At 42.0% G+C, this 214,819-nt stretch overlaps 11 protein-coding genes and 1 long non-coding RNA gene across 20 annotated transcripts; 4 read left to right on the plus strand and 8 right to left on the minus strand.

Moving 5' to 3' along the window:
• Window positions 1-1,650: 1,650 nt before the first annotated feature.
• On the minus strand, window positions 1,651-10,259 carry sdhc (succinate dehydrogenase complex, subunit C, integral membrane protein). Its single transcript, XM_054769431.1, has 6 exons — window positions 10,206-10,259; window positions 6,638-6,697; window positions 6,459-6,560; window positions 3,743-3,804; window positions 3,004-3,167; window positions 1,651-1,858 (listed from the first exon to the last, which is right to left on the minus strand). Exons 1-6 carry the CDS (start codon window positions 10,220-10,222, stop codon window positions 1,754-1,756), a joined length of 510 nt encoding a protein of 169 aa, XP_054625406.1. The 5' UTR covers window positions 10,223-10,259; the 3' UTR covers window positions 1,651-1,753.
• A 6,959-nt stretch (window positions 10,260-17,218) lies between these two features.
• atp1a2a (ATPase Na+/K+ transporting subunit alpha 2a) lies at window positions 17,219-69,077 on the minus strand. Its single transcript, XM_054766927.1, has 24 exons — window positions 69,005-69,077; window positions 67,731-67,805; window positions 64,343-64,402; window positions 63,622-63,825; window positions 60,479-60,592; window positions 60,270-60,404; window positions 59,663-59,780; window positions 59,209-59,477; window positions 57,238-57,436; window positions 55,731-55,840; window positions 51,705-51,839; window positions 50,081-50,160; window positions 47,402-47,511; window positions 41,135-41,310; window positions 39,381-39,517; window positions 39,153-39,303; window positions 38,081-38,249; window positions 35,489-35,643; window positions 29,201-29,324; window positions 24,221-24,366; window positions 24,017-24,147; window positions 21,259-21,360; window positions 20,978-21,069; window positions 17,219-17,498 (listed from the first exon to the last, which is right to left on the minus strand). Exons 1-24 carry the CDS (start codon window positions 69,014-69,016, stop codon window positions 17,470-17,472), a joined length of 3,033 nt encoding a protein of 1,010 aa, XP_054622902.1. The 5' UTR covers window positions 69,017-69,077; the 3' UTR covers window positions 17,219-17,469.
• Window positions 69,078-74,853: 5,776 nt separating this feature from the next.
• On the minus strand, window positions 74,854-85,648 carry mpz (myelin protein zero). 3 transcript variants are annotated; one of them, XM_054768962.1, is made up of 6 exons: window positions 85,452-85,648; window positions 84,734-84,900; window positions 82,375-82,588; window positions 80,745-80,874; window positions 80,262-80,304; window positions 74,854-76,961 (listed from the first exon to the last, which is right to left on the minus strand). In XM_054768962.1, the coding sequence occupies exons 1-6, from the start codon at window positions 85,495-85,497 to the stop codon at window positions 76,950-76,952; spliced, it is 612 nt and encodes a 203-aa protein (XP_054624937.1). In that variant the 5' UTR covers window positions 85,498-85,648; the 3' UTR covers window positions 74,854-76,949. The 3 variants fall into 3 exon arrangements, with proteins under 3 accessions (XP_054624937.1, XP_054624935.1, XP_054624936.1); XM_054768960.1 differs by lacking the exon at window positions 74,854-76,961 and adding an exon at window positions 77,294-77,639; XM_054768961.1 differs by lacking the exon at window positions 74,854-76,961 and adding an exon at window positions 77,659-77,893.
• Window positions 85,649-91,623: 5,975 nt separating this feature from the next.
• Window positions 91,624-137,591, minus strand: lig1 (ligase I, DNA, ATP-dependent). Of its 4 annotated transcripts, XM_054768316.1 has the most exons (28): window positions 137,412-137,590; window positions 135,822-135,890; window positions 133,938-134,115; window positions 133,699-133,858; window positions 131,693-131,824; window positions 129,439-129,723; window positions 129,258-129,360; window positions 129,098-129,184; window positions 126,429-126,485; window positions 125,996-126,054; window positions 125,720-125,833; window positions 125,457-125,623; window positions 123,585-123,661; window positions 123,389-123,480; window positions 120,641-120,740; window positions 119,464-119,549; window positions 115,768-115,883; window positions 113,278-113,373; window positions 107,284-107,394; window positions 106,064-106,135; window positions 102,580-102,724; window positions 102,091-102,173; window positions 97,543-97,695; window positions 94,455-94,508; window positions 92,946-93,089; window positions 92,685-92,777; window positions 91,781-91,898; window positions 91,624-91,642 (listed from the first exon to the last, which is right to left on the minus strand). In XM_054768316.1, the coding sequence occupies exons 1-27, from the start codon at window positions 137,426-137,428 to the stop codon at window positions 91,824-91,826; spliced, it is 2,925 nt and encodes a 974-aa protein (XP_054624291.1). In that variant the 5' UTR covers window positions 137,429-137,590; the 3' UTR covers window positions 91,624-91,642; window positions 91,781-91,823. The 4 variants fall into 4 exon arrangements, 3 of the variants coding, with proteins under 3 accessions (XP_054624291.1, XP_054624290.1, XP_054624293.1); XM_054768315.1 differs by lacking the exon at window positions 91,624-91,642 and having other exon boundaries at window positions 91,736-91,898; XM_054768318.1 differs by lacking the exons at window positions 91,624-91,642; window positions 133,699-133,858; window positions 135,822-135,890; window positions 137,412-137,590 and having other exon boundaries at window positions 91,736-91,898; window positions 133,938-134,086.
• Window positions 137,592-139,481: 1,890 nt separating this feature from the next.
• Window positions 139,482-142,359, minus strand: LOC129177572 (ETS domain-containing transcription factor ERF-like). The gene is made up of 3 exons (XM_054768831.1): window positions 142,305-142,359; window positions 139,709-139,937; window positions 139,482-139,632 (listed from the first exon to the last, which is right to left on the minus strand). Exons 1-3 carry the CDS (start codon window positions 142,357-142,359, stop codon window positions 139,482-139,484), a joined length of 435 nt encoding a protein of 144 aa, XP_054624806.1.
• A 6,252-nt stretch (window positions 142,360-148,611) lies between these two features.
• On the minus strand, window positions 148,612-161,693 carry pip4p1a (phosphatidylinositol-4,5-bisphosphate 4-phosphatase 1a). Its single transcript, XM_054762860.1, has 7 exons — window positions 161,491-161,693; window positions 160,407-160,600; window positions 158,084-158,190; window positions 157,322-157,427; window positions 153,747-153,799; window positions 152,498-152,588; window positions 148,612-151,206 (listed from the first exon to the last, which is right to left on the minus strand). The coding sequence occupies exons 1-7, from the start codon at window positions 161,606-161,608 to the stop codon at window positions 151,063-151,065; spliced, it is 813 nt and encodes a 270-aa protein (XP_054618835.1). The 5' UTR covers window positions 161,609-161,693; the 3' UTR covers window positions 148,612-151,062.
• A 212-nt stretch (window positions 161,694-161,905) lies between these two features.
• On the plus strand, window positions 161,906-171,144 carry LOC129172819 (uncharacterized). Its single transcript, XR_008567100.1, has 3 exons — window positions 161,906-162,053; window positions 163,388-163,586; window positions 170,999-171,144. It is a non-coding gene; the product is annotated as an uncharacterized LOC129172819 (long non-coding RNA).
• Window positions 163,314-166,917, minus strand: dnaaf6 (dynein axonemal assembly factor 6). The gene is made up of 6 exons (XM_054762885.1): window positions 165,550-166,917; window positions 165,388-165,454; window positions 165,208-165,313; window positions 165,027-165,123; window positions 164,411-164,496; window positions 163,314-163,578 (listed from the first exon to the last, which is right to left on the minus strand). The coding sequence occupies exons 1-6, from the start codon at window positions 165,643-165,645 to the stop codon at window positions 163,449-163,451; spliced, it is 582 nt and encodes a 193-aa protein (XP_054618860.1). The 5' UTR covers window positions 165,646-166,917; the 3' UTR covers window positions 163,314-163,448.
• On the plus strand, window positions 165,813-167,252 carry LOC129172804 (MICOS complex subunit MIC26-like). The gene has a single exon (XM_054762872.1). It carries the CDS (start codon window positions 166,061-166,063, stop codon window positions 166,700-166,702), a length of 642 nt encoding a protein of 213 aa, XP_054618847.1. The 5' UTR covers window positions 165,813-166,060; the 3' UTR covers window positions 166,703-167,252.
• On the minus strand, window positions 167,078-172,510 carry eif3f (eukaryotic translation initiation factor 3, subunit F). Its single transcript, XM_054762846.1, has 8 exons — window positions 172,368-172,510; window positions 171,996-172,066; window positions 171,718-171,797; window positions 171,504-171,641; window positions 171,343-171,434; window positions 171,066-171,202; window positions 167,291-167,404; window positions 167,078-167,222 (listed from the first exon to the last, which is right to left on the minus strand). The coding sequence occupies exons 1-8, from the start codon at window positions 172,477-172,479 to the stop codon at window positions 167,145-167,147; spliced, it is 822 nt and encodes a 273-aa protein (XP_054618821.1). The 5' UTR covers window positions 172,480-172,510; the 3' UTR covers window positions 167,078-167,144.
• Window positions 172,165-192,772, plus strand: kcnj9 (potassium inwardly rectifying channel subfamily J member 9). Of its 3 annotated transcripts, none has more exons than XM_054762831.1 (9): window positions 172,165-172,180; window positions 173,522-173,853; window positions 175,601-176,014; window positions 176,952-177,165; window positions 181,277-181,478; window positions 182,088-182,280; window positions 184,635-184,832; window positions 185,353-185,483; window positions 189,146-192,772. In XM_054762831.1, the coding sequence occupies exons 3-9, from the start codon at window positions 175,723-175,725 to the stop codon at window positions 189,413-189,415; spliced, it is 1,500 nt and encodes a 499-aa protein (XP_054618806.1). In that variant the 5' UTR covers window positions 172,165-172,180; window positions 173,522-173,853; window positions 175,601-175,722; the 3' UTR covers window positions 189,416-192,772. The 3 variants fall into 3 exon arrangements, with proteins under 3 accessions (XP_054618806.1, XP_054618811.1, XP_054618797.1); XM_054762822.1 differs by lacking the exon at window positions 172,165-172,180 and adding an exon at window positions 173,154-173,391; XM_054762836.1 differs by lacking the exon at window positions 172,165-172,180 and having other exon boundaries at window positions 173,152-173,845.
• A 1,463-nt stretch (window positions 192,773-194,235) lies between these two features.
• LOC129177759 (junctional cadherin 5-associated protein) lies at window positions 194,236-213,612 on the plus strand. Of its 2 annotated transcripts, none has more exons than XM_054769206.1 (4): window positions 194,236-194,353; window positions 200,406-200,807; window positions 204,658-208,410; window positions 208,935-213,612. In XM_054769206.1, exons 2-4 carry the CDS (start codon window positions 200,482-200,484, stop codon window positions 208,942-208,944), a joined length of 4,089 nt encoding a protein of 1,362 aa, XP_054625181.1. In that variant the 5' UTR covers window positions 194,236-194,353; window positions 200,406-200,481; the 3' UTR covers window positions 208,945-213,612. The 2 variants fall into 2 exon arrangements, with proteins under 2 accessions (XP_054625181.1, XP_054625183.1); XM_054769208.1 differs by having other exon boundaries at window positions 194,294-194,358.
• The last annotated feature ends 1,207 nt before the right edge of the window (window positions 213,613-214,819 follow it).

Here is a 214,819-nt window from a genome sequence, read left to right on the forward strand (position 1 = left end):
GTTTAGAAGCATCAGCAGCCATTGTGGTGCTCTGCAAGATGTTGAACAAACCAAAAAAAGCTTCTTTTTGGGTCCAAACAAGAATGCATTCATCTGCCTTGAAGCAGATTAGCACCATGACGCCGAAACCACACAACAATCAAGCCAAAAACTCACTCAACGTTGAACCTTAATTACTTTCCCTTGGCAAGTGCAGAACAATGAACGCTGCAAGCTAAAGCAACACAATCAAATAACAGTCTCCATGTTGCGAGAAACACACACTGGCAGTAATTGTATATTCTTTTACAAGCGTCACGGCTCACCAGCATATTTCTTAACCCCCCACTACAGTAATGGAGGGTAAATCCAAGTTGACAAGCATCTTCCCCTCGAGTCACCGCTAACAAATTGATAATGCAATTGGGTGGAAGCTAACTGGCTCCAGAGCTTTTTTATGACGAACAACAGAAGTGAGCCAACATATTTTCGAAAGAGCCAGAAGACCTAAAAGTGCAGTTTTATTCACCACCCCCTGTACCTTACAGCTATGGTCGAATGTAAATATACACATAGTCAATATGATATTTAAAAACTGCTATAAAGCTGCCTTTCTTAAATTTAGGATCAGGACACAAAGCAGGTGCAGAGCGCTTTTAGCTACTTTATTTACTGCACAATTGTCTAGGCATATTGTTTTTGGAATTGATGTTCTTGAACATGTGTTTATATACCGTGTATGTCAATCTTAAAAGTGATCATGTACGTTTTGGCCCTGAGGAAGAAAACAAAACAAAATGTTTGGTTATATTAAGAGTCAGAGGGCAATAAATTAGAAACAATGTTTGCAGTAAGCTTCTGGCCATTTTATCCATCTATTTGGTAATATACTGCATCCCTGGATGATTCTTGGAAGAGGGTTATGCAGCATTAGTGTCTTCCAACAAGCAAGCTGTGATGAAAACCAGTGCATGTTTGTTTGAAATCCCCACGGTACATGTGTTAGTGCACACTATACAAACAGAGCAGGATCAGCCATTACACCTGGACCTGCTTTTATTCGTACTGAAGGAGCAACACTAGCTGAGGCAGTGCAGCGTGCAGCTCTTATATGGCCCAGTGGGAGGTCCGACCAGGCCCGGAGGCAGGCAAGCGAGCGAGCAAGAAGGTGGGCGGGAGGCCAACCAGCGTGGAGCATGTTCACACACACGGCTCGACTTATACCGCCATCTTTTTTTAAACACTCTTGAATCCTTGTATTCATCATCAGCATCTGAGCTACTACCGTCTGCAGAAACTGAACTATGAATGGCTGGCTGCAGTGCGAACACACACACATGGCACTTAAAGGTAATTAAAGATGTTAACGTCAGAGTGCTAAAAAGACCAAATTAGGTAAGAGAAACCCCATGTAGGACACATTTCATCTTGAAGTGTGAGCAAAAAATGAGAAAAGCAAGGAAGCAGCTAACGTTTTGGGACAAATGTCCAAGTGAGATTGGCCAAAAGGTTCAGGCTGCAAAATACCCAACCTGCATCAGATTTTAGACCAAGTGTAGAAGCTACAAAAATGGACTGAATGTGGTTTCTCCTGTTGACACTAAGAACAGGTTAGTCACTACAAAGTGACCACCCTAAAGAGACTACACAAAACCATTTACAGAGAATACATATATGTACAGAATTCTTTATTTAATACTCTGATGCCACAACAAAACATATACATACACACAAAAAAAATCCCACAATGCACTTTGACTTGCTGGTGCTGAGCTCAGAGGAGAGTGACGGCGATGGAGGTGATGACTGACAGGCCGATCACTGTGTAGCCCGTGCGGTACACCTCAGGGATTTTGAAGCCTTTGCCAATATCCCAGCACTGATTACAATAGGAAGAAGAATTTCAAAATAGAAAAGGGGGGGGAAACGTGGAAGGAGGAGAGAGACAGAAAACAGGTGAGCATCCACTCCTCAAATGTTTGTGAATGAAATGAGCTTTCTTGAAAGAAAAATGGGCTGTTGGTCAAATGAAAAAAAAATGAGGCTTGCAGAAATGGAAGTTGTACAATAAAAGCACACACAAAAGTGCAAACCTGGACCATCACAGAATTCATTTTATTGAAATGAGGCTTTAGTCATTTTCTTTTTATATTTATTGGTATAAGTGATAAAGTGCTGTGTGGCACACAGTGTGACGTGAACCATTTTTAGCAATAATTCAGCAACAACACATATTAAGCTTTGTGCGCAAGCACGATTTATCAAAGGGCCTGCATGTTTTTCTCTATTAGAAAGAGATAAATGTGTTGACATCGTGCTGTGTATGCTCTGCCATGCATTTACTCATTGTTGGAATGCTATTTATATAGATTTGATGCAAGTTAACTCATCCCGCCCACATAGAGAAATGTTAATACCCTGATTGGCTGCCTGCACAATCTAATGGAAGCCTTTAAAAAGACAAAAATGCTTTGATTGATACTTTCAGAGTTTATAGCAGTGTACTGTATTACTAATATTTTGACTTTAAAGTTGAGCTTTATTACATTTTGTCAATCAAAACTGACCAAATTGTGCAGGTGTACCTAATTAAGTGTTTCCCATTTATCCCTGCCACAAATAAATTTGGACCACTACAAAAGGTTTGGAGCTCCCTGTTCACCCGTGCTCATAAACATATTATAATGCACCTTGTCTGCCAGTGAATAAAACGCAGCATGAAGGATCAGTGCTGACAACTTAGAGGACTTTGTCGCTATATTTAGCAAGTATTCAGAGCCCTCCAGACACCCAATCAAAAAGCTCCATGTTGTGACATTAAAAAAAAACAAACCAACAACATATTTGTTTTGCTTTTCATGTTTTCTTACTCACTTTTTGCAAATGTGGCATAGCCAATTATGCAAAAGTCATTACCCAAACCACCAACAATCCACCACCCACTGCCACAAATAGATTGCAGCCGTATAGCTAATATGTGCGGAAAAATAGGATGCATGGAAAGTGGGGAGACATGTGTCTTACCAAATGGCGGATCCCGTTGTAGGTGTGGAAAGACACGGGAAAGGCTATGCCGAACTTGGCCAAGCCGATGAGGAACGGGCCAATGGACAGCGAGTGGATCAGATCCAGGTAGTGGGGGTAACTTCCAGGCATTACCAGAGCAGCCAGGGCGAAGGCGGAAATAGCTGCAACAAGCACAGTCAATGAAGACAGGTGCTTTGTGATCCAATATGAAACATAATGTATGAAGAACACGTCGCAAAAGGAAAATGAGGCAAAATCAATCGATTCAGCGTGAATTTATTGTTGGCAAACAGAGATGTTTAAATGTGCTTGGATGAAGAGAGACTTGTTCCTATCAGTGTGTGAGTCTGATTGACAGATGAGCTTTCTGACCTTTAGAGAATCCATCAACATGCAAATAAAATTGAATCTCGTTCAGGCAACAAAAAAAACAAACACTGATGTAGCGCTGATGCATGTCAAGTCTCGCTGCTACAAGCTGTTTAGCCGCCCAACGGTGACTTCATTTCACGCGCCACAAACAAGTGAAATGTATCGAACATATTCGTGTTTAGTAAACGCTCCCAGCAGCAATCAATAGCAGTGCAGTAAGATGCCCGAAAGTCATTTTTTGGGTCAATGGGGAGCTGACAGTTCCGATGGAATAGTTTTGTTTTGATGTCGGAAGAAGTAGGAGTGAAACAAAAAGTAATTTCTACAAGGATTTGAGAGACTAATAAAAAATACGATGTGATACCTCCACTGAGGCCAATTCCAGTTCCTCTGTGTGTGATGGACATCATCATGGGGACGGACCATCTGAAACAATGAGACAACACTTTTAAAGATATCCTTAAAATGCATCTTACACTGCAAGAATAAAATTAGAATTAATAAATCCTTCAATCCCAACACGAGAAATGAAATAAACAAACATTTTTTACTAACATGTCCTAAAGGCCATTAGCATGGCCAATAAAGTGTTTTGTCAATTAAAAATTCACAACATTTGGACATTTATTCTTTGGACAACAAAAAAAGGCTATCCACACATAGGATTTCTTTTTAGATATATTTTTTCCACATCCTGGGCAAAAAATATAAATCCTGAATAAACGCCAGCATTACACCATACACCATTTTTGGTGCTACCTGTTTGCCATCGCTCATAAACACACAACAACGCACCTGGTCTGCCAGAGAATAAAACGACAACTTTGTCTCCATATTTACCGAGTTATCAGTCCCCTCTAGATACTCTTTTTCAAAAAATGACTTGCGACAAATCTAGTGTAGTGACTTTTAGAGAACCTGACATGAAAGCATGTATTGCTCTTCTCTACGAGCAGCGAGTGCTGCTGAGGGCTCCTCCCCCATCTAAAAGCACACACAGCTCGCTGCGCCCTATTTTCTTAGCGACAGAAGAAACGCTCATTTGTAGTTCTATACATATTTGTTTTTCATGTTTTTTTACTCACTTTCGAATATTAAACATTTAGATAAGGACTGACTTGCTGGAACTCTTCACCCTGGTTATTAGTCACTTAAAACTGACCTCATGTTTATCATTAAAGATCATAAACAGAAACAAATACACTAGGGATGCTCCGATCGATTGTCCACTGATTAGCACTGGCCAATTTTCATATAAAAAATCACGTGATCGATATATGCCGATAAATGCCTTTCAACGGCAATCACAAAAGCCGGTCACCTGTGGCTTGTATTATTGCAGTCTGCAGCGATTAAGGCATGCTGTGGAGTGTCTTGGGTAGCGACTTCCTCCCACTTTCCTTCACACTGCGCAGGCATGCCAAAACAAACAAACGTCTGCCATGTGGAACTTACCTGCTGAGTTTTCGAGGCTCACGGTGTGATCATCAGTCAAACCGCAGCTAATGCAGCTAAAATGGTGGGCAACACTCAGCCGTATGTGCTCGACAGTTGGAAGGCTTAGCACATAACCCGAATATTAACTGAATTAATCAGACGAGATGACCAGCCGTTCTCAGCAGTGAAAGACACTGGGTTCACAGACTGCTCTCTCACTTGGAGCCCTCCTACGTCTACTTAAAGTTGTCTCATCCTCTGGAAATTTCACGAGGGGTATATATGTTCTCTTGAAAAAGTAAGTAAAATATGTTTTTGTCTAAATCAAGGCCATTTTATGGTTCATTTTTTCACATCATATAGCCTATAGTAGGGGTGCAGCCAGGAATTGTGGGCCCCATAAAAAAAAAATCATGTTGCTTTTATTAATTACTATTTATTTACAGTGTTTCCTCGCTCTATCGCAATTCACCTTTCTCTAAACTTTTTTAGTGTTTCTTTTTTTTTATTACAGTGTATGAACACTGTTACAGGCCGACCGTGGCCCTTTAAGAATTGCATTGTGGGAAGTTGAGTCTCTCTTGTCTGTCTGCACTACCCAATGTTTTTTGTGTCCCGATTGGCTGTAGAACATTGTCAATCAATCTCTTTCGTGCCGCCCTGCCGTGTCTCTTGTGTCGTCGCTAGCTTGCTTGCTAGCTTGTAAATGAATCTTCGGTTCGAAGGAGGAGGACTGCAGCAGGAGGAGGACTGCAGCAATATGTTTTAACAAGTTTACAAAAACGCTACAGTACAGCGGAACGGCGCCAGGATGAAAAGGCATGGACACAGGAGTGAAATACACGTTAGTTACTTAATAACTTCTTGTATCCGACCTGTAGGTTGATCATTCAAATTCAAAAGAAGGTTTTAACTTTTTTGTGTTAAAACAAGAGAGAAATGTGATAAAATGTTATTGCCTCTCTGGAAAAGTGTATGAAGTTTATGGTGAGGGGTTTTACAGCCTTAAAACATGGCATGGCTCAGGTGGTAGAGTGGTCGTCTCCCAACCTGAAGGTTGCAGGTTCGATCCTCCGTCCTCCAGTGATCATGTCGAAGTATCCTTGGGCAAGATACTGAACCCCCAGTTGCTCCTGATGCTGCGTCATCAGTAGGTAAATGAGCTAATGGTATCAAAGCGCTTTGAGTGCCTTGGAGGTGGAAAAGCACTATAGAAATGAAAGACCATTTACCATTTATAATAATTGTAAAAAAAAAAAAAAAAAAAAAAAATTAAGTTGGCTACTTCGTGGATTTCACTTATTGCGGGCTATTTTGGGAACCTATTCCCCGCAATAACCAAGGAATACTGTCTTAGTAATTACCTATTTTTCTGGCCCCCTGGCAGTCAGGGGACCCTGGTATTGTCCTGACAATTGCCCTTATCACCCATGGTCAAAAGCACTCATCACAAATAAATTGAAACATTTATAATTAATCCATGTGATCGGTATCCATATGGCACAAAACCCTGATTAGAGCATCCCTAAAATACAGTTAAAAAAAAAAAAAAAAGTGGAGAAGCTAACCGTTTGTGATACTGTATGTGTACATAAAAGCTGTCCAACAAAACAATCAGGATCCGATAATACACAGACACATACTTGTAGATGGTGATATGAGGAGACATGGGTCGGTTTAGTCTGGTATTTTTGGCCCAAAACTTGTTCATCTCCTCCTTTGCCGTTGTTCCCATTGGAGCCGCACTGTAGTGACAAAAGGACAACTTTCAGACCGTTGGTCAACTTAGAGTGAGACAAAGACACATTGTTAGTGGACATACTGCCTGAAGAAGACACCGCACTGCGGCCTGGAGACACACACTCCCTGACGGATCAACGTCCTGCATACAGGAAGACATGAGAAGAGTGTTACAACTGGACTTTATAAATGTTAACATTATCTTTAACAGAGCAACAGAGTTAGATTGCTAGTTTATCCAACATACATGAAAAATGCGTTCTGGAAGCTAAAAGAGCCGTTCTTCAGGACTAAAACTTCATTAGTGGGCTAAACCACAAACATATACAGACCCTTTCCAAAAAATTAGAATGTCATGGAAAAGTTGTTTAATTTCCATAATTCCATTCAAAAAGTTAAACTTTCATAGATTATAGATTCAGGGCCCACAATTTAAACGATTTCAAGTATTTATTTGTTTATTTTTACATAGTTTGGGCTTTCAGCTCATTAAACCCACGAAAACAGGAATTCAAATAATTACAATACTGTGAAGAAATCAGCCCAAATTTTGCAGGGCATGAATGTTTTAAACTGAGTGTCACACACTAATCATCTACTAAACTCAAATCACCTGCTTAAATTGTTTCAGTTTGGTTCAATTGTCTCATTTCGGTTCAATATGGGGAAGACTGCAGACATGACAACTGGCCAGAAGACCATCATTGATACCCTCCATAGGATGGGTAAGCCACAAAAGTTCATAGCTAAGGAGGCTGGTTGTTCACAGAGTGCTGTGTCCAAGCATATCAATGGAAAGTCTAGAAGAAGGGCAAAATGTGGCAGGAGAAGATGCACCAGCAAAAGAGATGACCGTGGGCTTCAGTGGATTATCAAACAGGGATGATTCAAGAATCTGGCAGAGATCCAGAAAGAGTCAAATGAGGCGGGAGTCACAGCTTCAAAAACCTCCACATTCAGACGCATCCGGGAGATGGGCTACAACTGTCGAGTTCCTCGGGTCAAGCCACTTCTGAACCTGAGCCAACGTAGGAAGCGTCTCCACTGGGCCAAGGAGAAGAAGGACTGGACTGTTGGCCAGTGGTCCAAGGTCCTCTTTTCCGATGAAAGTAAAGTGTGCCTTTCATTTGAGAATCAAGGTCCAAGGGTTTGGAGGAAGACGGGTGAGGAACAGAACCCAAGCTGCCTAAGGTCCAGTGTGAAATATCAACAGTCCGTCATGATTTGGGGTGCAATGTCCGGTGCAGGTGTTGGTAAACTCTGCTTTCTTAAATCCAAGGTCACCGCAACAGTACCAGAATGTTTTAAAGGACTTCATGATTCCTTCTGCTGAGGATCTGTATGGAGATGCAGATTTCATCTTCCAGCAGGACCTGGCCCCTGCCCATACCGCCACAAGCACCAAAACCTGGTTTGATGCCCATGCCATCACAGTGCTTGACTGGCCAGCCAACTCACCGGACCTAAACCCCATTGAGAATCTGTGGGGTATTCTCAAGAGGAAAATGAGGGGCACCAGACCCAACAACAAAGAAGAGCTGACAGCAAGCATCAAGGAAATCTGGGCTTCCATATCTCCCAGGCAATGCCACAGGCTGATTGCTTCAATGCCACGTGGCATCGAGGCAGTGATTAAGGCAAAGGGATTCCCAACCAAGTATTGAAGATTGACATATCGTTTTGAAAGTACCATATTTTGATTGATTTGATGTGATCCTAATTTCTTTCTTTTTTTTTCCTGCAAAAACTGAGAAGTAAATGGTGATTTCTTCACAGTATTCTCATTTTTTGAATTCCTGTTTTTGTGGGTTTTATGAGCTGGAAGCCCAAATTACGGAAAAATAAACAAACACTTGAAATCGTTTAAATTGTGGGCCCTGAATCTATAATCTATGAAAGTTTAACTTTTTGAATGGAATTATGGAAATTAAACAACTTTTCCATGACATTCTAATTTTTTGGAAAGGGTCTGTATATGTAGACACCGCATCGAGTGTGTTTGCCCAATGGATGGCTAAGATAAGAACTTTATTGCTCCCACACATGAGTAATTCACATTACATCAACATACAGGGCTTAAGGATCTTGGGCTCCATGCTGATTTCAGGCATAGGGCAATTTTAAATTAATATAATACATTGCGCACATTTCCTACTGCACAACTTTTCAGGCTCATAAAACTTTTTTTTAAGCTATGTGACAGACACATAGCTTAAAACAAAAGTTTCGTGAAGTGGATAGAGTAGCCAAAAATTGTCCTCAAGTAAGAGTATTGTTACTTTACAACAATATTACTCAAATAAAAAGTAGTCATCCAAATAATTAAGAGTAAGTAAGTATTTGGTGAAAAAACAACAAGTACTGAGAAACTGTTGAGTAACATCTGATTTATTTGTCCAATACGAACATGAAAGCTATCAATCAAAATAATAAATACCAAATTAATGTATTTTAAACGATACCCCTTTAACTAAAAATAAATTAAATAAGTCTTTACAAAAATAACAAATCAAGGCACAAGAAACACAAATGCATTCTTATATCAAATATGTAAAGCATTAATTTTCTACTCAGTGATGGGTGGAGTAGCCAAAAAAACAACTGTGCTCATTTAAGAGTATTGCTACTTTAGAACGATTGTACTCAAGAAAAATTAAAAAGTATATTGCATAGTGTATAGTTTTTCGGCACTACTTTGTGCTCTATAGCTGATGTAATGTAAATTACTCATGTGTGGGATCAATAAAGTTGTTATCGTAGCCATCTGAGAAGATCAAATACATTGGTTTTGGTGCCTAACTGTTTCCCAAGTATATTAGTGCATGTGTGAATGTATAAACGAGAGGCATTGCCTGAAATTTCTTTGTAGAAAGGCGCTTTGTGTAAGTAAGTACGTTTACTTGTACCAGTATGCATTTACAGCGCAGCCTTGCCACATCTAATATGGCGGCGACGTTGACGTACAGTTCACCGCTTGATGCCGCGTCTACTTATATATGTCTATGAGCTAAACAGTGAAGAATGTGAGTGTAAGACACAAACATGTCACCGAATTAACATTTTGACTTTAAAACAAATAAGTGTGTTTCATTCTTCATATCGCTATATCCAGTAAAAACAAGTAAGGTGATTAACCACAGACAGAAAACAGAATGAAAATCATTGTCATATGTTACGAAGTCTTCTTCAAAAGCAGAGACAAACACCGCAAGGCTTAAGATAGTGGACAAAGTTCGACATGCATTTCCTTCTAAGATTAGCTAACAGTCCTAACAGGCGAGGTTTGCTGTGTCGGTTCACTCAAGGACAAACCACATCAAAATGCAAATATGGTACCGGACTGAAACAAACTGAACTCAAATTTTCACAATAAAATCCGCATATGTGAGAAATAAAGTTCATTACTAATTCCCAGCAACAAAACCCCCTTTGCTACCGTGCTAGCGTTTGAACAGCGGCTAACGTTAGCCGGTTAGCTCCATGTTGCAGTAACTTCACGGTGAAGGAAGACACCCAAAACACTAAAAAGTCCCTGCTTTGTTTCGAACAAAATCGGGCTACAAATATGTCTACGCGTCAAATTAATATGCACCATAAACCTCGATAAATCACAGCTAAGCCCCGCAATCACACAGAGCAAGTTTCCTGACCTTAGTAGCAGCGCCATGTTTGACGTACACTGATCAGAAGTGACGTAAGGGATGTTGTTGTTCCACCCGGACGAATGAGTCTTTTCATCGTTCTTTTCTTTTATAATTTAGCGTTATAAAACATTATGGACACGAACAGTAATGGTTATACTGCTAACAAATTATTGCAATATATTGTACACACATACACACGCGCCCGCACGCGCGCGCACGCACACACACACACACACACACACACACACAGAGATCTCAAGTACTAGTTGTGACAATTTTCTCAAGTTTTTTAGGTGGCTGTGGTCAAACAGAACATCTTGTGCAGTAGGAGTGCATGTGTCAATTCACATACCCCTGCATGCTCACTTGTGTTTGAAAGGCTTGAGCAGGTCTCTCTGGCACAACTTACTGACATAGTTAGCAAAATGTCACATTCCTATTGTTGTCGGGACGTTATTCCTCCCAATGTGCTGAAAGATGTTTTTAATACTGTTGGGCCATGTATCCTCTATTTTATTGACAGTTAGTTCAGGGGTGGTTCTGACTGTTTTCAAACATCCAATGGTCAGGCCACTTATTAAAAAAAACAGCCTCGATCTAACTATTTTATTTAATTTTAGAGCTGTTTGTAACCTATAATTTGTATCTAATGTTTTAGAATAGGTTGTTTTCATTCAGTTGTAGTCATTTTTAGAAAACAATATAATTTTAGGTTAGGTTCAGTCTGGTTTTAGATCACGACACAGCACTGAGTTTGCACTACTTAAAGTTCAGAATGACATCCTTTAATCGCTTGATTCCAAAAAAAACTGTGTTGCTGGTGATGTTTGCCCTCACTGCTGCATTTGACACTGTGGCTCACACCATTCTCAACATTTGGCTCTTACCGTTGGCCATCGTGGGTCCATTTTTCTGTGGTTGAAGTCATATTTGACGATGCATTGGAGACACCAAGAAATGGCTCTCACTTTTTTACATTTAAAAGAGAGTCCAAAACTGAATGTGTTGCGTTTGGATCAAATTTGTTCGCTGCTGCTGTTCCCGATCTGGACTCTCTTTCCCCCTACTGTAAATCTATGGTTAATATTCGGGGTATTAAGCTCGAGAGCTACCTCAACTTTGACAAACATATTTGTTGTGTCGTTGGAGCTATTTTTTTCCAGCTCCGCTTCCTGGCTAAAGTGAAGCCCTTTGTTAATCGGCGAGATCTGGAAATGGCTATGCATGCGCTCATTTGTTCTCGCATTGATTATTGTTACGCCCTGTATGTCGGTATCAACCAGTCTTTACTCAACCGTTTACAACTGGTACAAAATGCTGCTGTGCGGCTTTTGACAAACACTCATAGACAGAGCCACATCACTCCAGTTCTGCGCTCTGTGCAATGGCTTCCAGTCTGTTTCAGAGTTCATTTTAAACTTTTAATGTTTGTTTTTAAAGCAATTCATGGTGGTGCGCCATCTTATTTATGTTACCCCAGCAGAGCTCTGCGGTCTGCCAAACAACAGCTGGTTGAGGACCCTCAGTCCAATTACAAACAGTGGGGTGATTGGTCATTTTCTGTAGCTAGTCCCAGGCTTTGGAACGTCTTACCTGTTGAATTGCAAACCACCACAGACTTAGATTTGTTGAAGGCAAAATTTAAGACTCATTTATTCCCAACTGCATTTGGTACATAAGAGCATTGTGACACTTTTATTTATTTTTTTTAATTTTATTTATACTTACATTTTATCTATTGCTTTATTATATTCTTGTAGTATTCAGGTCAGGACTTTGCCTAAGCCACTCCAACTTCTTCATTTTGTTTTTCCTCAACCATTCAGAGGTGGACTTTATGGTGTGTTTTGGATCATTGTCCTGCTGCAGAACCCATGTTTGTTTCAGCTTGAGGTCATTAAAAGATGGTTGGACATTCTCCTTCAGGATTTTTTTGTAGACCGCAGAATTCATGGTTCCATTTATCACAGCAAGTCTTCCAGGTCCTGAATCAGCAAAACAGCCCGAGAACATCACACTACCACCACCATATTTTACTGTTGGTATGATGTTCTTTTTCTGAAATACAGTGTTATTTTCACACTAGATGTAATGGGACACACACCTTCCAAAAAGTTTAACTTATGTCTCGTCAGACCACAGAGTATTTTGCCAAAGCTCTTGGGGATCATCAAGATTTTTTCTGGAAAAATTGAGATAAGCCTTAATGTTCTTTTTGTTCAGCAGTGGTTTTTGTCTTGGAACTCTGCCATGCAGTGTCTTTGTTATGGTGGAGTCATGAACATGACCTCAACTGAGGCAAGTGAGGCCTACAGTTCTTTGGATGTTGTTGTGGGGTCTTTTGTGACCTCTTGGATGAGTCGTCGCTAATTTTGGTTGGCCAGCCACTCCTGGGAAGGTTCACCACTCTTCCATGTTTTCGCCATTTGTGGATAATGGCTCTCACTGTGGTTCGTTGGAGTCCCAAAGCTTTAGAAGTGGCTTTAGAACCTTTTCCAGACTGATAGATCTCAATTAATCTCAGTTATGTTATGTTTAGGGGGCGGCAATCACTTTTTCACACAGGGCCGTGTAGGTTTAGATTTTTTTTGTTCCTTAATAATAAAAAGTGTCATTTATAAACTGCATTTTGTGTTCGGTTGTGTTGTCACTGACTAATATTTAAATTTGTTTCACAATCTGAAACATTTAAGTGTGACAAACATGCAAAAAAACAAAAAAAAATCAGGAAGGGGGCAACAAACAAAAATATATTAGTAGGAAATGTGTCATCATTTGAAATTGTCATATGGTTAAAAATTTTAAAGCTCAAAGTTGAATATTTAGGAACGTAAATGTGAGCTTTTGTCCGTCGTAGTGTAACCCGCCTGGTTCAGCCGGCTCCACATTCTGCCCGGTCTCGAGCCTGGGTCCGCAGAATGACAATGAGAGTCAAGAACGCTAGGCATCAAGCTAAAAGTCCAGACTGTCAACTCAACGTCTAGCGCAACTCTTAAGGTGTCAGGGAGTGGGGTATACCAACGTATATCCAAACAACCACACACTGTCAAGTCTTAATAATAATAATAAAGAAATGCCCCACAACACACCCTGCCCACTAGTTGCAAGAAAACGCTTAATGGTTCTGTGCTCACTTATACTCGAAATTCTCACCTGACAAAGTCTACACTTGGGTATGGTCTTACAGCTGTGCCGCAACTGTACGACAATGCAGTACAGCTTACGTCTTAATCAGTGTAATACATGGGTTTCCCTACCACTTAGAGAACTAACAAGGCTTGCCTGCTATGGTCAGGTGCGTCTGTCATAAGTGACGATGCGGAAATTTAAGTAGGGAGCAATTAGTTCCGCCACTAACTGCACTGCATTATTGATGGGAACCAAGAATAATAGGGCACACGGACAGAAATCGTTTATGTGAGCCTGCATTAACGGTAGCGCCGACATTTATTCGGCTGTGCATCCTATACAGCTAGTGTACAACATTTGCACAAATGCAAAAACAAGTACAGTATTTCAAATAAACCCCTGTTACATTCTGCAGCTGAGTAAATAATATTTGAGGAAATATCTTATCTTATTTTATCTTATTTTAAACGCTACCAGAATAAAAACTTGTTGTTCTCTGGAGAGAACATCCTGGGCTTTTCACCCACTTATTTTGTTATTAAAGAACCCAAGTAGTTGTTTTAAGCAAAAGTCTTTAATCAACAGTTTGAGGTGGTTTTGGTAACATACAGTCAATTTTAAGATATAGTGGTACCCAGTGGCGGGCAGTGTATTTTGTACATGGACCTTCAGTGGGGACTTCGCAAGCCAGAACTTTTCTTGGCAGACACTGTGAGGGCCAGTATTGTTTAAAAAAACAATAATGATAATAATATATATTGTCATTTACACTGGATTCAAACCACAATCCCCTGTGCTAAGTGCCCATGTTGTTACCCACTACACCAATCAGCAACTTTAGGAAATGTGATGGGAAAATTAATATTTTAGTAATCTTTTCCTTGATCAAGTTTAGTCAAAACTAACACTTCTCACATGTGTGATATTTCTTTCAGTGTCTCTGTTGTGAGATGGACGTAGTCACTTCCAGTCAGAAGTATTTTAGCGGTGCATGGTGGAGACCCACTCCTGCTCGCTCGCTTGTATTTTATTACCAAATAAATGCATGATGCAAGTAACATGTCCTATCTTTTACTGTGAATGTGCACCCCTGCTTGCTAAATAAAGCACCCATGTCGCTAAATTGTCAACACGGATCTCTTTTATGTGGTGTTTTTAAAGCGGAGTTACTGTCGCCACCATCCCATTATTAATGAAGCAAGACAACCACTTAACCTTTTGTCTTCCAATACATTGTCACCAATATGCCTGACTGTCATTTCTGCGAGCAACTTTGAGCATTGGTGATTGCTGATGCTTGTAACGTTAGCTCCCAGCCAAATGTAACAAGTGTAAATACAACGGCTTGGGGATAAATTTAAGACAATGCCAAACCTCTACACTACATATGAGCAGTTCAGAATCAATATTTATCTAATAACATGACAAAAATCTAAAACATTTAAATGAAATACATCTACTCACCGGGCCGCATGGTGGTCTAGTGGTTAGCATGTTGGCCAACACAGTAACAGTTTGGAGATCGGGAAGACATGGATTCAATTCTCCCTTGGGCATTTCTGTGTGGAGTTTGCATGTTCTGCCCGTGGGTTTTGTGCGTGGGTTTTCTCCGGGTACTCCGGTTTCCTCCCACATCCAAAAACATGCAGGTTAGGTTAATTGGCGACTCTAAATTGTATGAATGTGAGTGTGAATGGTTGTTTGTCTATATGTGCCCTGCGATTGGCTGGCGACCCGTCCAGGGTGTAGCCCGCCTGTCGCCCAAAGTCAGCTGGGATAGGCTCCAGCATGCCCTGCGACCCTAATGAGGAGAAGCAGTATAGAAAATGGATGGATGGATGGACATCTACTCACCATAGATGTAAACTTCTCCTCCTCAGTCAGTCATTGTGGGCGTAACTGTCATGAACAGTTTTGCTCTGACCAACCAATCAGGACTGGGGGCCTGCCATTTAGTCAGATCAACTACGGTAATCAGAAGTGGGGGCCTGCAAGCTGGCCGTGAGAGGCGAATCAGAAGTCTGATTAGCTAAACAAGCAGCCCCATTGCTAATAATGTGGATGTGACAGGGACCAGCATGCCTGATTCCGAAGGCCCTAGGTAGATTACATTGATATGGCAACACATAGAAGCTGAAATCTGGAATTTTATTACACATACACGACTGGGAGCAGTGCAGCCGAGAAACACACTACTACATTTGTCATGCTCTTCGGTGACACAGGTCAGTTTCTTACTGGTTTTTGTGTTTTCTTCATTTGTGTTGTTTGTTGTTGCCTTTTCAGATGCTGACACTCCCTGAGCTGGGCGGAGCTACTGGCCGCTAATGCTGTCCCTCATTAGCGGCCTTCTTAGTCACCTCAGCTGCAACTAGCTGGCGCTGGATTACTCCCTATGGTTGCTCCTTCTGACCATGTGCTAGATTGTGTACTACCACACTTACCTCTGTCCGTCCGTCTCCTGCAGCTGTCCACGCCATTCCAACCTCTCTGGCTGTCCTGCAGCCCCGTAGTCCAGTCCAGCTCATGTAGTTCCTTTTGTCCTTTGTTAGCTGTGTTAGTCCTCTGTTTTTCTCACGGTCCCCTCTTCAGTTTTGCACCGTCGCCCGGAGTTTGTGTTTTTTCCCCTTTTTGTATTTTTTATTAAAACATGTCAAACTGCTTGAACTGTCATTGAGTCTGCATCCTGGGATCCATCCAAATATTTCTAACAGAGCCTGACACTGCTGGGAATAAATTAATATAATTTAATTGAACAAATATCAACATTTAAATTGTAAATGTAAGTTAGTGGTTCTGGTAGTTGTTAGGCCAGCAGAGAAGGCTTTGCTGGCCCTGACTTCACACCACTGGTGGTACCTCAGCTTTTTTTTATTAATTCCAAAAGGTCAGACAAAAAACGAGGCAATAATGGAAACAGAAAATAATGTAAATTCAATTTATATTTTCCAAACACCCAAAATATTAACAAAAAATATATTTTATTATTACATTTATTATTACACATTTTTACATGCAGAAAATGCAGAATAATTCTAAATGCCAAATGGATGGAACTTATTGTTGCTGCGGACTTATCGTACACCTTGGCAAGACTGAATTCAATAGTGTTTCTCATCTTCTTTTTGAAAGTCCTGGCACTTGCAACTTTCTTTGGCCCCATGGCTGGTTATTTAGCAGTTGCACGCAATAAAAAATGCATGGACAGTGAGTCAGCAACGTGTAGGGTCCTTTGTTTGGGCATTTGATTTAATGTAACAATACAAGACAAATTAGTTTTTTAAGTGCAATACTGAACGAAAACTGAGACAGTATACAAAAATCAAGGCAAAATTTTGGTAAAACAAAAACCGAATCATAGGACAACGGTGACGCACAAAAACCAAGGTTTGACTGCCCTGAAAACAACAATTTTGTCCACTTTCCCTTGTGGGGGACATGAAGGCTTACTACCGCTACTATGTTGTCATATAAAATAATGAAAATGGTTGCTGAAACAGGTAGATCAAGATGGAGAAATTCATGCGCATAAGCAAGAAAAAAATGCATTTTGCAGTAGTCTATCATTCATAATATCACTATAAAAAGTGTGGCATGAAATGGTTTTTTTTAATGTGCTGTAAAAATGGACTATAAAAATATAGGTGAGAAGAGCTGGTAATTTAATGTCTGCTTGTTGTATTTTTAAAAAGTGTTCCTCTCCTCAAACGGTAGAAAGAATGACAGAATTATTCTGCTGGGACAAGATACTGTTGTTCGCTGCAAAGGACACATTTTCGAATTAAAAATACCCCCTATTGTTATTTATTTCATTATTTAATGCATTGTTTTTCTGAGTCTCAGGAGGTTAAAGAATGACAAGCAGCATGTGTAACATTGTATTTATTTAGTACTTTTTCAACCGTCAATAGCCAAACGGGCTATGATGATACATCAGAGTGTATCCAAGAGATTTGCATGACCAAACAAAAGACAATTCTAAAAACATAATCAAAAGACCATTTTCAGCAGTGATTATTAGCATTTGATCATTTGAGGCTAATCACGTTTGTCAACCTGATCCATGCGGTATTGCAGCAGACAGAAAAACAAGCACACACGCAGACACACTCTTTGGATTGCTGCTGATGTCCTGTGAATGTTAATAATATGTCTCCTGCTCCACCCAGCCTGTAGGAGACAAAAGCGACACATGAGCAAGCCTTCATATCCTTTTGGTATTCACCAACATCTCTTTTGTTTCTCCGTTTGCAAACGAATCGCCTTCCAACTCAGCGGCCTGCGACGTTAACAGAGGAGATTAACTGTCATGATAAATTGTTTTTGTGACCCTCACTCGGCGGCAGTGAACACCATTCTGAACCAGTGTTGCCAACTTGGCCAATCTTTAGGCCACATCTTATAACTCTTCATCAGCACAGTGTAATTTCCTCTCTCATTATTTGCTCCTCGTCTTGTTGACAAGCATAATCTGCTTGCTGCGGCGGGACGAATTAATACATAAATACGGCAGGCAGGCAAACGCTGGTCAAGTAACTGCAGGATTTGGTTGCAATAATAGTTTTGAAAGACATGAGCAGGATGCTCAGATGAAAGATGGCGGAATGAAGGGTAAATTTATCTTTATGTCTTTGTTTATGTCTTTTTCTTTTAGGATCAATTTTGTGTTTGGAGTGTTTTTCTCCGTCAACCAACATACAATAAGGATCTGATGAAATACGACGTGTGTGTGTGATGGAAGATGCTTTTTGGGAGATGATGCTAGGATTCCCCCACAAATGCTGAGTGCTATTTTGTCTGGAATCAAAGGTGGAAGACACAGTAATCAGTCCAAATGTTGCAGCGTTGCATGCTGGGAAGATTACTCAGCACTCAAGACGCTCGCTCTCGGCTGGGTCCCCGCTCGTTGGCGGCGCGGGCCAAGGGTCCTTTCATGAATAAAATATGGGCTTAATAATAACTCTTGAGTGACAATACTCAAAGCAATATCGGCACAAAGTGACAGCAATCTAACTTGCAACGTGACAGAAAAAGTATGCAAATGACACAATTTGCATCACCACAAAAGCACAAAAAAAGACAGAAAGGGCGAGACAGCTGGCGCCATTGCTGACAACCACTTTCAAACCCCACGCTTTCGGAAATACAAAAATAGCTTATGTGCTGTGTCACTAATAATCATCTACAGTGGTGTGAAAAAGTGTTTGCCCCTTTCCTGATTTATTATTTTTTGCATGTTTGTCACATGTCACACATGCATGTTTCAGATCATCAAACACATTTAAGTATTAGTTAATGAGAAAACAACTGAACCCAAAATGCAGTTTTTAAATAAGTCAAACTTGTCTATAGCGGCCACAAGAGGGAGTCTGCAAAAGTGGCCACTATAGACAGGTGGCCTCTATAGACAGGTTGGCGTCCAGTTTGAATGTTGACCAGTAGAGGAAAAAAAATGAAAAAAGGGAAAAAAATAATAACAATGTTGACCAGTAGAGAGCACTGTGGGACTGCAGATAAAAGTTGTACAGCACTACTAGGCTTGTTATTATCCACACGACCCACGGAACAAAGCTGTGCTATTAATGTTTTTAATATTTTACTTTTCATAGGGCAGAGTGTCATTACAGCTTTAATTCATCAGGAAGTGACGGAAAGTAACGGTGGGCGTCCCGAGCAGGAGAGCTAGGCTCAGTGCTAGCTGTGAGTTTCGAGAGAGTTGGGAAGTGTGTTTATGTTGGCGTGGATGTAAAGTCCTGCAGTGTTCTCCGCTGTTAAAGCGATTAAAGTGCATCGGCGACGTGAGTCTCACCTTCCCCACAACAAGCGGCATTACAGTGTTGACCAGTGCACATTGTCTCACACCAGGAAATAAACGGTGTCACTTGTTACAGGCATTGCCTGGACAGCTATGTAGTGGGGCTTGTTTAACCTTTGCCTTGTGGGCAAGCAGGAAGGAGAGACGAGACTGGAGGTGTGTGTGTTCTGAGCTGTTCTCTGGTGGCCCGCGTTCAATAAATAAAGTTGGCAGAAGCAACAGGAGAAGTTTCCTTCTTTGCTGGAGTCAGGTCGCCCTTACTACGGTTCGGAGCTGAATAACACTGACAAGTTAAGTGAACGGCAAAGAAGACGGCTTTTTTTTGTGTCGAATACAGAAGATGAGGACTTTGATGGATATGTGGATGAGGTTGATCAAAAATAACGTGAGTACATTCTAAAATACTTCAATTAAGTACAACTGAACTCAGTTTTGCTCCCGCTGCTTTTTAAAAACATATGTTAGCATGGTTTTAGCGTGCAGGCAGTATTGTATTGTATTGTATTGTAGCGTCGCTGGGACCACGTCCTGTTCCCAGCCTACTTTGCGGTAATGTTTTGGTGCAAATGCTCTTAAAGTTACATGTTTGACCAGGAAATAGCAAGCTCAAAAGAAGATGGCTTTTTTATGTGGAACAACTGACAGTTTGTGTGGATCTTGTGAATGATTGTGACTGAGCTAGGACTCAGTAATTAAAGTCTACACACGACGGCTTCATTGATTGAAAAGCGAAACTTTTTCGTGCATGAAGCTTCTACTTGAGTTGGTAATTTGGCCGCTATATGTGGTCAGATATTGACCAAGGGAGACAAAATGGGTGGCTAGGGGCAATGGGTGCGTTAGACAGGTGACTGCTATACACAGGGTCTATAACATGTAAATTTGCTGCAGGGGATTTTTCAGTGGCCGCTATAGGCAGGTGGCCGTTCTATAAAGGTGGCCGCTAAGACAGTTTTGACTGTATATATTTTTTTAATATTTAGTAGTATTTAGTATTGGAGTATTAAGTGAAAAAATAAGTAAAAAATCCAAACCTACATGGCCCTGTGTGAAAAAGTGATTGGCCCGTAAACTTAATAACTGGTTGGGCCATTCTTAGCAGCAACAACTGCAATCAAGCGTTTGCGATAACTTGCAATGAGTCTCTTACAGCGCTCATTTTTGCAGAATTGTTGTAATTCAGCCACATTGGAAGGTTTTCAAGTATGAACCGCCTTTTTAAAGTCATGCCACAGCATCTCATGTAGCTGCAGGTACACACTGTATATGGAAAAACACATGTTGCGTGTTGTCTTGTGTTTACGGACCAAAAGTGAGTTTTTAATTAATATAAGGCAGTTCCTAACCACAAAATGTCGTAAACCCTGGACCACCTGGATTAATTTCTCAAAATGGAAGAGGGACGTTTTAGCCCATGTTGAGATGTGAAGTACTGTTATAACCACACCAATAAGTTACCATGAAAAAAGTAATTTGTATTCTGTAGACATAAAAAATGAATAACAACTTTTACTTTAGCTTGCCGCCAGGCCCATCTGCTAACTAGGAGACAGCGACATTCACCCTCATCACATATGGCTCGCTCTAAAGATGCTAATCAATATTTGCTAAGTGCTTGCTAGTATCACATTTGAGGCCAGGATGTTTCTTTTTCCAAGAACATGGTGATAAAAATCATCACGGTCACACAGGACGACAGATGCAGTGAAGTTGCTCTCAAAGGAAAATTGGCACTTGCGGCTCTTGACACACGAGTCCAAACCAATTTACTCTTCTGCTCGTTTATTAACGAGACAAAGAAGTTGAGTTTAGCACTCTCCTAATAACTGCTTACCTCCGGGGTTCCTCCGCAGAATTAATTTACGAACTTCATCATAAATGAAGATGAGGAGACTGTACGGGAAGGCGCAGAACCACCACAAGATCCTGAGGAGAGGAGCAGACAAATGAAAACGAGGAGGGAGCAGTGCATAATCCACTGTTGACATTTCAGCATGAGAAGGATAACAACGTTGGCTTTAAGTTGATCACAGCCTTCATTTGCAGTCAAGACTGACAAGGTAATAGCGTAATAGAGTTTTTTTTTCAGTGGCAAGATGAGCCTGCAGAGCTTACTTAAGTGGGTACATGCGCAGGGCGATGTCCATTCCAGGGCAGTAGGAGAGGAAGGCAGCCAGGGCGGTCTCAATGAACAGGCCAAAGATCAGGATGCGGTTCCTGTTAATGTGAAAACAACATAGCAAGTGGTCATGGAAGTCATTTCCAAGACTTCAATGAGTAAAAAAACTACCACTAAGAATCTTAATAGAGAAGTTAAACATTCATCGACAACTGCAATTTTTCTGTATCCAAGGGAACAAAATAATATTCATGGATGCTTTACGGGCACTCATTGAAAACTTAATTCAGGGAAATTTAGCATTTTTATACCAGCAAAGAGCTTTTTGGGACATTTCACAAGCCAAATCAGCCCATCAAATGTCAGTAGTTTTGTAATATGCTAAATAAGGTTTTACTAGGAAGAATAACAAACAAAGCAGCATTGTTAACATCTTTAAAAAGGCTTTGCTACACATCTTAAAGCCTGGAGTTCTGCCAACTATCAGTCAGTCAGCTACAGATGTGAAAGCTGTAAACTGGATCATGTTGTTTTTCTTCAGGCTAATCTAGCATGTGAGTGTAATGTTAGTATGTAGCTCACATAGCTATTCTAATGTTACCAACATCTGTGCGATCCTGTCCCGCTCCTTAATGTTACGTTCATGTTTGTGATCTATGGCATCTACAGTGGAACCTCAGTTTTCATTATTAATTAGTTCCAAAAGGTCAGGAAAAGATGGGAAATAATGTAACCACAATGGATCTGTTGCAGATACCCAAAAATATATTAAAAAAAAATACATTTTATAGAGAATAGTTATAGTTTTACATGACTGGAACTTGTTGTTGATGCGGACTTCCCGCACATCCTGGCAAGATTGAATTCCATAGTGTTTCTCACTTTCTTTATCATATTGCTGACACTCGCAACTGTTTTTGACCCCATTTTGGGTTATTTTGATTGATTGATTGAAACATTTATTCCATTCCAGAAAGAAGAAAACAAACAAACAATATTAAAACACTACAACATAAAACCAAACAATCTTCAAACCAGAATGAAAGGGAGCAGAAAGAAGACAAGTCTTTTAGCAGTCGCACTCAATAAAAAATTCACGGACAGTGAGTCAGCAATGCGGAGAGTGCTTTGTTTGGCCACTCGATCTCGCAGATTGATACAGTACACGGCAAACAGACTAGTTTCTTATGTGCAATACTGTATGAAAACTGGAGCGTACAAAAACAGTCTCGGCAGGGTCCTTGAGGGTGCATGGGAGTTTTCCCAAACAGTCCACATGTGTTTTGTGGACTTGGAGAAGGCATTCGACTGTGTTCCTCAAGGAATCCTGTGGAGTACCCCAGGAGAATGGGTTACTGGACCACCTAATTCAGGCGGTTCGCTCCCTCTATGACCGGTGTCAGACCTTGGTCTGCCTTTCTGGAAATAAGTCAGACTCATTTCCAGTGAGGGTTGGATTCGGGCAGGGCTGCCCTTTGTCACCGATTCTGTTCATTACTTTTATAGACAGGATTTTTAGGCGCAGCCAGAGTGCTGAGGGGATCTGGTTTGGTGGCTGTAGGATTAGGTCTCTGGTTTTTGCAGATGATGTGGCCCTGCTGGCTTCATCGGGCCGTAATCTTCAATTCTCACTGCATCGGTTCGCAGCACAGTGTGAAGCGGCTGGGATGAGAATCAGCACCTCCAAGTCAAAGTCCATGGTGCTTACCCGCAAACAGGTGGAGTGCCATCTCCGGGTTGGTGGTGAGTTCCTGCACCAAGTGGAGAGTTTAACTACCTAGCAGTCTTGTTCATGAGTGGTGAAAGGATAGAACATGAGATGGATAGGCGGATTAGTGCGGCGTCCCCAGTGATGCGGCTCTGTAGCGGCTCGTTGTGGTGAAGAGGGAGCTGAAAGGCAAAGCTCTCAATTTACCGGTCAATCTACACACCTACACTCACCTACGGTCATGAACTTTGGGTAGTGACCGAAAGGACAAGACTGTGGGTACAAGCGGACAAAATGAGTTTTCTCTTTAGGGTGGCTGGGCTCTTCATGAGAGGTAATGTGAGAAGCACTGTCATCCGGGAGAAACTCTGAGTAGAACCACTGTTCATCCGGATTGAATAGAGCCAGATGAGGTGGCTTGAGCATCTGGTCAGGATGCCCCCTGGAAGCCTCCCTGCAAAGAAAGAAGTCTGGGCTTCCCTGCTTAGGCTGCTTCCCCTGCGAACCGACCTCGGAAAAGCGGAAGAAGATAGATGAATGAATGAACGAAAACCGAGGTTTGACTGTTTTTCACATTACAGTAAAGTAAAGGACACAACAGCGCTTCTTGGAGATACACGCTCTGTTGGAGAGTTGCATTAAAGCTACAAACATACAAAACGGTGTGTTCCCAGTAGGGCTTCTTAAGAGTACTATTAACCTGTCTAAATTCCAGCATTAAATCTACATTTTTAATAAAACACTTCTATTATTCAAAATACTGTCATTGAAATAGTATAATATGGGACCTCCAACACTTCTACTACTGTTTTAATCCCTAATGTTAAAATGTTGGAGCTTTGACCCAACGGGACCAAAGCAAAAATCCTTACAGACTGAGCTACTACACTTCTAAATGGGATTTTGTATGTTCAGTTTATATTGTCAATATATTGTGAATCTGATCAGGTTCAGCTCTGAATGTGTGTCACCAAAAATAATGTGAACAAAGAACACTTGATGAATAAAATTCTGTTGATATATTGATATAGTGACAAATGACTGACTTCATGCCCTGCTGGAAGAGTGAGTTCCTCCTAGTCTTGCAGATGATGAGATCGGCCCACTGCACCACCACGATGCTGACGAAGAAGGACGTGTGACACGTGAACTCCACAATCTTCCTCTGCTCGTACGTCTGCAGGACAAGGATGATGAGTGTGACGCACCCAATGTCTGTCACTATATGTGTTTGTGTATACACTCCTCACCCACTGCTGCCCATAATGGTCCTCCACGTCGTTCACCATGCGGTCGTCCCAACTGATGCGGATGCCGATCAGCGATCCTGGCAGGAAGCCGTTCTCAGCCAGAATGACAAAGTAGGTGAAGAAACCGCCCAGGGCCTGGATCATACCTAGTTGGAAACATACAAAAAAAAAATCAACAATACTCTCCCTGTCCGTCCAGGTGAGAGAGTGTGCACGCTAAGCATGCTGACAGGCGCATGGCAGCAGAGCTGTGCAGCAAGGGCTTTTTCCCCATGTCCTTAATAGACTGTCCTCCTGTCTTCCCTGTGCCCGAACACACACGACGCCACACAACACACACGAGAAAGAATTACGTCTGTCAACGGTGTGCCATCACCCGGCTGCACCAAGCCAAAAGAGGCGCTTTCTGTTGACACCTTTTGTAGCACAAATTATCACGCTTGCGGTGGTCAGGTGACCACGGACTGAACCAAATTCCATCCATCCATCCTTCCATTTTTACCGTTTATCCGAGGTCAGGTTATGGAGGCAGCAGCTTAAGCAGGGAAGCCCAGACTTCCGTCTCCCCGGCCACTTCGTCCAGCTCCTCCTGGCGGATCCCGAGGCGTTTCCATGCCAGTTGAGAGACATAGTATCTCCAACGTGACCTAGGTCTTCCCCGAGGCCTCCTACCGGCCGGACGTGCCCTCAACACCTCCCCAGGGAGGCGTCCGGGAGGCATCCTGACCAGATACCCAAGCCACCCCATCTGGCTCCTCTCAACATGGAGGAGCAGCGGTTCTACTCCGAGTTTCTCCTGGATGACAGTGCTTCTCACCTTATCTCTAAGGGAGAGCCCAGCCACCCTACAGAGAAAACTCATTTTGGCCGCTTGTACCTGCGATCTTGTCCTTTCGGTCACTAACCAAAGTGAAAATGCTTCATTTAGGCAAAGTACAATTTGCTTAAATATGCATCCTTTTTTTACTAAAAAAGATTTATTAATACATTTACGCCACCACAGCGCCAGTAGATACAAATACTTTTGGTCTTGTTGCGAGAGCCATCTGCCAGGGCTTTGAAGTAAAATTTACCACTTAAAAACCCTTTTCTTTGTCCGTTTCTGCTCAATATTTGCCCTCGCTTGTAGCTCCACAGTCACCGTTGCTTTTCCTCAAACTACGGTGTGGGCCGCATGATAAATTAGAATTATTATCTAAGTAAAGACACATTTTGTGTTCTGGATCTCTTTCAAATGCGCAGGTGTGCCTAATCAAGTGGCTGCTAAGGGTACTTCTGTGATTTTTGAAGAAAAAAAATGAGCATTCGCATTTGCATGTCATCATTTGGCAGACAGACACTCTTAGCCAAAGTGATGAGAGGCAAAAACGCTAGAGCTGGAGTGGGAGAGCTAGAGTGAGCACTAAATAGAAATTCTGCACAATAAAAAAAAGAAAATGTGGAGAATTAAGAGCAGAAACATCTCCGCTGTGACGGCTGAGAATAATTGAAATGAACATAATGTAATCAACTGATTTGAGTTAACCCATTTAGCATCTTCAGGAAGTTTGAGAAGTGTGCGCCCTTTAAACAACATTTTATAAGAAGAAACTAGCAACAAATGTTCTTGTAAAAATTGAATATCAGCGTTCATCACCGCTATTATGATAACTAATCACAGGTAATGACTTTCAGACGGCTGAAGGCGGCAATAAAAGAAAATAATATATTTTAATTTCACCTTGGCTAATGTGTTTTACCAGGGAGCGTCTGATGGACATGTTGTTGGTGGCATTCATACTTGTGGTTTGGTACTTGTGTGCCCCTTGGGTTTGTTGAGAGTTCACACTTCACCGTACTTGTTTGATATTCTATTATTAGTAGGAACTCAGTAACATGGTTAAATTCCACTTTGCCTATTCTGCATCATAAAACACTCTCCAACACATAAACAACAGAATGTGTGTCATTGTTTTTTCATGAGATTTTCAAAAATAAAAACTGCTTGTGAACGTGTACTCCTATGTAAAGAGACTTCTAAACATTTATGTTCAAGTTTAATTGTTTGATATTTATATACTGGTTAATAATAGCCCTGTGAGAAATTCATAGTAAGGTAATTCACAAAAAGTTCATATAATTAAAAAAAATCACGTTGACATTCAGACATTTCATCCAAGAAGTTTGGTTAGCGGCCTCATTTAATCCATGCAAACTTGTATGGCCCTACCTATGAAAAGAATCTGAATCGAGAATCATTAGGAACCAGAATCGAAACGAGGAATCAAACCGGAATTCAAACGATGCCCAACCCTAGTAAATGCTGAAGGTCACAGCCTGATGATGTCATGAGGACCACATCATTCACAAATAACAGTGATGTGATTCTAAGGCCCTCAAAATCTGTGATGAAGGGCAGTTCACCAAGAACAAGCTCAACTTACTGCTGGCAATGCGAACCAGGTTCCTGCTCCAGTTGTATGTGGAACAAATGGCACGTAGCAACGTGCCACCAAACCTTACTCCCTGAGCACCCCCCCCACAGGACACCGCAAGGGACACGGTCGAGTGTTCAAGTGCGCAAAGTTGGGGCAAACTCCCATTCACCCTCCAATACCCTTGCAAGGGTGTAGAGCTGGTCCATTGTTCCACAACAATGATGAAAACCACATTTCACCTCCTGCAGCCAAGGTTCGACTAACAGTCATAACCTTCTCTCTGGCACTCCAGAAGAGACTTTCCCAGGGAGCCTGTGGAGTCTGATCCCCCTGTAGTGGGAACACACCCTCCTGTCACCCTTCTTGAAAATGAGGACCACCACCCCAGTCTGCCAATCCAGAGGTACTGTTCCCAACTTCCACGTTCCACATTCATGCAGCTTTTCCACTGAGGAGTTTTCTGACTACCTTTTCTACCTCAGCCACAGTGATGGCCTTGTCCATATAGACTCCAAGTACTCCAAGCACCAAGTATCTTTTTTAATTTTTGGTCCGGACCGGTATACCGAACTAAAAGTGTGACTTCACACGTAGTCCCGCTCAAGTAGCCATTATTAATATTCTCATTTAGACATTCAAAGTGAAAGTGGATCGGTGTTTTACGTTGACACACTACTAAGAGAGTGCAGAATATTGTTTGTCTTCCTTTTTATGGAGGCTGATGCTAGCGCCAAGCTGAATTTAACACCTCCTCTGTTGCAGCATGTCACTCACCATGACATCATCTGGAGACGCTGTAATACTTTCTGGTTTTGGTGACACCACGAGCTCCTGCAGTGTGCCTCCTCTTGGAAGAGACGTGTGTTCATCTTTAAGCCGTATGCCATCCAGCCGAGCCCTGCCATTTTCTGACCTATTTAAAAGCCTATGAAATGTTGCCATCCTTTAATTTCTTTTTACTATTGGCAGTCCATGTAAAGCTAGAGAGATAAAAGACATCAACTGAGGGGGGCTGCAAGCAGGAAACAAGAGCAAGATTAAGTGGAGTATGGTTGCTCTCTATTTGCTGTGAATGTCAGGACAATAAGAGGAGAGCTGTGTGGAACTCGCCGGGAATGGGCATGAAAAATCAATTTTACCACTTTTGATTGGTAAGAAATTTGTCAGTGGTGTGACATTTAATATTTATATCAACAAGGTTAGGTTGTTTAGTCACTTTGTCTCAAAGCAATGGAGGGATAATGGGATTTCCTACTTGGGAGCAACCAAGAGGGTACAATTAGTTCAGGTCCACCTTATTTGCTGTCTGAACAGGCTGCAGAATAAACAGTAAGAGAGCCAAGCTTGGCACAAAAATGAACTACTAAGGCAAAAGTGAATACAGCCCTCACATTTCAATAAGCATTATATGACTGTATACAGTACTGTACCTTGGCAAGGGACAATACAGTAGAACGTATACTTGCATATACATTACAGTAGTCTGTGTACAGCTTGTATAGGAGTATTAATGTACTATCCACTGAAAATTAGTCAACACACAGCCATTATTGTCTAAATAGCTGGTAACAGAAATGACTAGCAAGATAATTGTGTCTTGCCAACCGTCAAGAATGGTGGTGATACTGTACAAGTGCTGCCAACACTGGGGGAGCTACGGTTCTTTGAGGGGATGGATTCCAAAATGTACTGTGACACTGTGAAGCGGAAAGTGGGCCACATGGCAGTTTTTCAACATAAGGAGCCCAAACACACCAAGGACACAATTTGGACATGTTCATTATGATGTGTACTGACTTGTGCTGCCAGCTATTTACACAATAATGGTGGGGTGTAACATGGTCAATTAAGTCATTTTAAATATGTTATGTAAATGTATGATTTAATTACACAAAATGTATGTTCAAGTTCAAGTAATACCTGATGTGTTTGTATTGTCATGTTATTAATGTGGAACGGCAATAACATCTGTCGATGTGTACCCCCTACTGCTCTAATTAGTGTGACATCTTTTATTACAAGTTAGGGCCACGCCTTTGTACTTCCCTTTTTGTTCGTGATCTCCATGTGAGAGGTAGGCGTCCGTATGGCTCCCGAAATTTGTGTTTTCATTTAGTTTAGAACTTTAATTCTTATCCTTTCTTGTCTTGTGTTGTAATCTGTGTAGGGGCACGTTATTCGACCACATTGTGACTGCATCATTTGTGCGTTACTTCCATCAGGTATGCTATTTTTGTCTCACTTTGTGTGTAACGGCCCTTTTTGTTCATGATTTCCATGTGAGAAGGGTACGTTATTCATCCACATTGTGACTGCATCATTTGTGTGTCACTTCCATCAGTAAAACGAAGTGCAACCGCAGCAACCCTGTGTCTGTCGTCACTCCTCATCCACAACGCAGAGAGACAAACACCACCGGTTACATGTGTATTGACTATTTTTCAGTGGCTAGTAAATCTACATTGCTATACAAGATGTACACTGACTACTCTAAAGTAGATCCAAGTTGACTTCCTATAGTTTTATAGGGTCACATTGATTGACAGCTGTGTTCCATACAAACCTATCTGTCCATAGGCCATGCTGATGAGTCGTTCATTGACCAGCTTGTCCGTTTTGGGGTTCCTGGGTTGTCGTTTCATGATGTCGCTCTCCGCTGTCTCATAGGCCAGTGAGATAGCAGGAACCTGGAGAAGGAGGATAAAGAGGATTAAGCCCTCATAAAGCATCTTGTGCAATCCACAAGAAAGATTGTGTCTTTTTTAGAATGAAGACAAAAAAAGAGCAGACAAAAAGCTGGTCTAGACATGTCATTGATATAATTTGTCATTTTATCACTGTGGAAAGACGAGAGGGTGGGGGGCAATGATGACAATAATGGGGAGGAAGCAAAAACAGAAGAGAGACTGATGGTGGTCTTCAATTCACTCATAAAATAGAAGGGCAAGAAAGGTCTGTGTAATAAAGACTTGATATTGGCTGGTTTTAGCGAGCAGGCAGGCCGGCAATATGTGGGACTTGGAGCAGGAAATCTCTGCAACTTAAGGTGGATTTAAGGTTGACACATTCACTGTGGTCAACAAATCCAGTCTGATGTGTCGCTGGCACTCTGCTCAAACTAGCCAGGAGACAACATGCTGCTGTGTTTAAACATCTCTAGCTGCGTCTGAGTGTACAGGATAGTGTTTTCACAAGTGTGCCAGATCAACACCAGCATCTTCCACCACGTGGCAGTTGCTGCTAAAAATAAAATGGCACTCGTCACTGTTAAATCTCAGCAGAGCCCTGCAGCCTGCAGCCCAGGGTTGAACGGAGATGTTAAACTGTTAACAGTCAAACAAGCACGCAGCAATTTGAGACTTTACCTCATGACAGTAAAGGTGTGTAGTGGAAGACCTGAAGTCAAATGTCTCGATGGTCATTACACTTTGAAATACGACCATGATTTACATACAACAATGAGTGAACAACAATGAGAACCATTATCTACAAATGGCGAAAACATGGAACAGTGGTGAACCCTTCCAGGAGTGGCCGGCCAACCAAAATTACCCCAACAGCGCAGAGATGACTCATCCAAGAGGTCACAAAAGACCCCACAATACCATCCCAAGAACTGCAGGCCTAATTTGCCTCAGTTAAGGTCAGTGTTCATGACTCCACCATAAGAAAGACACTGGGCAAAAACGTTCCAAGTTCCAAGAGTTCCAAGATAAAATCCACTGCTGAACAAAAAGAACATTAAGGCTCGTCTCAATTTTGCCAGAAAACATATTGATAATCTCCAAGACCTTTGAGGAAAATACTCTGTGGTCTGACGAGACAAAAGTTGAACTTTTTAGAAGGTGTGTGTCTCATTACATCTGGCATAAAGGTAATGCCTCATTTACAGCAACAGTAAAATATGGTGGTGGTAGTGTGATGGTCTGGAGCTGTTTTGCTGATTCAGGTCCTGGAAGACTTGCTGTGATAAATGGAACCATGAATTCTGCTGTCTCCCAAAAAATCCTGAAGAAGAATGTCCGGCCATCTGTTCATGACAGATCTGTTCAAGCTAAAACCAACTTGGGTTCTGCAGCAGGACAATGATCCAAAACACACCAGCAAGTCCACCTCTGAATGGCTGAAGAAAAACAAAATTAAGACTTTGGAGTGGCCTAGTCAAAGTCCAGACCTGAATCCTATTCGGATGCTGTGGCATGACCTTAAAAAGGCGGTTCATGTTCGAAAACCCTCCAATGTGGCTGAATTACAACAATTCTACAAAGATGATTGGGCCAAAATTCCTCCACAGCTCTGTAAGAGACTCATTATCAGTTATCGCAAATGCTTGATTGCAGTTGTTGCTGGTAAGGGTGGCCCAACCAGTTTTTAGGTTTATCACTTTTCCATACAGGGCCATGTAGGCTTGGATTTTTTTCTACCTCAGTAATAAAAAGTTTCATTTAAAAACTGCATTTTGTGTTGAGTTGTGCTGTCATTGACTAATATTGAACATTTTTGATGATCTGAAACATTTAAGTGTGACAAACATGCAAAAAAATACAAAATCAGGATGGGGAAAACACTTTTTCACACCAGTTTATACAGTAATAGGAAGTGTTTCGAGGGAAGGGTCCACATTGAACACCTATGTTTAAACTAGCAAAAATATGTTTCTTCATAAATGAAAACTTGCTAGTATCTCTCTCACTTTCCATGCAATGTGTGGAATATTTTAGCATTCCTCTGTGCAACTCTTCAAAGCAGATGTCTAGCTGTGTGCTCCGCCAGCGCTTCTCACCGTCACGCTGATGTTTTACTTTGAAGACACTGTTTTTTTTGTAATTTTTTATATGCAAACCAGGTGCACAATTTAGATGCGTTTCAAACTTCACTCATCCCTTCTCTCAAGATGACTTTCATCTGAGGCGGTTGAACAAATATTTTTCAACAAGAACAAATGTCCTGCTGCTGAGAAGAAACAAACACGTCACTTCCGATGTCACTTGAAGAAGAACAAGCTTGGTTTGAATTTGTCTCGAATTGACAGCTGATTGTTATCTTTGTCACGCGTGGAAAACATCTGCTTTTGTGGCCGCGGAACTCTAAATTAAAGTCTGAGTGTGAAGAAAATCAAACGAAAGAACGCAAGTGAGGTCTTGGCGACTAATCCCAGCCTGTGTTTCTTTTCTTTCATCATAATGTCTTAAGTCCTCCAGACGTTGGTGATAATAGAAGCACAATGGAGAGACTGGCATCTGAATGTGGTGGCACAGTAAGGTAGTAAATGTGAGAGTGAGTGTCAGATGCTCTTTGTTGCTCTCCAGCTAAAGGACAGCCTAGCGCTAATCTCAGTGACAGTGTTTTGTTCCGTCTTTACCTTGGGAGGCCACGGATTCCTGTCACTGAAATTAGACAATTAGCGTTGCTTTGGTATTGGCCCACTAGATGCACATGTTGCTGGGTTAAACATTGAAGTGAAAATTGCTGGGTTGCCTAAAAAACAGGGCACTTGAACCACTAGTCTACTGTGTCAGACAGGGGCAAACACGCAGCAACATCCAAATGCTACAAACACAAATCATTCCAAACCAAAAACACACAGGCTAGCAGGCTCTAAGCCAGAGGTTGTAGAGTTAACAGGATAGCCTACTCCAGCGCAAAGGAAAGGAACAGAGTGTAGTACACCATGGGGGTGAACGTCCGGCATGGTAGTGAGCAAGAGAGGTGGGCGGGGCTAGGCAAATAACAGAGTACAATGCATTCACCATCTCTGAGCTTGGTATAAAATAAAGTTCTATGCTATGCGTACACTTATATAGAATGGATGAATTTTATTTACTGAACACATTGAATATATGTGTATACTGTATATATAAATGTGTAAAAATCCATTATACTGCAGAAATATGACCTACATGCACATGTGAATAAAAACCTGAGCAGCAGTATGAAAGAAACTTTTTCCTTCTTTAATTTACTTTTTTCCTCCCTTGCAGTGTTAGCAACACTTAATCAACATACAAAATAATAATAAATCATAATAATTGTAATTAATAAAATAAATTATATATATATATATATATATTTTTTTTTTTATACAATTTTTTTCTCCCTTACAGTGTTACTAAGGCTTAACAAGCAACATTACTATTACTGTTATTATATATTATTCAGTATGTATATAATCAAACAATAACAATATAACAAAATAACCTGCAAGTGTGGGTAGGACCACACATGGTATCATTCATTACCATTCCACTAATCCATTAATTACCATTCCAGTAGGTTAATTTAAAAAAACAACATTCTGGTTATTTTTTCGTGTCCATAACGAACAACAGAAATTTGATTTAAAAGTACTTATATTATATGGATATTTAACTGGAAGTATTTACACAATGCAACGTTTATTTAAGTAATGGCACTGTTAATACATCCGATAGACTATAATCTAAATCATCTTTAACACTAACTTGTCATTAAATCAACTAATAATCCAGATTATCTTAAAGACAAGTTACCGTAAAGCTATATTGTGTGGGAGTACCACACAATATACAGGCTGCCAAAGTGAGTTAGCCAGGCTACCAGGAAGTTAACCAGGCTACCAAGACGTTGTAGCCAGGCTACTAGGAAGTTTTAGCCACGGTTAGCCATGCTGCCCCCGGTTAGCCAGGCTACCTTAAAATTTTAGCCAGGCTACCAGGATGTTTTAGCCAGGCAACCGGCAAGTTAGCCAGGCAAAATATTTAATAAAGGTAAGTCGCCCAGACTACCAGGGAGTATTATACAGGCTACCAGGAAGTTAGCAAGGCTAACGGGTCTTAGCCTACTGATCTGTATTATATATCTGGATAGCTCATACGTCGCACGGCGCCGTGCAAGATGTTCAAGCCACAGAGACGCCATCTTACCATTCACATCTCGACTACATTCGCACAGCGTACATAGTGTACAAAGCAGATGAAGAGGCTCGCAGAACATCTATATTTTAAATTAAAAAGCAAAATACAATTCACTATGCTCTCGTCAGTACAAAATATGAATCGTCAAAGAGAGTGACTTTGGACAAGTTTTAAAATCATTTAACATTTTGCTGATTTTTTTTCCTGATTTTTTTTGTTTGTGTTATGAAATAGAAATAACCTCTTTTCTGATACAGAAATATATTTGAACAAAAACCACAGGAATAATATGTGATAACCACAATGTGTAATAACCATAAACACATACACCCACACCCACACACAGAAAAAAACAACAACACTGAAACAAAACCATATGCTTTGTGTAAGACAATACGTTGTTTGCAATCTCAAACATACCGGTATGCATGTTCAGTAATATTATTTTCCAGAACATACCATATGAATGAATACTTTTACGTCAGTCATTCAGCAGCAAAAAAAAAATTGTTGTTTATCCAAATGAAGGGTCATGCCGGGTCAATTGTATGCAAACTGGCTTGCTAACTGCACTGTATACAATGCCTGGTAAGCATCATGGAAACACTGAGATTCTCCCATTCCTTCAAGTAACGCAACCTTCGTCCCTTAAAGAAATACAAATATCATGATATAACAAAAAAGTATGTAAATTTCCTCTTAGCTATTATAGAGCATTTTACACGATCAAAAATATCTGAGAGATCGACAGTGCAAAACCCTTAAATTATCAATCATAAATCTACATTTCAATCATACTTACAGGTGAAATGTTCGTCCACAGCCTTTGAACTGGCGATTTGTGCAGTTAATAGCTGCACATGCAGGCATCTGATCTGATTGTCCAATCCGAATTAATAAAAGAAGTTCACCACGAATGCAAAAGCTTGTCCGAGAAGTGTTTCTTGCGAGTGGCAATATGGCGGCCGTGTCGCTTCACAAGTCATCGCCAATGGGCTATCCAGATATATAATGCAGATCAGTGGTCTTAGCCGGGCTACCAGGAAGTTAGCCAGTCTACCAGGGTGTCAGTCATGAGGGATATCCGTCTTTAAAGACCAAAGCAAAAAAAAAAAGACATATGCGGCATGCCCAGGAGGAAGTTGGCAGAATGAAAGGGTTTGTTTTTCTTTATGTATTCATTCAACACTTGGCCATAAAAATCAGTTGCTTTTTAATAGTGTAAAATATTACATCTTAAGTCTTTAAAGACGGACATCTCCCAGGTCTAGCCTGGTAGCCTGGCTAACTTCCTAGTAGCTAGGTGTAACAGATGCCAGCAGGGATGGCTGTGCGAGGACACCTCACTTCCTGATGCCTTAAAAACCTGCACTGGATGACAATCTGAGAGCTCTGCCTTATAGCTCGTCGGCTAGCGCTGCTCATCTCTCATCCGTGGACCCTGGTTTGATCCCCAGGTGTGCAGGGGCAGACCAGTCAGGTTACGGTGGCTAACTTCTGTTTTGGTCCGTGAACTTGCAGCATTTCTCTCATGTGGGTGTTTTTGGGGTTGGTGTGTGTTTTTGGCCTTTGCGGAATTTTTCTTTTGCATTTGGTTTTGATCCTGCAGCAGCTAAAGTGATTGCAGCATTTTTAATTTGCAGTGTTTTCCCATTACATTTGTTTGATGGTGTTTTTTGTTTTGGAGCGTTTGGATGTTGCTGCATGTCCCCTGTTGGGCACCGTACTACAGTAGTCCGTGTGCAAGTGCTAACAAAGATTCCACAGAGACAGGGTAGTGAAACAGAACCCAAGGAATCAAGACAAATGTTCTCCGTGGCCTCCAGTGAAATCGTTGTAAATTGAATCTGTTCAAATTGACTTGAAATCCCCACAATAAACTCATTTGGTGATCCTACTGTTAGACTGGCACCTCTGTGGTGCTATCGAGCATTAAATGAAGAGACACATGGACTCACCATGTCAGTTCCCAGATCAATACAAAGGATGGTGACGGTTCCCAGAGGGAGGGGAACACTGGCAATGATGAAGAGGAGGAAAGGTGATATCTCTGGGATGTTGCTGGTCAGCGTGTAGGCGATGGACTTCTTCAGATTGTCAAAAATGAGACGACCTGGTGAAGAGGGTGATAGAAGCATGGATGGCACAGTATGTACTGTGTGGTGATATCAGTGTGTGCATTATGGGATAACAGTCATTGCTATAAAGTGGGAGAGTCTAGATTTTCTCCTTCTTGCTGGCGTTAAAGGCTGAAGGTAAATTGAAAATGCACAGTCTGCCTCCAGAGTGACTGACTTTATTAGCCACCGCCGCCACTTTAGATTAAACAGCAGTCTCCTGTGGAAAGTCTCAGCCGTTTTCCTTTCAAAGCTGTTCATATTGTTGTTTATATAAAGTCCCCGCAGTGCATGGGCTTGATCATAAATATGCAAGCTCTGTGCTCATGTAAGACATCCCGCTGCCATATGGGATCCTTGTTTTTATAGATAAATACATATACAGATTTTACTTGTGAGAAAAATCATTAACCTTAATAAGCATTGCCAGTCGGGACGCACATGCACAGTTTTCTCAAGAAAAGGCTAAAACTGTCGCATTTAGTTGTCCCAGTATACAGTACCATTTTTATGACAATATGTCTTGACAAGGGCCAATTCTATACAAATTAAACACTTTAGAATAGTCAGTGTACAGCCTGTATAGCAGGATAGATGTATCCACTGAAAATGAGTCAACACAATTATTGTCTAATTAGCTAGCAACACAAGTGAGTCGCAAGATAATTGTGTCTTGCCTACAGTCAAGCATGGTGGTGGTAGCATGCACAAGTGGTACCGGCACATTATGCTACCAAGTTTAATCTCTATAGCACCCCAGTGTCTGTAGCACACATGCATGCTATTACCACCACACTTGAAACTAGACAAGACACAATTACAGTACGTTATATTTACAAGACAGTGTAAAGTACAACCATTTATAACAGGCTTAGCAAATGGCTACATTTTAGACATGAATGAAAATACTGTGACTATTATTAAACATTTATTTCAAAAATGTTGCTGTATGCGTTCCATCAACAAAGACATATTGTGTCTGTCATTGGGACATCACGTGGACTGGTGCGTGTTTCCATGTTGCATGTTGATACTGTGCAGGATGCGACGTCGTTTTAGTACATCAAGTCATATATGTGATAAAATAATGCATTTATTATTTAAACTTATACATATGCAAGTATAGTTGAGGTTTTCAAATGATCATTAAATGCTCATATGTATATATAAAAACACATTTCAAAAATAATGTGTTGTTGCTGATCAGTGTGTTGTACAAATAAACAAAATAGCCAAAAAGTAATAAATAAAAAAATAGCTATTAATATTACTATTGTTTAATCTATCAGGTTTAGCTCTGAGATGGAGATAAATCTTCTGACGGAGAACCTTTCATCTGTCTCCTGTAAAACCTACATTTAAAAAACTAACAACTTTGCTTCTATAATGTCACATTTTGATTGTTGTACCTCACTTTAGTTACGTTTTTGCTCTCCTATTGCGATGGAAGGCAGATATCATCCATCATCATGACGTCAGGGTAAACATGAGAACACATGACACAACCACAAAGTGTGAGAAAGCTGCTCAATAATTGTTCCTGCTTGTTGCTCCACATCCACCTCTGCGTTTCCTCAAACTATGGTTAGGGCCGAGGGTCAAACAGGACGTGCGCACTTTAATCGTGCATCAAAAAAAAAAATAGTGCCGTTAAAGGAACATTTCCGTTAACCAACACTGTCTAGCCATTGATAAGATCCTGTTTGCACATATTTACTTCTGGCTGTCGGAGTATGTGCAAACGGGGAAGGGTTGAAAAAAGGTGAAACTGGGTGAGATTTCTTCATTTTTTAATGAGAAAGGGTTGCTTTATGCTGCAAAGGCAAAGTAGCAAGCGACTTTTCAGAGTGAAAAGGGTGGAGTGAATGTGTGGCGTAACTGTGCATGTTTTATTGCCTTGCTTTTATTTTGATGGCTGGACGTACTGGATAAAGGAAGTATTATGCCAAGTTTTGCTGAAGTGACCTACTGGAGCTCCACCAATGTACTCTCACATCCAAAGTGTTCTTAAAGAAGTCTTCTCATCCTCCGTAAGTTTCATGAGTGATATACTGTATGTTCTCTTGAATAAGTAAGTCAAATATGTCTAAGGTGATTTAATGGTTACTGTTTTCATATACAGTAATATAGCCAGTAGCCATCTGTTTGAAACCAGTCATATGCAAAATATGACACAACCAAAGTTCTCAGGTCTCAGGTTTTGGACAGGTGCGATTCTACAGTGTGCACGTTTAATGTTGCTCACAGAGGTCCAAGGAATGCTCAGGTTGTTTGTGTGTATGCTCAGATTCTTGAAAAATTAGGGGGAACATTGGTTGTCAACTATGGAGACAGTAATAGCTGTGTGTTGTTGATTCCTCTTCAGTGGACAGTAAGTCTATACTGCTATACAAGCTGTACACTGACTACCCCAAGTCACAAGCCATCACTCACCCTCCTCCACGCCCGTGACGATGGAGGCAAAGTTGTCATCCAGCAGGATCATGTCCGCTGCCTGCTTGGACACGTCAGAACCGGCGATCCCCATGGCGACGCCGATGTCGGCCTTCTTCAGAGCCGGTGAATCGTTCACGCCATCGCCCGTCACGGCCACAATGGCCCCCTGAACCCCATGGGAAGCAGCAGACAAAGAAAAAGTGTCAAGAAGAGTGAGATAAGTGGCATGATTTAAGCCCGACGATCCACGCTTTCCTCCCTTTCCCCTTAATAACGTCTTTTGAAAAGCAGCTCTGGGGAGATTAAATGAGGAATGGAATTGAGTTGTAATCATTCAGTCACAGAGCGCAAGAAAAGAGCAAGTGGAGGGGGAATTGTAGCGTGACCTCCAGTGTATGGGAAAGTGTGCAAATGCACTGGATGCATACATTTAAATATCAAAATTGACTCACTGTTGATCATACAGATGAGCAATGGACACACACACACACACCCATCTGCTTTAGTAACACACCCAATAACACTACATCTAGCTTTAAATTGCAGTCACACATGCACCATGTCCGAATTCCTTCACTTAATTGTGGCGCCTCCTATGGGTTGTGATCAAAATACTTTGGAAGACATGCTAGCATAAATATAATACAGATATCCTCAAAGTTTTATCATCGTTAGACAATTGCTCAGTGACTTATGGACGATTAGTTGCTAAGTCCCACCTATTTTGCTTGATGGTGGCCATCTTTTTCAACCATTCTTGCTCACATTTTACACACTTGTGGTTGTAAGTCCCCTAAGTGTGTGTACCAAATTTGGTGGTGAGTGGGCCAAACACCCTAAAGTTACAGTGGGTGTATTGAGCTGTCCGAGAAATTTCAAGTCAATACAATTTATGGGGGGTGGTTACACTTTGGGATTTAATCATAGCACCACCATGTGGTGTATTTGTCAGAATAGCACAGGCAACACAGTCGGGGTGCATGTTTTGACAAATTCTGACCCTTTTGTGTGCAGCGGTTGAAGAGTAGATGAGTTTGTGACTCTTGCACACACTGGTTAGTCTACTGACCTGTCTCTGGCAGCCTTCCACGATGATGAGCTTCTGCTGAGGTGACGTGCGAGCAAACACGATCTCTGTGTGGTTCTTCAGCAGGTCATCTAGGTACTCGGAGCTCATGTGCTTGAGGTCAGAGCCGTGAACCACGCAAGCCTTGGCGTCCCTGGGGGACAACACAGTCAAGGCTCAGCGAAGAGATAGTATGTTTTTTTTTGTACTGTCCACCTTTGACACACGCACCTGGGATTAACTTGGCTGAGAGGGATGTTGAGTCTTTCAGCGATGTCCTCCACCGTCTCATTGCCCTCTGAGATGATGCCCACTCCCTTAGCAATGGCCTTGGCCGTGATTGGGTGGTCGCCTGTCACCATGATCACCTGAGCGCAGAGGCCCATCCGTCACATCAACACATCAGATGTATCTTGTATGTGTATCAGCCCTGACAAGCGAGCGTGAGCTACAACAACGATGTCTTCAGGACCCATCAGTCAGCCAAATGTGTTGTGGTATTTACAGGAGACAAGAATGGAGCTTTTAGCTGTTAGCTGGTGTGGGTGAAAAATGACTGACAGTGTCGAAGCAACACTGCAGGAAAACAAAGAGCTACTGAAACACTTCCACTGATGAGTATAGTGAAGACATGTATTGATTTTTGATCAGTATAAAATTTGTGGAAGTTGACGACCTAACCATTGCATCACTCATCTCATTGTATCACCGCATTATTGCATCAGCAAGCAGAGGGCGCAATTATTTCAGGCCCAAATTTGTTCTGCCTAAATGGGCTGCAGTAAAATCTAAATAGAGGCTAAACCTGAAGAGAGCAAACTACTTTTGAATGGAAATATAATGAAGTTTCTTGTGAATACTGTAATACTGGGTTTGGCTTACGCAGCCTTTTAACATTGACAATGGTGTTTTCATCTGTTTCAATGTCTAGCGTCTTTCACATGTCGCCATGCTTCCTCTTTAGTACGCCATTTTGTGCAAGGTGAAGAGGTTTATCTCGGAGCATCCTTCCCTGTTTTGCCTTTCGACTTCTTTTCTTGTATTTAAACAAGGAAAAAAAATGTTGTAATAAATTGGACTTCGAGTGTGCTGAAAAGTGCTATCTACATAACTGCCATTGAATTATTATTACCATTACTCCTTGTAATAAAGACTTCCTTTTTTTCTATTCCTTAAAATACATAATAAAAATATATTTTAAAACATAAATAAATAAACCAAAGTAAAATCAGATACATTAGAATTACATATATATATTTTTTAATAACCGATAAATAATACTAAAAATACTACTCTGAATATTTTTTTTATTGTTGATTTCACTCATTGAAGAAATTTCCCATCAATGGTTCCTGTGTCCAAAGTTCAGCCTGGGGGTCATTTTGTTTTTGTCAGTTTGTTTATACATTATATTTACCTTCAATGAGTTGGTTTTAGCATATTTAAAGTAGAGAATATATCAAAGTGTCCCCCCTCCCCACATCCTTCAATTTTTCTGTAAGCAGCCCTTGTTGGAAAAAGTCTGGACACACCATAGAAGCAGGCATCCAGTACTTGTCAGTCATCCTAATGTGCAGACTGAGGCCAAAAAAATGGCCACCTATGGGCTCTCCATTACACCCACTGAGAGAAACATGTGACATACTTTACTTACATTTTCTCTAGCATCACATAGCAGAAAACTGTCAGCCTCTATTCAAAATGCCATGCGATTATTCACACCTGAGCTTTAAATGCTCTGACAAGTCACAATGTCTGTTATCAACCCACACACCTATTTGCATTCCTTCATGTCAGGAAAAAAGACATTTTATCCCACAAGCCATAATGAAATGAGAGGATATATATGTATGTGGCAAGCGAAAGTCTCTCAGGAAGACATTCAAGAGTTGATCATACGTCTCATCAGTATTTAAATGACGCCGCAGGAAACAGCTTTCCAGGGACAACAATGCAAAAAAAGTGAATCGGCAAGAAGCAATTACCTTGATGCCAGCCGAGCGGCATTTACCCACGGCATCGGGCACAGCGGCACGCGGTGGATCAATCATGGAGATGAGGCCCAGGAAGCAGAGCTGCTCGGTGGGGAAGTTAGTGTCGTCGCAGTCGAAGGAGAATCCTCGAGGGAACTGGGATGAAGGCAGATTCAAGTGGCAGAAGCCTGCAAGAGGACGGGATCACCGAGATGATTGTTGGGATAGAAACTCACTGAGGCAAAGTATGCTGTAGATACTGAAAAACATGAAAATGTACAATCTTTCTGAATCCGCAGGATTGTTGACACTTACCAGCACAGACCTACAAAGGGGATTTAAATGTGCCCTACTCTGCACAAATGACTCATTAATGATTTTCATGTTTGGAGTTCTGCAAGACAGGGTCAAAATGAACTTATAGGGGTTACTACAAACCAAAATGGCCGACTTCAAGTGCATTTTACAGTCTGGCTTGTTGAGATTTTTTTGTACGTCTACTAAAGCTAGATATTCTTGCCGAGTTTCATGTTTCGGAGTGAAACTGGCTGCGGGGGCTGAATTTTTTCAAAATATTTTGGAGGACGCTACTGAGCCAATTCTCAGAGGTTTTTTCGGCAAGCCGCAAAAATGTCGCCTATTATTCAAAAGTGACTTTTTAAATCATATTGATTTGAGAAGCCAAACTCTTTAACTGTTCCCAGCAACTAAGCGGAACTACGTTCTTCATCAATCTGACCAGAACTGGACTTAGGAGACCAAGTGGGGGGTAAGTTGCTCTTAATGGACTACAATGCTGATGGGGATGTCACACAACTTCATGTAAAAAATAAGAACCATTCCTTTAAGGCTAAAGACACAAAACTGTGTGTTCCCAGTAGGGCTTACTAAAAGCACTTTTAAACTTTGTCTAACTTCCAGCATCAAGGCTAACACACTTCCAAAACTCTATTGTGAGACCTCTGGGACTTATAGAAAATTGATGAAAATACTATGATGTGCAATATGAACTGATCTAAAGTGGACTCGACCACATATTGTTTCCATAATGTCTTCATCAGTGAAGAAGTGGATGTTGTCACTTTAAGGTCAATTGTTGGGGTCAATGTCCTCTCATTATGAGACATGTTGATCGCGCAGTGACTCATATACAGTATATGTATGTGTGTGTGATATTGTGCCCTGACTCAGTGGACCCCAGATGTGATGGCTTAATGCACTGCAGTCCTACTTTCATATTCATCTCAATGTGATTAATAGTCGCAGTGTGGCATCCTCCCCCACATTTTCCAAGCATGGCGGTGTCCTCTGCAGCTCAATTTATGACCCCAACAACGACCCAATTGTAGCATGTAGCACAGCCGTGTCAAATCATTTATTATGTTTCTCTGCGCAATTATTCACTTTTTTCTCTGGATTCTCACCATAGGTAATGAATTCTCTTGTAAAAAGGCAAAGACATGTTTTGGATGAAAAATAAGCCTCGATTTTACCTTTCAGCTGATGAGACGTTTCGAGCATGTCATCTTGAAAATGTCACCGATTGGGAATCTTTCCACCTTAAAAACTGCCAAAGGTGATGATTATGTGCTATCATTATTGTCATGGAGAGGTGTCGCTTTTAGTGGTACGAGTTTGAGAGTTGAACTTGCAGGAACCCACGGAATGAATACAGCTAACTCACGCCTTGAGTGTTGACGATGCAAAGCTATGTGAACTTTTACAAGAAATCTGTTTTCTGAAGCGTTGCAGGGATTTTCAATTGAGAGGCTTTGGGTCATAGATTACTAAAAGTGTATTTCTGACCTCAGTCTTTATTTTCTAAACATTTGGAAGGAATATCAGTTCTGCTTGTGAAAGGACAAAACATATTATTGTATTTTTGAACAATTTTACGTGTCAGAGGTCCCACAATAGTGTATTAGAAGTGTGTTAGCCTTGATGCTGGAATTAAAATAGTATAAAAGTACGTTTAGTAAGCCCAACTGGGAACACACCATTTTGTGTGCATTTTTAATACTAATGGGTTGCGGTTGTCTCTGACAGTGTCTCCAAGAAGCTCTATTGTGCACTTTATCCACTTACATGTACAGTCAAGCCTAGTATGCCCAAGTTATCGTATTATTCGGTTTTCGTCAAAAAAAAATTCAGAAAAATATTGCCCTGGTTTTCGTGCAGTCTCAGATTTGAAACAATAAATTCCGGACTATAACCCGCTACTTTTTTTTCCACACACTTTGAACCCTGCCATTTGCTATTTGAGCCATTATCCACAAATGGCAAAAACATGGAACAGTGGTGAAACTTCCTAAGAGTGGCCGGCAAACCAAAATGACCCCAAGAGCGCAGTGACGACTCAGCCACAGAGGTCACAAAAGATTCCACAACAAGATTTTTCTGTCTACCAAAAAATCCTGAAGGAGAATGTTCGGCCGGCCATCTGTTAGTGACCTCAAGCTCAAATGAACTTGGGTTCTGCAGCAAGACAATGATCCAAAACACACCAGCAAGTCCACCTCTGAATGGCTGAAGAAAACCAAAATGAAGACTTTGGAGTGGCCTAGTCAACGTCCTGACCTGAATCCTATTGATATGCTGTGGCATGACCTTAAAAAGGCACTTCATGTTCGAAAACCCTCCAACGTGGCTGAATTACAACAATTCTGCAAAGATGAGTGGGCCAAAATTCCTCCACAGCGCTGTAAGAGACTCATTGCAAGTTATCGCAAACGCTTGATTGCAGTTGTTGCTCTAAAGGTGGCCCAACCAGTTATTAGGTTTAGGGGGCCATCACTTTTTCACACAGGGCCATGTAGGTCTGGATTTTTTTCTCCCTTAATAATGAAGAGTTTCATTTCAAAACTGCATTTTGTGTTCACTTGTGTTGTCATTGACTAAAATTTTAATTAGTTTGATGATCTGAAACATTTATGTGTGACAAACAAGCAAAAAAAAAAGAAATCAGGAAGGGGCAAATACTCTTTCACACTGCTATACATACAAAAAGTGTTTTTTTTTATTTGGTGGGTGTGGCTTATATTCAATAATCAATAATAAATAACTAAATAACCTGTAATTTATGGAATATATAATATAAATATAATATTGCACAACACAACACACTAGTCCCTTTTCCTGTACTGTATCGCTCTGTGAAATCGCACGCCCAAACAGCGCATCCGACATGTTGCTGACTCGCTATTTTTTGTTTTTTTTTGTGTGACTGCTTAATAACTCTCCATGGGCCCAAATAAAGTTGCAAGTGCCGGCATTTTGATGAAAAAAGGTGAGAAACAATTGAATTCAGCCTCGCCAGGATGTGCGGGAAGTCCGCATCATCAATAAGTTCCATCCTTTCGTCACTTATAATTATTTTACATAGTTTCCTGCTTATAAAAACATAATTATTCTCCATGAAATAATTTTTAGTTTGATGTTTTGGGGTGTCTGGAACGGATTAATTGTAATGACATTATTTCCAATTGTAAAATTGTCAAAATTTCTGTATATTTTGGTTGTCATCTGACCATTTGGAATGAATGAATGAAAACCGAGTTTCCAGTGTACAGGAGATCCCTCTTATTTGCGAGGGTTACAGTCCAAGACTACTGGCAAATAGCATAAAAATGTCTATGTTTGACACTCTAATAATGAAGTCTGGGTTATGCTGCTGTGCGTCTAAGATCCACCATTCGTTACACAGGCTCACTCCTCCCCCTCCAAATACTCCTGCTAGCTTGACATTGACGTTCTCCTCAGATTTCGGATCAACATTTGCAATAAATGTGATAATAACTCTCCCCATCTCTTTAATTGCAATTGTTCACTCATGACAAAGGAAGCTAGCAATCTAAATGCATAGAAGCACAATCCAAGTTAAGCCCTACAATATGCCTCACACACTTATTAAAGTATAAAATGTATAGGTGCTCACCACAAATGAATGATAAACGACGAAGACATGTACAGCACAGCATGAGCTGGCCCTTTAAACTTGCAAACAAAAACTTGCAAGTGAGTTGACTTGCTCCCTTCCTGTGGATGTGGCGCCAACAGCAGGAAGTACATGGTACAAATGAAAACGCTCAGCCGTTCACATCTCACACCAACATATACCGAATGCTGTATTATTGTGTGGTTGTGTATTATGCTAATATTGTATGCTGTATTATCACAAATTACCAATTTAGGGTGAATGAGATTGGTTTTCTGATAAAAAAAGGCCTATTTTTGGAGAGGGAAAGCACAAATAGGCGAGTTTTTTGGACTAAAAAAAAAACACGAATGCTGAATCGTGAATATGCGGGGATCCACTGTACACTGTAACTCTGCACTTGTCCAATGTGACAGATGGCATATACTGTATCATATACAGTCACATGACATTTAGGAGTGCGACAAATACTAGCATAGCTATGGGAGCTACAATGTTCACATTTTAACTTCAGCATGCTCGGTTAGCCTATTCAATGAAGAACAAATTATCAAAACTTACAGCGTATACACGGGTGTGCTCAACTAGCTCGGGGCGGTCCATGAGGAAGGAGGTTTTTGCTTTATGATATCATGAAAGAAGCAATTTCAAAAGCCTCTTCTGTCAAAAGTGGAGCCAACAAGTGAGGAAAATGATAGATTTTTCTCAAGTTTGATGCTCATAAACAGGCTCGAGGGACACGTATTACTGTCTGCACATCATTCAAAAGTACATCCAGTACAATGGGGGACTTGTAAGTGAAAGAAGCAGCCTATTTGAGGGCTAGCCAACTCTCAAAAACCTACTATTTTTTTCAGTTGCACCTGAATTTTTCTGCTCTCACGGCCAGTCCTACTACTCATAGATGGACAAAAAAGCCTCAAGACGCCATGCTGTAAAATGCACAGGAAGTCTGCCATTTTGGTTTAAAGTGAGCCATTTAGTGTCGTTTTGGCTGTTTCTAGCAGTCTACAACATTAACTTGTGTTAAATAGTAACAATACAAATATGAAAGACGACTAAGTCAATTAAAATCAAAATAATTTGTGTACACATCATTTGTGAAATAAATTTCTGAAGGTCATAACAAAAAACACTCCATACACTCTATTGCTCATATCTAACTTGTGGGGAGATAAGGGCAAATACCTATAAAAGTACACTTCACTGGCTGCTACAAAAAAGGTCAGTTAGGATAATCCATAACGCCGCTTATAGAGAACATACAAACCTTTTATTCCTAATATCACAATTATTAAAATTTGCTGATCTGGTAAACATTCAAACAGCTAAAATTATGCGTAAAGCAAACAATAACCTGCTACGTAATACAATTCTTCCCAACAAGAGAGGAGAAATATGACCTTAGGGAAAAATTTAACTTCCAGAAAAGCGCTAAAGACCTTTAGCATATCAATATGTGGAATCAAGTTATGGAATGGATTGAGTAAAGAACTCAAACAATGCACTGAAATGAGTGATTTCAAGAAACAATACAAGCAGTTGATGTTTACAAAGTACAAGGAAGAAGAGTCCTGATTGCTACTAACTCTTCACATTGTCTGTACTCACTCATCATCAAACTACAAGTATGTTTCTGTCAACCATTAACCCTTTCATCAGTTATTATATATTATTATTTATTATGACTGTTATATAATTCCCTTACAGTGATGATTAACTGTGACTCATATTGTACCACATTGTTGTTCAGCCTTATCATTTTCCTAGTATTTAAAATTGGCAAAGAGTACATTTGGGATACAGGAAGTCAACAAATGTATTGCAATTTACTGTATGTCAAATAGATGGGGGGTAGGAATAAATAAGCTTTGCTTCTTCCTACTCCTTTTTTGACATGTGGAACTGCATGTGAATTGTACTGTACTTTGTGATATATTCCAGTGTAACTTGTATGCATGTTCAAAATAAATTAAACCGTTACCATTACACTTTAATTTACTGCATAATTCCTTGCCAGGATGACACAGCTTTTAAGTCTTCACATAGGCAAGCAAATATTTGTTGTTGTTTGTCTTTAACATTTTGTGTCTCCTCAGCGTTTGGCTTCCTGTCAACTTGGCAAGAGCGCAGTGACCCACCCAGCCCGACCAATAAACAACAACAAAAAAAGGGAAATTCTCATTTGGATAAAGTGCAACGATAAACACGCCGCTCTTCTAAAGGGACATTTGGCTAAACTACCCTCTTACCCGAGGAGATGATAAAAGATAATGGCTGCATCCAATCGCCTCTCCCACACTATCTCGTCCCAAGTGGATAATAGCTGCCGGCGCCAAACATACCCAGCACTCGCTCTCCCAGTCCTCCCAGCTCCATGTAGGCGCTCTGGAAGGCGTCCTTCCAGTTGTCGTCCAGTGTCTGCTCCTGGCCATGGATCATGATGGTACTGCACCTATAAAAACAACATTTGCTAACGATCACTACTAATATTTAAGTAGGAGGCCATTAAAGATAGGTGCAGTGGTAAAAATCACGGAGTTGATTAAACTCCAGTAATGTTTTGACAGAAGTTTGTGCTTCACGCTCAATTGAAGCTGAAATTTAGGCCACTAAGGACCATTCTTATCGTGACGTACCGCAATGCAGCCATTGATCGGCTATTCTGTGCCTGTGGATATTCTGATTCATCTAGGTCATTGTATTCTGAAGGCATTGAATCAATTGCAAATGGGCTGTTCAGGTCTTAGAAGACCTTATGCCTCTTATTATTAGTTCATGCTCAAAAACTAGGTAGTACAATTTTTTGTCTGAGTAGCTAGGGACAGCGCTTTTCGTAAGGGTTGCTGCAGGATCCTTACCAATTCATCGCAAAAAGACTGTTGAGGTCGTCTTAGAAGATGCCTCGTCTTTCATCTGAGCGGGCGTCATCAATTCCTCAAAAACTACAGTAGATTGGACAGCTGCGGTCAAAGGGGCTGTAGCAGGATCTTTACCTTAGAGGATACTTCTGGATACTGCACAAACTCCTCAGACTAGAGCGGTCCTACATTGTCTTTGAACATGAACTGTTGAAGCCTGCTTGGATGAGTGGCGAAACGTCTTCTAAGACAACTTGAACAGTCCAGGTGTGATCAATTCAACGCCCTGAGACTCGTCTATTGTAGTCTGAACGGGCCTGCGATTCCTTAAATCAACGATGATGCCGTGGTTCTCTGGTGGTGGGGACCCATGCTGGCTGTGTGGGGCGAGGCTTGCTGGGTGGTAGGAAGCACTCCTTCAGCTTTCATACATTCTCTGTGACAATTACACATACACACATGCGGCCACATATATGCACGTACAGTGGTGAAAAGGTTTTGGGGCCTTTCTGATTTCTTATTTTTTTGCATTGTTTGTAACACCTAAATGTTTCAGATCATCAGGTAAATTTAAATATTAGTCAATGACAAAACAAAATACTTTTTATAAAATACTTTTTAAAATGTATTTATTAAGGGAGAAAAAAAATCCAAACCTACATAGCCCTGTGTGAAAAAGTAATTGCCCCCTAAACCTAATAGCTGGTTGGGCCACCCTTAGCAGCAACAACTGCAATCAACTAACTTGCAATGAGTCTCTTACAGAGCTGTGGAGGAAATTTGGCCAACTCATCTTTGCAGAATTGTTGTAATTCAGCCACATAGGAGGGTTTTCCAGCATGAACCGCCTTTTTAAGGTCATGTCACAGCATCTCCATAGGATTCAGGTCAAGACTTTGACGAGGCCAATCCAAAATCTTAATTTTGTTTTTCTTCAGCCATTCAGAGGTGGGTTTGCTGGTATGTTTTGGATCATTGTCCTGCTGAGGAACCCAAGTTGGTTTCAGCTTGAGATGGCCTGAAATTCTCCTTCATGATTTGTTCTGTAGACAGTGGAATTCATGATTCCATTTATCACAGCAAGTCTTCCAGGTGCTGAAGCAGCAAAACAGCCCCAGACCATCATACCACCACCACCATATTTTACTGTTGGTATGATGATCCTTTTCGCAAATGCAGCGTTGCTTTAGATGTAATGGGACACACCCCTTCCAAAAAGTTCAACTTTGTCTCATTAGATCAAAGTATTTTCCCAAAGGTCTTGGGGATCATCAAGATGTTTTCTGGCAAAATTGAGATGAGCCTTAATGTTATTTTTGTTCAGCAGTGGTTTTCATCTTGGAACTCTGCCATGCAGGCCGTTTCTGCCCAGTGTCTTTCTTGTGGTGGAGTCATGAACACTGACCTTAACTGAGGCAAGTGAGGCCTGCAGTTCTTTGGGTGTTGTTGTGGGGTCTTTTGTGACCTCTTGAATGAGTCGTCGCTGCGCTCTTGGAGTCATTTTGGTTGGCTGGCCACTCCTGGGAAGGTTCACCACAGTTTCATGTTTATTTGTGGATAATGGCTTTCACTGTGGTTCAGACCTGGGTGTGGCTAGAGAAACTGTACTCAGGTGTGATAAACCACAGTTCTGTTTTAACAGGGGGTAAATCACTTTGTCACACAGGGCCATGTAGGTTTGGATTTTTTTTCCTCCCTTAATAATAAAAGTTTCATTTAAAAACTGCATTTTGTGTTCAGTTGTGTTGTCACTGTTACTGTTATTGTTGTTGCCCCTCTCTATTGTCCGCCCTCTTGTCCCATACTTCTCACTCTCTCTTTTTCTCTTCTCTATCCCCTCCTGCTCAAGTCCGGCCGCTACAAATTTGCATAACAATAAAACATCAAATAAAGTCAAATACAAAGTATGTAACGGTTTCTTACACTTTTCCCTGGCAAAGCAAATCTGTTTAGCCTCTAAGGGCATCCAGATCAACAATACTATTTCCCAATTGGCCGGACAGGACAAGAGGAAAAAAAAGAGAAAAGAACAAGTGAGGTTACATTTTCTACTTTCTGGTGCCATTTCCCCCTGCTGGCCATCCCACAGAATAAAGTAGAGGGCAACCGAGAGCTAAATGTGGTCTATGTGGGCCGCCATTGATCCATTATTGATGAACCAACCTGTCCAGGATTCTCTCTGGCGCTCCCTTCATGACCAGAATATGACCGGAAGGATTGTCCTCTGCCTCATGGACGGAGAGCTTAGAGGAAAAATAAGAGGACAGATCAACGGGATCCAGTGAGAGAGATATCAAAAATAATGGTATCGGCTGTTTTCTGTGAGAAAATGAAATAAACATAAATTAGATGGGCTATAAAATTGAAAATGTTAATTATTTACTGTGTAATTTATTAACTTTAGGAGCCGCTGGGAAAAGCACACCATGAAATAATTACATCTATTAAAGTTAATTTGTGGGAAGGATGTGATCCACTTCAATCGATTGCTCATGCCTGTGGGCCCACTTAAAGCAGCTCGGCCACAGCCTTTGCATTTAATTTAGCAGCATTTACATAAAAGTCACAGTGACCATGAATGAAGTTGGGAAACGCTATCACACTAAACAATATAACCTTGTTGCATACAGAGGCTAACATGAGAGGCAGCATGCTAGCATTAATAATGACTTTCAACACATGCTTGATCCCACCCACTTGCTTAAATGTTGTAGATTTATTTTATGTTACATGTGAAAAAATAACTAACACTTTAAAACAAAGATGGGAGGCGGTTGTTCTTGATGTAGTTAATCGTGAACATTTTTTGTACTTATTAGTATGAGTTTAAAAAGGACTCAATTATTTGGTCTTCTAAGAGTTGGAATTTTGTAAGACTCATTCCTTGAGTAATTAATTTCATTTTGTCACAGAAATTACATGTAACGCAGGGCCTCTCAACTAAAGATACAAAAAAACCCTTGTATGCACCTAACACTTAGCGGTGGACGTCTTTGTGAAAAAGCAGGCTTCACATCTTAAAAGTTAGTTGGCTCCGCCGACCACGAGCTAGCCAGCTACAGACGTTTTTAGTTTTTCTTCAGCGAATATGCTAACGTAGCATGATGATGCTGTTAAAATGTGAGTGTAATGGTAGCACTAGCTATGCTAGTGTTGCTAACATCGGTGTCCTCTTGACCCACTCCTTAATGTTACGTTGTTGTATGTGCTATATAGCATTTATTATGTTGGACAAGTGCTGCGTAATAGTGTAAGAACAGTGGATAGAGTACACAATTGCACTTCTTGGAGACACACACGCTTGTCAGAGACACAGCTCATTAGCATTAAAGCTATAAAACACACAAAACGGTGTGTTCCCTGTACGGCTTACTAAAAGCACTTTTAAACTCTCTAAATTCCAGCATCAAGGTTAACACACTTTTAGATAGATAGATAGATACTTTATTAATCTCCAAGAGAAATTCACATTTCCAGGAGCTCTGCAAAAATGGCATAATGAACTCAATCACCCAATCACAAAATAAACAAACAACCAAGGCAAGACATGAGAGACCAGAAAAAAACAAGAAAATACAATAAGAATAAATAAATAAATAAATAAATACGGACCAGATCATGTCGAGTTTTGTAGTGCAATAATAAATAATAATAATAATAATAATAATAATAATAATACATAATAAAGTCATACGTCCAGTCCTGTGGATTTACTGTATTACCTGTTAATACGCTATTGTGGGACTTCTGACACTTGTTATTATATATGCTGTATGTTTTGTAGTACCTGGTACTTGTTGGTGGAGTTGAAAGGGATTTCTGCCACTTTGGAGTTCTTGGCTCTCAGGTCTCGAACGCTCCCACAACACAGCTCGATGCATTTCAGCAACGCCGACTCGGATGCGTCGCCAGCCGTCTCCCTCTGGAGGACACACGGACAGACACACACACACACACACACACACAAATAATGGAGGACATTAGCACAGCAGCTCAGCGAGAGAGGAGAGTTGTCTTTGTCACAGTGCAGCCAAAGCGTTCCCCTCCATGTGTTATTTAATTGATTAAAGTTGCGCCCCGGAGAGCATTGTTCACTTCCATTATGGCTCTCATTAATAATGCAGGTAGCTCTGCAACATCTGCATAAGCAACACTTGTAGCCAAGCAGACAGGACACAGCATTGCCCTTGGAGTTCTACAACAATAGTTTGCATGTCCCATAAATAACATCAAACAATGCTTCCCAAGCGACTGCAATCTATGTGTGGGTTTTGACATAGTCACGCAATAGTGAAATGTATATAATTGGGTATGATGCATTAGTAAAAAGTGAGTACAAAATATGAACGCAAAAGAAATATGTTTAGAATGAGAAAATAACTTTCTTCTGTTGCTTTTTTTTGTCTTTTTTTTTTCAATGTCACAAACAAGATCACATCACTCGCTGCACTTTGAGAGAATGAAGAGTAATGAGTGTCGTATATATATAGCATTTTGTACACAGTGGTTCAAAACTCTATAATATTACATTAATATTACCATCCATCTGTTTTCTATGCCGCTTATCCTCTCTAGGGTCCTGGGTATGCTGGAGCCTATCCCAGCTGACTTTGGGCGAGAGGTTGGGTACACCCTGGACTGGTCGCCAGCCAATCGCAGGGCACATATAGACAAACAACCATTCACACTCACATTCATACCTATGGACAATTTAGAGTCGCCAATTAACCTAACATGCATGTTTTTGGAACGTGGGAGGAAACTGGAGTACCCGGAGAAAACCCACACACGCACAGGGAGAACATGCAAACTCCACACAGAAATGCCCAACGGAGATTCGAACCCAGATCTTCCCGATCTCCTGACTGTGTGGCCAACATGCTAACCACGAGGCCACTGTGCGGCCCACATTAATATGACTCTTAAATATTATTATAAAACAGTAATATTATTCCATCCATCCATCCATTTTCTATAACGCTTCTCCTCTTTAGGGTGGCGGGGGCATGCTGGAGCCTATCCCAGCTGACTTCGGGCGACAGGCGGGGTACACCCTGGACTGGTCGCCAGCCAATCGCAGGGCACATATAGACAAACAACCATTCACACTCACATTCATACCTATGGACAATTTAGAGTCTCCAATTAACCTAACATGCATGTTTTTGGAATGTAGGAGGAAACCGGAGTACCCGGAGAAAACCCACACATGCATGGCGAGAACATGCTAACTCCACACAGAAATGCCCAAGGGAGAATCGAACCCAGGTCTTCCCGATGTGTTGGCCAACATGCTAACCACTAGACCACTGTGCAGCCCCAGTAATATTATTATTAAATATGATTAATATTAATATAAAATTATTAATCTAACTTTTTAAAAATAATTTCTGTCTCATAATTTGATTTACTCTTTTCCATGTACAAAAGTGAGTTATGCATATGCATGGTCCAGATCTGATCCAGATTGCATTGTCATCAATGTAAACAGTCCATTCAACATGCTGAGACACTGATACCTTTGTCAGTTATTGTCTTTATTCTAATGGTATTCACTGATGACAAAGACAAAACCTTGGTGGAGGTCAGTGTTTTGTGAATAATCTTCTGACCTGGTATGAATATGTGATAGCATCTACAATCATAACAATGCATTCAAATGTGCAGCAACACGTTTTTTGGGGGTGGGTGTGGGAGGGTGGGGGGTGTTACACATGTGCAGGGAGGGGTTCAAAGCGTGACAGCAATGTCTTTTGGTTGCTCTTTATTCATACATGAACAGCAGCACAACAAGGACGCACGATTGGCAAGATTTGTCCTTGTTTTTCCATGAATGAATAACAGATGAAGGAAATTCCATCTCTGTGCTTTTAAAGGTGGGGGAGCTATGGGAGCTCGTAAGGCTGTTATACTCAAGTCACTTGTTTGCTCCACTTTTGAAAGAGCCGTTTGAAGTTCCGTCTTATCGTGATGTCATGAAGGAAAACCCTCCTTCCCCATGGACAAGATATCGCCTCTGACCCGCCGCTAGCTAAATGAGCCTGTACCGAGTATATGCCCAACACTTTTTTAAAAAGCAGGCTTCGCTACACATCTTAAAATAAAGCGCTGACAACTATCCGTCAGTCGGCTATACATGGGAGGTGTCACTTTGATCATTAGATTTTTCTTAAGACACTAGGCTAACCTAGCATGATGTTGCTATTAAAATGTGACTGTAATGTTAGCGCTGCTTAGCCTCGCTAGTGTTGCTAACCATCTTTCCTCATTAGAATTCATCCTTTTCAGGCAGCATTATAATAAGTATCTTGAGCCTATAAACACATAGGAGGGATCGTTTTCTTGCCTTCATAACATCATTAATTCATCCATCCCTCCATTTTCTATGCCGCTTATCCTAATTAGGGCTGCGGGGGTATGCTGGAGCCTATCCCAGCTGACTTCGGGGGAGAGGCGGGGTACACCCTGGACTGATTGCCAGCCTATGGACAATTTAGAGTCGCCAATTAACCTAACATGCATGTTTTTGAAATGTGGGGGGAAACCGGGTACTCCGGAGAAAACCCACGCACGGAGAGAACATGCAAACTCTAACGGAGATTCAAACCCAGGTCTTCCCTATCTCCTGACTGTGTGATCTCCTGACTGTGTGGCCAACATGCTAACCACTCAGCCACCGTGCGGCCATCATTCATTCATATTCCCCACAAAGCCTATGTTACACTTATAAAACATAATGACGTGTTATTGAAGGGGGTGATGTTACAGCGTTATGTAAAGCAATTAAAGCACACTCGGCCGGCTCCATTAAAGTGCTATTTAGATCCTAATAATAGACTTCTGTTAAGAGTTGTTCTGCTGCATAATCGCTCCCAGATGATTCTTACATTCAAGTGTCGACCAAGTGGAAAAGTAGGGCACTAAAATGTCTTTTTAATTGGCTCCTGACACCTGTGGAGTTCAGAGCCTCGCAGGAGACGTCATCAGTCATGGATCATGGTTAGCGTTCTTTTATATGATTTAGTTCCAAATATTTACAATAATTATACCATTGTAACATAATTTAGGACAATTCTACAAATGGTCTCAGATGAACCAAAAGGCATTTCGTGGTTAGACAAACCGTCAGAGTTTGAACCGTGCATGACAGCACGCACAACATTTTTCTTTAGCGACATTTACAGTATTTCAACGTGCAAAGTAAATAGACTTGCATTTAAAGCGCTCCATCGCCATATGCGTCCTTACTTGTTAGCAAAGTTAATATAGACGGGGGCAATTTTGCACAAGGAAGCGCATTCTCGGCAAGTGCGCAAAGGATGCACCTCACTACCGTGAAGCATAAAGCACCAAGTCAGCCCAAGACAGGAAGAAAAAAAACCTAGTGGTGTAATGGTACAGCTACTGCCTTTTAAGGAACAGCTCGGGTTAGATCCCAGCCATGGGCAGTTTTGTGTTAAAATTCTCTTAATTTGTTATTTTATACATATAAAACTAAAAAAAGGGAGATTCCAACTAAAACTTCCCCGATTTAAAGAGTGACTGTTATTCCTGAGAGTAAAACTAGCGTAAAGTGTATTATTATTATTCATTATGTATTATTGTAATACAAAACTTGACATGATCTGTCCCATATTTATTGGTTTATTTATTGTCTGTCATATCTTGCCTTGGTTGTTTTATTTTATTTTGTGATTTAAGTGATTAAGTTCATTATGACATTTTTGCAGAGCTGCTGGAAATGTGAATTTCTGTCTAAATCTATCTAAAGTTGTTGTTGTTGGAGTGTTTGTGAGTGCTGGAGTGTTCCTACCTTTAATATGGCGACTTGGTCCTGTCCAGCTCTGAAATCGGCTCTGTTGCACAAGCCGGCCACGCGGGACAATGCCGCCCAAGTCGCAGAACTCTTGTCAAAACCCGAACCTACAAGCAAGGCAGCGATAGTTGTTGTTTTTTTCCCATGATTATTATTTTAAAATGTGTATTCATGCAATATGGATGCTGTCAGGCCAGCAGCTAAACAACACAATGGAGGTCAGCCACACTTTTCTCTTTGGGATTTTTCAATTCCCCAATTTGAAGAATGACATTGATTTTTTTTTTTTTTTTTTTACACGCCGTCTGAGCTGTTTAGACCGCTTGTCTCGTCCTTCGCAAGCAATCTTTCTAGAAATGACCTTCACTTCAGCACCCTGCATTCATTTTTCATTTCAGCCTGGCGCTCTCAAGAGTGCTCAACACACGAGCAAGAGGCCAATGTATCGGTGAGAAGTCCACTGTGTTTAATAAATTCATTGATGGATGGAAGGATGGATGGATGGATACAACGATTAATCCTATAAATTTGTCAGTTAATAAGATCTAATTTGTCATAGTTAAATAGATAAATAGATTAAATAGATAAATAATCTTATTACACTTTAGTAATTTCGATCCAGAATAAATTCTAAATCAGGATGACTCCTTGTAGCTATTAATAATAATAATTGTCTCCATTCATTGACACAGCGTTAAAGCCTTTAAAGAGCGTTGCAGTGAAATAGCATTGAAGCTGCTGGCTGTGCCGACTCATGGTTTTCAACACAATGTTGGCTGTACTTTACTACTACTACTACTGGAATTTGCTGAGATAATAGTAGAATAGTGGAACATGTGCAGCACACAAATAGTGGAATAGTAAAATAGTGGAACAGTGGAATAGTAAGATTGACAAATAGGAAAATAGTGTAATAGAGGAATAGTGAAATAATAGAATAGGCAAATATTGAAATAGAGGAATAGTGGAATATAGAAACAGAAGAATTTTGGAGGAGAGGAACAGTGGACTCAAAGAATAATGGAATGGGTGAACAGGAAATACTGTAGAGAAATAATGAAATATAGGAAAAGCGGAATTGAAGAACAGAAGAATAGAGGAATAAGGGACAGTGGAAAAGAGGAATATTGGAACAGTAGAATAGCGAAATACTCACAATAGCCACGACTCTTCTATTCAACTTCAGGAGTGGAATGGTGTAATTAATGAACAGAAAAATAGTGGAATAAAGGAACGTTGTAATAGATAGAAGAATAGTGGAAAATAGAAATAGTGGACTAGGCAAATAGTGGAATAGAGGCATGGTGCAAGAGAAAAACAGTGGAGTAGTGGAAAGGTGGAATTGTGTGAAGGTGGTGCACTCAAGCCTGCTGCTTGATTAATGTGTGTGTGTGTGCTCTGCAGCCTGGCTGACTGAGTGACTGCTGAGCAGATGAATTTGGGCAGGTGGTTCCAACCGCTCCACCTCCTCGCGGCGCCCCCTTCCCCCCTCCCTGCGCCTCACCGCTCTGGTCCTCGGTGGTGTCAGCCTCGTGGATCTGGTTGTCGAACCACATGTGGGCCACAGTCATGCGGTTCTGGGTCAGCGTGCCCGTTTTGTCTGAGCAAATGGTGGAGGTGGAGCCCAGCGTCTCCACGGCCTCCAGGTTCTTCACCAGGCAGTTCTTCTTGGCCATTCGCTTGGCCGTCAGTGTCAAACACACCTGGATGGGGGCGGGAGAGAGAAAAAGGTGAGGAACAGGAATGATGAAGAGGAGCAGGTGGAGGCAAAGGGCGTTCAAGTGTATGTACGAGTGAAAGCAGGTGGCGCCCAGATGGGACAGATATATAAAATACACACATGCCATATGCTTGTAAAATGCAACAACACATATCAGACACACACAGACATGTCAATAAGCTTGGGTTTAAATCATCCATCCATTCATTTTCTATTTCATTCAGCTTCAAGGATGGCGCTGGAGCCTATCCCAGAATAGAAAATATTGTGGTAAATAAAAACATTTTTGCTCAATCAAATTATTGTAATAGCGAAATCATTTTTATTTAATAATAAAAACACATTTCTGAAAAATAAATCATGTAAAAATAATTACCACTAAATTTAGAGGAAAAAACAGATTTGTATATACAGTATATAAACCGCACAGGCATATAAGGTGCACGTGTCCACGTCATAAAATGGCGGATTGTGGTGCGCACGAGCCTGTGAGGACCAGGCAGCTCTTTATTTGAGCTATGAGAAGCTGAGCTATGAGAAGACTCACAACCCGTCGGAAATCGCAGGAGGTCTTTACTCTATAGCAGTCTGACAGAGTCAGACACTAAGGTCATCACACAGCAACTTAACACTCAAAAGGTATAACTAATAAATATACAAACATGTACCAATACAAGTTTCACATGAAAAATAAAACTTTAAATCTTTCCCATAATGCATTTCATTTGAGCAAAGCATTTCATTGGAGGATAAGCAGCATAGAAAATTGATGGATGGCGCTGCAATGCTGCCTCTGTCCACCAGAGGGAGCCAGAGGAGCCCAGAGTTCAGAGGGAGGCTGACGTCATTGCAGCTCCCCAATGAATGTGTGGCTTAGATGCAGTGAATTATGGGAAAACATTTTTTTCCCATTTTAAATGCGTATTGGTATTGGTTCAAAGCGGCTTATACACCGAAATCTACAGTACTTTTTTTTTTTATTCTTCAGCATCCAGGAGGGCGCCCAGAATAAAGAATATGATGGTAAATACAAAAATGTTGCAAAAGTTTTTAAATAATCAAAACATATATTTAAAAAATAATTAAAATCATCTTAGAAAACAATTTATTCAACTCCTAGGAGAGTGTTGGAAGAGATGAAAAAAAATTCTGAGATGAACAGAAATATGTTTTTTATTTATTTAAAAATAAGAATAAATATGAAACCAATTATTTAAAACTAGATCAATTGAAAGATATACTGTATGTTATTCAACTTCAATGATAGGCCTGGAGCCTATCCCAGAATACGAAATATACTGAGATAAATAGAGCATATTGTTTTTGTTTATTGGAAAATGAATGAACAACTAATTGAAAAAATATTTGACAACCAATAAAATATATTTTAATTCAACTTAAGAAGAGGCCTGGAGCCTATCCCAGGATATACAATGTAAGTATATCATTTTAAATGAAACTTCACAAAAGATTTTATTTTATTATCTCATTCATTTTCTGTTAGTCCTGCTCAGGGTAAGCAGGAGTCTACCCCAGCTGACTTGGAGTATTTTGAGGTGGGGCACATCCTGGACTGGTTGGCTGTCAACCACAGAGTATATGTGAATTACATAATTTCATTGGGGGTTTGCAGCTTCTTGGAGAGGGATAGAGCCTATCACAGCATAGAAAATATTTTGGCATAAACCGATGAACACAAGCAGACCACTAGGACAATAATGTGTTGAAGGGATAAAGAAAAGCATCTAAACTCACAGTGACGGTGGCCAGAAGACCTTCAGGCACGTTGGCAACGATGATGCCAATGAGGAAGATGACGGCCTCCAGCCAGGTGTAGCCCAGGATGAGTGACAGGATGAAGAAGCTGACGCCCAGGAACACGGCCACGCCCGTAATGAGGTGGATGAAGTGTTCGATCTCGATGTTGATGGGCGTGCGGCGGACCTCCAGCTCTGACGCCAGCGTGGCGATGCGGCCCATCACCGTTCGATCCCCCGTGGCGATGACGATGCCGCGAGCCGTGCCTGTGGCCAGTAAAGATGTTGTTAGTTAGTCACCGTAAAACAGAACATCCAGCAGCCATTTTGGACAAACTTGTGATTGGAGCATGTCAGAGAACTGTGAAGCGCAGCGCTGCACAGCAAAGTGAGAAAAAGGCAATAAAGAGGTGCTAATGGGAGACAATGGCGGCCAGATGTGACCCACCAACCTTCAACACAGTTGGTGGAAAAGAAACAGATGTTTCGCGTCTCCAGGGGATTGTCGTGCGTGAACTCTGGAGAGCGAGTCTGAGGCTCCGATTCTCCGGTCAGAGACGAGTTGTCCACCTTTGCAAAGAAGATGCAGATGCAAAGAAAGACACTTGTTAGGTCACAACTGGTCATTTTTATGTTTTTTTAATTTTTTTATATTTGTATTATTGTCACTTTTTATTCTTTAGTGCAACAAGTTTATTGTGGGTGAAAACTGAAAGAGAAAAGAAAAAGCTGCGGTGACTCATACGTGAAGAAGGTAAAGCAATAAATCTATCCGACAGAGAATTAAAAGTCAAATTTGGGGGGAAAAAAACCCCAAAATACTTTAGAATTTAGTGACTGCTTTTAGCAGTAAGGTCAGGAAATGCTCTCAATATTATCTGTTCATTTGAAAGATTTCCTAGTGACAGGAAGCATATCAGATGTGGTGTAGAAGATGTAGTGGTGGCAGGATGAAGAATGAGAATGTAGCACAAAAGAAAAGTTCGTCGTCAACTTTTACCGCATCTTTATTAGCTGAGAGTCAATGATTCAAGGCCAACTGGAAGAGTGGTTCCTTACCTTACATCCACTGGAGGAGATGATTCTCAGGTCAGCAGGAATACGATCTCCACCTTTGATCTCCACCAGATCCCCCTGCACCACCTGCTCGGCGTTAATTTGCATCTTCTCCCCCTCGCGGATGACCATGGCTTGCTGGAGACAGAAGAGAGGATTCAGTAGAGGATGGTGAGCAAAGAAAAAAAATAAAGATTCCCACCGGTCCTCACCTGGGGTACCATCTTCTTGAAGGAGTCCATGATGCGAGAGCTCTTGGCCTCTTGGAAGTAGGAGAAACATCCGGTGATGATGACAACGGCGGCCAGGACCACACCCAGGTAAAGCTGTTCAAAGGAAGTCCCATTGGCATGCTTTACAAATCAATATGTCTTCATTTGACAGCCTCACAATTGCGTTACTGGGTGGTTGCCATGGCAACCGTGCATTATATACACCTCCTTTAGAGTTCTATACTATTAGGGGCCCAGCCTGCTTGGCCTTCATGGAGAAGAAAATGCACAAAAGCCGGATTGAGAATGCTGAGACATTTGCCAAGCATCTGTCATGTGCGCATTCACTATAGGGGCACGGTGAGGTGTGTGCGTGTGTGTGTGTGTGTGTGGGGGTGGATTTCTTTAAGGTTGGCAGGTCTGTTAGCATCTTTATTTATGCTTGAACAATGCTGGTGACAGCAACTCATACAGTAGTTTGTACAGATAAATAAATAAATGTTATCAGGTTCGTAATAGTATTTGAAATCGGCGGGTGTGAAAAATGTTTTCCCCTCTCCCCTCTGTATCCTTCTGTTTTTCTAGAAAGAGTTGACACCCCTGATGTACAGTATATAAGCACACTGTACGTCTTATTAGCGCTTATAGTGAAAACGCGACAAGAAACATGGTGTGAAGGCCCGTTTGTGCGTCTTTTTATCTCCCAGTGTGAGGTGGTGCATTATGCATGCAGAGGGAGCTGCAGGCCCCTGAATGTGAAGATGCAATCACAAGGGGAGATTAAAGTTATCACTGGTGTGCATGTGTGCGTCCATCCGGCTCACCCCATGCTTCCATTATGCAATAGAAGCCTTTAAATGCCAAATAATGACAGCGTAATGACTGGCGGCCATAAAGCGCAGTACGGATGGCTGCCTGGCACTGGGTGGGAGTTTTTAACATGCCTAATGCAGCAAAGTAAGCCAGGATTTTTGGCGGGACATTTTTGCCTTTATTGTACTTTGTCATATGATCACATGCTTGTGTTTGGGCAAAAGTATTAGGACACCCAGATTACGCAAAGGTGACTTTTGAATGATGTTCTACCAGTAATATTTGTCCCTACAGCCAGTTAATGGCACCAAACCTGACAAAAATCTATCATCTCCCTCACTTGTTTTTGCTGCACATTTGGAAGAAGAGGCGCTCAAACGCTCATTTGTGTCGTTTCATGGCATCACGAAGGAAAAACTTCCTTCCTCACGGACATGATACTGCCTCTGACCATTACCTAGCTATTTGAGGATGTCCCCTGTACACCCCCATCACTTTTCGCTACACACGTTTTAAAAAAGTTTCAAGGCTAATTGTATGAAACTTGGCCAGGTTAGGTTTATTTACAGTGGTACCTCAGTTAACGTCCGACCCTGTTAGCACTTTTTTCGGTTAACATCCAAAATTTTTGCAAAAATTTTGCCTTGGCTTGCATTTGCCCACTTGGTTAGTGCACAATTGGGCCGCATAGTAAACTGTTGTATCTGTGCTTGTTTTGTTTATGCAGCCATCTTGGATCATGCCCCAAGAAAAAATTTTGCAATACTTAGTGCACCCTTAGGTACGGCAGCCTGTAAGGCACACACAGTACATGTAATGCAATGAAATGGCCAAAACTATGAACCCCCGTGTTGATGACTACTGTCTGCGCCTTTTTTCAGTGAATGTGCCGAACTCTAAATAATCCGCTATGAGTCCAAAGGAGCTTGCGAGTGACAGCAACACTCCAAAGAGAGTGAATACCACTAATGAATTCAAGAAAGAAGAATAACTTAGAGGATGGCATGCACGTTGCCGCTCTGGGCAGAAAGCACTGGAAGCCCTCATCAACAATAAGTACCATCCTCAAGAATAAGAACATAATCAAGTGAGCTAATGTTGCGACAGGAGTAACAATGTTAACACAACAGACACCACAAACCATGGAAGGTCTTCAGAAGTTGTTGTGGATTAACGGCTTGCGGGAGCTAGCCGGAGCTAACCTGTTGTCAGCGCGAGGCTGCTGAATCTAACAAGGAAAACGCCTGCAACGAGTGAGTCTGTTGATGAATTTAAAGCAAGCAGAGGCTGGTTCGAAAACTTAAAAAAACAACAGGCATACACAGCGTTGTATGGCATGGTGAGTTTGTGCAGACAAAAGTGCCTCCAAACTTTGCGAAGGGCGTCCACTACAGGTACGGGTAAAATTATGGTAAATGTTAATTTCTTCTCATAATTTCATATGTCATGCTTGTGGCATTGTCATTTGAATGTAAACTGTGCATGTTAAAAAGCCTTTAACAGACCTAACTGCATAGACTTTTTTGTGCAACATGAGCGTAGTAACATTTAAAAAAAGGGGGTAACATGCACTCCAAGCATAATCTCCTCTCCTCCCTTTTCTTCTTTGCAAAACTAGGCAAAAGTGATGTTAAATGTTAATTTCTCCATATGTCATGTTTGTGACAATGTTTTTTTAATGTAAAAGTGTGCATGTTGAAAAGTCTTTTACTGCCCCATGAGTGCAATAACAGTCAAAAAAGGGATTGCCCTGCAAGCATAATCTCCTCTACTCCCCCTCCCTTTTTGCAAAACTAGGTAAAAGTGATGTTAAACGTTCAGTTGTCAATTAATTTGTCAATACTTATTTGTACTTATTTCGACATCATTTTCAGCATGTAGAACTATAATTATTGTCTACAAAATGTGTTTTGTGTTAAAACTTTTGGGTGTTTGGAACGGATTAACTGGATTTACATTATTTTCTATGGGAAAAGTTTCTTTGGTTAGAGTTTGTTTTGGTTTGAGTCTGACCTTCTGGAATGGATTAATGACACTAACCAAGGCACCACTGCATTTTTTTATTTTTTATTTAACGATCCTTTCTATTGCAACGTCTATAGAATAGATTTGCATATATGCTTACACTTTTAAGCCTCTGGACCAATTTGGCCCTATTCGCCTCCCATCACAGCCACATATTTTTGATATACTTTACTCTATTACCTACTTGTTTCAAACTGGTAAAATCTTGTATTAGATAGAGCAGATGTACTTAATAATGTGAAGCATCAGCGTGAGTGTGCATGAGTGTTTTCGCCTGCAGGGTGTTTTTGCCTGCAGGTCCTCACATTGTCATTGGGCGGCTCGTCCTCGGTGGCCACCTGGATGCTGTATGCCAGGAAGCAGAGGATGGCACCGATCCACAGCAGGATGGAGAAGCCACCAAACAGCTGGCGGCAGAACTTGACCCACTCGGGTGTGGTGGGGGGAGGCGTCAGTGCGTTGGGTCCGTCCCGGGCCAGAACTTCTGCGGCTTTGGCGTTGGTGAGGCCCTACGGGAGAGAAGACTGGGTCCATTTTCACCTGAGTTTGGAAAGCACTTTACCTGCTTTATGACTATCCCTGCCTGGCCTATTTAACAGCCCAACTATCATAAACTGGGTGAGTCTTCTCGTCTGCGCCGTAAAACTGCTGCATGTAACTTTATTGAACATTTTGTCCTGATTTTATGCTCAATAAAATCACCTTGAAAATGTAAATTTGCTGCTGTCACCCTGTGTGTGTGTGTGAGTGTGTGTGCGTGCGTGTATGCGCGCGCGTGTGTGTGTGCGTGCGTGTCATGCTCTGATTTGCAGACAATCCTTGTGAGGACAGATCGACTGTCTCTGCTTGAGAGTGTCAACACAAATTGTCTGTTTGTGTGCGCACGCGTGTGTATGCGCGCGTGTGCAAGCCTGCTGACGTTTTACAGCAACAGCATTAAGAAACACGATGCAAGAAAAAAAGATGACTCAAGGTGACACTTTGGAGCATGTGCACATGGGCATGCACGTGTGTGTGCATGTGTACCTGTACAGGGTCCAGTCCATAACGCTTCCCAAGATCATTGACTGATATTTTGTGGTCATCCTGCAAAAAGAAAGAATGGAATTCATTCAGTCAATATTTCTGTTTCTATGGTGTGAGTGATACAGTCTAGAATTGTACATCATTTAGCGCAGTGGTGACCAACCTTTTTGAGACCATGGGTCTCGGCCGTGGACCTGCATATACATATATAAAGTCCCAAAAATCGACTAGTAGCTCACGATTGACGGGTTGGCGAATTAAAAATCAAATAATTTTTGTTTTTTATTCTATATTTAGGGGCCACACTGTGGCTGAGTGGTTAGCATGTTGGCCACACAGTCAGGAGATCGGGAAGACCTGGGTTTTAATGTCCACTTGGGCATCTGTGTAGAGTTTGCATGTTCTCCCCGTGCGTGTGTGGGTTTTCTCCAGGTACTCCGGTTTCCTCCCACATTCCAAAAACATGCATGTTAGGTTAAATTGGAGACTCTAAATTGTCCATAGGTATGAATGTGAGTGTGAACGGTTGTTTGTCTATATGTGCCCTGTGATTGGCCGGCGACCAGTCCAGGGTGTACCCCGCCTCTCGCCGAAGTCAGCTGGGATAGGCTCCAGCATACCCCAGTGATCCTAACTAAGATAAGCGGCATAGAAAATGGATTGAATGGTTTATATATTTAATATTCTATGTAATTTCTCAATTTAATATTTCTATATATTTTTTTACAATTCATAAAATGGCAAAAAACTTTTTTTTTTATTTTAACTTTATTTCACTATTTTTGTGTGGATGGAGTGGAAAACAGGAATAGTGGAAGAATATTATAGTGGAATAGAGAAACAGTGGAATAGTGGAATTATGCTGCTTGATGAACGTGTACATTGCAATATTTGCACAATATTTCACATTTACATTTTATATTCTATTTAATAAATTCAAAAATATTTAAATCAGGGGTAATAATATTTTATATATATATATATATATTTTTTTCCTGTATTCTATATATATATATATATATATATATATATATATATATTTTTTTTTTTTTTTTTTTTTTCCTTCTACTTATTATTTCAAATGACAAAAAAACTACAAAAAAAGTTTAGCTTTTAGTGGAATATATACAAAGCATTTAACATTTAAATGCTTTGTAACAAAAGAATACAATGGAACAGCCGACTGATTTAACGTCTCCATACAAACGTGCACATCACATAAAACTAAATAAAATAACCGATGTGAAGCTTGCTGCTTTAGCCTCCATTGCAACAGGATGTGATTAATCAACAACAATTTTGAAAGAGCTCATGGATAGGTGCAGTGTTGCTGGGCCTGAATCAAATTGAAATTCAGCGTTGATATGTTGAAAGAAAAAACATGTTGGCCTCGGTAGAGATCCGAGCGACACTCCTTCCTGATCGCAGTTCAATGGCTGAAGCTAATTTTGTCAAATATTTTGTTGTCTCACAACAGTTGACGCTAACTTAAGTCGCATTTGACAGGAGGTCTATCTTTACGTGTGCCATAAATCACATGTGAGAGACAATGCGAGTAAAAAGTCAGCAAAGGCGATGACAGCCTGACGAAAGTGTGGCGCAACAAGAATCTTCTCCGCATCTCGCTTGCCTCAAAGATGGCACCGGGAGAGAAAGCGAGGCCATGTTTTGACAGAAGCTCAGAGAGCGTCAGCACGCTGCTGGTGGCCCACAAATTATTCAGCCGGAGTGCGAGTACAAAGACGCCCTGCCAGAGGGTGCTTGGTGGGGGGGCAGAAGGGTTGGTGTGGGGGTGGTTCTCATTGGAAGCTGTTCGTGTTTGCAGAGGGTTCATGTGTGGCCAGCAGTGACTGGAAGTTCTCACCATGATAACTGGCTCAACGCTGAGACGACACACTAAGCTACCAAGAGAAATGCTACATGCTAATCCTATTATGCCGCGTATTAGCTGTGCCGTCAGTCAACTGATTCAAACCCGATCAAAGAGAAAAATCTTCGTGGCTCCTTCAGGGTGAGTGTGCTATTACTTTTGACGCCAAATTTAGGATCAACATTTGCAATAAAAGTGACTGTTGTAATTATTACATTAGATTCAGCTAGTGGTTGAATTATTACACCCCTAACAAACATGTAAAAATGGTGGGCTTTCCAACAATGGTGTCACAAGGTCTCGCAAGATTAAAACATGACAAGATTTCTCGTTCACAAAAAAAATGTTTCATGGCACTAAGCCTGGTATGATCAAAATTAATTAAATCAACCACACAATAAATGAAAATTAACTCGATAATTTTGCCGGCCTTCATGTGCATGCATGTCTGTTTTCTTCGCCTCTCGCCTCCAAACAGGCAAGAAGATGTTTCACTCTGTGCATTGGTTTCAGCCCGTGGCGCGTTGGTTCCATGAACAATGGTATGAACGGAGTCAGACAGTCATACAGTCTCTTTGTCTCGGTGGGTGGAGGTGGGGCCGCTAGCATGCACACAGAGTGCAGAAGAGTGTTACATCGTAGAAATTAAATTAGTAGATTGCAATATATTGTCATATATTTTTTCATTGTACTTTTCTTAAAAGTAATGTTAAAAGCTCATCTCGTCTCATAAACCCATCGTCTCATAAACCCAATCTCGTGTATCGCCTCGTCTCGTGAACTGAGCAACTCGTGACACCCCTAGTGGTTTATGTATGCTGTATATTTTACCTATATTATCCTGTATTTATAAATTATTACCGACTTGTGAATGAGATGTGTTTTCTGTGGGAAAAAACAGCCTATTTTCAGAGAAAAAAAATGCTGTAAATCTGAAACACGAATGTGCAGGAATCCACGGTACCTACGAAACCTCAGCTCTCAGCCACTGGGGGGCATATTTGCAGGGTACGTGAGGATATGCTGTGATGAAGTGATAAACAGCTCATTCTTGGGTCCACTTTAGTTCGCATTCATGAGTAATTTACTGATTGTCTCATTAATTATAACGTAGCCTCAGTATTAAACTTTTAAATGTATTATTCATGTCATAAAGTGCCATTTTTTTACAAAATTATAATGTAAAGCACAGTGCTACAAAAGTATGGCTTTATTTCTTTGGAGAAACTTATTTTTCTGTAATACGTTTTTTAATATTAATTGTATGATTTACTTGTACTTTTTAAAATTATATTGTATATTTTGTATTAATTTATATTTATTAATATGCCATACTTGTGATGTAAGCACAGCATCTAGAAACTAGTCTGAATTTTCGTACTGTGACCAATTACTATAATTCCGAGGTAACTATGTGTACCTTTTCCAGGCCCCAAAATGTACATGGGTGCTCAAAAGTGGGTACAAAAGTACAACATATACTTCTTCAAGGTGTACACTACCAAGTAAATAACTTACCAATGCCACCTCTTTCTTCAGCTCATCCAAATCCCGGTCCTTCTTCTTCCTTTTGCCTCCATTCTCTGCACCACACTGCACACAGGGACAAAAACACATCAGCAGCAGCAGCAGCCACACATCCAATCTTGTAATAGCGTAAAAAGAGCAAACTGCTCAGGCAGCATTAAAAGTGCTGATGAGTTGATTGTAAACAATATGGCAAGTGTAATACACATGACTTTCACACCAACAGCTGAGTAGAAACATTTTAAAGCACATGTAGAAATAGATAAAGCTGCTGGTTGTCTCTCTTGTGTAGTTATTTAAAAAAAAAACAACAACATCGGGAGGTTGCCCACAGCCACAGTTGTTCATGTAATGTTTTTTGACCCTATGCTACTTAGAGACTCCAGCGGTTATTTGCTTTTGTGGACCACGCACCAACAGCAGCAGGCGACATAGAGGTTATCTGAACAGATGCGTTGACTTGAGCATGTCAATGATGTTAAAACAGGATTCAAACCTATAGCAACTTCAAGCGATGAGGCACCAGTGCTAACCACACATCCACTGCACTGCCTGAGTAAACTAAATGAGTCACACAAAATAAAACCTCCTCAAGAGAACTTCAGGTTTTCGACTACCTAAAAATCTTGGGAACTGCACAGTACCGCTTTTTGCACTCTGCTGATGTGGCACGGTACCTAAAAGGGCAGCATGTTCATCCAAAAAAACAAAACAAAACAAAAAAACAATAAAGACATTCACCATAACCAGGGGTTCCAAACCTTCAACTTGACCTAAAAATGTCAGGCACGTGAAGGAAGTAAAAACCCTCCCACACACGACACCACAACTACATGGACGTCACCTGCCGCTGTCAGTCTCCTTTCCCGGCACGTGCGCATGGCAGCCAGGCGCATGCACAAGAGGCAGAGTGGGCAAAAGTAATCACAAAATAAGGAAGGAAAGCGGGAGCGTGGAGCACAAGTTATCCCCGTGTCCTCATAAAGCCAAATGGAATGAGGCCCAATGGCGGCCAATTAAACAACAATGGCGTCATTACACAAATAAACAACAAGACGGGGGGGAACCATCCTTCCCGTCGCATGTCTGGCCACGACTTCGCTTGTTTCTAGTAGAACGACACATCATGTTTTTATAGAAAAAAAAATGAATGTTTAATTAGAACAAAAAATGGTCAAAATGTCCCCCCCTCCCATGAAAACATTAGCGCGCACACAATGAACTGAATTAATGATTACATGAAATAACAACTGAGAAGGACTTACCCCTCTGCCCATGTTGGACGTCCACGAACCGGCAGGTTACGATATGAAGGACAGCACCACAGCTGAGACCACCCCCACGTGTGGAAGACACTTGTGGCTTTTTTTAGGCCTAGCAACACATAACCCCAAACCAGGCCCCGGTCACCCCCCTCCTCTACATTAGGGTAATCACACCCATTTAGGCGTAACTCAGTAGGAGGGAGGAAGGGGTGGGTGTCGGTGGGGTGACGGGTGTATGGTTGACACCTCCACCTGCTCAAAAAAAAAACACACACACAGAAATGTACACAGTCTTCAGAGAACAACAGGCCATCAATGAGAGTCGTCAGCAGCACACATGAAAGCAGGCAGGCGGCAGCTACTGTGGCGATAATGACCCGACCCCACAAAACCAGTAACATTCTTTAAAAATGCAACATGCTAATCCTAATTCAGTGTATTTCAGCAGCGGCGTCACGCAACGGATTCAAACATGATGAAGGGCAACAATTGAGGCCGCTTAAGGACAATCGTGCTATGACTTTGTATGTACAATAGGTAAGACCGGCCGATTTGCCGACAGTAGCTACTTAGCCGGCATTAGTTAGCTAGCCGGCCAGGTGGCCAGCGCGTTTCGCCGGCGGCCCAGGCTCTCGCGTTGTTTATAAGACACTGTCAAGCGATAGCTAGCCGGCATTTGAACGGCAAAGTTTGGGACGTCTTTGGATTCATTTCAAGAAGGGTGCAAGCAGAATTCATAAAGTGTGGATTGTTCATCCATTAATAGGGAACGCAGGACCAGCCAGACCAACACAGGCGAGTATGGTGATTTTTCTGCTTTGTAACTTGATTACTTTGAAATGTTGCGCCTGGAGTGTTGAAAACACTATGCTCAGTCTGAAACGTTGTCCGATGACCATTGTTATAATTGAGTATGAGATTGTTTGCTTTTCGAAGCTAAAACAGCATTTTCATTGCAATCATGTGACAATATTGTTTAGACAAAGACCAAAAAAAGACTTGCTGAATGAACAACTTTTTTCTTTGATGAGATCAATGTTTTACATTCTATAGTTTATATCTGCATTTTTATACCTGTTACATTTGGAACATTTAAGTTATAACATGTCTTAATGTTGCTATACATTTGACATCTATATTCTGTTGACTTTATTTTTGCCAGTGCCTTAAAGCATGCTTGGGGATATGATGTGCTCTTTTACAAATTTGAAAATACCGTAAGATTGACACGTTCATATAATTGGCATCTTTATTTTATAATGTAAGATTGATATCTACATCAACAAACATTAACTGGAGAATTGAATTGAATCTTTTGTACACTGCATTGAATCGTATCGAGTCGTTTTGTTTTTAAAATATAACGTTTTTGAATCTTATCATAATCTGTGTATCTAGATTTAAATCTAATTACAAAGATATTTACATCCCTAATTCTTATATACTGCTCCAAAAAAAATTAGAGGAACACTTCGAAAACACATCAGATCTAAACTGGGGGGAAAATGATCTTGAATATCTTTCCTGATAATAAGTGGGTGATGTATTAGTAACAAAATGATGCCACATAATTTGATAGAAATGAAAATGATCACCCTATAGAGGGGGGAAATCAAAGACACCCCAAAAATGAAAGTGAAAAAATGATGCAGCAGACTGGTCTATTTAGCTAAAATGTCATTGTAGCGACTCAAAATGATTCTCAGTAGTTTGTGTGGCCCCCACGTGCTTGTACGCATGCCTGACAACGTCGAGGCATGCTCCTAATGAGACTACGGATGGTGTCCTGGGGATCTCCTCCCAGATCTGGACCAGGGCATCAATGAGCTCCTGGACAGTCTGAGGAGCAACCTGGCGGCGCCGGATGGACCTAAACATAATGTCCCAGAGGTGTTCTATTGGGTTTAGGTCAGGTGAACGTGGGGGCCAGTCAATGGTATCAATTCCTTCATCCTCCAGGAACTACCTGCATACACTAGCCACATGAGGTCGGGCATTGTCGTGGACCAGGAGGAACCCAGGTCCCACTGCACCAGCGTAGGTTCTGACAATGGGTCCAAGGATTACATCCCAATACCTAATAGCAGTCAGGGTGCCGTTATCTAACCTGTAGAGGTCTGTACATCCTTCCAGGGATATGCCTCCCCAGACCATCACTGACCCACCACCAAACCGGTCATGCTGAATGATGTTGCAGGCAGCATAACGTTCTCCACGCCATCTCCAGACCCTTTCACGTCTGTCGCATGTGCTCAGGTTGAACTTGCTCTCATCAGTGAAGATCACAGGGCACCAGTGGTGTAGTTGCCAATTCTGGTGGTCTATGGCAAATGCCAATCGAGCTCTACGGTGCTGGGCAGTGAGCACAGGGCCCACTACAGGACGTTGGGCCCTCAGGCCACCCTCATGGAGCCTGTTTCTGATTGTTTGGTCAGAAACATTCACACCAGTGGCCTGCTGGAGGTCATTTTGTAGGGCTCTGGCAGTGCTCATCCAGTTCCTCCTTGCACAAAGGAGCAGATACCGATCCTGCTGAGGGTTGAAGGACCTTCTACGGCCCTGTCCAGCTCTCCTGGAGTAACTACCTGTCTCCTGGAATCTCCTCCATGCGTCCAGGTACCTCAGTGATGGTCCAGATCTGGGAGGAGATCCCCCAGGACACCATCCGTAGTCTCATTAGGAGAATGCCTCGACGTTGTCAGGCATGCGTACAAGCACGTGGGGGCCACACAAACTACTGAGAATCATTTTGAGTTGCTACAATGACATTTTAGCTAAATGGACCAGTCTGCTGCATCATTTTTTCACTTTCATTTTTGGGGTGTCTTTGATTTCCCCCCTCTATAGGGTGATCATTTTCATTTCTATCAAATTATGTGGCATCATTTTCTTACTAATACATCACCCACTTATTACCAGGAAAGATATTCAAGATCACTTTTCCCCCAGTTTAGATCTGATGTGTTTTCCAAGTGTTCCTTTAATTTTTTTGAGCAGTGTATATTATTATTATATTTGAATAAAAATAGTATTTAAAAATAGTATCTAAGCAAATAATTATTCCATTCCATTCCATTTTCCTCCGCTTATCCGAGTCTGGGTCGCGGGGGCAGCAGTCTCAGTAGGGAAGCCCAGACTTCCCGGTCCCCGACCACCTCCTCCAGCTCCACCGGGAGGACACCAAGGCGTTCCCAGGCCAGCTGTGATACATAATCCCGCCAGCGTGTCCTAGGTCTTCCCCGGGGCCTTCTCCCGGCTGGGCATGTCCGAAACACCTCACCAGGGAGGCGTCCGGGAGGCATCCGGACTAGATGCCCGACCCACCTCAGCTGGCTCCTCTCGATGTGAAGGAGCAGCGGCTCTACTCTGAGCTCCTCCCGGATGACCGAGCTCCTCACCCTATCTCTTAGGGTGAGTCCTGCCACCCTAAGAGATATCCGGGATCTCGTTCTTTCGGTCACAACCCAAAGCTCGTGACCATAAGTGAGGGTGGGAACATAGATCGAACCGTAAATTGAGAGCTTTGCCTTCCGGCTCAGCTCTCTTCACCACGACGATCCGGTACAGCGACCGTATTACTGCAGACGGTGCGCTGATCCGCCTATCGACCTCACGCTCCAACCTTCCCTCACTTGTGAACAAGACCCCGAGAAAGCTTCACACTCAGATGCAAACCGTCCCAGTAAACGCTGCAGGTCACAGCCCGATGAGGCCATCAGGACCACATCGTCTGCAAATAGCAGAGATGAGATCCTAGTGCCCCCGAACTGGACTCCCTCGACACCTTGGCTGTGCCTAGAAATTCTGTCCATGAAAATTATGAACAGAATCGGTGACAAAGGGCAGCCTTGGCGGAGGCCAACGTTCATCAGAAACAGGCTTGACTTACTGCTAGCAATGCAAACCAGGTTCCTGCTCCGGTTGTACAAGGACTGAATGGCACGTAGTAGCGCGCCACCAATCCCATACTCCCGGAGCACCCCCCACAGGACACCGCAAGGGACACGGTCGAATGCCTTTTCCAGGTCTACAAAGCACACAAACCCCTCCACCACGGTAAGGTGGTGATTCACGGAGGGGTAAATAATTATTAGACTTTGAATTAAACCTTTTGGGAATTTAGTTTTCTTATTTTGTTTTCTATTAATTAACATGCATTACACTACAGGTATATAAGGTAAATATGAACTGACCAGGCAGCTAATCTATTAGGAATGCTGACTCTTTTCTAAAATTAGTCCTAATTTTCATTTTTGTAATGTATTTCTTTATTTATTTCACTGCAGTGGGTCGTGAACCTGCAAAACATGTTTTGTGTTTGTTTGACTGTCGCTGAGATTAGCGTCACATGTGGAGCATAAGGCAAGCCATGCAGCGCCACTAGGCCCACACAACAGATGCCACTTGTGCACCAGTGACACCAGCGATGCATATTTTCTCGCCACTTGCCGGTCTGTGCATTTGGTTTCCCTGTTTTCTATCTGTTACACATACTTCTACTCAATGAGGCCCCGCTAATGTGCTTCCTACTCACAAAACAGTCACGTCATACATTAATACTTTCTCCTGTGAGCCTTGAATTCTGAAAATAGTGACTTTTGCATGATAGCGATTCAGTTGCACAATTAAAGTTTATTAAGATTTTGTCATTATTATCCTTAAAGTGCACGTTTAAAAAAAAAAACAAATTTAATTCACTGAAGACTTTCCCTTTGTTAGTACCATAACGGTCAACCGTGCCGTTTTTCCTGGAAAACTCCCGGATTTTGCTCTTCTTTCCCGTTCTCCTCCCCTTTTAAGTTGTTTCCCATATGTTAATTAAAAAAAAAAAAAAAAGGATAAGTACTGCAGGTGACGGTATCCATGCTTGAGCGACAGCAATCCGTGAGGACAATGGTGCAGCACACTGGCAGCGGGCAGTCAGGTCTTTCCACCTCCCATATATGTCAACACTTCCATTTTAAAATAATGTAAACATTTAAAATACCTTACTATATGGTATATAGTATGGGTGTCTCGAGAGATCACAAGATTAAAACCTGATAATATTTCTCATTTAGAGGAAAGATGTCGCATGGGAACAGGGCAGCAGAAGTCTATCAAACTGTGGACTACGGCATTGTTACTGTGAATGATAATACACGTAATATGGAAGTGGCAGTGCGCGAGGTAGGAGGGAAACCACACAAGTGCTTTACGCACACAGCATCATTCATCAATCGGCGGGTGCTTTTTTTCCCCCCATTGGAGTTCAACAGCTGCAGCGATGTTAATGTCCGAGTAGAATCTGTAGTAATTCTACATTTGATCAAACCTACTTAAGATTTGTCAGTTCAAAACTTCTACAGTATCAAAAACGTGTGAAAAAAAACTTCACTACGTCCTGGTACAACATAAACGATTAGTAGCAGCAGCTACAACCGCCGTCATTTTATAATATTTCGTTTTTGTTTCAATGTGTGGAAAGAAGTTGAACAGTTAAACGCATCTTGCTTAGGTCACCCATGCGAAGTTGTAAAACATTTCAAAATGTACCTGCATTGTTTTGTGAGTCAGTTAAATAGTCAGCCCTATATTTTGTCATTGCATTTTTCTTAAAAGTAATGACAAAATATCATCTCGTCTCATGAGCTGAGTGTATCGTGACACACCTAGAATATAGTGAACAACCGATGCTTAAATATTTTTCAATCTGGAATTTGGATGGCACAAATGAAGGATGGAAAAAAAAAAAAGTTTTTGTTTTATGCTTATGGTCGAAAAGTGGGTGTGGCTTAAAGGCTGAAAAGTAAAACTCTTTGGGTCATGTGGATTTATTTTGGACCAGAACAAAGTGTACTTACGTGATGTTTGTCTCGGGGCTAAAGTTTATTCACGTTCTTTTTACAACAATATTACACAGCCGTTAAAAGTGACGACGAGCATTAAAACAAATGTCAAAAAAATAATAACAAAAACAATAAAAGAAGCCACAGTCAAACGTTACATTGCTACTTAATACAGCTCATAAAACATACAAAGAAAACATCTTTTAATATAATTAGAGCAGGCGTCTGGACATTCTCAATAGTTAGCTTGAGAGAAGGCTAAAGCTAAATACAGGACAGGCCCAGTTTCCATGGACGCAATAACGTCTCTATTGCGAATGAGTAGATGAATACACTGTGATGGATCTAGAAGGTATAACACAACAAATGAAGTTCTGGACTATGCTCCGTAAAGTAAACATGGAGTGTCCCAGAAGCAGGTGGCGGTGTCCATAGAAACGTGGTCAGGCTGATGAGGCAAAGCACATCTCCAGTTACGACATCTTGTAGCACCTGCAGTTAGGAATTTGAAAGGAACATTCAAGTCTTGGCCATACATCCCACGTCCACCTGGATCGCCATCTGTCTTTGGCTCGTCATGAGGGTTGTTTGGGAAGGAGCACCTTGACAGAGGAAGTGTGCTGAGGCAAGAGGGTTTGGATTTTTTAGGTTCCGACAAAGCGTTCTCCTGCTGCCTTGAGTGCCTTGAGCCTTGAGGTCCCACCTCCACCCTTCGTCTTCAAAGAATGTGTGCGTGTTTTGGACACTTTCTTTACTTGGGCCAACGCACGATGGCACATGTTTCCACCAAGCAGTCACGGTTCGGTTCATTTCCACTGTCCATGAAGGGTTCCAACACAACTCATCCAAGCAGATCTCGGCAACAAAAGTGCCCCATTTAAAAAGAATACATCGCAGATCATGACGACGACAGGAATCAAGCCCCTTTGAGTTTCTACTTGACAAAAAAAATACTTTCACACATTTTCTGCATGGTCTTTCTTCTAGAACTTCACATTGATGTCACTGTATTTCCCGCCAAACACAAGCCAGATGGGTATTTACCTTCCACGCTGGTGGAAAGGTGGTTCTAAACACACAACATCTGTGAGGAGGAAGGCTAGCCAAGCGTTAAGGTGGCGGTCAAAGGCTTCCCGCCGACGTGTTGTTTTTTATGCTTTGCCAGTAGGGGGCAGAGGTTAGTACTTTGGCATTTGAGCCAGCGGAAATAAAAGGTCAAAGGAAGGAGAGCCGGCCGGCGAGGTGGACATGCCGCTTTGTGAGGGGGTATTTGAAGGACAACTAATGGGAGGAGGTGGGACAGTCGGGTCTGACCACTATGAAGGGGGGTGAGGGGTGCTGTAAGACTGATAAGAAGTGACTTAACGAGCAGAGTGGATTGTGTAGCAGCCTATTTTGTGGGCTAATAATGCAGCGTCTGCCGTCAGACGACAGGAAGTGGAGGAGATAAAAGGCGAAGACGTGAGGACACAAAAGTAGAAGACCTTAAAGAACTGAGGAGAGCACCTTCTTTCCTGTTAAACCCCAGAGGGCATCCGTCGCCAGTCCTGTGGCCCGTGACGTCATGTGTGCTTGTCAGTCCCCGGTCCCCCGAGCCTAGCGGCGGACGCCCACCCTCCCCACTTCAACTCAGCTCTCCTCCAAGAAATGTGCAGCTGTTACAGTAAGGCCGCCAGAAATAGCCGGCGAAAACGACCTCCATTAGTTCCAAAGAGACACGACCGGAGGACGGTGGCTTGGACCTCCGTCTCCTGCCAGCCACGAGCTGGCATCGTATTTCTCTAGTGGAGGTCCGGCCGAGGCTCACTGTGTGCACCAGATTGAGTCGTTAAAAAGGGGAGAAGATTGAGGAAAACCCTGAGGGATGCCTGGAAGGCTCCTCTGACAGAGGTTACGAGCGCAGTTAGGTCTTAAACACTTTTACACTTTGCCCAATGAGTGAATAAACGGGCTCCGGTGAGGCGACGGGAAATTATTTGACACTGCTGCCACCGACATAGCGGTGCTATTCTTCTTATAGCCTGCCTTAAAGGAGGAGAGATAATGGCAAGTAATGGCGGCAGAGGGGAGGAGGGGGACGTCAGGCAGACTAGAGAGGTGGAGGCGTCACGGAGGAGTCAGACCTTTATCTAGAGCACAAGAAGAGAAGAAGAAGGGATGGGGAGTGAGACAAAGAGAGAGACAGGACAGCAGTTAGAAACATTCACAAACGGAGGTGGCGGGGGCATTGGGATGGGGGAGTCATGATTCGTATCAGACACACTCGAGGGGGGACGAGGGGGGGGTGTCCTCGCCACCAAAGGAAGCGAGGAGGTGTTGTTATCAAACGAGGCTGCCTGGACGACCAGCCGACAAGATAATGGCGACGTGGGGCTCATAAATCTGTGTGTACAGTCGATGAGATACCATTGGACTCATTTATTACAGGTGGTGCCCCACCACCCCCAAGTCATCCCCCCCTTCCCCGCTTATTTGAAGGCGAGCTTGTTGGCGAGGCGAGAGAGGAGGCCTGGAGGTTGGGAGTCGCCCCGGCTGGCCGTGGTGGGCCCCTCCTCGCCGTTCTTGCGAGTCAGCTCCAGCTCGATGGTCATCAGCACCCGGCCGCCGCTCTCCTCCACCCCACCCTCCGTCCTCTCTGCCCCTCGCCCAGGCAGGGCCTTGGCCACTGCCTGGCGCACGGGCTGGAACAGCCGGCCGGCGAGCCCGCTCCAGCCCCGCCCCGTATCCTATTTCCTATCCTTGCGGGATTCCTGCTTCTTCTTCTCCGAGGCCTTCAGCTTGGTGGGGTCTGCGGGCGGCGCGGGGCCCTGTGGGGGAAGCAAGGGAGAGGGGGCCGGGGGAGAACAGGGGTGGAGAGTCACTTGAGGAGGAAAGGAGTGCGAAGGGGGCGGGGAGGTAATGGTAGTGGTGGTTTTAGTGGGACGGGCAGAGCTGTTGTGAAGGGGAGAGGAAAAAAAACACATTTAAAAAAGTAGAAGAGACCCGAAGAGGATGTGAGGGGGACGGCGAAACGGTCCTTTTAGGGGCGGGGTGAAAGAGTGAGGGGGGGCGGTGTCCAGAGCTGGATTGGGGGCAGAGGTGGGAGGGAGTGACAAAAGAGGTAACCATGCATTAGGATGGGACACAGTGGCAGGTGGGCACCATACACCTGTGGTGGCAAGTCATCAACAACACAAACAAACACACGCACACGTACATACAGTATACACACACATGCACACATGAACACACAGCAAAGTCGGCCATGTTTGTTTCAGTTCCTCATGGTTAGAATCAATATATTGTGAAATTTGATTGCTAGCTTGCACAATTTTAGAGCAAAACAAAACAATACAGAATTGTTTTTTTTACGAGGTGATATTTGTTAATCATTCTTTAGAAGTATTTTTTGTCGAAGCAGGACATAATTACTCGACTAAGAAGTTTTGTAAACACATATTGAAAGGACAGCACATTAGGTACACAATCTAATGACGATCAATGCAAGAGTTTTGTCTTTACAATGATAAAATATGGTCACTTTTGATTGTGAGGTCATTTACCAATTTATACTTTCATTAATGAGGTTAAAATATTACAAATAGCTCTCAGTGCATTATCATTTTTGCAAAGGCGAAATTAGCATTGTGCAGGGTGCCTATTGTTGCGGTCACACATTCTTTACATTGTCTGAGTAATACATGAAAACATCTCAAATATATGAAAGGAGGAAGAGGAGCAAGAGGAGGAAGGACTGGGTGTAGTCTACAAGAGGTCAAGGTCACAATGGAGGGTGTGGGGGACCCTGACATAGCAGGAATGATGCAGCTACTAAACAAAGGCTACTGGTTAAAAGTGGTAGCAGCGAGGAAGGCTGTGCATTTAAAGAATGGCATCAGCTTGGCGAGCACGCCACAGTTCACCGGTGGCCTCCGCTCTACCCACCCTGCCCCAGAACATCTTTAATTACGCTCTGACCAGGAGGAAGAGGAAGCGATATCCTGCCCACCGTGCAGCCCTTGCTCGTGTCACGACCGGCGCTCACACTCGCATCCTGTCATGCGTCATTGCCTTTGCGTCTCACAGTGTGCTGCTCCTAACAACAGCACCGAGGCACGGTCCGGAACCGTGAGCCCGGGCCACCCTCCAATGTGGCAAAAAGAGAAGGGGGGGTGAAAGTGACGGCATCCCCTGCTGCATGCTAAAAGAAAGAGACACTCAAACATGAAGAGTGACAGTGATTTCCTGTCCGGCACATCATATGACCTGAAGGAGAAATCAGGGAGGAGGAGGAGACGGACAGATGTTCCTCCAGGCCTGCGAGGGGAGTCAAAGGTGAGGAGGGAGTAAGGGAGAAGGACGAGGAGGATGGATCGATACTGAGTGCGCTCGATTATCATTCCAGCACAGAACGTGTGTGTGTGTGTGTGTGTGTGTGTGTGTGTGTGTGTGTGCACGTGCATGTGCATGCTCCCTCCTACAGGGCAACCCCCCTGCACTATTCAATCACGTTCTAAAGTTGTCATCGTTACTCGGTTGCCATGACGACACTGCTCGTCAAGCGTCCCTTTCTTTCTTAACATTACTCATATATGCACCGTCAGACCCCCACTCCCTCCCTCCACCTACACACACATCCTGTGGAGAGCAGGCTGTCGATCAGCTGACAGTTAAAAGACAACAAGAAGACAGTGGGAGGGCTGTGATGGTGCAATGGGGTGCAGGAGGTGGGTGGGTGGCCACCTCACATTGGGGGCGGAGATCCCTCAGTGTGACCTCATACCACAAAATACTAGTACTACTACTAGTATTCACTATGATGATAATATAGTATCACAGTGGTGGCCTTGTTGGCACTTTCATTGATGATGAGTCATGCGAAGATGACCTTTCACCTCATAAGGGCTATCAAAATCAACAAGGACCTTGTTGCTGACAAATCAAGCAACAGCAACCTCTCAAAGTTTGACGATCATTGATTGACAGTTAGCGAAGTGCCGGTTTGACCTCGGATCTCAGCCACCGGGAGCATCCCCTCCTGTCAGCTCTCGTGCAAAATCAACAGGGTTCTTGCTCTGCCAGTGCAACAACAAAGCCACTATTCAGTCCAGTACTGCCACTAAACACTGACCTGGTTGGTTCCCTTTTTGGCCGGTGGCCGTTTACTGGCGCAGTTTCCCTCCTACCCCATTGCTACCAGGCAATTACGCACCCTGCTGGCACGCCGCATGGCTAAGGTTTGGCGTTGAGGGTTTAAGTGCAGGCAGTGTTCTGCACCGTCACGTCGGGACAAATACTCTGACACCACATTTTTCTGCTCTGGGCAAATTCTCGCTGGAGGACGTGACAGCCAGCTGTTGATGGCATTGGGTGATGGCATGCGTGAAGAAGGGGACGGCAGCGAGAAGGAAGAGTGACTGGGAGGAAAAGAAAAAGAGGAGGGAACTTGCCTGTCTCTGCTGTGATCCCTCTTTCTTTTTCTTGCCATGTTTGCTAGAGGGGACAAAAAAGAAGAGACAATGTCAGGATGTCTTTCTCTCCCCCTGGTGGTCACATGGTGTCACTGCATGTCATCTACTATCATAGCCCTCGGGCATAGAATGCCTCAAGATCTCTTAAGATGGGAAAGATATGAGTGAGATGATGGATGCATCATCTTCATGATCCAGTGGATTATCCACCAGACACCCCCCGCTACCGAACTTCCCAAGCGCCCCCCAGGCTTGCAGTGCACTTGGATTACATCAAGATGAAGATCATTATCAGTCAGCTAAATAACTTCCCCTCTCTCAGCGGACTCAAGTGGAAGCCGCTACGCCAGCTTGGCCACGCAGGTGTCAGTGCCAGGGAGAGGCTCGGGTTTCAGCTCCAGACCCTGGCACCAGAGGCCCGCCCGGCAGAGCACCCCCACCAGCCGGGGGCCGGGCACTGACCTGACGCTGAGGCTGAAGACACGGCGCGCCACCAGGAAACGCATCAGGTAGTAGATGACCACGATGAGCACCAGCAGGCCCAGCACCACCCCGATGATGGACCCTGTGATCACGCCGGCCTGGATGGGCACTGCAATGAGGGAGGGGGGTTGCAGGATGAGTGGAATGCAGTAAAAAGTGTCATCCAGGCGGGCCTCGGGCGGGGAGTGAAGGAGGAGGGTGAAGGTTGCACTGAAGGAGACGACTGCATGAATGAGGGCGGAGAGGGGAGTGAAGTGGATGGACGAAGCTAAAGATGGCGATAACAATCGGAGTGATGGGCTCCAATGACTCCCAGTGAGGAGAAACATTATGCATTATTCACTATATTGGGTGAGAGGAATAGTAGCGGCGCCCCCTGCAGACAATTCATCACCTACAACAGGGGTGTCCCAACTGTTTCCACTGACAGCCACAAGCAGAAAAATTGAAGGATCATTTTATTTTTACAATATGTCGAGGACCAGGACCCCGCCTCTCGCCCAAAGTTGGCTGGGGTAGGCTCCAGCATACGCGCAACCGTAGTGAGTACAAGTGGTATAGAAAATGGATGGACGGATGTCCAGGACCAACTTAAAAAATTTTTTTTAAAAAAGCATTGGGCCGAAAATGTCCCTCGGGCTGCATCGTAGACACCCCTGACCTACAGCCTCTGATTAAAAGAGTAAATAGCAACTAAGGTTATGTAAGTTACGTCAAAAGTGAGTGAAAAAGTTGTGATGTGCATGCCAGGCCAGTAGGCGGCGATGTCCTCCAGGAATCTTATCTGAAACTGTCTTTAAAATATATACTTTTTCGTTCAAATTTGAAAATTTAAAATTAAGAAACACTGTCAAACATGTCCACTGTGATGCACGTTTTTTTGTCATTTATATGTAAATGAACGGCCAAAAATATTTGCCAGTTTGTCAGTAAGCGACCGCTGGAAAAAAAAGTATGTATCCCCATCTTGAAAATGACAAGTTGCTTTTTGGTACAGCAGATCTGTTGAAAATGAACAATGATAAAAAAAAACCATCCTATAGTGCCACTAGAACATAATATGCTTGATGTGCACCTTCATCGAAATCCACAGCGCTAATGCATTCATTCTTGACGCATGCTACTTCTACATAAAGTTTTTGTAGAAATGGCAGAAAAAGCAGCTATTTTATACTCCGGCAAACTAACTAACAAACTAGAGATCTCAGACCTCCGCCAAGGTTTAAATTATTAACTAAGAAATGAAAAAAAATGTTAAAAGAAGTGTAAAAAAAATCCTGTAGCCACCACAAAATGTAACGTCTTCTTCCTTGGCCTGTGTGTAACCCTTCCACAAAGTTTCACGGAGCTCGGTTAAGTCATTTTTGCGTTATCATGGTGTAAAACTTTGATGAAAACATAACCTCGTTGGCGGCGGTAAAAAAGAAGATAATTGCTTTCATTGAACAGGCGGCGCAGCCACGCTAACCAGGCAGCGTGACGATAAGTCTCGCCGTAGTCCGACGCACAAATTGAGATTAATTTCACACTTTTGGAGCCATTAAAGCAACAACAATTGAGAACTGTTGGCTGCTGACAGGATGACAGGGGGGGAGGGAGCGAGGCTCACCCTTCTCAAACACCAGCAGACGCACGCTGGAGGGCCGGCCCACGATGTCAGGGGGATTCTTGGCGTCGCAGGTGAAGGTGCCGTTGTCGGAGAACTCCAGGTTTTTCAGCAGGATGGAACCATCACGGCGGCTCGGGTCGCCCACAAATTCCAGGCGGTCCCTGAAGGGCCCTTTGTTGTCCACGTAGGCCATACCCCCAGTGTAGTGGAAGATCTGCAAGGACAAGAGACTCGTTTGGGTGTCTGGATCCTGTCCGTCATGCAACATTCTGTTTTTTATGGCAATGGAAAACAGTTTCATGTATACAGTGATCAATTCTACAAGGTAAATTGTGTTATCAATAAATGACATGTCACAACATCTTTTGAAAAATGTAGAAAAAATCTTTTGTGAAATTTAGAAGAAATTAAAATATTGAACTGCTATATAGCTTGTTTATAATTCATAATTGTAATTCATAAATTAAAAATTGAGAAGAAAATGCATTTAGATTTAAAATTAAATACAACTTCATTTAAAATTGAAATTATATATACAGTGCTCGATCGCTACAGCGCGGTTCACCTTTCGCAGATTTTTAAAGTGCAATTTAGCTTTTTTTAACAGCGTATGAACGCGCATTGTGTTCTGCTTCCTTGTGATGTATTAGAGTGATCTATCGGTGCTCTGTTGTACGTGTCTGTTATTGTATTTACTACTGCTACCAGTAGAGGGTGTTGTATACTCATGTGAGAGTTGAAGACATGTGCAGCTCCACCTAGTATGTGTTTCTGTGCCTGTACTAGCATGTTAGGAACCCACAGTAGACAATAGAGCCACAACAGTCCTTATTGGCTAAGGGAGAAGCCGCCCATCATGTTCTTTGTCCTGATTGATTGACAATTGTCAACAGCCAATCCCCTTCGTGCCGTTTTGTGTTGTGGTCAATGGTCGCAAGCGAACTAGCTAACTCTGTGAGTTGCTTGCTAACCTCCAATAAACAATAGAAGAAGAAGAAACTAACCGGCTGGTGGAGCCTATCCCAGCTAACTTTTGAGAGGCGACCATTCAACAACCATTCACACTCACATTCATACCTATGGACAATTTAGAGTCTCCAATTAACCTAACATGCATGTTTTTGGAATGTGGGAGGAAACCGGAGTACCCACATGCACACAAACTCCATAGATGCCCAAGCCGAGATTTGAACCCCGGTCTTCTCGATCTCCTGACTATGTGGCCAACATGCTAACCACTCGGCCACCGTCCCAAATAAGTCATTCAATTAAAATAAAAATGTAAAAGTCTGAATAAGAATACTGTTCATTTAAGTGGTATGAAAGCACAAAACACACTGGACTCAAATATAATAATAATAATGCCAGTGTGCTTCCAAACTGCTGCTGCTCCACGAGTTAGTTACAGTAACACATCAGTTTTGGGCCAGTAGGGTGCAGCAGAGGCAGACTGTTATGAATTGACATACAGTAGCATAACAATGTTAAAACATGCATGTGAATATTATAAAAAGGCAGCCTTGCAGTTAAAATCTCCAGCTGCTAAAAAGCCGTATGAAAGAGGAGAAAAGTGCGGTTCCACAGCAAGGAGGCCACGCCAGGACAAGGATGAAGGCGGGCGAGATAACGGGAGTGGTGGGGGAGGAGGGCGGAGCCGGGGAATGGCATTACGGCAGAGGAGGGAGGGGGCGGTCAGGACGGGACGAGATGGCGTGATTAAAGTGACAGGAGAGGATGATAAGGCCAGAGACGGTGAAATGAAAGTTGTGGGAAGGAGAGCGAGATTAGAAGTTAATGCATGCAAATTACACTTGTGATGTATGTGTGTGTGTGTGTGTGTGTGTGTGTGTGCGATGCATTTATTAATTCATAATAGTACAACTGAAGCTCTATTAGCAGTACATTGTGCTCTCTGACATGCATTTATCTCAATGATGAGGATGTCCTCCTCATCCAAATACTAAATTAAAATCAAATTCAATTTTTGATCCCAGAAAATGATTACAGTACATTATCAGACTTTGTCTTTCTTTCTTATTTTAGAACTTTTATATATTATTCATTTTAATATTAACACTTTTAAATAATTACCGTCACATTTCTATTCATGGTTTACTATATTTAATTATAGCGCTTTCATTGTGACCACTTCCTCTCTTTGCTGATTAGCTGGAAGACATCACATGGTTCTACCGACTTCCACTAAGGCGTACGTTTGGAGTAAGTCACCAGATATGCTTCCTTGAATGGTTTACACCAGAATGCAGGATGATGGTGTCATGAACCAGGTGTTACGGTATGTCCAGCAGCCAGTGTGTGTGTGTGTGTGTGTGCGTGCGCGCGTGTGTGCGTCCATTACAGATATGCTGTCCCGTGAGCCGTCGGGCCTGTACGTCCAAGAGAAGGTGACGTCCTCGGAGGTCCAGCGCCAGGAGAAGAAGGAGCAGGAGAGTCGCACATCGGAGCCCAACAGGGCGTGGCGCTCCCAGCCCGTGTAGATCACGATGGCCTGGGATGGCTCAGGCACTGGCGGGGGTTGGACACATTGATCATTGTCACATGTAGCTTTTCTGGTTTTTAACTCGCAAAATATGGAAATTAATTATACTATACTGTTATCAAGTGTATATGTGTGTGTGTATATGTACATATTAACACAATAAAAGCATACTGTACTCACAAATACTGAACGTCACTGGAGTGTGTGAAGTGATGAATGATGCTAATTTGCTTTTGCGCACTAAATCAATAATTTACTGCGCTAGAAATAAATGTGATGCAGGGTGCTGTCACTCCACTGGAGCTTAATGATGTTATGTGCAAATATGTGGTCTTTGTCTGTGGAATCAAGCACCCGAAGACCCCTAAACGTGTGCGTGTACTTTTGGACAGAGCATGCTGAGATTACATCAACATGTCAATTTAGGCAGAGAGTGTAGAGAGCTAATTGAGCAATTAAAGTTCAATCAATTAATCCCTCATTAAGCCTCTCATCCACTTTCTGTCCATTAAAGCGAAGACGGTGAGGAGCAGGTAAGGCATATTCACCATGATCAAGACAAAGTGTGAATGTTTACCTATTCCCAAGAGGACAAGCGACGCCAGCGCCACCAGGGTCAGCATGATGGTCTGCGGCGAGCGTGGGGCTTCCCACCTACACGGAGGACAGAGGTGCACACGGCGGAAGAGTTCCACTCTGCGGGGAGTGGACGGAGATGGGTGCACGGGTGCACGGAGCCAGGACGTGAGGGGACAGCAACAGGAGGTCTGCCAGCGTCCAGCGTGTTTATAGGCGGACACACCCCTCGCTCACTCGCCAGGGCCAGGACCCCTCCTCCGTGGGGGCCACGGGGGGCATCAGTTCCCAACACAGCACCACCCTAGAGGACAGGAGGAACAGATAGTTTAACCCCTGAGGTGGAAGGACCACTTGAAACCCAAAAACTGGCCTTTTTTCCACACAGGGGCGCTTCATGGATGTGACCTTAAGGGTGCTTTGCCCCCCCAATCAGAACGTCATGCAAAGAGTACCCTGCAAAGACAAAAAACCAACAAAACAAAACACAGTATTTAAAGAAACCAAAATTTATTTCCGGTAAAACTAATGTAAAAATATTTAAATAAAAAATAGTTTAAAATATATCTAAAATTATGTTTAAAATCTTGTGAAACAAAAAATAAAATAAAATAAAAAGCAATAAATTAACCTTTTGTAGTGGCCCTTCTCTAAAAAAAAGCCCTACACACAATAATAGTAATAATTGATCAAGCACAAAGTATCTTGCAAGTATGTTCCATGCATTAATAAATCTTTAATGAAATGTCTTATTAATGTTAATACAATTCCTAAATAAATTAATTAAAATTAAAAATATAAAATAATATATAGTATATATAAAATAATATATAAGCAATAATTCAACATACTAGTTGCAAAAAAAATATTTTAAATGTTCTTTTGGGGGGGGGAATTTAATTTTATACATAAAAATATTTATGTATATGATTAAAAATGACAAGACTGGAATATAAATCTATCTAGTTATATAGTTGTTTCTAGGAACGTTTATTTATGCACATTTATTGCAAAGTCGAAGCACTACTCTACATTAAATATAAACTACAGCACCATCTGCTGGATCTGGTTGCTTGTGCAAAGTTGCTCTGACTCATCGGTAACATAACCATTAGTATTTTTAGGAGTGCTAAAATAAAATTTAGGGGTGGGGTCAAAGTCCAGGCTCGCGGTGGTCCGCTTTCACCAGACCTGACGTCCGAACAAAGACCGGACTCTTTGGTCTCCCTCCCGCCAGATTCCTGCTGACACAATGGAGCGCGAGGGGGACAGGGCCTGGCCTGGCCCTGTGTGCACGCCCGCAGGTCAATGGCGCTTTCTCTCCCCCACTCGGCCAAAAGACAAAGATCTGCATTGACCGCCTACGCCACGCGTCTCCGGCATCGGCACGGGTTGATGTGGGGACAGATGGATGGAGTTGAAGGATGGGAGCGGCAGAGGTGTGGATGATGTCTCAAACAAGTGCACCACAACATCAGTCGCCTGGAAGAACATGTACAGTATGTCCAACTAGGGTTTTTCCACATATTTGGGAATTACTGGAGATTACGGTAGAACCAGAACCACCGCTTAAAAGAATAACAGTTTGAGCGCACGTCTTGCTAAAAGCTCCCATTTGTGTGTGAGGTGGCTGATGAGGAGTAGTGCTGAGTAAAAGAGAAAGTTAGCGGTCATTAGTCATGATTGCACAACTTGTAAGCACCCAAGGGATGCATGAGCGATGATGGCGCAGGAAGAGGAGACACTGATGAGGAGGTCTTGCTCATTCAGGTTCCTCATGCACTGGGTCCTGGGAATGGGGTGGTGGGGTGGGATGCCCGCGGCAGTCCCTGTGGCCACTTTCACCTACATTTCAAACAGTCAGCTGACGTAGCCGCTGAATAAAATGGACCATCTGCAATCTTGTTTTGTCGCTGCTGTCAAGGGGGGTGTGGGGGGGTCTATTAGCCTAGACTCTCCGTAGACCCACTTAAACCACATTGAACACCCTCAACTGTTGCATTCAGAGCAGTCTTGGAGCAGGGGTGGTTGGCTATAGGGAGGAAAGATCTCTACTGATGTTGAACACCCCTTGCCCTCAACACATGGCAGGTGAGGTTAAAGCCATCCATGTTCCTTGTCAGTTCCTTGGCAGCTGGGGACAATTTTCCTCTAATCTGTACAAAATGTACTTTTTAAAATGTAGCTTTTAGCATTTGGGTGTATGATGTCACAACATGCACTGTACTGTTGTTTCCTGACAAACTATTTATTTGACTATTTATTACGTATCATCTGTCTAATGTCTCAATAACCTTACAGTCTAGTGTAATAATCCACTTCACCAATTCTCCTTTTCCACTAATGACTTTCTTCTGACTGTCTTAAGCGGCCTCACAGTTTGTCGATATAGCGCAACCTCTTGCTTTGGCATGAACGAGAACAGTTGTATTTTTTGGTTTGTTTTTATTACATTCATTGAAAATGTAGTTATGGGCATTTGCAGGTATGACGTCATAGTACTGCTGTTTCCTTATACACTACAAACTACTTGTTGGACTATTTTTTTTAGGCAACTTCAGTTCCGTCAGTCATTCTCTTTTTGTTTTGTTTTTAATCACAGCATTTCAGGTCATTGAATTTTTTGAAAGATGATATAATTAGGGCTGTCAAATGATTCAAATTTGTTATCAAGTTAATCTGTTTTCAAATTAATTAATTATGATTAATCACTATTTGCAAGTGTGTGAAAAATGCCATTTTTAATGTATTTCATAAACAGGAACATAAATGACATAACATTAAATGTACTGTATGTATTAACAGCTCCAAATTAACTGGAAATTTTAATCAAGCTAAAAGACAACACTTCTGAAAATCTATTTGGCTAACACTAGTCCCTTAAATAGTAGCAGAACATCTGAATCTCACATGAACCTTGTTAATATGAGCAATGTGGGGTTGCATTCAAAGACACCACGAAATTTATTGAATTCACATGTTTTTAGAGTACATGTATTTTCCGGGATTTCCAAGCATGCTTGGAAGACTTATTCAGTATTAGTGAGTGATAAGAATATCCACTTACTGTTTCTCTCTGTCTTTCTGTTAGTTTAGACCACACATACACTTGTGCCGTTCAGAGTGTCCTTGAATGCACCTTGCGGTCGTCTAGTGAAAATGAGGACGTGTCATTCCGAGGCTGAACGGACTACAGACGTGACTGTGAGTTGGAATTGCACTGCTTTTGATGTGTTCAGGTCACTGTGGGAACGTTAGTGTGCCTCCGTCTGCCGTTATAGGAGAGGTGTGGCTTGCCATGATGCGCGTGCGTTAATTACACTAAAATGTTAAGGTAATCAATGAAATACATTTGTTACTTTTGGCAGACCTAATAATAATATATAATAAAATCAACTAGTTGACTATTTTTATTGTTATTTTGGCAGCTGGACACTGTCAGTCCACATAGGCAAACGGCAATTGCCTTTTCCACTGACGTTCTTCAGGCTTCTGATTGGCTGTAATGGCCGTACAGTTAGTGGTTAGAGTCGTCACTAGGCGACCACAGTGGCGAGCAAAGATAACAAAGACGTCAGTTCACAAGGACGTCATGAGACTAATGATGGTGGCTGTGATCCAATGACGAGCACTCTGACCCCAGCCACTCCAGCAGGCTAAAGTGAAGCCTTTACAACAAGCAGAACACCAGCACAAACTAATGATCCATAAGCCTCATCACTGCATGGAGGGGGAGGTTGGATCAGTTGAAGTGCACATCAGCCAGGAACAATTTTCTTGCTTGGCTTTTTCGCAGCTAAGGAGCAGCACTGAGTCACATGGCACACTCCAAACAATCCCGCACTGTGTCACAGAGCAAGGAGGACAGTCATATAAATAGGGCCCCCCAAAAAAGAGGGGCCCTGACATCATCAAATCCAAAAGGTTACTGGCCAACGCTGAGCGCCGCAGGCCGAAGAAAAACACTATTGACATTCTGTGGCGTTGTGCGGCGGACAATGGCAGGGCTTGTCCCTCCCCGCTCTCTCCCTTACGGCCTGGAATGGCAGCGATGTCACAGAGCGCGCCAAACCAATGGACATTGGGATGCGGAGGGATGGACGGCCGAGGAGGCGAAGGAGAACAAATGCTTTGTTCCCGCCACATAAAAAGCGGCCATTGTGAGGGTGACACAGACACGATGAGGGGCAAAAGTATTGGGACGTGTTCCACCTACAGGAAGCGGAAAATGAAGAAAATGACAAAACGCACTCCTGGACCCGGGAGAGGTCCTGCTTCAATCTCTGCTCTGGTTCTTCCACACCAAACTCCTCAAAGCATGGTCTTTAGGGACCTTGCTTTGAGCACTGGGAATAGAAAAGGCTCTACCCCAAAGTGTTCCGATCAAGCTGGAAGTGTACAATTGTCCAAACTTTCTGGCCAAGATGAGCGACTAGAGACTGAAATCGTGAGGCGTGCCAAAGGACTTCAAAGGAGGCACGGCAGCTCTAGTAAAATAAAGAAAAACAATATTTTTAATCGTGTGAAGCTCACTTTGGCTAATATGTTAATGTATAGTTCCTAGGAGGGTGGGCCAAAACTAGCGTTAGTTACTTCACTATCTATTTCACCTTAACAATGAAGTAACTGTAACCCTACTTTTGGCCCACCCTATATATGTGCTCTGAGCCCCACCTCGCTCACCTTCTTTATCAAATTGCTGGCACTCGCAACTGTCTTTGGCTCCATGGCGGGTTATCTGGCAGTCACAATAAAAAATGCACAGAGTCACCAATGGGTAGCAACACAAAAGATACAGTCAAGGACAAACTGACTCGTTTGTTACGGGCAGTATTGTACAAAAACCAAGGCACAATTTTGGTGAAAATTCTCTACGAAAAACAAATCCTACAGAAACTGGGGCATACGAAGACCCAAGTTTGACTGTATTTTAGTGAGACTTTTTAAAATGTACAGTACTTTATTATGTAAAGGAAGCTTTTATAAGAGGCACAGCTGATTAAGCAGCATATACCAATATGCAACTTATATAGAAAATGGCAATGTTGGTATTTTAGTGACAGTATGACCTGCATCTCAGAGGGCTGGATGTCTTTCAAGATGGCTCAATGTTAGGTCAGCAGGAGGCGACGAGGAGGCCAGTGTCAGGACCTAGGCTCAACAACACAGCTTGCATGCAAGGGCAACAAAGGGCACTCTTCTGAGATGGCCCAGGGAGGCTCTGCAAAGACAGCTTAAAGTCACGCAACCAGTCAACAGGTGCAGACTGTGGAGAAATACACATGCTTTCAGCACACACAATACGGACCTCATTATATATTTGCATTTTCAATATTTCATGCTCTGCTGCCTGTTTGATTTATATTTGGTCCTTTCACATCGGCGCAACACGACGACGACGACGAGACGGCGGCGGAGGATGATATTTGAAATTCAGATTTTTGGGCAACACTGGTGAGTCTCTTGTATGTGTTTAAAAACAAAAATATGTTATAATATTCAAGGTGCACTGGCAGATGTGTGAGAGATGGAGATGCAATGAGACACTTGCTTGGCAGAGGGCGAACGGACGAATCAGAATTGAGGAATTTCAGAGACAGTGGTGTCCTTCTCAAGCCCACACGCTGAAACACACACAGTTGCTTGCTGCCAACATCAAGCTGGCGAGCTGCAAAAATAATTAGCATGAGGAAACACTGAGCACCTTCACAGTACGTAGCGTCAAATAGACAATATTTTACATGTGCATATTCAGCAGCGCGTGCTCACCACTTCTTCTCCTTGCAGTTTTCGGAAAACATTCACACCACACGTCCTAACAGGAAGGAAGCGGTGTGATTGTTTGCTCATCACACACTGCACATCTGGAGTCCTGTAAACAAGTCTCTAGACCAGTGGTCACCAACCTTTACTAGGGACTGCGCTCCTTGCTGGGGCTTGTGGGTTGCTGTCTTAGCGGCCTCGCCTCTCCGGGTGTTTGGGGGCACTGATATAATAAATTTTTTCCAAAATGTTCTCACCATCGACCGGCAAAGTCCCAAAGATCAACTAGTAGTTCACGATTGACAGGTTGGCGACCCGTGCTCTAGACACTCTCAGTAACTTATGGGGAGTTAACCATGAAACCAGTAATATATTTAAAAGCTGATCATTTTCCCATACAGCCCTTTATATTGAGATGTGCACATGTACCTAATGATGTGTCCGACAACCAGCACCGCAAGGACACCCGTGGGAGTCCCGCCCATGAAAGAAGCAGATGTTAAGATGTTTTTAAAAGTGGCAGGAGCCTTTATTTTCATTCAAGTCAACAAAAATAAAGATATTTACATTCAAGATGATTGGAATGATTTATTTCTTATGGTTGGATGGGTCAGTAGAAGTCCTCAGGTTCTGCTTTCCCCCCCTGGTTCTGGATCTGTTGCTGCTTCTTGTACAGATCAGCTATCTGCAGCGGGACCACGACGGGACAAAGTAGAAACAGAAGAGGAGAAGGAACAGGGTATTAATTTGACCTTCGGCCACATCCAGCTCCTTGAATCACATTCACTTCAAAATCAATAGGCTGATTGCGCTGACATGGACGAATAACCTCAGAATTTGCAAAACTTGTGAGAGAACTGCTGATAGTGAGGGGAGATGGAAGGTGTAGACATTTGACCTCTGAAAGGTTAAAAATAAATGTTTTTACTGAAAAAACACAGATTTGATTTTCGATCTCATCTCAGTTATTTTGAATGCCATACATCTCAAAAAGGTTTTTGGTCTACCATGGAACAACGGCAGTTTATCTGATTGTGACTGTTAGACTGCTTTGCCATTTGACCTCAGCTACAATGAGGCCATCACATGTGTATACTGTGACAGTGAAAATGGGTGCATTGAACTAGTGTGAGCTGCAGCAGCGCCACCTAGTGACCTGGAGGAGACACGCAACCACTTTTATTGTGTGGTCTATGTATTAGACGGAGGCTGCTTTGTCGCTGGCCCACACTTTATTAGGCAGAAGCCAACACTAAAGCTGGATGTTATACAGCCCTGTTGCACAGCCGGCTGTAAAGCGGCAGCGCCTCAGTAAAGCCGCGTTGTCCTTGTAGCTGCATTCACCCTTGAAATGTAAAAAACTTAACAGGTCCGATCTTGGGAAGCGAGCACGACGAAGCAACCAAACAACTTTAATCACACTGCGCTCATCAGTATGTCCCAGGACGACCTGCTGGATGAGGACACTCACCTGTGCTCCGGTCGTGGCATCCTCAGGCTTCTTGTCGTCTCTGATGCGAAGGAAACGGGGGAACCTGAGAGAGATGCCCTTCTCTGGATCCACCTGAAGAACAAACAAAAGGACAAGACTCGGTGATGGACTCAAAAACCTTCATGCTCCACTATGATAGACATTTTTGTCCCCAGACACCAGCCACACAAAGTCTACAGTTAAATGAAGGCAACCCCCCCACCCCCTAAAAAAACAACAAACAGCTGGTACTAAACTGACCATTCCCATGGCAGCCTTGTAGACGGGAGACAGCGACAGGTCGGCGCACTTCACCTCCCACACCTGCACGGCATCCAGCCACACTTCAGGCTCGGCTGATTGGTCAAAGCGGTAATAAGCGCGGGGTTTGGGCAGGATGTGTTCCTAGCAGGAACAAAAAAAAAAAAAAAAAGTTAAGCAAAGAATTAACACAAATACAGTCAAACCTCGTTTTTTGCACGCCCCAGTTTTCGCCAAAAATTCTGTCTCAGTTTTTGTAGAGTATTGCATGTAACTAACCCGTTTGCCCTGTACTGTATCATTCCACGAAATCAAGTGCCCAAACAAAGCATCCTACAGGTCGCTGACTCACCGTCTGTGCATTTTTATTGAGTGTGACTGATTAAAAATAAGGCCATGGGGCCAAAGAACATTTGTAAATTTTATACAGAAGGTGAAAAACTGAATTCAATCTTGCCAGAATGTACGGGAGGTCTGCATCAACAATAAGTTCTATCCATTGGTCATTTATGATTATTTTTGGATTGTTTTCTGCGTGTAAACTATAACTATTCTCTATAAAATGTATTTTTGTTAGTATTTTTGGGTGTCTGGAACTAATTAATTGGATTTACATGATTTCCTATGGGAAAAAATGCCACGGTTTTCATATGTTACATATGTTTTTGTCTGACCTTTTAGAACTAACTAATAACAAAAACATACGTGCCACTGTATTAAATTAAAATATACAATATGAATCTGTAATAGTTTGATTTTGACAGGGAAAAAGTCATTAGACAATGGCATTGCTCTCGATGTTCTGCAGTAGAGTTACAGTGCAGGGCGGCGATGCGCACACAGTAGCCACTTTTCCACATTACACGCACTGTCGGACTGATGCTGATGTGAGAACGCAGCCAATCATCTGGCAGCCTGGATCCCATCAGCCTCCTTAACCCACCATCCATCATGCTCACAAGGGGCGCTTGATTACAAAGCACAACAGCAGGGATGGATTGAGCAGGGTAGGGGAGGAAAAAAACACTGGCTTTTCAATCAGTGTGATTGTGCTGTACTTTGCACCATAAATAACTTCAAGACACTTTGAAGTGTCACCGTGCGCAGTAAGGCCCATTTATTTCACTCATTGTTGTTACTTAAACTCTTTAAACACAAATGTACGTTTCGGGTTGTTTTTCGTTTTTAGCTATGCCAGGTTGGTTTCAGGTGATTCAGAGCGGATTTAAAATTTACTGTGCACTCGCCACGTTAAAAGCAGCTGGACTTTAATAAGCACTGACCCACTCAACTCTATTTTAACCAGCCGGAAGACTGAAACAAGGTGATGTTTACCATGTCGCTGAATGGACTCAATCAGAGCTTATCCGTCAGTTGGGCGGGCCTGGCCCAGTGGAAACACAATCAACTACAAAATGAAACAGCCTCAGTGTTGAGCCAAGCTGTGGTTCTGTTGGAAAGAGAAAGAAAAAGAAATAGCATGGGGCGGCTAACACAGTAACACTTTACCTTTAAAAACTTGTAGTGCTGCTCCAAATCTTCATCCTTGAAGCCGGTTCCGATCTGGAGGAGAGACAAGGAGATCAGACAGCTGTTGTAAGATGAGCATGTCTACAAACTCCCTCTCAGCAGCCGGTCTGAAATATTGATACCAATGTCAACAAATGGTCTTTTTAGTCTGCTATCATGTCTACTGCAACATCGCCAGCGTGCCTGTTCCAATCACCCAGGTAGCAGTGTGTATTGTGTGTGTGTATGTGTGTGTGTGTGTTCTTGTTTTGAGTTTTGCTAGCAGCACTGCACTCACAAATCCCTTTTCCATGGATAAAGACATAAAAGTTACAGCGGGAAAAAGTGGGGATTAAAGATTTTTGGAGGCTGGAGACAGGAGAGAACTTACACTGCATGGTGGAGTCGCACAGGGACTTGTTTACACACATTGTCAATGTTACAGCTAACATACACAAGGTTTGGAGGGGAAAGTGACAGTTCAAAGGCTCACGCACAAACCTAAAGCAACATACCCATCCAAAATACACACACACACACAAGCACACACAGATGCCCTGCAGCTGATGCACAACAAACAAACAGAAATATATCTATAAGACCCCAGTGGCCCAAAGGGGGGCATCCACAACTTACGAGGTTTATTAACTATCCTGAATGTGACTGCAGAATCAAAAAGGGACGGGTATGATTCATCAATTTGGATCATTAGGAATTGTCTAGCATATTATGCTGTTGCTTTGTCTTGAATTCAATGAAAAAGTTCACTAATTGTTTTCTACCTGCAGAGGGCGCAATATTAATTAGTTTGCTGCCTAAACGGGCTGCAGAAAAAAATCGATACAAGTAAAAGTGGTATGGTGAAATGTTCAGTGTTTCCTAGGGGTGTCACAAGATCTCGCAAGATTCGAAAAAAAATGTCTAGTGGGCACAAAGCCTGGGATGATAATTGATTAATTAATCAATCATTCACACAATAAATGAAAACGAAGTGGAAAATTTTGCCGGCTCTCATACAGTACATTGCCATGTGCACGCGTGTCTGTTTTCCTCGTCCCTCGCCTCCAAACATGGATGAAGAGTGTTCACTCAGTGAATAGGTTTCGGCACCTTGGCGCTAGGAGTACAACGATTCCTTAAATAATTAGAGTACCTCGATTACAACAAATAATCAAGGATTTTTCTTCTGCCTCGAGGAATCGCTTATGTCACCAACGCGCTTACTGTACGTCACCCACACAGAGGACGAAGAAGGAAGCGGATGGTGCAGGAAGATTGAAGAGGCGAGAGAATGCGACAAGGCAACAAAAGAGAAGAAAAACAAAATGTAAAAAACTGACAGAAAATGCGGCTGGAAGGCAAATTGAACGCCGTGATGTGTATCCGTTGTAACGCGGCACTAACATATAAACCAACCACGTCCTCTCCTGCCACCCCAAAGACGGTTTAGCAAAGCATCGGCTCAAGTATGCTGCGTATTGGACGAGAGGACTCGCTGCCGCACGCACAAGGGGCTTCAAAGTCTATAAACTTTGCATAGAAACCCCCACAAATGTTTCTCAGATTGAAGTTACAGATGTCTGCCATCTGCCGGTGTAAAGTATTAACTACATGAGGCACCATATTTGCAGAAATGGCTTGTGAAATTCAGCAATGGTGCTTGTCGCAATTTTGTGACTTTGGTGCTAAATGTCGAATGTGTGTCAGTTCATTACGATGGTTAGGTGACTTCTTACAGGGGGTATTTCATCAGCAAAAACACAGTGCTGTGAGTTAAGAAGATGGGAAATAAAAACATTTTAGCTCACTAATCAGTAGCTGCTCATTTCTAGCAGACAACATTGTGTCATGAAACAAGGAAGTGTGTGTCTCACCCACTTAGTAATAATACTACCGGAGTCCTCATTTTACTCTGAACACTGCAAGAACTCAATATCTTATAAAGAATATTTATCTTATTTCTAGTAAGTCTACGTTTAGGATTTATAAATGCACAGCCATCAACATAATATATAATGTCATTTAGTCTTAGTAAAGCAATTATTATTTCTCTCCTTTGCCAGTAAATAGTTACAGTCTGGGATGGATAAATTCATCTACAAAAGCAGCATCATGAAGTCCATCAGACCCAAGAAAATGCAGTTTGTTCCTATGCACAATGTGAATTTAAAAAATGTAACAGTTGATTATCTAAAAAAATTAAACCGATTGGTTGTTCATTATTTAGTCAAATGTTTTTTCTTGTGTATTTATAATTGTAATTTAACCAAGCAAAAATGTTTTTCACAATTACTCAATTAATCAAAAACATTTCAGTAGAATACTCGATTACTAAAATATTAGATAGCTGCAGCCCTACTTGCCGCCTTTTTTTCCCATAGAATAATGGCATGAACTGAGTGAGCCGTTTTGTCAGCCATACAGTCTCTTTGTCTCGGTGCATGTAAGCGAAGCCGCTAGCATACACACAAAGTGCAAAGAGTGTAAAGTAGTTGAAATTAAATTGGTAGTGTGCAATATATTTTTTTCCATTGCACTTCACTTCAAAGTATTGTTCAAATCTCATCTCATTCTCGTAGACCCAATCCCGTGTAGCGTCTCATCTTGTGACACCCCTAGCGTTTTCCATACATTCATGTATTTGTGGTGGCCCACCACTTATTAATTTTGGCCGCCACAGGTCGATTTGGCGCTACCTATTAACAATTCTCAGTGTTTATGCATGTTTATGGATGTTTATGCGGAGACTCATTTCAAAACTCAGCTTCAGGTTTGTGTGTGCACTCTTGGCTGCTTTTTATGATCGATGCAGAAGACGTCAACACCCCTCCCGTCACAGTTAGAATGCAGCCCTATGGGAAATACTTCAACAACAGTGCTTCATACCATACATACATAGTGATACTTACAACAAACTGGGGCAAAGTGAATGGAGTGTGGTTCTACCTGTTGGTGAAGTTAGCACATCAAGGTTTGCTGTCCCCCAATTTTGGTACCTCGCTTAAGTCACTAATTGGGTTGCATTCCGATCCATAGTTCACATTACGATGGGTGCCAACTGTCAACATGCTAGTTATGCCGTACGCACCTTGCAGACCGTCTGAAACTCCTCATTGTCTTCGTCGTAGCAGGATAGCAAAAAGCCTCCATACGTTCCCGTCCTCTTGCCTTTTCCCAGGTAGGCGCCGATCACACACAGGTCCACTGTGTCGCCCACACCTTCCAGGTAGTCCTTCTTCAGCTGTTGCAGAAAGATGTTTATGTTAATTTGGACTTATCAACAGCGATTATTCTTAAAGGAAAACTGCACTTTTTTGGGAATTTTTCCCATCATCTACAATTTCTATGCGAGACTTCAACACATATGTCTTTCTCTTTTCTGTGTATCTCCTTCCTGAGCCACCACATTATCGTGCTGAAGGAGTTTGAGTGTCCCAATGATCCTAGGAGCTACGTTGTCGGGAGCTTTTATGCCCCTGGTAGGTTCACCCATGACAAACAGGTCCTAGGCAAGGGACCAGACAAAGAGTGGCTCAACAGACCCCAATGAAGAGACGCAACTTTGAACCAAGATTTCCCTCGCCCGGACGTGGGTCCCCGGGTCCCCCTCTGGAGCCAGGCCTGGAGTTGGGGCATGATGGTGAGCGTCTGGTGGCCGGGCCTGCACCCATGGGGTCCGGCTGGGCACAGCCCGAAGAGGTAACATAGGTCCCCCTCCCATGAGCTCACCACTCGTGGGAGGGGCCAAAGGGATCGGGTGCAGAGTGAGCTGGGTAGCGGGGGCCTGGGTAGTCCGATCCTTGGTTGCAGAAGCTAGCTCTTGGCATGTGGAATATCACCTCTCTGGTCGGGAAGGAGCCTGAGCTAGTGTGTGAGGTGGAGAAGTTCCTGCTAGATATAGTCGGACTGCACAGCAAGAGCTCTGGAACCAGTCCTCTTGAGAAGGGTCGGTCTTTATTCCACTCAGGCGTTGCCAGCAGTGAGACGCAACGGGCAGGGGTGGCAATTCTTGTTGCCACCCAGCACAGGGTCTGTATGTTGAACAGTGAACGAGAGGGTAGTTTCCCTTTGCCTTCGGGTGGGGGGAACGGGTCCTGACTGTTTGTGCTTATGCGCCAAACAGCAGTTCAGAATACCCGCTCTTTTTGGAGTCCTTAGAGGGAGTGCTAGAGAATGCTCCCTCCCTCGTTCTGCTGGGATCTGAACCCTGTGAACTGTGTTTTGTTGTTGGACGTCTGTGCTCGTCACAGATTGTCCATAACGAACGCCGTGTTCAAGCATAAGTGTTCCTTAAGGCCCTGGATGCTGTCAGTATGTATTGGTTGAAACTACTCTGCAGCGTCGCGTGGACATCGGGGGCGGTGTCTCTGGATTGGCAGACTGGGGTGGTGATCCACCTTTTTAAAAAAGGGGGACCGGAGGGTGTGTTCCAACTATCATGGGATCACACTTCTCAGCCTTCCTGGTAAGGTTTATTCAGGGGTTCTGGAGAGGAGGAGCCGCCGGATGGTTGAGCTCGCATTCACTAGGAGCAGTGTGGTTTTCGTCCTGGTCGTGGAACTGTGGACCAGCGCTACACTCTTGGCAGGGTCCTTGAGGGTGCATGGGAGTTTGCCCAACCAGTCCACATGTGTTTTGTGGACTTGGAGAAGGCATTTGACCGTGTTCCTTGAGGAATTCTGTGGGGAGTACTCCGAGAATATGGGGTACCGCACAACCTAATTCACGCGGTTCGTTCCGTGTATGACCGGTGTCAGATTTTGGTTCGCATTGCCGGCAAAAGGTCAGACCCTTTTCCAATGAGGGTTGGACTCCGCTAGGGCTGCACTTTGTCACCGATTCTGTTCATTACTTTATGGACAGAATTTCTAGGCGCAGCCAGGGCCTTGAGGGGTTCCAGTTTGGTGGCTGCAGGATTGGTTCTCTGCTTTTTGCAGATGATGTGGTCCTGCTGGCTTCATCGAGCCGTGATCTTCAACTCTCACTGGATCGGTTCGGGATGAGAATCACCACCTCCAGAGATCCTGCCCCAAGTGGAGGAGCTTAAGTACCTCAGGGTCTTGTTCACAAGTGAGGGAAGGATGGAATGCGAGATCGACAGGCGGACCGGTGCGGCTGTACTGATGCGGACTCTGCACCGGTCCATTGTAGTGAAGAGGGCGCTGAGCCAAAAGGCAAAGCTCTCAATTTACTGGTCAATCTGCGTTCCTATCCTTACCTATGGTCATGAGCTTTGGGTAGTGACCGAAAGGACAGGGCTCTCCCTTAGAGATAAGGTGAGAAGCACTGTCATTTGGGAGAAGCTCGGAGTAGAACCGCTGCTCCTCTGCTTTGAGAGGAGCCAGATGTGGTGGCTTGGGCATCTGCTCAGGATGCCCCCTGGACGTCTCCCAGGGGAGGTGTTCAGGGCACGTCCAATCGGTAGGAGGGCTCGGGGACACACGTATGGACAATTTAGAGTCTCTAATTAAACAAGCATGCCTATTTTTGGAATTTGGGAGGAAGCCGGACTGCCCGGAGAGAACCCACGCACGCATAGGGAGAACATGCAAACTCCACACAGAGGTGTTCCAACAGCCATAGAATCCTATTATCTTTGTGTTTGAGGCAAAGCAAGTTATTTACGCACATCAGCCTTGTTCCTTTTTAAAAAAATGTTTTTGTGTTTGGGGTTAACACAGTCAACTGGTGGTGTTGTGCCCACATAGGTGTGATTTCCACTGTGACATGCCATCTTGCAGGTGGCGAAGCCCTATTGGTGGAACATCTGATTTAAACTCACATGGTGTATTTTGACATTTGTTTGATCCCCCTGATGAAGGCCACATGGCTGAAACGCGTTGGGGTTGAATAAGGTCCATTAAGACATGCCATAAAAAATAATGACATTTTAACAGGGTTAGCGTATGTGTTGGATTTTTGCAATTTTTGGTGATTTCCTGCCCCTATTCCAAAGAACCCAAAAGAACCCCTCATCCAAAATAAGTACCATCCTGATGAATAACAATGTAATCAAGTGAGCTAGAGTTGCAACAGGAGTAATGGTGTTAACGAAACCGAGACCACAAACCATCGAAAATGTTGAGAAGTTGGCGCTGGTGTGGATCAACGGGAAACAGCTAGCGGGAAACACTGTTTCTGAGGTGAGGCTGCTGCATGCAGATCTAACAAAGAAAATGCCTGTAACGAGTGAGTGTGTTAACGAATTTAAGGCAAGCAGAGTCTGATTTGAAAATTACAAAAAAAAAAAAAAAAACAGGCATTCACAGCGTCATTGAGCAAGGCTGCAAGTACCAACAAACATGCCTCCAAACTCCTCCATCCCTCCCCTTTCTGGTTGTTGTTTGCCAAGGGTGTCCACTACAGGTAAAAACGATGTTAAATGTTCATTTTCCCATTTCATATGTCATGTTTGTGGCATTGTTTTTTGAATGTAAAACTGTGCATGTTAAAAAGTAATTAACTGACCTCTCTGCGCAGATGTTTTGTGCCACATGAGTGAAGCACCATTTAGAAAAAGGGATTGCCCTTCAAGCATAATCTCCTATCCTCCCCCTCCTTTTCTGCAAAACTCCACTCCAACTCCTCTCTTGTTGCTGAGAGTTATATAAAGGTAAAGGTGATGTTAGATGTTCAGTTGTCCATTCATTTGTCATTTGTAATTATTTTCTGCATGTTAAACTATAATTACCTAAAAAATATGTGTTTTGTGTTAAAATTTGTGGGTGTCTGGAACAGATTAATTGGGTTTACATTATTTTCGATGGGAAAACTTGCCTTGGTTAGGGTCAGTTTTGGTTTAAGCTGGACATTTTGAAGCGGATTAATGACGCTAAACAAGGCACCGCTGTATATCAAAACTATGTGGTTATAATGTGAGCCAACGGGACCAAATCAGTGCTGACGGTTGATAGCGTAGACATTTATGTAAATCCCGTATTCTATATAACCTTAAAACTGAGGGGCTTTTGGAATATTAAACATAATACAAAAAAAACCATAAAACAAATGTTGGCCAAGTTTTACACTATGAGCCTTAAAACTGTCTGATAAATCAAAACAAAGAGTACACATTTGGTCCACCAAGGTGCCTTGAGGGTTCTACAGACTAAACAATGCTAGAACGAACTCATTTATTAAAACATTCTGAAGACAAAACTTGCGTGAAAGTGTTCAAAGAGGGAATTACAATGAGCCGACGCTCTAAAGGGATGCTGGGGATGAAAGCCAGGGTTCTATTACGGTTATCAGAGAGGTTTTCAAATTCTCTTTGGAACTGTGCTGGATTGGAGGAAATTGTGCAATTTGCGAGTTGTCACCGAGGAGGGATTGTGTTGTATTTATGCTATTTAGGCCAAATGGGCCCAGTCTATTGGTCATCTGAGAGATGAAGGCTTGATTTGGGGACACTAACCTCAATTAGCCATCAATATAATACTATAGTACTCATACAGGGTAAATTTGGTCTGCATCTGAGGCTTTTTAGAGGATGGGCAAAATATTTTAATAAGACATCCTTTTATTCCAGCTCTGCATGAAGCTCACCTGCTTTAATATGCTGGCTATTACAGCTCCAATAAAGTGTGTCAGGTTCTAGACCATTAAAAGTCGGGTGGTTTGAGGACGATGCACTCACCTTCAGCCAGTTATGAGAGCGCTTGGCGATTTCATAGGTGGCGTCTATCTCCAGAGTCTTCACCATCAGGCCTTCACAAGAGTCTACACACACACAGCTTTTGTCATTGTGAGGCACTCATGCATGTATTGTGTCTTACAGACAAAAACAATGTAGAGCTGATATTAGCAGTGCATGCTTTGTATTCATGCTGCACAATAGCACACAAACATAGGTTTCAGGTTGGAGAAAGACACAGCGGGGAGTGATGCAAGTACACCACACATACGCGCACGCGCACGCACACGCACACACACACGCATGCAGCAGGCAAACAGGCACAGATGAAACACAACTCAACGAGTTCAAGGCTCACAAAGAGATGTCAGGAAAGAAGTGGAAAGAAAGCCACACACACAATTGCACAGACACACAGAAACACGCACACACACACACACACACGCGCGCGCACACACACACACACCCCCACACACACACCCCTACACACACCTCGAACAGACTGCTCCAGGAACTCGGCAATGGCATCTGTGTTGTCGGAGTCAATGGATCGAGCAAACAAAAACTCTCCCTCCACCTCGGTGAAGCTCTCTCTCAGCAGAGTACGGCGCCGACACAATGGCTGGCGCACCAGCGACTATGCACGCAGACACATACAAAAACACAGATATACTACATTACAAATGGCAAACCGCATATCCTGCCGCTTTGCTTGTAGCCTTGCACTGACAAGGATGAAACACAAAATTCACTACACATGCACAAACATACTTCATACACTGTGAACACACTTGAACCATCCACATTAAAAATACACAAATCAGTAAGTTTCTAACCACGCACTGCAGTTGCAAGGTTATTTAGAAAACTGAAACTATGAGACACAATACTAGCTCCCAAATACTACATCACCTAACAATGATGAAGAAATAACATCATCTGTGTACAAGTAAAGTGTAAACTACACTGCTCAAAAAAATTAAACGAACACCTGGAAAACACATCAGATCTAAACTGGGGGGAAAACGATCTTGAATATCTTTCCTGATAATAAGTGGGTGATGTATTAGTAACAAAATGATGCCACATCATTTGATAGAAATGAAAATGATCACTCTTATAGAGGGGGGAAATCAAAGACACCCCAAAAATGAAAGTGAAAAAATGATGCAGCAGACTGGTCCATTTTGCTAAAATGTCATTGTAGCAACTCAAAATGATTCTCAATAGTTTGTGTGGCCCCCACATGCTTGTACGCATGCCTGACAACGTCGGGGCATGCTCCTAATGAGACTACGGATGGTGTCCTGGGGGATCTCCTCCCAGATCTGGACCAGGGCATCACTGCGGTAGCTGGACGCATGGAGGAGATTCCAGGAGACAGGTAGTTACTCCAGGAGAGCTGGACAGGGCCGTAGAAGGTCCTTCAACCCTCAGCAGGATTGATATCTGCTCCTTTGTGCAAGGAGGAACAGGATGAGCACTGCCAGAGTCCTACAAAATGACCTCAAGCAGGCCACTGGTGTGAATGTTTCTGACCAAACAATCAGAAACAGGCTCCATGAGGGTGGCCTGTAGTGGGCCCTGTGCTCACTGCCCAGCACCGTAGAGCTCGAGTGGCATTTGCCATAGACCACCAGAATTGGCAACTACACCACTGGTGCCCTTTCTTTTGATAGCTTACATATAATTCACACTTACACTTCCATTTAAATTTAAGAAATAACATTTTACTATTTTCTAATATTTTTTATCATCAGAAATTTTGTGGAACAAGCATATGAACAAGTTGAACATAAAATACATTTTAAAAATATGTGCAAAAGGGCAGTCAACTTTAAAAAAATAAAATAATCATGCAAAGTCTACACGATTTAATAATGATAATAATGAATTAGATTTTATATAGTGCGTTTCAAGGTACGCACAGTGAAGTGAACCCATTATTCATTCACTCCTCAGTCACACACTGGTGGTGGTGTAAACTACATCTGTAGTGACAGCTGCCCTGGGGTAGACTGACAGAAACTTGCGCTTACGGCCTCTCCGAGCACAACCAAACATTCATTAAAATATCGATATTTACTGTACTTTAAGCACGATATCAAAACCAACCATATCGTTGATATCGATATAGACTGGATTTGCACTGTATCTCCCTCATCCCTGTCTGCAGGAGGAGGGAGGAGGGGCGGAGCAGAAGCCCGGCAGCTCCAGTCGAAGCGACAGCGTCTGCAGTGGAAGAATTAGTCAGCAAGGAATAAGCGGAAGCTCAGTAATGTGGAAAAACTTGGCACACACTCCAATACGAGAAATGTGTGAAGCTGCGCGCTCCTGTTGCGTTCCTCATGAAAGGAAAAGCAAACTGGTGTGCTATTATAAAGAGGTGTCCTATCACATTGCTAAGATATGGTCCCCATTGCAACAGTGGAAAAAACATCTTTAAAAACCTACTGAAAACAATGGACTCGCGACGTCCAGCGAGCTTTGCAATCACAATTATTGAGCACAAAAAGCTCTACCACAAATGTACCAGAAAGTTAGACAGTTGTTAAGCCTGATGCAGTTGACAGGTTGGTGTTCCTGGCACAAAATAAGGACATACGTGTGCCTTCTAAAAATGTTTACCTAAAAAATACTGCTGTTCAATTAAGAGTATTTTTGAGTCGTTGCCATTTTAAAATTTCCTCTTAAACCGTGCACACTTCATATTTTGTTTTGTTATTAGCTGAGGATTTGAGCATAGGTAAAGGTTTGTTATAAAACAGATTATATTTTACTTTTTCTATATTTATTTCAAAAAGAGAATGGCCTACTTTATTTTAGAGGCTCTTTTTACATTTTTTTTAATGTGAATCTTGCATGAAGCTTTAAAATGTCAACATCCTCATGGTAAGTATTTATTTGAATAAAACAACTCAACACACATATTTGGATTTGATTTTGTCTAAACTCACTTTGTTAAAAAAAATATCGGGATATAGTATATGGTATATCAATATTCAACCTAAATATATCGGGATATGAGTTTTGGTCCTTATCGCCAAGCCCTACACCAGTGTGGGCAGCACTGGAGGCAAGGTGGGTGAAGTGTCTTGCCCAGGGACACAACAACAGTGACTGGGTGGAGGGAGCGAGGATCAAACCACCAACTTTCCCGTTTCTGGACACCTGCTTTACCTACTGAGCCACTGCCGGCCTAATTAAGACATTTATTTTCACATGATTATTATTATTGCCAATTTAGTGGCTGGCCGATTAATCGGTTGGCCCCTATTGATCATTTTCAGAAAAACACAACATCTCAACGTGCTGTTCATTGCCTTGTCTTTCAATGTATTTAGTTCCTTTAGTCATTTTTATGCTTCAAAATGCTTAATTTAGGCCAAAAATACGTAAAATTTGTTCAAACATGCATATTTTTGTCTAATAATAGGCTTAATAATATCTTTTTTTTAAGTGTGATAGAGTGAAGCCACAAACTGACAAGTGGCGGTGGCAAAAAAACAACGGAATAATAACAACTAAATAATGTAGTGGAAGACAAGTTATTGCTCTGTTAGCCGACGAGCAGCAAAGTAATGGCACAAATTAAGAGTCAGTGTTTTAATTAGCTAATTCGTTTCGGTCCACTTGGGGGGAAAAACACAATAGTGCTGATTTGCATTTGGCTGAGTTCAACTTTAGAGAAACTGTTTTGCAATTGTGTCTTATATGGAGGTAAATGTGTGCTTTTTTTCTCCACAATCATTTGGCACAATCTAGTTCCCACACACACACACACACACACACACACACACACCTCTCACTTTGTTGGAATTACAATTAGCATGAGCATCATTACCTTCTTAGAGCCCCCAGCAGCATCAGCATTTGCATTCAGAGACAAGAGCACCACCGTGGCGGGGCGACAGGCTCACAAAACGTACATGGACAAGCACACATAAGAAGATGATGTGCAAGGACCAGGACTTACCTCGCCATTGAGATAGAGGAGGTCAAAGGCGTACACGCACACTTGGACTGTAATCTCGGCTGCATCCACGTCCTCCAAGGAAACAAACACAAAGTTTTCTTACTTGACAAAAAGTATGCAAATAGCGGCATCTTATTCACAAATTGCCACATCCAACCTTGGGACTTCAGTTCATTTGTGTGCATTTTGTGTGAGTGTACACCTTCCTGTCACTTTAGTCGAGTATAATCTCCATTAATTAAGCCGTGTGTATATCTTCCACTAATCCTCCCACAAGATGACAATTACGTTACACAAAAAAAAAGGACTAAAATTTGGCAGGGCACATGCAGAGGCTGTGCTCGTATAAAAAAGGCTCCCATTTCAACCCTTTAGATGTCTCTCTCGCTCTTCCTCATTAAATTATGCAGCACAAATCTGTGCAAGTCAGACAATTTCAGACCGCCGACTAGGAAAAGTGAAGTGGAATGCTACTTGAATGCAGAAAACTTCATAAAGTATCATCAGCAGCCTCATTGCCAGTGAACACAATCCTGCATGTTGCATAGCTATATCACTATCAGAGATGCCAACATTTGTGTTAGCAGTCCAGCTGATCCACCCCCTATTTACTTCAGTCGGGATGTCTGCTGACAAGGGCAATTTCCGGGGGTCTTCTGCAGAATGTGGAACAGTTGGCAGCTCTGCACTATGTGACATGAGTAGTGTTGTTATTGGTCGCTCTCGTGTCAACGTATGACCTTTTAGCCAGGACACATTTGTGCATAAAACCATCATTACAAATAACGATGCCCTGAGAAACACAACCGCGGTAATCTTCATGTTCACCATTTGAGCGCGCCTCATTCTTTCTGCCCTTTCTTCATTTGCGGCGATGTCACCACACGGTAAAGAGAGGATGACGGCTGTGATGTGATCTGTGTTGCGGAAAGACGCCATTATTCTGATCAAAAGTGAAAAAACACCTGCTGACATTTGCAATCTTGGACGCGCCGCGCCCCTCCCCACCTTCTCCATTCATTTGAGGCCCGTCTGGCTTCTTATCCATCTCCTCCTCCGCCTGCTGTTGCTGCTGGATCATCTCACTCCATCAGCCCCCACTGCAGCCTCTCCTCTATTTCCTGGCCTTTATCTCCTCTTTTCCCTTCTAAGACTACTTCTAACACTTGGATCATTTATTCGTCTCTTATCTCATCATCTTCCTCGCCGCACAATCTTACCTTCCTCTTGCGAGTGGTGAGGACCTGGAAAGGCTGAATCTGCTTCTTCTTGTGGTCCCAGGCCACCGCCTCCGTGTCCAGGACACAGGACACCACAGAGTCCTTCTTCACCTGGGAATAAAAGGTAAAAACAATAGATGGACATTCAAGGAAAATAAATACTGAAGGCTCTTTAAGGGTCTGTAGTTTACCCCAATTTCTTTTAAAGATATTTTGAGAAAATCCCGCTTACATCTCGACACACACAGTCTCTTGGTCGGATTCCCAAATTGTGCCAGGCAGACATGTTTTTAGTTAAATTTAGCATATCGAGCAAAGGCTCCAGCAGATGTATGTCACACCCTCGTGCAGGGAAATATAGACCTGCCAAACAACAATTTCAGTACTCCCCAGCCCCAGCGAGCGCCACTTTGACATATTTATTTTAAAAGGGTGTAGCATACACTGATGCACCGACACAGGAGCATAATGCATGTTTCAGAGACTGAACCCAAAACTGAAACCAGTGAAATGCAACAACATACATAGCAGTACAGCGTGCAAGTGTACATGCGTAAAATATGTCCACATTGGCAAGTCTGTAAATAACACAGAATGAAGACAACAGACTCCGGTGTGCATTTTAAAGAAAGTCGCTATCAGCTACCTGTGACCTTTCACTGTGTCAGAAGCCACTAATGGAGGACCTCTCTGTTCCGATACTTCTACACCAAAGTCATTCAAGCATGCCTTTATGGGCCTTGCTTCGTCCACTGGAAACAGAAAGCGGTGTTCTTGTTCCCAATCAATTGTTCAAAATGTCTTGACTATAATTATAAAAAAGCAAATATAAAAAAAATAACGGATTTAAACCCCATTATTCATTCCGCAGTCTCACACTGTTGGTGGTAATCTACATCTGTAACCCAAGCTGCCCTAAGGCATTCTGACGAAAAATGGTTGCCAATTTGCGCCCACACCCTCTACGACCAGCACCAAACATTCATTGACATTTATAGACCAGTGTGCAATCTAACACTGGAGGTAAAGTGGGTTAAGTGTCTTGCCCAAAGATAAAAGGGATGGAGACACCGAGATTCGAACGGCCACCCCTCCGGTTTCTAGATGACCTACTCTCCCCTCCTGAGTCACTGTCGCCTGTATAAACAAAATGTCTTCCAAACTACATTGTCCTCTGTTCCCTGTGGAGGAGGGCAGACTGTGCCATGTATTTGACCTTGCTGTCTGGTTTAAAAAAGAAAAAAAAAAGAAGAAGAAAAAAAAGAAAATCGGAGTATGACTGACTACACAGACCTCCAGCTACTGACCAACAAACCACCCACAGTCCAAGCTTCCAAAGTAAGTGATGCGTGAAGACACGTGGGCTTGGGTCCCACTGGCAGAATGCTGAGCAGCTCACCAGGGCTGCAGAAAGCTTTAAAGGTTACTAGCTTACTTTGTGTTAATACAGTACCTACTACATGGACATACAGATCTTTAATGGGCCCCAGGGAAATCTATTACAATTTTTAGTTTCCTATTGTTTCCTCATTTCTGAAGCAGCCCATTTAGGCCGCAAACAAAATGCGTTAACTGCACTCTTTGCTGATTGCTGCCAGGTAGTGGACTCCATTGTGGCTCCACTGATGTAGCGACAACACAACATAACATAAATTAGATAAGGACAGAAAATGAGATACTGAGTGCTGTTCTTCATTTTCTGAACAGCGGGAGTCCAGGTCAATAAGCTGTGTGACACTCATCTCATCATAACACATCAGACTTAACCAGTTGCAATCAGATGCTGCGTCTGAGTCAACCCTAATGAACGCTTAATGCTTCTATATTAGTGTAGCTGCTGTAAATTACATTGTCTCATTGAAATGCAACTTGGCTCAGCATCAGGCCATCTCCTCACCCCAACATCCATCGTGCACAAGTACACGTCATTGCTGTGACAACCCCACGCCACAACATCAGGGATGCTAATTTGGACGCGTTTATTCGATTGGCTGACGGTCGACCATTGATTTTGCTGACAACTATTTCATCCAAGAGCGTCTTCTTTAAAGCACGGAAGAAAACAAGCGAGAGACAGAACAGTCAATCACTTACACAATGCCAAAATAAATGCATGGCAGCACATTTAACATCCTCTCAGTTTGGAGAATGAGTGGAGATATGTAAAAAAAAAATTTTTTAAACATGCTGGTGAGAGAAGAAGAAGAAGAAACACTCGGTGCTGGAAGAGTCGGGTGTGCCGAGAGGGAGAGAACCTGCAACATGGTGATAAAGAGGTGCCGGGAGCCGAGACAAAAAAAGAAGGTGAGAAGACAGCAGTCTGAGGTACAGGCAAAAAGAAAATAGAGGGAATATGTGAGACTGATGGCGGCGGCGAGGTACAAGAGCCAAAAAAAAAGAAAAGGTGACAAGAATGTATCAAAGCCCTGAAGAAGGATGAGAGCGACGACAAAGGTGAGAGGAGAGCAACAAGGGAAGGAACAGGTTTCATTAAAAAGTCACAAAGACAGGAGATAGGAGGAATCGTTTGTAGAGTCTGCATAGCTCTAGTGGTTCTATCTGCAGTCCAAAAAAAAAGTCTTCTGTAGTGTTCTGGTGCTACAGCTTCTTGTCGGACACGGCCTCCTTTGGGATCTAACTAATAATGGCGCCTCTTTCCCCTGTTGTCCAAAAGTTGTTGTTTTCAACAACTGGAGGTTCCCTGACAGCTTCTTCTGTGAAAAATTCCACAGGGAGTTCCACCAGCGAGAAACTAGATGTTAGATACAAGAGACTACAATTGAACTCCGGCATGGGCCAACAATCCTAATTTGGATCAGTACCCTTTCATAGATAGCACCTCCTGAATATGCCTGAATTTAGATCTTAGGAGTTTGCTGAGGAAAACACATTTTTGGCACTGTGCTGCTCGCAATCAGACAAGCGCTGGTGCAGGTGTAGCTGAACTTGTATGCTTTGACCTCTTTTCATCCGAGGCCTGTCCAAAAGCATCACTACTTTCTAGACAGCAAGCAGTTTTGTGGATCTAAGGAGTAGCAAGGAAACCTTTAGCTAACGTAGCCGTGTTGATGCCACACTTTGCTTTGGAGGACAACAGGCATATTTATTATCATAATATCAAAGTGCGGCCCGGCAACCATTTTCGGCTCGCAGCTCATTTTTTACTAGACCACTGCATATTGTAAAAATCTAATGTATTTAGTATTAATTAGCTATATTATTATGTATTACACTAATTAGGTTTGTAGCATATAACACAGAGCTAAGATTTGAACAGTGGTATCCTTGTTTCCGTTAAGTCATTCTAAAAGATCAGGCGAAAACGGAAAGGTATGAAAACCAAGGCAAATTCTTCCCTAGGGAACGGGGGATAGGTTCCCAAAATAGCCCACGATAAGTGAAATCCGCGAAGCAGCCAACTTCATTTTTTTACAATTAGAAATGTTTTATGGCTGTAAAACCCCTCACCATACACTTTTCTCAGTGAGGCATTAACATTTTCTCACATTTCTTTCTTGTTTAAACCTTCCTTTGAATTTTAATGATTAACCTACAGGTCTTATATGGACACAAAAAATTATTAAGTCACTCACGTGTATTTCACTCACCATGACCGTGCCTTTTTGCCCTGGCGCTGTTCCACTGTACTGTAGTGTTTTTGTATCCTTGTTAAAACATAGTGCTGCAGTCCTCCTCCTTCGAACTGAAGATTAATTTACGAACTAGCGATGACACAGGAGAGATGGCAGAGCGGCACGAAGGAGACTGATTGACAATGTTCTACAACCAATCAGGACGCAGAAAAAAATGGGCAGTCCAGACAGGCGAGAGAGGGAAGAAAGGAAGACTTAACTTCCCACAGTGCGATTCTTAAAGGGCCAGGCTCGGCTTGTAACAGTGTTCGTAGTGTTAAAAAAATCTGTAAAAGATGAACCGCGATAGAGCGAGGGAACACTGTAATGTAAACAATTAATCTGTTCCAGACAACTGGAAATATTAAAAATAAAAAACAATACAAATAATAAAAATAAAAAAATAAATTTATAGAGAATAATTATAATTTTACACGCAGAAAACAAAATAGTAAAAGTTTTTATTTTTATATTTTATTATTGTTAATACGGAGTACCCGTACATTCAGACGAGATCAAATTCAATCGTGTTTCTCACCTACTTTGTCAAATTGCGGGCACTCGCAACTTTCTTTGGCCCCATAGCGGGTTATTTAGCAGCTGCACTAAATAAAAATTGCAGGGACGGTGAGTTAGCAACGTGCAGGGTGCTTCATTAAGCACTCAATTTTGCAGAACGATACAGTACAGGACAAATTCACTACTTTGTTTCGTGCAATGTCACATGAAAACCGATACAGTGGTCAGGTACAGGTACCACTAGTTCTAATGCAATTACAGTCTACTGATACAGTGGTGTGAAAAAGTGTGGCTAACGGTTTTCACTGTGGTTTGCTAGAGTCCCAAAGCTTTAGAAATGGCTTTATAACCTTTTTCCAGACTGATAGATCTCAGTTAATCTCAGTTATGATTAACCGGGGGCGGCAATCACTTTTTAACACAAGGCCATGTAGGTTTGGATTTTTTTTTCTCCCTTAATAATAAAAAGTTTAATTTCAAAACTGCATTTTGGGTTCCCTTGGGTTCCCTTGTGTTGTCATTGGCTAGTATTTAAATTTGTTTGATGATCTGAAAGATTTAAGTGTGACAAACGTGCAAAAAAAATATAGAAATCAGTAGAGGCAAACACGTTTTCACACCACTGTATATCATTGACATTTCAATAAAAGTCGTCTGCAGGAGTCTGGCCAACGAGCGTGAATGAGAAAGCCTCTAATAAACCTGTATGGCCTCATTCGCACCTTAATTGTGGCTCCTGACCGGAGCAGGAAAAACAAGCTCAGCAAGCATGTAAAGAAGTGAGAGCTCAGTCAAATTAGCCTCAGGCCAAACTCACAGAGCATCACGGCGGTAATCTCCAGCAGATTGCGGAGGGCTTGGTGTGGCCCGTCAATGCACTGTTGTATTGTCATCTTAAGCAACTTGCGTCCTTGAGGAAAAGCTAATGCTTATGTGGGGCTTCAAAATATGGTTCGAGGTGTAAAGTAATTCAGTAAATGGCAACCAGAAGATGGTGCGGGGGTGGGGACCATGTTATAGGCAACAAAGCAAATTAGTGCAACATCTAATAAAATATCTCACGTACAGTCAATTTACAGTGGTAACTCGGTTTTCGTTACTAATTTGCTCCAAAATGTTAGAAGAAAACCGAAACGTACAAAAGCAGAGGCCATATTTCCTATTGGAAAGGTAAATTCAATTAATCTGTTCCAGGTAAACAAAAATACATTTTTACAGAGAATATAGTTTTACATGTGGAAAACAATGTGAAATAATTTTAAATGACAAATTGATTAAACTTATTGCTGATTGTTCATCACCTTTATCAAATTGCTGGTATTCGCAATTTTCTTTGGCCCCGTGGTGGGTTATTTAGCAGTCGCACTCAAAAAAATGCACGGACAGTTCAGGCAGCAATGCGTAGGGTTCTACTGTTTGGGCATTGGATTTCGAGAAACCGTACAACACAGGGTAAACGGACTAGTTCGTTATGCGTAATGTTATATGATGACCGAGGCGGTTTACAAATACCAGGGCAAAATTGGGGCTACATTTTTTTTTTGTCCAAAACAGAATTATATGAAAACTAGGGTGCACAAAAATCAAGAGTTGACTGTATTTAAATTTGACATTATGCCAAGGGCCAATAAAAAGCATGAACGAGCTGACCCTGCGCAGCACTTTGGACATGCCTGGCGTAGACTGATACAAAGTGAATGGAGTGAGGTATCCCCTGGCTGTTAAAAGTAAGCACGTCAATGTGAGTCTTTAGCAAGATGGCAAGCTCATAATTGGCTGTTATTTGAATACATCTCCAAATGTCATCTCTTATGAGGGTTTTATCGTTGTCTGAGTGTTTTACCTTAGGGATGCGAGAGATGATATCGGGGTACTTGCTGGTGTTGTCCTCCTGGTTGCGGCTGAAAATGCGAATCTCTCCGCTTTCCAGAATGTGAATCTGTTTGGCAGGGAGCGATTTGAAATCAGGTGTTAATGCAATGCGACGCCATCATGCCTGATGCAAGCAAAGTAGGAAAGGAGCAGCAGTGAATTTCCCCAATAATAGCAGTTTACATGATGCAAGGACCAGGAAAACCATCCCAATACATCAGTCACAACCTGGATTAAGAGCAAGAGGAATGACTTAAGAGGCTAAAAAGTCCGCCATCAATAACAAAACACCTCAGAGCACACACACACGTGGAATAAATAAAATTATACAGTCGTCCCTTGCAATATCGCTAGGGGTGTAACAATACGTGTATCTGTATCGAACCGTTCAACACACATGTACCGAACAGTGCCCCCTGTATTGAACAATACGCAGTTTCATATTTATTTGATCAATTTCTGACGCGGCTCTGTGGTGAAAGCTCAGTGTATCTGCAATCAACTACTCTGGCTTAGGTTGCAATGTAAAGCACAGAGCCAGCGAGCTCCGCCTCCCACATTCATATTATGCTGAAAATGTTGAAAAATGTTAAAAATGTTGACAATTTCAATAAAATTAAATAAAGGCAAGGTCATTTATTTTTTGTAATCGACAAAATATCAAACCGTGACACAAAAGCACCAAACCATGAAGTTTGTTTATCGTTGCAACCCCAAATATCGCAGTTCGATTATCGCTCCGAAGATCTATCACATTTTTTCAAAAAATTTATTGATTAATAAAATATTGCCATTTCGTGGTTGACTATAGATATTAGCCAAAAAATACTGAAACACAAAGTAGTATTCTGGCCAGTAGGCGTCAGTAATGTTCCATTATTGAGACATGACATGAGATTACAGTAACTGCATGGAGTCAGCCATGGTATCTCCAGCATTTTAGAGTGAAAAGAAGTTATCCTCCCATTTAGTGTGAAAGTGGTAAGTTTTGGGCTTCTTTGTCCTTCTTCCCACTCCGTTTTAAACCCTTTCTAAATTCAGGGCATGTCCGACTGGTAGAGACCTCGGGGAAGACCCAGGGCACGTTGGAGAGATGACATCTTTCAACTGGCCTGGGATCGCCTCGGGATCTATCGGGAGGCGCTGGACGAAGTAGCCGGGGAGAGTGAAGCCTGGGCTTCCCTGCTTAGGCTGCTTCTCCGCAACCGACCTCAGATAAGCGGTAGAAAATGGATGGATGGATGGATGGATAATGCCTTTCTAGACACTCAAAAGTGCTGTACACTGGTGATTTCCTTGTAGGTCTAAATAGATGGCGAGGAGAGATGCTGAGGACCTCTAATTGCCATTTAGTTTGGAACAAAAATGAAGACGGCAGACAAATTGCTGTGGTAACAGATGTCGCCAGGATGGGAAGTACTGCAAAAGTCATTTAAACTCGTCCAAAGACGTTACAGCTAGTTCCTCATTTGGGCCGTCTGTTCCTCTCCGCCTAATTGCAACAAGATTTGACACCCTTGTTGTGTTTCGCCACATGCTGGTATCGATGGAGGCGGCGGATCAGCGGAGAGGCATACGGCTGGAATCAATCTGGGGCTGGTTAGAGAGGAACTGTTTTTGTTTTTTGTTTTTACTTTTAAGCCTCCCACAAACCACCTAACAATCTAGATGGCATTTATTTAAAGTGTATCACCTGTATGTGTCAGTGGATGACACCGCACATCGATTCTTTTTGACCGCTGCTACACATGTTGACACCACATCTCAATTACAAGTCTTTTCTCCCCCCTGATCAATGAGGGCAGACTTTGACAAATGAACCCACGTAACACAGTGAAATATGCACACAAACACTCCCTTGACTGATTTGATGGCTGTCTCACTTTGCCGCGCACATATTACTGTTGTTATTCACCACACAAACACACACAGTGAGAGAGAGGGTGTGTGATGTATCATGAGTTCCCCTACTGGCCAGTGCATGTAATGTCAACTGCAGAGGAAGTGAAGAGAGGGGGGGGATGTTGTGTGCCTCCGAGTCTTCTTCATCATCTTCTTCCTCTTCTTCTTCTTGGACGTAGCCCAGTTCAAAGGCTCTTTATTGGCATGACTGTCCAAAATGAACACTGCAGCTGCAGGGGTTTGCATTACAATCCCGCTCTTTTCTGAGTCCACCTCCCGCTGTGTCTCTCGCATATTTCTTCAGCACTCCTCACACCCCCCATCCTCCTCTTCATCCTCCTCTCAGAACCTCCACGGTAGACGTAGCATGTTCTGCCAGCAGGCCCAAGGGAAAGGCAGCGCAAATGTTTATCTTGAAAGAAGAGGTTCACCCCTCTAGAGAGAGTGAGTGTGTGTGTGTGTGTGTGTGTGTGTGTGTGTGTGTGTGTGGATGGAGGTGGTTTAGACACAGTAATACCTCACGCACTCACAAAACAAATAGAAAAAAAAAAACATGCACCTGCGCACGCTCGCCGTCATATTTGTACTCGCAAGTGAACGCCGCCTCATCAAACCTCTTCATCACTTCGCCAACTCCCTTGGTGGGGTGGGCCAACATGGGCCTCAGTGGTACACCTGCCAGAAGGACAGGGGATGGGAGGAGAAAGGGACAGAGTTCATACACCAAAACAACACACTTAAAAGCAGCAATATTCCACACTGCAACTAAGGTAAATTACATAAATACAGTATATACATACTCAAAGGTACTATTTTACTGTACCACAAATGGTTATAAGCTATTAACAAACCCCATTTAGTGGGGGTGTCACTTCACACTGTTCACGAGACGATACCCGAGATTGGGTCTACGAGGATTAGACGAGATTTGAAAAGTACAATTAAAAAATATATATGACAATCTACTAATATAAATTTAACTATATTACAGTCTTCTGCACTCTGTGTGCTACGGGCCCCACCTCCACCCACTGAGACAAAGCAACTGTATGGCTGACAAAAGGGCTCACTCCGTCCATGCCATGTGTTATGTGGAACAAACGCGGCAAGGTGCTGAAACCAATACACAGAGTGAACCCTGTTCCTGCCTGTTTGGAGGCGGAAGGCTAGGAAAACACATACACACGCACATGGTGTATGGCGCTGCAAGACTGCCTCTGTCCACCAGTGGGAGTCCGGAGGACAGAGCCCTGAGGGAGGCTGATGTGATTGCAGCACCCCAATGAATACATTGCTCAGACGCCATGCTTTATGGGAAAACTTTAAAAGTTATTTTTTCCATTTTAAAATCACATTGGTACATGTTTTCATATTTGTCAGGTACACCTTTCGAGTGTTAAGTTGCTGTGTGATATATTCAGTGTTGTTGTTTGAGTATTCTTAGTAAAATGACACCGTGAGTCTGTTATGTTGTGATACTGTTATATACTTACCTCACGTGATTTCCAGTGGGTTGACGAGCTCGTTGTGAGTGCACTGATGGTAACGGTTTAATTTATTTGAACATGCATACAGGTTACAACGAAATACATCACATAGTACAATTCGCATTTTCACATGTCCAAAAAGAGTAGGAAGAAGCAAAGCTTATTTAATCCTACTCCTCCATCCATTTCACATTAATTGCAATACACTTATTCACTTCCTGTATTTCATTTGTGGTCTTTACCAGTTAATACATAGGAAAATGATAAGGTAATGGAACAATATGGTAATATAATTGTCAAGGTTTTCCACAATCCTTGACAATTATATTACCATATTGTTACAGTGATCGTTCGGGATTGTCTCTTGCCAAAGAAAGAGCTACCATTTCTTCACTGACTCGTGAGCGGCACAGCATTTAAACAATTAGTAGTAGTTCTGAATTAAAGGAGATGTCACGAGATTAGAGTTTAGCCATAAATTAGTTCAAAGTTTAAGAAAAAAGTTGTGGCTTATATACCAGAATTTAGTGTAGATGGACATAATGTACACAATTGGACATGGATTTCTCCTGCAATCCAATACACAGGTTGGTGCAAGCACCATTATGCACAGTGGTCAGTTTTCCACTTTAAAAATGCACAGTATGCATCAGTTGAGGAAACACACAGTCTTATGCTAGGCCTTTCAGGATAATCAATAAATATATTAATCGCACGATAATTAAAAACAAACTTGACAATTTTGCTGGCTTCGATATATTGACATGTGCATTTGTGTTTATTTTCCTCCTCCCTCTCTACCAAACACGCTGGATGACAAAAGGGTTCCCTCCATGCATCTGTCCTGGGCGCTTTGGCTCTATAGCGGAATGAACGGAGTGAGTGAACCCTCCTGCCAGTCATTCATTCAGTCTCTTTGTCCCAGTGGGGAGAGGGGTGCACTATGCTCTAGCGAGTGCACTACTTGCTAGCTGTGTGTGTCATGTGAACCACGATTGAATACTTTCTTTGTGCCTGTTGTGTTTAAAACAAGATCAATCAATTTTAGGCTGTTTGCACATTGTCATTTTGTGACATGAGAAAGTTTATGACACAGACAATTAAATAAATAATACAAAACGGTGGACGGTGGACGTTACGTTTAAGTGATTCCCGAAGTATAACACCTGTGCACCAAGGGCATTTTGCTGCATCCAAAACATGTACTTTGACCAAACGACGACAAAAAGTTACACCTCATTAAACGTAAACAGCATCTTCCACACACGCTGCTAAAAGTGAATCAAGGAAGTTTACATGCAAATGAGCTGACGGCTGCATTGATACAAAATGTGAACCTCAGAGTACTTCCGGGTTATTTCTCTGTTTTTTTGTTAATATTCAGCCAAAAACGAAAAGTGACACAGAAATACTGTGACTGTGATTTTTATTTAAGTGCAATGTTTGCTAAAAGAAACAGTCCATCTTATTTTCGTTGTTTTTTTGTCTTTTTTTTCTTTGATTTATTATGTTGTTTAATGTATTATTTTAAAAGTTCTTGACATTCCAATTCCAATGTTAAATACTCTTGAGAAATTAACATTTATTGCTTTTGATATGGTGTACTTGCATTATTATGCCATATTTTATCATTACATCAATGAAAAAATGACCTCAAAATAATGTTGACAATAATCTTGTTTACTGGCAATAATTTGTAGGACAATTATCATCCAGCAAAATTTGATATCATGACAGGCCTATTTTATTCAGAAGGAGGCTGAGGGCAGCTAGAAAACTGCACAATGTAGCAAAGTGGAGACTGCAGTGTCTAGGGGTGTTAAAACGTTTTCCAATGAGGGTTGCAAACTGCAAAAATGAAAGGATGTGGCAAGCCACTTGGATATCTTTATTTATTTTAGTGAAAATGCAAAAAAAAAAAACAAAAAAAACAAGTTACACAGTGTATTTAAAAGACAAAGCCTTGTGTTAGTAGTTTGAATATTTGATCTTCTATTTTCCCCATTTTTTTTTCATTTTTTCCCTTAAAGTTTTATTTCTACAATATACCATGAGTCAAGAAAGGATGAACCATGGGCTCCAAACTGCTCGCCTCTGGTGTAGACATTTATTATACCTTGCCTTGTTGTGTATCTTTATATGTGATACAGATTGTATCATGCATGTGTTATCACACCGGCACGCTTGGAACCTCTTGATCACTACCTCGAAGTAGTGGCTGGTGGTGCTTACTTTTGCCAATAGAAAAGCATCAATAACAAGTACTGCCACATCGAGCAAAGTAGAGGCAGACCCTTTGAGAAGAGTGTTGCGAATATGACTTCAAAGCAGTCAGAAGTAGTCTTTATCTTAATGTCACCTTAATGCTTATTTCTGTAGCGTTAAGCTACCATTTAGTCAGAGGGAAAGGCATAAATATTTCAGCATTTTCCAGAATTTAAGCATTTCCAGTGTGGGAACCCAGATGAGGACGCCATCACAATGAAGCGGCAGTTAAATCGAGTTTGCGTCTCAATTTAAAGACAAACTGCTTGATGCGACATTAAAGAAACACTTTGTTTACGCAGGCTTGTACAAAATGCTATAGGCATCAAATAAATGAGGCCAGAGCAAGGGGAGCGACTGTTCAACTGTCGTTGGGGATTCCCAAATGAAAATTTGTCTGTATTTTTGAGAATGCTCATTTGAACCCATGGACAGTTGTTGCAGACTCATCAATAAAAGCACATTTCCATTTTATCTTACCACTCTCCCGATTGGCTGCTTACCTGGAGTGAGCTTGCAGTGATTAGGCAGCTGGTCGATGCCCTCTTTCAGCAGAACGGGGATGAGGATGTCGTAATTGGGCATCTCACTGCACATGGGGACATGGTGGGGCACTCAATTAAGTTTTAATAAAATACTCCATTAATATCAATTTGTGTCAATCTGCATTCTTCTCCTATTGGCCAAAACTCTCAGATTCTGCAGCTTCCTCACCCGACCAGGCCTACTTTGTTGCGACTGGTCAGGGGTCGAGGGTCGGCTCGGGGCCCCCCTCCAAATATTGCATGCAATTGGAAGAATATTGGAAACTTTTGCGTCAAATTGTGCCTTGTTCATGAAACAGCTGTCTGTGAAGTGGCAAGAGCAGAGCAGCAGTGCCCGGAAGGTACTGTACGACAAAAAAAGTTTCCATTGCTGTCTTACTCCGGTTTAGACAAACAATTCTTACATCCGAAATAACACTTTTTGGCTGCCATTCTCCAGAAAAAGCAACAAACGGTACTGAATGGTGGACACAGATTACTGCTAGACATCTGGCAAGCGGTCATACATGGACTTCCTAAAAAGGTATGACATGAGAAATTCGCCACATCTCGTGGAAATCTTGTGAAATTCTCATACCCAACCATTCATGAGATTTAGGAGAGGCATACAAATGAAAGCAAGGATAATTAAAAACACACACCAACTTCATGTACTGTAGAACAAGAGTACGTTTGAAACATACACATACGTCTGAAAAGTTGCAACTGTAGGATAGGGCTCCTTTCTATAAATCAGTGGTTCTCAATTATTTTCTGTCATGTCCCCATTGGGGGAGAGAAATGTTTTTGCGCACCCCCCATTTATAATAGTGTTGAGAAACTAATATCTACTGTATGTATCGGTATTGTACAGACTGAGCTCTAATCTGAAACCAGCGAAATGCAACAAAATGGAGAGCAGTGAAGCATACAAGCGTATTCAAGAGTCAATTATATACTGAATACGACAAATTCATACATGTTGGCAGGTCTGCACTAATATTGAAAGTCCTCCCTGCCTCTCACGCGCCCCCCCCCCGACAGTTCACCGTGACCCCCCAGGGAGGCCCGCCCCACTATTTGAGAAGCACTGCAATAAATCGACAGCATTTAAAAGACAGTGAGGCAAACACGTCGTATTAAAGAATGCACTTACCAGTAAGTCTGCTTGAGAATGAGGCTCTTCTCTTCCATCCAAGCCCGCCGGCTCTCAGCGCTCATCCCCTTCCCAGCATCCATCACGGCGGAAGAAGAATCTGGAAGCCAAGAGTTGTTTAAATACATTACACAGCACATGCCTTAATGTGACGACACGTTTGGCAGATTGTAATGCACCAAAGTCACATAACTGGTGTTTTATTGGCCCCTGCCTGGTTGCCAAGAACCCTGGGTCTATTTGTGATGCAACACACCACTTCACAGCACCAGCCAGGGATTGTGTTAGCTGGCGTAGAAAGTAATTGGCTTTTGCTGAAATTCATGGTGTCGTTTTTGTATAATGCTGCAAGTATACTCCTGATCAAAATTTTAAGACCAGTTGAAAAATTGCAAGACGCAAAAAGAAGAAATGGTAGTGAGACAAAAAATGTTTTGAGTAAGCAATTTATTGCAAACAACCATCAAACTGAAATAGGCTGTTATTCAGATGATCAAAAGTTTAAGACCACAGCCTTTAAAAGCCAAAATCTTGGCAAAAATGTGGATTCAATGTTCAATGTCATTTTCTGTCAGGTCTTTGAACACGGTGAGATTGTTGGGCTGCATAAGGAAGGCCTCTCGCAGCGCGTCATTCATTGCTGCTGAGATTGGACGCAGTAAGACAGTCTTTAGAAACTTCTTCAAAGATCCTGCGAGTTATGGAACAAAAATGGTCAAGTGGTAGACCCAAAAAAAAAAATGTCACTGGCCCTGAGCCAGAGGATCTGACTGGCTGTCTGTTATGACATGGGACGATCCTCGGCCCAAATAAAGGTTTACTGGTGCCGAGTGCAGTCCAACAACAATCAGATGGCATTTGCAGTTATGCTTCCTGCTCGCTTCCTGGCCCTGGACAGATACAGGTCACATATGGCGGGAAGGTCACCTCCAATCACTTTTTCTGCAGACCTGCAGTGAGGGCCGCAGATGCCATTTTAGGGCAACAGTGTTTGTTTATATCAAAGTTGCTGGCCAGAGAGAGATGCACGACATAACAAAATAGATGGTCTGAGCAAAAAAGAAAGGCAATGGACCATACCAAGACTAGGGTGCAAATCTGTTTATTTATTTAAATAGGACAGTGCATATTAATCAACATATGAGCAAAAGCATCACAGTATATAGGCCTCCGAATTTTACAGCTTAAAGAGAAGACCGTCGTCATTTCAGAGGTATGAACACTGGTGTGAAAGTGTTTGCCCCTTTTGTGATTTCTTATTTTTTTGCATGTTTGTCACACTTAAATGTTTTAGATCATCAATTCAAAATATTAGTTAATGACAACACAACTGAACACAAAATGCAGTTTTGAAATACATTTTTTTATTATTTAAGGGAGAAAAAAAATCCAAACCTGCTTGGCCCTGTGTGGCCCCTGGCACCCACCCCAGTAAAACTATAATTATTCTCTATAAAATGTTTTGTGAAAAATATTTTCTGTATCTGGAATTGATTGATTGGATTTACATTCTTTACGGGAAAAACTGATTCGGTTTTTGTACTTTTTGGTTTTTACAGTATCTGACCTTTTGGAACAAATTAATGCCGAAAACCGAGGTTCCACTATACTTAGACAGTACGTGTTGCATTGAAGAGTTTGGCTATGTATGCTATTGATCAAATAACAGTTGAACAAATCCATGTAAAATATTAAGTAGAACATTTCCGGTCCAGGCTGCAGATCAATGCAAATTTCCCCACAGAGCCTTGGGCCTAATTGGCTTATTAAAGCATACCTCCACTGGTGAAGAAACCCCGAATACTAATAGAATCAGCATAAAACAAGTTAATTGGCTGTGTGCGGCACTGGTGATAGCAGCCAACAGTATCTGGTGAGAAGAAGCCCTTCAGACGTCAGCAACATACAAAAAGAGTGATTCCTCACTCCAACATCACTTTTTACCAGCAACGTGTTTTTTTGGAATTTAGGACAGGAAATGTTTTAAATTCATCGACATCGCTTGTAAAGGATATTTAAACACCTTTAATGAGCTTTCCATAAATAAAACATGCCAGCTCCACCGCCATCTATGTGACCTCCCAGCTGAATTATTTAAATATCACATGAGCATCGTTCAACAAAACTATGTCAAGCGGAAAAGCCGAGAGGAATACGGAACTTGTGTTTCATCAGGCCATCAGGGACCGACTCCTCACAAAGCATCCTGACAGTACACTCAGTGGTCGCAAAAGAAGTTCTTAAGCAGCTGGAAAAAGCAAAAGCTCGCCGATGAAGCGGAAAAGGCGATACAAATGGAAATAAAGTTGAACTGCACTGATAAAAGAACCCCTTAGAAAGTTTGAAGTTCTGTTTATCATCTGTCACTCAGTATGCTTTGGGATTCTGTATAAACTATCATGACTGATTTACTATGGTGGATGGCCAAAATAATAAAAATGTTTTTTTTTAACGCATTAATGATAATATTTTGGTTACCTTATTGAGCTGCATGAGTGGGTAAAATTATTAGAAACATTTCTCAGAGTGCAGTAAAAGTTGTCGTTCAATTAATTCTTTTTCATTATCATCTTTGTGAGGGCAGATTTTTTTTATCCAGCTCTTATACTGGATCCCATTAGAATGCACAGGTGCAATCGTCACACATTCATTGGTAAAGTCAAAACAAGTCAAGCTTGTTGGTCTCCCTCAAGATGGTTTCCATGGCAACTACAATCAACTCACAGGCACAACAGACTTCACATTTACCTTTTGGTGGGGGCGTCAGGCATATTGCTTGGCTCAATGCTGACAGGACGCTCTGCTCGGCCAGCCCGATCCTTAGCTTCCCCGCTAGCGACCTGTCAATCAAAGAAATCTTTCACATGATCTTGGTCTCAGCCCATCTGTGCCCCATGTGGGTTAATGTGTGTGTGAATGTGTGTGCGTCAGAGTGCGCTCATACCTGACGATGTAGCGGGCCTCTGAGAATCGGCACGCCACAAAGAGGCCTTTGATGATGTCGATTTTCTTATTCATGGCCTGAGGCAGAAAGAGGAAATTGAGATTCAGGGACGAGCGAGCAGAGAATGCACAAAAACTGGAGGTCAGTGGCAAGAACAAATGACATGTTCCATCTCCACGGTGGCAGGGGCACGGGATGGCGGCTACCACAAAGAAACGTCACTAATTGCTTTAGGGCACGTTTACACAATCTAGAAAAACAAAAACAAGAAAAAAAAAGTCTGCTCGTAAAGTTTCAGCTGCAGATGACAACTCCGAGCTGCAAAAAAAATGACAAAGCAAACAACAACAAAGTAAAATGTACGCAACGCCTGAGGTGGTGATTCACTTTGGAAAAAAAACATGAGGCATTGAGAAAAATTGAAGGATGAAGGGGGTCACTGATAGATTTTGTACATTTAAAACGCTTAAATGCTAATGTAGGTGAATATATGCTCAGGTATCTGAACAAAACATCCACATCTTAGCTTTGTGTTATAAGTAACAAAGCAAATTAGTATGGGTGAGATTAAAACATGCCAAGATTTCCCGTTTGGAGAAAGGCTGAACTGCGAGAACAGGACAGCCAACCCAGAAACCAATCAGACTGAACAATGGCATTGTTACTATGAATGATAATGCAGTATAATATGGAAGTGGCAGTATGCAAGGCATTATTAGAAGCACACATTAAGTGCTTTACACACACCTTACAATCCAACCTACTTCAGTGTTGTCAGCGTCAGTGAGTGACATGTGGCTGTTTATTTCCCCAATCGAAGATGTAAAGCTGTTGCAGTGTTTCATGTCCAAGCGGAAGCTGTCGCTATTCTACATTTGATCAGTTACTTAAGATTTGTCAGATCAACCCACATACAGTAGATGTTCGGACTTGTCTGCATCTTTAATCTCCAAGTGGTTCTATTTACGCTTGTTTAACATGCCACCAGCTCTGCTTCATAATACACCTCATACGTAGAAGAGATCCGTGTTGACTATTTAGCAACATGGTCACTACATTTAGCAAGAAGAGGTGCGTAGTAAAAGTGAAAGTCAGGAAGGGTTTCTTGCTTTAAGTATCCACCGTACGCACGTCATGAGTTTTATTAATAGCTCATGACTGGCTCCTGTCAAATAAAGACCTGCCTGGTCCGCACGGACTCGTGTGCTTCACAATATGCCACTTTATGGCTTATACACAGGTGCGGCTTATACACCGGAATTTAAGGTACTCCGTGTCATACAAGTGTACAAAGAAGTGAAGCACTGTTAATAATGCAATAACAGATACAGTCATCCCTCACAATATCGCGGTTCAATTATCGCTCCCTCGCTATAATCTTCTTTGTCCTTCTTACCAACTCCGTTTGAAACCCTTTCTTAAGTTGAGAAGAAATAAATTTGAGGCTAACTGGTTGGCTCGCTAGCTAGCGGCCATCTAGAGTCCCTGTAGTATAATTGTTGTACAAGTGTAGTGGTGACTATGAAGTGTTATTTCATGTCTACAGGGCTGAAATGTTAAAAATGTTTTCTATGCTCTAACTACAAAAATATTTCATTTATTAACATTGATCACAGAATTGTATTTATCGCGGTCGGATCTGGAACCAATTAACCGCTATAAATGAGAGACGACTGTAATTTATCAGTACAAATGTGATTTGTGTCTGAGATGCCTTATAAATCTTTACTAAAGTTCTGCGGTACGAACACGAAGGTTTTGCGTGCGGAAAAATGTATTTAAATTCTGTTGTACTTTAGAGGTTCCACTATATATATATTTTTTAAACAACATTTTTTGTCCCACATTTCAAAACGTCATCAACCAGCTCACCGAGTTCCCACTCATGCTGGCAATCTCCTTCAGTTTCTTGAAGACGCCCCCCGCCGTCAGACTGGCCGGCTGAAACATGGTTCGCTGGTTGCTACGGGAACTCTCGGCCACCAGGCCAAGGTCTCCTTTCTCCGCTGCCTCTGCCTTGATTTTGTCCAGCTGTCGCCCTGGAAACAAGAGTAAGAGGGTAAACAACAGTAGCAAAGAACCAAACAAGCGTTTTGGTTTCACATTGTGTGTGTGTGTGTGCGTTCGTGTATTACCAGTTGCTTGAGCCACAGCTTTCATCAGCACGGTCTCTCCAACTCCAAGTTCCATCCCCAGATAGGCAGGACCCAGCTGGTTTAAACACAAGTACACGCAGCACAGCAGGTCGTCTACGCACACAAACAAACACATTTCTGAAGACATGAAAACATCCACAAAGCTCTTCAAGGCTTCCAAACGAGACACACTGGAAAGTGACGTGGCTTCATCAGCGCCTACTTGATGGAGTGGCTGGCCGCCAACGTGCAGCGTGGATAGATAGTGACGCTTACCTGGAGAGAGAAGCACCACAGAGCGGAACAGGTTGGCCAGCGTCTCGATGTTCTTCAGTCTGGGGACAAAAACAACAGCTTTGAGACGGCAAGGCGGCTAACGAGATTTGTCTGGAGCTTTTCGGTTCTGCATGGAGGAGAGACTTTGTTGTTTTTAGTCATGATTTGCATATGTAGAAAGACAGCAAGCCTAACTTACAAATCCTCTGACATGTTCATTTTTAAAAATTCTGTCTCAGGAATAATTTTTTTTTAAATTTATCCCAGATTTCATCATCTCTGGAAGGATTTAACAGCTTCAATAATTGAAACATTCTGGAACATTCTGAGACCTACTTTTCATTTCTTCTCATTTCCGATACTCTGGGAGACACAGACAGTCATGCTACATTATTTAGCATTTATTCTTCCTGCCTCCAAGTGGCGCTCTCACCTTCCGGAGTCTTGTTCGATCTTTTCAAAGGTGCGAGCCACCGCCAGGTAGGGCACTCTGGAGAGATAGACCAGCGCAAAGTTATGAGAACACACTGAAAGATTCTGGGTCAGAAAGATATTAACAGTGACGCTAGAGCCTAAGTCAAAGTGGTTGAGTCTAAGGACGTACAGTGGAACCATTGGAAATTGCAGGAGGTCATTACTCAATATGACCGTCTGACTCATAGTTTCATCTTACACACATTAAAATCATCATAAAGCAACTTAACACGCAAACGTGATACCGAAGAAATATACAAATATGTATCAATACAAGTTTAATATGAAAAAAAAACCCTCATTTTAAAATGTTTCCATAATGCATTTTGTTTGAGAAAACCATTTCATTGGAGCATAAAAAGCACAGAAAATGGTGGATGCCACTGCAATGCGTCTTCAGTCCACCAGAGGGAGCGACAGGACCCAGAGCCCAAAGCCCAGAGGGAAGCTGACATCATTGCGGCGCCCCAATGAATGCGTTGCTCGGACGCAATGTCTTCTAGGAAAACTTTAAAATGTTGTTTTGTTGGGGGTTTTTTTTTTTACTCATATTGTGACATGTTTGCATATTTGTACATACACCTTTTGAGTGTTAAGTTGCTATGTGATGAATTTAATGTTGTTCGTAAAGTGTTCTTTGAAAGATCACACCGTGAGTCAGACTGTTGTGTGTGTGTGTGTGTGTGTGTGTGTGTATATATATATATATATATATATATACACACACACATATACACATATATATATACACATATGTATATATATACACACATATACATATACACACATATACATATATATATATATATATATATATACACACATATATATACACACATATATATATATATATACATATATATATATACACACATATATATATACACACATATATATGTATACACACACATATATATATATATATACACATATATATATACACACACATATATATATATACACACACACACACACACACACACACACAGTAGCGCCCCTACAACGTAAATAATCCGTTCCGAGAACGTTTATGTTGTAGGGTTTTTATGTTATACGAAGCGTAAAATACATGTAAATAGTCTAATCCGTTCCAAGATCTTCCCAAACTCACCACCTTTGGCCCTTCAAAATATTCCAAGTCCACCAAATATGGTGGGAAAATATAAGAAAACCTTAGCATAGGCATAGTAGAGTAACATTCCAATATAAAATAAGGTAATAAATAAGATTACTGTAAATGAATAAAACTGAAAAACAAAAACAATCAACTGGTTTAAGGGCGACTACAATGAGGAAGGGAGAAGCCTGTCTCTCACACAAACTCACAGATGCACTGGATAAGTCAGCCAATGAGATGAGAGCATAGGCAGTGCCTCAATAATCAGCCAATGAGAGCATGAAGCATCACAATTTCTGAATAATTTCCTGCTTGGTTTCTATCGACAACTTTTCCCTTTTTTTCTTATCACTTACACTTGGTTTAGGGCCCATGATTACGGTAATTTTACGGTAAATTAACACAAAGAAAAGTAAAAAATTTAAGAAGAGATTTCAATGTGTGTGAACTAGTTTAAGGGCGTCTACGATGAGGAAGGGAGAAGCTTGTCTCTCACACAAAATCACGGACACGCTGAATAAGTCAGCCAATGAGATGAGAGCGTAGGTGGTGCCCCGATAATCAGCCAATTACTTTACACTGTACTCTTTACTTGCGTATCTTGCTTGCTGCTGTAACAACAAAATTTCCCCGCTGTGGGATAAATAAAGTACAAATACAATACAATACAATACAATACAATGAGAGCGTGAAGCGTCATAAGGCTTCACCAAGTGTACTCTGTTATTCATGGAAAATGTTTCCCCTCTCTCTGTCGCGCGAGCTATTCAAATCAACTTTCTGAACTTGCACAGACTTGACGTTTTACGTTATATGGAATGTCTTACGTAATACGATGCAAAAACTTTACATAAATTCTTGGGTGTCAAGGGTGTCATAAAAATATCTTACATTAATAACGACATTGGCATTACATCGGTGACTACATCTTCCTTAATCACAACCATGGGCATTTCAGTTTGTCAAAGATTTTGTAGCAATGTGTGCAGAGGTTGACATCTCATTAAAAAAGTTAGCCAGGCTACATCCATTTCTCAATGACAAGCAAAACTGGCCAATGATGTATTGCATCAATAAATGTAAGGATTTAGCATTTAATTAATCAAAATTTTATTCACTAACCCAAAAAGCACACATTTTATGCTGGTAAAATAAGTGTAAAAGCTACAAAACGGAATTCTGAAAAATTTTTATGGAAAAAACGGAATTTGGGAGAAAATAAAACAGATTTTATAGGGCCCTACCACAGGTGAACAAAGATGCTGTGTTTTTTATTTTTTATTTTGGGATAATTTTGAGTTCTGTTATGTCCATTTATCATTAAGAGCTTGCAAGGAGCAATCGCATTGCAGTCATTCTATGACTCGGCTACGTTGCATGCACATGTGATCGTGCCATGCCCTGCCCTGCCCCACCTCTTCCAATCGTGACAAAGGAGTGGAAGTGTAAACTAATCAGACAAGCTGACTTTCGGTTCGATTGACCGAGCATGACGACAACCAAAGACTAACTTGTGTCCTTGCTTCCAGCAGGCGTGGTCCAGAGGGTGGTAGTTGGGTCTGGATGGGTCGTAGTCGGTCTCAGTCAATACTGACTCACTGTAGAAGACAAAGTGACATGATGGCAACGTAGTGGAGGATTCCATGGCAATGTCACTTCCTGTTTCCTCACCTCTTTGCATCCTTACTCTCCTCCGCTGAGGACGTCGTCTTCTTCTTCTTCTCACTTTCACTCTTGTCTGACTTATTTGTCTTCACTGCAGCTTTCCTTGGAGCTGCCGGGTGGCAAGTAAACAACAACAGTTAGTCATTATTGTTATTATGAAATTATATTTTAATTAGTGTCTCCTGACCAAAGAAGCTGCTGATTGGTGTTTTCTTGACCTCCTCTTTAAGGATCTTCTCCGGCTCCTGTGTGTCCTTTTCATTGCTCTTCTCCTCCTCATCCTCCTCCTCCATTTCCTCAGCAGCAGCAGCCCTTTTCTCATCATGTCTGCCCTCTTTGGGATCTTTTTTTTCCCCCGCCTCCTCCACTTTCTCATCAGTGCTCTTGGCTTCATCTTCTTTGTCGCATGTCCTCACCTCCTCGGTCACCTCCTTTTCAACTCTTTCTTCCTTGGCGTCCTCCTCCACATCGCCTGCACACAGTGGGGGGTAAGACTCATTGAAGAGCTGAATGTCAGCCATGTTTACTGAGGGCAACTCAACTGCTTGATGAGCCCACTGTTTGAAATGTGCTTACAGATAAAACATTTTTAAGAAAATGGAGCGAAGTAGCGATGTTGGACTACAGGAGCGAGGCCATGATGTCATTAAACGTTATTTACACTTATTTTCTTTTAATGGCAAGCCTTTAGAGACTGTTATTGAGTCACTATATTTAAACACTTCCAGCTGGTCATGTGTACAACACTACTGTTGATTATTACTCCAAAGTCTAACTATCCCAAAAGTGGTACATTTTGGAGTCCAACCAAAGTTTTGAGGAAAAATATGAAAACAAAAATTGGAGTGATCATGTGAGACACAGGGCTAGGCGATATATCAATATTATTAACATATCTTTATTTCTTTTAAGCACAATATCAAAAACAAGCATCTCGTTCATATTGATATGAACTGGATTTGCGCTGTAACTCTTGATATCTTGACATGAAGGTCCCACTCATCACTCTGCACTGTGTGTGAGCATCACTGAGTGGGGATCCTGCCCCGCCCCCCTCCATGCATGGAGGAGGAGAGAGGAGAGGCGGAGGAAAGCAACAATGTCTGCGATGGAGAAAGGGGTCAGAAAAGAAAAAGCAGTAGCTTTAGTAGTAGTAATTTGGAGGTACTTCAAAGCGCGGAAGCACTACAAATCTTTTTCACCACCTTAAAACTTGGCACAAACTCCAGTACGAGTGTGCGAAGCTGCAGGCTGAAACAGCCCCGGCTGCACAATTTCACAAAGCTCCTGCAACAACACAAAGCTCATTGCTTGCTTCTTTTTCCTGTTGCGTTCCTCATGAAAGAAAAAGTGCAAAGTGGTGTGCTATTACTAAAGTGGAGTCCTATCACATTGCTAAAGATATGGACCCCATTGCAACAGTTGAAAAAACTTTAACGATTATAAAAAAAACAGTAATGGACTGCAATGCAAACAGTTGCTAAGCCTGATGCAGTTGACAGGTTGGTGTTCCTGGCACATGGCCTGCCGCGATAATCGATAAATTGATTAAGCGAACGATAAAAAGAAGAGGGAAAAAAAAGTCAATAATTATGTCGGCCTCAATAAACTGACATGTGCATGAATGCGTGTTTAATTTCCTCGTCTCTATAAACCACACGGGCTGGATGACAAGAGGGTTCACTCTGTATCTGTCTGTGCACATTGGGTCTACGGTGGAATGAACGGCAAGAGTGACAAGAGTTGCAACATATCCCGTGTTACAATGTGGACACTTGCAGTTTACAGACAGGTGCGGTCTACATATATATGCACAAATCTTTTTTCTCTTTAAAAGTGGGTGTGGCAAATGTTACCTCAAAACACCTGTAGAGTTGATTTTTTTAAAACTTTATTTTAGTTTTACACATATGAAAGCAAAGACTGTTCAAATGTTACTTAAAAACATTGCCTCTAAAGTAAATATAATTTTTAATAATTTTACTTTATTTTAGTTGGAGTTGACTTAATTATTAACAGTGGGTAATCTTTTTACACTTGTATGACTGCTAGGAAAGTTTAAATCTTACCTAAAAACATTTACAGTTAATAGAATTTAAAAACAAATAGATTTACTTTATTTTAGTTGTATGTAGTTGCAGTGGTTAACATCTGTTTATGACAGTTAAAATGTTTCCTTAAACCATTGCATGTACAGTCAATAAAAGGTATTATAGGTTTATTTGATTTTTGTGATATTTAGTTGTATTATTTACAGTTGTTACCATCTTTTTATAAGTATGTTAAAACATTACCTGTACAGTTAATGAAAGTATCAGTTATCTTTGGCCTGTCATGTTACACAGCACTGGGAAACATGGAATACAAACAATAACATGACAATGAAGAAATGCAGAAAGCTGTGCAGTGCGGCTCAAAGCAGTCAAGAGCCAAGGTCTCACCTGCGTTGTCCACACTGGCCTCCACGCGGGCTCGCTTGCTTTGCTGACCCTCCGGCTTCTTGGTTTCGGCCTCGTCTTTCTGGCTGTCGCTGCCGCTCTCGTCAAGCTTCCTCTTGGGGAACATCTTCCTTGCTGTACTCATGAGGACAATAAAAACGGAGGACAAAGGTGAGTGCGCAAAGACAAATCTATGGAATATATTGTGTATATTCTCCAGTGTTGCGGGATTATAAGCAGCAGGACACTTGTCTCATCTTTTGGCACTGAAAACATGAAATATTTCCCTAGATTGTATTCATGTAACAGCAATTGACAGTAAAAGTAATCTCAAAGCACTTTACATATAGATGAGCTCCAGCAGCAACATGCAAGAACCCCACATGAGTCCTACACTTTACGGAAGACAATTCATGCACAAATTACAACATCACTTGAATGTTTTCAGGCATGCGGCGACACACTACTCTTAACAACACAGCGGGCATCAAACAACAGGCTGTACAAGTCAAACGAAGGAATCAGAAGGCACAGTTTGCCACTGAGCAGTTAAAATTCTCTTTCTGCCATTAAAAATACAAGACGCTCCACTTAGGGCTCCTTAACGATTCTACTTTATGTTCATGGTCCAAATGTGTTCTGGAACGCTCAGAATCATTAACAGCTGAAAAACAGCAAAAAAATACTTTTTTTCCGTTCTAGAAGACGCATCCTGACAATAACAATAATGCTAATAATAATTATGATAATAATAAGAATAATAAGTGCACATCCTTATAACTAGAGTGGCAGAAGATCAGACGTCCAGGATGAAGAATTTGGATCATCACCTTTATCAAATAACACCTCATGTTTATTTTTCTTATGCAGATTTTAGAAAAATGCCATAATATTCTAAAATTGTGTCTTTATCCAGATCTGCACCAAACTAAATACAGTATTTCTTCATAGAGTTGACGGGGACTTTGATTTACTCAACAGCAGAGAGTACCAAGTGTCTCTTTGGGGTCAAGCGTTAATTTTCAGAATTTGCATTTCTCCAATACACTGGAGTTTATCCCAGCTAACATTGGGTGAGAGATGAGGGACACACTGGACTGCTCACCAGTCAGTCGCAGGGCATACATAGACAAACAACCATTCACACTCACATTCATACCTAGGCATGGGCCGATATAAGATTCTGACTGTCTGATAACCTTGAGCAAAAATATCATGATTTCACAATATAATAATTACAGCTAGAAAATGTGTTAGTATGACATATCTTTATTGAAAAGAGGAAGTCATTTTTAAACAATAATAGAACATGATGAAAGTGAAGCATGTGTGAGGATGAGCGGCATAGAAAATGGATGGATGGAAATTACGACACATTTGAAGTAAATTCTATGAAAATTAAAAAAAAAGAACGTTACGTTACGTCACAGTGGCTGAGAGCATTTAATTACTCAACAACAGAGAGTACCAGGCATACATACATGACATTAGGGGCCAGATGTTTTTGCATTTAAAAAATAATATTAAACACAATTATTTTTTCCACACAAATAACAAAATGGCAATTGAAGTATGTTTTTATAATTATATAGGATAAAATACTGTAATTCCTCATATCGAGCCTGGGAACATTTACAGTATTTACTCAACTGCAGAGAGTGCAAGGTGTCTAGTATTAAGTGTCTTTTAGGAGGATGGCTTTTTTTATATTATTAAATATAACCTTTAGTTGTTCTTTTTTTTTTTTTTTTAAAAAAACATAAAATAATGTAATATGTATTTCCTCATGCAGTGGCCAAGGCTAGTTTATTTACTCAACTGCAGAAAAGGTGTGAGGCATCTATTAGGGGACAGGCCACATTTTCAAATAATTTTAAACAATGTTATAACAATGTTTAAATTTGATGTTTTCATCAATAAAAGTGATTACATGTGCAGGTAGGTGCTGCTGTTTTCATTAACACTGTTCAAAAGTTTCTGAAACATGAAATTGTGTGCTGCTTTCTGACCTGTCTTGCGCTTGGTGATGGCACCAGGGGAGGGCGACATGGAGCTGGGGGTGCCCGGTGAAATGGAGGAGGCAGGGGTTAGGGGAGTAGCCGGGGTTTTGAGGGTAACAGAGGGTGGCGGTGGAGACAACGGGGTGGGCATGACCTTAAAGATGTCATCCTGTTGATAATTGCAAAGAAAATACTTTGATTGCATGTATTGGGATGCATGTGTAGCTTTATCAAACTGTTTTTCTTACCTTTTCTGTTTTCACCACCATCTTATCCTCTTGTTTTCTGGTGTTAACTTGCTCTGTCACCTCTGGTACCTCGTCGTCGTCGCTGTCCAGAATTTGTCGGCTGCGCTTGGGGACCTTCTTGACGGGAAAGTCCACTTCCTGGACACCATTCTGGACTTTGAGCGGGCTTTTGACAGGCCTGGCACACGCACACACACACACACACACAGGCACATCACATCATGCACAGCAAAAAAACAAGACAATTGTTTATTTACAAGCTTGTTGAAGAGCATTAAAGAGGGATTAACTAGTCAGGCAAACAATAAAATCAAGGCAGGAGTCACAAAAATAAATTAAAAGTTCATCAGAGTTCACAGAGCTTTGATTAATTTAAGACACTAAAGTCAATTAAATACTGTAGAAGCCTCACTTACGGTGGCCAACAGTAGAGAAAAAAACAAAGCTACATGGCCCTGTGGGAAAAAGTGATTGTTGGGCAGCAAAAACTCCAATCAAGTGTTGGAGATAACTTGCAATGAGTCTCTTACAGCGCTGTGGAGGAATTTTGGCCCACTCATCTTTGCAGGACTGTTCTAATTCAGCCACATTGGAGGGTTTTCTAGCATGAACCGCATTTTTAAGGTCATTCCACAGGATCTTAATAGGATTCAGGTCAGGACTTTGAAAAGGCCACTCCAAAGACTTTGTTTTGTTTTTCTTCAGCCATTCAGAGATGGATTTGCTGATGTGTTTTGGATCATTGTACTGCTGCAGAACCCAAGCTGGTTTCAGCTTGAGGTAATCAAAAGATGGCCGGGCATTCCCCTTCAGGATTTTTGGTAGATGGCAGAATTATGGTTCCATTTATCACAGCAGGTCTTCCAGGTCCTGAAGCAGCAAAACAGCCCCAGACCATCACACTACCACCACCATATTTTACTGTTCGTATGATGTTCCTCTTGTTCAGCAGTGGATTTTGTCTTGGAACTCTGCCATGCAGTCCGTTTTTGCCCAGTGTCTTTCTTATGGTGGAGTCAGGAACACTGACCTTAACTGAGGCAAGTGAGGCCTGCAGTTCCTTGGATGTTGTTGTGGGGTCTTTTGTGACCTCTTGGATGAGTCATTGCTGCGCTCTTGGGTAATTCTGGTTGGCCGGCCACTCCTGGGAAGGTTCCCCACTGTTCCATGTTTTCATTTGTGGATAATGGCTCTCACTATGGTTCGCTGGCATCCCAAAGCTTTAGAAATGGCTTTATAACATTTTCCAGACTGATAAATCTCTATCTCAGTTATGTTTTAACAAGGAGGGGGTGGGGGGGGGGCATCACTTTTCCACACAGGGCCATGTAGGTTTGGATTTTTTTCTCCTTTAATAATAAAAACTTTAATTTAAAAACTGCATTTTGTGTTCAGTTGTGTTGCCATATTTAAATTTGATGATCTGAAATATTTACATGTGACAAGGTATCTATCTATCTATCTATCTATCTATCTATCTATCTACCTATATATAAAAACTATAATTATTGTGTATATTAAAATAAATAGTATGAGCAACAAAAAGTGGTCTGTAGCTCAGAGAGTGCATCATATTTAAATGTGATGTGATGTCTACCTTTTCAAGTTAAAGTATGCTTTGTTGTAGGTTAAATAGTTTTTCTCAGCACTTTACTCACGATGTAAGCACTTTGTCACTTGGTGTTTTTATTCTTCCACCAACAAACGGCACCTAAGTTACACCCTCAACTCTTTACTGACAGTTTGCCACTCAGTCAGTTGAACAGTGTACTCTGAACAGTATCAATGCGCGACAATATAGAACACAGGTGAGGTGCAGTTGTACACCACTACAAACCACAATAATAAACAAGCAGAATTTGCAGTACGTAAACAAAATCTTACTTTTTCACTGATGCATCATTGGCTTTCTTCTGGACATCCTTGTCCTTTACTTTGGGCTGGAAGAAGGATCTGGAAGAAGAAAATACAGTAAGCAGAAACTACTGAACAACATTAAAGTGCAGGCCTGTCATTTTAAATTTTAACAAACATAGCAAGTATGTGTGTATTGTTATGGTGCAGCAGTAAAGACTATAAAAGTGTTTAAGAGCCTGAGGCTGTGTCCAATTTAAAGGGTCACTGACATGATTTTTCAAATTTGCTTGAATATGTTCTTTTTTGTTTGCACTTGCAAATATTAAGTACAATACAGTAACTCAATTGGAAGGCAGAATATCCTCCCTATTCCTGAATCTTTGCAATTAATACAGCAGATTAACGTCACAAGAGCAGTAGTTTCAGCACAATTTATTTATTTACATGTTTAACACTAAAACATAATTTTGTTTGCCAAATTTTCATCTGAACTTGTACATACTCCGTTGTCCGTTTACTCTATGTCAGGGGTCACCAACGTGGTGCCCGCAGGCACCAGGTAGCCCCCCACAACCACATGAGATGCCCGCAAGCCTGCTTTTCATTCAGGTTTTCAGTTAATAATGAAAGAACAGTAGAAAGAAATGCATTCTGAAATACAAAATGTGAGTTGTGGACACCAGTTTTTGTTCATGTTCTGGTAAAACAAGCATATTCGCTTTGTTTGGGTTTAAAATAAGCTCTGAAAATAAATGTTACAAAAATGAGTAGCTCTTGGCCATTTTCATTTTGTAAAAGTAGCTCTCACAAGGAAAAACGTTGGTGACCTCTGCTCTATGTGCTTGTGAGCTCATGCATTTCTGCTCTAAAGACAGAAGAAAGGGAAATGTAAACAGAAGATCACATTAAACAGTACACGCATTCAAAAAAGTTGAAACACAGAATTTCCCAATAAAACATTTACGTGATGTTCATCTTGTTCCCTTTATGTACGTACGATGAAGGGTTATGCCTTTACACTTACGGTAGTAAGATCAATGTCAACCTTTCCACGTAATAGAAAGATTTAAGACTTTACATCCAAAGGCTACGCACATCAAACTGTCTGCTTGCACACATAAACACGACTTAAAAATACTTTAATTAAAAATGGATTACAATTTACGATTCTCGCTTTGCATCGTAATGTTGACATTTTTAAAGGCTGGACGGAAGTGCGCAAATCTTGGATCTTGAATCTTGAATCTTGGGATGTGAAGGGCCCCGAAGGTTGGTCTGAATGCAGACTTCCATTCAATGGAGGAGGAGGACACGTTTGCAGGCCGCATTTGGAGGAGCCTTCCCGGATTTACTAATTTCTCGGCTCGATGACGTCATGCAGCCCACAAATACGGATTAGTAAACTGCAGACCCCGGATTTACACACAGCCGGTAGCAGTTTGTACCAAGTTTAGCTGCAGCCACAAGCACAATAAACTAAACTCCAGTACATTAGACCCACAGAAACACATCTTCTGTGCTTAAAATAGCTATCTTAAAGAAGCAATGCATCCCCAAGGTACCACTACACCTCCAATCAAGCTAGCAGGAAAAAAACAACATGCCGTCATAACTTACGCGATGCTGCGCTGCATGTTGATGTCGACCAACTCTTCCTTCCACCGACGATGAGACGATTACGATGACAGGGAGTTTTATGTATTATGACGGTACATAAATCCAAAATAAAACAGCCACACGAGGAGCCCACGGAAAAACGACTCCCGCGCTGGAGCTTGACAAACCACTTGCAATATTCGGCGCCAAAATGACAGCTTCCCCAAAGATCGTCTAGCGGCCGTGTGAGGAGATTGTAGTACGGGGAAAGTCAAAGGGAGGATTTGGGTGTTTTCATACTCCAACACATTATGAGAGGCTATTTTTTTTATTGCTTATACAGAAATATAAAATAGTAATGTTAAGGAAACATTACTTTTGGTATATTTACTCATGATAGTACAATACAATTCAAATTAGCCAAACCAACGTAAGACCGTAAAGACCAATGCTTACTGACGATCAAATCATAATAATTAGAATTCACACAATCTTAACAAAGATTGAAAGGTCATAAAAAAGTTATTTTTGATGTACGGGTTATATGGTGCCGCGACCCTAATGAGGAAGAAGCGGTATAGAAAATGGATGGATGGATGGGTTATATGGTGGAAAACTGAAAGAACGACAGCGTCATCACCTTTCTTGATCATATCTCTGTAATTCCGCAAAGTGGACAATAAAAGGCGCTGCTGCCACCTGCTGTCTTGGAGTGGAACCTTCATTTAAAAAGCAGAAAATGTCACTGAGCGCATCATTTATTTATTTAGGGTGGGATAAGCGACACACACAGAACAGGGTAATGCAAGTTAAATACTTTATTGAGTCAAACCCTGCAAGTGCCACATTGTTTGTGGTTTACAAGTTCAATCTTACTGTGGCTTGAAGTGCTGACAGAAGACAAAGTCATACATAAATAAAACAACATCTGTCTGACTAAATTGAATCACAAAACTGAAAACTATTTCAACAATCTACAAAAATAAAAGCGTTTTCACATCCCATCTGTTTCAGTAACATTCTCCTCCTCACCATCTGTCCATCATAACCGTCCCACCTCACCTTGCTGCCTTCCAGCAACAGCCTCCAAGTAAGGTGGTCCATGTCCCAATCTACCACGTGACCTTTGCCGGGTCAGGCGTTGGCGTGGAGGGCAGAGGAGGCAATAAGGTGTAAGCCAGGGAGGCTAGCTCCTCCTGAGATGAAGGGCGAGGGGCTGTGGGAGAGCTGCGTTGATGAGATGGGATTAGGGAGGCAGCACGGGAGCAAAAGGGGATGAGGCCGGGCCTGGACCACTGTTGTGATGAGCAGAATGAGACCTCCATCAGTCAAAGTAAAAATAAGGTTGTTACCTGTGTTTGTTACCTCTGTCCATGGCTGATCCGGGAGTCCCACACAGAGGAAGACCACCCTCGTTTGAAAGGGGATTGAAGGGAAGATGGTGGCTCTGGAGCAGCTGGAGGATGGATGAGTGGATGCATTAAGATGTGTAGGGGTGTTTTTTGCACAAAATTTAAAATATATATATATATTTTTTCTACTTTTCTTTTCTTTCTCTGGATGGTACAAATTTAAAGTGACATGTTGGATGATATGAGTTTCATTTCTAATGAGCTTCAAAACAAAAGATGTACTAAAAAATCCAATTTTACAAAGGAATTGCTAGTTATTATTTTTTGTACATATTTTTACAATTTTGGTGACAGCCTATTTTTTAATTATATATATATTTTTTAATTAGGTGAGTGAACAGGGGCTAATGACGATCCTATTACAGTATTATTATTACATATATTTTTTATTTTATAGGGACTCAGAAGGTCTGCTTTGTGGTGCTGATCCAGATTACGATTGTTGTGCCTTGGCAGAGGCCTAAATATGTTTATAATAACTCATTGTAGTTTGCACTGCATCATGCTGACACCTAATATTTTGGTTAACCCTCTTGCAAACTGCAAGCATAATACAAAATACAAAAAAATAGATAAAGCACAATTATAAATATATTGCAACAATATAAAAATCAGCATTATTATGTTTGTAAGTATTTTTTTTATATAATTTGTGCTTTTAAAGAAGCAGTAACATCTCTCAGGTGCGTGAGATGAGCTGGTGATAAACCTGATGACAGGACGGAGGCAGGTGAGCCGAATAGTTGACCAGGATGAGTTTGCTCAAGTTGAACTTGTACGTGAATCTTTTGCCTTTGGTCTTGTGCAGAATTCGCTTGTTGTAGTAATATCTATGTGTAACAAGAACAATCAATCATTCCTGATCAATAATATTTATATCAAGATGAGGGATTATTATTGATCTACCTGAGCGCCCGACTTAGCTTGTCGTAGTTCATGTGGGGCTTACCCTTCCTCTCTCCCCACAGCCTGGCCAGCATCTCGGGGTCGCGGATGACAAACTCGCCCCACTCACCTCCCCAGCCGATGGCCGCGCCCTCGCCACGGCCCAGCAACTCTAACAGGAAGTGCCACAGCTGGACCTGCCTGGAACCCAGAGACCAGGACGGCTTGTAGGCCCAGTAAGGGAACAACACTGTTGGGGGAGAAATACGGGTGAATATTGTAAATGCTGTAATTGTAGCATTGACCACATGGTGATTTATGAACAAGAATGTATTTATGTGCAGATGAGAGTGTTCTCTGTTCCTGCATCACAGTGTGGCATTTGGCAGCTGAACTCTGTTGGCCATTTTTGAGAAACCATGGACGTGTGAATACTCATACACCCCTGCCCACTTCACTGGCCCACTCAGCAAGCACAGGTGAATACTCACACCCCTGTTCCCTTGCATGGACAGGTGAAATATTGGCTAAATTAGCCGACCGGACTGTTCTTGCAAATACTTTTTTATCGCATATATTTAAGTTTTTATATTTTTATACCATGTTTTATATTTAAATTTCTTGTCTAATCCAGGCCTCAGTGCTTAATTTCATACCTCGTCATGTGCATGCATGTGTTGTTGGTATGACAATAAAGAATCCTTGAATGAACAAACTGCTGAGCTAGCATTAATAGCACTGATCTGTTCATTGTTAACAAAAGTGTAACAGTCATATCATCGCCATAACCACATTTTATAGCACATGCAGAGGTAGACAAAGCTGCTTGATGCTGACCACCCGTGATACTTCAGATGCAGCTACGGCCGTCTTGTGGAGTTTATTAAAGAAAAAATACATCAGGAGGTTGTCTACAGCCACACCCGCAATTACCAATACATTTTGACCCGGTGGTAATGAGAAACCCTGGTGGTTATTTGCTTTTGTAGACCACACACCTGGAAACTACAGGATCTATGGTTAATTGAATAGGTGTTAATTGGAGCTTTTACTTCTATATATATATATATATATATATATATATATATACTGTATAAATAAAGTGAGGGGGTAAACAAAATATCCATCCATCCATCCATTTTCTATACCGCTTCTTCCTCATTAGGGTCGCGGGGGTATGCTGGAGCCTATCCCAGCTGACTTCGGGCGACAGGCGGGGTACACCCTGGACTGGTCGCCAGCCAATCACAGGGCAAGTAAACAAAATATGTAGCCAAGAACTTAAAAAACACATCCAAGCATTTGTTTGGTGTCTGTTTTGTGGATAAACACACACACACTTACTTCTGGTCCAATAAGGTGATGAAAAATGTCCGACTGAGAAGTTGCACTCCATCTGAGGAGAAACGTACAGTTTCTAGAAAGATGCTGAAAAAATGCACTTGTATGTGATTTTTTTATGTGTTTTTGAAGGAATGCACAAAATAAACTACAAATGCATGCTAATAAACAACCACAATGTCTTCACCCTGCAGTTGTCTGTGATACTGTACATGTAGCATAAAACATAAATCATTTTAAGCAAGTCATTTTGAATGGCACTGAATTGATGGTAAAAACAATGTTAAAAGGAAATATCATTTTTGAAACATAACGTTACTAACAAATTCCAACACAATCCATATGAAACTATGTTCACACAAAAAACGACTATGACACACCTTCAACTAATAAAATGATTTCCTGACTTGTCTATTTAACCGCTATTTTAATAGAAAAAACAACTAATTGAAACGGCAAATATGTTAGCTCTTTCTTTCTTCCCTCTAACTGAAGGGTCACCCCCTGGAAAGAAGACAAATCAGGACACTTTCGAAAAGAAGAAATAAAAAGTGTATCACTGTGACATTTGTTTTATTGACAGATGTGTTGGCTCATTAAAGCGCAGACAATTAAAGTCTGCTGACACAAAATGTCAATACAAGTGAAAGTAAGGTATAACAATCCCAGCAAACACAACAAAAGATGACAATTTGTGTACGTATGTTGCAAAATAATTCAAAGTTACCTTGAGAGGAACAGCTGAGGATGAAGAAGAAGGATGATGAGGTGGTCCGCTTAAAGTGGAGGACCGAAGGATAGATGGAGACTATCTTAAAAGATCTCCTCGTGGAATACCCCCCACCCCCTTGCCCCCCACACCCATCCCACCCAACCCACAGTAAGACAGACAAGGTCAAAACCAAAACATGATCCTGGCACTGATGATGCAAAGAAATTCATGGAAATGATCAATGACAGATCTGGAAATAAACAAATGATTAATCAAATGTCAGAAAATTAAGATGTGAATAAAATAAATACATCAAAAAATGGGCCATGGAGATTAAATGAATGAAAAATAAACCAGGCAAACTAGAGCAGTACAGCAACACAATGCTCCACAACTTTTTTCTTTTTTGTTAAAACTTCAACTTTGGCCAACATGTGCTCTACTCAGAGATGCCCCCCCCCCACACACACACACACAAACACACACACACTTTGTGGGTGAAAGACAGTAGCGTCTCCAAAGCCTCCATCCCTTTTACCGCTAACAGGATTTGACCCTTAAGACCTGCAGCGTGACCCTCATCCTCTGCAATAGCATCATCCTGTTTCACTCCCACCATTGTCCTACACACATACTGTACATACATGTACACACGCACACACACACACACAAAGGATGTCAAGATGTAAGGTCAGTGCATCACGCAACAACATGTTGATGTGTTCAGATACACCTATAAGGCTACGAAGTAAAGCAGTTAAATGACAAGGCTGGAATGATGCAATGGGGAAAAAGGAGACTTGGGGAGAGGGATACGGGGGTATGGTGGTGTGTGGGTGTGAGGGGATGGTCGGGGGGGTTGCTGCTGAGAGTATGATACGATTGAGATGAAGGGGAGGATGAGGATGAGGAGGCTAAGCGCCAGATTAAAGCGAGCGCTCGTCAGCTGTAAAACAAACAGCCCTTTTAGCCGCGGATCAGATCCAGATCCAGACCTCACCCCCACACCCACACCAACACACAATTTGTTATAATGCTACTGTCTGAGGGAGACGAGGTTTATTTCATTTCCACAATTTCCTCAGCTGCTTCCAGTGAAGTATTTTACCAACTACTTTGTAGAGAGTTTTGTGTAGAAAACCTTGGTGAGGATCTGGATAAAGGTGCCCATCCAGGAATTTTTCTTTCTTAATTTTCTTAATATTGCGGTATATTTGCTTTTTTTTAAAAATTCAAATTTCATTTTAGTACAAAATGTATGAATTGTAAAAAATTTACAACATATAGAGGACGTGTGTATCTGTGAAGGTAGTTCTGATCCAAATGTGGCCTTGGTGGAGGTCTGCTGTAATTCAGTAAATATAAAGTAAATATATAAATCTTGCTAATCTGGGGTAATGGGCCATTGGAGTTTGGTGCAAATCAATTTTAAACCTTGCTGATCCATTTTACAGTCTTGTTACGTTTGTTGTTTGGCCTTGGGGGAGGTATACTCTCCACTAGGAGGTGTCATTCCAGCTTTTTATACTATTTCATTTGGCGTTTTCCATTGAATTCACTGATAATTAGGGCTGTCAATCATTTTAAATATTTAATCGCGATAGTTAATTCCCCCGCGACCCTATTGAGGAGAAGCGGCATAGAAAGTGGATGGATAATTCATAATCGCACTTAATCGCAGCTAGAAATAACTATAATTAGTAGGGATGTAAAGCTCTTTGTGGTAAACGATTCGAAACGCAACTACAACGATAACTACATCAAACTGTATGTAAAGGGATATCAATTTTGGAAATATGGGCCATTATTTTATTTTTAAAAATAATATACAGTTAGAAATCCCACAGTTTTTGCATGTTTAATGTGAGCAGAGTTTTGTCCCACTGTGTTTGACTGTCCTTGAATGCACCTTCTAACTTTGTCCCACGCTGCACAGATAGACTACGGTACTATTCTGTATTTTCCCCCTTTTTCTTCCACCTTATATTTGGTTCCAAATGCTGATACTATGTGGGAATGCATCTGATGACCTTATTGAGTGCTAATATGTATATTTGTGTGGTGCACCTTGCTGAAAAACAAACTCCAGGCTCGTACTGGTGGATGGTGGCTCTGTATTAATTTCGTGCTTTTAATTTGATGTTGCTCCTGTCATAGTTTTACACTATACATAATGAATGAGATAAATTAGATCGCTATAATATAAGTCTTCAGCTATGGTCACACTGACTCAAGCCCCCAAAGAGCAGGCTATGCCTGCCAGTCAATAGCAGCTCATAACCCAAATTTTAGCTCACAGTTCACAGCAAAAAAATCACATTTAAAAAAAAAACATTCGTTGGTTGAGACACTTGTATGCCAAGGTACCGCTGCATAAATGACCATAAAAAAATACCAGTAGTGCTCCAGTAACTTCTCGCTTCTCTCTGTCAGGCCACCTACTTCGTGACAAATCAAATCACAGCGACATTAGATACAAATAACTTTGGTCTCGTTGCAAGAGCCGTCTGCCAGGGCTTTGAAGCTAAATTTACCGGTCAAAATACCGTTTTCTTTGTCCATTTCTGCTCAATCTTTGTTACTGCTTGTAGCTCCACATCCACTGCTGCATTTCCTCAAACCACGGTGTGGGCCGAGGGTCAAACAGGACGTGCACACGTCGATCGTGTGTCATTTCTTGCTTAAAAACAGAGAGCTGGTGATTGTGTTGTTAGCACTGATGCTAAAATATGGTATTTTGAGACGACAAAAGAGATTATTTTATAAGACTTTACAGTGCAACATTATAACACAAAATACAAATAGTGGTATACTTCAATGTACATCATGTCAATACGTGTGTGTGTGTGTGTGTGTAGTGTGTTTGGTTTCAGGCTTTTTGCGAGTGACCCCTGAGCTGCTAAAACTCAATTAGCCGCATCCATAATTGATAGCTGTCTGGGAGACTATTTGTGTTTACACTGGAATTAAAAGCCTCCGGTGTCAGCTATCGCATTTGAGTGTGTGTGTGTGTGTGTGTGTGTCTCCTTCATAATCTTGTGGATTATCTGCTTTGCCACGAGCAGCTTTGACTTGACTGCAAAAGAAATTATTCTGTGATTTGAATTCATGTTAGGCCCATGGAACTTAAAAAAAAAAATCACACATTTTTCAATGTCCTGAAGTGAATTGAATAAAAATATACAGTGGAACCTTGGTTTTGATAACAATTATTGCCAAAAACTTTTCTCGGTTTTCGTACACTGTCTCAGTTATCGTACGGCCAAACAGTGCACCTAACAAACATCCACGCGTTGGTGACCTAGTCTGTGAAGAATGGATAGTAGTTCTTTTTTAATTGGGACACTATATCATCTTTATTAATCATCTTTATTATGTGTGCACGGCTGGTTTATTTGTTTACAGAAAGCACAAAGGATGATGACCAACTCTGTATCTATCTCCTTTAAAGCGCTGCGCTGATATGTTGTTCAAGCGCATTGCGTATTTTTAAGTGTTAGAGGAATTTGTGCTTTATTTATGGCAAAATAAGTTGCAAGGGCCAGAACTTTAATGAAGAAAAAGGGAAACACTATTGAATTCAAGAAAGAAATCACAGCAAAGTAGGAGGTTGCGTCTCTTACATACGATTGTAATGTAAAGGTTCCTATGTATGTATGTATGTATGTATTGTACTTTATTAATCCCACAGCAGAGAAATTCACTTGTTACAGCAGCAAGCAAGATACACAAGTGAAGAATACATAGTGACACTTGGTTCAAGTGGTGGAGGTGTTGTAGAGCCTGACAGCAGTTAGTAGTTAACACAGGTTGCAGGGGGAATGGTTTAAGGGGTACACATAACAGACAGTGAGGCGGGCCAGAGTGTGTAATGATGTTTTCAGCATGTACAGATAAAAATGCGTTGTGGTCATATTTGTGGGTGCCAGGAACAAATTAATTGGATTTACATTATTTTATTTTACATGATTTCTTTTTGTATGTGTCCAGACAAGAAAACTACAGAGGAGTTGTCTTTCAATATTTGTTTGACTAATACCTTTTTTGTCATGAATCCGTTCCAAAAGGTCAGATGAAAACAGAGATTCCACTGTACAGTCATCCCTCACTACATCACAGTTCGAACATCGCTCCCTCACTCTATTGCAGTTTTTCAAAAACAAATAACTCTTTGTGGTTGACTATGCCCCATCATTAGTCAAAAAATATTGGAAGACAGGTCATATGTATTATTCTGGTCACTAGGTGTCAGTAATGTTACATTGATGAGACATTCCCTTACATTACATTACCTTAACTTGCACTGCATGGAGTCAACCATGGATTTGACATAGTGAAAAAAAGTTCTCTTCCCATTCTGTGTGGAAGTGGTACATTTTTGGCTTCTTACTTTGTTCCTCTGACCCACTCAGTTTCAAACCCTCTCAAGTTTAGAAAAAACAAAGTGGAGGCTAACTTGTTAGCTCAGTAGCTTGCTATCCTTAAAGCGGCAGCAGTCGCTTATGTCCCTGCAGAGATCTTGCAGCCTGCGCATAAGATTTGCGCAGTGTGGTGTAAACAAAGCCAACATTAGTGCAGCAGTGTCCATTATTTTAGAAATGTATGTGTATGTATGCCAGATGCATGTCACACTAGCGGTCCTGTATATCAATCAAGTGACAAATGTCATAGTGAGGATGGATGATGGCTGACGTCGATCCTTTTTTTTTCTTTCTAACACCTGACCCATATTACATTGGAGATACTACAACAAGGAACTTTCCCAGTGCTAACCTGTGAGTTATGTCCTATTGCTTATCATGTCTACTACATGAGGTAATACAAGTAGAAACGTGACTATAGTGGTGTTATTTCCTGTCCATGGGTCTCTAATAATATTAATAAAAAATGTTTTTAGAAAGTCATAAACAGGTTTTCTATGCTTTAACTGTGAAATTATTGCATTTCTTAATATTAAATCCTACTGCATGGTTGGGTGTGGAAGCAGTTAACCACAATAAACAAAGGACGACTGTATTTTGGTTTAAATACGGAGAAGCAGCTAGTAGCTTTGGCTACTTTGGCTCTGTTGTAATAAACCTAAAATGCACATTTTACGGTTTTAATATGTTGATTACGCTTACTTAGCTACACAAAAGAGTCGAAATATCCAAATGACGAGCTCTCTAATACCAAAAGTGAGCATTATTATCTCTTGTACTAAATGGTGACACTAACTTACAGTATCTGGAGGTGGAGGTTTGCAGTTGTGACAAAACACACTTGTGCCAATGTTGGAATCCTGAGTTTCAAAGTCGACAAGTGCTCGGAGAGCGAGTCAGCCGGCCCTTTGACCTTGGCCAAGACTGACTTCATTACCTTCACTCTATAATAGGCTTCAGTCCTGACATGCACTGATAGTTCCTGCTCGCAAACGTCTTCCTCTATTCTTTTATCTTGCCATGAAAAAAACAAAGCACATCTACGCAGAACGCAGGTAATCATTATTTGTCGGCTCTTCTTGAACACACACTAAATGGTAAGTGTTGGCGCCTGATGCACACAATGGTGGGACGCCCCCAGAGGTGACATAAGGTAATTTCGTAGAAAAGGTGAAAAATGAAGTCAATAAAAAGGACAATAAAGGAAAAGGCGTTTGTGTGTCAGAGGCCCATCAAGACGTGATGATGACAGCAGAAGGTTACAAGAGCCGCTTGTGGTTTAGGTGTCCCTCATGGGACTCTGCGGTCTCTTAAAGGTTTCTGCTGCGTGTCCTCAATGCCTTCCATCAGAGAGTCTGCCAGGCACCAAGCAGTGTGACGACGAAGATGAAGAGAGTTCAAAGAATAACAGGAACTGGTGGATTGTCAGACTGAATTATCTGATTAAGACCAAAGATTATGTTATATTAAAGTAGAATCTCCGGAACACAGTCCATTCTGGGATGCTCCATTCTAATTTGTTTGGCTTTAGAGACATTTTTTTCCCCATAGTAAATGATGTAAATAGATTGAATATGTTCCAGTGTGGCAATCTTAAAACTATTGACTGTACAACTGTACAGGCAATGTTTTAAGTCACATTTTAATATCCTTAAGACAGTGATTTGCATCGCTACTACACTTCCTGCATGTACTCATGTTTCTAGAAAGACTACATGGCATACAAGTGTAAAAAGAAGTTAAGGGAAGAATATAAACAGGAAGATACATGAACTGGACTCAAATTCAAAGCATTCCAGCATCACCATACGCATTCTCACAAGCTGGCAAAGGTAACATTTTGTACTATAATCAACACTGCTTCACTTCTTTTTACACTTGTAAACCTCTTAAATACAAGTGTAAATAGTTCATTGAGCGTCAACTGAAAGCATCAATTGGAAAGAGGCTGTTATTTGTGACATGTGAAAATGTATTTTTCGACTTTTAATAATAAGTTGGAGTGTATGAGAAAGCCGAAAGGAGAATGACGTATATTGCACAAAACAACAGCAACAGAACCAATGCAGGAATAGCGGGAAAAAGCAAATTGCTCAATCAGCATTAACAATGTTGCTGTATTATTGTGTATGTGATGTGTTATGTAGCTTTGTAAACAACAGTCCGGCCAGTGTAATTTGAAGTGATACTTCAAATGCAGCCACTGCCATCTTGTGGAGTTAAACTATACAGGCGGTTTCCTACAGCCACAGCTATTCATGAAAATAGAGATTTGCTTTTGTAAACCGCACATCACGTAACTATAGGAAAATCTGTGGTTAACTAAACACTGGCACCAACTGGGGCATTTACGGTAATTTTGAATGGTAAATGACACCAGTACACAGTACTATGAGGTACAAATGTGTATTCTCCATACAGATAAATAAAAACCCATAGGACAAGACAAGTGTTTTCCACGTGGTCACGTCTTTATTTGCGTGTAAACACACTCTGAGAAGAGCGTCAGGCGGCCTCTCGATTCATGAACATCATTCATAAAACACCATCGCCACGGATACACAATTGACTCGTTTATTAAAACACCATCGAGATAACTGCACTGATTTCGTAAAATAAAAAAACATGATAATCTATGGTTGAAAACAGTAAAATAAGGCCTTTTGCTAGCATGATAACAATGTAGCCTTCAAATTTGACTTCTCTCCAAAGCGCAACAATAAATAATGTGAGACCTCGGCCGAGTCGTAGCATCACCTGGTCTGGTGAATGCAGTCTGACACTGCAGTGCAAGGTGCTGTGTGTGTGTGTGTGTGTGTGTGTGTGTGTGTGTGTGTGTGTGTGTGTGTGTGTTCAGGCTCATCAGGTTAGTAACTCAATAAATCATTAAATATGTAACAGAAGTAAAAACGATCACCACTTTAGTGTTTTTTTAACCTCCTCGCTCCGAGTGCAACATAATTGTCTTAATCACTTCCCGTCACGCCAACAAAAAAAAAACGATTATTTACACACAAAAATGCCCGCAATAATGGCGGTTCGCATCGCCAAAGTGAAACAATCCAGGATGTCGTTGGAGGAGGCGGTCTTAACAGAATCCAGTTGAACATGAAGCAGCAATTATTTCATTAAGCACACTGAGGTCCAAAGGCTCTTCTGCTATTTTTCTCTTGGTTACCATGGCGATATATCCTTCACGACACTAAAGTCAGCCAAAGCGGAAAGTTACCGGTAGCCTAAAAAAACGGTCCTTTTTCCGTAAATGAAAACTCCTCCTACTCGACACAAGCAACTAATAGGGAAGCACGGCATCTACAGCTTTAAACATCGCCTTCCCCTTTGTGGGCGGGGCCTAGTGGTACATTCACAGAAAGGAGGGATTTCGTTTTCTTCTATGCTTCGCAAAGCAAAGTGATAATATGACGGTAAATCCAAAACGCATTAAAAACGTGAGTGTTTTTGCTTTATATGTGCTTGCAGCAGTGGTGTCCACACTCCAACCCGGGGGCCATTTGCGTTTCGCAGCTTGTTTTGGTTGATCTGTGGAATTTTATTATTATTTTTTTAACATGAAATATGACACGCATCAAGGATGCATTAGGATGATTAGGGCCACACTGAAAAGTAACAATCCAAAAGTTGTGCAAAAAAGTTGTTTGCTATGTAAATGATTTGGTCATTTAAGCAAAATTAAAAATTAAACTAAAAAAAGCAGCAATCACATTATTCGGGAATTGTATTTTTGCAAAATGTAATCAATTTTCCATTATTGTCTATACCATTATATTTGAATTTGTCCAAAAAACTAAACTAAACAAGAATCACATGGCCCGTACAGTATTTATATATTATTTTGATAAGGACATTAATTCATGAAAATTTTAGTTGAGAAAAAACTAATAAGACATTAAAATATTCATGTTAGGTTAATTGCCGACTGTAATTTTCCATAGGTATGAATGTGAGTGTGAATGGTTGTTTGTCTATATGTGCCCTGCCATTGGCTGGCCACCAGTCCAGGGTGTACCCCGCCTCTTGCCCAAAGTCAGCTGGGATAGGCTCCAGCATATCCGTGACCTTAGTGAAGATAAGCGGCATTTAAAATTGGATGGATGAAAAACTAATATGACAAAATGTTGTATATTTGCATATTATGTATGTAGTCAACTATATTGAACTGCTTAGCATATTGTGACCTACATTGGATTGCTTTTAGAGTGTTTAATAAACACAAATGTGAAGAATAAAAAGCCCCCCCCATCCAAAATTTTGGACACCCCTTATTGAGAGATATGATGATAATAATGTCAAACAATAGAGCTGCTGAGATAACTGGAATTAAAGCGGTAGTGCGGATGCTTCAAAGACGTATTTTTGTTTACAGCGTGCACACGGATGCTAAATTCCTTCCATTACCGTTGCTTTTAAGGCGTTCAGGCCGCCTGATATCAAAGCTGATCCCCGGGGGAGAAAAATTCACATGCTTCAAAACTTCTCATTTCAAACGTTTCCTTCATCCTTGTGATTCACGGGGGAGACGACGTCCTTCTGGTCGCTAACATCAATTTGCTTCCTTGCTGGTTTAGAAATGTTAAATGCTTCTACGCGATGAAATGATGCAGATGTTTGGGGGGGGGACGGTAACAGAGGTCACTTTAAGCCCTGGTGTACAAGGTGTAAGAGGGCGGGGCCACAGGATTATAATAAATAAACAGCTAAGTCAATAGAGGAAGTCGCCAGTTGTAAGAGCATGTGACTAAAATGAAGGACTCTGCTGAAATAAATGTGTGTTATCTTGATCTGACCGTTGTTTTTAAAGCCATTTATCCTCCAGCCTCGACAGTGAAGAAGAGGGCGCTTCAGATTTGGAGGAAAGGGGTTGGGAACGATTGGGGGCGTGTCTATGTGAAGCTCTGGAGAGGCTGGCTGACTCGCATGCAGGCCCAGTAGAAGGCCCGTGCCAGCGTCACCACCACTAGGAGCAGCAGAATGGCCCATGAGGCGTAGATACCCGGGTAGGTCTGCACCTGGAGCCACGTACCGGCCTGCGGAGACAAGGCGGCACAAGATAAGGGCAATCCATCGTGGAAGGGCGGAAAGTGGGGGAGGTCAGTTATGGTGACTTTGATGAGGCAGGCTTCCACTAAAATTCCACTTGAAGACAGGTGATGAAACCAAGAGCAAGAAACCCGTATATCGCCTGTAGCTCTGTGAGAGGATTTGAAAGCGCATTTGCTTGAGTTTGGGTTGTAGTTTGTTAGCACACTGCATCATGACAAAATGCCACATGAATGCTCCTCTTGCGCCCTCTGCTGCTCATCAAGTAGACTGCACTGAATTATTTCAAATCCGGTTTGTTCGCAACCGTTTTGTGATTTATTTTAATATATCAACCCTTAGATACCAACCCTTATATTATTATTATTTATTTTTTAAATGTGTATATTAAAATATGAGATATTTTGCCCAAGGATGTTTCCATTAAATATTAATGGCAAAATTCATTAGAAATGATCTTACAGTATAAATGTATTACAAATCTAAGAAGGTTGTTCTAGAATGGGAAAAATGTATATGAAATATGCATTTCTCTGTAAAAACTCATGAGATTTGAACAAAATGTGCTATGGATAAGCAATATACAGTAATTTAGCTGAATACATGTAAGGAATGCCAGCCTGTGAAGCTGCGCAAGTGTACGTTGGTAAACCTCACTCCCTCTGCCTTTAGAGTTGCGCTGAACAGTTCGGGTTTTTGGCCGTGTGGTCAACGCTCTCGCCTCCCATTGCGAAGGTCCTGTGTTCGAGCCCCGGTGTGGGGCAGTGTGAAGCAGGGCAGGTTACATACAGATTACCAATGTAAATGGGACTTTTACACGAATCCTATTTAAAATATTCAGAGGTTAAGATCTGTGTATAATCTCATTAAATCAGGTTATCATTTGTTGTGTTTATATACGATCTTATTACATTTTGTTCTGGGTCAACCTTGACATCTTTTTAGCTATTACGATCCTATGACATGATAGTTGTTCACCGATTTCACAGATCACATGTTTAAGCCCTGCTGGAGGTTTAATTAAACTTATCTGTGTGGTATTGAGTGCCAAGTCCATTCCTCTTGTTGAAGGATAATTCAAAAGCCAGACAAAACAAATGGGGGCAGCGATGGCAATCAGCTTGTTTTCTATGCGACAATAAGCTTTTGACATTAGGAGGCTGTTAGCGCTACCGTTGCTGTGAGCCTGGCTGAAAAAAAAGTACTCCTTTTAAGAAGCCTCTGGCCACAATAGCATGCCTCCATTTTATCACTGTGGTGCACAGCAACATTACTTACAATCAGACCAGCAGTAGAAATGCTGAACAGCAAGCAGAGAAGAAAACACCACAAGCTCCGCCTTCTGGGGTATCTCTGACCAATGGAGGAACTGTGACAAGAAGACGCAAGTTGAGAATGTTTGCAAAAACAAAAACAAACAACAGCAACAAGCCAGCATAAATTGCACTGAGGAGTTCATTGTAAACATCAGTACGCCAAATTTATCACGCATGACTTTCACAACAGCTGAGTAGCAACATTTTAAAAGGTAGGTAAATGTTAGAAAAAAATGTGTTATAAATGCATTTATGAAAACAATTTCTTATTATGAATGCAATGTGCTTTTTAAGTAGCTTTCCTTGCCCTCTGTCATATGATGTCCATAGCCTTCTTCATTTGATTTGAACATAATCCTTTGTGTAGAAGTCCTCCACATGTTTATCACCTTATTCAAGTAGCCTTAGGTGCCTCGGTATGTGAGTTTTCCCTTCACTGTCTCTGCCCCTCACAGGAGATGATTATCACCCCTTCCCTCGCATATGTTGCTTCCTATATTAACTAACATTTGGGCATAAAGAGTCAGACATTTTCTCTAGAATCCGTCTGTATTGTATTGTATTGATTTGTCTCCTTGCATGCAAGCTTTATTAAATTATCCCTCATTAATCGCAAAGCACTTGTCTCTTCTCCATTTTGCAGTGTTCTAGAACAGCACATTTCCCGTTGACAGTAAAGCTACTGGATGCGGACCACTCATAATACTTCCAATGCAGCTACTGCCTCAGGTGGTGTTAATAAAAAAGTACATTACGAGCAGCCAATGCTTGCCCCGTCCTTATTAGAGACCCTGGCAGTTATATGCTCTGTAGACCACACACCCAGCAACTACAGGAGACTCTGCGATTAATTGAATACAACCGTTAATTGGATGGTTTACAGCAAGAGTCTGTCCAAGTGGATAAAAACAAAGCTTCTAGAAGCTTCATTAAGTATGCAGAAAGAAGTAGACGTCTATACAGGCTCTAACTCTGTGATAAGAAGCTTCTGTGAGGAATGAATTGAGAAAAATGTCAAAGTCGAGGCAGCGTTCGCGAGCAAAGTACCGAGTTGATTTAAGACGCATTAAGCCGCAGAATAATGTGTCGCGAGACGTCACAGGTTTGATTCCGTCGTCCTGTTTGCTGGCACAGTAGAAAACAGGGTGTAAAACTAGAGACGGGAGCACAGTACAGTGAAGTGTTTTTTTAATGTATGAATTACTACTCACACTTTCCTGCAATGTGGGCAACGGGCCAGTGTGCGGTCTGTGAACTCGGTCCACTGAAAGAACAGAAAAAAGACAGCAGATGACCAATAAGGATGTGCACTTTTATGCAATAATTACCTGCTACCTGACAGTCATTGTGACAAATGTTAGCATTGTCATTTACCTATGGAAGCAGCAAGTAGACATTATACAGACCTTTCTATAGACATTAATTGAGAGTAGTTTGCATACATGGAAAGACTAATTACGGTCATCCCCTCGCTACATCATCAAACATTACGTTCGAACATTACGTCCTCACTCTATCATGGTTTTTCAAAAATTAATAAAAAATCTGTGTTTTGGGATTGAATATAGCCTAAGTTTTTTTTTTTTTTTAAACATGCATATTTGAACAAATTGCACATCTTGGCCTAAACTAAGCATTTAAGCATAAAAATACAAATACAATGCATTCAGAACAAGTGGTATGAATTGTAATACAGTATCTGTCACTTGCGTCTTGAAGAATTGGGGCCTGGGAAGTGGCGTGTGATGTCAGCTAGCTACAGTTTACTGTAGCTGAGCGCTCTCAGCAGGTTAGCAGTGTAGAGAGTGGACAACAGCAGCAGCTCCTGTGTGAATGTTCACTGCATAGGCGTTCTCTGCTTTTGAGTCTATTAACTGCAAACAGTGGCAGTAGAGGAGTATTCTACACTGGTCTCTAGTTGTCAGTAACGTTAAATTGATGAGACCTTAGCCACCGCAGGAGCTGTCAATGCTATCACGTGAGTCTCTTATCTTATTTATGTCTGACATGGCTTATTTGTATTACTATGTCCAAGTGTAAAGGTGACAATAGGGGTGTTATTTCATGTCTACAAGGCTCTAATAATGCTAAAAACAGCATTTAGAAGGTCATAAAAGGTTTTATTTGCTCTAACTATTAATATTGAATCCTACTTGGAAGGAAATTCACCTATCGGAGTCGGGTCTAGAACCAAGTAACCGCGATAAACAAGGAATGACTGCATAGCAGAAAAAATGGTTGCATTGGTACAAGTCAGAGCAAGGAGCAGTTGGACTGCTGTTAATTAAGTAAGTGTGCAGCCGTGGGGACAGTTTCAAGATAAATTCCTCCCTAAATTAGAAAGAATCTGAAAGGATAATGCTCTCCATTGATGCTTCACAAAGTGCTTTGTGATGCTGGAAAAATGAGCAGGGAAAAAAAAAAGAGACTTGAATTTGCTCCTGGAGGTGGTGAATTTGTACAGGTCCACTATGCAGCACTCTGTGTATTCTTCTTTTTGAGAGGGAAATCATTTGTATGGAGAGCACAGAAAACATTATCAGACCATCTGTGACAAGGGGATCATTGCTACAGCAGCCGGGGCACAGATTACAACTTCTATTGTCGACCCGGACAAGGACGGTCCCGATGAATGCTAAACAACCACCGCCACCCGTGTCACTGCTTATTATTCATTTTTTGGGTTTCCATCACTAATTTTCATGGGAGTGTTTTTTTTTTTTATCTAAGATTTTTTTTTATTATAAATTACATTTTAATCATTAATAAATGTGATGTATATTAATGTAGTTAAAAAATGCAAAAAATAAATCACACTTTAGGAACTCAAAATAGACTTGATACTTTAGATCAGGGGTCACCAACGTTTTTCTTTGTGAGAGCTACTTTTACAAAATGAAAACGGCCAAGAGCTACTCATTTTTTTTCAACATTTTGAGAGCTTATTTTAAACCCAAACAAAGCGAATATGCTTGTTTTACCAGAACATTAACAAAATGCTGGTGTCCACAACTCACATTTTGTATTTCAGAATGCATTTCTTTCTACTGTTCTTTCATTATTAACTGAAAACCTGAATGAAAAGCAGGCCTGCGGGCACCTCATGTTGGTGACCCCTGCTTTAGATACTAAGATGACTAGCTTAGCTGGTCACAGTTCTTACAATATACAGTGGGTGCGCAAAGTATTCAGACCCTTTGAAATTTTTCACTCCGTGTCATTGCAGCCATTTGTCAATATAAAAAAAGTTCATTTTATTTCTCATTAATGTACACACCCCATCTTGACAGAAAAAAAAAAACAGAAATGCAGAAATTTTTGCAAATTTATTAAAAATTAAAAACTAAAATATCACATGGTCATAAGTATTCAGACCCTGTGCACAGTATTGAGTAAAAGCACCCTTTTGCGCTAGTACAGCCATGAGTCTTCTTGGAAATGATGCAACAAGTTTTTCACACCTGGATTTGGGGATCCTCTGCCATTCTTCCTTGCAGATCCTCTCCTGTTCTGTCAGGTTGGATGGTGAACGTTGGTGGACAGGTCTCTCCAGATATGCTCAATTGGGTTTAGGTCAGGGCTCTGGCTGGGCCAGTCAAGAACGGTCAGAGTTGTTCTGAAGCCACTCCTTTGTTATTTTAGCTGTGTGCTTAGGGTCATTGTCCTGTTGAAAGGTGAACCTTTGGCCCAGGTCCTGAGCACTGTGGAAGAGGTTTTCCTCCAGGATATCTCTGTACTTGGCCGCATTCATCTTTCCTTCAATTGCAAACAGTCTCACTGTAGGGATTGTTTTGGGCAAGTGATGAGCAGTGTCTGGTTTTCTCCACACATACCGCTTAGAATTAACACCAAAAAGTTCAATATTGGTCTCATCAGACCATAGAATCTTATTTCTCATCATCTGGGAGTCCCTCATGTGTTTTTTTTCATGTGTCTTGCACTTAGGAGAAGCTTCCGTCAGGGCACTCTGCCATAAAGCCCCAACTGGTGGAGGGCTGCAGTGATAATTGACTTTGTGGAACTTTCTCCAAGCTCCCTACTGAATCTCAGCCACAGTGATCTTTGGGTTCTTCTTTACCTCTCTCATCAAGGCTCTTCTCCCACGATTGCCCAGTTTGGCTGGATGGCCAGGTCTAGACAGAGTTGTTGTTGTCCAAAAAGTCTTCCATTTGAGGATTATGGGGGCCACTGTGCTCTTAGGAGCCTTGGAGTGCTGCAGAAATTCTTTTGTAGCCTTGGCCAGATCTGTGCCTTGCCACAATTCTGTCTCTGAGCTCCTTGGACAGTTCCTTCTACCTCATGATTCTCATTTTCTCTGACATGCACTGTGAGCTGTAAGGTCTGCTATAGACAGGTGTGTGCCTTTCCTAATCTAGTCCAATCAGTTTAAATAAACACAGCTGGACTCCAATAAAAGGAGCAGAACCATCTCAAGGAGGATCAGAAGAAATTGACAGCATGTGAGTTAAATATGAATGTCGCTGCAAAGGGTCTGAATACTTACGACCATCTGATATTTCAGTTTTTCATTAATACATTTGCAAAAATGTCTACATTTCTGTTTTTTTCTGTCAAGATGGGGTGCCGAGTGTACATTCATGAGAAATAAAATTAACTTTTTTGATTTTGGCAAATGGCTGCTATGACACAGAGTGAAAAATTGAAAGGGGTCTGAATACTTTCCACACCCACTGTAGTATTTCCAAGGAAGGCAATAATCCTGAAATGTCAAACTAATCTTAAATTGCAATTTCCCAGTGTTTCGAATCAGAGAGAAGTCGTGTACCAAGAAAGTGTTGCTGCAGTGTCCACACGAGACCCGGGCCCCGGCTGGCTGGGGGTCTGGACTGGCCGGTCCGGGATGAACAGGACCCAGGTTGATTATCCGCTTACTGGAATGAGAATGACACAGACATAAATGATGTTAGACGGGGTGGAGATGAGATCCAATGCAAGCTTATCAAGAATGTTCTGCAAACACAGTGGAGAGAAAATTATGCTTCAAAGAAATGTTTAAAAAATGAAAATCAGGCAGAGCACCTTAATGAGGCATAATATGTATATTAAATGATTTCTTGGCACTGATTTGAAACGTAAAAAGCAGCTCTGTTCATTAAAAATTCTAAATTCACAGCTTAAAACTAATTCATTCATTTAGCCATGTTTTAATATGCATTTCATATGCAACTTAATACTTCACCTTATTATTGTAGTTTTAGTTTGCAGTGGTGTATAACTGCTCTACTTGTACATACTGCATTATAGTAGTCAGCAGTATATGTCCATTTTCCAACATTTTTCCATACTCTGTTTAGGGTTGCTGGTGAAAATAGTGTAAGACATCTCACAAGAGACACATCATGCAGAAACAAACAATGTGGCTCCCATAGCGAGCTTGTTATCTTCTCATCTGCTTGCTGAGCCTTGCAGGTAAAGGTCCTTGGGTGCCTTGTTTCCTCTGTATCTCTCTGTATCTCTCTCTCTCTCTCTCTCTCTCACACACACACACACACACACACACACACACACACACAAAAATGTATCTCACCAGTATGGCCGAGGACAGGCAATCCTCTGGGAGGTGACTTTGCAGATGAGCAGACAGTTGCAGGGACAGCGGACATATTTCTTCCCTGCCGGAGCGTTCTTAATGGGCTGCAAAGAGGGACATACACAAATACGCACGCACGCACGCACGCACACGCGCACACACACACACACACACACACACACACACACACACACACACACACACACACACACACAACTATTATACGAGTACTGTTTCCTGCTGTTGCATATGAACAAAAACTGTTACATTTCCTTATCAGCTCTTGTGGATAACTACACCTATAGGGACTGCAAAAATTGTCATAAACTTAACATGAACGCTGACCTGCCCCGACCTAGATGAGTACCATGTGTACGCCCGCCACTTCAGAGGACCACTTTGGAAAAACACGCTTCACTACGCATCTTAAAAGAAACTACCAACTATCCATCCTTCAGCTACAGAGGTGGGAGCTGAACATTCCATCTTTTTGGTTTTCGTCAGTGAACAAGCTAAACTAGCATGATGTTGCTGTTGAAATGCGAGTGTGATATTAGTACTGTAGCTTACATAGCTATGCTAGTGTTGCTGGTGTTTGTGTCTTCCTAAACCACTCCTTAATGTTACATTGTTGTACCGAGGACATGTGCAGAGTTACAATATATATGTAAAACGTCAATAAAGTACACACACTGTCGAAGACAGGCGTGGACAAACCCAGTAGGGATTACTAAAAGCACTTTTAAAACTGTCCGAATTCCAGGGTCAACGCTAACACACTTACAATACACTGTGTGATATCTGTATGTACTTTATTTATCCCACAGCAAGGAAATTTACTTGTTACAGCAGCAAGCAAGCTCCTATCTGAGACTTAATAAACACCATAGCCACTGCATTTGTAAAGCAATGCCGCCAAAAATGCAATCATGTGAGCAGCTTCATAGAAGAGCTGAGACTGTAGAACCTCATGCGAGGCTTTGTAAAACAAACAGCACAAGATCACACAAGTGCTTCACTTTCATGCGCAGGGGGCTAAGGTTAGGGCAGAACTGCTCAGTCACACTGTTAGCTAGAATGGGACTCATTGGAGCAGAAACCTCTAACAAAACCAAACAATCCTACAGTTTTACTTCACTGCTGATCTCAGTGTTAAAATGTGAACTTTTTCTACAGGATGTTGCACACTTTTTCATTAAACTTGATTGCAAACTTCAGCTTTTACAAATGCCACATCTGCTGTGCAGGCTGTGCCTGTTGTGATAAAGATGTCTATCACAACACCTGGCAGTATCAGAGGTCATACTAAAAGGTAATTAGTAAGCATGCACCAATCAATCGGCCGGCTGATTTCGTTAATTATGGGGGATTGGAGATCAGCCAATCCTTACACATGAAACTGATCTTATCTACCTCCGTAAAGGTCTGAAAGTCAGCCACTGTCCCCTGTTGCTCTGCCAGACTAGCAAGCGAGCTAAGGTTAAAGTTACAGGTAGCCGGAGCAAAGAGCCAGGCAGCAGCATGCTGTTTAAGCGTATGAGCAGTGAAAAGAGCAAACCAACTAGGAATATTATGGAGTCGCTGTGCACGTTAGTTTTGGTATGAGGCTCAAGTCAGATCTGCGGTGTAACCTGTTGTACAAGTTTTGTTTGTTTTCAAAATGTGAAAAATAGACTAAAAAGGAAATTATATAATTTCATAGTTTGGACAGCAATTTTCTCAACTTTTCATTTATATTTGAGAGAGCTACATCTTGTGCAGTTAAAACAAGTTTGTATTGTTTCACAGGTATTGTCCAGTGTTTTTCAACAAAATAAGAGTGAAAAGTTGAAGGTGTATGCTGTCAGCTGCTTAAAAAAAGGGATATCGGCTAAAAGCGGAATAGTAGGTTAGGCTTTTTAAAGTCTGGTGATCGCCCATAAAATTGCAATCGTGTACCCCTAGTCATTCGTCACAGGGGTAGAAAGAAGGCTTTATATGAATGTTGGTGAATATGGGGTTTATATGGTGGACGATGCCCGCAGGTATTCACAGAGGCATGGTGTCTATTAAATAGAGAAGAGACGAGAGCCACTAAGAAAAAGTGGGAAAATTCCTTGTAGCATTTACTACAGTGCTAAATTACTGGATGCGCACCAAACTTTAAATGCCTGCTTGAACCAGTCCTCCACAAAGTCTAGAGGAAATTAGTTATGTCGTTTTTGTGCAATCCTGCCACCAAATCAAACAAATGAAACCAAAAAAACTCCTTGGTGGAGTTAATACAATTTGGTCCACCCTGTACTGTGGTAGTCCTGATCAGATCTGGTTTGTAACCTACCGTGGCTTCATTGCAGACGCCACACTTGACCACATGCTGGTGGATTTTCCCCTCCACCGAGATCAGACTCTGGCACACCCTACAGCTAATGACGGGGGCGCTGCCGCTCTCCGGTGAGGTCAGAGGGGAATACGGCGGCGGGTCTTCCCCAAAGAGCACAGAGGGCTGAGTGGGGCTGGGAAACGGCGGGAAGCCTGAGAAGAACACAATGAAAATTTGTAGTAAACACAAGTGACAAAAACAAGGGTGCAGACGTGAGTGTTGTGAAACGGAGTGAGGTTGAGCTCCCATGACAAGTGACCTCTTATGATTAACAAGCTAATAAGATTTGGTCTCGAGTTCTGCTGAAAGCAGCTTTAGAAGAAAAACACTCCTGGAATGTTGAGAAGGGATCCAGCCAATAAGAGAAAATGTTTAAAATGACTGATTGAGTGTGTATTATTACTGATTGTATTTTAAATATTTATTATCACGACAAAAAAACAAACAAGTATTTAAGACAAAACTTGACATTGCATGAATGTTGCATTAAATTTGAACATTGCACCCTGCCACATCGGCCTCTCATTGGTTTAGAGCACTACTGACACCGCCCTCCGTCGTCTTCCGAATGGCCGTGTGGTGTATCAATCAAAACAAGTGTTCTCGCTTGCTAGCTAGTGAAGCAGCACAATTAGCTACATAATGTTTCCATTAAGAAACGCCCAGCTACTAAAATACATGCATCAGATTGTACATGAATTGTAGCGAAGTCACTGCTATGATAAAATCCAAAGAGGCGTTTCACGAGCATTTCGGGGTGCTAACGAGCTAGCTCCCAGACTAAAATAACAAGGTGTGCTTGTTAGTGTACTGATGGCTTCCGGTCAGTAAAAAATTCTTGACTTAAACATTCAGTTCCACATGAGAGGACACCCAGAGAGGCCATCCAGAGACAACATACCCTTCAGGGGTAAGACGAGCACGACAGACCGGTTTTCCGCAGCTGTCACACAGCCGAGCTAGGCGGATGCTAACAGCTAACGAGGATGCTGCCGAGTCGGGCGTAGCAGAGAAGCGAGCACGGCGGATGCTAGCTACTCACTCTGCGCCTTGCCGGCCACACCGTAGGGCGCCGCGCCGGGGGACAGACCGCCGTTGCCGCTGCCGAGAGCAGCATCTCCCAGATCCGACAGGAGCGGGGACCTCTCGCCGTCCGCCATACCGAGAGTGCCAGGCGCGTTGGGGCGGAGGGAGTGGGGGAGAGAGAGCTGAGCTAGTTTACTCTTGTTGTATTATTGTGGCGGAAATGACAGTCATGTGACCACGTAACACCAAAACAAGAAACAGTACATGTTCATCCGTTTGATAATACTGTATTATAGTAATAGGTTGATAAATAAAATAAGTTTGCATGAAAATGTTGCATAGTAAAAATATGCTTTTACAATGATAACAATGTTCACTTTTGACTCATCAAATATTATTGCGTGTCATTCAAAAGGCGGCCTGCAGACCAACTCCATCGCATGAATGACATTCCACCCGCCCACAATTACGAAACTTTGGAGGGACTATTTTCGCAGCAGTACCTAAAAAGAGCTCATCACTCTTGTCCTATGGAGGATCTTTGACGGGTTTTTGGTCTTGATACCCAACTAGTTATGAGTGAGTACACCACTATCTGTATCTGTATCTGTACTCTCATTTAAATTATCTCTATCCGTAGCTGTACTGGGAAAGGGCGGTGCTTAAGCCGGAAGTGGGTGTGGTTTAACAGGAATGACGGGCTTAAATCGGTAAATTTTAAATTTGAAATTGACTTGGATTGATCAAAAGTTGCTATATTTATTATCTATTCGTGTACTACGTATGTGTGCAGGTGATCTGTAAGGCTTATTAGTTTTTAGCAGGGCTGTCAAAAAGGCGTTAACTCATTTATTTCATTAATTACATTCAATTTTAGCTCCCCGGAGTCTGTCGTTCCTTTATAACTTTATTATGACCTGAACACATCAACAGCACTGCAATTCAAACGTCATCTGCTGGATGTATTTCCAACTCTAAACAAACGTCTCTAATTCATTCGTCGTTGCAACTACACTTCCTCGTTGTCACTAGACAGATCGCGAGATGCATTCACGGACATTCCGAACATCACAACAACTTCTTTATTATGCGTGTGTATGTGTGGTCTAAATCGGGTCACCAACACGGTGCCCGCGGGCACCAGGTGGCCCCTAAGGACCACATGAGTCGCCAGCCTGCCTGTTCTAAAGATAGCTTAAATAGTATCACTTACCTGCGAGCTGCTTTTAATTTTTTGTGGTTGCTATTCTTGTTTAAGTCACACTTACATGTAAACTGGAAATTACAATATATTACAGCGCTCCTGTAATATAGAGGATCTTTGACATGCATTTTTGAATTTGTTACCTAAAAACAACAGAATACTGCTGACAGAGGATCTTTGACTGGCCGTTTTGCAGCAGGTGCCTAAAAACAGCACAGTGCTCCTATAGGGATCTTTGTCTAGTTTTTGCAGCAGGTACCTAAAACCGGCAGAGCGCTCCTGCCATATAGAGGATCTTTGACAAGTGTTACGTAAAACAGCTAGTGCTCCTGACATACAGTGGTTCTTATACAAGCCGTTTTACAGTAAGTACCTAAAAACACCTGCCGCTCCTGCCGTATGGAGGATCTTTGACGAGAGTTTTTGCGGTTGTTACCTAAAAACAGCAAAACGCTGCTGTCATAAGGAGGGTCTTTCCGTTTAAGTTGTCCTTGGCTTGCAAGAAACTTCACTTAATATTTGTAGGCAAGACTTTTGTGGTTCTTGTGCCAAGGTAAGCAACAAATCATCTAGACATGAATAGAAAACTTTAAAACAAATTTAATATTCTGAGAATCATTAAAATAAAGGTTGCATCTAGTCAATATTGGACCAATGAGTATATGCTACTTAATAATACTTGGGTTTTTCTTTCATTCATCCGGGGCAGCAATGGGGTCTACCAGAATCCAATCCAGTCTGAACATGTTCCTTTGGGCCGCAGTTCTATCTTACTGCATGTTGATGGCATCTAGGGGTCGATTCATGAGAAGAGTCACTTCTAGTTCCTCCCTCTCGCTGAAGAACTGGGCCTTGCTCTCCTGGTGGAAGACCGGGTGTGGGAGATGGAGGCCCAGTTTACTGGAAAGGTAAGGCAAGAGGTGAAGGTTAAAGACCACACATCATTGGCCGTTATAACTATGGGCCAAATGGGAAATTGCACAGTGAAGCATTTTCTAAGGCAGGGGTCACCAACATGGTGCTCGCGGGCACCAGGTAGCCCCCGCGATTCACATGAGTTGCCCGCAAGCCTGCTTTTCATTCGGGTTTCAGTTAAGAATGAAAGAACAGTAGAAAGAAATGCATTCTGAAATACAAAATGTGAGTTGTTGACACCAGCATTTTGTTAATGTTCTGGTAAAACAAGCATATTATTCGCTTTGTTTGGGTTTAAAATAAGCTCTGAAAATAAATGTTACAAAAATGAGTAGCTCTTGGCCATTTTCATTTTGTAAAAGTAGCTCTCACAAGGAAAAACGTTGGTGACCCCTGCTCTAAGGGGGCGCTGCAAGGATGAGACGAAAAAACGATTCATGTTTATTTGTGCTCAGCGCTTATTTGTACATCAGGTCAGGATATGTCGTCTGGGCGCCCGCTACAGGCGTAACATCGACACACCCCTCATACTCCTCACATGAAGTGGATAATACCAAACAGACTACTGAGGGGGGTGAATTTACCACTGGGCCTCAGCCCTCAGCTTAATTACAGAGTAAAAAAGTAAATTACAACAGTAATTGCTTAACAATAAACACGTTTTCATTTGTATAATATTGAATATAATATTGAAGGAGGGTCTCGTACGGGTAGGTCTTCTATTAAGTAGATAAAAGAGTGTGGTGAAGAAAAAAAAAAAGAATCTCTAGATGAAAAAGTTTTGGATATAAATGAAAACGAAAAGAACATTTCTTACTACTTTGGTGTCCGAAGGTCAAGGAACCTTTCTTTGACGTCCAGGGTCACATCTGATGCTTTGCTGTCTGGAAGTTTTATTTTCACCTGAATGTGGAAATATTCATTATCATCACCTTTATACAGCACTTCTGACTTTTGTGTAATGTGAATATGGTGAATATAATGGTCAGGCATCACATACGCATCATTGTATTTTAAAAGTGATACAGAACTTGCTTTTGGAGAATTTGTATCTGCAGACATGAAACTGTCTTACACTCCTGACACTTGTGTGGTGTTTTCCTTTGTTATAAATGAAAAAGTGAACTACAGAAAATTGATGTCATTTTATATCTGAACCATATTGTACACCTTCAAAAATACTGTACGTATAGGTACAGCCTGCATATGCCCTAATTTTGTCATAAAAATGAATGAGTTATACACTGGGGGAAATCAAAGTAAAAAACAAGTCCTATATCTGCACCTTTACCCCTATCCTCTCTATGCTGCCGAGTCCCTATCCTCTAAAATTGGACACGTTCTTCATCAGTGCAAGCATCACCCCTCCATAAAATATAATGGAAATCAGTTCATTAACTTTTTGCCAAAAAGCTTTATTGTCGATAACTTACCAGCATGGCTTCACAGCACATGGAGGATGGGTCCTTCCTGCTGAGGCCCAAAAAGACATCTTCTGTCCCTACACTCTGCCTGAGTATGATTTCATATCTGCAAACACGCACATTATAGCCTCCGTGTAGTCCATACAAGGTGGTAATGGTTTTGTTTTCATGTCATTCTGTGAAGACCTACTCGGGCTGTGGTCGTGGGTCCGTGATGTCATCATACTGGGGGCCCTCGGCCACCTCCTCCTCGCTCCATACATCTTTGCTGTTCTTCTTCATGTACACAGGCGGCACTAAAAAACACACACAAAATGTGATTTTAAACCTCCAACCAGCCAGGTCTTGATTTTGTAGGACATCTATTTACCATCTTTGTCCTTTCTGAGTGGGGGACCAATGTTTCCTGGACCCATCTTTGCATAGGGAGACACATTCTGCAAGGACACATTTAGAGGTTTCAGAATGAACAGAATGACAGAAATAGCAAAACATTCACATGAGAGAATGTAAAACTATACTCAAAACTTACTTCATAATCTTCATCATCATCTTCTTGTTGTTGGTTGGAGAGCAAGGCAGACAGCGCCTGAAGGTTCTGGGCAGATGAGACTCCAAGATATTCCATTCTTTAAAAATATATTGTTTAAAAATAACAAGACAAACGTGCCAAGTGTGTTTTTTGCTCTCCACTGTTGCTGTTGACGCTTTGAGTTGGAGACGCCGTGGTTGCCATGGTAACCAATGACGTCACATAAAACCTTAACTTTTACGTCGCACGTAGAAAAAAACAACCTCAACAGTCGTCACTTATTTGCGTGTAATTTCAGAGAAAATACGACGAGGGACGATTAAAGCTTAATACTAAATACTACAGACGGAGGTAAATTCGTGTTACAGCAATTATAACCCCAAGTAACCTTGATAGTACGAGAAGGAGATTTTTTTTACTATGAATGAAAACGAATAAAACATCACTGATGTATGGGGATAAGAAAACGCATTTAAAGGCCGTGTAGCCACAACTTCGCATTGAGGAGGTAATGTCCCTCCTGATACGCCGTAGCCACGCATGGCTGGCAGGGATCATGTTGAAGGTGACAGGTAGAGTCGTTATGGCCGGAGCCTTCACCTTGTGGCCAGCCACCGTCTTGGCCGCTGGCGGTGACGGAAAGAAACAGGCAGCGCCGCTCAAACGGGATGACCTTTCTCTGTACCGCGCCCCACGCCAGGCGAAAACAGCGTCCGAGGAGCCCGAAGCGGGTCAACTGGAGAAAAGTGTCGCCAACCTCCGGAAGGTGGTGGAGCCGTACACGGCTTGGTGTCGGACCACTTACGGTCAACTCGAACCGAAGGTCCAAAGTGTGGTCCAGTGTGGTCGTGACACCCTCACGTTTCTCAAAGACCCACCGGGGGACGTCTTGGCCCGGGCTGGCATCATCGGCTTCACCGGCGTCCTAGGGCTGCTTTTCGCAAGACGCTCCCGGGTGAAAAAGCTCATCTATCCGGCTGGTCTGATGGCAGCCACTGCCTCCATGTACTACCCGGACCGGGCCGCAGCCATCGCCAAGTCCACCGGGGACACCCTGTATGACGGCGCCGTGCACAGTTATGCTGCCGTGGAGAAGCTCCTCAAGCCAACCAAGAAGGCCGAGGGCGGCAGTGATTCAACGGGGAAAAGCTGAGGGTGTGGAGGGCTCCAGCAGGACACCAGCAGCTCTATTTCACAATCACAAGTGTTACTAAAACTGTGTGCATGTTATGCACCCTTTACCACGATGACAACTCAGGCTGGACATGGCTTCTTATTTGAATGTATATTTATGCAGAAAATTAAATAAAGAAAATGTCGCGAATTCTAGCCGTAATTACATACTGTAGTGTTCAACTATGGCTGGCATGCAGCAATATAAGTGTTTGCAATTACAACGTATTTGATACTGACCTGTTTTTATCAGTACATACCAAAATGACCCAATGACACCAAATTAAAGCAGGGTCCACAAAGTATTTTCTCCTTAAGTTTTTGTTTAACAAATGACTGCAAAGAAGGGACAACATTTGGATGGGAATGGACAGGGGAATATCATTTATTCATCTCGAGGGGGGAAAAAAAGAAGCAGCTCCTCAGAGCAGCACCAGCTTCTCGTTGAGAGCGATCTGTGCTTGGGTGAGGTTGGACAGGTAGGTCACCATCAGAAGGTCCTGCAAGACACGGCATTGTAAGAAATATTCTCAGGCTATTTTAGTAGATAAACTGTAGGGACACTTACATTGATGTTGGAGTTGATCATGTTCTCAAAGTCCTCTGCTGAGATGGTGGGCACCTTGTTGACCAGGTCCATCAGGAAACGTCCCACGCTGTTATCTGCTGCCACCTTGCCAGACTGAAACGGATTGAACGGAGTCACATATCGCAGAATTAATAGTCTAATATGGATTTTGAGGAAGCACCTGATGTTTTTTTTAGAGGGTGTCATGTTTCCAGGAGATTTTAATTCATGTCCAAGTACGTACAGTGATCCACTGTACGTATACCATAGAAATAAAAATGGGATATAACTTGAGCGTAATCTGTGAACAGCTTGGATAGCAATATAAGGCCCTATAATCAGTGAACAGCTTGGATAGCAATGTAAGGCTCTGTCCACACGGAAATGTTCCTGAGATTTTTTTTTTTGGCGGGTGAAACAAAATTAATTGTGCCGGATGCGTAAATAGTTGCATCCAGAGGGGAACGGATCACTGGGTGAAAACGATGTAATACACAAGGCCCACCTACGTGTGGCGTTGTGAACAGACACACAGACAGGACCAGTGACACATCAAACTGTAGAACAGGGTCTTCAATTAAAATTGAGTAAGGTCCAAACCTCATTTTGCCTTATATTGCATATTGCACTATGAATGTCAAATGTAATTAAACCCTGCACATCACCCTATTGTTTCAATACAACAAAATTATCTTGGCACCTAAATTGCTTTTTTTTTTTTTTTTAAATAAACGGGACCAAATTTCACATACGAACATGATTATATGTTATTATATTTCCCATTCACTTTAATTGGTCACGGTCCGTAAAGTGCCATGACTGGGTACGTATTCAGACCCAGGTCCGCCATTTGGTGATGGCTGCTATCGAAGAAGAAGAAATAACGCATGCGCCTAAGTCCGCTGTCTTCCACTTTCCAAGGCTCGTCCAGACTTGCGACAAAGTGGAATTCCTTCTGCGAGTCATTTTGGAGACAACAAAATATCAGGCGAAAGTCGAGTGGGTTGAGTCATGCCAGTCGAAATATTCAGATATGTTGGCTTGTCATCAAAGCGCACTTCTGGTCAAGTGATTGCGAAGGGTCGGTGACATCGTTTCGGAAAGAAGCGGGCTTCTTACACGGAAACGATAAGCCGGCGATATCAGATTTTCACACTCTGTGAGCCGTTTTCGAAAAATACTGTTTCAGGTCACATAGAACGTAGTTTCTGTGTAGATGAAAGGCTGAAACAACGGATGTCCCGATCTACATTTTTTGGCTTCTGATCTGATTTTTTTTTATAATCTCGCAGATCCGATCCTTTATTTTAAATAAGCTTTTGTTACAAACATTAATTTATGGAATTGAATATGGTTATGAAACTAGCTCTTCAAAGCATTAAAAATGAATGCAACCAAAGTATTGCTGAATTTACTTTTTAAATTACACAGCAAGACCAACAATATTGTTTGGCATTTGAAACAAACCTCTGAGAGTCAGGTCCCGCATCCAATAAATTATGATAAAAGATTCAAAATCAAAATCTTGCTTTGGTTGTTTTATTTTGTGATTAAGTTCATTATGATGATTTGCAGAGCTGCTGGAGAAGTGAATTTCTCTTGGAGGTTAATAAAGTACCTATTTATCTGAAAGTCCATTCAATAAAAGATGAAATTGGAAAAAATGGGTGTGCCAAATACTTCTAGGGTAGGACTAATCATTTGACATGGTTATAGATCAATTTGTGGTGTGATTTAGAATATTAATTTTTTTTTTAACAAACTCTCTTCAACGCAATTGTAATTTATTGACGATCCCTGGTGTAAACCACCAGTGGTTAGAGCAGAACTTCCCATCAGTGGAAGCCAGAAAATTTTCATTGTGGTGGCCAAGGTGAGACCATTACCCGCATAGGGGTGGCAATAAGTTGATATCTCAAATGTCTAGAGGGCCAGCGGGGTGGCCGGATAGTGACCAAGTGTGGCCACGGCGACCACTGGCCACCATGTAGCTCCACCACTGCTTCCCGTGCTAGCTCCCTGCACAATGACACAGCAGTCAGGCCACAGTGAGGGGGGGGAACTCCCGCTGTAGCTACAGAGCTGAATATCCAAGTCCAACGTGAAACTAACTTCACCACGGTACATCTCGAACATGTCTGCATGGTGGTGTTGCATTTTCTTCTTCTTGCGGGTAGCGGGAGTCGAGTGGCAACCAGCTTTGAGGCGCATTACCGCACCTACCGTGTTGGAGTGTGGCCCAGAGTTACGAACGTTGTACGGCCACCGGATCGGCCCGATCTCGTGGCGGAAGCCGATATTATCCGATCTTCAAAATACAGCGGATCGGGAGTCGATCCGAATCCTGAAGATTGGATCGTGACATGCCTAGCTGAAACGGTAACATACTTTGCCGTTTTGACTTGAAAACGTTTCTGTATGGCTAGCCCCTCAGTCACTACTTCCTCAGCAAGGCAATTGCCATCTTGGCTGTGTGGTTGGGCTCGTTATGTCGGAAAACTGGTTCCCATGGGAGGGAACCATGCTCTGCTTCACAACGTCACAGTACATTTTAGAAATCAATGAGCCACAGCTCCACAGTAACATCAGCACTCCTGCAGCCATGAGTCGACCACCATCATGCTTGGCAGTAAGAAAGACAGTGTTTCCCATAGGAGTGCAATCTATTTGTGGCGTTCGGCTGCTAGGTGGGTAGATTACATCATTGCCGAATTTGCATAATTGGCCATGACACAAAACTCTGGCCAGAGTGGAGATTGTCAAAAACTCTGACGCAGTGTGTGTGTGGACGGGTAAAACTGAGCTTTTTGGTTTGTGTCATAAGAAATGTACGTTACCTCATGTTTTTAAACCTTATACTAACAACATAACATGAAGTTTATTCTAAACAGTTTTTTTACAGACCAGGGTTAACTACTTTTTCATACCTGACAGTTTTCACTGCTCACTTGCAGTCTTCTTCAGAGTGGAGTTCCAGTTTCGACTGCTCTCCAAGTTTTTTCCCCACCGTTTTGATATGCTTAATTCAGGAGGGGGCAGGTTAGCGTTTGTGATGATCGAGCAGTCCGCCAGAGAAATACTTCCCCACACGAACATTCTTTCTCCTCACGATTGCATCATTTCATTCACATTATGTCACTTTCCGCAAGATTCCGCATTTAACACTAAATTCCATTTTTTCGGCCAATTCTGTGTTGCCAATCATAGGGCCCTACTTACAACATGCAGGACTGATTACAAAAAAAAAGCGCTCATGATGTTTCCTGGGCTCCATGTGGTGTGCGCTGATTTTAAAGATAATTTGCACATCATTGTATGTCTAATATCCCACTATACTGATGAACAGATGTGTTGTAATGCATGACCTAGTCAGCTGTGGTATGTGCGTATGAAGTGTATTACGAAATAGAGGTATGATGCATCTACTGTATGGAGTGGTAACGACAAGCTACACAGACTTTATAATATGTTTGTAGTGAGTGTTATCTAGGTAACGTCAGGTGGCACCAAATCTCTCTGTAGCGGTCAAAATTTATTTGTGGCGGCCCGTCACAAACGAATGTATGGAAATGAAAAAAAGGCACAATTACCTTGCTACTTTTGCGTTGCCAGCTATTCAGACAATCATTTTCTGCAGATAGTAATCTATTCTGCTATACAAACTGTACATTCACTTCTCTAAAGGACATCCACGTTTTCTTTCTACAGTATTGCCCCAAGACAAAATGGACTGTCATAAAAATGCTTGCTGAAAGGTGCGAGGTTATCAACTCACCAGCACATCCTCAATGTAACCCAGCACGGTGGTCAGCATGTCCTGGATGCGGGCAGCAGAGCCAGCCACCTGGGAAAGGTCCGACGTCAAGCCTTTGGTGCGGCTGGGAGCCACGCGTGTCCTCTGCAGAAGGTCGACTAGAAAAAGACAGCATATCATGTGATTTCTTTAATACACAACCAATCAAAAAGTGATAATGTTTTGAATATAAATTGGCATCTGACACTGTCCCGACACTATTTCACGCGTCAGCATGTAAGATTGTTTGCCTGCTTACCTCCTATCCTCTCCGTGTCGTAGTAAATGTATTTGACAGTGAGTGGGGTGAACATCACGCCGACAGTCTTCCCGGGCACGCCCATCTGTGCACTGACAGAAATGTGTGAGCACCAGCTTTCTTTCCTCCATCTCCAAGCATGCACACAAAGAGCAACAGACCTGACGTAGGCGCGGATGTTCATCTTGCCACTCTGCAGGGCCGTGTCCGCAGTCAGGTGGATGGGGTTGGTGGCCTCACGGCTGTAATATTCATGAATGAGCACCGAATGCTCTGTAATGTCGAAGCCTGTGGCATACCTGTGGCACAAGAAGCACATCTTTTGGATGCATGTAAAACCATTTCTTCAGCATATTATCTTATATAATGACGCACCAGCCGATGATGACCTCAGTGGGAGAGACCCTCTTATGGAGCTCATACATGTTCTTGGCAAACTCCATGTCCACTGCAACCTGTTGACAATGAAGATCAACCCAATTATCAGTAAATGTTCACTAACAGTCTCTTATAACACAAGTTGAAAATGAAAATAAGTACAATAGGTATACTGGGTGACATTTGGATAGATTTCCTGATTTACCTCTGAGATAAATTTAGCAACTGTACGTACAGAGCATCAGGATACATCGCTAACATGGGCAACAACGTACCTCGTCTTCAGATTCATTGTGAGGAACCGAGAAGCAGTTAGTCACCTCGATAGAGTGTTTGTCAATTGTACCTGAAGGGGACAAAACATATTAAATACTACCCGTGCTCCCTCTTAGCCACAACAAGCTAACAGGATAGGAAGACACCAAACAAAATATAAACACACAACGATACATCGCCGCCGGTAAGTTACCATCGATACTGAGCGTAACAAAGTGTTAAGTAAATAAAAGTAAAGGATACACAGCGTGATCGAGTGATGCTACTAGGCTAGCTACCGGCTAGCGGGTATAACATGCGTTAGCAGACAGACTAGCAGCAGTTAGCTAGTAGGCGCCAAGTGAGGATTATGAGCTAAAGTGACTTCTTACCCAATAAAGTCCCAATAACGCGACTCGCCCCCTCATTTCGTCGCTCGTAAGAGTCGCAAATAGAGGCGAGGACGACGGGATGGATCTTTACAACCGGCCCGAACACCGACATGTTGGAAAAGGGGGGTTAACGACGAGTGGGGGCAAAGCGATACAAATATCAACATGTCGATACCAAGGACCGAATCTGTATTTAATTGATACTCGCGTATGTATTTCAGTTCTCTTCTAACGGAAGAGGAGAACAATTTTATGTGTTGATATTGCCACATTCGTCGTATATTGTATTTATATAAGAACAGAAAGGCGTTTTAAGTATAAAGTATCTGTGTAATCAATATTGGCCCTGTATTTACTTGGTATCGGATTGCTCTCAAAAGATCTCGTTTACCAGATCGATACTACCGTAATGAGATGGATATTTTCCAATTCGCTTATCAGTTCTGTGTAAATATCTGTGTTTTTATGTGTCGTTCATATTGTTACATAGTTATATTTGTACATTTTTCATACAAACTCTGGAAATACCGTAAATCTTTGGACACAGTATATCTTTGGGCTCGATACCAGAATCAGCAGTATCGCCCAAACCGAGTTTTCACTTCCTCGTCGTTGGGTGTTTACTGTCTGTTTTCACTTTAGCAGTATACCGCCAGCCTCTGCTTCGGAGTATGTATTACACAACGAAATATGAATGAATAATGAATATGAATGAAAATCGTAATGTTACGCTTAGTGTGAATTGGGATTTCAAATAAAAGTTGTTTGTGACAGTTCGTTTTCCGTATTTAGTTACGAAATGTTAGCAAGAACTCCCAAATGCAAACTCAGCAACGACAACAACTACTATTTTTTCGGCTTTTTCCTAACGGCGACTACTAGTAATACTGGTGAATGGATAGTACGGTCACACGAATACCTAAAAAGTGAGCGTTATTATGTTAATGAAGGCTCGTTTATTCCACATAACTTGACTTATTGGCTCTCGTTAGCTGTGTGCAGGTGTGGACTAATGCGTTAGCCAGTGAGTGTTCTGTATATTTACTTATTTATTTATATAGCATTTATAAATCTTATTAGACTATTATAATATGTATTTACATTTTCTGTAAAAGGTGAGCACTTTTCTACACATGATTCTGTATTTCGAGCAGATCGGCTCGGAGAGAGGCTGGGTTGACGACAGCAACCTCCACACCTGACCGCCTCCATCACATCCGTGCACGGTGGCGCTTCCTTAGCAGCACGGCGCCACTCGCCTGGGCACGGGCTGAGCACCCGTGAATGCGGAGCATCTGTTTTTATAATTGCCGAGAGCTCTTTGTTTCCTGAAAGGAAAAGAGAAAAACAACCGGAGGATCGATGCCGCGTCGCCGCCACTCAAGCACCAAAAATGGACCACATCCAACCGCTGATTGTTGTATTTCACGCACGACGACCAATCTTTTTCTTCAAATGACACCCTCAACCGACCAAAAGTAAGCAGGTGAGGTGTTTCATTGTTTTAAAATACGACCACTACATTAACCGTGTGTACTTGGTTGGTAAATAAACGTTTCATTGTGCCAATTTGTGATGCGTCCGCTGGGGTCTTACGTCGTCATGATTGCCCACATCAGTCTCCATCAGACAGAAGATGTCCAAATGCAGCAAGACGAGGTTGCGCTCATGTTTGGACACATTTTACAGAGCAGGGCCTTGTGGAGGACTTATGTAAGAAACCTCAGTAGGCCTGTGGTGATAGCACACATTTATATATGGAACACCTCCCCCAGCTACTTGAAAAACATACAAAAGTGTCTCCACTGCTTCCTGCAAATGACAACAGTCCAAATTCACTGCCCCATACCCTCCACTGTACAGGCCTTTAATATTAAATCTAGTACATTATGACTTTAATTTTCCTTTAAAGCAGTGGTTCTCAGTTTCTGTCATGCCCCCCATTTGAGATAGCCTACTATTGAGAAACTGATTATCTATTTATTTATTGCTACTGTACAGATTGAACTCGAAACTGAAACCAGCGAAATGCAACAAAATGGATAGCAGTGAAGCATACAAGCATATTCAAGAGTCAAATTGCATGCTGAGTATGACAAATTCTCACACGTTGGCAGGTCTGCACTAGTATTGAAAGTCCTCCCTGCCTCTCAGGCCCCCCTCCCTTCTAACACATCATGTTTGAAGTATATGAGCCACTATTTGAATTTGAAATACATCATCAAAGGAGTTTATGAGATTGCCAGTTAGTTTTTGTGAGTTTGCAGGGGAAAACTGCATCTTGGTGCATCTCTGGATAAAGGTCTTAATCCCATGGTACTATGGTAGTTCCATCCATTTATACAACTTTAGATTACATTTTAGCCAAACTATTCCACACCTTCACCATCTGATGATTATGTCGTTTTTCAAAGTTGTTTTTTGCAGGTTTGGCAAAAACTACTAAACCAATTGCTACAAAACTTTGTGAAAGGGTCTTAGGTAATTTTTGGTGCAAAGACTCTTTTGCACCAAAAGATTTTTTCCTATTAATTTAGTTAAAAGGAGGGTTTTTACAGGGTTAACTTTGTGCGGATTGTAGATTGGCTGGCGACCAGTCCAGGGTGTACCCTGCCTCTCGCCAAAGTCAGCTAGGATAGGCTCCAAGCATACTCCCGCGACCCTAGTGAGGACAAGCGGCTTAGAAAATGGATGGATGGATTGTAGATTTTCTTTTCAGGATTATGGGAATACTACACTACTAAACCACTTTACCTGAGAGTTCATAACGCAGGGGTTTAAGGGTAGATTTTATGCGGCTGTCAGATTTTGTTTAACTTTTGTTAAGGATTTTATTTGTGATTATTTTGCTATGTTTTGGGAATCATTTATCTGTGCATGTGTATGTGTATGTGCAAGCAAGATTAGCACAACCAGTTTCAAGTTCAAGATAAATTTAGTTGCATATCCTGATAAAGGTGTCGATCTTGGATATGTTTTGCATTCTTGTGATTTATCCATTTTTTTTCACATTTTTATTAACTTATCAATTTAGGCCTATCTACAAAGGTGTAAAAGTTGATGCCCCTCCAAATGAGGATTGTTCAGCCTTGACAGAGGTTTGCTGAGAATCATTCTAGGTTCGCTTCTTGCACAAAACCCCATTTAAAGGCGCTCAGGTCAACCATTATTTATTTTTAGTCATTATGTCAGAACAATAGCCTGACATTTGTGTTTTCCTTCTCTTGTTTCAGCAAACAGATGGTCCTACAAACATCCAGCAGACTGAGTGTGCCAAAGTGACGTTTCAATAACACAATCACACATACAAACACACCGGCACACACACACACGCACACACGCACGCACACAGGCTATGGCTCTGGAGAATTCCATCCTCCCGCCTCGCCCAGACTCCCTCTCACTTCCCGTGGAGGACAAGCCGGAAGGGGAGGAGGCAGCAGTCGAAGCCCCTACGCCCGCTGGGGTCTTCAACCTGTCTGAGGAGCTGGGCCATGTGGTCACCACTGAGGCGGCACCATCCCCTCCCACATCGACTAAGGTCAACCGGTCATTCCAATCCAAGATGGCCGAGCGGGAAGCCAAAGCCAATCAGACCAGGAAGAAAACCCAGGGGGCGGAGAAGGAGAGGGGGAGATTTGGGTGGGGTGAGTGATTGTCACGTGACTATCAATCAATCAGCACTAGCGTGCCAGCAATACAAATATACATTAGTCTTTCTAGAACCATCTATCGAAGAACATATGTGTACAGTATCTCACAAAAGTGACCAATAATTTTGACCATATAGCTTGTCAAGGGACAATACGATTGAAAGTAAAGTTGGATATACTTTATCGAGTAGTCAGTGTAGAGCTTGCATATCAGCATAGATTTACATTATCATTAAGACACAGCCATTATTGTCTAAATAATAAGTGAGTTGTGTCACAGTTTGGAGTTGCACGAGTGCTGTCGGCACAGTACTATGATTGTACTGTGATATTATGAAGCAGAAACTGCTGTTTTCCAAGATGAGGATCCCCACAGGATGACAAGTGCCTTGCTAAGGAAGATGAAGGTGAAGTTGATGGAGTGGGCAATATATCTCCTCCACACCTGAATCCAACTGAGCACCTGTGGGGCATCCACAAGCAGAAGGAAGGAAGGTGTGTAACATCCACCAGCTACACCAGTGATGTCATCATGGAGGAGTGGAGAAGGATTCCAGTAACAACCTGTGCAGCTCTGCTCAACTCCATGCTCAGGAGGATTAAGGCATTGCTAGATAACATTGATGCTCACAGTAAATATTTACACCAAGGACACAATTTGGGCATATTCACTGTGAGGTGAACTCACTTGTGTTGCCAGCTCTGGAATTAATTGGAAGTCGTGTTTCCTCTCAATGAACTGCAGTGTTGGCAGTTCCAGACTGTGACGATAAACACCATGCTTGAATGTCAATGATAATGATATATGATACAATGCTTGCTGAAATGACATCCTACAAAAATACATATTTGAATGGGCATGGCCTCGGGTTCATCAGAAATCGGACTTCTTCTAAACAAAGAAACATGTCTCCTTGTCTCTTCGCACCAGCTCGCGCCCGCCGCAAGAGGCAGCGCTACGTGGAGAAGAACGGCCGCTGCAATGTGCAGCATGGCAACATGCGCGAGACATACCGCTACCTGACGGACATCTTCACTACACTGGTGGACCTCAATTGGCGGTGCTCGCTCTTTGTGTTCGTCATGGCGTACGCCGTCACATGGCTCTTCTTCGGCGCCATCTGGTACCTGATAGCATACTGCAGGTAAGAGGAGGAAACGCTGGTTGTGCATACACTAACACTAAATACCAGGGATGCTCCGATCAGGGTTTTATGCTGCAGATCTCGATACTGATCATCCATGAGATCGACTGATACCGATACCGATCACATGGATTAACTGTATATTTTTAAATTAATAGATGTGGTCTTGGACAGGGGTGCCTTTAGCCAATTCCAAGGGCCCTTGGCAAATAGGTAATTATTAAAAAATAAACTTTTTGGGTGGATTTTCCTTTTTTTTGCCTTTATTTGTGTGAAATTATTTTTGTACTATTTGACACAAACCTGAATTTAATTTGATACATATTTTGGAGTGGTGTAATATGAATACATGGGAAATAATTTATTTTCTAGTTCAACAAAACAAAATTAACACAATAAAATAATAAAAATAACTATCTTTTGTTAAATAATTCAGTGTCCAGGTTGCAGGGGTCTCCAACTTTCACCACTATCAGTATTGTCAACTATTTGTTGACTATTTGTAACTGTTTTATTTGTGACTGGCAACATTTAAATTGTACACTATTCTATTTACAAAGCAGATCCCGACTCAAACAGTGTGGCTGTAGTCTTTATGCTATTTTGTGGTCATTTGTCGTTATATAAAGGTATGAAGCCTGAATTGAACAGTTATAATAAACTACTGAGAGTTGAAGCAAATATTCTTTGGTCCTTTGGTGAGCTACACAAAATCATCATAAGGCTAGACACACTATGTGTTTATGTTCATTAAACAACCACACACAAATAGTGTTTTGAGTACAAGACATAATTAGTATTATGTTCAGGTGTTTTGTTCAGCGACACTTGAAAAAGTTACTACGTACCACATGAACGTGATATCCACTTGTAGCTTTTCCATGGGACAAAAACGAGGTCCGATCTAACTGCATTGCTAGTTTGTTTTAAAAACAAAATGTCACTGTGGTAGAAAGTCCAATTTGGAGTCCGAAGACCAGAAGCTAGGTGGATAACTCTAACTAGCGAGCTACAGTAGCTAGCTGCCGCCAGTGACAGCTCGGCAAAGCGTATAAACAAAGATGTAAGATAAGTCAAGCTCGCTGGTGTAGCCTGTGTCAAGCAGTCAAACTGAATCCTTGAGGTTTTACAGACTAGTTTGAATTCAATGCTCCTGATCAAAATTTTAAGAAGAGTTGAAAAATTTTAATAATTTACAATTTGCACTGTTCTTAAGAGAAATTTTCTTTAGAGAAAATGCAAAAAGAAGAAGCTATAGTGAGACAAAAAAAATTTTGAGTAAACAATTTATTGCAAACAAGCATTGAAGTGAAATACACTGTTCATCAGCTGATCAAACGTTTAAGACCACAGCCTTTAACACTCGAACTCCCAAGGCAGTCATTTTGACTGTTTTCAAAATTTGCAATGGCATAACTTAGTTTAAAAAAAAACTATGTACCCATCTGACCCTGACTTTTCCTAAATGTGTGTATATTTTATTCTAACATTGTTTTATCATTAAAATTTCAAAACACAAAAGAGTTCTGAGTATTACTACCTTGAATGACCATAGCAGTCAAATTGACTGCCTGATTTTTACAGGGGGTGTCATATTTCACTATTTTCTACATTTTTCCCGCCCTTCCTCCTACTCTAATGGCTGTTTGTTTTTTATGCTCTGTGATGCTAAAACCTAGCCGTAGCGTCACTCTAAACCCAAGAGAGACAAAAATGACAAGTAGAAAGAAGGTGACAGCTATGGATGCTTTAGCCTTGCTTCAGAGAAAATGGTTGCAGTTCGAGTTTGCATGTGTAATTGCAGAGAAGTTATGTTGTGTCAATTCAATCAAACACTCAATCACTATAGTTTTCATTTAGTGTCCTGATGTGTTTTTTTTACCTATTCCCCCAATTTATTTTGAGATCTTTTTAATGATAATCCAAATTATATACAAAGAGTCAAAATGACTGCTATGGTCATTCTAGTAGTTGCAGAATTCTGGTAGACCGAGTGTTAAAAGCCTAAATCTTGGCAAAAATGTGGATTCAATGTAATTTTCTCTCAGGTATTCACACTGTTATGTTCTCTTGATGGCAAAGGAAAAAAGGCTTTCTCTCTTGGAACGCGGTCGGATTGTTGAGCTGCATCAGCAAGGTCTCTTGCAGCGTGCCATTGCTGCTGAGGTCAGATGCAGTAAGACAACCATTTTAAACTTCTTATAAGTTATGGAACAAAAAAGTCAAGTGATAGACCCCAAAAAATGTCACTGGCCCTTAGCCGTAGGATCCGATTTGCTGACCGTCAAGACACGTGACCATCCTCGGCACAAATGAAGGTTGTTACTGGTGCCGAGTGCAGTCCAGTAATCATCAGACGGCATCTGCGAGAGAAGGGTTTTAAGAACAAGTAATGCCTTTAAAGGCCTGGTGTACTTCAATGCCACAAAATTGCCCGTTTGGAATTTGCACAAAAGCACCAATCATGGAACATTGAAAAGGGGAAGAAAATTTTATTCTCTAATGAATGTAACCTTGATGAGGGGGCCTTTTCCATCAATGGACAACGGAGCTTCAGGTTGTGCAGGGGCGTCAAATGGCAGCTGGCCATATCTGGAGATGTTGCAGGTGGCATCCATCATGACTGAAGGCCCTCGTCTGTGTGGTAATGACTGGGTTTTTCAACAGGACAACGCTGCAGTTCATCATGCCCGGACTTATAATACTTAACTTAATAACCTCACTCTTTAGGAACATCCTGAGTGTTCCCCTGATCTAAATACAGAACAAAACATTTGGGGATGGATGGCCAGGAAAGTTTAAAAAAATGGACATCAGTTACAGACAGTGGATGCCCTCCATGAAGCCATCTTCACCACTTAAAGCAACATTCTCTCTAGCCTCTCGGAAACACTGGCATCAAGCATGCCCAAACTCATTTTTGACATGATTAACAAGAATGGCACAGATACTTATTACTGAGTCTTTATTTGAAAATGTTATTTCTATTTTTGGGGGTTTTGGGTTGTCCAGCTCAGTTTTACCTTCAACTTCGTGAAAGCCAATGTCGGAGTTTACGCTCAGCCATTCTGGTAGCATCTTACAATTTGGTGCACCACCATAAACTGTCAGGGTGGCACTTCCGCTTTCCGTCCTTTTGTTCCGTTTTTTTGTTTCGTCAGCATCGATTATTGACATTTATGAATCGATTAATAATCGTTAATGTAAGCATCGCGATGCATGTAAGAATAGATTATTTCCCCCACCCCTGATATTTGTTATGCTTTGTTTTCTGCTGCGGACCTCAAAATGATAACTGTGTCTGTTTAACACACTATTTGTATTTACGTGCAGACGAAAGCAGTTAAGTTATTATTTAGTGGATATAAGCTGCTTGGCTTTCGCCTCATAGCATCTTATTTATCACCAGACATGACTAATGGATTGTCCGATCACTGAATACTTGGGAGGAAGTCAATACAACACAAGCACATCTGGCCAAAACTACTCCTTTAATTAAAGCGTCATGCGGCGGCGTCACCTTTTCTGAGGCATTGTGACATCTGCGAGCATGCGACAAGGCCTTCAAGGCGTTTTCTGCTGCCAGGGCTAAAAGAAAAAAAAAAAAGATGACATTTCTCAGCCAGAAAAAACGATGACAAAGCAGTAGTCACATTACGCCGTATATTTCATCTTGGCTGGATGTGCCTGCCGGATCCTCTCTCCAATTAGCTAACTGGCTCACCTCGTAAAAAAAAAAAAAACGGTGACCTTTTTGCGTATCAGTGAAGGGCCACTGTGAGCTGCTTCTGCACTTCCTCGGCCACCAACACAGCGCAATAAAAAGGCAAGGATTAGATAAATTAACACCACTTTAAACAATAAAATTCCATGTGTATCTTGGACGGAAGCTTGTGGAGTTGAGCTGTAAAAGTCCCTTTTGTTCAGGGTCTGTTAATAATAAGCTTACCACACACTTTTAGCGCTCATCCACTTGTGTACTGCATGCATGAGACAATCCAAAAGATGTCAGATGGGATACGTTGTGGCTATGTCCATACATTTCTAGTTATGTCTGTAAAGGGCACACTATTGACATACCTTGTAATTTATCATAAATAACCCCCCCCAGGGGTGACCTGGACCACCTGGAGGACGAGACGTGGACGCCATGTGTCAACAACGTCAACGGTTTCATCTCAGCGTTCCTCTTCTCCATCGAGACAGAGACCACCATCGGCTATGGCCACCGTGTCATCACCGACCAGTGTCCTGTGGGCACCATGTTGCTGCTGCTGCAGGCCATACTGGGCTCCATGGTCAACGCCTTCATGGTGAGCACAGCTTTTTGTAATACAGAGAAGATCCAGATGTCCAGCGGGTTACGTTGGGGCCATCTGGCAAGGATGTCAATATACCGTAAAGGCTTCCATTAACACTGCTATTCAATTAACTAAAGAGTCTCCTGTAGTCGCTGGGTGCTAGGTCTACAAAAGCAATTAACCGCTGGAGGCTCTAATTTGCGCTCGGTCAAAACACACTGGCATTAACAGCTGTGGCTGTAGGCAACCTCCTGGTGTTGTCTTTTTATTAAGTCCTCAAGATGACAGTAGCTGCATTTGAAGTGTCGTGAATGGTGAGCATCCAACAGGTTTATCTACCTCTGCATGCACTTTAAAATGTTGCTACTCATCTGTGAACTCATCGGGTGTATCAATGCTGGGCAATGCTCTTGCATTGAGACGCACTGTCAACCGGTTGCTTGTCTTGCAATACCCGCTGCATGTCTCTACAATCAATTAATCTAAGGATTTATGGCTGATTGTTATCAATCCAGGAGGCTGCTACCGATGCAGCCACATCTCTTGCCTGTCAAACCGGATATCCGGTCGCATCCGTTATCGTTCACAACCCTAATTTATACGTGTCTGGCATCCGTGCAGGTGGGCTGCATGTTTGTGAAGATCTCGCAGCCCAACAAGCGGGCTGAGACGCTGGTGTTCTCCAAACACGCCGTCATCTCACTGCGGGACGACAAGTTGTGCCTGATGTTCCGGGTGGGTGACCTGCGCAGCTCTCACATTGTGGGGGCCAACATGAGGGCCAAGCTCATCAAGTCCAAGCAGACGCAGGAGGGTGAGGTTGCCACCATCATCTATATTATTATTATTTTTATTAATTGACATATTTATTCAGGGTAAGACCAATACTGTTCACGTTGTTGTTGCAATCCATCTCACTGCCTTTTAGTTTATTATTAAATCGATACCTGAATGTATTGGATGGCTAAACAATCTATCAAAAGTCTTGCATTAGTTCTTTAATATATTGTTAGTAACAGTAAATTATCTATATGCCTCTACTGGGCAAGTTACCATATAAAAGTATCTCATTATAAAGCAGGGGTAGCAGTTAATTGCAGTATTTGCAGAAAAATACTGACCTCAATCATGAAAAACATGATTGTTAAACACAATAATTCTATAAGGCAAAGAGCTTCCAAGCAAAAGAAGTCAAGTCCCATCATAATGTGTTTATGAGGAAGGTTAACGGGTCATGTTGAGTATGAAACTTTGAAACTGCTGTATGGAATTATTGATCACGCTGGGGTTTCGGTCAGAGAACACAAAGTCATCAGATGGACTTCGAAGTGTGCATTACTTTAGTTAAATAAATATGTTTGCATCTTATATGCATATAATGGCAATGGCAGCAAACATACTGTGGCAATGTCATGTCGGCAAAGAGAAGTTCAGAGAAAGAAAGAAAGAAAGAAAGAAAGAAAGAAAGAAAGTTGCTCTATTTGGGCAGGCAGTAGTCAGGACGGAACCTGCAATGAGCTTGGCACGCAATAGGAATGAAAGGGGATAACTACGAAGAACACTAACCATGGCCATGGTGTCAGGCAAAGATAAAAGAGATAACGGCTATACAGCAGACTTAACACCAACAGATAAGCAGACACACACAGGGCAACTATGCTAAGGAGAATGACAAACAACAACGTACACAATATTAAACATGTAATATTTACAGCTATTTACAAAGTAGTCCAGCAAAGCATGCTGAGAAGCAGGAAGTGTTCCCAAGGACGCTACATAGCCCCCACATAGCAGGTTAGCTGCTTTGACAGTCCTGCTAGTGGCGTTGGTGTTGCTGGTGTCGTTCCAATGGCCTCCAGGCCAACTCGGGTGCTGTCCAACTTGCAGGAGGCTGGCCCTCAAGCCTGGCCTCCCTCTCCTGTGATGCCACGGACAAGGCATCAATGGCCACGCGTTCCATGGTTGGTGTGGGTTGCTTGTCAACGCCTCAGGGTCACTGATGTTGCGAATCGTCTCCTTCGATGACGGGGGTTGCACTTCAGCTACTTGACAGGAAGTTGCTCTTTATTTGGGCAGGCAGTACTCAGGACAGAACTTGCAATGAGCTTGGCACACAATCGGAATGAAAGGGGGGGGTAACTATAAAAAACACTAACCATGGTCATCATGTGAGACAAATCTGAAAGAGATAAGCAATATACAGCAAACCTAACACCAACAGTTAAGAAGACACACACTGGGCAACTATACTAAGGACATAACATTACATAACATAACATTAAACGTGAAGTACTCCCAGCAAAGCAGGGAAGCAGGAAGTGCTCCCAGTGATATACTAACTGCAAATTCTAACTCTTAAATCAGCATGTTCAGGTTAGCTATAATAGCTAATTGGTTGAGCAGTTAGATGAAATTTACTAATTAAACGCAATTGTCATTGCGACTATAATGACATCAGAGCATCAATAAAATATCACACACTTAGAAGAAGCCATTAATGCTTCAAATATACTGTATATACTGTAGCTCATCAGAAGTGACTTCTGCACCGATACATCTTAGAAAGTGGCTGAGAGAATAGCATTACCGATTGCAACATACACACACAAACCGGAAGCCGAAGTGACACTATCAAAGTCAAAGGTTACAAAATTAAGAGTCTCTACATAAATATGGAGAATTCTTAATAGCTATTGCCAATTCAATATGTGGCAAAATTAAGTCAAAATTAATTAGTGGCGGGCCGCCACAAATAAATGAGTGTATGGGAAACACACTATTGTATGCTTCCAACTTTGTGGGAACACTTTTGGAAACCTTTCTGTTCCAAGTGCACAAAGGCATGCCTGGTTGAGTTTGCTGGGGAAGGACTACAACAAGTCCAACATCAGTGACTTCTGGGCATATTCCAAAATCTTGTAGAGCTACCACTATATAGCGTTCAACAGCTATTGCAGAAATGTTGAAGCTGTTCTAGTTGCAACAACTTTTCTTCACTTTTCACTTCCTGTTAGTGTCAAGATCAAGTGGCCAAATACTTTTGTCTGAATAGTGCACCTATGTATATCCTCTTATGGTTGTCCAGGGTTGAAAGTTGACTGCCAGTGAGTACTGGGTAATTATAAGGAAAGACAGACGCATTTACCGTCCATGCTCTCTATTTTCCAGGCGAGTTCATCCCCCTGGACCAGACAGACATCAGCGTGGGCTTTGAGACGGGCGACGACCGCCTCTTCCTGGTGTCGCCGCTGGTGATTTCACATGAGATTGACGTCTGCTCGCCCTTCTGGGACATGTCGCAGGCTCAGCTGGAGAAGGAGGACTTTGAGATCGTGGTCATCTTGGAGGGCATGGTGGAGGCCACAGGTGAGACACCACATGATTATTGCTGAGGTGTTAACAGTTGTTGAGCATCATAAACAACTTTGTAGCTCACGATAATGTCCAGTAGTCATGCTCCTTCACCCGATGGTGGTCTTCAATTGTCCTTTCATCCCCCTGCCCTTTGGAATGCATGAGAGAATTCACAGGATGTCCGGTGGGATACACTGTGGTCGTCATAATTCAAATTGCTGTTAAGCTGCAGCGAGCAAAGCTCTTTACCTTATTGCACTGTGGCCAAGTCGCCCTTAGAGGATGATAAAGTTTCCATCTATTCTTTTGATGCCATGCAGTAAAGATGACTATCGATTTCCTCGCTCAGCAAGTTCTGAGGAGGCTCTCAGCAGAAGCGTCCGACAGTCATAACTGCTGCCTGCCCCTTGTGAGAGAATATTCCTAAGAAAGCGCTCATGCGTCATCTCTGCATCTCAGTCGTCCCGTCCTGGCATGCAGCCCAAAGCAGCAGAAACTCTGTGAACACGTGCACTCCGCTTCCTGTGTGCAGGCATGACCTGCCAGGCCAGGAGTTCCTACCTGGCCGAGGAGGTGATGTGGGGGCACCGCTTCAGCCCCATGATGTCGCTGGCTGAGGGCTTCTTCGACATCGACTACGGCGCTTTCCATCACACCTTTGAGGTAAGCTTACCATCAGAATTAATTAAAAGAGTCTAACTGGCATTCAAGTGTAAAAACAAGTTAACCACTGTTATTGGTAATACATCGAAACAATAAAGCACTCAGTCTTAACTTTTAATGAGACAAGGTGATTCACAGTGCAGGAGTGCCTCACATGTCTTGTTTTTTCAACATACAGTCAAACCTGTCTTAGCGGCCACCTTTATAGAATGGCCACCTTCCTATAGCAGCCACTGAAAAATCCCCCGCAGCAAATTTACATGTTATAGACCCTGTGTATAGCAGTCACCTGTCCAACGCGGCCAGCGGCCACCCATTTTGTCTCCCTTGGTCAATATCTGACCGCATATAGCGGCCAAATTACCGACTCAAGTACAAGCTTCATGCACGCAAAAGTTTTGTTTTTCAATCAATGAAGCCGTCGTGTGTAGACTTTAATTACTGAGTCCTAGCTCAGTCACAATCATTCACAAGATCAACACAAACTGTCAGTTGTTCCACATAAAAAAACGTCTTCTTTTGAGCTTACTATTTCCTGGTCAAACATGTAACTTTAAGAGCATTTGCACAAAAACATTACCGCAAAGTAGACTGGGAACAGAACATACTCCCAGCGACGCTACAATAAAAAAAACATACGGTAGCACGCATGCGGCAGCGGGAGCAAAACTGAGTTCGGTTGTACTTAATTGAAGTATTTTAGAATGTACTCACGTTATTTTTGATCAATCCTCATCCACAAATCCATCAAAGTCCTCATCTTCTGTATTCGACACAAACAAAGCCGTCTTCTTTTCCGTTCGCTACTAGTCTGTTAACTTGTCAGTGTTATTCAGCTCTGAAGCAAAGAAGGAAATTTCTCCTGTTTCTTCTGCCAACTTTATTTATTGAACGCGGCCACCAGACAGCAGCTCAGAACACACACACATCTCTCAGCATCGTCTCTCCTTCCTGCTTGCCCACAAGGCAAAGGTTAAACAAGCCCCACTACATAGCTGTCCAGCCAATGCCTGTAAGAAATGACACCGTTTATTTCCTGGTGTGCACTGGTCAATACTGTAATGCCGCTTGTTGTGGGGAAGGAGAGACTCACGTCGCCGATGCACTTTAATGGCTTTATTAACAGCGGAGAACACTGCAGGACTTTACATCCACGCCAACATAAACACACTTCCCAACTCTCTCCAAACTCACAGCTAGCACTGAGCCTAGCTCTCCTGCTCGGGACGCCCACCGTCACTTCCCGTCACTTCCTGATGAACTAAAGCTGTAATGACACTGCCGTATAAAAAGTAAAATATTAAAAACAAGCGTAAGACATTACTAGCACAGCTTTGTTCTGTGGGTCGTGGATACATTCTATCAGTTATTATTAAGCCTCTAGCTTCCTTTTAGTAAGTAAAAACCTTGGCTATGATTGCATTACATTGTCATGTAGACCTCCAAAGTACACTTGGAAGAACAAGAGGTGAATAAATGTATTGCAACTGATGAGAAACTGATGAGGGGTAGGATTAAATAAGCTTTGCTTCTTCCTACTCCTTTTTGGACATGCAAAATTGTGAATTGTACGATGTGATGTGCTACTGTTTGACTCATATGCATGTTCAGGATGAATTAAAACCATGAACCATGAACCATGATAATAACAAGCCTAGTAGTGCTGTACAACTTTTATCCGCAGTCCGCAGTGCCCCCTACTGGTCAACATTATTATTTTTTTTCCCCTTTTTATTCCTTTTTTTTCCCCCTCTTCTGGTCAACATTCAAACTGGACGCCAACCTGTCTATAGAGGCCACCTGTCTATAGCGACCACTTTTGCAGACTCCCTCTAGTGGCCACTATAGACAAGTTTGACTGTATTTGACTGTCACGGAAGCGTAAAAAGAAGTTAACCACTGTTAATAGTAATACACAGAAACAATAAAACAGCCAGTCTTAACCTTTAAAGACAAAACAAGTTGATTCACACTGCAGGTGTGTCTCACATTGTTGATTGTCACATAAGTGTAAAAAGAAGTTAACCACTTTCAATTGTAATACCTACAAAGAGTAAAACATTCAGTCTTAACCTTTCATGACAAAACAAGGTGATACATGGCACAGGTGTCCCTCGCCTGTTTTGTGTTTTTAATATTCTTGGCTGTCACGCAAGTGGACAAAGAAGTTAACCACTGTTAATATTATAAAGTAAAAACAAAACACTCTGTCTTAACCTTTAATGACAAAAAGGGAACAATTCATACACAAGGCAATACAAAGTGCTTTACAGGGAAAAAAAAGGGTAAAAACACTTCATTCCATAAAACATAAAATCATTCTATAAAAGGAGGTGGCTTGGGAAGTGTTCAGGGCACGTCCGACCAGTAGATTGCCTCGGGGAAGACCCAGGACACGCTAGAGAGACTATGTCTCTCAACTGGCCCGGGAACACCTCGGGATCCGCCGGGAGGTGCTGGACAAAGTGGCCAGGGAAGGGCAAGTCTGGCCTTCCCTGCTTAGGCTGCTGCCCCTGCGACCCAACCTTTGATAAGCGGTAGAAGATGGATGGCATTCTAAAATCATTCCATAAAATCCCATAACTCATTCCATAAAACAAAAAGCATAAAAATTTTTAATGAATTAAACTTAAAGAGAGCAGATAAAATACTTCCGGTTGGATTTCAGAAGCGTTGCCAATGTTGAGGATTGTCGCACATCTTCTGGAAGAGTGTTGCAGATTTTGGTAGCAAAAAACTAAAACGCATCCTCCTGTTTCGTCCAGACTATGGGCACCCCAGGAGTCCACTCCCTGAGCTTCTCAGGAACCGAGATGGTTCATGAAGCTCGAACATCTCAGTGATGTACCTTGCCGCAAAAGACTTGTACACAAGCAAAGCTGTTTTGAAGTCTATTTTCTGAGCAACAGGAAGCCAGCGCAGTGACCTGAGTACAGGACTAATATGGCCATATTTCCTTAAAAAATGTGTTACACTTTGCAGGTGTGCCTTACGAGTCTTGTTTTTTAACATTCTTGGCTGTCATGCAAGTGTAAAAAGAAGTTAACCACTTTTAATGGTATGTAATGTGTAAAAACAATAAAACACTCAGTCTTAACCTTTAATGAAGGAACGAGGTGATGCACGGGGCAGGTGTGCCTCACATGTATTGGTTTTTAAACATGCTTGGCTGTCATGCAAGTGTAAAAAGAAGTGAACCACTTGCAATAGTAAAATATAAATACAGTAAAACACTTAACCTTTAATGACAAAAACAAGTGGATTCACGTTACGGATGTGCCTCGCGCATCTTGTTTTTTAACGCTCTTGTGTCTCACACAAGCGTAAAAAGAAGTTAACAAATATTAAACAACATAGCAGTCTATGTTAACTTTGCTAACAAGTGATGACTTTTATGGCGATGCTTTTAATGTGAGTCCACTTGCTTCACCTCTTGTCGATCTTGTGCCTTCTTTTGGAATAAGTGACACAAAAAGCTACACAATAAGCACTTCTTTGATGCTCGCTGAACCGATGTCTCTCGTTGTGCATGAGGGCAGTTTTTATGCAACTTTATAGCCATATTTTACTGTAAATGTGAGCGTTCTGTCATTGTCATTATTTCAGTGTTTTGCAGCTAAATCTCATTCGAAGTAACCTAACTGGTCCCTCCTGCCCCCAAGGTGGACACGCCCTCCTGCTCTGCACGTGAGCTCTCACTGGTCGCCGCCAGGCTGGACGCCCACCTTTACTGGTCCATCTCCAGTAGGCTGGACGAGGAGCCCACCCTGCCCCAGCAGGGGTCTAAACCGGAGGAGAGCGGCCCTGCCAACGGCAAAGGCGGGGCACCCACCTTCATCGTCGGTGAGATGACCGACGTCGGCGTGGCGCCGCCGGGTTTGGGCGAGCTGAACGGCAGCGTGTCCACCGACCAATTGCCGTGCAAGGCTTAGAGGACCAAGACTCATGTGACCACGAGAAGACGTTTCATTTCTCTTTTGACTCCTTCACTTCTAGATTGTTCCGAGTACACGTGGATTTGTGGTGTTATTTCCAACCACTCCTGCCTCCATCAAGTTTGATTGAGGCTCAATGTTAAATAGATATGGAGTCACATTTTTCACATTTCATTAGTATATATTTGAAACACCATAGCACGGTAGAACTATGGCCACGTTTCACACTGCAAGTTAATTCCGATTTTTTTACTCATGTGACCTGCATCTAATTTTTTCATGTCAATGTGAACAGTACGATTACGATTTTCTTACAATGCAACTCAGGCCTCGTTCATATGTAGATATAAATCCGATATGTGTGTGTTCTACTGCAGCCTGAACGGTCACGTTGCATATATCCGACCGATACGTCATCGGAAGGTGTGTTTTGCCGTGCGGGACTTTTTAAAATGTACTCACATATGTGGGCAAAAGTTTTTATTGTCATCCGAAAATCATGTTTGAAAAGTGTCTCGCAATCGACTCGCATCAATGCTGCTCGGAACAGATATCAGAGCAAGTTCTCCATGCACTGCCATATCCAAAAGTCTTGCCCTCTTTCTTAATCTCCTACGTGAAATTATTTGATTAACAAAATGTTGACTTCCGTTGAACAAAATCCTTGAAATTGCCCCAAACATGCCATGGAGAGCACAAACTGGGGCAATGTTTACTTCCGTAAACACATCAATGAGTGTGACATCAAGTTTTGCGTATGTGTGTCATCGCATTGACGTTTACAAGGCAAATTTTTTTTTGGTAAGGCTTATGACCACATAAAAAATTGTTTTTTTAAAAAAATCTGAGTTGGTCATCATACCCTGCAGTGTGACCGTAGCCTAGACCCATACAGTATGTCTTCATAAGGACTAGCGTGGGCTTTTCCTGGCCTCCTGCCCACTTGGGGCGCTGTTTGTTCGTGACATTCCTAATACAGTAGAGCAGGGGTGTCCAAAGTGCAGCCCCGGGACCATTTGCAGAACCCATCACATTAAAAAAAATATATATTTTAACAAGAACACGAATAACAAAAACATCAGCAATAATTTTACAAGAATAATGTGAACATATGAAGAGCAAAAAGTTGTATTCTAACAAGAAAAAGTCGTAATTGTAAGAGAATAACATCGTAATATTATGATGAAAAATTCAGTCATTTTAGTTTCATAAAGTTGAAAGATTAAAGAAAAAAAACATTATTTTTAAAAAATTCGTAACATCATGAGAAACAAACAAAACAAAAAAGTTGTAATTTGGGGGAAATTAAGTTGCAGAAAAAGTTATAACGTTTTAAGATATAAAGTCAAGAATAAAGTCAAAATACCATGGGAATAAAGTCATAATTGCGAGAATAAAAAAATGACAATGAGAAATTGAAATAGTTGGAAAATTAAAGGCAGAAATTGAAAAAACAAGTGTAATTTTACGAGAATAAACTTGTATCATGAAACAAAATAATGTAATTTTAGTAGCATAGAGTTGAAATATTAAAATTGTGAAAGTCGTAATTATGAGAAACAAAATAAAGTTGTCATTTTTGTAAAATTAGGTTGGGGAAAAAGTTATAACATTAGAGAAATTAAGTCATAATACTCTGAAAAGAAAATGTATGAAGATTAATTAAGAAGAAAAATGAAATATTGGAAAAATCTGAAAAAAGCAGCAAAAATGGGAAAAAAAGAGCCATGACCAAAGTTCATACTAATACGCTTTTTCACCAATATAACAAAGCCGAGATGCAGTTTTTTCTTGAAATATATATAACTTCTTAGCATATCTACATGTGTTGCTTAACAAAATATCAAAGTGGCCCTTGCATCCTTTCATTTTTCACTATGTGCCCTTAGCTGGAAAAAGTTTGGACACCCCTGCAATAGAGGCAGGTGAACACACGGGGTGTCTGTGTTGTCATATATATATATATATATATATATATATATATATATATATATGTATACACACACACACACACACACACACAGTATATGTATAGTGCAGGGATGATGTTTGTTTTAGCGTAGTTATTACAGAGATTAAAAGCAAAAGAAAGCTGACTTCCTGGTTCCTACTGCCGTGTATAAATGTGGTTGTTTTTACTAGATTCTTTTACTAACAATAATCTAACACGTCAAATAGAATAAAGTATATTCCAGAATAACTGTCTCCTAAATTTTGGATCTTCATCTTCTTCAAGGCCCTCTCCTCATCATAGTGATGATGTAGTCTCATTAGGGATGCTGGACTGGATGTGAGTGCCACAAGAAGTCAGCAAATTGGGTTACTAGGCAGAATCACAGCTGGTAAAAAAAAAAGAAGTTTTTTTTTTTTACATGTGTCTGTCGCTAGAGGGAGACAAAGTTGCAAAACGCTGGAAACTGTTCCTGCCTGTCAACGCAGCCTTATTGGTGGTGTTTTATGATGATGGGGTCCCCATCAGCTGTCTCCAAGGCAACCAGGGCTGGGGACAAGGGAGAGAGCAGCATGTGTGAGTGTGTGCTTTGAAGTGGGCCGTCAAAAGTGATCATGGAGTAAGGGTCATGAAGAAGTAATGTTTCATATATACTATATGTATTTGTATTTTTTTGTTTTGCAAAGACTGCGAAGTGGCGACAATATACTGCAGTGACCTTCACATAAAAAGTGACCTTGACACCAACATGGAGCCATGGAGGAGTGACATTTTTTTTTCAAACCTACATTAAATCTCACACAGTAGCAATCATCTGTGACAAAACGAGTCCCAAAATAGGACACAAGGAGGCAAAGCCAATTCTCTGCAAGGTGCTACGGGGTGCAGTGACCAAAACAGAATCAACCTTTGTCACATGCAAAGTTCCGTACGTTTTTTGCAGGTTTAATTATGATGGCAATCGGCGCCCACTGAGCCACAATCAATGTTTCCCAGCATACATGCAGGATGTTGTGGTCTGGGTCGAGCTAATTTTGAATCTAGTAGCTGAGTGCATCATCTTCTTTGCAAACTCAGTGGAACAAGGGAAGCTGAATGCGGCTCAAGTCGTGCAATTTGGAGTCCAACTAAACATTTTGCCACCAAGTTGTACAAAACCCGGGAGGAAGCGCTGCCACACTATTGTAAAGTGCATTTTTCGCAGGACTTCAACTCAGTGAGCATGTGAACGATTAACCCACAAGTGTGTGCCATGGGTTATTGTCTCCCTGGGAAAACGAGTTGTAGCGCACACGTTCCATTTTATCGTATGTATGAATATGAGTATGAAATGACTCAGAATATTTACTGATCATTGTTTTACACCAGGGTGGGCAAGAGAAGAAAGATGGCAACAACCTTAGAGCTGTAAATGGCACCAAATATGTCTCTGTCTTGGCTGCTTAGTACAACATGACAACAAGCCAACAGTAATAAAAGAATGTACCATACACATTCAGCTGACATAATCAGTAACCAAAGGGGGAATACGTACAACTTATCCCACGTTCTGCAAGAGCGGATAGCTTCTTTTTACACTTGTACGACAGTAGCTAATGCTAGATCCATCCTCTCCCACCGCTTAACGACCTGCTATGTATGTCCACCCCGTGCCATCAAAGGGGGAGTACACAACTTAGGTTTCTCAACATTTTCCATTTAGAGCAGCTAACTTCTTTTTACAAATCTACGAAAAGGCAATACTTGTATAACAATGAGTGGCATTACAGAATTGGAGATGAATACTAATAATTACTAAAGCAAGAAATCCAGTTAATTTTTATCTTCCAATACATCATCTCAAAACAACTCCGAACTCCAAATCTCTACACTACAACATCATCTGGAGCAGTTCATAATCAATATTTCATCAATATATATATATAAACTCTCTTATTTTTTCATATTACACACACAGAACAATGAACACTGTGTTTGTCTCCTTTCTTCTTGGAGGAACAGGATCAATTAAGCGCTGCACTGTTCATGTGATGATGAATTCAAGCACACTGGTAACTCCGAGTGTTAGGCATAGGCTTTCAGACATCAACCAATCAGAGAACGAAAAAATGCTGACGTTACTGTACGTTTGCTAGCTGGCCCTGTTGATGAATCTGGAATCTGGAACAACCCCATTGCTAATAATGCTTAAATGACATGGGCCAGCACTTGTGATTCTGAAGGCCCTGGGCAGATTACATTAACATGGCAACCCATAGAAGCTGAAATCTGATTGGACAAAAAAATCTAACATACACATAGACCACCAACCAAGAGACACACTATAAAATGACAATTAAAAACTGTTGGGAATAAATGATACAATTTCATGGAACAAACAATATAATTGGAATTGTAAATGTACGTGGGTCAGTGATTCTGATCATGTTTAGGCCAGCATAGAAGGCTTTGCTGGCCCTGACTGTACACCACTGTGTTACATACAGTCCCTTTAATATTTGCAAAAGCAAAATTTCATCCGCTTCTGTAATGCATGAAGAAAAACCCACATGTCCAGCAGGATACATTTTTGCCATCTACAACCATGTAATTTGTTGTCTGGTTTCTATATGCACATGCACGGGTCTTGCATTACTTATGGTGTACCCAATGAAGTGCTCCTATTTCTGTTTACTTTTAAAAGCTTCAGAAGTGAGTGAAAATGGCAGATAATCATAATATGAATCAATATTGTTGCAATATGAGAGTGTGGACAAGTATAAAAAAGGTGTCCAAGTTAAGCGGGTCTGGAAGAAACCATTGTGCTGACAGCGAGGAGCCCACCCCGCCTCATCGGTGTTGAGAGGAGCCCAGTCCAAGGCAGCCAGCAACCGGCGCGTCCCCGCCTACCAATCGGCATGCTCGGCTCAGGCTCGGCGCCGTGTGCCGTGCTCTCCCGCTATGAGCAGCAGCAACCGCAGCGGCCGCGCCACGCTTCTTGCCAGGTAACGTCTGCGTCGTCACATTTAACATTTTATTCTCCTTTTTTCTGTGGTTTGGTCTTTGCAGCCATGAGTAGCTTGCATGTCCACTGGTTTCTAGGGAGGGGTTGCTATGCATGCATGTGTGCGTGTGCGCGTGTGCACGGCTGGCCAGGTTTCTCGGTAAACACTCCCAGTTTAGCGCATCTGCAAGCGGCAACGTGCGCGCACCTCAGCGGGCGTTGATGCCGCTCGGGGTGAGGCTCCCCTGCATGCAGAGCGACTCTTCATCCTCCTCCTCATCATTATTACGATTTTGATGATTTTTTTTGTGTGCAGGGTTGGTCCCAGCATGGCTGCATGTGCAAGTTAAAGTGTCAGGTGGAGCTGTCTCCAGGGCGGGTGGAGCAGGTATAGGCAGGCTGATGTGCCATATTGCAGTGCCCCCCCAGCAGGCACGGTCCTGCACTGGCTGACAAGCGCACGGATGTTTTATTGATGGACGTTTGTTATGATAACACAGATGTCTTTCACCTGCATCATTCATTCATATGGCTGCAGGAGGAGGAGGAGGATGCACTGAGTTTGGATGAAGAGCATGTGTGTGATACTAGGTAAAGATGCAGGTGGATGGGTAAAAGTGGTTTTGTTTGGAAGTTAAGTCCTGCCTCAAGATGCATGCAGAACTTTTATGATGCAAGGGGTTTGATATGCGCGTATTACAAAAAAATGTAACTTTGTCTCAGTAAACAATCGCATATTTGCTGTTGCTATGCAAAAAAAGGCTGCACTGTTTTGAAGTCATGACCTTGCGTGCCCAATTCCTTTTTTGCCGCCTTCTGGTAAAAAAAAAAAAAGGTTGAATTTTAAGATGACTTTGTGGTGCATAAATACAGGTACTAGTCATACGTCAAGAAGCAGTGACGCTCATTTTTGAAGTTGAATGAACCACTTTTTTTAAAAAATGCTGTTCTTAAAGGAGGAGATTATCTGCTGCAAGCTGTACAGTGGAACCTCTAAGGTCTAGCGCTTTCCGTACCAGGCATATGCTCAACCTCCAGTTTGCTCATATTCAATTTCTTCCTCATTGGAAACAATAGAAATAGAAATTGTCTGCTCCTGTGTCAAGCTGTGTCCATCATACAAGCTTTAATAAGCGTGTAGGCAGTTTTAACGTCCTTAAGTGTCGTACAAGTGTAAAAATAAGTGAAGCAGTGTTAATAGTGTAAGTCTGTGCTTCTCAAACAGTGGGGCGGGCCCCCCGCTCTCTGGGGGGACGCTGCGAGGTGTCGAGGTGGCATGAGAGGCAGGGGGAACGATACTCGTAAAATGTCTTCAAGGTTGACAGGTGTACAGATAAATAAATGTCTGTCCCGTAGGGAGGGCATGACAGAAAATAATTGAGAGTTAACGTGTGTTTCACTGCTTTGAGTTGCATCACGCAACTTCCTGTCTGGATTTTTTTTCCTCAGAACAGCCCCTTGCTGAGGTGGTACACCACACATGACAATCTTGTGTATGACAGATTTTATAGGCCTATTTTACCCCAAAATGTTCCAAATTCCATACTGTACGACATCAGGGGCATTTTCGACGAGTGAGCGGGCCCACTGTAGTCCCATGTGGAATGCTACAATTAAAGCTAATGGTGAGTCCTTCCTAAAAAACTCCCACAATGCAATTTAGGTTAAGTTTGCGGTGATAAACGTTAAGGTCGCCCTGAGATTAAAGTGACAGGAGAGAAATTAAGAAATTAATAAGAAACTGGATCAAGTTGTTGTGTTAGTCACACAAATGTCTCATTGTTGATGACACAGTGAAAGAAAAGTTCTTACTCATGCAGCTTGACTTTCGGGTGATATTTTAGGCTGTTTGACTAAAACAAATAATTTGTTGAAATCTGCTGCTTCATTCAGCAAATTACCACTGTTTTACCTCTGCCAAGGAGGTTAGCATTTCATTTTCACTTGTTATTATGCCAAAAACAGCCAAACCAATCTCCATAAAATATCGTTAAACCTCGGTGCAAATCTGGATAAAGGCATGGTTCACACATGTCTTTCTCTTTTCTGTGCGTTCTAAGGATATAAAAACAGATAAAAAGAGACAGCTCAGTAGTGCATGTAATGGGACACATCTACAAAGACTGCTATTAAAACACCTCCAAAAACCTCCAACGAGGTTTTATGGCTTTATATACATCCTGTGACCTTGTAGCAGGTACAGTCATGATAACATGTAATACTTACAGTATTTTGCATATTTTGGTCATTTATAAGCATTACCCAAACATCCTTCCTTGGTGCATTGATTTCACATAGCAGCATAGAAACGAACGCCTATGCCTCGCTTTAACTTTTACAAACTCAAAAATAAAAACAGAGCAGCAGTGGCGGCATCTTGAATATGTAGCCTTGCCTTTTGGTAGTGGTCCGAGGCACAGTGAGCGCGGTGCTGACGCACTGCGGGCGAGTGTATGGTGAAGCTAGTCGCTAGTAGTCTAGTAGCTTGTGGGTGTGGTGTGGCGAAGTGTCAATGCGCCAGTAACGTAGTTCGATCAGCACAACAATGTTAATAATAAGAAGAAGAATGACACTGTAGCTTACACATTATATATAAATGTAGCGTTGTTGGCGCTTTTTGGAGGCCTTTTCAGAGAGCTTTATAGGCGGAATAAGTGTTTCACATTACGTGTCGTAATGAGCTGTCTTTTTTTATCTGTTTTGATATCTTTAGAATGCACAGAAACGAGAAAGACATATGTGTTCATGTCTCACATAAGGATTTTGGATGATGGGCAAAAATTCCCAAAAAGAGCAGTTTTCCTTTAATGACTATTAAATGCAGACTTATGCAGTACATGCGGCACGCATTTATGATGGTTCGCTTAGCGGCGGTCTTTGCGTCCTCCAAACAGTTCATTAATCGACCAAACCCTGTCATTTTGTGTCCCGATCAAGCAGCTAAATGATACATACTGTAAATATGCAACCACATACAGTATGTGCTGTATAGGATGTAACATCAAATACCAATATATATACAAAGCATTTCATCATATTGACCTTTCAACTGCAAATGAGCAGCTGAATCACTTTTAATCGCATCATAAAAGTTGTCCGAATGACATTGAATGGCTGCAGATATGACACAAAGATAAATGCTGAGTGTCCTTGTCTTGACACATGTAAAGAAAGCTCCAAGATGATGTGTGTGAGTGTGTGTGTGTGTGTGTGTGTGTGTGTGTGTGTGGTCCGACCTCACCAACAAGCCCTTTGTGCTGAGCAAAAATAAACAGAAAGAAAGACAAATTATTAAGTGGTATGGTGATCAAATGAGAAATCCAAAAATAGCATCTGTTGTTTTTTCCTATACAAATGAGAAGATAAATGGTGTTCCTCAGGGGTTTGTACCAGGTCCACTTTCAATGTGTTTGAATCTGTGATTTTAGCAAATTCAGACCGACACTTCTTGTTCTGGTAGCCATGACAACCAAGCCAGCCGCAGGCTTTCCGCAACGCTCACGTGTTGTCAAGGAAAGAAGGAATAATGGGAAAAAAATTTGAGAAATGCAGGAAAATGGTTAAAAACAATCTTAAAATTGTTCACTAAAGTAAAAATCTTTACTTTTAAGCGGATGCACACGGCCTGCGACAAATAGATTTGTCGCTACCTGTTTGCCCGCACTCATAAACACATTATGCATCAAACACATAATGCATCTGGTCTGCCAAGAAATAAGAAGACGTGGCAGGAGGGATCAGTGTTGCCAGCTTATCAACTTTGTCGCTATATTTATTGAGTAATGAGACCCCTCCAGATAGCTTCAAAAAAGGGACGAGCCACAAATCTAGTGAAGAAATCTGATCCATTGTGTTTCTACAGCACATTTACAAACAAAGACACACTCCAAAGTGCTGCACAACATTATAAAAACAATAAATAGTAAAAACTCTTTTTAACTTTAGCAGTTCCAATTAAAACAACAAAAACTAGTACATCAGATAAGAGCAATGCATTTAAATTAGCACTAGATAAAATAATAAAGTAAATAAAAATGAAATGAAAGCACGTACTGGTCTTCTCAATGAGCACCAGCCGCTGCTGTGGTCCCCTCTCCCATCTTAATGCGGGTCTGTGGGTCGGTCTTGTGACATTAAAAACACCACCAAAAGAAGCAACAGGAGAAAGTTTATTTGTTGTTCTAAACATATTTCTTTTCCTTTTTGTTTTGATTGACGTTTTGCAAATACAAATAGTTTTTGCGTCAGCCTACACAAACAAATAAGTAAACATTTGGATCTCTTAGGTGAATGGTTGCACTCAAAGTACTACTCAAAGTTTGGGGTTGACAAAAGTTTACACACAAACATGACTTAAAATCAGTATTGCAGGTGATAAAGTAACAAAATAAATGGATAACCATCGCCTTAAGAAAAGTAGAAGAAAATACAAAATGTTAAAGTTGGACAAAAACTAATCCTGGAAGGTGTTGTGGAAATTAGTCTTGTAGTTTTTGTGTAATCCTGCACAACACCACGCAAACAAAGAGCGCTGAAAAGAAAACAGTGTTGGAAGTAAGACAAAAAGCAGATTTTACTGGAAAATATCAGAATTTGTACTGTTAACAGAAGCGTAAGAAAGATTCCGCATCAACACCTTTATCTGGTACTGCACCAAAATGTAGTGAGTGTTCCTCTTGCCCGGGCACCGCCCCTCCACAAAGTTTTGTGACAATCTAATAAGCTGTTGATTCTCAGCCTTAACTATGATGGCAAGCGGAAGTAACAAAACCATTGGGAAGTGGTACCTCGGTTTTTAGCATTAATTCATTCCAAAAGGTTTGATGAAAACAGAAAGGTACGAAAATAGAGGCAATTTTTCCCATAAGAAATAATGGAAGTGTCACAATTGGTGTAAGCCAGCGTTTGGATCCAAAAATGCAGAGGACAAGAGGCAAGGTGTAGAACAAAAGTTTAATACATAAATAGTCCAACAAGGGAGTAAAGGTTTAACAAAGAAAAATATAGCAGTCCAACAAATACTGGGCGGAGCCACACAAAAACGAAAACAAAAAACACTGCTGGAAATGCCAGCAGGAGAAAAACACTAGCAGTAGCAAGGAACAAAAAACGCTGCTGAAAAACTAGCAGGTGAGACGCTAATACTGTCGCAAAAACACACACTACGCTACTGGAAGTAGCCAAACAGGAAAAAAAAAAGTTGGCAAAAAGGCTCAAAATTACCAGAGAGGAACACGAGGAATGGTTGCACGGAGAGCAAGGCTGGTCCTGGTTGCAGTGCACTGCAACAAACAGCAGACAGGCGGCAGCAAGGCAGCACATCCATCCATTTTCTATGCCGCTTATTAGGGTCGCGGGGCTATGCTGGAGCCTATCCAAGTTGACTTCGAGCGAGAGGCGGAGTACACCCAGTACTGGTCGCCATATAGACAAATCATCATTCAGGCTCACATTCATAATTTAACAATTTAGAGTCGCCAATTAACCTAACATGCATGTTTTTGGAATGTGGGAGGAAACCGGAGTACCCGGAGAAAACCCACACCCAGGTCTTCCCGATCTTCTGACTGTGTGGCCAACATGCTAACCACTCGGCCACCGTGCGGCGCACAGCAGAACATGACAGGATATCCAATTAATCTGTTCCAGACACTCACAAATCTGAACAAAAAATACATTTCATGGAGAATAAATATAGTTTTACATGCACTAAACATTGGGAAATAATTATAAATGAGGAATGGATGAAATTTTTGATGACTTCCCAAATGCAAAAAAAAAAAAATCTCCCCCCCTGGCAAGATCGAAATGTTTTCTTTGGCCTCATGGCGGGTTATTTAGTGGTCGCACTCAATAAAAAATGCACGGACAGTGACTCAGAAACACGTACGGTGCTTTGTTTGGGTGATTTCATGGAAAGATACAGTACAGAGCAAACGGACTAGTTTGTTACATGCAATAACGTATGAAAACCAAGACCAACCATGAGGACTCGTAGTTCATCATATAGTTGCTAATTGTGTTCTTGACCCTGTCTTTCTGTGCCCCCAAAGTGATGGCCTGTGCTGAGCAGCTTTGCGCATAAGGCAACACACCCACCTTTGCCCTCCCGCCCAGACGTGAGCCACTATGTACAGCGTGGAGGACCTGCTCATCTCGCACGGATACAAGCTGGCCAGGACCGGCCCCCCGTCGGCCACGCCTTACGACAAGCGGCCCACCGATTGCCAGCGCGAGCTGCTGGACAACAGGGCGGTGGGACGGGGGGCGCTCAACGGCTACGAGACGGAGCGCGGGGCCTCGGTGGCCGGCGGGATGTACAACAGCAGGCCAGCGCCGCTGAAGGGTTACCACGGCGTGGACAACGAGGGCGGCGACAGGAGGAGAAAGGAGGCCTGCGTCGGTATCCTAGGCGACGCTCAGCCCCTGGGTGATTCTCTGGCTACAGATAGTGGGTGAGTGTTTATTCCCCCCCACCCCACACTTACACCCTCCCTTTTCTCCTCTGCTGGCTGGGCCCCCATCAGGATTGCATGCAAAAGTGAGTCTGCACTGCAGGTCCCCCCCCCTTCCTGAGCTGCAGTGGTTGCAGCAGCATGGCTGAGGCTGGCCTTCTGAGGAATGGTGAAAGGTGCCTTTTGCATACAAGTTGATGCATTGGCGTGCACACAGTTACCTCGTGCCCCCGCCCCTCCCTCACTGCAAGGCAGGCGGATGTAAACAGCAGCATTCGGCAAGAATAAAAGAAGCGAGGAGGACGGAACGTGCCTGAAGACGGGCGCCGAGTCACTCCACTGTAAACACTGGCACACTGAATCCCACCCAGCACGTGCTCTGTGATGTCAGCATGTTGCTGGGCAAGTGTGCACAGCTCCCCCCTCAGCCATACACTAGCATATGCTGCTAGTGACTCACACACACACGCTGCACATTCATTTACTTCCTATGGATATTTATACATGTGTGATTAGTTTTGATGGTAACTATGATCGTGGTTTTAACGGTGACTCACTGACATCATTATAAATTCACACTTTTAATTATTGTAGCCTGAACTACGTTTGCAATCATTATTATTTTAGTGATAGTGATAAATCTCTAAAATATACTTTCTTTCATTAGTCTACACTACATTATACTGTGAGCTGTCTCTAATACTTTTGTTTTTCTGCACGAGAAAGTCAAAATATTAGGGACAGTTCTGGGTACAAACTGCAATAATATTGTTTAACACATTGTTAAATGAAGAGCTCTCTGACTGAACATTATTATCTTAGTACAGGTAGACTGTAGACTGTACGTCTTCATTTCCAAGGCCCAGTTGTACTTTCCCGTCTAATTGCTAAATCACAGGTTGCTTAACAACATTGGCAGATATGTACAATTTGCAGGTTTTTTAAAGTTAATTAAAAATTTAAGATGTCTTCAGTATAAAAATGAATGTCGAACATCATTTTCCAATTTGAATGTCTTAAAACTAAAGAGGAGCATACCATTTGATTACTTGTTATAAATTCTGTTAATAATGTGGAATTAATTGTTGAGTTATCACGTCTTGACGCAAAAAAAAGGAGGGCAGCACTTGGCTGCAACCCGCAGAGGAAGTGTTGATTCACTCTCAACTTGTTATCTGTCTAAAGACCAACATGACGTGAGCTATGGGTTAGAGTTAGCGCTCGTTGAGCGACTGTACATCGACGCAGACCTCAATTCGGGACAGCTCAATACGACATAGGTATGGAAACAGGTGTATAGAACATTCAGAGATTCTTGCATCTCGTGAAAAATATATGTAAAAAGAACATCTGATTAATTGGTCAATAGAGTAGTTGATAAAGTAGTTAAAACAAATACAAATAGAGTGGCTTTCATACCTGTCAATCCTCCCATTTTCCTGGGAAATTCCCATATTTTGCCCTTTCCCGTCGCCATCTCGTTTCCTGTAAATTTCTTGTATTTTAACTTCCATTAAAAAAAAACTTTTCCCCCACTGTAGATGACAACGGCGATAGTATCCACTTTTTTCTTGAGTCAGGGAGGAGAATTTTCCTTTATTTTCCCTGAATTTTCCTTTTCCTTTCTTTTCCAGACAGTGTCCCCTATTTTCACATGCAAACGTTGACAGGTATGGGCTTTTCCCAGACTTGCACTACTGCTGCTGTTTCATTGACCAGCCTTCACGATAAGGTCAGCACAATTTAAAATGCAGATCATATTGCACAAGCATCACAATTTCACCATGTCTTTAAGGGACGCCAGAGCGGCTGACTGCAGCACTTTTGTTTACTGTATGTTGATGTGTCCCAAAGCTGCTGCTTGCTGGACACGTGAAGCTTGCATGTATGTATACTATACAGATCAATGCTTTGTGGAGGGCTATCGGTCAAATGTAAGCATATTGGCTGACAGTTTGATTTATCTACTGATTGTTTAGACATGATGAGTCTGAAAAAGTGTTCCAATAGCAGATAACCTTTTAACCATTGGTTGTCCAATTAGACCCATAAGGCCATGAAAGAGTGACATTTTATGGAACACATTGACATCACTGAAGTTCTCTTTTAAAATCAGCTGTCTTCTTTTCTTCCTGAGAGCGTTTTTTTTTTTTTTTTAACCTTTTCAGAACTAGACGTCGGCACACGTGACTTTGTCTAACTCAGGGGTCGCATGCGGCTCTTCAGTCTCTTTGTTGTGACTCCCTTCGAAATGCTCAAATATTTTTTTAACACCTGAGTGGGGAAAATGTGCATTTTTGAAAAGAGTTAAAAATATCTGACTTTCTGTGAGACCATGAATGCATCCTGGCTGAGTTCTGACTGGTGATTGGATGAGTGCGAGGAGGGGGGAGCTTTGTTTGCCTGCCTGCGTTGGTTGATACTTAACAGACACTTCTTTTCCCCCTGCATTAAATTAACCATCAGTATATCCCCCAAAAAGAAACATCTCAAAAGAAACAAGTGTTTAATTCTCCAAGGACAGATTCCTTTGTCTTCTCTGCCACAGATGCTGGGTTACATATATGCTTGATAGGGATGAGCCGGATACCCGTTGTAGATGAGTATCCGTTACGGATAATGCATTTTTGCCGAGTACAAGCATGAAACGATTACAGCTCGCCATTTTCTGTAATTGTGATGAAGGAAAAACCTCACTGGGTAACTGCTTATGTATTCACTCTTCACGCTCTGTGATTGGCCAATCACACACAGTGACCGCCCCTCCCTAGACAGACTCGTTACAGCCAGAGAGAGAAGCCATGCCTTGTTTCGTTACGTATGCGGTGCATTTGACAAGACAGAGCTGTAAACGGATCGTGTTACGTCGGCCACTGCCAGTGTTTTTTTTTAACGTCTGCTTGCTTCTAATTTGGCTGGTGATATAAAGTCAGATGGAAAACTTTGCTCGTAGTACTGTAAATCTAGTAGAACACTTCCGTTGACCCTTCTTCTCAGCACCTCTCTTGCCCTTACAATGACCCTATTGATAAGATAACTATTGCTAAATGTAAGTTATACTCTATAATTTAAAATATAAAGAAAAAGCAGCGGAATGGGAACTTGTTGGCGCCAGAGTAAATTTAACAGGTAAGTTTACATTAGTTTACGAAGACATTTATGTAGGTTTATCTCCGATACTAGCAAGATCCGGTACTAGCAAGAATACTTGATCAACACCGGCCGATTTTTCTCCTCCGAATTACTTTGATACCCCCAAATTCCCACCAAATCTGACAGCCAGTCAAAACCGTGGGAGACTCGTAATTCGCTCTGGATGTGAGCGCGTCGCTTACCGGCGTCGCTGGCCATAGCTGCTGAGTGAGCAAGTGAGCGATAAGAAACAGGCTTTCACTGTGTCATTCACTGTGCTTCACATTTCTTCAGGCGTCAGGTAGTGAGGTTTAACCAAAACGATATTATCGCAACCCTACTAGTTGGCATCCATTACACATGCACACTGCACTTCTACAGTATTTGTTGTATTCTGTTTTTATAACTAGTAAAATTAAGCAAGATTCAAACTTTTAAAGGTTTATAAGATGTTGTTTTAAGCTGATGTTTGATGGTTCCAGACTATTTTTCTTTAGTGAGCGAGGGGGCAAAATGGCGCTTTTGATAGTAAAGGTTTCCGACACCTTGTCTAGCAGGACATACAATAGTGGAGCTTAGCAGCTAACAAAATGTAAGACCAGAACCAGGAACCGCAGAATGCACAGAAGTTGGTTGTAAAGCCAACCCAGCATCACTGAAAACCTACATCTACACTTGCAAATGAAGTCATACAGACTGATCTTTCCTGTCTTTGCAGTTTCTACGATGTCCCAAGTTTGACCTACTCAGAGCCGCTAAGTCATGAAGAGCGGGACATTTCATACTGGCGGAGACGAGGCCAAGACTTCAGCATTCTCCTGGACTATGCCGACGGCAGGGAGCTGAGGGCTTCTGCAGGCGCATGGAGACCACAAGCCCTCATAGCAGCGGAGGAACTCAGGGCAGAGAGGCAAGCGCAGCAGCTTTGGGAGGAAATTTCTTGGCTGAGGGACCAAGATGCCCCTGGTCAGTTGAGGGTGACCGGGGAGCGGAAGTGTCAGAGCCTCGGTACAGAAGAGTGGAGGCCCGCCGTGGGCCTGGGGAGGCAGTTGTCAGATGGGGATGGGGAGAGGTGGGCTCAAGACCATTATCGCCTGAGGACACCTGAGGGTTTTTTTCACCCTAGAACAAAAGCAAAGTCTCAATCTCTCCCCAGAGTTTTGTCGCCCGATGGGACACACAGCAGAGAGCTTATTCCATCTAGACCAAGCCTACCGGACAGACCACCAAGGCTAAACAGCACTGTTTTCTCTGGGCCCTATAGTAGGTATATATATAGTGGTGCTGTTGGCAGGGACCGGTGGGGCAGGAATGCTGGGCCAAGCAGCCATGTTGCACTTTTACCAAAGCCCAGGTTCAGCAGGCCTTTAAAGCCTCCATCTTATGAGATTCACCAGCAGACTAGGGGTAGCGCAGAGATGCTTGCTATAGACCAGGGTCTTAAGTTGAAAGATAGGCCTATCTATTATTCAAGGGGTGGGGAGCTGCGACATGACTATTTTGCACAACATTCTCTCACTGGTATGGAGCCCCCGGGGTACATCCCACCTCCTTCTTATAAAAGAACCCTACCCCCAAGAAGTCTTTCAATCAATCGCAATGAAATGGTCAGCTTTAGGTGGAGGGCAGATTCTTTGCAGCCCAGCTCAGATCCTGGAAGGTGGCTAACAAGGCAGACAGGCGATTCATGGCTGGAACACTATGGAGATCGTGGGGCATCCTATCGAAAGCAGGTACCTTCTGGGCATGAAGAGCAACCAACTCAAGTTCGGCAACTATCCGCAGAAGAACCACGAGTGAAGCAAATCTCAGGAGGGCCCGGCGGAAATTCTCTAACTGACTCAGACAAGATTCGCAACATCAACAAAGAGATTCCGTCTGTTAAGAATTTAGGACAATCTACACATGATAGTGCCTTTCCTCCCCAGCAGGGGCAAGCTCTGAACACCGGTCGCAAAACGGCAACCCTTACTGAAAGTGACAGTAATAATCGATGGTGCAACAGGGGACTGAACAAAAAAAGTGAGAGTGTCGGTCCAGAACAAAGTCGTAGTCAGTTTTTTCCTTCATCTATTCTGGGTAAACCACCGCCTCCCCCATGCAAGCCTCCTGACCAGGCTGTCTCTGAAACTGTGGCAGAAGTGAAGAAAGTCGAACAGTCTGAACCACCAGAGAAGGACAAGTCCAAGAATCTAAAAAAGCGACTGAGTGAGACTATTTTTTGTTTGGTTTCTGTTCCTGTGACCCCTCAGCTCACTGGTACAATCCGTGATCAGAATAACAATAATGAGAAGTCACCAGACCCAGCTGACAGTCCCAGTGAAAACAAAACTGGCCATTTGACGAACCAAAGTCTCCAAAGCACATCATCAGCTGAGGCCGAGCTGCAAGCACTCACTGGAAGCATAGCGAGTAGCAAAACCAGCAGCAGAGCAAGCAGTAAAATGTTCAAGAAATTACCCTGTAGACCCCCTAAAATAAATCATTACAAGGAGTTGAAATTGTCAGGATCCTGGCCTGCAAATCAGTATCACGACCAAGAGACACAAACTAGCCCAGAGGCTGAAAAACCTGCCCCTGAAAACAAGGAAGCACAAGAAGATGCCACCCCTGCTGCTAATGAAGTCCATGCTGATGGTGGCAGTGCAGTGGGCACTGGCTTCAGTTTCCCGATCAAGGGAGTGAAGAGCCTAAAACTTTCAAGCAACAGCGCCTTCTCCCTAACCACCACCTTCTCCAACCAGCTGAACAAGAGCACAGCTCAGCCACCAGCAGTGCCACCCTCAGGAAATGCAGAGTCCAAACCAGCACCAAGCAGTGGGCAGGAGGTGTTTGAAGTTCCTGAGTTCCTGCTGAAACCGATAGCCAGCCAGCGACCATGGGATGCTGTCAAAGAGCTGGAGGCCATCCAGAGAGAAGTCCAGGATCAGAAGCAGCAGCAGCAGCCAGAGAGCAGCAAACAGCCCAGTGTTGACAAGTGTATTGAGGACCTCAACGAGGCATATAAAGACATCTTGGAACTAGGTGCTGCCAGCAATAAAGTCCCCAGTGGTTCTGTTGAAATCCCAGAGCGTATCAAAATCCGGCTGACATCCCAGCCTCTCAACAAACCCAGCAGCCTTAGGCGCAGCGCAGTGAGCTGGTCTGTTGATCCAGACTACAGGGAAGTCAAAAGCGCCTTCTCCAGGCCTGCAACAAAGTCAGTTACATTCAGCAAGCAGCTTAGGGAGGAGCTCCCTGTGCCACCTCGGGAGTCAGGCTTTCGAGAATACAGGGTTGTTCCGCATCTTTTGCGTAGACGTAGCAATGACGGCAGGACGGTGAAACTGGACCTACCAGATGAACCCATTGAGACACCACTCTGCGACTTTAGCCCAACAACGCGCAACGCAGCAGCAGAGGTGCCGTGGGCGGACAGACAGCCCATGCAAGATGCCTCCACACTCACGAGTCCTCCTGACTACGAGGACATATGTCAGACTTTGCGGCAGTCTCGGGATTCAGGGGAAGCCAATAAAGTCTCAGAACATCCTAACGACCAAGCTCCTCCACAAGACCTTGACACGGAGGAGGAGTGTCCTATTTGCAAACGAGAGATGGAGAACCAGTTGAGACAAGGACCGTTGCCCCCACTCCATGAGGAGAACAGCTCGGATAGCTCAGTCAATCCAAATGGAAGTCCACCACAGTGCGCTGCAGTGGAAAGTCCGTCAGAGATGACAAGGAATCAGGAACCACATAACTCAAGTTTAAATGTGACAGGATCCGACTTGAGAACTGATGCAAGGAAGCAGGATTCATCAACACAAGACAATTTGGATGGGGTTGAAAAAACTGCAGAGGCACAAAATATTGATCATTCTATGTTAGTGACTGGTGAGCTGGCAAAGGAACAGGCTGTGTCAGAAAAGGCACAGAAAGAAATCTTTGAAGTAAAAACATCAGAATGTTTGGAAGGTGAAGGTGAACAAGGATGTGAGGTTCAAACCAACACAGTGTCTGACGACAAGCAGGAGCAAGACAGGAGGCCATTTGCTGTCCCAGAACATAGACTTGTTCTATGGACCCATCCAGGCCGAGACCACCCAGGGTTGCCAGAGTTTCCACCTGAGCGACTACCACTTTCAGTCGTCCCAAAGCTAGACCGCAGGCTGTCTCTTAGCTTGGAGGGGGAGAGGAATTGCAAGCCCCCCCCTGATCGAATTGAAGCTTTGCAGAATAAGCTAGCTATTTCTCCAGGCCGGGTGGCCGTGGAGCGCCTGGGTAGAATGCGGGAGGTGGACGTCATGTATCGCATGAGGCGCCTCAGCATCAGGAGTACTGACTCTGGGGAGGGGGAGGCAGATGGGGAGGGTGAGGACTCCGAGGATCTCCTCAATGCTTCTCAGAGAGGCAAGGAGAATGAGGAGATCACCCAATCTCAGCAGGACTCTGTGGAAACTGCACAGCAAGATGACAAGTCTTCTCTCAGGTAAGATAAGGATATTAGAAAATCTGTACTGAGTTACTTCTGAGAAGACTATTTAAGTGGACCCTCGCAACCCGAACACAATCTGTTCCTAGGTTTGGACTTTAACATTTTTGAGAAGAATTATTTCAAGTTTTAGATAGCTATACAATTAAAGATAGGCATACACATTACAGTTTTAGAACTAACAACTAAAGCGCGCACACAATACCGATTTGACTGCATTTGGATCGTCGACTGTCGTCAACTGCAACAAAATATTAGGGAGTCCAATTGTAACTTTGCGAGAACCGTACGATGTTATGAGCTGACAAAACCGAATGTCAGACACGCCAGAAATTTACCCAATTGACCAGTTGACCGGTCGGGAGTTACTCCTCGTCCTTTGCCTTTGCATGACTACAAAAGTTGAAATAGACCACGAATCATTAGCGAATCAGACAACTCAGAGTCAGCTTTAATTAGCTATTAGTTCTTCTATGATCCAAGTCATTTTCTTGCATAACAATTAATCATTTTCCTCTCAGAACACCATGACCCCCAACCTCCCAGCGGAGACAGTGTAGAAAGACTGCGTCCATCGTGTCCATCTTGAGGTTTAGCGCTGCAACACTGTGAACTGGCTGCCTAACTAGAATGCCTTCATCTCATCTTGACACTGAAATGGCCTTCTTGTCCGACGAGAGCATTGTGTACACCCTCACCCTCGGCTTGACTTCTAAGAGTGCTGTTCCACTGCCAAAGGGAGGTGCCAGCCCTGAACCCCCCCATCATTGACCAAACTTGGTGAGTCCTCTTGTAGCGACCTCTTCTCTTCCCGATGCTTTTTCTCATTGGCAGACATTATGCAACTCATCTTAGCATAAGGCGAATACACTCCTTGTTTACGGACGAGCCGCACATCATGAATGTACGTATAATTTTGAGGGTTTTGTTATTATTTGCTGTATTCAAAAACGACACCAAAATAAACTGCGTGGTTGTGACTGTGGTGGTTTCAGAATCGCCGTGTTCGGCTCGAGAACTGTTTCGATTCTTCTTTTCAAGATCGCTTGGCCTTTTCTTTAAGTCGTGATATCTGGTTGCTTTTGTAAAAAAAGTTAAGCTAAACGTGCGATCGTCCGCCCACTGACCCGCTCCGCAGTGCACCGGTTGCCTTCTTTTCAGGTGAAGTCGGTCCTACCTGATCTGTCTCATCCACCCAGCTCCCGTCCACGTACCTTCAGGAAGCAATAAAGGTTGACAACTCTATCTCACGCTAGCGAGTGATAGAGCAATATTGTTGTATAAATAAGCTGAGTGCTACCTGTGGGGAGTCGTTGTCTTAATGTGTCATGTGACCATCCTACAGGGACGTGGTGTCAGGGTATTTGGGGTGCTGCTTTACTTCTTCTACATGGTATAGATCTATGTTCATGCATTGCAGAGATGACATTTTGCTGAGTATTTATTTTTCCTGTCATCACCTTGTCAATCCATTTGCGTAATGTAAAAAAAAAGTCTATTTTAAATATTTTAAGAAGTATTTTGTATTTTAGCCATAAAGTTTTATTTATCCATGCAAATGAAAGTATCACGTGTCAGTAGATTCAAGTCATATCGAGAGTATACTTAATTTTCTAGCGCTTTAATGATTTAAAACACGTGTGAGCGGATAGACGCCACGGCTTGCCTTCACTCCGACCGCCAGGTGTCGAGGTTGTTTGTGACATTTCTGGTCTCAACCGTGATTCGTGTGTCTCGTCCTCATCTCGTCTTCCAGCTCACATGCTCAACGCTTCTGTTGTTGGCAAAAAAAAACACGGCTAATTGTTTTTTTGTTTTTTTGTTTTTTTTTTGTTGTGTTTACAACGTAGTCCATGGAAAAGCATGTATCTTCAAATGTTTCTTCTTTTTATCCAAAACACAAGAAAACTGTATTTATCGTTTTTCCAGATAAAAACCTCACAAAATTGAGGATACATGCTTTCATTGGACAACTCCTATAATATTTGCATTGTGTGAATGCTGAGAATCACTAGCTTATTGTTAAATATTTGGCCTTTTCAAAAACATAAAAAGACCAACTCAGTGATGTCATAATGGCGTTGCTGCAGGATCATAGCAATTACTACTCTGAGCCACTAGGGGGAATATTAACATGGCAAATTACAGTAGCACAGTCGTCCCTCACCACTTTGCGGTTCAAGTTTCGCAGCTTCACTCTGTCATCGTTTTTCAAAAATATATTAATCAGTAAATCAGGCTGTTTTGTGGTTGAATACGGCCTATTATTAGTCGAAAAATATGCATATTGAAGCAAATGTTACATATTTCTTTGCCTAAATTAAGCATTTTCAAGCATAAAAATGGCTAAACGAAGTAAAATACAAATATAAGGCATTCAGAAGAGACATTCAAAGATGTTACGATGATATGCGGTATTCTACACTGCTCACTAGGTGTCAGTAATGTTACTGTAATGTGCTGTGAGGCACACAATCACCAGACTTGATGCTCGGAACAACAGGCTTTTATTGAAGGTTTGAATTATCTCACAACAGGCAAATAATCCCAAATAAAAATCCATAATAAAAAAACAGGCTACTGTTGTGGCCGTAACACCAAGCTAAAGCTTAAGTCTCAACTCAACCCTGACGTCACTTCCTGTCTGCCCGCCACTCAGCTACCCTAGGGAACACATTTATATCAACACACATGAGCACAAGTCTTATTTTTGTCTTTAATGGCTTATTTCCTCTGATTATGTCTACTATTTTGGGTAATATGAGTGTAAAGGTGACTACAGGGGTGTTATTTCATGTCCAGAGGGCTTTAATAATGTTAAAAACTTTATTTAAGTTTTCTATGCTCTAACTACGACAATATTCAATTTCTAAATATGGATCTCATATCCCATATCTCAGTTTTTGTTATGAATTTATTCCAGTGTAATTGTTTTGTAGTTTGGAACAAAACCTTAAAAGAGTTCATTTATTTTGGACGGTAGCATATTTGTAGCTTTTTGGTTATTTGTTTGTTTTTATATGTTTTGTATGATTTTTTAAAATTAATCTAACTCTAACGCTTACTCCTAACCCCTAAATCCTAACCCAAAATAATGTAAATACAATTCATCTGTTCCAGATACCCCAAAGTATCAAAAAATACATGTTCATGAAAATATAGTTTTATATGCGGAAAACAATGCAAAATAATGATATATGACGAATTATTGTTGATGTACAAAAAATGAAACAGTATGAAAATCAAAGTAAAATTTTGACAAAAATGTCCAACAAAAAACGAATCATACGAAAACTGGGCCGTACAAAACCGAGGTTCCACTGGATTTTCCTAATTGCTATTATTGTGCAATTAACTAATTGCTATTATTGTGCAATTAACTAAACTAACTAAAAAGCAGTTAACAAAAAACATGTATACACAACATGGTGAAAGACAATAAAATACAGTCAACGAAAAAATGATTAGACCACCCTTGTTTCTTCAGTTTCTTGTTCATTTTAATGCCTGATACAACTAAACGTACCTTTGTTTGGACAAATATAACAATGACAACAAAAATAGCTCATAAGAGTTACGTTTTTGGCAGTGCAATGTTATAGCTATTCATGTAAGAAATTGAGTGATTTTGGTTATCAAGAAAACCATGGAAGCTGATAGATATCAGCTCTTAAATGATTTATTAAATGAATTATTTATCATCATTATATTTGTCCAAACAAATGTACCTTAGTTGTGCCAGGCATTAAAATGGATCAATAAACTGAAGAAACAAGGGTGGTCTAATCATTTTTTCCATGAAGAAACATTCAAGTAGTTTTCAAAGGACCATCAAAGGAGAATTAAGCGATGATGCCGAAACGTACAAATGGTCCAATCAGATTTCTTTGCTGTCATGCCTTGTACTGCTCACAGCCACTAGGGGGTATCTTTTCCCTTTATCAGCATTCACACACTTTCTGGGGGGGTACTGCAGTTTTTTGTGAGTATTGCACTAAAAGGTACAATGCAATGCTGGGTGTAAAAAAACAACGCATATTTGCAATGATATAGTATACTTTTTAAAAACATACAGGGTTTTTAGATAAGAGTTTTTAAATAAACTTATAGAAAAAAAATAGCATAAGTGTGCTAAAAAGTGTGTATAAAAAGGAGTTTAGTGTTTTTTTTGCCAGCATGGCATTGTGACCTGTCAACAACAGACGTGTATGACTTTGTCATCCATCACTGTTATGTAGCCTTTTTACACTTGTAGCATTTTAGCAAGGCAGAGTCGCGTCTTTTAGCATTTCTTGTAAATTTTCGATGTCGCCTTATTTAAAAAAAAAAAAGTAAAAAATAAAACAAGCATCCCATCACACCGCAGCCAAATAAACAAAACTATACTGTTTTTTTGTTTTTTTTTCATCCGCGCTTGTAACCCACCGGCCCTCCAGCTGGGGGCGCTGTAGCATGGCTGTCACGTGATCTCTCAGAGCAGGAAGTGAGGCGATGTGATTTTCAAAGGCCAAACAGTGAAAGTGAAACAGCCCCCGTAATAATTGGCATGGCAGGTCCACATGAACATAGCAACATCGTGTCATGTGACTTTTTCTACGACAGGTGACGTGCAACATGAAGTGATTATGCACACTTGTAATATTTTCTATTTTCATATGAGATTTAAGCTTTTTTGTACATCTTTTTTTCTTCCTTGCATGGAATGCAAGCGAGAGACGAAGGGGGAAAACGTTTTTGTTTTTTTTCATAAAGTATATTTGCATTTGGTAGTTGAAAAAGGGAAAAAAAACAAGAAGAAGCAGCAGCGACGTGCAAAACAAACGTGTTTCATAGTTTAATTTACCAAACTATGCCAAGTATTTAAAAGCTATTTTTAGAGTAAAAAAAGACATCATTCATTGTTTCCTTTTATCTTTGTATGTATAAATATGAGGATAATACTTCATTGTGTTGTACAATACTGCAGTCCCATTCAGAAATAAAATCTTTGCATGAAAACGTCTGTTGTTTGTCATCACTTAGTCCTTTAATTAACTTTTTGTCCCTTTTTGAAGGATGACCTGGACCTTCCGATTAGACTAATTAGAGCTTGTGGTCTTCCCGGTCCAGTCGGGCCAGTGATGGCGGCGCCAGGATGCCACGTCGAGCTCCACTCGTGGGATCAAAGCGTTAGAAAAGTTGGCACATTTTGGGAACGAGCGAGCTGGCAGCCAGAGAGGGTTGGAGGGCGGCCATCTTTCTTGTCTCCTCTGAGTGTGCTTTGGTCACAGGAAGTGGTCTATTAATGCTTCCTGCTGTGACGACATTATATAACATGGCCATCGGCAACACGACACCTTGGCAGCAGCCTTCTAGCAGTGGGGCACAAAATGAATGAAATGTGCATAAAATACAGAAATACATAAAATCTAAAATAATAGTTAAAATAATATATAATCACAAATTCACTCTCTCTCTATATATATATACAGTAGACGACCCTACAACGTAAATAATCCATTCCGAGAGCCTTTGTGTTATAGGGTTTTTATGTTATAGGAAGCGTAAAATACATGTAAATAGCCTAATCCGTTCCAAGATCTTCCTAAACTCACCCCTTTAACACTTCAAAATATTCAAATACCACCAAATATGGTGAGAAAATATAAGAAAACATTAGCATAAAGATAGTACAGTAACATTCCAATATAAAATAAGGTAATAAATAAGATTACTGTAAATGAGTAAAACTGAAAAACAACCTTTCCGTTCACGAGATGTCTTGATCAGGAGCACACAAGTGGAGGCAGGAAGGAAGAGGAGGACTAGCCTTAAAGAGTCTAAGAGTCAGCTGGTCTCACAGACAAACGCACACGCACTACACGATAATGCTGTGTGCAAAATTTTAATTTGTAACTTAACTTAATTGTTTAAGTTAGTTCCAGGGCGACTACGAAGATGAAGTTGAAGGGAGAAGCCTGTCTCTCACACAAACGTGCTGCACAGCCAATGAGATGAGAGCGTATGCGGTGCCCTGATAATCAACCAATGAGATGAGACAGAGGCGGTGCCCCGAAAATCAGCCAATGATATGAGAGAGGAGGCGGTGCCCTGAAAATCAGCCAATGAGAGCGTGAAGCGTCACAAGGCGTCACCAAGTGTTAGTCTGAACTTGCACCGACTTGAGGCATTAATTGCACCGGCTTTACATTATATGGAATTTCTTCCGTAATACGATGCAAATACTTTACATAAATTCTTTACGTTCAGTGGAATTTACGTAAAAGGAGGTTTATGTTATGTGAGGTACTACTGTATAACGAGGGAAAGGCTCCTTGAGACGTCATCTGTACTTCTGTGAAAAAGGTGTCGGACGCAGGGTCCAAATTAAACCTCAAACCATGAGGTGTTCAGCAGGTTACTGAGA

Source organism: Dunckerocampus dactyliophorus, chromosome 2 (assembly GCF_027744805.1).
Source record: "Dunckerocampus dactyliophorus isolate RoL2022-P2 chromosome 2, RoL_Ddac_1.1, whole genome shotgun sequence".
In the NCBI taxonomy this organism is placed as follows: domain Eukaryota; kingdom Metazoa; phylum Chordata; class Actinopteri; order Syngnathiformes; family Syngnathidae; genus Dunckerocampus; species Dunckerocampus dactyliophorus.

Bases quoted from the DNA above. Each gene is read 5' to 3' on its own strand.
- sdhc (XM_054769431.1), bottom strand. The intron at 6,561-6,637 runs GTATGTCCACTA...TTGTCACTACAG, and splicing joins TGCGGTGTCTTCTTCAGGCA to TGCGGCTCCAATGGGAACAA. The intron at 3,805-6,458 runs GTATGTGTCTGT...TCATTGTTTCAG, and splicing joins CCTCATATCACCATCTACAA to ATGGTCCGTCCCCATGATGA.
- atp1a2a (XM_054766927.1), bottom strand. The intron at 38,250-39,152 runs GTCAGTAGACTA...CATGGGGTTCAG, and splicing joins TGGAAGGCTGCCAGAGACAG to GGGGCCATTGTGGCCGTGAC. The intron at 29,325-35,488 runs GTGAGTCCATGT...CTCCTTCTCCAG, and splicing joins TTGATCTGGGAACTGACATG to GTTCCTGCTATCTCACTGGC.
- mpz (XM_054768960.1), bottom strand. From the start codon at position 85,497: ATGCTGACCCTGGTGGCGCTGGCGTCGCTTGTCCTCTTGGGAATAG. The intron at 82,589-84,733 runs GTAATGGACGCA...TTGTCCTTGCAG, and splicing joins GCTCACGGGACAGCATATCT to ATCTTCCACTACACTGGGGG. The intron at 80,875-82,374 runs GTGAGCCTCGCT...CCCTCATTGCAG, and splicing joins TCTGCTGGTGTTTGAGAAGG to TGCCCATCCAGGCCGGCGTG.
- lig1 (XM_054768316.1), bottom strand. The intron at 97,696-102,090 runs GTGAGTGCATCG...TTTCTGCAACAG, and splicing joins GCTCTCATAACTGGCTGAAG to CTGAAGAAGGACTACCTGGA. The intron at 92,778-92,945 runs GTCAGTTTAGTA...TTTGTTCTTCAG, and splicing joins ACAAGGCTGCCATGGGAATG to GTGGATCCAGAGAAGGGCAT.
- LOC129177572 (XM_054768831.1), bottom strand. From the start codon at position 142,359: ATGGTGGGAGTGAAACAGGATGATGCTATTGCAGAGGATGAGGGTCAC. The intron at 139,938-142,304 runs GTCTTAAGGGTC...CTCCCCCAACAG, and splicing joins GGATGAGGGTCACGCTGCAG to TGTTGTTCCCTTACTGGGCC. The intron at 139,633-139,708 runs GTAGATCAATAA...TGTTACACATAG, and splicing joins AAGCTAAGTCGGGCGCTCAG to ATATTACTACAACAAGCGAA.
- pip4p1a (XM_054762860.1), bottom strand. From the start codon at position 161,608: ATGGCGGACGGCGAGAGGTCCCCGCTCCTGTCGGATCTGGGAGATGCT. The intron at 158,191-160,406 runs GTAGGTTACAAA...CCCTCTTTGCAG, and splicing joins GCGTCTGCAATGAAGCCACG to CCCATTAAGAACGCTCCGGC. The intron at 151,207-152,497 runs GTAAGTAATGTT...TTGTCTCCGCAG, and splicing joins TTTCTACTGCTGGTCTGATT to GCCGGTACGTGGCTCCAGGT.
- dnaaf6 (XM_054762885.1), bottom strand. From the start codon at position 165,645: ATGGAATATCTTGGAGTCTCATCTGCCCAGAACCTTCAGGCGCTGTCT. The intron at 165,455-165,549 runs GTAAGTTTTGAG...GTGTCCTTGCAG, and splicing joins ATGATGATGAAGATTATGAA to AATGTGTCTCCCTATGCAAA. The intron at 163,579-164,410 runs GTAAGAAATGTT...TTACCTTTCCAG, and splicing joins GACCTTCGGACACCAAAGTA to TAAACTGGGCCTCCATCTCC.
- LOC129172804 (XM_054762872.1), top strand. From the start codon at position 166,061: ATGTCCCTCCTGATACGCCGTAGCCACGCATGGCTGGCAGGGATCATG.
- eif3f (XM_054762846.1), bottom strand. From the start codon at position 172,479: ATGTCGGTGTTCGGGCCGGTTGTAAAGATCCATCCCGTCGTCCTCGCC. The intron at 171,642-171,717 runs GTGCGTCATTAT...CTTGTGCCACAG, and splicing joins ACTGAGGTCATCATCGGCTG to GTATGCCACAGGCTTCGACA. The intron at 171,203-171,342 runs GTAAGCAGGCAA...GTCTTTTTCTAG, and splicing joins CGACACGGAGAGGATAGGAG to TCGACCTTCTGCAGAGGACA.
- kcnj9 (XM_054762831.1), top strand. From the start codon at position 175,723: ATGGCTCTGGAGAATTCCATCCTCCCGCCTCGCCCAGACTCCCTCTCA. The intron at 184,833-185,352 runs GTGAGACACCAC...TCCTGTGTGCAG, and splicing joins GGGCATGGTGGAGGCCACAG to GCATGACCTGCCAGGCCAGG. The intron at 185,484-189,145 runs GTAAGCTTACCA...CCTGCCCCCAAG, and splicing joins CTTTCCATCACACCTTTGAG to GTGGACACGCCCTCCTGCTC.
- LOC129177759 (XM_054769206.1), top strand. From the start codon at position 200,482: ATGTACAGCGTGGAGGACCTGCTCATCTCGCACGGATACAAGCTGGCC. The intron at 200,808-204,657 runs GTGAGTGTTTAT...CTGTCTTTGCAG, and splicing joins TCTCTGGCTACAGATAGTGG to TTTCTACGATGTCCCAAGTT.